This window comes from Eubalaena glacialis, chromosome 6 (genome assembly GCF_028564815.1).
Source record: "Eubalaena glacialis isolate mEubGla1 chromosome 6, mEubGla1.1.hap2.+ XY, whole genome shotgun sequence".
Classification (NCBI taxonomy): Eukaryota; Metazoa; Chordata; class Mammalia; order Artiodactyla; family Balaenidae; genus Eubalaena; species Eubalaena glacialis.
In genome coordinates, this window is record NC_083721.1 from 67,023,467 (window position 1) to 67,311,824 (window position 288,358).

Sequence of the window (288,358 nt, forward strand, 5' to 3'; positions counted from 1 at the left end):
ACCCAAGTATTTCTTTACTGTCAAAATATAATTTATCTCTATCATGACTTTTGCCATCATTGTGTACGTAAGTTTTAAAAAATTAAAATTTAAGAGGTTTTACTCATTTGAGTATTAATTCATTTAATAATAAATTAAAAGTAAGCATGAGTTTCATTCAATGCCATCGTGAGCTGCAAGGAAGATTCTTTCAAGGTGGTTGTGAGCTGATTTTTTTTCTCCTTTTCAATCAAAACAGAACTTTATTAAAGCAGTGTTAGGAAAGACCATCTTTAAAAGAATTATTGAACTGAACAGAGCATTCACCAAATGAATGTGGTACAGGTGATAGAAAACAGGTCAGGGGCTCTGCCCTCAGGGAGATTACAACCTACTAGCAAAATCAGACACAGGTATCACATTCTGCAATATAATTCATAAATGAGGGGAAACCAGTGTTCCAAGACTCTGAGAGGAGAGATACTGGGGCTTAACTGATACTGAGCAGGACTTGTGGGGCTCCTGGGCACAAAAGCCCTTCTGTGTCCCCCATTTCTTAATTACAGGAAATAGGCTTTATTCAGCCTCCTTGACCTCCCCTGAGTTGCAACAGGCAGGTTCAAACAGATGCTAATTAGGAAGGGAGGAGATGCAGAGACAAGGGAGGAGCAGTCAAGAGGAACAACAGTGCAGCCTTGGGGCAAGGTCCTGGTCCCCCCTCAGGGGATACACATAACAATATCTGTGAGCTGTTGTGCAGATACAAAAGCCCCACCAGGTGGGAGAAGTTAGCAGTCTGCTGCCCACAAGCCCACAAGCATGTAGACCCCAGACCAGTTGGAACCAGAAGGATGACGATGCTGCCTCCCACTTACCTCACCACCAACCAATCAGAAGAATGCCCACGAGCTGACAACGCCCTCTTTGAACCATTACTATAAAACTCCTCACTACCTCTCCAGGTGGGGACACACAGTTTTGAGGGCATTAGTCCACTGTGGCCCCCTTTGCCTGGCAAAGCAATAGGCTATTCTTTTCTACTTCACCCCAAACTCTGTCTCTGAGATTTAATTCGGTGTCAGGGTACAGAGGCTGGATTCGGCTTCACAACCACAAGTATGACTGATGGTGCCTTGGAGCAATTATAGGGTCTGGAACAGCTGGAGCTCAATTTTAGTAGCTCCCCCAGTTGCTGAAACCTGCCATTTCTAGGAAGGGAAGATTCTTGGCACTGCTCCCACTTATGAAAAATGGGACCACATTCAAAGAGAAGGTTCCTATTCCTTGTCTTCTTGGGTCTTTTCTATCTCCACCCAAGGACAAAAAGGGAGAGGGTTCCTCCAAGATTGCCTCACGTGGGTCAGAGCTGCACCTCCATGTGTCCTGCCCTGGCTGCCCCCTTTTCCAGGGGTCTCCTAGAGTACACCCCAGGGGAATCCTAAGAGATTTTGAGAAGGATACCTGTCTGGTTGATAAACATCTATTTTCCTCAGGCTCGACCTGAATTTATACCATTAGTGAAGAAGTTTTATTCGGGGATCTTACTGAGGACTATAGCCTGGGAGATGGCCTCTCAGACAGCTCCGAGAAACTACTCTGAAGAGGTAAGTGAGGAGCCAGGATATATAGGAGTTTGGGGGCTGGAAAAACAAAACAAAACAAACACGTGGTCGAACATCAAAAGATTACTGTAAATCACAAGGAACAGACATCTCAAGTTAATGATTTTAGTGCTTTTCTATGTATGGGAAGATGCAAGAGTCTAGACTCATTGAAATTATTCCTTAGATATGCATCTTAATGATCAAGAGCCAGTGTCCAAAGCACAGGATGTTTCCTATTTTTCTCCATCCTGAATTCCCCTCAGGGGGCACTGCTACAGTGGCTAATGGCTTGATCCTTGTAGACCTGGGATGGTGAGCAACATTCCCTGCCCACACATTTCTCCTTTAGTTGACTCTCTCTGTTCTTTTTAAAAATACAAATATTCCTCAGAGGGAGGTAAAACATTAAGTGGATTCACACTAAGGAAACTCCCTAGGTTTATCAGATATGCTTTTCTGTTACCAGCAGCTTAAGAGCTTCACATTTCTGGTTGCTGCAAAAGAGTAGAATACAGGTCAGGGACTCAAAATTTCTCCTACTTTTCAGCTGTGCTTGAGGCTGACTCATCTGGGGACATCAGTGTGCTGTTCTTAATAACAAGAGTGTACTTTCTAGGTGTTTCTTAGCTTAGAGCTGTGCCTAAAGTTAAAACTGCCCTTATAGACTCAAGAGGCCTGGCAGTCCTGCAGCCTTTTTCCTGTCTTCTGACCACACAAGAGACCCAAAAGAAAAGGGATCCAGAAGATCCCTGCAGAAACCTGAGAATAGTTTCTTTGCCTCAGTGGTTTTATTACCTGTTCTTAGTTCCCTGTTCCTACTGTAAATAATTTGCTATTTCTATAAGAGAGATAAGGCCAGGCCCTTGTGAGCCAGGAAGGACTGAGAAATGAAAGCTATGTATTTTACCCATGACCCAAGGACTTCTGTCAAGCTGCCTTACCTGAGCTAGGATCTGCCTTTTTCTCCTGGACACAGAAATAAATGCCTGTCTTTACAAAAGGGCCTACTTCTTTTTTTAAGACTTTGGTTTTTTTTAGAGCAGTTTTAGTTTCACAGCAAAACTGAAAGAAAAGTACAGAGTCCACATATACTCTCTGACCCTCACTTGCACAGGCTCCCACCAAAATGGTGTAACAGGGAAGAGCCAAACCTGACTACATGTTGGATCTGTTTCTTTTACTTTAACCTTTGCTTCCCATTGCTTTTGTTCACTAAAATGATACTGTCTATACACAATGGCCTGCCTCAGGGAACCCTACCCCTCTGCCTGAATGTTAAAACAAAGTGCCTTTGTTCAGGGAAGCATCCTGACCCTGTCCACCTGTGGATGGCTGCAAGAAAGAAGGAATTAACACATCCCCTCCCCAAGGCTGGCCATTCCAGGGGATATGTGCAAATCTTTTGGCCTTTTTACTTTACTTCCTCATTTCCTCCCCTTCCCTATGCTATAAAAGAAACTGGCATCCAGACCACAACAAGATGGTTATTTTGAGACATAAGTCTGCCATCTTCTCCGTCTGCTGGCTTTCCGAATAAAGTCGTACTCCTCGCCTCAACACCTTGTCTCCGATTTATTGGCCTGTTGTGCAGCCAGCAGAGGGAGCTTGGACTCGGTAACAATGGGACATTTGTTACAATCAATGAACCTACACTGACACATCATAATCACCCAGAGTCCAGAGTTTACATCAGCGTTCACTCTTGGTGTTGTACATTCTATGGGTTTGGATAAATGTATAATGACATGTATCTACCATTATAGTGTCCTACAAGATTATTTTCACTGCCCTAATTATCTCCTTTGCTCCCAGAAAGACCTACTTTGAATCTTGGAAGTAAAGTCTCCTGGGATGAGATCCTAACCATTTTCAGCCTTCCAACCCCATGTGGCTGTGGTCATGACCTTCTGGTCATAGCTTAACAGGGTACCAGAGGTGCCACGGGGCCCAGCATGCAGCCCCCAGGGCACACTAGAGAGGCTGCTTCCACTGGGACCAGGATCCAGTATTTCACTTATTCTAGGTTCTTCCTGTCCAAGGCCCAAGTCAACCTCCCAACCAGTGGGATGTATAATTCAGTGATTCCCAGTCTTAGCAGAATCCCCCGTGGACAGTCAGGATCTTGACTGAAAGAAAAGAGCTCCATGCCCAGGGGTCCCAGTCACCACTGCTGCTGCAGATCTCTTGCAGTGGGCTGTGTGAGCTGCCCTATTCTCTGCGCTTGGCTGGGAGGAGCAAAGCAAGCAAGCACTTGAGAAATGTTGACCCCTAGGAAGTCCCAGACTCAAATCCTCCTTATCCCCTGGGAGGGGCAAACTGAGTAGAAGAGAGGAAACCAATTTAACTAAAGACCAACCAAACAAACAAAAACCATACTTAGATATTCTTGCTTTTCTCATCAGGAGGGCTGGATTAAGACATGAGTTCAAAATAAAAACAATTTAAGTCAGGAAATAAGTGTAAGGAATCCGAAATTTTCACACGAAGATTGCCACAATAATTTTTTGGGAATCCCTAGTTCTCTTCCGCCCCCCCCCCCCCCCCCCCGCCATCTAATCAACAGTTCTTCTCCCCTTCCTCTCCCCCTCCCTCTTCAGGCCAGGACTCTCTTACTGTTGTCTGAAACATGTATCTAGCCCACTCCCTACATCTGCCATAAAGCATCCTTAAGAACAAAGCAAGTGGAAGAAACATATCCTGTGAAACTCACCACTTTGGGCTTTTGTCTCCTCTTTTCCCTTGAGAGCTAGAACAGCCATCAGCAGCTGCTGCTGGGAACCCAAAGGATTAGGCTGAGGAATGAGGGGCTGCTGGCTGCTGGCAGGGCCTGGTGGAGGAAAGAACCCTGAGAACCTTTCCCCGTGGTCCATGCTCCCTGCTCCTGGTCAGCCAGCCGTCCTGAGGTCAGAGCCACAGGTCACACTCTCGTGAGCTGTGCTCAGACCCCTCATCTCAGACTCTTTCCCTCTCCCTGCCTGCTTGTCTCTCTCTTACACAAACGTGCAGTTTCAAGTAAGTAACCCTATCCAGGAAGGTGGCTCAGACAAAGGAAAGAAGTGTTTGGAGATCTAAGTTCGAATTAACTTTGCCCTGGGGGCTAAAGTGCAGAGCCCCTCAGATGGATGAAATTTGCTCAGAACTAATTAGACAAAGCAGATACTAGCAACATTACTCCACTTCTCCTGTGTTTTACAGTGAAGACATCTGAGAGAAAAAGTCAGGGGCACATAATGAGAGTAAATACGGTAATCTGGTCACTTGCTAGTTCAAGTACTGGACTTGGGACTTAGTAGTGCCAGATGCGGGGCACTTACAGCCTCCCTCTGACCTGGACTGAAATGTGGGTGACAGACAAGATTGGCTCAGATCCTGGGAAATAATAACCTATGACTACAGCACAGGGAAGAGGAAGCACTGCCCTGATGAGAGGCAGCCTCTCGTCCAAGTGAAGTGTTCACTCCTGTGAAAAGCAAAAGATTAAGCTAATGCTCCAGTCTTCAACAAGGCAACTAATTCAGGGATACTGATGTTTTGATTGATCCTTTATTCCTGATTGTTCAAAGTGGACCTCAAAGGAGAAGTCAGAGCAAAGAAGTTACCACCTAACAGGTATGGTTTTTCTTCTTCTTTTGCTGGGGGCGGCCTGCCCCCAGTTCCATGTGAAAGAAATGTGGGAACACAAATGTATCTTAAGTTTGAGGTCTACATCACAGTGGGATGTGTATGTGTTGGCCTTGCTGCTCTCCACATTTCCGGGGTGGAAAAAATCATGAAGGAAATCACTTAATATTGAGTCTCATTCATAATGCTTCCTGATCCTGCACTTGCCTCCTAGACAAATAATCACAGTGGAAACCTCAACCGTAATGAACCGCCATGAGGCATACATACACTCAGCCCACTCTCTGTTGCAGTTGGAGTCTCCTGACCCAGAAGATACCATGGTCGGGGACTGTGGGAGCTAGACAGTGGGAGCATACCAGCCCTGGTTCCGCTCAGCCTGCTGAATTAGCGTTGGCAGACCCTGGGACCACGGCTGAGACAAAGCAGCATGACAGTCACAGGGCCTCAAGTCCTCAGTGAGGGGTCCCTCCTAGGCCTGCCACACACTGCACAGCCCTGGGGCTGCGCTGGCTTTGCCCCAGTGAGTTTTCTGTCTCCACTTGCCAGGAGAGGCACCTTGTCCCATAGAACCGAGCCTCTCCTACAGGTGTCAGCACCACCAAGCCCTCCTCCCCACCTCACAGCCCAGCCTGGCTGAGCCTATGGCCAGAGACTTTGCTTTAAGGCAACTCCACATCTGGGGATGGTCAGGAGTCACCTCTGAGGCCACTGAACCTTGACTCAGTGAGTCACGTGTGGCAGGCACTATCCCCACCATCCCACTGATGGCTGTGCGACTCTGCTGCTGGGAAGGCCGATGGTCACCACCGAGATGGCCAAGGTAAATGGATTATCTCCACTGGGATGGGTGTTTGGTCTCTAATGATATGTCCAGAGTCTAAAACATTCTAAGCAAGGCCCCAGAGGCTACAGCTTATTTAATTAGTTGGTTAATACAAAAGATTATTTTTCCATACAACAAAAGCACTTACTTAAAATACATTTTAGTTATATAATAAACTTAGTCTAAACAAGGGGTTGGCAAACTATGGCTCACAAGCCAAATGTGAGCCATTTGGGTTTTTTTTTAATCATCTTTATTGGAGTATAATTGCTTTACAATGGTGTGTTAGTTTCTGCTGTTTAACCCAGTGAATCAGCTATATGTATACATATATCCCCATATCCCCTCCCTCTTGCGTCTCCCTCCCACCCTCCCTATCCCACCCCTCTAGGTGGTCACAAAGCACCGAGCTGATCTCCCTGTGCTATCTGGCTGCTTCCCACTAGCGATCTATTTTATATTTGGTAGTGTATATATGTCCATGCCACTCTCTCACTTCGTCCCAGCTTACCCTTCCCTCTCCCCGTGTCAAGTCCATTCTCTACGTCTGCATCTTTATTCCTGTCCTGCCCCTACGTTCATCAGAACCTTTTTTTTTTTTTAGATTCCATATATATGTGATAGCATACGGTACTTGTTTTCCTCTTTCTGACTTATTTTACTCTGTATGACAGACTCTGGGTCCATCCACCTCACTGCAGATAACTCAATTTCATTTCTTTTTATGGCTGAGTAATATTCCATTGTATATATGTGCCACATCTTCTTTATCCATTCATCTGTTGATGGACACTTAGGTTGCTTCCATGTCCTGGCTATTGTAAATAGTGCTGCAATGACCTTTGTAGTACATAACTCTTTTTGAATTATGGTTTTCTTAGGGTATATGCCCAGTAGTGGGATTGCTGGGTCACATGGTAGTTCTATTTTTAGTTTTTTAAGGAACCTCCATACTGTTCTCCATAGTGGCTGTGTCAATTTACATTCCCACCAACAGTGCAAGAGGGTTCTCTTTTCTCCACACCCTCTCCAGCATTTATTGTTTGTAGATTTTTTGATGATGGCCATTCTGACCGGTGTGAGGTGATACCTCATTGTAGTTTTGATTTGCATTTCTCTAATGATTAGTGATGTTGAGCATCCTTTCATGTGTTTGTTGGCAATCTGTACATCTTCTTTGGAGAAATGTCTACTTAGGTCTTATGCCCATTTTTGGATTGGGTTGTTTGTTTTTTTGATATTGAACTGCATGAGCTGCTTGTATATTCTGGAGATTAATCCTTTGTCAGTTGCTTCGTTTCCAAATATTTTCTCCCATTTTGAGGGTTCTCTTTTCGTCTTGTTTATGGTTTCCTTTGCTGTGCAAAAGCTTTTGTTTCATTAGGTCCCAGTTGTTTATTTGTTTTTATTTCCATTTCTCTAGGAGGTGGGTCAAAAAGGATCTTGCTGTGATTTATGTCACAGAGTGTTCTATGTTTTCCTCTAAGAGTCTGATAGTGTCTGGCCTTACATTTAGGTCTTTAATCCATTTAGAGTTTATTTTTGTGTATGGTGTTACGGAGGGTTCTAATTTCATTCTTTTACATGTAGCTATCCAGTTTTCCCAGCACCACTTTTTGAAAAGGCTGTCTTTTCTCCATTGTATATTCTTGCCTCCTTTATCAAAGATAAGGTGACCATATGTGCAGAGGTTTATCTCTGGGCTTTCTATCCTGTTCCATTGATCTATATTTCTGTTTTTGTGCCACTACCATACTTTCTTGATTACTGTAGCTTTGTAGTATAGTCTGAAGTCAGGGAGCCTGATTCCTCCAGCTCCGTTTTTCTTTCTCAAGGTTGCTTTTGCTATTCAGGGTCTTTTGTGTTTCCATACAAATTGTGAAATTTTTTGTTCTATTTCTGTGAAAAATGCCATTGGTAGTTTGACAGGGATTGCACTGAATCTGTAGATTGCTTTGGGTAGTATAGTCATTTTCACAATGTTGATTCTTCCAATCCAAGAACATGGTATATCTCTCCATCTGTTTGTATCATCTTTAATTTCTTTCATCAGTGTCTTATAGTTTTCTGCATACAGGTCTTTTGTCTCCTTAGGTAGGTTTATTCCTAGGCATTTTATTCTTTTTGTTGCAATGGTATATGGTAGTGTTTCCTTAATTTCTCTTTCAGATTTTTCATCATTAGTGTATAGGAATGCAAGAGATTTCTGTGCATTAGTTTTGTATCCTGCTACTTTACCAAATTCTAGTAGTTTCCTGGTAGCATCTTTAGGATTCTCTATGTAAAGTAACATGTCATCTGCAAACAGTGACAGCTTTACTTCTTCTTTTCCAATTTGTATTGCTTTTATTTCTTTTTCTTCTCTGACAGCTGTGGCTAAAACTTCCAAAACGATGTTGAATAATAGTGGTGAGAGTGAACAACCTTATCTTGTTCCTGATCTCAGTGGAAATGCTTTCAGTTTTTCACCATTGACAACGATCTTGGCTGTGGGTCTGTCATATATGGCCTTTATTATGTTGAGGTAAGTTCCTTCTACGCCTACTTTCTGGAGAGTTTTATCATAAATGGGTGTTGAACTTTGTCGAAAGCTTTACTGCATCTATTGAGATGATCATATGGTTTTTATCCTTCAATTTGTTAAAGTGGTTTATCATGTGGATTGATTTGCGTATATTGAAGAATCACTGCATTCCTGGGATAAACCCCACTTGATCATGGTGTATGATCCTTTTAATGTGCTGTTGGATTCTGTTTGCTAGTATTTTGTTGAGGATTTTTGCATCTATGTTCATCAGTGATATTGGCCTGTAGTTTTCTTTCTTTGTGACATCTTTCTCTGGTTTTGGTATCAGGGTGATGGTGGCCTCGTAGAATGAGTTTGGGAGTGTTCCTCCCTCTGCTATATTTTGGAAGAGTTTGAGAAGGATAGGTGTTAGCTCTTCTCTAAATGTTCTATAGAATTCGCCTGTGAAGCCATCTGGTCCTGGGCTTTTGTTTGTTGGAAGATTTTTAATCACAGTTTCAATTTCAGTGCTTGTGACTGGTCTGTTCATATTTTCTACTTCTTCCAGGTTCAGTCTTGGAAGGTTGTGCTTTTCTAAGAATTTGTCCATTTCTTCCAGGTTGTCCATTTTATTGGCATAGAGTTGCTTGTAGTAATCTCTCATGATCCTTTGTATTTCTGCAGTATCAGTTGTTACTTCTCCTTTTTCATTTCTAATTCTGTTGATTTGAGTCTTTCCCCTTTTTTTCTTGATGACTCTGGCTAATGGTTTATCAGTTTTGTTTATCTTCTCAAAGAACCAGCTTTTAGTTTTATTGATCTTTGCTGTCATTTTCTTCATTTCTTTTTCATTTATTTCTCATCTGATCTTTATGATTTCTTTCCTTCTGCTAACTTTGGTTTTCTTTGTTCTTCTTTCTCTAATTGCTTTAGCTGTAAGGTTAGGTTGTTTGAGATTTTTCTTGTTTCTTGAGGTAGGACTGTATTGCTATAAACTTCCCTCTTAGAACTGTTTTTGCTGCATACCATGGGTTTTGGGTCGTCGTGTTTTCATTGTCATTTGTTTCTAGGTGTTTTTTCATTTCCTCTTTGATTTCTTCAGTGACCTCTTGGTTATTCAGTAGTGTATTTTTTAGCCTCCATGTGTTTGTATTTTTTACAGATTTTTTCCTGTAACTGATATCTAGTCTCATAGCGTTGTGGTCAGAAAAGATACTTGATACAATTTCAATTTTCTTAAATTTATCAAGGCTTGATTTGTGACCCAAGGTATGATCTATCCTGGAGAATGTTCCATGAGAACTGGAGAAGAAAGTGTATTCTGTTGTTTTTGGATTGAATCTCCTATAAATATCAATTAAGTCCATCTTGTTTAATGTGTCATTTAAAGCTTGTGTTTCCTTATTTATTTTCATTTTGGATGATCTGCCCATTGGTGAAAGTGGGGTGTTAAAGTCCCCTACTATGATTGTGTTACTGTCGATTTCCCCTTTTATGGCTGTTAGCATTTGCCTTACATACTGAGGTTCTCCTATGTTGGGTGCATAAATATTTACAATTGTTATATCTTCTTCTTAGATTGATCCCTTGATCATTATGTAGTGTCCTTCATTGTCTCTTGTAATAGTCTCTATTTTAAAGTCTGTTTTGTCTGATATGAGAATTGCTACTCCAGCTTTCTTTTGATTTCCATTTGCATGGAATATCTTTTTCCATCCCCTCACTTTCAGTCTGTATGTGTCCCTAGGTCTGAAGTAGGTCTCTGTAGACAGCATATATATGGGTCTTGCTTTTGTATCCATTCAGCCAGTTTATGTCTTTTGGTTGGCGCATTTAATCCATTTACATTTAAGGTAATTATTGATATGTATGTTCCTATTACCATTTTCTTAATTGTTTTGGGTTTGTTTTTGTAGGTCTTTTCCTTCTCTTGTGTTTTCTGCCTAGAGAAGTTCCTTTTGTATTTGTTGTAAAGCTGGTTTGGTGGTGCTGAATTCTCTTAACTTTTGCTTGTCTGTAAAGGTTTTAATGTCTCCATCGAATCTGAATGACATCCTTGCTGGGTAGAGTAATCTTGGTTGTAGGTTTTTCCCTTTCATCACTTGAAATATGTCCTGCCACACCCTTCTGGCTTGCAGAGTTTCTGCTGAAAGATCAGCTGCTAACCTTATGGGGATTCCCTTGTATGTTATTTGTTGCTTTTGCCTTGCTGTTTTTAATATTTTTTCTTTGTATTTAATTTTTGATAGTGTGATTAATATGTGTCTTGGCATGTTTCTCCTTGGATTTATCCTGTATGGGACTCTCTGCACTTCCTGGATTGACTGACTATCTCCTTTCCCATATTAGGGAAGTTTTCAACTACAATCTCTTCAAATATTTTCCCAGTCCCTTTCTTTTTGCCTTCTTATTCTGGGACCCCTAAAATTTTAATGTTGGTGCGTTTAATGTTGTCCCAGAGGTCTCTGAGACTGTCCTCAATTCTTTCCATTCTTTTTTTCTTTATTCTGCTCTGTGGTAGTTATTTCCACTATTTTATCTTCCAGGTCACTTATCCATTGTTCTGCCTCAGTTATTCTGCTATTGAGTCCTTCTAGAGATTTTTTAGTTTCATTTATTGTGTTGTTCATCATTGTTTGCTCTTTAGTTCTTCTAGTTCTCTTCTAGTTCTTCTTGTTAAATGTTTCTTGTATTTTCTCCATTCTATTTCCAAGATTTTGGATCATCTTTACTATCATTACCCTGAATTCTTTTTCAGGTAGACTGCCTATTTCCTCTTCATTTCTTTGGTCTGATGGGTTTTTACCTTGCTCCTTCATCTGCTGTGTATTTCTCTGTCTTCTCATTTTGCTTAACTTACTGTGTTTGGGGTCTCCTTTTCACAGGCTGCAGGTTCGTAGTTCCCATTGTTTTTGGTGTCTGTCCCCAGTGGGTAAGGTTGGTTCAGTGGGTTGTGTAGGCTTCCTGGTAGAGGTGACTGGTGCCCGTGTTCTGGAGGATGAGGCTGGATCTTGTCTTTCTGGTGTGCAGGACCGCGTCCGGTGGTGTGTTTTGCTGTGTCTGTGAACTGAGTATGATTTTAGGCAGCCTCTGTGCTAATGGGTGGGGTTGTGTTCCTGTCTTGCTAGTTGTTTGGCATGGGGTGTCCAGCACTGGAGCCTGCTGGTTGTTGAGTGGAGCTGGGTCTTAGTGTTGAGACGGAGATCTCTGGGAGAGCTCTCGCTGATTGATATCATGAGGGGCCAGGGGGTCTCTGGTGGACCAATGTCCTGAACTCGGCTCTCCCACCTCAGAGGCTCAGGCCTGACACCCAGTCGGAGCACCAAGACCCTGTCAGCCACATGCTGTTGTTGGCAGGAGCCAGTTCCTCACAAGCTGGCGAACTGAGGAGGTCAGTTCCTCATTGGTTGTTGGCCCGAAGTCTCAATCCTTTGCCATTTGAATCTTTCCGTAAGGTAGCTTACACATGGCAGGTGGCTTCCATACATATATATCTCTGCGGATTCTCTCCCTGGTAGACTGCTCTCACACCAGTGTTCCCTGCTGGTTATGGAGCCATTTGTTTTTATAAATAAAGTTTTATGGGAACACAGGCATGCTCATTCATTACGCAGTATTAGTTATAGCTGCTTTTGCCCTACAACAGCAGAATTGAATAGCTGCAAAACTGCTGGTGTAGCTCCCAAAGCTTAAAATATTAACTATCTGCCCTTTTATAGAAAAAGTGTGCCAACTGCTAGTCTCAAGCTATCAACTTTTCTCTCAATTATTATGGAATAATCATAATAGACAACCACAAAACTGACTAAATTACTGTTAGTAATAGCTTTTAAAAATTATAAATGTAATACATGATTACACACTCCTTGTAAAATGAAAAAGCCGTACCGATGAAACTAATTCTCCTTTAGCCATCCTGCCAGGGCCCATCCCCTGTTCCTCCAAAAGTAACTGCTCTAATCAGTTTGGTGTGCTATTTGGTGTGCCTGACGGTCTCCTCTGCATTCACACATACATATATGTCCTAATATACTATGTATTGTCTTATTATTCTCCTTGTTTTTCCACTCAACACTTTCCATATGCATATTCCATATGAAGACTTTCCATACCTATGTATAGCTTTATCTCATTAATTTTAACTGCTACATAGTATTCCACAGAGTACAATCCTTTCATTTAGCCATTTCCTTTTTAATAAATATTTTAGCTGTTTCCAATTTTTCACTCTTACCAACAGCGCTACAGTGACCCTCCCTCTCTCTGTCTTCTTGTGCCCACGTGAAGTGTTTCTCTAGAGGAGACAATGAGAAGTTGAATTGCTCCATCATAGGATATGTGCATTTTAATTTTTGATACTGTCAGATGGCCCGCCACTGTGCCTGCACCATTTTATACTCCCCCCAGCAGAGAACAATAGTTACTGCTCCTCCACACCCTGATGCTTGCTATTTATTAAACATTGGATTACTTTTCCAACTGGATGAGTGAAAATAGTAACCCATTTTAAAAATACTTAACTTTCTCTGGTTACTAATATATTAGTTTGCCAGACTGGCTGGCTTAAACAATAGAAAATTATTTTCTCACAAGAAAGGCAAAAAAGTCCAAGATCAAGGCGTCAGCAGGTTTGAGTTCTCCTGAGGCCTCTCTCCTTGGTTAGCTGATGGTGCCTCCTGTGTCCTCCCATGGCCTTTCCTATGGAGTGCATCCCTGGTGTCTCCGTTTGTGTCCACATTGCCTCTTCTTACAAGGACATCCATCATACTGGGTTAGGGCCCACCCTAACGACCACATTTAAACTTAATCACCTCTTTAAAGGCCCTCTCTCCAAAAACAATCACATTCTGAGGTCCTGGGGGACACAAGTCAACCCATAACAACCAGTGAGATTGCGCATTTTTAAAATATAATTCTTGATCATTCTATTTCCTCTTAATTGCCCATTCTTATCCTTAGTTCATTTTATATTGGGTTATCTTTTTCCACCCATTGTAGGAGTCTAGTATTTACTCTTGATGCTAATCCTTTGATATACATATAATAAATATTCTAAGTCTGTTACTTGTGTTTTTAGCTTTGCATTGTGTTTTTAGTCAACAGAAGTATTTACTAATATCGTTTCTGCTATTATTATTTTGGTGTAGTTGAATTTATTGACTTTCTGCTTTATGGACTTTGTTCTTTAGTTCTTATTTAAGAAAGCCTTCTCAACAGCCAAGATTTTGGCACACTTTTATCATTTAAAAAATAGGTCGTTAGTCTACCTGGAACTTATTTCTATTAATTATTCCAATTGCATTTATTGAAAAGTCTGTCCTTTCCCTATTCATCTGAAATGTCACCTCTATCATGTACTAAGTTCTCTATTTTACATGTCTATTCCTGGATACTTTGTTATTTTGTATTTATTTCCTATTCCTGAGCCAATTTCCATTATAGCTTTACTGTTTCTAATTGATTTTTTTTACTGATATAGAAAATCTATTTTGTGTTTTGATATTTCATCTGGTCACCTCACTGAATTATCTTAATCGTTGTAAAAGTTTATCTGTTGATTCCTTTGGAATTTCTTGGTAGACATCATATTATATGTAACAAGAGTTTTGCTCCTTCCTTTCTAATTTTTACACAGTCCTTTTTTTGGGGGGGGGTCTTATTGCCTTTTCTTGGCCTTCCAGCACAATGCTAAGTTATAGCCATGACAGAGGATAGTCACAGGGCTAATGTATACAGTTGTGTATGTTGTACACCGCACAATTCTAGGGGTACCATTCACACTTAGATGTCTTTGGCATTCTTGTCATGTTCCCAATTTTAATTCATTGTTATTTCATACTGTGAACTAATATTTCTCAGTGATGTCTCTGCAGGATTCTATGGGGCTGGGGTTGTGCCCTGGTCACAACCTGGGAACAACACCAGAGTGTGTGTGGGACTCTTCTTGCACACAGGGGCCTTCTAACTGGTGTGATCTGAAGGGGATTGGGAAGAATTCTCTGCCACCCGATACCTGTTCATCTACCTGCCGTACCTCCTGAACTTCTGTGAAACACTGAAATAACAAACTGAATACCCAACTGAACATTAAGATAAGGAGACACAGTTAAATCCCTCATGTAATATATGAAACGATTCTCCTGGATCTCCACAAATTCCAAACAGAGTCAAACTATAAAACCATAGGCAATAAGAGCACTTCACATGCATGTAAGAGACAGGCAGTTAAATCAGACATCAGTGCACCTTGTTAAATATTGGAAGAGGGCACTGGGTGTACTTTTGACTTGGGCTGATCCATGTCTAGGAATGAACCTTCTAACCTCTTTGATGACTGTGTCCCAGGAAGCACAAAGGCCAAATTTCACTTATGGCCACCTGAAGATAGCAGCTGACCTCTCATAATTAAATTCATACAAGGTGATTTTTGCTGAGTTTCCTCTGGGTGTCTGTCCCCTGCCAGGGTCAAGGAGGGGGAGACTTTTGTTCAGAGTATTTGATTCACTTCCAAAAAACTGTAAATACATGAGCTCATTTTATCCCCATGAGTTTTGTGACAAAAATTTAACGTACATAGTGTAGTGTATCTATTTGCACTATAGAAAGAATCATAATAAAGGGGAAAGAAAAGAAGCTCTATCACTTACTGCCTTTGTGACCTTGGACACACCTCAAAGCCCCAATTTCCTCATTTGTTAAAAAGATAATACAACCTGCCTTGCCTTGCTCCACTGGTATAAGCCCTGCTCTGCCCACCTCACAGCACCTCCACGTGAGATGATGATTTTGAAATCATTCTGTAAACAACAAAACTTGTGAAATGTGAGTTAATAAGTTTACCAAACTTCTCCCTTCACTGAACAAAGCCAACAGTTTTATAAGCTTCACTGTTAACTTCTTAGAAATTCTATTCTTATATAATTTCCCTTTACCTGCTTTTTTTCCTCTTTACCCTCTGGCCACACACACACACACATTAAAGTTGGAGAATCCCCATCCTAGATTACAAGCAGGTGCTGGGGTTACCTTAAGCAGTGGGGATTCTGAAGCAGATGTGGAGAGAAGGACGGGGGACAACAATCTTAAATGCCGCAGGCCCCGGCCTCACAGAGACTTAAATGTAGTTCAAGAACTAAGGTCATGCAGGATCAAATGCAGCTTAATTGACCTGGTTATCTTTTTATTCCTCATTGTAGTGCTCTTAACCATTGTTAGTACTTTCCTTTTTGCTGCTTCTCTGCCTCATAGCTTCGGCCTCCTCACAGCCCTTCCTGGCTTCATGACCCACCTTCTGTGTGTGCATATCAGAGCCCATGCAAGGCAGGACTGAGATCTGTGGGCACTCACACTGGTCTAATATTTTGTCTTTCTTTTCTTTTCTCCTTTCCTTCCTTCCTTCCTTCCTTCATTCTTTCTTGGCTGTGCTGGATCGTTGCTGTGCGCGGGCTTTCTCTAGTTGCGGCGAGTGGGGGTCAGTCTTTGCTGTGGTGTGTGGGCTTCTCATTGCAGTGGCCTCTCCTATTGTGGAGCATGGGCTCTAGGCACGCAGGCTTCAGTAGTTGTGGCACGTGGGCTCAGTAGCTGTGGCTCATGGGCTCCGGAGCGCAGGCTCAGCAGTTGTGGTGCACGGGCTTAGCTGCTCTGTGGCATGTGGGATCTTCCCGGACAAGGGCTCGAACCTGTGTCCCCTGCATTGGCAGGTGGATTCCTAACCACAGCGCCACCAGGGAAGTCCCTGGCTTCTCTTTTAATATTCTCTAAATATTTGATGAAAAACTATTTAGTGGCAGGTGATTTTTTTTTTAATTGTGTACAAAACACATAACATGATATTTACCATCTTAACCATTTAAGTATATGGTTCAGTAATGTTAAGTACATTTATATTGTGCAGTCACTCTCCAGACCTTTTTCATCTTGTAAAACTGAAACTCTATACTCGCTATTCCTCACAGGCCCTGGCAACCACCATTCTACTTATTTTTAACTTTACTGAAAAAGTAATTGCAATATAATTATATATAAAGTGTACAACGTGATGATTTGATATACACATACACTGTAGAATGATTACCAAGATCAAAATAATTAACACATCCATTCCCTCACAAAGGGAACAAAGTTAACTCGTGTGTGTGTATGTGTGTGGTAAGAATGCCTAAGATGTGCTCTCAACAACTTTCAAATAAATAACACAGTATTATTAGCTGTAGTCACCATGCTGTACATTGCCACCATTCTTTCTGTTTCTGTGGGTTTGCCTACTCTAGGTACTTCATATAAGTGAAGTCATACAGCATTTGTCCTTTTGACTGGCTTATTTCACTTAGCATAATGTCCTTAAGTTTCATCCATGTTGTAGCATGTGTCAGAATTACCTTCCTTTTCAAGACTGAAAATATTTCATTATGTATATACCATATTTTGTTTATCCCTTTATCTGCTGATGGATATTTTGGTTGCTTCCACCTGTTGACTGTTGTGAATAATGCTGTTGTCAACATGGGTGTGCAAATGTCTCTTCAAGACCCTGCTTTCAATCCATAAGTAGAATTGCTAAACCATTTGGCAATCCTATTTTTAATTTTTTTGAGGAAACTCCATACTGTCTTCCATAGCGGCCACACCATTTTATATTCCCACTAGCAATACATAAGGGGTTCTAATTTCTCCACATCCTTGCCGTCACCTGTTATTTTGTTTTTGTGATAGCAGCCATCCTCATGCGTGTGAGGTGAGGTCTCATGATTTTGATTTGCATTTCTCTAGTGATTAGTGATATTGAGCAACTTTTCATATGCTTGTGGGCAAGGGATGTTCTTTTCATACAAAATGTTTATCGTGTATTTCATAGTCAAAATAAGTGATTTATCCTGTGCAATTTTCTAACCAGATGACTTCTTAGAAGGCAAAAGTGTTTATAGAGAATAAAATAGTCCACTCATTCCCTGCAAACAGCCCTACACCACACATGATTCTGTTTCTGCCTCTGTCTGCCAATTTCAGGAAGTTGTCCAGGTGGTTGGCTGGAGTGGCCCTGTGTATAGGCATATGAGTGCCCCTGATTGCTCCACAGAGACTAGTCTGCACTGTCAAGGAGTGTTTTAAATCTCCACCTCAGGGTGATGACTACCTTGGTAGGAAAGAAAACAATTTATGGTTTACCTCGTTACTGATCTATTCCAACAATGTTTTAGTGTCCTTTGAATATGGCAATAGCCCAGCCAGTGGGCCCTTTAATTTGGCCCCGTCTGTATATCTGATATTCAGATTCACTAGGAGAGGATCTGAACGGGACAGTGGATCCCTTGTCCCTGGGAGAGAGCCATTACAGCATCCCTCACAGGCCCCAGGAAGCCTATGGACCCTTGGTTCAGGAGCCACTCTGAGGGCAGCTCTGGGTGGGAGAGGCCTACCGAGCATCCCCCCCCGCTGGGGCAGGGTCAGGCTGGGCGCGTTTATGAGTCTCCTTCCCAAGGACAGAGATGGAGGCTGTGAACACGAAACGGTAACGCCATTTATCCCCTCAGTAACTGTCTCACAAACGTCGGCATTTTATCTGACACATCCTGTCTTCTTTTGCCGTGAGGGGAGGGGAGAGTAGTACTTTTTTCTCTCAAAAGCTTTCCTTGATCTCGTGCATTTCAAAATCCCAGAGCTCACTTTAAGTCTCACCTTGCTGCCAAAACCCACCTCCGGCTTCGGAGCTGCCAGAAGGAAGACTGAGCCTCAATCATCGCCACTCGAGCGAGACGGAAGGGTTAACAGTGCGGCAAGGAGGCCGGCGGGGTCGGCCGCAGGCCAGGCAGTCCCACTCTGCCTGGTGCCTGATCCACGGAAGGGGCCTCTCTGAGGACTCTTGTTTTGCCACGTTTGTCAAGGCATTTGGGCCTGACGATAGCATCAAAATGTAACACAGAGGAGACTGGGCAGCAAAGGCTCTGTCTGTTGGTCTGAGGTGTAAGCTCCCCTGTGTGGCTTAGTTTTATAGGGTGTGTGTGTGTGTGTGTTTTAGACGTGTGTAGTTTTACAGGTGTTGTATAAATATATATACAAAGTACATATATATGTGTAGGTTGACAGGTACAACAGAACCAGAGCAGAGATGGATTTAAGCTAACGAAGCTTAGGTTTCTGGGCCTTTACTTACATGTGCTCCTCCCCACGTCATATGCTTTTGTAACCCTTTCAAAAGTAAGATATTTAACCACAGTTGTTTTAGATGATTTCTACTCACTGTCATGTTTTACCTGAAGTCAAGTGGAGATGGAATGGCCGTGGGCACGTCGGGGATCAGGCTAAGGGCAGTGAGCGCGGGATACACACAGTGTGGGCGCACGGCGGCAGTTACCAAAGCAGAGCTGAGTTACTGCGAGCTACCCAGCGTGGACGCAGTCCTGGGAATGCCCCACTCTGCCTGCTCGTCCACCGTCCTGACAGGAACGTGCAGGGCCTGACTGTGTCACCACATCACCGCATCCTGTGGTGTCCAGCACAGGCTAAAGGAGGGGGTGGAGGTTTGAAATGTGTGGAGCCACTACTTAGTCTATAGAAAATTCTTCCAAATATGAAGACTTACATGAAAAAAATCTTGATAGAGGTTTTCTTAAGTTGACAACAATCCTTGACGTAGTTGTAAAGATGAAACTTTTCTCTAATATCATAGTAAAAAGCAAATTTTGATCAGCAGTGCTAGAGGAAAGACCTATCTTTCTGTTCTTTATATTACAAAATGACACTACAAAATCATTCTTCTACAAGGAATACAATTCACTTGCTATTGCTGTTGTAATATCAGAAACTGGTGGCTTAAACAATACAAAATGGATTATCTTACAGTTCTGGAGGCCCAAAGTCCAAAATCAGTGCCACTGTGCTAAAATCAAGGTGTCACCCAGACTGGTTCCTACAGGCAGGCTCAGGGGAGAACCCATTGCCTTTTCCAGCTTCTAGATGCCACCCATGTTCTTGGTCTCTTCTTCCATCTTCAAAGCCAGCAACGTAGCATCTGACCTCTTTTCCATCATCACATCTCTCTCTCTGAATAAACCCAGGAAAGCCTTTTAAGAACTCTGGTAATTAGATGGAGCCCACCTGGGTAACTCCGGGTAACTAATTCCCTGGCTCAAGGTCTGTAACCTCAATCACAGCTGCAAAGACCCTTTTGCCATATAAGGAAACATATTCACATGTTCCGGGGATTAGGATGCGGATGTCTTTGGGGGCCATTATTCTGTCTCGCACAATGAGACAATCAAGATATCATAGAGGATTATGACAATCAAGATATCATAGAGGATTATAATTAATTAATTAAAATGTTAGGCTATTTTTCTGGATTTCATGATGTTTGCTACTTGTCCTTTTTAGTATTTGTTATTTATTGTGATTTCTCTTCTCATTCTTTCTCACAAATACATATTCTCTTTGGTACCTCATTATGTATCTGAAATTTTGTACTCTTTTTTGTAAAGAAGACTCCTCCAATTGTATAAGCCTCAGACCCCACACAAGCCGACACATGGGCACCTCTACTCACCCACTGACTCAACTGAGAACTTGATGAAATCTCTCCCACCGCCAGCTGGGGAGAGTCTGCTGCTGGCCGGGGTGGGTGACCCGTGGGCTCACAGGCCAGCAGGGGAGCCAGGGAGTGCTAAGTGGAGCTGACTGGTGTCTCACAGTGACCCTCCTTCTGTCTGGGCCCTGGAGAGTCACTTTCCCAGCAAATGCAGCACATGGACATGCCCTAAGGGCTGCCCGGAATGACATCTCTGCTAAATTTCAAAACCTAACAGGCAGCACCTTGGACCTCTCACTGGGCATCTTCTTTCTTGTACCTAAAGACAACCAATTCCCATGTCAATACCTGATTTCTGGCCCGTTGGCCTGGATGTAGCCACAACACCGTTCCGGTGGTCTCTAAATATTTGATTCCAAAGGTTACTAGTTGATGGCTTCCCATCCTCCTATTTCCACCCCCAGGCAAAGTCCTCCCAGCACCTTCCTTCTACTCCTTCCCTTTCACATGTTCCTTCTGTAGTAGAGGAGCGTGCATGTCACACATTTTTCTGATGTTTTCTAGTTTGGAGTCTAGATCAGCCACCTATCCCGCATCATTCATGCTGAGGGTGCTGCATCTCACAGCCTAATCCCCTGAGCAACAGGAAATGCCGGGTCCTGAAGCAGGGTCTCATTCAGCCTAGTTTAGGAACCTGAAATTGCTGAGTCCTCTCGCAGCACCAGGCCCCCTTTGTAAGCCTCCTGTAACCTGTCATCCTTCTCTGCTGCTCCCAGCTCACCCCTGGGTTCCATCTAGTTCCCATCCTCAAGGATGCCTCTGCAGTCCTTTCCTTGCTCCCTTTTCACCCATGAAAGTAGCACCCTGTGCTACTCTCCTTTCTCCCCTCCCTTCCCACTCTGTTCCTCTCCTCTGCTCTCCCCCCCCCGGGGATCCTTGTTCCTTCTACTGCAGAAACAATTCACGTTTTCTTTAGAATTTACCCCCTTGTCCTCTGGTCTCGGTATGCACCACTCTCCTTCCTTTCTTCCTCCCCAAGCCGGAATCTTCTCCCTGAACAGCATGCTCTCCACCCACAGTGGTTCCCTCTGGGCCGACTTCTGAGGGACACGTGCCTCTACAGTTCCTCCTCCACTTCTCTCCCTGCCAGATCAGCCTGTGGATGGACACAGATCAGCTGGTGACATCCCCAGAAAGGCACACTCTCCTCTTCCTTTTCATGCTGAAGGCCATGTCGGCCTCTTCCAGCAGGTTCCATTTATTTATGAGGATCCTGAGCACCAGAGAAGTTAGTGAGTAGAGAGAGTCAAAGGCCGGTGGCAGGGGCTAGGCCCTCTTGACAATGAGAGCAGGACAGTACCTGCCACATCTCCAGCCCCAGGGAGCAAAATCCGAAGTCCTCTGACCTCCAGGTGACAGGAGGACAGCTGGGTCCTGTTTGGTCACAATTAGTCATTCCCATGTGTACCGCCATGTATGTCATTCATGGAAGACCTCCCTTCTCCCTAATTTAATAGGAGACCTGGGGACTTCAGCAAATGAAGTTACTGCATATATTTAAATCAGCCTGGTCAGGCCACTGCTGCATGCACCCAGGACTGAGCCTTCAACAATGTCAATGATTTCTTAGGCAGCACACACTGTGGAACCATCCTGAATGTGCAGCCACCCCAAAGCTCTCCAAAGGTCCTTTGCCAAAGCTGTTTTTTCTAAAGGGCTTAGTAAAAGGCCCTGGCTGGTGAGAAACAAAAGAAAAAGCTCCAACATAAACAATGACGAAAATACAAAGGCTAAGAACCACTGAATCTGCAGAAAACAGGCAGCATCAGCCCCAGAAAAACTGCAGGTCCTTTTAGTGGTATGGCCATCTGCTCACATGAGCCTCTGCTTAGAAAGTGAAGGATGTGGAATACAGATGGAGCCTCCCTGGAACTGGTCAAGAGCCAGTGGACGGACACATGCTCCTCTGACTGTGAGAGGGAGGACCCGCAGCTCTCCAGAGGGTGCAGGACCAGATGCCTCTGGATGTGGCTGGAGTGACAGCAAAGTTCCTTGGTCCCTTCTGCTGTAACCAGCATTGAGATGGCAAGAATTGAGGACCTTAGGGAATCACTTTCTGCCCAAGAACAGAGAGCTACCTCAAAGGACTCACATGACATGGAGGGCTCTGTGTGAAATGAGCTGCCTAGGAACAAGTGTGCACAGAAACGAAGGAGGTTTAATAAATGGTTCACCCACTCAGAAACACATCTTGTGAAGGATGCGGCACAATGTTGAATTAAGAACACAGGTCTTGGGACTTCCCTGGTGGCGCAGTGGTTAAGAATCCACCTGCCAATGCAGGGGACACGGGTTCGAGCCCTGGTCTGGGAAGATCCCACATGCGGTGGAGCAACTAAGCCCGCGAGCCACAACTGCTGAGCCCTCGTGCCACAACTACTGAAGCCTGCACACCTAGAGCCCGTGCTCCACAACAAGAGAAGCCACCGCAATGAGAAGCCTGCGTACTGCAATGAAGAGTAGCCCCTGCTCGCCGCAACTAGAGAAAGCCTGCACAGCAACAAAGACCCAATGCAGCCAAAAAATAATTAATTTTTTTAAAAAAACACAGGTTTTGGAGTCAGACTGACATGGGTTCAAATTCTGGCTCCACCTCCTACTAGCTAAGCAATGTCAACTAATCACTCGCCCAAAGAGGGGGTGAGGATGTGTGCACTCAGGGCAGCAAGCCCCAGTCACATACAAACACTGTTTATTAATTTATTCATTCATTTATTGATGGCTCTTCCTTGCTGAGAATTTATCCCATCTTTGGTATTCAGCCTAAATACTGGATTTTACAATTAATTATTTTTGCAAAGGCCTCACTGAAGAAGTATTTTACTTTCATGGAATTGAAGAGGCGATCATTTCCACCCTCTGCTGGCTAGATTTCACACATTCCCAAGCAGCCAGGAACAGGTGCAAACCTCAGAGTAAATACAGCTGGATTGAATTGAAACGGCACAGCTAACTGGTCTTATTAAATTCACATGAAAGAGAGATGTGGCTGGCACATACCAGTCACCTAGTCACTGTCATTTTCCTGCCCACAGGGCATCATTCTGTAAGGAGGGCTGATGTAAGAGTGGAATAGGATCAAGACTGGGGGTGTCGGCTGGCACCCCATCGACCCCAGTCCAGATCGCGACATCTAACAAAGCTCCAGGCCGTCTGTTTCCATGATCTCTTGCCAAGTAACAAACCTCCCCCAAACTTACTAATTAAACCAACCACCATTTTATTTCCTGTCACGCTCCTGTGTGTTGACGGGGCTCTGCTGGGAGCTCCTCTGCTCCACACAGCATGGGGAGACACTCAGCTGGACTGGGACACCCAAGAGGGCTCGCTCACATGTCCAGAGCACGGTGGGGAAGCTGGAAGGCGGAGGCAGCTGGGCCTCCCTCATGCATGTCATCCCAGGGCCCTCCCTCTTCACGTGGCCTCTGTGCATGGCAGCAGGGTGGACAAACTTTCTCACATGGTGGTTTAGACCACAAGGAGGTTAAGATCTCTGAAAGGCATCTACCCCCTTGTCTCCCTCCTGGCACAGCTGTGTGGGGACGTGTGGGTGCAGGGCCCGCTCACTCCACTATTACGGGTCTCTGAACCTCTCTGTTCCCCTAGGTCCATCAGGAGAATCTGTTTTTCCAAGGGGGAAGCCTTTGTCCAGTGAGGTAGAAAGCTTCCCATAGTCTACCCGGTCCTCTGGCTGCCCCTGGCCCCCCAGTCTAGAATGGGGACTGGGGAAGGCAGGGAGCTTCTTTTGTCTCTTATACTCCTGGGGACAGGTTTCCTCCGGCTCCCTCTTCCAAGAAGGAGAAATCCAGGAAGAGGCCGCCTCCACAGAAACCTGGGGGTGCCTGGAGGTGAGGGGGAAGAGGGCAGGGTGCGGGAAAGAGCGAGGCTCGGCCTGGCGCTGAAGCATCCCAGAAAACGGCTCTGGCGCAGGCCCTGTTGGAAGCAGCGCCCACCTCCCGCATGAATGTTGCAGGACAAGTCTCCTCCCCCGCTCCCCTCCTCCAGCAGGCTCCGGGGCCCCTGGGGAAGCCCAGCACCCACCGACAGAAGCCTGAAGAGCCTCCGCCTGTACCCCTCCTGTGGCCCCGACCCAACTCAGAGGCAAAGGCAGGGCCCACAGAGGGTGTGACTAGTGTCCGTGTCGGGAGGGGACAGGGAGCCAGGGTGCCCCACGCGGCCTACCTCGTGCTCTTTGTCCTCTCGCAGCACAGCCATGAAACGCAACGCCCGGCTCTGGTGCCCTTTCCAGAAGGGCACCTACGAGATCACCCGGAAGGCCCGGCGGCAGTGCCAGGCCTGCCGCCTGCGCAAGCTCCTGGAGAGCGGCTGGAGGAAAGACAGCACAGGCGGCGCAGGCGGGCGTGGGCACGTGAGCCCGAGCAGGCTCGGGCCGCGGGATGTGTGCGAGCGCATGCGCAGACGGGCGGGCGTCGGCCTGAGGCCAGGTGCCTCTCCTGGAGAGCTGGAGGGGTGGAGCGCGTCTCCGTTCTCTGCTCTGGGAGGCCAGGTTCTCTCCGGCCAGAGTCGTGCCCGCCTCTCCCCTCTGTTGCGCTTGTGTGATTCATTTTGTTCCCTTCATAGTTGTTTAAGGCAAATTGGGGGCGGTGAATTGGGGACGGGAAGCTGGAGACGCGTGGTGTGCTATGACCCCCCCGCCTTCCACCAGCTGTCCAGACCCGGCGTCCTCCAGAGGAACTGTGTGCCGCCAGTGACTGGGGGTTCTCATTTCCCCTGTCCAGCTTTGGTATAATTGTGCTCCCAGGGACTCTGAGATTAAAGCGCATGCGGAAAAGGCTGGAAGCTTCCAGAGCGTATTTCTCTCCATCAATCACAGAGGGACCCGAGACCTTGGGCAGCCTTTCAGGGGCCAAGGTCCTTGGGCATTTGGGCAGAGAGCCTTTCCTGCAGACCAGCAGTCCCTGCCGTCCCCTCCCTGCTTTGCTCTGCACACACAAGTGGGCCCCAGAAAGCCATGGAAGACCCTAAGGCTACCGGCTACATAGGAAGTGGCTGGAGTCGATATTTCTCGCTAAGCAGTAGTCCCAGCTCTCTGGGGTCTTGGAGGCCCAGAGATCTTGGGGGACTCTGAGGAGTCTTGTTGGTATCTGATCCACCAGAAAAGAATAATCGGGTGCATTTATTGAACAACTATTATGTACCAGGAGCTGTATTAGGCATTTCCTGTGCAGTGTCTGATCCTAACAGCAGTGTGAGGTGAGCACTGTCACTCCAGATTACCAAGAAGGAAACTGAAGGCAAGAGAGGTTAGGGAGCCTGTCAAGGTCACCACTAGAAAGTGGCAAAACCGTCACTCAAGCCGGTGCCTTAAGATCCAGAAGCCTGAGCAATTCCCATCGCTCCACGAAGTTGTCTTGAACCCCACAGTCACAGGCAGCACACCCGTCCTTCCCCCAGTGTTTCTCCACAGGAGCCCAGAGTCCTCGAGAGTCTGGAAAAAGGCAGGTTTCTTGTCACAAGCATGTCCCCATCCCCTACTGCTGCCCGAGCCCCTGCAGGTGCCTGAGGCTGCTCCTGGCTATCCCTGCAGTGATCATGTCCGACACGGCCGTGGAGCAGAAGCGGGCCTTGATCAGGAGGAAGAAGAGAGAACAGATTGGGACTCAGCCCCCTGGAGCCCAGGGTCTGACTGAAGAGCAGCAGATGATGATCAGGGAGTTGATAACCGCTCAGATGAAAACCTCTGATAGCACCTTCACGCATTTCAAGAATTTCCGTGTACGAGGCTTTAGAGACAGCTCAGCTCCTGCGCTAGCGCCTCAGAACCCCAGTCTCATTCCCAGCGGTTCTCAAAGAGTGGCCCCTGGACTTGCGGCAGCAGCAGCATCTGGGAACTTGTAAGAAATGCAAAACCTCAGATCATCCCCTATCTCCTGAATCAGAAACTTTGAGGTCAGGGCCCAGCAGTCTGGGCCTTGACAAGACCCCTCAGGTGATTCTGACTCATGCTCAGGTCTGGAACTCTGCTCTCTCCTTCCGCAGCAGGTAGAAATTGAGTCTGAGCCATAAATGGAGTTATGGAAAGCTGAGTTGCCCCAGGGTTGCTGGCGTTCAGGGCTTTATGAGGACAGGGGCAGGACCTGCAGGGGGCAGGACATTTGTGAACTGGTTTTACTGAACCAAGAAACCCTAGTGATCTCAGCAGTGGTGGCCGTGTCTGATCCCGGTGCCCTCTTCCACCTGTGCTCACAGGTATCTCGGTGACCCGTCCAGCTCAGAGAGCTGGTAGCCAGTGGCCTCCAAAGTCTGTTTCTTTCCATATTTAGCTCCCAGATCCTTTTCTCTGAGTTTCCTGAGTGCAAGGTCAGGGATGCTTGGGACACACCCCTGACCAGGCAGGGATGTGAGGGACCATGAATTAATAGATCCACCTGATAGAAGACCAAAAAGAAGGAACAAGTGCTGTGTGTGGAGGTGGGGTGTACACTCCTGCCACTGTGTAGCCACTCAGGGTGCAGCTGTGGCTGTGTGTGCCTGTCTGGGGCCTGTGTCAGAACCTGTTTGGGAGAATATATGCTGTCTCTTCTCTCCCCCTTCCAGCTCATGTCCCAGCTGCCAGAGGTGCTTAGCAGTGCCCACAAGATTCAGAGTCTCTGCAGACTCAGTCAAGTGAAGAAGCTGCCAAGTGGAGCAAGATCAGGGAAGATCTATGTTCAGTGAAGGTCTCCCTGCAGCTGCGGGGGGAAGACAGCAGCATCTGGAACTACAAGCCCCCAGCCGACAATAGTGGGAAAGAGATCTCTTCCCTGTTGCCCCACATGGCTGACACGTCAACCTACATGTTCAAAGGCATCATCAACTTTGCCAAAGTCATTCTCCTATTTCAGGTAGGACACAGGGGCCGGGTGGATGGTGTGGAAAGGAGCAGGAAATGACCAACAGGTTCAAATGGTCTGGGGTAGATTCCTCTGAATTTGGGGGACGTTGGTGCCAAAAGACCCTCCTTTACCTCTGCCCCCAGGGCACCTGGTCCTGCTGGGGAATGGAACCCTCGCTGTCTGTATGGCTCATTAGCTTTGTGACTGCGGCCTGCCCTTTAACCTGTGTCTCAGCCTCCTCATCTGCTAGACAGGGGCTAATAATGCCTACCTTGCAGGGCCGTTGTGTGAAATAAGAAAATATCTGGAAGAGCATTCATCACATACATGGTGGACGTTCAGAAAGTAATCCCCCTCCCCATTTCACCGCAAAGGGGCAGGAATCACAAGTTGACAGTTCAAGAGCAAAGGAAGAGTTGGAAGGGAAAGGAGGGAAGTCCAGAGGGAGAAGAAGGAAAGGGCCAGGAACAGACGCTGGGTCACTGGCAGTCTGCTGCCTAGAGAAGGCTGAGAAGGAGGACAAGGGGCCGGGACTCCCCAGAGCTAGGTGTGAAGGCAGCAACCACTGGGCAACCGGGGTGAATGAGAGACCCTGGACCCTTCCGGTGTGGTGGTAACCACAGCCACACGATATGGAGCCTGTCAGGGCTGGAGGTGGCACTGGGCGTATCTTCCCTGGGGTCAGCCACTGGCCTTGCCAGGCCTGGGCAGGTGGAGCTGAATCACACAGGAGGAGCCCTGATTTCATCCGCAGGCAGTGGGCAGATTCTCTTCCAGGAGCCCACAGGTTGCCCTGTGGGTGACACATAGGACTTATTTACTGTGGTGACGGTGGCCACAGGCTGGAGTGGGGTTCAGTTTGCGGCAGAGTAGGTCAAGGGAGCAGGGAGAAAGGCCCCCTTCCACGCATAGACCTGGCAGATCCCCACCAACATCTCATGACCCAGACCCTACCACCAGGGTGGGAGGCCGCTCATTTCTCGTGACAACCAGTTTGGGGTACAACCACCCCAGGAGGCAGGAGTTGCTCTCACCTTCATTCCACAGATAGAAAACCAAGGTTAAGGCACGTGCGTGGGATCGCAGCTAATCAGAGAGGCCAGCTTTGGAAGCAGAGTACAGCCTTCAGAGCCGGCCCCCTGCCAGGTCCTGGGCTGGGAGCTGGGCGGGGCGGGGGGTGAGGGCAGCGGCGGGGACACACGGAAGGAAAAGATCAAGTTCACGGCATTTGTGGCTCAACGCTGTGGATCTAAAAGAAGGGACTGAACTCCCGAGGAGACCAAAGCCAGGCAAAGGTCCTCCTGAAGAGCTCCCTCCTGGGTTTTCAGTTGGCATGCCTCCATCAGTGGGGAGATGGGGGCCCCTCTCAGGTTGGGAGGGGTGTCAGTCTAACCGTGAATACTAGAGGCATCCACTGTGGCTGGGCCTGTGCTCAGTGCTGCGGGTGGAGCTCAGGGCATCCAGGCTGCCTGGAGAGAAACAGAAGAAACAGCAAATCCAAAACAGATGGCAGGAAGCAAATAGCCCCGCTGCATGGAACTCATGCTGGAGGACTGGCACTTGCAAAAGGACTGCAGTCTGGAAAGACCTCTAGGAGGCACAAGGACAGCTTGGCCCAAAGGACTAGCAGAGTCTACTTAAGTGAAGCTATAGGGGTACTCATGCCGAGTGGGGAAACCGAGGCAGAAAGCATGAGGCCAGGGACCAGGAGCCAAGGCATCGGCTGGGGGGTCAGTAGCTGTGCAGGGAGCTGGAGGAGATGGGGCTAGGCTGTAAGGGCCTGGACACCGAGCTACATAAGCAGTGGAGAGTCCCTGAAGGTAGCAGGAGACCAGAGGAAGATGGCAGGGAGGAGGAATCTGCTTGCTGGATTGGGACAGGGAGAGACTGGAGGCAGTTTGAAGGCAACTGCAATAATCCGCAGGGGTAGGAGCCCATCCTCCCTCTCCTCTTCACCACCCTCCCACCCTGATTCTGGATTATGGGAGGGGGTGCTGGCCTGCAGCAGTTTCCTAGGAAGCGGCACCTCCTCCTTATCCTTGCTGCCAGGGACCTGCTCATCGAGGACCAGAACTCCCTGCTGAAGGGGGCCACCTTTGAGCTGTGCCAGCTGAGATTCAACACGGTGTTCAACGCAGAGACCAGGACCTGGGAGTGTGGTCAGCTGTCCTACTGCTTGGAAACCCTGCCGGTGCCCGAGAGATGCCTGTCTGCCCTGGCAGAGGGTGGGAAACAGCCGTGGAGGGAGGAGAGGAGCCACGCCAGGTTACATGGGTCCTGGGATTGCAGGGCATAAGATTGGGCAACGGGAAAAAAGACCTTGGTGAGGGAAGTCTGGGTCTTGGGTCAGCTTCCTGAGAAGTTTACCCCTCCAGCCTGCACCCACCCACAGGTGGCTTCCAGCAGCTTCTACTGGAGCCCGTATTGAAATTCCACTACCTGCTGAAGAAGCTGCAGCGGCATAAGGAGGAGGTGTGCTGAGGCAGGCCATCTCCCTTGTCTCTCCAGGTGATAACCCCACCTGTCCTACCCGGCTTCCCCGTGCCCCGCCCCCACCTGTCCCACCCGGCTTCCCCTGCCCCTCCCCCACCTGTCCCACCCGGCTTCCCCGTGCCCCGCCCCCACCTGTCCCACCCGGCTTCCCCGTGCCCCGCCCCCACCTGTCCCACCCGGCTTCCCCGTGCCCCTCCCCCACCTCTCCAGGCTTGCTCACACCCCGCCAGCTTCAGCTGAGGGAGGCAGCAGCCCCTCCTTTGCCTTCCCCAGGGAAGGTCCCAACTGATGGCCTTGCCCTCCACTCACTACTCAGCCAGGATGGGGACTCTGGCTGTTTTCTCCTAGGGTCAGAGGGGTGATGCAAAGCCCTCTTAGCTCCCCCCTCCCTTCCTTGCCTGGGAATTCCTGGCTCTGGAAGGTGGTTGGCAATTTGTCCCCTCTGGGATGGACCAAGCTTGTCTCGGCCCCCATGGCCTTGCGGGGACCGTACCACCTTCTCCCCCCCCACCAGACCGCCCGGGTGTGGGGCAGTGCCGCTTGCTGGACCAGCTGCAGGAGCGGTTCGCCATTACCCTGAAGGCCTACATCGAGTGCAACCGGCCCCGGCCCGCCCATTGGTGAGCAGCAAGCAGGGAGGGTGTGAGGGGGTGTGAGCCCTGCCTCCAGGCCCCCGACTGTTCTGGGTCTCTCTGGGAGCGCAGACCACAGCTGCTCCTGGGGCAGCCTCTAATTACCAGGGCTTTGGGACCCTGCTTTGTGACCTCCACTGAGGCCTCCTGCCCAGTCGACCTAGAACAGCTACTGTTTATTGAGAAGATCCAGCCCTGGTGCCAAGCAGTTTTACATGCATATCACCTTTCATCTTTAAAACAGCCCCATACAGTGGGTGCCATCATATCCTGTAAAGGACTGGGGGCTCCGGGCGACTGACCCGGGTCCCACCCCAGGCAGGTGGGGTCTGGAGATGGATCCTTGCGGGCCAAGTCTACAGCCCACACCCTTGAGCACTAACTACCTAACCACCTCCCAGGACAAACAACAGATAACGGGGTAGGAGACTCCTTAGTTAGTTCTGGTCACAACCCGAAGGAGGAAGGCTGCTCAGGGCTTGACCAGATAGAGGCTGCCACCCCTTCACTGGGCCTCAGCAGTCCTGTGACCTGGTGCCATGGTCCCGGGCTGGACAGGGGAAGGCCAGCGCTGGGTGTGTGCTAGTGCAAACATAAAACCTCAAGTCCTTACTTGGCCTGCTGCAGCTGGCTTTTGAGCTTGGCCTCCTGGGATGCTGGGGGTGGCCGTGTCTTGCTTTGCTCAGTCTTCCCCTGTATGGAGCCAGGAGGCATCATGGGGAAACTAAGGCACGAGGTGTGTCTCAGACACCAGATCCCAGGCTAGATCCGGGGAGGGACTGCTGCCTGCGGCCCGTGCTTCCACAACTACTCCACCCCATCCTGACCCCTGTCCATTAGCCACGGCAGTGATGTCCCCCCGGAATGACCTATTCACGTGATGCCTGCAATGCCTGGTTTTCCCACGGACGTCCCTGTGTACAGGGACTCAAGCCCAGAGGAGGAAGTGCGAGTGGGAAGGGTGGGTCCACACCTCCAGGGCCCCAGGCTGTTCTGCCCCCTCATCTGCAGGCTGAAAGGGAAGCTTAAGGAATTCAGCCAAGCCTTGTCTCTTGGCTGACCTGTGAGATGAGATGAAAACCTGAGATGAAAACCCTCAAACGTGTTCAGTTTCAGAGGGGCCCCAGTGTTGGTGGGTGGGGGCAGGGCGGGCCACACCCCCCAACGCTTCCCCTGACTGGCCGGCAGGTTCCTGTTCCTGAAGATCTTGGCTATGCTCGCTGAGCTCCGCAGCATCAACGTCCAGCACACCCAGCGGCTGCTGTGCATCCAGGACATTCACCCCTTTGCCACCCCACTCACGCAGAAGTTGTTCAGCATCACAAATGGCTGAGCGGCCGCCCCACGGCAGTCAGAGCCAGAGCCCTGGGAGCCAGAGCCACCACTCCTGGGGCTACACAGACAGACACTGACAATGCCGGGCAGGTCCTGCCTCCCCAGGGAACTCACAAAGACAGCCGTGATGATGGCGGGCTAGCATTCCTCAGCCCCCAGCTCAGCCTGGGGAGAGCCAAGCTCTAGAGCCTTACATGAAGAGTGTGCTGGCCCCTCGGTCAGGCCTATCGAGAGGCAAGGGCACCCTCCCCTTAGAAAAGGCCCTGGGTCTGGGGATCTAGTATCATGGTGGGAGAGGGGATAGGGGATACGGTGCCTGGGGCTGGGGCATCTGAGGGTCTATGCCCACAACCAAGTTCATTAGCTTCTTGGGTATTTTCACTGCTACGTCTACTACCCCTGTCTCCCACTCGCCAGCCGTTCCCAACCCACAGCCTCCTGTCCTGAGTTGCTCCGTGGGTTTCAGGCCTGTGTCCACCAGCAGGTGCATTAGCGTCTGAGGGAGTCTTTTAGAGAGAGGCCAGAAGGCCTGCACCAAATGTCACAAACTTGTCATTACCTGTCTCTGCGTTTATTCTTCCCTCCTTCTGGGCACCTCATTCTGTGTCTCTGCATCCATTAAAACACATCATTAAGCACCAACAATGTGCAACGTGCTGTGGGGAATACATGCTGACTGACATGGATCCTGACCTCGAAGGGGTTATACATGTGTGTGACTTGGTGCAGGTCTGCTTCACAACCGACCTGGGGCTGGGTGGCTCCTGAGGCTGGAACGCCGAAGGGTCTGTGACGGGGCTGTACTGACGGCACTTAATAAATGTGTTCCTGTTTACACACCTGTTTTCAGAGCTCAAGAGTATGAAAGTGTCTGCTTTGTTTGTAACCACTTTGAGTAAAAATGCTGCATTTTATGTAATTTTAACTAACTTTAGTTAGTTAAATGTAATTTTAACTAACTTTACATAGGGCATCCCACACCTAAGAACCAGGCTTAGCAAATATGATCCTGTGGTTAATGTCAAATCAAGGCAAGAGGACTTCAATAATTAACTTTTGGTTAGAGATTTAAGCCTTTTTTGGCCTTCCTTTCTGGGGGGGGAAAAGAAACGTGGGGGTGGTGAAATAGAGATATTATATATTTGTATATATTTCTACATTTTTAATATTTATTTTACTATTGCCCTTTACATATCTGAAGACTGTTGGTGTGAGAACATAAAAATGCATTCTTTGAGCTTCCCTGGTGGCACAGTGGATAAGAATCCACCTGCCAATGCAGGGGACACGGGTTCGAGCCCTGGTCCGGGAAGATCCCACATGCCGCGGAGCGACTAAGCCTGTGTGCCACAATTACTGAGCCCGTGTGCCGCAACTACTGGAGCCCGTGTGCCGCAACTACTGAAGCCCGCACGCCTAGAGCCCGTGCTCCACAGCAAGAGAAGCCGCCGCAATGAGAAGCCCATGCACCGCAACAAAGAGTAGCCCCCACTTGCCGCAACTAGAGAAAGCCCGCGCGCAGCAACGAAGACCCAACGCAGCCAAAAATAAGTAAATAAAATATATTTATTAAAAAAAATGTATTATTTAACTTGGTTTGCTCATAATTATTCTGTATAAAAATTTAAAATAAATGATTTAAAATGTAGTAATTAATTTTAAATGGTTAATATTTTGATTCAAATGAAGCTACAAGTTAACTGAATTTTAAGAAACAGATACTGGCTTAGCTTTTACCATTTTACAGGAAGGCCAAACTTGGAGAACATAAATCATTGAGACTATAAATCAAAGCAAACAAACATATTCTCTGCCATCCCTCCAGCCTCTTCTGCATCAAGGGACAGAGAACGCACTCATTTTTAGAAAAGAAACTGAGGGGAAAGGAGCTCCTCTTTCCAAACACAATGAATGCAGATTTTGCCCCCAGTAATTGTGTCTAATTATACTCATTTGGAAATATAAATGTCATTTAACTGTATTCATATATACTTCTCTTCTTTCCCATTGAAATAATTTTGAGTGTGCTATTCACTCAAGAGCCTGAAATGGTTGTTAAACGTAGACTACGATAAGGTGAGAGCAAGGTGAGATTAAGGTGGGATGTAGAGTAAACTCCCATCCCCCAGTATTGATTTTAAAAACACCTGGGCAGTTTCACAAACATTGAATTGATATGTACATATGAATTACAAATATTATAAAAGCTAAGTGCAGTCCAAGCACAGTTAAGATACAATGTTAGATGCACCAAAGAGCTCACACTGGATACTTCCTTTCAGCAGCTTTGTGCATCTCCAGTTTACAGGGCTAGGAGCCAGATTCAACTTTTCCTACTCTCAAACATTTGAATTTCCCTATACTCCCTTCCCTGAGCCCTTGAGCAGTTGAACTAAATGTCAGTTTCTAGGCATCCCTGTGGCCCCCATTCTTTTTCTAGGTCTTGCTTCAGTCAGGTGAGGATGGAGTCAGTCTCCAAAGCTCAGGAGAAAAGCCCTTCTAAATAAGTTACTGCTTACCTTCTGGCTGCCCTGTTAGAGCCCTCCGCCACCAATCTCTACCTGGCCCGGACTTTAAGGATCCAGTTAAAGCCTTGACATCAACAACTCTTGTGGGAAGGCCCAGGGTGTCCTCTCCTTTCCGGAGAAAAGAGGATGTAAAGAGAAACATACATTTAATGGACCATCCCTTCCCAGCTTCTGACAACTTGTTGGCCTCATCATGCCATCTTCTACAACTGTTTTAGTTTTCCCCTTAACTGCAGCTCTCCTAGACCTGAAGGTGCTAGTGGGTGGGTGAAATATTTTTGCACCTGAGAGAGGGGTGACAGCCCCATCACTTTTGTTCACTTCCTTTCACAGACTTCTCCATGAAGGGGAGCTGCAACCTGAGTGCTCCCTTTCCTAACTACACTTCTAGAGCACCTTCTCAACTGACATCCAGCATCACTGCTCTCCTGAGACATGATCCCGAAGGACTGGTTCGTCACAACATTTTGGAAGACCTTAGAAATTAATGATGCAGTCTTTCAGGAGTTCTTCAGTTAAAAAGATATCTTGCTCAATCCCAATTCAAATATGGCAGGAAATAAGATAGTAGTATATCCCAAACAAATGCACTTCAATGCCATCAGGAGACCCATCCCACAAGTGACATCTTGCATATTTGCGCTGATCCCCACTCTTCCCCCCAAACCCCCGCAACTGGTAAACATGTTAAACTATTTTACAAATATTAGCTAAGCCCACCACCACAATAATAATAAAGAGGACCAGAATTTATCCAATATAAATTTGTTTTTATTGAAGCAGCAGTCACATGACTTTATATCTAGCCTTTAGATTAGGCCTGACAGAGTGAGCCAGCCCTAAAAAAAAATGTTTCTTTTTGCACTAAGAGACATAACATGTTTACATACATCATCCAGTATTGGAAATGAGCAGACTCAAACACATGTGTTGGTTACCTGGGAGGTACAGCCCCACTGTTTGTGGTGTTCATATAATTCACAGATACTCCCAAAGACCATTACTAATGGGATGAAAGTTAAAAGAAAATACAGCTACACCAAACCATGAACACAGTAATCAGACAGCAGCTTATACACATTTAAAAAATTTGTCCCTTTCAGGGATGTATTCTTTCTTTTCAAAGCAGTGTCTGCAAAGCTTCCTCTACATCAAAGCCAAAGGTTTCCAAGATGGAAGCTGCACCTCTTGGGGCTATACAATGGAATAAGATCATTTGAAAGAAGGAGAACTAGTGTTCACATCTTGATTTTATAACAAAGATTCATGTTTCTCTAATTGGAGGAACGAAGTGGTGATGTGACTACATATTGCAGTGGCAGAATAGGTAGGGTGAAGAAAAGAAGGTTGGGTACTGAAATAAAGACCACACACTTGTGAATTTTAATTTCATTTCCAGGCTAACCTACTTTTTATTTAATGCAAATTACAGTACCAGTTAACTATTTCCAAACCAAGTCACATAGAACGAAATGTATTTACAAGGGAATGGGGAAAGGGAAAAAAAACATTGAGCATACTTTTCACAAAAAAGTTTATATTTAAAATGAAAAAAAAAAAATCAGTCACAGAGGCATTCAAGTAGTAATAATGTTATACAGATTTTGCTTTTCCTTTATATCAAGACAGATTTGCACAAGTGTTTGCAATAGTTTGTATACAACCCACAGTCCTTTATATATATATATATATATAATAAATTTTGTTTTTTAGATTTGATTTTAAGATGGAAGTGGTCACGCTAATTGGTATGTGTACAGGCCCAAGTGATCCATCGGCAACACATTTATGAATGCAAATTTTACAGGCAAGCACATTTTCATACATCTATCTGTATCTGCCTGTAGACAGATATAGTAAGAAAAAAAACTTAAAAATTAACACAAGGAAGTCTACTTTGTCAAGCTAACCCCTTATGTACTGGTTGTCATTTTGCTTTTATTGCAGAGGTGCAAAACGGAGCAACAAACTTGAATAAAATGTCATAACCCTTGTGAAAATAATCCAAACCCCAGGGATTACTTTCAAAGCCTCTCAAACATAGACCTTAGTCTGGACTCTACTCTGCTTCTAGTTGTTTCTCTTATTTTCTGTGGCTCAGGTTTCTAACAGAAAAGACAGATTTTATTGTAAAGCATGCTTAGTTTATTTTTCTGTATAGGGGAGAAAGTGTTCGACTCTGTGATTAGATGATCACTAACATGAACAAGAAGAATCAGATACAATTTTGGTTTAAAACAAAGAAAAATCCCCAAACTTCTGGGAATCTGGCATTGGCCAAACTTCCTTTGGAAGATTCCAAAGTTAAATCCCTTAAAAAGGAAAGGGAAAAAGAAATGAAATGCCAGTGTCTTTATATCCACAGGGATAGGGAATACAGTAGTCCTCTCAGAAACCTTTGCATTGGTGCAGACAAGATGACTGGTTAGGCAGGCTTTGTTAAAACACAAATCAAAAATACGTGTCTAAAAATTAAGAGGACTTAAAAAAAAAAGGACACAGCATGCTGCTGGAAAGAAGGTGCAGTCTTCTGCCTTGCTGGAATGAACACGTGATATTTCAAAAATAGCAACCTTTGGTTTGGTAAAGTTTGTTTTTTTCTTCTACTCAAGACATATGGAGGACTTGGAGGCAAAACAATTTTGATTTTTTTTCTTTCGAAAAAGGCCTTCATGATGTGCACACAGTAAGAAACTGATTTTTTTCAAAGATAAATTAAAATGACATTTCATTGAACAGGGGTAGAGGTGGCAGGAGGGAGGAAAGTTCCCTTGCGAAAACAACAGTCCTCATCATGCGGGCGGCAATCGTGCAACAGACACTAGTAATTGCACCACAGCATTTTAGATCACTCATGTATCAAAAACTGATACATTAAGAAACTTTGATTTATAAATCGAATTCTCTATTTCTTTCTCTCATTTGGGAGGGAAGTAGACAAGGAGGAGAGAGAGAGAGAGAGGGTGGAAGTCTCCTGGAATCTGCTGTTTGTAAGACCCATGGTTAGGGTTTGGGGACAGAGACGAGCAAAATCTAATCTATTCAATATCCTCCAGTTCTAGGGCTCCCTGGCACTACACTAAGTCCCTGGATGGACCGAGTGAAATTAAACTGGTCACTGCAGCTGAGGAGGAAACAGATGTTCAGAACCAAATCAAAGGCAGGGCTTAAATGAAATGAGATTATGAACATGGTTTCCTCTTTCCACTCCTGAGCATGGTATCACTGAAATTAACTGCGGAAGGGGCAAAGATACTGTGTTATGAGTGAGCTATTATTTCAAAGGGAAAGGGGCGGGACAGGGAGACATGGATAGAGAAACCAATTAAAACTTCCAAAATGAAAACCAAAAAAACAAACACATGGAAGCGAAGGCACTCCAAACTATATAGATACACTATACATTGCTAGAGTTATTGTTACAATAATACAGGCCGGTACCTACTGTACAGAGTTAAAACTATATGGCTTTAAAAAGCTCGTCTACAATTTGTCTGATTATTAAACAGAATCACTGCCCTGAACAGTAACTTTTTGCTCATTAATAACAGTTCCTGGGTCCACATATTTACATACAAAACAATAAAACTTAAATTTAAAAACATTGAAAGAAAATATAATGTACAGGCTTGAATTTGGTGAGGAGCTTTTTTTATTATTATTATTATTATTATTATTATTTACAAAAAGATATTCAGAGACCTGGATCTCACTTGTATAAAAGAGTTCTGTGATCCCGCCATGATCCTTGAGAAAGAAAAATCATGCACCTCAGCCCTCACACACACACACACACAATAAAATAAGAGAAAAGCATTTGACTTTTCTCTCTTCTTCTCTTACCCCATTTGTGGGGGGAAAGTGTTTCCTAAAACAAGCACAGATTTTTATGGACCCTAGCAAGTATACCAAGTCCAGAGTAGTGTCTGTGTCCAAATGTTTGGCTGGGCAGTTTGGTCTGAAAGTAGGTCCATTCCTGTGTCACAGACCTGCCGTCCAGCTTCTTTATAAATCTTTTCTGAAAATGGTCTATCAAAGCCATTCCCTTTAAGAATTATGCTGCCAAATACTTTGATTCAGACTTCTTTCAAATCTTAATTTGCTCTCGGAAGCTCATTATGCAAAGTAAAATTCAATTTGATTTGGTTTGACTGAGTGTGTTTCCTTTCTCATGAACTCTGATATAACCAGAGGTTTGAGAAATGCTTCTGTGGCTTAAGAGCTTAGCTAGACAGTGAGTGAAAACTAAGATGGCTCACAGTTGTCTCTCTGGGTACTTGTTCATGTCAGCAGGCAGTACGACTCTCTTGGAGAGTCACACACACTTTGTTAAGAAACAGGACAGGGTGCTGGGACCTGCATGAGGGCTGCCAAGACACTCCACTTCCAAATCACCTGGAGGGCGAGACCCCTAACATGTCCTAAGGTGGCAACAAGGAGGGTGAAGGGAGGTTACACACAATCTGGGGCTCAGCTCTGCAGCCCTACAGTTATCAGCTAACCTTGGAAGGTGTATGGGGAAGGAAGGAAGGTAGGCGGGAAAGGCGGCCATCACTCAAGTGACCTTTAAATGTAAAGTACAACTGATTGTGCCTTAAAGATTCATTAGGTCAAGTAATGGCCCATAAGCACCAAGGTGACTAAGGTTCATTTTAGAGTATATAAGGCCCGCATAGATGTCAACCTTAAACATATAAACCAAACTAGTTGTGAAAATCTATTTCCTCACTGCCAACATAATCCTTCAATTCTCCTTGCTTTCCAAGGAATATTGCTTTTTCTTCAAAAACAGAGACTGATTCTTACACTGTTCACTGATTATACAAAGAAAAACAGAAACAAAAATTTTTAACTGGGTTTGGGGGGAAACATTCTTCTCATGCTTCAACCAGTCAATTTTGATACTGTGGACAAAAACAAAAAAACAAACAAACAGACAAAAAAAACCCCAAAACAAAAGGCAGTATTGAATCTATGTATATCACATATATACACACATTTATATAATCAGCTTTCCTATAAAGTCAGCAGGTACAAGTGACTGTTTATATCATTTTGATGCGTAGTTTTTAATACTCCTACCATCTAAAATCATAATGGTCTATCTCACATGCATCAATAAATAAAATTTAAAAAGCATGAGGTTAAAAAGGCTGAAATTAAATACAGATTCTAGATTTGGATTTAAAATCAAAACTATGTGCAGAATGTGGCACTTCCTGCAAGCTCATTTTGCAATTAAAAAATATGAAAAATAAACCAGTAGACTGTTATAGTTCACATTATTTAACTATGATGTCCTCTCAAGTGTATCTTTCCAAGGGAAGCAACTTTAGAAAAAATCGGGACAAATTCATCCACAGTGGTGAGACCTGCCCCTGGCCTGTCCCCTTCCTCCAGGTTCGTCAGCTTTTGGCCTCTGCAGTCAGAGTGGCCAGCTCAGCACCCTTTTTAGTCTCCTCCTAGGTCACTAGATTAAAACTGTACTAAGATTTATAGAGAGCCTTTGGTCAGGCAAACAAAGATCCACACACAGAGCACACATGCTCCTCCTCTGACAGCTTCCTACGTTAAGTTTCTTCACCACTAGCACTGATTAAGAGCAAAATAAAACCTTAACAAATCAATTAAGAATTTTCCCCTTATAGATTCAAACTTTATTGACCTCCCGGGTTACAAATGACACACATTTCCTTTTTTGTCTGCCACACCTGCCATCAACATGCCAAAGGCATGTCTTCAAGTACCCGAGGATATGGATTAATTTTACAAGTGACATTTAAGTCCCCATTGAGTTACACCTGCTAAGCTCCCAACCAATTTCAAGCTGTGCACTATACCCAAGTCTTACACTTGACTTTAAAAGAAAACAAAGTTCAAAAAAACTTCCGCACAGAACAAAGTTTTCTTCTTTCGTGGAAGGGGCATGAGGCAGGAGTCCTGTTTTTAAAGTATACAACAGCAGACTTTTGATTAAAAAAAGACTGTCGTGGGAGAGAGACTGTGTGTTCTAGTGCTCCGCTTTCCCCTCCCCACGACCCCTCCCAACCCCTGGGTCTCCCTCAAAGTGAGAATACAATGAAGTTGGTTTGTATTTATAGATATTTTACAAGGTTAAATAAGGACAACAATAATAATAAAAAAATTGAACACTAAAATGAACAGGTTTTTTTTCTCTTTTTAATTTTCTTTCCAAATGTGACCAGTGTTGCTGAGTGACACTCAAGTAACTGGTGGTTTTTCCTGTGCAGCTGGCTGCTTGGGACTGTTCAGGTGGAGTTGGAAGCTGATGCGGAAGCGGCGTTATTGGTCTGTCCACGGTCTCCAGCATTAGCATCTGCAAATCAAAAGCCCCAAGAGAGAGCATGAACAATGCTGTAACACCCCAGAGAGAAAAGTACGTGGCCTCAACTGCAGGCTGAGAGCTATATCTGGAACGTTGTTTTGAATATGGCCAGTACTATGAAATCTGAATTTCTTTCTGCTTACAGTTAAGTATGTGCCTTGGCCAGGTCTTGGTGCAGAGAAGATGGTATCTTTGAGTAAGTTACGGACTCAGGGAGCCAGAGACCATTTCTGTCAAAGCTCTTGCCACAGCTGGGATTAGCAGAGCATGAATACTCAGCTGGAGTCTAGCTCACTTGAAAATAAATGAACAGTGTACAGCTGTGAAAACTTGCTAAAAATTCTGAACGGTGTTACAATATGCCATCTGCCTAAGTGGGTGAATGAGTGGAGGCAATGAAAGTAATACGGGTCAGTGGTGATGGGAGAAGCACCAAGCATAAATCAAACTCAGCTGCTTGCTTTCTAGGTACAGTCCCTCTTCGTTATTCATACAAATGGAAGACACAACCAGCAAAAAAGAAATAGCCATTGTAGTACCAACTCCCTTATTCAATTCAATAAAGCATCTTATAGTCAAATGTCTTAGCACTTGAGCTTACTTTGCCTAATCCTTTAAAAATACATATAACTTTACAACTAACTTGAACCCCTGCCCCCAACCCCCACACTTTTTAAGGTCCATTATTATTTCACAGCCTCCATTAACATTTAAACAGACATTTAACTGTGTCCAGACTGGCTCTCCATCTCGGGTAGGCAAGATACTACTGTTTCAGTGGCTTGTCAAGTTGCATCCCTGTCATCACACACGTGACTGGGAATATACTGCTAGGCAAATTTTCTCTCAAAAACTTCACACTAAGCCCTGAGCAAGAAGGGAGGTGGCTTGACTGAGATGGGCAACTTCCAAGAGCCATCGCCCTAGAAGTCCACCGCCCTTGGCTATCAGGCCTAGGGACACCAAAAAACAGACTCAGAAGTTTTGTCTCTCTCTCGAGACTGTAGCTCTCCTGTATCCTATGTTGAGTAGAGTAAATGTTATGGTTGAACGCAACATTTGGTCCTTGGATCTTTCTACTTTGAATTATTTAATTGAGCAAGAAACAAAAGACTCCAAGGATACACAGCAACTGTAGCTTAAGGAACTCTTAAGGATTAGCTATTCAGTTTATCATTTTGATAGCCACTCTTTAAAAACTATACTTCCTTCCTAAATTCCCGATTGTTCCTCAAAACAATCTACCCTTATATACATTTAACTCAGCCTTTGGGGAAAAAACGTTTATATCTCTTAATAAGAATGGTTGTGTTTAATTCATTTTATTTCCTTCAAAACATATATAGCACTATTTTCATGAAAATAAGCACAGACATTATGACATCAGGATCCACGCGTTAGTTTCATATTGCCCATGGCATGGCGTCATGTTAACTTATCTGCATGGCACATGGACAGGTGGCAAGAGACGGTATATGATATATAGCATATAACCTACTCTCCAAAGGCAGGTAAACAGCCTTTCCCAGTAATCAGTCAGTAATTGCACTAATACTTCATTCATAACTCCTGGTTTTTCTTGGATATGCCCTACTTGGCAGGAGTTTTACTCTGAATGATCATCCAAATTCTGTGCATCAATAACCTAACATCAATTCCTATCCAGGCCACAGGTTCCTATAAGGCTTTCTCTGGAAAAATGTTCATTTTCATAATTTAGGCGCAGGCTACATTAAAAACAACACTCCTGAGAAAGCCTGGAAGGCACAGAGATATTTCAGAATTATAATGCTCCTCACAAACCCATGCTTATTGCAGCATTTCTCATGTTTTGGATGACACTCAGAACCTGCATGATTATCATCAAACAGCACTTCTCTCTCATTTTCAGCATGTGAAGATGACAGGTAAAACTGTCACATTCTGGTCTTTCTCAGGACTTAAGAGATCAGCACACATACCAGCAGTGTTAGCAGCTCTGGCCATAGCAGCCATTAGCTATTGGCCAACATTCACCAAGGCTCCTCTACATTGCCAGCCAGCCCATTACATTAATTTACTCTTTGGCAATATCTTATTTAGCTACTAACCTGCTATTGTCCTTTCAGCGGCTATTACCTATGAGCTTATGACATTCCCAAAACTAGTCTTCCCTTCCTTGGATAAATTCAAAGGCTGCTTGTATGATCATAATAAAAAGCATAAGCCTTTTAAGTGGGCATATAACCAGAAACAAAATCACGTTCTGAATAATAAAATTTTAAAAACATTCATATTCCTTAGGTTCGGAATTTAATGATCTCTTATTTTTCTTTGAATTATTTCCAAATCACCTGACGAGTAAAATTTTAACAGCTAATTATTTTGATTACCATTATCCTTGATATCACAAGATAATATAAAGTCACAGCACTGGACTCATTCATCAAAAACAAAGAAACAAAAACCCTTTGCCCAGTGCAATGAACTCTACTTAAAATCAAATTATACATGTCTTTCCTGAGAAAGGAGAGTTCTCTGCTTTTCAGAGGGAGACAAAGCACAGGTAGGAGAAAAGCAAAACAAACAAATGTGAATCTCCATAAACTCAATAGTAGCTCCAACAGACTGCCTGGTTTACTAAATGAGCAAAACTATGCTTTTAAAGTTCTTCTTGGTACATGCTTATTTTGATCTCACTGTCAAGTCTGTAAATTTATTTTACAGAGTTGAATCTGAATTAATATGGACCCTCTATAATAAAAATGTTCATTAATTTAAAATTCTGATAAACTGTCACTAGACTTAGATGTTTACTGCAATTTCTGTAACTTTTCTTCTCAAGCATTTAAAACAGTAACTTTTTTTTTGACATTCTTTTTTTTAATATTCTTTTCCGTTATGGTTTATCAGACAGGATACTGAATACACTTCCCTGTGCTATACATTAGGACCTTGTTGTTTATCCACTCTATACATAATAGTTTGCATCTGCTGATCCCAAACTCCCAGTCCATCCCCCGCAACACCCCTCCCCGCTGGTAACCACAAGTCTGTTCTCTATGTCTAAACAGTAACTCTTTAAAAGCAGCAAAGCTCATTTTGCTTCTCCTTCATTCCCTTCCCTTTACATATGTACTGGTAAAAGTGATGCAACCTGATATTATGATTTAAACTAAAATCTTTTGATTATAAAGGATCCAACTATGAAGAGTCAAAGATTGACTATATAGTCTCTTGTTTTCAGTCTTTAGATGCTCTTCTGAAGTTCACAGTGATATATCTTCCTTAAATTGAATCCAATTTCACAAGGTTGTACAACTTAATAACTGTGTGATTTTGGAACAAGTTATTTAACCTCTCTACCCTCAATTTCCCCATCTGTAAAATGGTGATAATACCACCCATCTATGTAATAAGGCCTAAGAAGTGCTTAGTAATTGTCCAATAAATGGAAAGGTAAAAGAGACATCTAGAAATACACAGATGTATAGTTTAGTGTGACTGCAACAGCCACCAACACCACCACAGTAAGTATCAGTGGTAGCAGCTGTTGACATCTGGGTGCTTACCAATGTGCTAGACATCATACTAAGTATGTTGCAAGCATGTCATTTAGCCTACAAAGCAAGAAACAGGTACAATTATTGCACCCATTTTGCAAATGGGAAAAAATGGATGCACAAAGCCATGAGATAATGTGTCCAAGGTCACAGAGCTAACAAGTGGAGAGCTGAGCACAGAGGGAACAGAGGAAGAATATGATTACCTTTATGCCTGTAGGAGACAAGCAGAAAAGATTTCCTAGCAAAGGGAGAAGAGAGGACTTTCATTCAGACCTAACCCCTACATAACCCAATGTGATTTCCAGAAGCCTATTTCTATTAACTAAAGAGTTACACTACATTAAAACAGGTGAATTTATAATATGAAGAATTAAGAGGATGGCTATTTTATTATCTAATTTTCAAACAGTCTGTATGGGGTATACAGAGATACAAGTGTTTTGGAAACAACTATAGAGCTGATATTTCACTGACTTCCAACATTCCTAAAAACCAATGCTCATTACCACCCTTCTGACACTGCTGCACGATAAACCAACCAACCAACAAACCAAACGAAGGATGGACTTGAGGGAGAAAGGAGAGAATAATCAGTTTTGGGGGAGGAAGGTATAAGACCATTCTTTTACATTGTGGTAGCCCCCTCGAAGATGACTTCAATGAGTCATGCACCTCTTGATGTCCATGCCCTCATGCAGTCCCCTCCCCCAGTAAATAGGGCTGACCTGTGTAACCAACAGGATATTGCAGAAATAATGGTGTGTGACTTCCAAAGTTAGGACATAAAAGACACTGTGGCTTCCACCTTCTCCTCCTTGGATTGCTTGGCCTAGGGGAAGCCAGCTGCCACAATGTGAGACACTCAAGTAGCACTACGGAGAGGTCCACATGGTGAGGGACTGGGCCTTCTGCATACAGCCAGCACAGATTCACTAACCACACGAATGAGCCATCCTGGAAGTACAGCTTCCAGCCCCAGGCAACCAGCCTTCAGATGTCTGAAGCCCTGGCTGACATTTTGGCTACAACCTCATGAGAAATCCTCACCCAGAATTATACAGTAAGGCTGCTTCTGAATTTCTGACCCATGAAAACTGTGTGAGATACTAAATGTTTATTCTTTTTTTTTTTTAATGTCTTGTCTTTTATTCTTTTTTAAAAATTTATTTATTTTTTTTTTTACTTTTGGCTGCTTTGGGTCTTCGTAGCTGCACGCGGGCTTTCTCTAGTTGTGGCAAGCGGGGGCTACTCTTCCTTGCGGTGCGCAGGCTTCTCATTGCAGTGGCTTCTCTTGTTGTGGAGCATGGGCTCTAGGCGCTTGGGCTTCAGTAGCTGTGGCTCGTGGGCTCTAGAGCACAGGCTCAGTAGTTGCTCCGCGGCATGTGGGATCTTCCCGGCCCAGGGCTTGAACCCGTGTCCCCTGCATTGGCAGGTGGATTCTTAACCACTGTGCCACCAGAGAAGCCCGAAATGTTTACTCTTAAGCTGCTAAATTTTGGGGTATCTTGACACACAGCAATAGATAACTAATGCATACATATAGGTCAAATAACTTAAATGCCAGTTAGGGTTTGTGTTCACAAGCCCATGAACCAAGTCCCTCTACAAAATTAGGTATGCTCCTAATAAACTGTACAAGCAAGAAAGATTGCATCAGATGTTCAATTGTTTTTTCCCTAATGCTGAGAAGAGTCTATGGTTCTATGACTTTTGTACTGGATACGGCAAAGGGAATTTGTGCATGTACTGTACTGAGACCAATTTTACTCTGTGTGACTTCAGATGTAAAAATGACAAGTTGGGCAATCCCATAGTGAAACTAAGGGTGAAGCTCTAAGGTATTAGGTTCCCAACAGAGTCCACCAGGCTGCAATTTTTGTCCTAGAGTAAATTTTTATGTACAAAATTCCATATCTGATACATATATTTTTCAGGAGATGATTCACAGTTTTATTCTCAGATTCTCAAAGATCTGTAAGAGTTGCTACATAATCGAGTCATGGATTTGATGGGCAGTTGTCTCAATTCCGAGGAAACTGCATCATCTAGTTGCTCAGGTGGTAAACCAAAAGTTCTTACCTCGATTCTTCACTCCCCAACCCCCGCCAATGCATCAGCAAGTCCTGTCCATTCTCCCTCCAAATGTGTCTGATCAATGTGTAAATGGGGAGGAGAAGGAGAGTGAATGGAAGGTCCCACATTTACAAACTGTCACCGAAAGGTTTAAATAGAAAAGCAGAAAACAAGGGAACAGGTCAGGAAGAAAGGACAGAGAATAAACAAGGAGCTGGGGTTCCTAAGGCTCTGCTCAGTATTCCAGAACTATGGGTCTATAAAAGTTAAAACCTTCTAACTGATACAAGTGTTCATTGTCTGGCTCAACAGCAATAATGGAAATGTTTTGTCTGCACTCTCTAATAGGATGACTGCTAGCTACATATGGTTATTTAAATTTAATTGAAATTAAATAAAAATAAAAATGTAGTTCCTTATTTACCCTAAACACGTTTTCAGATTCTCAAAAGCTAAAAAATCATTATTGGCATATTAGTAGAAGAGTGTATTTCAGATATATCAAATCCTTTTTGTGCTTTACATGTACTTTACAAGTATACTTGGGAACTTTAAGTATACTTTTATTTCCTTATTTCCTTTATTATGCTCTCCCAAGCCTATATTATGTATTTCTATTCGCCAGCTATCCTGTTTTTATAACAAGTTAGAAATGTCTCATGACAGGTCAACTCCTCTAAAAGATAAAGTTTTGGAGGCCTGGGCCACGTTGTTTGTACTGTGCAGCTAACTCAAGATGTTGCTATTCAAGCTGTTCCAAGTGCAAATGCCTCTATTATAAAACTATGTCTCAGACATTCATGTTATTAACTGACACATGAACAAACAACACATGAACCATTACTCACAGAGAATTAAAGGTATACCCCGAAGTTATATTTAAACCGAAATCATAATCCACACTAATGAGAAATCAAAGTAGTATCAGTATTAAGGAAAAGGATTCAATTTTCACCTTTCTCTTTATACTGTCTACTATGATTTTGACAATCTTGCGTGTGTCATAATGAGGGAGAGGGAGGGGAAACACTCCTCAGCAAAGCATCATCACCTCTCGTGTCATATTATTCCAAGGAAAAGGTGTGGCACAAGACTCCATGGTGGCTTCAGTCATTTAAAAAATAGAACTGAAATTCAGGCGCTAGTGAGCCAATCAATCCAGTAGCAAACCTGGAGGGCTTATCAACAACACTGTTTATACTTGAGCTGCCAGCAGTAGAGGTCTTAGCTGCTGTGAGTTCAGGGGCAGAGCACATTTTAATTAGGAGGCTTGGTTGTTCAGGGTAAAAAAACTGAAGGCCATGGGGACACAGGATATATTTTCATCTTTTAAGTTAAAAGACTTAGTTTAGGAATAAAGAATAAGAAAAGGCATATGAATATAAACAGGTAACTTCAGGTAAGGAACTGAGGAACACTTGAAGAATACCCGGAAGAATGTCTTATAGGACACTCACCAACTTAATCAAGAAGGTTTTATTACATTACTTTTGGAGGAAGGAGGAAGAATGCAGGTAAAATTTTTGACTTAATAGGAAAGAACATGTTTTAAATAAAAAGAAGCAATTTCCTAGAAGTGATACTTAGCACTGCTCTGGTGAAAATAATGACAAAGATGGTTTGACTTTAGGTACCTATATGCAAACTCACTAACTGAACTTGAAATTCTAACAGAGGGTAGATATAGTCTCATTGGTGTCAGTGAATTTGTCAAACTGGCACATATGGATGGAAGTCTGTATTTCAAACACAGAGCCAACAGGAGGAAATGGGTATATAGCACTGTACCTACACCCACCTTTTTCGTCTACTAAGTTGGTAATGCATAAAAATACACGTGTGCACATGCACTCTGCACCTCCCCCACCCCACTCTGGGCTGGCTAGTGTTGAAGTAATAGAGAAATGAAAAAATATGTGCATTACCAATGTAGACTGGGACAAACTTTCTGGAAGGCAATTTGACAATATGTATTAAAAACTTAAAACTTCCTTATATCTTTTGACTCAGGAATTCTTCTAAAAACTGGGACACAATCCAAATGTCCAAGAATAAGGAATTAGTTAAAGAAATTATGGTACAGGCTTAGAATACTGGTTGAATACTAAAGTCATGTACTCCCCTTCCCCCAAATAGCATAAGTCCATTAAAAAAATGGGACAGTTATCTCTGTCCACTGATAACTAGACTAAAATATATTAAATAGCGTTACCTTTGATTTTCTTTGGAAGTGAGAATATGGAGAGTCTTATTTTCTAAAATAATTATATATTGTATTTTTCATAGAGAAAAATCCTTGGGTTTTTTTAAAAGTTATATATTTTTATGAAATTCCACATACATTTAGGTTAAGACAAAGAGAAAATAGACAGGAAAGAGTTCGGAAGATGAACACCTGAGGGCAACACTGTGGGTTCTGCAGCTAGACAGGATATGGGTGCAGCTTTCCCAGAGCACACTATACAAGTGCCACAGAAGCAAAGGGTAACCATACTTGCGGGGGGGAGGGGGGATGAAGGGATGGTAACCATCATTTTAGGAAAGTAAGTATTTGATACACTGACTTAATTTAACATTTTATTTTTCAAAATCAGTGGAAACAAACAATGGGAGAAATTATTCTGGGTTTAATTCTGCCCAGCTAGAAAAAATTGTCTGGTGATGTAGAAGGTGACAGGGTGACAGAAATTCTGGGGTAAAAATAACTGTAATAGTAAGAAAAAGGGATCACTAGCCCTGGCTAAACTGAAACATGACTTTAGCAAAACGCATTTCAAAAAGTTTAGGGAACAAATAGGTATGATTTTGTAGTTACAGTTGTCAAAAGGGGTTAATAACTGACAAGAAATAGAAAATTATGAAAATCAAAATTGTGACCAACCAAACAATTGCACATACTCTCAATGCAAAGTAAAAGGAGAAGAACCAAAGAAACCAACTAAAAGGGTTTTCTTTGATGGGCTCATAATTTAAAAAGTAGGGCACACATCCCAGGAAGAATAGAAAATAAAAATGTGCACTTGTCAGAACAGGCCAGATTTGGTTTTAATGAGGTAACAGCAAAAGGTTTGCAAAGCAAGATCAAGAAACGTTAAGCCCCCTGACCAGGTAAAAAGACAGAGAAGACAGACCTTGTCCAACTCTTATCATGATTCCCTTTTCTGTTAGAAGGGTTTTCAACCTGGAAAGGATATAACAAAAATCCTAATAAACAAAATGCAGCCCAAGGAAGGTGAGGGAAATCTATACATTTTAAATGTCTTTAAACCCAGAATCTATAGTCCAACAAACACATTCTAAAATGGATTACAGAAATTCAGTTTACAAATATTTAAGCACTAGAAATTTCCCTAAGTCTTTAAAAAAAAAAGATTTCATTTCCATCTTTGACAGAGTTTCTTTTTTGATGGAAAAAATCTGAAAGTTTTCTTGACAACAGCAAAGCATTTTACTTAGTTTTCATAACATTATTATATAAATGAGTATTGTAAGGTTGGTCTGTAGTTAAGAGACCAGTTATTCAGAGACCATCAGAAGAATAATCCCTAGTAAGCGTTGCATAATCCCATTTAACTTATTTTATCAGTAACTTCGGTAAAGGCAAACAAAACAAAACAAAACAAAAAACTAGTAGACTCTGCGTTGTCCTGTTTAATATATTCTATTAGTTGCTTGGATAGAGGCAAAAAATTGATGTGTTTATGAAATGTGCAGATGACAAATAATTGTATAGAAAACCTAACATCCTGGTACTTTAGAACATATTCAGGATTAGGATTTAAAAATCCTCATTAGTATGGAGGGGATGCTAGCCATCATTAAAATTTGAAGGACTTTTGCGTGCAAGAATTGGGTTGGTGTTCTATAACCCCAGAGTAGGATCACTGAATGAAAGAGGTATAGGGGGACAAATTTCTAACAAAGTGATACAAAGATGGAATGTGTTACTGAATATTCCAGTTACTGAATATACACAAGCATGGGACACTAGTTCTCAGTAGATAATAAGGAAAGTGAAATGAAATCAGCGGTTTTCAAATTTGTTTTAATAGCAGAACCATTGCACTGGAAGAAACCTTACCCAGAAGACTAATATACAAAGCAGAGAGAAAACTGCTCTAGCTGAAATTGCCAACCACATCTCACACTTAACTCAGGTGGCACTGGATCAGATTATCTCTAAAGTGGTTCATATTTGATTAGCAAAACTATAATTCCTCAAGATCTATTACTCTAGATGGTCCAGATGAATGGTCTCCCAAATGGAATAATTGGGAGGATCTGTTGGGGGTGTGGAGAAAAATCAGGTATAAATATCAAAATAAGAAATTATACTTTATGGACTGAGAGTGGTATGTATACTTTTCAGGAGTTTCTCGTGTCAATCAGAGCCACAGTCAGATATAATGCCCCCAGGCACTGAGGTATTCTAAAAACAATTTAAAAGAATGAAAGTTTTTGAGGGAAAAAAAAAACCCACCACCAACAACATCCATACCCACTAATTTAACACAACTGTTTTAATTTCTGTATATTTGTATCTAGTTCCTATCCACATGCAAATACACATTTTGGCACAGTTACCAACATGGTACATAAGATTTTTAAATTTTCTCCACATAAATTAAGATGAATATTTCCACAAATGTAAATTTCATAATAATTGTCTTTCATGGTTACATACAAATGGAGATTTCATAATGTACTGAAACATTTTCCTACTGTTGACCATTCAGATCATATTTGCTCTCTTTTTTTCTTATTATATAATTATTCCTATTCATATCTCTGTACATGGTAGCTTTTTTTCTTCTATTAGATGTACCCTGAAGTTAAGATCCCTAAAGTGGGATTAGTGAATAAAAAAGTATGAACTCTGCTGTGATAGCTCTTGTACATAGTAATGCTTTCCAACAGGTCTTTATCCATTCATCTGCAGTCACTACCGGAACCTTGAATACAACACATGGAAAAAGTAGTTGAAACATCTGCAAAAACAGTTTCCTCAGTATTAATGTCATTAAACTGATAGAAGCTATCTTTACTATTTTCAAGAAAGGTGAGAAAAATAGCTATTACTGTGATATTCTATTGTACTGATCAAGGTTCTTTTGGAGAGGCTAGAGAATAACAACTATATATTCCCAGAGTAATCTCACCTTTAGGCCATGGAATAATAACCTTTAGGCCACAATCTGGATAAGAAAAGGTTTACTTTCTTTGCTTTTCCAGAAGTAGCAATATAGAGACTAAATTGAGATTTCTGCCTACAATGTATTTAAAATTTAATAAGACCTAACATCTGAATACCATTTAATAACTTTGGTTACCAAAAGAAATTGACTAAAATCTAAAGCTTATTTCATGATAATATAGTCAGTATGATCCCAGTTGACGGCATCTTCATCATTCTACTTTGTTCTTCTTCTGCTTTTATCCTACCTACTTTAGGATTTAGCTTCGCTCCCAGATCAACATAAATGTCACAGAACTCCATTCTTATTTAAGCCACCTCTGAACAACATAAAAGCTTCTGAGGCAGTCATCTAGGAGCCTCTGTATTCTGATGATCTTGCTCAAGATACAAACGTGTGTGACAGAAGCTGAACTTCAGTGGTGCGGAGCATCAGCAGAAATAGTATTTTAACAGATCAGAAGATAATTTCAGGGCTATGCTCCTCTTCCGAAGTTGTATCTTAGTGATCTAAATCCAATGTTAGATGACTAGGAGGCACATTCTCAGGCTAGTCAAAGTAGATATTCTGCTTCTTGTTGATATGGTTTTGTCCTTAACTAAAAGTGGCTCTATTTTCATGTATATTCTCCATTAAATTGACTTAAACTAAGTAAGCCAATTGTTTAGTTAGAGGTACATACTGCAATTAATTCACCCAAAGACATATTGGGTTCTATTATTGTGGTGCTGCACCTAGGGTGGGTGATTAGAAATTCTAATTTTGATAATTTTAAATTAGAAAAATTTCCAGGTTCAGATCTTCAAGGTCTGAGGCTTTGTAGCTTAACAGTTTACTTCTTCATACCTTGGAGCAGACCTGGAAATGCTTTGTAAGGAAAGCTTCAGCCATGTCAGCAGGCATTCATTCCCTCACTGCTTGGGTGGAGAGATGGGGTGTCTATTTATTCAGGTGAGGAGAGTCACAGGTTCTTTCATAAGAATGATCCTTTTTCATAAGAGGATGGATGTCAACCTGCCTTTCACATGGCTGGTTTTTAACATTTCTGGATCTGTCCTTACTTGGCAATAACAATAATAAAAATAGTGTAGCAGTTTCCTTTCACTGAAGGTCTACCATGTGACCAGGCAAAGTGTTAAGCACTCTGTACATTTTATATCTTACTTCTCACAACTATATGTAGTGGGTATTTACTATTCCTGTTTTATGGATAAAGAAACTGAAGCTAAGAGAGATAACAAAGAGCATGTATATTTTAAGGTCTTACTAAAGAATATAACTTATACTATCAAATTCTCATTTAAAATATGTGCACACGCACATACATATATATTTAATTAAATACAGGTGGCAGTTAAGGTCATACAGTCAATCCCTTCATCTAGATGAGCATTTCCTGAAGTATGTCTGGTGACATTTACTTTGGCTCTCATAACTTTGGCCCCAAAGAAAACTGCTTTCCTTTAACTACACTGTGGTGGTATGCCTTTGGCTTACACTGAAGGGCACTTAAAAAAGTATCCAAATGGAACTCACCATTACATTTATTGTTGAAACTTTATTGTTGAGAATTTCATTTACTCTTATCTCTTAGAGTACCAAATCTGCGGCCCTAAAGGAGAAATACTTCTCAAACAGCAGAGTCAGAAACACTTTGCTTCTCCTAAGCCACCAGTGTGCTTTTAATCTAATGAACAACGGAAACTTTTAACAGATATCATTTCTTTATTTACTTTAGCCACTAGGAGGCTCAGAGAAATATCTGAAATCCTTTCTGGTAACTATTAAGATACTCAAGGCATACATTCCTTTAATTTTAGCTCTGCCCTTAGCCTACTATTCCTCTATTAAATTCCTCATACCCTGATCTATTTCAACTTTAAAGTAAATTCTCAGGATCAAAGTCCAATGTCAGTTTCCATATTTATGTTGAAATTCGATTTCAACAGCTATAAAAATGTATATACCACAATAAAATATTTTTTGATGACTGCTGTAACCTGTATCAAAGCAACATCAAAATCAGGTTATATACTAGGATCCTACCAGGCAGACAATTTGCCCAAAACCTTAGTTGCAATCATTAACTAGTTTAGTATTTCACATTTAGAAAATCATTTAAAATTACCCAAAACTTACCAATCATAATTCTCATTGTTATTCACAGTCTAAAACAATTCCTAGAAACTAGCTCAACAAGTAAATGTACTAGTTCGGGGTTAGGGCCTATTTAATGTTTTGAACAATCTGTGCAATCTAACCTTGGCCAGTGAATTATTAAGTTTATTAATAGCTCATCTAAGCAATTCTGTCTTCCTTCTAAATAGAGGTCATAGTTAAAAACAAAACCAAAAACAAGCTCTATATTTTTACATTTAAAAAATTCAAAGCATATTTCAGTACATAATTGATTTGTACCATATTACTCTAAGAGAGCACTGCCACTCATTTTATAGATTGAGAAAACTAATAAGACATTAGTAAAACTAATAAAGTTCAGATGACTTTCTCAAGGTTAACACGTGCTGATGAAACTAGAACTAGAAAAGAGACCTTTCTTTCCAAACTTTTTCTGGAATGGAGACAGGCCACAGATAACAATGAAATGTTTTAAATCCTTATTAGCAACATTCTAAAAGAGTAAGATTGGACAGGAACAAACAACTCTTGTGTCAGACAACAGGAGAGAGATTTTGACCTCACTGTTGAATGCTAAGAACTAGTAACGCAAGATTTTATCTCTTGGAGCATAAACGCCCTTGGGCAAAAATGGGTCTAATCCAACTCAATTCAATGAAACAGATGATTAAATAAAAATGGAGTCAGCTCCTGACATCTGCTTTTTTGGTGGTGGTGGTGGTAGTGTGGTGTTGAGGGGAAGACACCAAATTCTTTGTGAGCCCAACTGTGCTACCTATTATATTTCTAACTTCATTTTAGCTGTCCTTCGGAGGACCTTCAATTCACTCAAGGGTTGGGTATTTTCAGAATATCTGTAATGACAGTAATTCTCACTAAACAGGTCCCAACATTAGCTAGCTACGGGACCAGGAGTGTACCTGAGCTCTAAGCTGGGAGACCGTGTGGGCATTCTTTTCTTTTTGGATAGACAAGATTTAGTCATATTCTGATCTAAGTCTTAGCTAAATGTATTGGCATTGCAGTTTTAGCCCTTTCAAATGATTAAATTACACCAATCTATATTCATACTTCTTGAAAATTTGCCTCTCTAGTATATTAATATAATTTACATTCAGGGTGATGGAATTAAAGTGAATTATCTTCAATAATATTACATTTGTACAGACTGCTTTCTGCTATAAGCATCTCACTTGACATATTAATCAAGAAATTATACAGAAAGCATGACTTTGAAAATAACAATTATGGTGACATCACTTAACATTATAATAAGATATTTATACCTCATATATAAAGTATTTATGGGGTCCTTTTGTGCTTTTTGGAAATTAAAGCAACATTTTATTCACATTTAATCATTTGGCTATGCTATGTTTTTGATAGTTGGAAGGCACTAAATGTTCACATTCATCAAATGAGATAAAATGAAGACAAAAACAAAATACGTTTTTATAGAAGAGACTTATGTGTTCTCACCTGAGGCTGCTGTGGTATTTGAAGGGGTTGAAGCAGCTGCTTGAATCCGAGCATGAGGAGGAATAAGGATGGTAGCTAGAGGTGGATTACTTGACAGTTCTAGAGAAAAGGTAAGACACATGTGTTAGAATCCACTCTTAAATTTTATGTGAAACTATTTTATTGGTAACACTAACAGAAGATACAGCATTAAAACATTGGTTTAACAGAAAAAAAAGACATGATAAACCTACATCTGAAACTAAATCATGAGCTAGCAATTAACATATAGAGAAAGTCCACAGAAATGGTGTGATACATAACAAAGGCACTATCTGCTAAAATTAGGGTATCTCTGAGAACTAAAGATAGGCCGGGGAAAGGTACTGGTCAAAAGTTTGAGGGTAAGCATATTAATAAGATATAGTTCCATCTTTTATTAACTTAAATATACTAGGTTTTCCCTTGGTACTCTGACAATATTTGACTGCAGGGATTGAGGGTGACAGTGTCACAGAAAAGAGAATATAATTGCAGTTTGTACCTCAGCATGCACAGACCAAGTTACTCGATGGCAGGTAAGATTTATCCAAACAGTAGTGGAAACGGGATTTAAGGAACATCTGTTTAAATTCTCACTGCTTTTATTAAAAATGTCTTTACTGAATTCTACTTTGCTTTTTAACTTAGTAAGATTATTATTTTTTAAAAGTTTGAAATAGGCTTTTATCTGCACGTGGAAAGTTTCTGTCAACTGTATACAAACTGGCTTTCTTTAAAGAATTAAGTTCTGTATATGAATCTTGAGAAAAAGATGATATTGGACTTAATAATGTAAACAACTACCGAGACATGGTGGTGAGCTTGTACATAAAAGTATCTGGTGTTAACTTCTGATAATATGACTTCTTCTAGTCTGCCTAGGATAACCCTGGTTTATTCTTGTAGTTCCGGCATTTAACTAGTGAGTGCTTATTTCTACTCTAATAAGTGTTGCTATTAATGATTCTTATTCCAACAATTTGAAGGAATAATTATACGACCATACTAGCTAAAGGAAGATGTTATCCTCTGAGCTACAAGCAATTCACAGTTACAGCACGGACTAAAAAAAGTTAGGAAATGGTATTTTCTTTAAATTAAAGTAAAATTCACATAATATAAAATTAATCATTTTAAAGTGTATAATTCGTGGAATTTAGTACATTCACAATGTTGTACAACCATCACCTCTACCTAGTTTCAAAATATTTTCATCACCCCAAAGGGAAACCTTTAAGCAACTACTCGCCATTCATCCCTCCCGCCAGCCCCTAGTAAGGGAAATATCGTTTTAATGCAGTATTTTACAAAGCCCCTGGCAATACTGATTTATTCAACTTGGTGCCTTAGTAGCTAAATTTTGTACTAAATCAGATACTAAATGATAACCAGATTCTGGTAAAAAGAAGCAACATGCTGATGTCAAGATATACGAAAAATGAATGGGAGGAAAAGCTCAAAACTGAGAGAAGACTATTCATTATCTTTTCCCCTTAAATGAGAAGACTTATTAGGTCAGCTCATCAAATAATAACCTTCCCTGAGTTGGAAAATCACTGTCTTAATGATCAGGTTTGAAGAGATGCTGTTTTCTCATAATCAGCTTTAGTAGCTGTTTCAGTTCTCACTGAGGTACAGAAAGAGCCAATGTAGTTTTACTTCAAATCAGTCCAATTTTAATGCACAATCTTACACTTAGGAAAACAAGAGAATCACTGATAATTGCCATGGCTGATGACTTTATGGTTCTAAGAATAAAAATTAATGTAAGATGTGGTAGTTACTCTTCAGTAATCCAAAAGAAAGTCAGACTTACCATCCCAATTAAGATTAAAATCTCCTAAAATAGAAAAGCTTCTTTAAAATCCACCCATCCATCTACCCACCCACACCCTCATCCAACTAACAATACTGAGCATGAAAGACTGTGTTAGGTCCCAGGATAGACAGATAAAAAGATAGTTGTCTTTGTCTGTTCAACAGAAATAGAAAATGGAAGAACAATTATACAAATAAGCTGGCAAGAAAGGCATTCAGTCGATTCAAGACTGGGACACTTTTGAATTAAAAGATCTCTATGACCATGCGCCCAACATCTAAAAGAAAATCCAAAAAAGGAAAAGATGACCAAAGATTTTAATATGACATTTTGACAGAGCGACAATTGAGATAACCTTTAAAATAAACTGAGTATCAGTGGTCTGTGGTCACATGCTGTCCATTTTCTCCCATTCACTCAATCTCTTTTACCAGATCACCTATCCTTGTGTATCTGCATGTCCAATTGAGGGCCATGGTGGTTTTGTCTTATTCTGGTTAAGGTGTATGTATGCGTACACACACACACACACACACACACACACACACACACAGTTGCAGGGTTTGAGAAAAACAATCCTCTTTTTCCCTAGGTGGTAGAGGGGTAACTAATGAAAGTGAAAGATAGGGAACAGTAAAGAAAAGACGACAATAACCAAAAAAAAGGAAGCTATGGGATCCTGGAGGCTTTGCCACATCTAAAAACACAGGGGAGAGGTAAGTAAAGTTCATGAAACAACTTAAAAGACTAAGTTCTTACCCTAGAGTGAACAGTGGATAGCCTTTGGGGGCGCGGAGAACTTTTGTGAAATTTTTGAGTCACACATCCAAAAACTTAAGAAATTCTAAACTGGACAGCCACATATAGCTCTACATCTCTCCAACTTCTATACACCATTGTCCTTTTCCTCTTCCTTAATAATATGTATTCCTTTGCTGGTTCCATTGCTTTCCATCCATTAGCTCTTCTCCACTTCAGAGAGCTTGCTAACTGTCACAGCTTTTGCTTGTGTGAATGAGGAAGCCTCCATGTATTACAGCACTGTTTTCTACACTACAAGTCTGTCCCTTTTGTGGGGAGAGACTATGGGCACTTCTGTGGGCTGTCACAAGTAGTCCAAAATGCTTGTAATTTTTTTTTTTTTTTGCATGCAACAATTACAACCTACTCCCAATCTCCCTGTCTATCCATGGCACTGAATAGTAAGGAAACGGAGGCAATGAGTATGGATACAAAATGCACTGAAAGAAAGCAAAAAAAAAAGGATGGCATTTTGGAGGACAGAAAGAGCAAAGCAATAGACATTTTTAGAATCAGGGAAAGTATATGTATTCTTTTTTCCTTTAAATTTTATTGATTGATTGATTGGCCGTGTTGGGTCTTCATTGCTGCGCGCGGGCTTTCTCTAGTTGCAGTGAGCGGGGCAACTCTTCATTGCGGTGCGTGGGCTTCTCATTGCGGTGGCTTCTCTTGTTGCAGAGCACGGGCTCTAGGCGCTTGGGCTTCAGTAGTTGTCGCATACGGGCTCTAGAGCTCAGGCTCAGTAGTTGTGGCACACGGGCTTGGCTGCTCCGTAGCATGTGGGATCTTCCTGGACCAGGGCTCGAACCCGTGTCCCCTGCATTGGCAGGTGGATTCTTAACCACTGTGCCACCAGGGAAGTCCCAGTATATGTATTCTTAAAGGCAGAGAATATGGAGTGTAGAAGAGACTGAAAATGAAAAGTTAATATTTATTCACTAAATATATGTGTGAGGCTTGAGAGCAGGGAGATTATTAAGGAAACAAGGAAGTCCATAATATAAAAGCGGGTCTAGCTATGGAAAAGAGGTGGAAAGAATAAGAGACCACATTACTCCAGAGACATGGTTCAAACAAAATGGCAACAGGTTCCAGAATGTTTTAGAAAACTTCATGCACGACAAGGATTTCTTCAACCAACTGAAGATGCCATAAAACTACTCATTAAAAAAAAATCACATAGTAGTTTATGAGGAAACATTATGTTTTGATGGTGTATCAATCATTATGTGGTCCACCATCAAAACATAATGCACAATTCGAACAAAAGTAAAATGAATTTAAAAATAGCTATCAATAAGCCAACCAAGAGAGGTATCAACCAACCAAAAGGTTAACCAAACTCATTTAAATAAATTTTGCTGCACTGTTGACACTAAAAACTATAGAAGAAAAATTCCCATGAAAAGACCACTGTAAGTTAAGCAATCTTTTTAAATGTTAAAAACAAGAACAGAACCTAAATCTAGTTGTTTTGGAGAAACCTGAAGTTTCCCTTAAAGTTTCTCTTCTTCCAAATATAAGATTTCCAAATTTATTGATAAGAAAGGGCGGGTTTTTTTTTTTTTTTTTAATTTGCGGGGGTGGGGGATAGGAGTAGGGGCGGGAAGAGGTATATATGTTTGTTCAAATTGTGTTGTGTGAAAGCTGAGGATAAATTTGAGAATAGCAATCAATGTACAAACCAGAAGGAAGAAATCAACCCTTTATTAACTAGACCTCTTACAGTGATAATAAAATACTAGTCATAAGGTAGAAGGAAATCTTCTTTCTTTGTTATCTTTGAAAGGGCTCAACATGCAGACCCCCAAAAGGAGTCACTACAGAGGCAAACTTTTTTTTTCTTCTATAAGTAGTCTGAGGTTTTCATGTGTGTATCAGGTCTCTTAAGAATAAATGAAAATTGCCAGTGGTTGTCTATATAGTTAAAACTGCTATTTTTTTTCCTATTCACAGAAAATGACTTAACAATGGCATGGTACTTTTTTTTTGAGGAGTAATTCAAATGTTAGGATGGTGAACCTTGATCTTACACACTGAATTCTAATGTTGCTTGTTTGGATATATTTTTTTTAGACGAACAAGTAACCCCATTACAACTGTTTCTCTCCTAACAATTTCAAAGTGCCCAGGAAATCTCTGACCAAGTTCCTAATGTTGACTACATACTCCATACTCATTCAGAAAAGTAAACAAATACTAAACTAATCAGAAGATCAGACAAATAGTAAACAAATTACAAGGCTTGCTCCTGCTGCTTGGTAATATTAGCAATGTTTCATGTGCAGACTACATGATACCTGTAGAAACCCATGACTACTTTGCCTTGGAACTGCCCAAGCGGGAGCATCACAATTTATACTAGTCACCCAAAAAGGTGTGTACTACATTTATAGCAATGCATTTGTGTACTACATTTATAGCAATGCATTTGTGTACTACATTTATAGTAATGCATTGTGTACTACATAATGCATTTTGTGTACTACATTTATAGTAATGCATTGTGTACTACATAATGCATTTTGTGTACTACATTTACAGTAATGATACATTTACAAGTTATCTAGCAAAATGTTAGTATTTTTAAAGTCCTGGTGATTAAAAAGAATAAGCTTTAGTAACCTGAAAATCTTAGAACTCCATTCTTGATGAAATGTAATAAGTGTAGCATTTATGTTGAGTTCTGCAGGAACCAGTTTGTGGTTTTTTTGTGTCCATTTATACCATGATTTTACATATCTTACCCTTTCATGCTCTATGTTTTTAGCTTTATTTCTCATTTTTTCTTTGTCTTTCTGGAGTCAACTCATTTTTACAATCAGAATTTTGGAGCTGTATGTGTCTTTGAATATCCTTTAATCCAACTACCTCATCTTTTTAAATTAGTAAACTCAGAGATAGTGTCTTGGCCAAGATCTGCACCTAGTTAGAGAGAGACTGGGAAGGAGACTTTAGGTCTGACTTACTCCATATGCAATACTGCATATCTTTATTGCCTTGGTTATAAATCACATACCACCAGTATTTTGGTCTTCCTGGAAGTGTATCTGTCCAAACTACACACAGAACTTTAAGTCCAGACATTAGTTTTTCATTGTTTGTTCCTATAACATTCCACATTCTCTCCAGTAGTACAGTCGAGGCAGCAGAGACACTGAAATCTCAGGGAAAGGGAAAATAATCCTCATAAATAATTGATAATTTAGATCCTAAAATTCCAAATACAGTCAACACTGTATGTCAGTAGTACTCTAGTTGCCTGAACTAAAACTAACCTGCCCCCTCTTACTGGCACTCATGAATTTCCTAAGCTCTCCCTTGCAGTGTACTTCCTTGGTTTAGCTTTCAATACCTAGAAGAGTACAGCTTACCTTGATATTTTCCTCTTCTAAATTATTCATAAAATATTAAAGAATAATTCTGACACCAATTCTTTTGATAAGTATAAACAGCTCCATCTCTCATTTATTTACTAGAATAATCCTTTTATTTATACCCAAATTTCCTCAAGTCCATTTATCAAGATCTTTTATAGCCATTTTTCACCCAGAAGAACACAATAGAAAAACAGGGATAGCCACGTGAAAGGTTTATAGTTTAGTTGAAAAAAAAAAAAAAGAGGGGCACTGCAAGTGAGAGCAGTTTATGAGTTTCTCTTTAGGATTTGATTCATATCCTACATATAAATCAAGAATTCCTATCTTATGTAAATTTATTCTTGCTATTGTAAATTATAATAAATCTAAAACCAAAAAGTCCCTACTCAAGGTTAGAATATTAGAAGATACTTCATTACCTCAAGGTGGTTGAAACACTATGTCCACTTTATTTTTTTTTTTAACTTTTTATTTTATATTGGAGTATAGCCCATTAACAATGTTGTGATATACTATGTCCACTTTAGATGTGGCTGAGGGTAAGACAGGCTAGAAGAAAATGCCCAGGATATAGAAAGCCAGGTAAGCAGGTGGGCTGACCATATTTATGCATATCACTATTTCATGACAAAAAAACTGGTTTAAAAATCATTGCTATAAAGATATGGAGCCTCCCAATTATCACAAATAATGAGTTACAACAGATTTTATAAATAAGTAGTCTACTGCTTTCAGATGAAGAAGTATAACCCTTTGGTAAGCTGGCCTTCTGTAACACTTGCTTTTGTTGCCCACCCCCAACTTGTCCTCAGCCCCCATTTTCATCACTCCCTTTTCTTTAACACAGTCCTAAACTCATTAAAAAAATCTCTTTCTCTGATCACTCCCCCATTCCCTTTGGTTTTCTCTTACTCTTCCTTTTACTGTTTTTTTTTTTCACTTGATTTCTGGAACCCCTTTGCTGTCTCATCACTGTTTTCCTCATGTCCGGATACTCTTGTCCCTGTATCCCAAGACATCCGTAGTCTGCCTGAGTTTGCATGCTGTTTTCTGAATGCTCCAAATATTCTGTTTTAACTCTCATTTAAGCAGTCCCCCCTTCTTCTGGCCTAACCAATAAGCCACTCTTCCTCCTTGTTCCCCCACAAAACTATCATTCCCTCAGATAACCCAGCTAAGTGGTAGAGCAGTAGACTCTTCAAACTAAGTCACACTAATGTAAATAGTTGATAATCTTTACTTACACCTGCCCAACCCCCATCCTATCCGATGCCCTCAGGGGGACAATGTTTACTAAAATAATTTTACTTGGTAAAATCTCATAAAATTAGGCTAGAAAATTGGAACTGGGGATGTGTGTGGTGGAATTAACTGGAGACACATCTTTAAACATACAAAACTACCTATTTCCAGTATATTCCAGCCTTGGAATAGGTAAGGAATTGGTAAACAAAGAGAAAATCGATCTCTGTTGGGATTTCCTGATTCTATTTGATTCCTAAGGTCTGATTAAGTTATGTCCAACCTTTGAGATCCAATTACTGAGGGAAAGGGAAAGAAGGGTATGGTATGCTAAAGGTCTGTCCTGGTTTCCAATGCCTAGATGCAGGTAATACTGTCAGTCAGGGGATCCTAGAACACAGAAGCCCCAATGCCAGAAAAAAAGAGAGGTGTAATAGTTATGGATCCAGAAGGTCAGAAGGATCTCAAAGTTTTCTGTCCCATATCTGTTCACCTCTCTTCTCCCTCTAGCTGATCACAGAAACACTTGTTTTGATTATATGAAAGTAGTATTAATTAACATTTATGGCTATTTACTCATGGCACAGTAACAAACATCAAACTGTAGTTAGCTATAAGCTTTACTATATTCTACTCAAGTGTTTAATCTTCATAGTTCTGTTCATATGGTAGGTTTACTTGACTAATTAAAACAACAGTACCAACAACTAGAGGGAACATTAGAAATGCCCAATAAGTACAGGTTGCATGAATTAATAAATACTGTGTGTATTTAAAGTGGCAGGTATCAATCACTCAAACAGTCATTGAGCACCTACTATATGTAGATCAGGGATTACCTTTAGTTTATCTGGGGAAAATAGTATAGACTTCACTGAAAATTTGCTGTAAGGATGGAGGAGGGTTTTATTCTACCTACATACAGCAGAACCTCACTAATGACACCCTCCATCCCCCCCTACCTCTGCCCCCACGTTTCCTATCTCTGCACTCTCTCTAGCTATACAACCAACTGGAAAGTCAGTTCTCCTTCTTCATTCTCTTGAATTAGCCAGTTTTATTCTGATCATCCATTAATTGCTATTAATTAGTATGTGCTTTAAAGTTGCATCTGCACAACAGTTACATCTTTGCCTTAGTAAATAAGATGACTATTTGCAAAGACTGCTCCAAAATCAGAATAGGGAGGATCAAACAGAAATAACACAAATTGTTGACATCAAGTAGCACCTCTTTCCTGGACAGCTGTGTCCTTATATGGAAACACTGTTCAAGTATAATAGTGATCTAGAAGGATAGGGAGAAAGTACTACTAAGTGATCATAGCCCAGTTTCAGAATGGCTGCTAAGACAGGGCAGCATTTAACAACTTTAATAAAGAAGGGCCATATTACAAAATGATGTCATGTTCAACTTAATACATTGAGTTGTATGAAAAACCAATTCAAGGATATATTCACAGGGCCCATTCGAAGAGGTACAAAGATTCATGCACATCCTTTTCACTGATATCCACAGAATCACATAAAGAGTCTGACAGCCACAGAGATTGCATGCCACGTCTACATATACCACATCCATGTATACACATATTCCTCAACTCCTCAAAGTCATATGCACATTCAGACATACACAGAGTCATATTTATGTTTGATATTCTGGGCAAATATAAAAAGTTGAAATATCAAAATAAAACATTCTTCATTCCTTTTAAAAAACTTATAACTATTAGATATGTGTGAACAAAGTCTGAATTAAATTATTTACTCTTTAAAGTGAGCCTTTTCTTTACTTTAGTTGATTCTATTATTTGACAGTATGAAAACTGCCCACTCACAAAAGTCCTTCCAATATTTTAGAGACCATATTCTAAAATCTAAGCCAATTTATTTTCATGTTAATCTGTCTTATGAACACAATTTATTAAAGAATAGGTAAATAGCATTTACCAGGTTCTAAATCATTATATTGCAGTAAGCCTTAGGATCAAATGAGATACCACTTCACACCCACTGAGACGGCTATTAAAGAAAAAAAGGAAGACAAGTATTTGTGAGGATGTGAAGAAATGGGGACCCTTGTAACATTGCTGGCAGGAATGTAAAATGTGCAAGCCATTGTGCAAAATGGTTTGGTGGTTCCTCAAGAAATTAAACATAGAATTACCATATGACTCAAAAAAACTGAAAACAAGTATTCAAACAAATTCATACTTGTACACAATGGCCATAGCAGCACTATTCACAATAGCCAGAAGGTAGAAACAAACCAAATGTCCATCAGTACATGAATGGATAAACAAAATGTGGTATATCCCTATGCTATGGACTGAAGGTTTGTGTCCCCTTAAACTTCATATGCTGAAGCCCTAATCCACAATGTGATGGTATCTGGAAGTGGAGCCTTTGGGAGGAAATTTGGTCATGAGGGTAGAACCCTCATGAATGGGATTAGTGGCCTTATAAGAAGCGACACAAGAGAGGTGATCTCTCTTCACCATATGAGCAAGAAAGGAGCCATCTGCAAACCAGGAAGTGGGCCTTTGCTGAACACTGAATTTGCCAGCATCTTGATCTTGATGTTCCCAGCCTCCAGAACCGTGAGAGATAAATGTTTGCTGCTTAAACCTAAGTGTCCATCGACAGATGAATGGATAAAGAAGATGTGGTACATATATACAATGGAATATTACTCAGCCATAAAAGAAACGAAATTGAGTTATTTGTAGTGAGGTGGATGGACCTAGAGTCTGTCATACAGAGTGAAGTAAGCCAGAAAAAGAAAAACAAACATCGTATGCTAACACATATATATGGAATCTAAAAAAAAAATTGGTTCTGAAGAACCTAGGGGCAGGACAGGAATAAAGATGCAGACGTAGAGAATGGACTTGAGAACACGGGGAGGGGGAAGGGTAAGCTGGGACGAAGTGAGAGAGTGGCATGGACTTATATATACTACCAAATGCAAAATAGATAGCTAGTGGCAAGCAGCCGCATAGCACAGGGAGATCAGCTCGGTGCTTTGTCACCACCTAGAGGGGTGAGATAGGGAGGGTGGGAGGAAGACGCAAGAGGGAGGAGATATGAGGATATATGTATATGTATAGCTGATTCACTTTTTTATACAGCAGAAACTAACACACCATTGTAAAGCAATTATACTCCAATAAAGACGTTTAAAAAATAAATAAATGTTTGCTGCTTAATCCACCTAGTCTATGGTATTTTGTTAATAGTTGCCTGAACTGATTAAGACATGATATAATAAAATATTATTCTGCCATAAAAAGGAATGAAATACTGATACATGCTACAACATGGATGAGCCCTGAAAACATGTTAAGTGAAAGAAGCCAGACACAAAAGGTCTCACATTATGTGATTCCATCATATGAAATGCCCGGAATAGGTAAATCTATAGAGACAGAAAGCAGACTGGTGGCTGCCAAGGGCTGAAGGAGGGATTAATGGAGACTGAGTGCTTAATGGGTACGGAGTTTTCTTCAGGAGCAATGAAAATGTTTTGGAATTTGACAGAGGTGATAGCTGCACAACACTGTGAATGTATTAAACACCACTGGATTGTTTACTTTAAAATGGTTCATCTTATGCTATGTGAATTTTATCTCAGTTTTTTAAAAAGCTTAGAAATTCATAAAATAACAAACCTAGTTGTTTTAAATTTTATTTTCTTTAGTAATAATAGAAAATTATTAGCCAGTGACTAAAGAGTCAAATGTAATTACTTCGAAAATGGTGCATGGGAACAGTGAAACTGAATCCTGGATTTTTAAATCTGATCAAAGAAAGGTTTAAGCAGCATCTCATTTTCAATCAACACATACAGGTGCACACACACATTGAAGAGTATGTATCAAAATATGTCTCAATTTAAGGAGAATTATTCTCCAAAATGTATCCATCATAACTATCATCTTGTATGCATTTGAGTTTCTACCAAGTTGTTCACTTGACAAGGGGCTGTCTTGATTTGTGTATTCTGAGAAACAAAGTACTTGCTGGAGAAGATACTTAGCATGAGAAAAAACTCAATCAAGGTTCCCTTCAAAATTTGGGAAACTTTAAAGTTACCTGACAAAAACGGTAAAAAAAAGAGGTAAAGAAATTTAGCACTGACTTAGTAGTTTCTGATGTCAAGACTCCACAGTTCCACTGGATGTCATTGTATACAAAAGCCTTTTAGATACCACTTTAAAAAGCAATCCACTAAATAATTATATTATGCAGACAATAAACATATACCTACAGTACAAAAAGGAAAAAAATGTATCGTGTTATGTAAATGGATACATGTAGAATTTCCAATGGTGGTCTCAGATTCAAAAAGTGCTTCATATTAAAAACTTTAGGTGATGTAACCTAAAAAACTATATAGATGGTTCAAAAAGTAGCTCTACTGATAACAAAGACACAGATGTAAAAGATGCATATAGAGTTTGAAAAAAATAGTTTTATGAAATTTGAGATGTAAAAAAAATTCCTAACCTAATATTAACTTTATATAATATATAATTTTAAATATATTCAAGTTAACAAAAAGAACCCTTTTGGGATCTTCTAAATGGGAAAACAGAGGATCACTTTATATTCAAGGATTACCAGCTTTAGCATTAGAAAAAAGATTGAAAAGAGCTACACCATAAAATGCTAAAAGTGATTATTTTGAACGCTAAAAGTAATTACTTCGGGATTGTGATTTTAATTTTCTCTACTTCCTCTGCATTTGCAACATTTTCTTCCATCTACATGTATTACTCGATTAAAACAAAAGCAGTAAGAATTAAAAATAAAATTTATTTTCTCAAGAGGTCTAAAACTTGTATGACATGGAATCAATGAATTTCTGTTCTGGAAGAGGCCAAGAGTCTCCCAGTCTAACCTTCTGCCAAATCGGAATCATCTTATCTACAATATTTGACATCACCCAGCTTTTCCCTGATATACAGATCAATATTCTGAAAACAGCTTGTTCCACTATTACCAGTTGAAAACTTCTTCATTGATTCATCAATATTATTATTTAGTCTCTATTTATGCCAGGGGCTGAGGTCTTTATTTGAGGTATTTTTCTCAGGAGTCCCTTAAGTCTTCACTTTTCCAGGCTCTATATCCAATTCTGCTCCTTTGTATACCCTACCTGGCATTCATTAACATTCTTCTTAGAGAGGCATAGCCAGGACTTAAAACAACATTCCAAATGATTTCTGATCAGCCCTAGTCAAAATTAATAGTCCCAGGATACCTGAACATTTTTCTTAGATGAACGTAGACTACATCAGCATTGCCAGCATTACATAATAGTGACAGCTTAAGATTATAGTCAACTGAATCATCCAGGTCTATTTTACTAGCAACTTAGATGTCCCAAATCTAAAGTTTAAGCAGCGCATGTTTCCACAATCAATTTTAGAAAAGTTTAAATATGGGGGAAAAATTGGGCTTTATAATAAAGGAAATGTATCTATTTCCTCATCACAGAAAGCTCTCCATCCCCCTTCTATATTTTTAGCTTGACTAATCAATCAAAACAAGCAATCTATTTATTCCTTGTTTTATCTATAGGGAATTGTACACATTTAATGTTCAGTTTAGGAAGAAAATCATATCATCAGAGGCAGTGTGGTTGATGAATGAATGAAAAATGAACACAGAAATGGTGAAGAAATGACTATCCCTGGGCTTTTTAGAAACCACCAATGCACAAACTTAGTTTTCCAATCAGTGTTTTCTCAGCAGCAATGATGCCAAGTCCCAGAAGGGATGAGAATTTCTCTTCTACATCCCTTATATACAAAGTTATATTAAGTTCCAAGAAGGGGTTTATAGGACTCTAGTTTTCCCCGTCTGTATAATGTCTAAAATTACAAAAATACAGCCACCAATTTATTCCCAGGTTAAAAAAACTTGATATAAATCCTTGGGAAGCAAGAAATTTTAATATTCTAAGTTTCAGATGCAAAGCTGAAGGTTAAATTATACATTAGTCTTACTAGTGATAAACCTCACTCAGTGAAATCTCTATATAACTTCTCCAAGTGCCAAGATTTATCATAATCTGCTAAAAATTAGAGAAGCTATGCCTATTTGAAACTTTTTACCTGCCATTATTTTGTTCAAAACCATACAAGTGGTAGCCTAATAAGTGGTTAGATAGGATGCTTTCTACCTGCATAAGTACTTAATATGCTTACTTTTATCCTACACAGATTTAATTAACAGTGTCACTTCACACACATCTGTAATTTTCCCAGAAATGGTAAAAGAATTAAGTGTTAGGAGTTACCTTGAGTGGTGAAGTTGAAGAGTGCAGGTGTGTCTCGCCCATTTGGTAGTTTGACATTTGGGTCCCGTAATTCATCAAAAAATGAATGTGCACAAGCTTCCAGTGGTGTCAATCGGGCAGTTGGGGTATACTCCAGCAGACGGCTACATAGTGCAATCGCCTCTGGTGGAGTTCGAGGTCGGAAGACCTACAGCATAAAAAAAGAGAAGGTACAATTAATGTTTCCTTGTAAGAATCTTAGCAAATTATCCTCTGAGTACTGAGTTAATTCCCACCATGTACAAAAACATGGTTGCATTTGTGAAAGGAACCTTCTAGAATGAAAGGAGTTAACTGCATATGATTTACCACAGTGATGTGAACTGCTAATTAAAGACTATATGAGAAAAGCTCAGAGAAAAAACTAGGGGAAATGGAAAAAAATCTATATATGCTAATCATAAAGCAGTACAATCAAACATGCACACACAATGTGACAGGCACAAAAGAAAGCCTGGGTTCTGGAGGCAAGCGCAACTAGAAGAATACAAAATTAATTTTAAAGTTTTGACTGCTGTGGCAATAGATGAAAGGTTGCCTCTTTTGTGTGATTTTTTTAGCAACGATTATGGATAATGGACAGCACTGTTCAAATTTTGGCAATTAATATCTTTTAAAAAAGAAAAGCTGTTTTACTCTTGGTCTATAAATATTAATGATTTGGTATTAACTCTTCAATAAGCAGAGACTATTATTATTTGAAGAAATTCTTGAATATCCAGAACTTCGCAAAATGTCCACAATTGTTTTCTCAGGTAGCTGTTGTCATGAACACGGCCAGTTTACCCTCATTTGAATAAATATTATAGGGTTTTAATCAGGAATAGAGAAATGTATTTTTCATTAAGAGCTATTAACTCACAGAAAAAGTAAATTGAAAGCTATACTGAAGCAAAATGCAAATAAATAAATTTGCTTAAAGGAATAGAAAGCTTTCTACTCATCTATGTCTTAAAACTCCTAATAAATACATGAAACTATGAAAAATATACTGTGTTCTAAATTATGGACAGTTAAAGAATAACAGCAGAAGGGGAAAAACAAATAAACGAACAGAAAGCCTTTGAAACTAAAGAAAAATGAAACATATATCCCTTGACAGGAAGAACACAGAATCAAATAGAAGGTGCAGTAGTGGCAGTGGTGGAGGTGGACAGACACATAAAGAGAAAGAGATGTGTAAAAATGGAGGGAAATAGACCTAAAAGTAAGGAAAGGACATGTAGATTGTGACAAGGCACAGAGGAGCGTGGGAGGCTTAAGTTTTCCTAATGAGAAAGGCTCATGTAACATTTGGCTATTCGCCTAGGCTGAAAGCAGGAGAACTGGTTACTACTACAGAACTCATTAGGTTATAAGAGACTATTTATAAGAGTACTCTACTCTGAAAATCTTTTTTAATTCCTTTTGTTTTTACACAAAGTTTATTATTAATAAAGATATTTTCCATGGAAATTGAGAAATTGGTTGGGTAGGATATTAGAAATTTATTTCCAAACATTAAAGGCCTTAGTTAATTTATTTGGCTTGTTAGAAAACCCTCTCTCTAAGGTCAAAAACTGCTTTATCTTTATTCTTTTGAGTAATCTGACTTGCCTCAGTCAAGGAGTTACTGTATTATTTGAAATGTTTAGATCTTACACTGTTCTTAGTCATTTTCCCCTTTCTTGCTCCCCAGCCAGAACCATAATCAAAGTGTGAAAGAAAATAATCAGTGGAAATATTTAGAAAATTTTTCATAAAAATATTAAGCACTACTGACATATTTTATCCCTGAGGGCAATTTGCATTTGACAGCATATGGATTTATTTTGCTAGCTAGTCTAATAAAAATGTCTCTGCACCAATATGGTAACACATAAGTAGAATTAAAAGTACCACCACCAAAAGCAGAAATAAATATCTTCTAACATTTAAATGCAGGGTAGCTAGACAGTGAGTGTAGTTTAAATGAAAAAAAAATTTGTGTTATTGCTATTAATAAATCAGTATTGTAAGCTTATTTCTGATTATTAAAAAAAAAAGTCATCCACATCTTTCTGGTTTCTTACTGGCTACAAGGGACCATCCATGTTGGTACTAAGACACATATTAGCTTATTCTTGCCAGGGAATCCTAACTCACAGTATCCAAGAGTTAAAAACAATAAAGAAAAGAATTCATTCCAAGAGCCTAAAATCAAGACTTAACCTGCCTTTTAAAAATGTATCCATTATTAATTTAAACCCCTTGAGAGATTCTTGATGAGAAAAGTCTTGGTTCAGTAATCTATGGATAAAAGTTAAGTGGAAAATTATGTGGGGTCAAAACCCAGTGCACCCAAAGTCCAGATTTCTGACCATAAGACTGGGTGTGATAGCATGCAACTTTCAAAAATTACACGCCAAACTAGAAATAGCTCTTCTGAATTATGTTTGTGTCTAAAGAAAAGGAAACCAGTAACTATTGAGATTTGGCTTTTTTTTTTTTTTTTTGGCCGCAATGCGCGGCATGCGGAACTTCCCCAACCAGGGATCGAACCCATCCCCACTTCAGTGGAAATACAGAGTCTTAACCACTGTACTGCCATGGAAGTCCTTGGCTTTTAGTTTCTGCTGCTTTTCATTCCTTACTCATTTAAATTGCCTAACACTCGGAATCTTTGGTTCTGTGGATCTTTGTCAATATTTATTCTTGTAAAAATAATAATTTTTAAACCCCTCAACTCCTAAACTTCGGATTAGATGTCAATAAATCACTCAGGAAACTGACAATCTAAATATACCATAAGCAAAACCTATACCATACAGTGAGTAAAAACAGAAATCACAGCTACCTACATTGTTTTTACTATTACATTTCAAGAATGAATAACTAGCCTTTCAAAAAAAGTTTTCCCCCTAGTTTTATAGGCCTGCCCTGAAATTTTGGGAAAAAAAAATTAAGTACATACCCGAACTCCTGAGGTGAAATGTCCTGTTCCTGACGAATCCTAAAGATGAGAATGCAGTGAAATAATCCAAACAGGGGAAGTCAATCCAAAAGAGAATAGTCCAGCAAGGAAAAATATATCCAATGTTATAAGAAATCCATGGTGTGGGGGGGGGGACATAGAAAATGTTTATACAGTTATAAACTTTAAACATCAGTCTCCACAGTAGCAAGTCCAAGTTTTAAAAATTATTTCACCACAGTGTATGCAAAAAAAATTTGATTGCGCAATGGTGAGGCACAGTAAAGAAACATTTTAATTTTAGTTAATTATGTTCCGATGCCAGTGCATTTATTAAAAAAATACAAAACCAAAAAAAGTTAAAATCAAAATGAAATCTAGAAGTAAAGTTCCCAAAGTAAAGTGTTTGGTCTTCTACGACCTGGATTCATTGTCCGTTGACATGGCTTGGGAGGGGGCATATCAGACTGCTTTTAAAGATACGAGTTCTCAATTTGCTAATTTTCTCTATTAATGAATTTCAGTACACAGTATAAACATTTTTTGCTAAATTATTAGTGATGAGAGAAAAGTAATAAATATATTTAATTTATATTACTATAGATTTCAAGCCAGATATTTTCAATTTGTGTGAGCTAAGAAGGATCAGGCCACCGCGGATTATTCTCCATTTTGGATTGACTTCCCTGCTAAGAGATATTTACTGACATTCTCATTATCTTAGAGGACTCTTCAGGAAATTGACATATCACCTCAGGAGTGCGGGTATAAACTTACTTTTTCTATTGTGGGCTTTGCCCCCTGATACCCTTGCACCCATTACTTAGGAAAAATCATGAACATTCTTTCTTTTTGGAAAAACTCACTGAAAAAAATTCTGTATCTTTGAGCACTACAAATTCAACACAGTTCCATCTGCAAATATGCCCAATTCACCCACCAAAAGCTAAACAAAAATATATACAATGAACAATACAAGGGACGGTCACAGTTATAGGTGACATGCATAGTAATGTACACCAACACCTAGGCACAACGGAGCCAATTATGCAAAAGGGAGGTAGTAGGGTCTATTATGTCTAGGTATTGAGAACAAAAAATGGCAGACCTCACCAGTAGCTGTGAATTCCCTTGGCTATTCTAAGAGAATTTAACATTCTTTTAGGATAGTTTCCAGTGGGGGAATTAAATATTTTGCAAAAATAAATAATCCGCGGATTATTTTTAGTCTGCAGACTAAAATTTAGTACACGGATTAAAATCCGGCCCATCAGGATAAAAATCTCTCATGAACTTAAAACACAACCAGGTGGACAAAAATAGAAAACCAGACTAAAAAAACTGAGAGCACAAAGTAAGACTCAACTGGGCCAACTAACAATTAGTGCGCAGACTAAATATGGCCAGCCAAGAATGTCAGCAAGGCCATGAACAGCCCAAAACACCCCCTATAAAAACTAAAACCAAAAATAAATAAATAAAACAAAACAGAACAAAGCAAAAAATAAATAAACAAAAGAAGGAAAGAAAACAAAAGAGAAAGGAAAAACTGAAAAGAACCAAAACACTGACATGAACTTTTAAGTGATTCAAATACTACCTCACCTGTGCAGCAACTCATTTTCTTAAATTGAAACAAACTCTCATCACAAATACTAGTCTATAGAAGAAACGAAGAGAAAAAATTCATTTTTTTCCAAAATAAATTCTCTGTGGTACTGAACAAATGCAAACGAGTCCTTAACAGAAGAATTATTCAAAATAAATTTGCATTTGGATAACTCAGAAAGGACAGAGGTAATTTTCTCCTTTACATGTCCTAGAATAGACTTTTGCCATCAAACATCAAATATCAACCTGGAGCTAATTGTTATGACCGAATCATAAGCCCCTTAAAATTACCATTTATAAACGGTCATATATACCACATCAAGGCCTATGGTTGATTCTCATAGCATCAGCTTTCAACAATTCCACTGTATTAAACAGCCAACCAGAGCAATGTAAGAATGCCTATGGGCAATGATAATTAATCTAAGTAGAATGCAGAACAAGTACTGTGCCTGTTTCGAACAGCTACTCCTCCCAAGTTTTCATTGTGATAAATGTACAATACAGACACTGTTCTCTGGTCATACACAAAATACACAAGCATCCAATGTTAAAAACTGATACACCATGAACACTCCTGAAGAGCAACCCTAATATATAAAATTATTTGCAATTTGTAAGCCTAAATACAGGACTAAAAGTGAGACAATGTCATGGATTTGCTGACTAGTTAATTATGTTAATTAATCAAGTTAAGAAAAGAACTTAAGTCTACTGAAGTGCTCATGTGCAGTACATAATTCATAAGAAACAAAAACATCCTTTCCTTAGCCACAGCAGAGCCAGCATTCAATACATTTCAGCTGCACTAATTAAAAGGCTTATGGAGCTTTCCTGAGCTCTAATACACATAAGGAATATCATACGTGTGGTGATATCAGCATTTAACTATGAAATGAAATTTCTCCCTCTAATCTCATTTACTGATAAAATAGTACTTTACTATAGAAGTGTGAATTACCAAATGTCCACTTATCCAATTTAATCTTTCATTGTTCATAAAATGGTTACTATAGTCAGGTTGACCTTCCTAAGAATATAATATTTTCTTTTCATCCACACCTCCTTATCTTAAGGGATAGTCCCCTAAACTACAGCAATTCCTAACTTTAGCGACACCTAAGCAAATCTAAATCCTCCTTCAACAGTACCCACCCTCATTCCCCCTAGCCCTTCTATCACCGTTAAAGGAGGCTTCCTTTTTCCCTCCACCACTCACGCTGGAAATCTTCCCTATAATACCTAGAGTATGTGAAACACCTTTGAATACCAATAGCACATAATCAAGTATATGGTTATATATTATTCAATACTTGCTTCAACTGAGTCAGTTATATCATCTCTAAGTTTTTCAAAGAGGAGGCCTATATATTTTAGTTCTTTTGCATCCTTTATGGTAGCCAGCACAGCACTGATTACATAGGAGATAAGTGTTTTAAAGAACAATTGATTAAGTCAGAAACAGATTTTTGCCTTCTTTTTCAATCCACCCTCAACCCTATCCTTTGCTCCCCACAAGTGATCTTGAAATTTATGTCTTAGCATTCTTTCTTTTTTATATTATTCTTCCCACATATGGACTAGCCACACTAGTAGCTGGATTTTAATGTGCAATAGTTTCCAAAGAAATAGGGGTAAAGCCAGCATAAACAGAAAAGTGAGGAGGTCTATTCACATAGGAAAATAGATGATGTAGGTAGAAAATTCAGTAGAGAACATAGTATATTTATGAGACAAGTGACAATGTACTAGTTGAGGTCAGCATGCAGATGGGGTTGAGTAATAATATAGAAATTGATTACCTAAGCAACAGAACAAAACAGACAAGTGGCAGACTTAGGAACCAACAGAAATCCCCAACACAGTTTTATGCTTTCTGGAATACATGTGTGCAAAACAAGGCAGATAGACCAGAAAGGTAGAGTGGACTTGCAAAAAAAAAAAGTTTGACAGCAATTTTTGTTTTGCGCTCTCTAGGACCCTCTGAAGACATTTTTGGTAACGTGTGAAACTGTAGTTAGAACAGGTAAGTTTACCAAGTGAAAAATCTTGTATTCAAAGGCTCAGGGAATAAAAACCAACATTATGAAGAAAGTCTTTTAAAAAAAATTATAGTGGGGCTTTTTGGTTTAGCTTTAAGCATAGAGAATAATACATATAATAAGCAGCTCATCTGGTCTGAGTCCTTGATGGTTGAGATGACCTCAATTTTCTGCTTACTCTATTAGCTAGCTGGAAACACTAGTATTCATTCATTTCACAGCATGTGGCCTGTGTTCTAAGAAATCAAGTATGTAAGGATTGATTTTTGTAGATAAGGCTTTCTGGGATATTTAACCAATGATCCAAGGTCCTCACATACCCTAAAGACAATTAACTATTAAGTAAACTTAATACTTAATATTAAGTTTTGGCATACATACTCATGGTATGCCAAAAACTCAGCAACAACCATTTTGAGGTAATAGATATTCATTTTATTACTACCATTACAAAAGAGAAATTAGAAACTGCTATAATACATATGGTATGAATTGATAGGTACTACAGGAGTTATGTGGTGGGAATAATCATGCAGAATTTGGATAATTAGAAAATGCTTCACGGGAGAAGTGAGATTTGAGGTCTTGACAGAAGGTCAAGACTTGGTAAGCAGAGAAAAAAAGAACGTTCTAAGTGTTCACTAGGAAGAGGTAGAAACGAATGTGGCTTCTCTGGGGAACCATTAGGAGAACAGTTTGATTAGACCAAAAAATTCAGCATGACTGCATGATCCCTTCAAAGTGAGGACAACACTGTCATATGTAGCTAACATATTAAACAGCAGCACTAGGTCAACTGAAAGAGACTAAGGCCCTTGGGATTCTAATCTACTTCCTACTAACCAGATATATCATTTATGAATTTCATTACTCTGAAAGAATATACAGACATCTGTATTATCTAACTGACCTCACAGGATTACTTATTACTGGGATAAAGGGGAATACTTGTTTTAACTTTAAACAAAACGTTACTCAAAATTGGGAAGAAATTTATATAACTATTACAATGTAACCTTATTAGAAACCCTTAATCTACCCTAACTAAACACTAAGCTTTTAAATTCATTGCTTAACTGTATGCATTTAAGGGTGAAGGAGCTGGAGCACTTGGGAAAGACTGGGTTTAACGGACTAGATGCCTCAGGAAAGGTTAAGAGCAGGACAAAGAACTAAATCTCTTGTTTTTCTGGAAAGAAAAAGCAGAAAAGATTAGGAGCAGAGTGACTGGATAATCTGTCACCCAAACTAGGACAGTGAAGAGTGTGAAGGAACGTGGCATTAATAATTTCACTGGACAAGCATAAATTGGGACACATGATCACTCTTGTCTTTATGTGTATAGTATGTCAAATTTGCCTAAAGGCAATGAGGAATCAGAAAAATTTTAAATAGGAGTGACAGTATCACATGTGCTTTTAAGAAAGCTGACTTTGACAGCAATGAGGGTGTGAAAGATATGAAGGAGGGAACTCAGGATGTAGGAGGTTGTTTTAACAATTCTATGATACGATGATGGGCTAAACTAAAGTCAGGGCAGTGGAGATAGAGAGGACAAATCACAGAACTACACTGGAGGTACAATCTTTACATTTACTCTGAACTAAAATGAAATAATCCTTTATATGCATATTTTGTTTTCAAAAGAATTTGGAGAAAAGACACAACAGCTAATTGCTATCTTACCAAAACAAAACAAAACAAAACAAAAAAGACAAAAATAAAAAAAAATTTGAGGCACAAAGAATGGGAGGGCTTCCCTGGTGGCACAGTGGTTGAGAGTCTGCCTGCCAGTGCAGGGGACACGGGTTCGAGCCCTGGTCTGGGAAGATCCCACATGCCACGGAGCAACTGGGCCCGTGAGCCACAACTACTGAGCCTGTGCGTCTGGAGCCTGTGCTCTGCAACAAGAGAGGCCGCGATAGTGAGAGGCCTGCGCACCGCGATGAAGAGTGGCCCCCGCTCGCTGCAACTGGGAGGGCCCTCACACAGAAACGAAGACCCAACACAGCCAAAAATAAATAAATAAATAAAAAAAAAAAAAAAAAAAAAAAGAATGGGAGAAGTGCTTAAACTAGATTACTTCATACCTAATAGAACTGTCACTTGACCAAATCTCCATGTACGAAATGCAGAATATTTCAGCTTCTTCTCTTCTTCCAACCAATCTCCATCTCTGTTTAATTCTCAATTTACTTTTATTATCACTTCCTCTTGCTTCCCATCTGGCTTTTGTTCTTTTAAGTGTACACCATACACCAGTGGGGAGGTATTTATCCTCCCCACCGTCACTCTCAATATTGGTCCCTGTTTCAAAACATTAGAACATATTTCCTTTCCAACTTAAGCCTCAAATGCTTATCCAATGAATTAGGTTGTTATGGCTATTAAGTAATAGTCAAGGGCATCTTATTGGATTTCCAAATTCTCAAGATTCCTGCTATATATCACACTAGGATTATTTCATTGTTTTGTTCTTCTGTTTGCTATCTTTCTTACACATCTTAATACCCTCACCTCAATGTTTCCATGGTAGACATTTTCTCCCTTGATCTTTTTGTCTGCCTACAGTTTTTGAGAACAAGAGCTCCCGGATCTGGGGATATAGCTGTACTACACTGCCGCATAGGAAAGGAGGGTTTACATGCTCACAGCTTCAGGAAATGGGGCTAAAGTGGGTTTTAACAGAAGACCTCAATAAAGGCAAAGCAGGTTTTGTTTCCAGACTCCCGTTTACCTGCCCTCCAAAGGCAAAAAGCTCTTCTCTTTAGAGAACATTTTGTATGTTTTAAAAAAATAACTCCATTGGCTGCCTAGCATAAGAGAGCATTTCTCAAGTTGGTGTTCACTATCACAAGGCAGGGGAGAGGGGACTGAGTTCCCTCTAGAAATTTAAAATTTTGTATTATTATTTTGATAACAATCTAGTTTTAAAAATCAATATATTCTGGATCACCTGGATGACATAGTAGTGCCATGGAATTTCTATGTCTGAATTTGGTTTTGTGTTTACATCCACAATAACAGCAACCTAATGGTATGCACTATTAAGAAATTAACATAAGTGTACTATTACATAATAAATGCATTTGTACCAAGTGAGAACCCAATTATGTTACATATATGAATGAAGAGTTCACAAGAGTTTGAAGAGACAAAATAGGTGGGGGAATTGAGTTATTATTCTACACATGGTACAGGAATGGAAGCCTAAATAAAACAAACAAGTAAAAGGGCTTTGTATATAGTTTATTCAAGTTTGAAAAGCATTAGTGTAAGATATAGAAATATCAGGAATCCACAAAGGCAAAAGAAGATGTAAAGCATGCAAATTCACCACAAATCTTCTATTGCCTGCATGGCAATTATAATAAATCATTCCTCACATTCCATCCCGGCTAATACTTGAAGAGATATAATCCAGGGGAAAAAAATGCAGAATATGACACACACTAATACTGCTGTCAGTCTTGATTTAAAAAAAAAAAATTGAGGACAAGGACTACTAAATAAGATCTCATGACCTCGTTTCAGCATTATATTGGTCAGAAACTCTACACATGTGATGAATACTTAGGTTAGATTCAACCAGAAAGAATTTTACTTTTCTTTCTTCATAAAAATAACATGCTTATTAAAGAAAATATGGAAATACAGAAATGCAGAACAAAGAAAATAAAATCACCTACACTCTTCTTACCCTAACTACTGTTAGCATTTTGAAATATTTCCCTGTATGAATTCAATACACAGAATTCTCTTTGCTTTTTGTTTCTCTTTAACATGGTTGAAATCACTTGTTATAAACACTTTAACTTGGAGTAACTTTGCTGGATTCAAACTGTAACTCAGCTTCTAAATCCAAACAGGCCACCTAGGATTCTCTGAGTTTAGAATGAATGAGAGACACTAAATATCTTCTGACCCAGATTCAAAATAAACTTGAAGTACAAAGACCAAAGAATAATTTACCTCAGAATATTTAGTGTTTATTGTAAACTTAAAAAGAGGATGGGGGAGGGCAACATCTTTGTCAGTGAAAGCTACAACCTATAGTTTTGGCACTAAAATATTACTGAGGTCTTTGATTCTAAACAATAAATAATTAGTAATAAGAGGATTTTCTGAAGTAAAGAGAGGTGAAGAGAAGTGAAGATAGTGATAACTCAAAGGAAAGTAACTTGAATCATAATACACCTTAGAGAAAGAGACCTACTTTTAATCTAAAAATGTAAATTATTTCACCTAGCCCTAAATTACTTCACCTCTTATTATAAAAGATCTATAACCAATTAAATGAACTTGTCAATGATCAAAACATGTTATATATATACATTTTTAAATATACAAAGTCTCTGCTTGAAATACATATTAAAAAGCTGAAAACTTCCAACCCACAAAATATATAATGAAATATATGTAAATTGGGAAGGGGGATGCATGCATGGCACGTAACTAGAAGTTTAAAAGACCAGGCATTACACACACACACACACACACACACACACACACGAGAAGAAGCTTAATCCTGGCTTTGTCACAGCCACCTATGGAATCTTGGATAAGTCATTTGACATGTTTAGCCAGAGTTTCAGAATCTATAAAATGAGAGATTCACTCTAGCTATAAACCCTATTGAGATTTTTTTCTTTTCCCTCTGCATACAATCTCACAAATCAAACTGACATGAAAACAACTTTGTAATAAAATCTCTCTAGAATCATTTCAATTAAGTATCAAAGCAAAAAATAAAGTCTTCTCATAAATTAGTACTTATGGCTCTTAGAATTGGCTCCGTCTAAATGTTGCGGTTAGGCTTTTCCAATGGCTAGTAACACGCTGTTGACATATTAATTGCTTTCAATGTATACTACTAGTATGATCAAATCTTCATTTTATTCCTGCTCCCAAAACACCAATAGGAAAGTAAACAAAAGAACACAAAATATCATCTATAATAAGGTCTATATATTAACAGTTTAAAAAATAACAATATATAAAATGTATATTTTCATATGCTATATGATACTGAACTAATAATAAACACTTCTATGTAAAGAAATTACTTCTGAATTTTAATTAGTCAAAATTTATATATAAGATCCTGCTCCTAATGAAATTCTTTGTTTGAATGCTATGTATATGTACTGTCCTCATCCTACAAATAAAAACCCAGGCTGGAAACTTTCTACAGGAAGTCAGTGGGGATGAAACTATATGGTCAATGAAACACTGAAGTACAGCTATCTAATTATCTTTACATGCAGAAGTGCTATTGTACTTTGTACTCTGGCAGCCATCTAGTCTCGAAATAGTTTAAGAACAAAGAGAAATCCAACTTCTAGTTAACTACTGGTTAATGTGCTTTTTAGAAAACTCTTTTGACTCACCTTAGTCCAAGGATGTGCCTTAATTTGAGGGAATTTGAATTCTGTGTAGTTTGGGTTCATTTCTCTAATTTGCTCCCTTGTTGGTGTCCCCAGGACCTAGATAAAGAAAGCAAGTTATTGCCATATTTTTCTATATACTTACAAATATAGTCTTTATGTCTTAATGTACTGGTTTTACTGGAAAAAGGAATTCCAAAGTTATAAAATACATAGCTCATTAAACAGAGCAGACTTTATAAAAAGACTTTAATTTCTAACTGACTACAGAACCCATGCTATACTACCGTATACAGACATTTATGATAATAGTAATGTTAAATCAGGCTTGTAAAAGAAAGATCACTCAAAAATATTCAAGTAAAAATCAGGCATCCTCGTTCTCTCTAGAAAAACAATCTATTGCAATGATGGCATCTGAAATGAGAGCATCTTTTATTCATTTAGTAAAGTAAGCCAAAGGTTTTATTATTAATAAACTATTGATATTTAGGAGGCTCTTAGTCAAACATGGTCATCAATAATTCCATTCAATCACTGAATATTAAGCAAGTGTTCCTGTGTACTAGGAACTACACTATGGTATATGAAGGATACAAAGAACAAGAGATTTCCTGCTATGATAAACTTACTTATTTGTGTGTGGAAAAAAGTATAACTATAATACAAGATGAAAATATATCGAGTACTTCATTGCCTCCAGAGCTGTATTAGGCACCAGACAAAGGAAAGTATATGGACCTGAGTGCACAAAGCAGATGATGGGAAGAAACACTAAATACTAAAATGAGTACTTTGAAGAAAGATGACATTTATTACCCATCTTTATAACTCTAGGGCCTGATATAAAACAAGTTTGTTAAAATAAAATGTTAAGTCATTTACAATTCAAGGATAGTTGTGCAGAAGGAGTAGAATGTAATGATAAGTACTTGATTTGTGGTGAATAATCAGGGCAAAGTAAGAATTTTAGGTTTTTGTTGTTGTTTCTACTTCTGTAGACTTCATTAAAACTTGCAGAACTTAATCAAAATTTTTAAAGTTTTATTCTTCAAAAGACACTCTTAAGAAAACAAAAGGTAAGCTAGACTGAGAGAAAACATTTGCAAAACATATTCAAAGGACTTCTATCTCGAATATACAAGGACTCTTATAATTCAAAAACAGAAAGACAACACTATAAAAATGGGCAAAAGATATGACCAGATACTTCACAGAAGACACAGAGATGGCAAATAAGTACATTAAAAGATGCTCAATATCACTGATCATCAGGGAAATGCTAATTAAAACTACATGATACTACCTACTAAGGCGGCTAAAATTAAAAGGACTGACTATGTATACAAAGTCTTGTTGAGAATGTAGAGCAAGTGAAACTCTCATCCAGTGCTGGTGGAATTGTAAAAAAGTTATACTCATCATTCCCTCTCCTAGGTAGTTACCCAAGAGAATTAAAAGCATATGTCCATACAAAGACTTGTACACTGATGTGCATAGCATCTTTCTTGCCACTGCCAGAAAGTGGAAATAACTCAAATGTCCACAACACGGTGAATGAACAGATAGTGGTATATTAATACATTGCAATACTACTCAGCAATAATAATAATAATAATAAAAACATGGATGAATAATTATACTGAGCAAAAGCAGACGAAGAAAGTACCTACTGTATAATTTAATTCATATGGAATTCTAGAACATTTTCTGCCTATAGTGACAGAAAGAAGATCCATGGTTATGAGGAGCTGGAGGCAAGTATTACAAAGAGGTACTAGGACATTTTTAGAGGTGATAAATATTTATAAAATTCCTTTCCTTCTTGTAGTAGAATTCCAGCTTTACAGAGCGAAGCAAGGTGTATTGAGAAGGGAAATCTCTGATCTTTGTAGCTGTAACTATCAGATATTTAAAAGTCAGGAGCTATCCATACTTAAAATATGAAAAATAAAAGTTTTTATTTTTAAATAATAAAGCAAGCACTTATGTTCTAAATTAGACCCTTGATGAAGGGTGTACATGTGTAACATGTAATGGGGAAGACAGTGAAAAAGAAGGGAGAGTGAACTTATCGATAATTCTACCTCCTAAATGCAACTCCACTAGATTTTTTTAAGTGCTAAAGAAAAACAGCAATGACTTGAAAAAAAATGAGTATTTAAAATGCATACCTTCAGGGACTTCCCCGGTGGTCCAGTGGTAAAGAATCCACCTCCCAATGCAGGGGATGCAGGTTCGATCCCTTGTCAGGGAACTAGGATCCCACATGCTGTGGGGCAACTAAGCCCGCATGCCACAAACTACTACAGAGCCCACACGCTCCGGAGCCCGAGTGCCACAACTAGAGAGAGAAAAGCTGCACGCCACAACTAGAGAGAAGCCCACGTGCCACAACAAAAGATCCCACATGCTGCAACGAAGATCCCGTGTGCCACAACTAAGACCCAATGCAGCCAAATAAATAAATAAATATTTTTTTAAAAAATGAAATGCATACCTTCAATGATGCTACAACCCACTAATTCCATTTTAAGGCATATACTCTAACCTAGAGAATCTCTTTACATATATATATATATATATATATATATATATATATATATATATATATATATAGTCTGTAATATATATATGTAGTCTGTAATAATATAATATTGCAGGCAAAAACAAAAATCCAAAAGTAGAATTAATAAATAAATTAAATTGTGGTATAGTCATACAATGATATACTAACTAGCAATGAAAATAAATGAACTAGAGCTACACATACCTCATGGATGAATCTCACGCAGTGGTGAGTTTTCACTCAATAATGAATACATATAGTATAACTGCCTTATATAAAGTCTAAAAACAGGCAACACTAAACTATATTTTAGTTTACATAGTAAAACCAAATCAAAAGCATGGGAATATTCATTAGAAAAATCAAGTATAGATTATTTAGCTTACTAGAAAGGATGTAGGAGGAGGGACTGTGAGTGGGATGGGCACAAGTAGTTCTTCTAACTCTAATTCTTAATATGAGTGGTACTTACATGGATATCCACTTTATTATTATGCTTTAAACTTAATACATTTTAATATATTTTTGCATTATGATATGTTTCACAATAAACAAAATGACACTTAAGAAATGCCCACTCTCAAATCAGTGAGTATTTTTTGCACAGTCTCCCTATATTTATTCAATACCTTGTTAACACAAGGCATGGTCCTAACTCCCTACAAGCTGGTAAGAATGCCAAAAGAAATGAGCGTTGTATGCTATCTATTAGTAAATACATTTTTTTACTGTATGAACACAGATCACATGAACTTATCAGCCATTTGGCTGACTGTTCCATATTTACACACTATATAATTAAAAGGCAGGATGCTCCTTGAAGTTTCAATTCTTATGTTTTTTATTATAGCCTATGAATATTCCCAGGGGAAGTAAATCTGTGAAATATATACTAAAACAGCTGAGAAACTTATGACATGTAAAAAAGGTTTGCTTAACATACAAATTTTAATAATTTACTTTATGTGAAAGCAAGAAGGTATACTATATGTGTGCATGTGTAGTCACTCCCATATTCTCCCTAAACTCACTGTCTCACAGCCACTTAGATCTAAACATTTATCCAAAATTTTATACATGAAAAATTTCAAACATGAGAAAAGTTGCACCTTTTCTTAAACAGTGAAAATGCCCTCGCCTATACCACCTCGATTCTATGATTAATATTTTACCATATTTGTTTCGTCACATTTCCACGCCTCAATCCATATATCGATCCACCTTATTTTTTGATGCATTTGAAAGTCAGTTGCAGATACTAGTACATGTCAGCATACATATAATTAACTAAGGTTCAATATTTCTGGCATTTTCATCTAAGCATTTTTTACATACCTAGAATTCTCCTTCGATATACACCAGGTGCATGGATGTGGAAAAAAATCTTTTATCACAATGGGAAATAATCTGCTTTGATGAATAGTTATGATATAAAAAAGATTCTTAATTATACTTCTTATTAGTGGTCAGTTTAACTGTGTTCTTTACCTTCAAAATGTGGATATTTGTGACTTTTAAGAAACAATTACTAACTAGTAAATGGAATCATTGATATATTCACTATCAATTATTTAAAAGCAATTAAGCAAATAAACTAGCATGTTACCACAAAGTGGCAATAGAGATCTCCTTACTCCTTTGTTATTGCCACATGACCTTGAATCACTAAGGCCATTAGATGGGGAAAGCGAAATTCCAATGTCACAGTCTGTTCTATGTTTAATTTCTCTTGCCAAATATTCAACTACTATAATAATTTTTCTATTCTTTTTCTTCTCACTTTTAAATTTTGAAAGCACATTCTCCCCAGGCTGGCTAACAGAGATGAAAAGTAGATGGGAGATCCACTAGTCCAGGGATTAGCAAACTTTTTTTAAAGGGCCAGAGAGTAAATACCTTAGGCTTTGTGGGCCATACAGCCTCTATCACTAGTCAGCTCTACTACTGTAGCACAAAGCAGCCATAAATAAATAGGCAGCAGACTTAATTTGGTCCCTGGGCCCAGCTGCTGACCTCTAATCTAGTCTAAACATTTTTAGAGATGAGAAAAACTGAGGCCCAGAAAGAACAACTTTTCAGAGGTCAGAACTAATCAGAAGCAGAGCTAGAACATAATTTAAATCTCGGGACTTCCCTGGTGGTCCAGTGGTTAAGACTCCACATTCCCAATGCAGGGTTCAATCCTTGGGCAGGGATCTAGATCCCGCATGCCACAACTAAAGATCCCGTGTGCCGCAACTAAGACCTGGCGCAGCCAAATAAATAAATAAATATTAAAACAAACAAATAAACAAAAAAACAACATAAGAAAGACAAATCTGGGCTTCCCTGGTGGCGCAGTGGTTAAGAGTCTGCCTGCCAATGCAGGGGACACGGGTTCGAGCCCTGGTCTGGGAGGATCCCACATGCCGCGGAGCAACTAGGCCTGTGAGCCACAATTACTGAGCCTGCGTGTCTGGAGCCTGTGCTCCGCAACAAGAGAGGCCGCGATAGTGAGGCCCGCGCACCGCGATGAAGAGTGGCCCCCGCTTGCCGCAATTAGAGAAAGCCCTCGCACAGAAACGAAGACCCAACACAGCCATAAATAAATAAATAAATAAATAAAATAAATTAAAAAAAAAAAAAGAAAGACAAATCTTAAAAAAAAAAAATTAAATCTCATCAGTGGCAAACCAATTTTAGGAGATGGTATGAAAGAATCTGTTTATTGACTTGGTTGGAGGACAGACAATTTCAGCTTTTAATGTTGGTAGTTGTGAAAAATTTTGATGCTACTAAGTATGAAGGAACAGAGCTGGAAGAGGAAACAGTATTTAAGATATTCAAGAAGAACCTGGAGGAGTTCTCCACCAAGTGGTGGATATTAAGTATATCATTTAGAAGTGAGCTTGAGGATGGAAAAACAGCTTTGGTAGTACCTGATGCACAGACGCTAGGTGGTTGTGAGAGTAAGAGGCAAAGCACATTGAAGAGGAAGAGTGCTAAAGATGGGGACTCAAAAGACACAAATATATGGAAAAAGGGAAATTTAAAAAGAAGGTTGAGACAGAAGCCTAAGAGACTGGAACAGGTCCTACAGACGATGATACCATGGAGGACAAGGAAAGTGAACATTTAAAGGACTGAGAGGTGGGTATCTGACACAACGAGCCCAGGTAAAACAAAGCCCAAAAGGTGTTCACTGATGCTGGCCATGAAGACTTCCTTTCTGACCTTGGTGAGGTCACTCGTGAGAAGAGCAAGCAGACTATAATCATCTGAAATGAGCAAGTAAAGACAGCATACATAAGTTCTCCTTTTAAAAGGTACATCAGTGAGGGAAACGGGAGAACAAAAAGAAGAAATGTTTACTGAGTAACCAGTATTAAGAGCTCTATGCTAGGTATATTAATTTTCTTTTCTCGTTTAAACTTTACAGATACTCTATTACCCCATTTCACACTTAAGAGAAACCTAACGTTCACTATGGTAAACAGACTTCTCAGAGTTACAGTCTGCCAATGGTAAATAATGGATTCAATGCATGTGTAGTTGACTCCCTAAAATGGTCTACCTAATATTAAGGGCAGGAACAAGAAAAGGTTTCTAAAAAATAATTTAAAGGGACTTTCCTGTGGTGCAGTGGTTAAGAATCCGCCTGCCAATGCAGGGGACATGGGTTGGATCCCTGGTCCGGGAAGATCCCACATGCCGCGGAGCAACTAAGCCCATGCGCCACAACTACTGAGCCTGCGCTCTAGAGCCCGTGAGCCACAACTACTGAAGTCCGCGTGCCTAGAGCCCGTGCTCCGCAACAAGAGAAGCCACCACGATGAAAAGCACTGCCATCGCAACAAAGAGCAGCCCCTGCTCGCCGCAACTAGAGAAAGCCCACGTGCAGCAACAAAGACCCAACACAGCCAAAATTAAATAAATAAAATAAATAAATTTATTTTAAAAGTAATAATAATTTTTAAAAAATCACTTTCTTAAACTCCATTGGTTATACCATAAAATAAAACTGAATTCTTCGGAGTCATGTGGAATATATTTAGATTTTATAAGATCACAAGGCTATAGTTAAAAGTTAAACAAAAAAGTTGGACTTTTCTTGACAACTTAAAAAAAAACATGATTTAAATAAAATCTACCTATATCATGGTAAAATCTAACTGTATCAATTTAATAAAAGGAGTATCTTGAACTGTTAATTTATGGATTATAGATCTTAGGCAACAGAAGAATAATATGAAGAAATACAGGCATCTATTTGTCTAAACAAGATCAAAAAGTGTAACAAATCTCAAACTTATTTTATAAATTTTTGTAAAAATGCTTTAATAATTGAGCAATTTTGATAAATCACTTTCAGGCTCCTTTAGCTGTAGATTTTCACTGTAAATCCCATGCTTACTCATGCTTAAGCATATCTACAATACCAAACATGTAAGTTTAGTACCTTGTATGTTAGTGATTGTTTCACACATGTAGAATTTAGATTGGAATGTTAAATGATGGGCAAGTCCCATGGATGTGCACATTATAAGTAATTCTATTGCTTAGAATTTTTAATCTCAAGGCCTAAGTTACAGAAACCATTGTTATGGAATTGCTTTGGGTATAAATATTGTGCATATCTAGCAGGGAGCCATAACTACTTTAAGGTGGTCTAATGTAAACTAAAAGCCTTATATAACATAGTACAATTCTGCATAACCTGGCATCAGTAGGTCAATAAATTTGGAATGTCATGCAAAGGCTTGCATTATTTAAAAAAAAAAAAAATTATCATGGACTTCTCCTTCTAGTCATTATTCAGTAACTGATACTAGAATTGCTCTCTAGAGTAAATAACTAGAAAACTAACTGACAAAATACTCTTTAAAGAAAAAGGTATATATGATCCAAAAAGAAGAGGGGGGAAAAATTGGTCAACAGGTACAGATCCAAAAATGACAGAGATGACAGAATTGACAAATAAGGACTATAAGACAGCTATTATATTGAGGAGACACATGGAGGATTAAAAAAAAAAAAAAAACCACACAGTAATTGTACAGTTGAAAAGTATGACACGTGAAATGAAAACTTCCCTGGAGGTCTAACACATCACAGAAGACAATCAGTGAACTTTAAAAAACAAAAGAAAAACAAAAAATAGAAACTACCAAAGCTGAAGCATGGAGGTAAAATGGCTAGAAAAACATATGTACGTGTGTTTGGAGTCTGAGTAGGGTAATGGGGGGAAAGATGTAGAAAAACTATTTGAAGAAATAGTGGCCAACATTTTTCCAAATTTGATGAAAATCTCAATGAAACCTATGCAGTATAAATACAGAAAATAACATAACAAGTCACAATCAACTAATAAAAGCCACTGATAAAGGGAAAATCTTTCCCAAAACAAAGGGACACATTTTAGACAGCCAACAATAAGAATGACAGCTGACTTAGCACAAACAATGCAAGCCAGAAGAAAATAGAGACCTTTCTAAAAAAAGAAACAAGAAACTGGAAACCAAGAAATTCTATATCCAGTGAAAATATCCTTCAAAAGACATTATTAGGCAAACAAAAGCTAAGAGAGTGTCACCAAGAGATTTTCACTAAAAGAAAATACTTTAGGATGAAAGAAAAGGATTCCAAATGGACATTCCTCTCTATACAAAGGAATAAAGACCACCAAAAATGGTAAATACAGGCTATATGTATGACATTTCCCTTTTGCTTTTAAATTGCTTTAGGAGAAAACTGTTTAAAGCAAAATAATAAAGTACTGTAGGAGTAAAAAATGTCTGACAACAAGAGCATGAAGGACAGGAAGGGAAAATGGAAATACATTGTTGTAAGGTTCTTACTTTATATGCAAAGTGGTAAATTATTATTTGTAGTCTGTGACAGAGTAGGATGCCTATTTTCAATCTTAGAACAAACTCTAAAAAAAATGCAACATGGTGATATAGCTTAAAAAGTCAATAGGGAAAATAAAACACACTCATTATAAGCCACAAGGTAGCAGTAAAAGAGAAAAAGAGAGAGAAAGGAACAATAAAAAGAAAACAAATATCAAGGTGGAATACTTAAACCCAAGCATATTAATAACTGCATTGAATGTAAATGGTCTAAACATTCCAATTAAAGGTAGAAATTATCAGACAATTTAAAAAAGAAGACCTAAGTATATATTGTCTGTAAGAAATGAACTTTAAATATAAAGACACATAGATTAAAAGTAAAAGGATGCAAAAAGATACACCATGCAAACACTAATCATAAGAAAGATGGAGTGCTTATTACATTAATATCAGAAAATTGTAGACTTCAGGACAAGGAAATTAAACAAAAACAAAGAGGGACATTTCCTAATGATAAAAGCAATTTTAAGACTAAACTTAAAATTATTATGAATACCGTATGTTGGTAAGAATGTAAACCGCTGGAGGTCTCATACACTGTTGGTGGGAGTGAAAAACAGTGAAACTGCTTTGGAAAACAGTTTGATGATTTCTTACAAAGTTTACATACACTTATCATATGACCAGCAATTTCAGTCCTAGTTCTTTATTGAAGAGAAATGTAAACACGTCTGCAAAAATATTTGTAAACAAACACAGAAACTTTACTCATAATAGCCAAAACAAAAAAACAAGTCAAATGCCCACCCACAAGTGAATGGATAAACAAATTGTGGTATGTGCATAGAATACAACTAAGCATAAAACAGAATAGGTAATACAAATAAAACGATGGATGAGTCTCAAAAACATGATGTTGAGCTAAAGAAGCCAGATATAAAAATATATATATACTGTATGATTCCATTCATATGAAATTCTGGAATAGGAAAAACTAATCATCAGTGACAGAAAGGAGACCTATGGTAACCTGAAACAGAAGATGGGAGACTGCAAATGTATACAAACAGGGTGATCAACTGTCCCAGTTTACCTGGGACTATCCTGACAAATCCCTCAGTCCTGGGCAAATTGGGACATTTGGTCACCCCATTTTTTGGGGTGATTGATGGAAATGTTCTAAACCTTGACCAGGATAGTGGTTATATGTTTGTCAAAACTCATTCAACTGTACACTTAAAGTTGCTACGTTTTATTGTATGTAAATTAACATCTCTATGAAATTAATTTAAAAAGTAAAAAACAGACCATTATGTAATTTGTGATGACGTTACTACCCTAAATACAACCATATGTTTATCCTTCTTCTGTTGCTATCTTAAGGTTAGCATTAAAAGTTATCAGAGTCTGTCAAACCCTAAAATCAGAATTATTATTTTATATACAGTATGTTTAGTCTTTAAGAAAGCAAAGGTATGAGTTAAGATGCAAAGGAATGTAAGAATGCAAAGGTTAGACATAATTGAGAGGCATTTAAAAATTTTTTTCAGCCTCCTTAAGTCACTCACTCAACAAAGTTCCTATGCTCAAGGAGCTCTAGGGCAGAGAGACTTGTACATTATAAATCAAGTTCAAATAGCCAAGATCAGTACAACAAAATAAGCACAGATAATGGGTAAGGTGAAAGTGCTAACAATGCACTGGAGTAAGGAAAAGATTCAGGAAAGGATCCTGAAAGGAGAGGCAAGAGCTAATTTTACTTAAGGAATCTAGGAAGCAAGCGAGTCAGATGCACATTCTATGCGCTCTAGGTACGAAGTGGAGAACAGCATGATTTGGATAACTGTAACAGTTGAGTGCTAACAGAAAATAAGGATTAGAAAATGGATGGATGGCAACATAAAGGCTAAAAGGTAAACAAGTGACAGATTATGAAGAGCAAGATTCTGAATGCATCACCATCTGCAATCAATACCACAAACATAAAACATTTAAATAAATCAACTGTCCCATTTCTACTTCTGAGTATATCTTTAAGTTTTATTTTAAGTTTCTATTAGGTTCAGAGTGTATTTCTACCTGATTTATTTCAGCTGATTTATATTTGGAAAATCTGAAATCATATACTAAAACTTTTTCATTTTATAGATTAAGAAAAAGCATGTTTGACGTGGACTTTATCACTTCAGACACAAAACAAGTCTTAGGATTCCCCCAAATATTAAGAGGTGGAAAAGTAATTTTTTTCCAAAACTTTTAGACTAAGGGTACACTTAAAAAATAATTATTATTCCTGGATTTCCTAAAAACTGAGTTCCCCACAACTTAAAGGAAACGAAACTGCATGTAATGTTTTATGCACTTTTCTGTAAGTATATCTCTCACACAATAAAAGGGGCGGACGTTCAAAATTATCACACCATTGGGAAGTGTGTACTCTGAGTTATCTGTTATTAGAATAAGATCTTTCCATTTATTGCAAAAAAGCATTTTTTAAGTCCATTATCCTAGAACATCATGTGGAGTAGGTGGTGGAAAGACTCAAAGTACCAGAGATTAGCCTGTCACAACCCTTTGGCGATGCTATTCATCCCTTATGATTAAATCAATTATTTCATTTGTACCTGGTCCCATCATGCTTATTTTAACATTTTTTTCATTCATTTAGTTGCAAATTTAGCTAACACCAATAAATATCAAGCCAGGAATTATGTCTTCAAAGAAATAAAACACAGCCAAGAATCATCTGACAAAAGCTCTGAAATACATTTCTTTCACAGCTTTGCGTTTTAATGGCTCAACACCAGAGGTCGCCAAACTTTAGCAATAGAGCTGTATGTGCAGCCTTTAAAGCAAACGTGAAATAAAAGAAATTCTATTAGAAATCTGTTACTCCTCTGCTTAAAATCCTACAGTGGCTTCCAGCTGCTTACAGACTAATGTGTTCTGGCCACTGCCCACAGCTCCAGCCTTCTCTCTCCTGGTAAACTCATATTCTATCCCCACCATTCAGAACCTTAGGCTCAAACCATAAAGCAACACACAATAGACCTGACTTCACTAAGCATCCTTGTCCAAATTAGCACGTATGTCCTCCATTCCCGTCCTTTCACTAAATGGTGAATATCTTTCCATGTTTCAAGAGTCAGCTCTTCTATGAAGTCTTTCCAGATAGGATTTACCTCCAAATAAGATGCTCCTGCCTTTGTACTCTGCTCAGACTTCTGGGATCACACCTGCCTTACTTTATTGCCCTCATTTGTTCCCTTCCTCCCCTCAATGAGTCTCTGAACTCCTTGAGGGCAAAGACCCTCTATGTTCTAGCCCAGATAGTTCACTAAATCAACATGTTGTTAACGTGGTATGTACCCTGAAAGACTAAAAGGATACATGACCAAGGCTATACATAATAAATTCAATCAAAGCTTTTTAAATAAGCAGATAAAAACTGTGTAACACAGAAGCAAAAGAGATTATATGTGACATGGCTGAATAATTAAACATCTTTATTTCCTTTCTGCATAAAAGAAATGTTTATTCAAATTGCATAACTGTCAAGTTGGCTGCCTATATCATAAATGTGACAAATTTCTCTAATTAGAAAACTAGAAAAGATGTTACTGAGCTATTCTATTTCAAAATATTAGTACTCTGTTGACACTGGAATCAGTTCTACATTTTCACTTCCACAGGATTGATATAAAATGCTATGTCCTCTGGTATATTCCTACAATTTACAGGCTTTCCTTTTTTAAATCCACTAGATGTAGGTAGCCAAAATACTTAACTCTCAACAGACACAGATTTTATCCAGTTTCTATCTACCTCTTTCTTACAATATGAGTGAGATTTTGGTATAAGAATTTTGTTTTTTTGGTGGTGTATGCAATGTTTCCTTCTCAGGGTTCTCCACTGATTTCCAAAAGGCAAGGAACCCCCCCCCCCCACCCCTTCCCCGGCAAAAAAGTGCAGCAATACAAATCTTAAAATCCCATTAGGAACATCAGTGAAGAAAAGAGCATCAAGCTGTCATGTTATTTGAACACAACTAAACAATTTGGCTAAAGCATTTTCTCAGCCTAGAGGGGATAAACTAGTACAGGAGGGTCCCTTTATGTGTCCATGCTGTACTCCATTTAATCCTGTGCCATCTGTCACTTAACTTGATCTGAGTCCTTTGCAAAACTATGGTCAGAGTTTATTGCCTTTCTTAAAATATGGTGGAAACAGCAACACGACCTGACCAAAAGTTCTGTAGGTAGATAGATGCCTTCACTCTTGTCTTCAAAACAAAAATCTTTCAGATATACTTTATATATTATGAAATTCACCCCTTTAAAGTATAGAACTGATTTTTTTTTAGTATATCCAGAGGTGTACAGCCATCAAGTGCTATCTAATTTTAGAACATGTTCATCACCCCAAAATGAAGCCCTGCACCCATGAGCAGTCACTCCCATTTCCACACTGCCCAATTCCTGACAACCACTAATCTACTTTCTGTCTCTACAGATCTGCTTATTCTGGACATTTCATATAAATGGAATCACATTAACATGTGGTCTTTTGTGTCTGACATTTTCTTTATACATTCATCAACTGATGGACATTTGAAACATTTCTACTTTTTGGCTATAAATAATGTTGCTATGAACATTTATGTGCAAGTTTTTGTGTGGATAAATGTTTTCAATTCATTCCTATGAATGGAACTGCCGGGTCATATGGTAACTATGTTTAATATTTTGAGGAAGTTCCAAACCATTTTTTGTTTACACCATTTTACAATCCCTCCAGCAATGTATGAAGATTTCAATTTCTCCACATCCTTACCAATACTAGTTATTGTCTGTCTTTATTTTAGCCATCCTGATGAATGTGACGTAGTATTCATTATGGTATTGATTTGCATTTCTCTAATGACTAACAATGTTGAGCATCTTTTTTGTGTATGTGTGCTTACTGGTCATTTGTATGTCTTCTTTCGAGAAATGTTATTCGGATCCTTTGCCCATTTTTCTATTAGGCTGTCTTTTTATCATTGAGTTGTAAGAGTTCCTTATTCTGGATACAAGTCCTTTATCATATATATGGATTTGCAAAAATTTTCTCCCATTCTGTGTGCTGTCTTTTAATTTTCTGGATGGTGTCCTTTGAGACACAAATTTTTAAATTTTGATGAAGTTCAGTGTATCTGTTTTTTCTACTGGCACTTGTGCTTTTTGTGCCGTATCTAAAAAGTCACTGCCTAATTGAAGGTCACAAAGATTTACACCCATGTTTCTTTCTAAGAGTTTTATAGTCTTGGCTCTTATGTTTAGGTCTAACCATTTTGAGTTAATTTTTGTATACGATGTAAGAGGTAGGTGTCCAACTTCATTCTTTTGCATATGGATATCCAGTTGCCCAAATATCATTTGTTAAAAAGACTATTGTTTCCCTGTTGAACTGCCCTTGCCAAAGGTCAACGGACCATAAATGTAAAGGTTTATTTCTAGACTCTCAATTCTACTCCATTGATCTACATGCCTACACTCATGTCAGTACTATACTTCCCCCAACCCTTTCTTGAGGTTTAACTGACAAATAAAATTGTAAGACATACAAAATGTACACAGTGGTGATTTTATATACATATAAAGGATTTCCACCATCTAGTTAATTAACATATTCATCACCTCACACTTTCTTCCCTTCCTTCCCTCCTTCCTTCTTTTGGTGAGAACATTTAAGAGTGTTATCAACTGTAGCCACCATGTTTTACATCAGATCCTCAGATCTTATTCATCTTATAAAGTCTGTCCTCTTTTACCAACCTCTCCTCATTTCCTCCACCTCCCTAAGCCCTGGTAACCACTTTTCTACTCTCTGTTTCTATGACTTGACTTTTTTCTCTTCTTTTTAGATTCTACACACACGGAATACCATGCAGTAGTTGTCTTTCTCTCTCTGGCTTATTTCATTTAGCACAATGCCCTAAGGTCCATCCATGTTGTCACAAATGGCAGGACTTCCTTCTTTCTTGTGTGAATAATATTCCATTGTATATGCACAGTAAGTTTCAAAAATGGGAAGTATGACTTTACTCTTTTTTTTAAAGATTGTTTTGACTCTCATTTTTTCTTCCTGAATAAAATTTTATATTTGGCAACAAGTACCCTCCTTCCCCCCGAAAAAGGTGATTACTGTTTTGATTATGCAAATTATTCAACATAAAGTAAAAAAGTCATTCTTGGTTAATACATATTCACAGGAGTCAAAGGCCTTTTTTTTTCTAGGTGAATCTCAGCCATAGTGGTATGCTCAAGGTAGGAGTACAAAACAGAAAAGGGGCTAGGGGTGGGATTAGAATCTCTTGGGTTTAAAAAAAAAACACCTCACTGTATTTCCCAAACTTTTAAAAATCACACTCCGCTTTGAGACACGTAAACATTTTATACACACGTCACCCAGCTCTTGCTTCCTTTGAGAATCACTAACACTATAGTTCTTCATAGCACCACAAGCCAAGATATTCTTCATGTTTTCCTTCTATTATATATGTATCAATAAAATAAAAATTATGTTTTATAAATATGAAATGTCGATCAGTATGCTTTTAACAAAATAAATGTCCCTCTACAAGATTCCAGTGTTTCTTTATATTGGACCCTGAAATTAAGCAAACACACCAAAGAACTCAAAATGCAACCATGTGGAAGAATCTGCAGTTGATACGTGAAGTGTATTATATCCCACAAAGAGTAATTCTGTGGATGGTCTTCTGAGTCGGGTTGTAAACTATAACTATCAGTACAACAGTTTTGAGGTCACAATGTCATGAAACTTAGGTCTGTGTGAAAAAAGTTTCTTTGCATAAATAAAACATGTCCTGGCAACTTAGTAAATCGTTTTATACTGCTTGTTTTAGGGAAATTAAAGATTTCAAATGGATGTCATTATTCTCAAGTCAAAAGCTAAACTAGACCACATTGCCAGGAAATGACTTCTCTGTGCCTGGGCACACTTACATATAAGCGCACAGAGATTTAACCAAGTATTAGTATTACTGTAGAGTCAGTAAAATTCATAGCAGTTACTTAAAACTTGATGTTTCTTCTGGTCTATGTACAACATATTAATGTAAAGATGTAGTTGAGGAGTTTTACATTAAAATGATTATTCTAATACTCATTTACTCATTCACTTATTTTTAAAACGTTGACATTATGTACATAATATTTATACTGCAGGCAGTTACTACAAATTGTAACCATAGTTCCTTGCACTAGTATAGGGATATTTAAGCTAGGGATTCTGGATGAGCTTCAGAAAGTCCAAAGTTCATCTGATATCATACGCAAAACTCTGGCATGACTGCATTTTTCTGGGGGAGAGTCCACTGTTATGAACAGATTTTCAAAGAGGTCCATGATCCAAAAGCTACTAAAAGTTGCTGCTCTAGTCAGTAATAGACATAGAAAAATTTAAACAATAATACAAGAATGAAAAAAGGAATAAAATTTTTTTTATATATTGCATACTATATTGATACATTACAAGTAAAAATCTGTACCACAATGTGTAATGGGGTGTACTTACTTGTTCTGGAGCGTGGAAAAAGGAGAGAGAACTAAGTTTAACATGCTGTCCCTGCAGTCTGTTAACAACACAAGAGCTCTATAATACGACAGCACAAGAAATATCACCAGGTAACATATGATTAAGCTCCAAATGCATGTTAGCAAAGATACGTCATGGATCCGTCAAAAAACTTAGGAAAAAAAGTATTTTATACTTATTAAATTCTGATTTAGTTAATATCTGAGACCTCTGTCTGAAAGACTGTTTAATGGTGAAAATGTTAAGCCAGGAGAGAGTGCACACACAGGTGCTAAACAACTCATAATACGGAGATAACTGAAAGCTAAACTATTTGCTAAACAAAGATGATGCAAATGACACTGAGCTGTACTTGAAAGCAAGGAATCCACTATTACAACCTTGATTGCTTTAGATGAAGCACAACTAAATCTAGTCCAAAGACATCACAAACTGATTTCGTATATTCATTACAATAAGATTTAGGGGCTGTTTCCTTTATTTTGTGGTCACACTTTAAAAATACTAAATTAATGGGTTCTAGACAACAAGTTGACATTAAGTATCATATTGTTTTCCCCAGAGCTACAAAATACCATGAATAGAGGACACCAATTTAGCTAAAGATGAATCAGACAGGATTTTCCTACCACCCAACCCCTCCCAGATAACAGTAGTGGTGGTACTCATCTTTGTCATTATCATCTTTCTAGGATTAAGGTAAGGATTAAATGTGGTAATATATGTAAAGTGCTTAGCCCAGTGCCTGGTGCAGAGGAAGTTCTCACTGAGTGGTAGCTTTTATAATTAGCAGTATTTTACCAATATCTGAAAATGTAGACTTCTGAGGGGCCAGATAATCACTGATCTATTTGTCTATAAATTATACTGCAAAGAGCCATCAGTCAAACTGGAAGACCAGGAAAACAATGACTTAGACAAACATTTGTAATAAAATGCAGCTCTCTTAACTCTATGTAACTGTTTTTATTTGTTTCCTAACAAAAGATTCTGGCACAAAACAACTGAAAACATCTATTTTTTTCATAGTTCCTGGGATTTCAAAAAGCTGATTGTTTAAAAAAAAAAAATCAACATCACAGAACAGTAAAAAGTGAAAATCCTCTTTTTTCCCTCTCTCTCCTTAATCCCACTCTCCACTGCTAAACCTTTTTCTACTGATAGGCATCACAAGAAATGAAGTCCACTTACTTAGCTATAATAACATAATCAAAAGATTATTTGGATCTGTTATTTACTTTCAAATTTCTGAAGTTTCTGCTAGAGATAAGATTTTACTAGTTCTTACCTGTGTAAAAGCCATCTACACAAATATCTAAATTGAGTAATTATTGCTAAGAGAAAATTAAACAATAGCTTAGTAAAGTTATTTTAAAATGGAAATTATGTAATTTTAATTGCCTTATAACAAATTATTTAAGTATGTTTTACACCCCAATGTTCATACCAGAACTATTTACAACAGCCAAGACATGGAAGCAACCTAAATATCCATCAGCAGATGAATGGATAAAAAAGATGTGGAAGATGTGGTGTACATATTTACACACGCACAAAACAGAATACTACTCAGCCATAAAAGGAATGAAATAGTGCCATTTGCAGCAACACGGATAGACCTAGAGATTACCGTACTAAGTGAAGTAAGTCAAAAAGAGAAAGACAAATACCATATGATATCACTTATATGTGAAATCTAAAATATGACACAAATGAACTTATTTACGAACAGAAACAGACTCACAGACACAGAAAACAAACTTATGGTTACCAAAGGGGTAAGGTTACCAATGGGGGAGGGATAAATTAGGAGTCTGGGATTAGCAGATACAAACTACTATATATAAAATAGATAAACAAGGTCCTACTGTATAGCACAGGGAACTATATTCAATATCCTGTAATAAACTATAATGGAAAAGAACATGAAAGAATATGCATATATACGTATACCTGAATCACTCTGCCGTACACCAGAAACTAACACAATGTTGTAAATCAACTATAAAAATAAAAAATTAAAAAAAACCGATCTACATGTTTAATGTCATGTTTTTCTAAAAGAGATATATCCACATTTAAAAGGCTAGTTACTACAGTTATGAAAGCTATAGAGAAATTCTATCATCTAGAGGTGGACTCTAACTACTTCTGCCTTTAAAGCTCTTCCATTAGAAAGAAATGGTCAAATTATTACAAAGCATAAGTAAATGTTTATGGAATAAATCAAAGTATATCTCTAGGAACATTAATACATTTAAAACTTGAAATTCTACAAAATGGTTGGTTTCTTTCAAATATTAAGTTCTGTGATATTTTAATCCAAAAATTCAACTCCGGACTGAAGCTTGCCTTTCCTTACTTGAAATATACATTTTAAAATTTGGAGGGGGAAAAGAAACTATTAGTAAAACCTACAGCATTCCCAGGTCCAGAATTTCCTAGACTGCTTCAACTTCAATCCATCTGGGGAATTTTGGGGACATCTGTCATTTATATAAGGAAGTTAATGATCAAATCTTTGAGAAGCTAAATATGGACTTTCTTTTCAAAAGCAATAGTTTATCACTTTATCTTTATATTATTCTTTTCAGAATCAATTATGTAATTCAGAATAGAATCTACAATAGAATCTATGCAGTCATTAAAAAAATCACTTAGTCAACATACACTTCTTCACATGAGAAATACATTTAATTATTTAGTAAAAAAAAGTCTACAAAACAGATGGTACTTTTGTTTTAACATACATATGCATAGAAAAGTGTATAAAAATATTCACAGAAGTTATTTTTCATGATGTACCAGAACAGAAAGTGATTACTTTTGTTCTTTTCTTTGCATTTGTGTCTGGGTATATTTTCTGCTTTGAGCATATAAAATTATAGCATATATAATTATAAAAAAGTAATCATCATTAAAAAATACTACCTTTTCCAAGTCTTCAAAAGACTCTTTAACCCCACTGCTATGACTTATGGCAGAGGTGCCAAAGGACAATGCTATATCACTGAACCTATGGTTTGTGAAATTCCTGACAGATGTTCTCCCGAAATGTTTTATTTTTATCCAGGTATCTGAAACCACATCAAATATTTCTTAAGGGTATTTTAACTAGTACGTTAAGGAAGAATTTAAGAAAAAAAATCTTATTATCTGAGAAGTCCCAAACAGAATCTCTCTGTTTACAAATGCTTTGAAAATCCAAGCACTTTTTGATACTCAGAGATTAACTGGCATAATGAGATTCTGATCTGATAATCCTATGTATGAAATCAACTTCAGAAAGCTAAGTGTTTTTCATGCTTAAAAATGATTTCTCATGACTTTCAATTCCATTCTGCCTTATACTTTTAACTTACTCTGAAGATGTATTTTAATTTTATTCTAAATATTTTTCAAAAGCCTTATTTGAGGGTAAGTAGGGAGGTTAAGGTTAAGCTAAGTTAGCTCAGTTTAAATAATACTCTGTGTTACTCATTCTGTAAATTATTGGCATGGACATCCAAGCCAATAAAATTTAATAAACAACATATACAACAACAATCACACTAACTTTTCTTATTAATTCCCAGGTAATTCCAAATTCATGAATGAACAATGATCTAGTAGATTAATTCAATTTAAATACTTACTGAAAACTATTTTGGTGTCCTTGGATATTAAAACACAACAATAAAAGAAAGTCCCTGCTCAGAAAGTTTATAAAATAATTAGGTAATTCTACCATTTAAAATTTATAAAGTTTGCTGTACGATTGTCACTTTTTGCATAAACTCAAAATCAGAGAGAAGAGTACCTATTGTACTGGGGGCAGGGGTGTGGGGGGCTGCGTCAGCTACCTCCAGATACTCCAGAGGAATACCCATGAGGCTTTCAAGAGAGAAAACGGAAAGAGCAGAAAGGAACAGTGACATAGATTCCCTAGTTACCGAAAGGACTAAGTGTGCATGACTAACATCTCAAAAAAGCTGAGACTTGTGTTGGGCAACTGTGAGACCACTTTTCACGGAAAACTCAAATCTATTCTTGAAGTCCTGATTAGCAGAAATGACAATATTTGCTTAAAATATAAAATGTCTTAATACATTTAACTTTGAAAGCTAACCTATACAACTCTTTTCTGACATACAACTTAGATCAGGAAAACTGGAACAGTTATATCAGAATTAGTTAAGAGTTCTTACTTCAATGAAACATCACAGATATTCAATATGTAAAGTACAGATATACAGACAGGATCAACAAGACTTAGAGCTAACTTAAACACACAAAATCCCTACAAAGTTTATTAACCTCCATGCAATAAGATTTAGAGCTATACTATACACACATACACACACACCCCAATACAATGTCTATTAATTAACCTCAATGTAATGTATAACTTTAGGTCACCAAATGGGTGGTAAACTAATACTGATATATCATTTATCCTGGGTACTACTGCTTAAAACTGTAAAAGGGACTGAGAAGCTTGATATCCCAAACTGCCCTGGGATGTTAACTCCATTATATCATCTTCAAAACATCTATAGAAAGTGATCTTGGAACTTCAGTAGGTGATGACTATGTATAAATGCAAGATGACAAGATAACATATAAATGAAAAGAGTGTTTTGTTTTAGAGATGGCCTACTACAACAAATTAATCATGGACAAACTTGCAACAAATAAGCCCTAAATAAAAATGAAGTCTTAAACCATCAGTAACAAATTGACAGTTTCTACTAAAATTAAATAAGCACAGACCAACATTAGTAGAAAACTGAATTACAAGGACTGACAAAAAGTGGTGAAATAAGCTCTGGACTTAAAGGTTTATAAGATATGAGATATAGGATTTATCACAGATATTCAGTTCAGCTTCCTAAGCAATTTCATTTGTGTCATGTACGAATTCATTAAAATTAATGACAAAGAATAAACCATCACACAGTTCTAAACTATAATCAGTAGAGAAATGACGCAGTTCTAATAAGCTAAACATATTTGACAAATAGAATGTCAATACGCCAGGAGAATTGTAGTATGGTAAACTCAAGTACATCAACTGAAAGCCTGGGGATAGAAGAAATGCTGAATGGTTGTACTGACTAAGGGTCAGCACACTATGGCCCAATCTCTGTTTATGTAGGAAGGGCCCAGGAACTAAGAACTGATTTTAAAGATAAACATTTGCAATCAATTCGATGATACGAAACACTGACTTTAAACCCCAATTAAGAGAAATGTTATAGCCCCCTCAAAAGAAATCCATTCCTCTAATTAGCAGACTTGAATTTCATCAATGAAAAATTTGTGGAAATTTGTTTGTTATATTGAGTTGGCCAAAAAGTTCGTTCGGTTTTAAGTACAAATAAAAGACACATTTTTCATTTTCACGAAGAACTTTACTGAACAACGTGTTCAGTAACTGAACAAACTTTTTGCCCAATCCAATATATCCCAGACATCCCTAACTTTCATTTTAGCCCACGAAGCCTAAAATGTTTTATCTAGCCCTTTACAGAAAGTTTGCCAACTCCTGTATTAGAATACTAATTTGAATAATAATGAAGAATACATAGGCTTTTAGGAAACAAGGAAATCAAACTATCTGAACTTAGATCTGAGTGTAGTGTGGGAATCAGGAAGGAAGTAGATCTGTTAACTAAGTTTAAAGTTTCAATTTGAAACTAAAAGATGGTTACTAAAAAAAGACAGCAAAATATCAGTGATCTCAAGTGCAAATCATAAGAAATTATATAGATAGTAAGGAAGATTCTTGATCGCACATGGGTGTTTTCAACCACACCTGCACACACTGATACCTAGCAAAATCATTTTATCAAAAGTAACATATTCTTATAAATGAATTACAAGGATTTTAAAATAACTTAATCACCGTCCTGTGTATAACTAGAAAAAGCTACTGAGAACCAACAAGGACCTACTGAATAGCACAGGGAACCCTGCTCAATACTCTGTAATAACCTAAATGGGAAAAGATTTAGAAAAATAGATAATGTATATGTATAACTGAATCACGTTGCTGTACATTTGAAACTAACACAACATTGTTAATCAACTATACTCCAATATAAAATACAAAAAATTTTTAAATGAATAAATAAATAAATAAAAAAGCTGCTGAGGCTCAGCACAATAAACACTAAATTCAAGCTGCCCAGATACAGAACAGGCTGCATTCCAAAGTAGCGATCTGATGTTGGAAGTATTCAAGAAAACACTGAAAAATCATCTGTCAGGAATGTAACTAAGAAGGTTCTTTCATTGGATGGAGAATTGGACTACATAACCTCTAAGATTTTCAATTTTCCACTTCTGTGAAACATTTGGAAAATCAAGAATAAAGACTAATAGACAGTAGGTGTTATTGCTTTGGACAAACTATAACCTTAGAATCAACCAATCTAGTGGTCTAAATACAGAGACACTAGATATTACTAAAGGGGGGGTGAGAACTTATTTAAGATCTCAAATATTAAAAACTTTAAAATGTCAGTGCTGCTGTTCTTAAGGGACAATATGAATTCCAAAATAATAATACTTTGGATCTGATGTTGTTAATAAAGGTGTTGACAGACCTAATAAATAAAATTATAAGTAAATTTGTAAGTAAAAATTTACTTAAATTATAAGTAAAAATTCTGCTTCTATCAAGTGGTCTAGTCATACATACTCATTTTTTCATTTTATAAATATTTAAATATTGACTAAATACAAGCATCTCCTATGTGCTCAGCAGAGTATTATGAGCAGAGAGCACATGGTGAGCAAAAATAGACATAGCTTGGGTTTTTATTCAGTTTTTATACATTTTAGTGATCTATTGCTTTTAAGTACTTTAAATAACAGATATATCCCTTTCTTGCATCAGATAGCCAAAATAGCTTTTCTAGTATCACATAACAAGAGAATAACTCAATTAGAAAGCAAAAGCTGGGTTCTTATACTTCTTCCATAGCTGAACTTGCTATGTGATCTTAGATCACGTTCTCCATTTCCTCAGTTTTTCATGAGTGTGTGAGAGATATGGATTCTTAGAGAACAGCAATAAGATTCCTTTCAGTTCAAAAATTCTGATCCAATCTTCTCACCTTGATTATTTCTACCAATTGATCCACACCACTGTCCCCTGGAAATATTGGTTGTCCTAGCAACAGCTCAGCCAACACACAGCCTGCAGACCATACATCTGAAGAGAAAAGAAAACAAAAGCTTATTAATACTCTGTAGCTTAAGTTGCATTAAAAACTGTATTCATTTTCTAATTTTACTTTGGTCAGAGAAATATCACAAGGAAAAGACTGTATAATCCAAAACAGAGGGAAAAAAGTCATCAAACTATCCTTAATGCATTTTAAAATTGTGTTAAACTTACTAAACAGGAAACAGGACAATAAGAATATTCTAATAAAGGGTAATATCTATTTAATTATCAAATACCAGATGTTCAAGTCTTCAACAACCAAGATAGGGATTATAGAATGAAAACATAGCACATGATTATTTACTTATTATACTTAAAAATAAGTCAAAGTGATACAGTCTCTTCACATTGGCAGGTACTTATACAGAGTAGCAGAAAGCAAGGGCTTAATCTCCTATATACAGGGTTGTAAGCCAATGGAAATTTCTGAGAAAAAAATTTTAATACTTTAAATGGTTAACTTTTGTCTTGTAATATGACTGACAAAAATGTGCTTAAACATATGAATATTTTAAAATGCAAAGATAGAAGAATACATTTTATTTTACAAATTACAAAATATAATTCACTTTTAAGTCAAAGCAGAAACCTCAATCTTGAGAGAAAACTTTAAAAAAATAATTTAATTAATAGATTTTAATAATTTATAAATAAATTTACTAAATAAAAAAATAAAGCATACATCCTGGCTTACCCACGATAGTCCTGGTCTAAATGACTGTCCTGGGATAATTATGAAGAGCATCCCCTTTCTCTCTTAAAAAGTATTACCAAATGAAAAGATAAATTATATGCGCACTCTATTTAGAGCCCATTACCTAAGACTTCCTGCAAGAAAAAGCTAATTTTCAGTTTCTGGATTCCTGGGTTTTGTATGAATCAGCAAACAAGTGTTTTAGGGAGATGAACATATATCATTGCTGGGCTTTCCATCTACCAGTAGGGAAGGAGAAGAATGGTGAATGGCATGGGGACAACAAATAATTTTATCAGTCTGATGTGGTAAGATGCACTAACAAGAGGAATTCGAAACTAACACAACATTGTAAGTCAACTATATTCCAATATAAAATAAAAATTAAATTAAAAAAAAAAAAGAGGAATTGGAAATCCCTGCTCCAATGACTACATTTTACTGGCTTGGAAAAATAATGACAGAAAATTCATTTAAGAAATTCAAGTTGATTTTGTCCAGCTACTCTTTCACTTTTAATACCATTGTTAAAAATATTTCCAAAATATATTTGTATCAGAACACTTTTAAATATATTTATTTTTGTTTATTCATAAATCTTCCAGAGTCTTAAGAAGCAAGTATCCTCAATCTAAAAGGGAAAGCCAAATCTAGGCTTGTTAGGGTTCAAAAGGCCCCAGCTGTATCAGTGGCCTATGGTGAGTCCTACGCCTAGAACGTCAGAATCTGGTTTTAGTCATGCAAAGGAGGCTACTGGAAAGCAGGTACTCATAATATCCAGAAAATTGATTCCTAGTAGAGGAAACAGATTACACTGGCCCTTTCTTTGTGAGAAGTATTCCCAAAGAACTGCTAGGCACATGGACATTTATAGAAGTAATATACTCTTAAGAGGGTTAAAGGTTTATGTAAACATGCCTTAATATGTCAGATAATATGGTCATGACTTTTTTAAAAGAAGCAAACCAGGACTTCCCTGGAGGTGCAGTGGTTAAGAATCTGCCTGTCAATGCAGGGGACATGGGTTCGATCCCTGGGCCAGGAAGATCCCACATGCCACGGAGCAACTAAGCCTGTGCGCCACAACTACTGAGACTGCGCTCTAGAGCCCGCGAGCCACAACTACTGAGCCCACGTGCCGCAACTGCTGAAGCCCGCGCACCAAGCCCATGCTCCACAAGAGAAGCCACCGCAATGAGAAGCACATGCACTGCAACGAAGAGTAGCCCCCGCTCGCTGCAACTAAAGAAAGCCCACGTGCAGCAATGAAGACCCAAAGCAGCCAAAAATAAAATAAATAAATTAAAAATAAATAAATAAAAGAGGCAAACCACATTTATTTTTTTGTTTGTTTGGTATTTGTATGCTTTTGGACTAAGGAATTCTCTTCAGAAGCAATATAACAATAAAATAAAGTTGACCTCCACCTGCATGCCACCCTAAGGTTGCTCCTTTCTTAGCTTCCTATTCATGTCCAACTGATCATACTCTGTATGGGCACTACTACTAGTGGGCTAAAATGAGGTAGACGAGGAGGTCAATGAAGAATGAAGCAAACTGTCTCTATTCAATTCCTTCTATCATTAAAGATCTTTTGTGACAAATTCTACAGAATCGGTGGGTTTATCCAAACTACTAATGAAAAAATCAGATTGTTCCTTTTGAGCTGACTTAAATAACCAACTGAGACAGCACAGCAGGAGTGTCAGTAATATGGTCATCCTACCACTTTAATCGTAAACTTAATGGATGCAAATTCTCCAACTGGCGATCAAGCTCAGAAGGGAATATTTCAGGGCAATTTTTTTTTAAGTGAAGAAAAGGTATACTTAGAATTTATTTAAAATTTTAAGTTAAAAATAACTGTAATCCTAAAGAAATCACACAATCACAAAGGAGTAGCTTATAATACAAGAAATGTAAAAGTAGAATAGTAAATATATCTTAAATTCTACACATTTTTGCATATCAATCTTTAAGAAGAAATATATTTCAAGGCATATTTATATTTAAGTACAGATTAGTAATACTAAATTACTAAAAACAAGATGCAATAAATAATTACAAGCCATTATATTCAGGTCCATTACTTACCTATACTAGAGGTATAATCAGTGGCTCCAAAGATCAACTCTGGTGCCCTATAGTACCGAGAACAGATATACGAAACATTGGGTTCTCCTCGGACCAGCTGCTTTGCACTAATAAAAAAATCAAAAGCAGAAATTCTTTAAATTAAATCTAAACCGTATCATTGCTATCGTAAACTGCCATCATTCGCAGCACAATGCTTATCTAAGATTCCCATAATTCCAATCATGCAATATATAAGAAAAAGAAAATATAAACCATAACTATCTCTGACAAAACAAACTTATAATTTAAACATATCACTCTGAAAGAAGAACAGTAACTTTTAAAGAATGCATTTGTTAACTGTCACCTGAGGAATAAGATTTTTAAAAAATCACAAAATGATAAATGTTGAATTTCTTCTGCTCTTGTTCCCTGAATTCCACCTTTAAAATACAAAGAAGAAAGGGCAGAAAAATGAGAGGTACTTCCCCTCACCAAAAAGCACAGTAACAGATTATAAGAATGAATACTGCTTACCCAATATGTTTTTTAAAAAGGTAAGAAATTGGCCACTCTCTTAAAATTTGACTTCTGACTCAGAGTGAGTATCTCAAAGCTTGCAGATCCAATCTACTTTATTTTTTTCCACCATTTGGTCAATTTATTAACTGTCTAAACATTCGTTATCCAATAAAAAAAGATAGGCCCTTTCCTGTAGGGCAGAGATAATTCACAGTCCATGAATTCTAATTCTGCTGTCTTAAGTTAAATCACACATTCTCTTAATCCAACTTTCCTTCCCAAATACTTTGCGGCATGTATTTTAAGTATTAAAATTAGTTTCTTTCGAAGTACCTCTCAAGAAAACTTGAAGACACACTGAAATAAATAAACTGCTATAGAAGCTAACCATTTTGACATAAAATAAAAGGAAAGATAAATACAGGAAATAAATACAAACAACAAAATCAAAATAGAAAAAAGTAAGTAACAAGAAAAGGTCAAAAAAATTTTTTAGGTAAAGGTACAGGAAAATCAGAGTAGAGATGGATGAAAGTAGTCACAAAGGTTTCAGTCTGAGCTTTCTTTTCTTCCATTTATTTCTGGTCAATGATAAGTCTGACCATAACCTGGTCTTCCTTCATCACAAGTTTTGAAGGTGGGAGGCAGTTTATTTTTTAACATTCTCACCAAGGTTTGACATACAGCAGCCATTTCATAAACTAATAAACACTAATCCCTATTTTTAGGCTGCATGAAAATTAAGACACTTTTTCAGCAAAACTGATAAAACCTTTCTACCTTATAAAGAATTTTCTAAATTAACAAGACGGATTCCAATTATTTAGTCAGAAAATTCACTGATAAAGAAGGTAATATTAGAAATGCCACTTGATGGAGCTACCTTCAAAGTGTATCCCAAACTCTACTTGCTCAAACTAGCCGTTAAAAACAAAAAAGGCAGCTTTGTTATCAGAGCTATTAAAAGTGAACTAGGCGGAGTCAAGATGGTGGTGTGGGAAGACACAGAGTTAGCTTCTCCCCACAACTAGTGTGCCTGCCAGCCGCTGGTGCGGAACGCTGACACCCAAGGAGATAGTAGGAACCCCAAAGTGAACCGGTAGGAAGTAGGGGGACTGAGGGGGGAGGAGAAGTGGAGGCCAGACAGGATCTGCACCCCTGAGGCCAGGGAGATCAGGAGAGGCAGGCGGGAGGGACTCTCTGGGAAGAGAAGGAGAGGAGCAGAGGGTGATCGCCTGGCCCACTTGGGCCGGGGAGCCTGCTGAGCTCTCAAGCCAGTACCCCGCCTCCAGAGCCCCAACCAGGCCATGTGGGTCCTGGGGGCATAAGGGGGAGGCCGGGGAGATGAGGAGTGGCAGGTGGGAGGAGCCATCCAGGAGGGACAGGAGAGAAGCAGAGGGCCATTGCCCTGCCCACTGGGGCCCCGGGCAGCCTGCTGAGCTCCCAGACCGATCCCCTGCCCTCCAAAGCCCCCTCCAGGTCTCGTGGGTCCTTGGGGGCATAGGAAGGAGGCCGAGGGGAGAACAGGAGAGGCAGGCGGGAGGGGCCCTCCGGGAGGAGAGGGAGAGGAACAGAGGGCAACTGCCCCACCCACTAGAGCCCAGGAAGATTGCTGGGCTCCCCTGTGAGGTCCCCCACCCTCTGAGACCAGGGCTGGGGGGGCAAACCTGGGTCCCTTCTGTTCCTTGAGACTAAGCCCCACCCCCCACAGCCCCCAGGGCCTTTTCCAGCCCTGTCAGTCCTGAGCATTGGCCCTGCCCACCACCCAAACCTCACCCTTGCTTAGGCCCCACCCTCCACAGCCAAGGCCTCCCCCCACCCCTTTATTTTCTTTTTTCTTTTCCCTCCTCCTCTTTTTTACTATTATGGTACTGATGTGCCTTCTGGTTGTTGATTCATCTATACTTTTATTTTTATATTCTTCCTAACATATCTATTTATTTTTTACTTTGTTATTGTTTTTTTTTGCTGCCCCAGGCAGCTTGCAGGACCTTGGTTCACGAACCTGGGGTTTTGCCGAAATTCCTGCAGTGGGAGCTCCGAGTCTGAACCACTGGACTAACAGAGAACCTCAGGCCTCAGGAAATGTTCAATGGAGTGAAATCTCACAGAGTTCCTCATCTCAGCACCAACACCCAGCTCTATCCAATAGCCTATAAACTCCAGTGTTGGAAGCCTCAGGTCAAACAACCAGTAAGTCAGAAACAGAATCCCACCCATTAGGGGAAAAAAAAAAAAAAAAGAGATGGCTAAAAAATATGTCACAGATGAAGGAGCAAGGTAAAAACCTACAAGACCAAATAAATGAAAAGGAAATAGGCAATCTACCTGAAAAAGAATTCAGAGTAACGACAGTAAAGATGATCCAGCATCTCGGAAACAGAATGGAGGCATGGATTGAGAAAATACAAGAAATGTGTAACAAAGATCTAGAAGAACTAAAGAACAAACAGAGATGAACAACACAATAACTGAAATGAAAAATAAACTAGAAGGAATCGATAACAGAATAACTGAGGCGGAAAGACGAATAAGTGAGCTGGAAGACAAAATGGTGGAAATAATTGCTGAGGTGCAGAATAAAGAAAAAAGAATGAAAAGATTGAAGACAATCTCAGAGACCTCTGGGACAACAATAAATGCACCAACATTCGAATTATAGGGGTTCCAGAAGAAGAAGAGAAAAAGAAAGGGTCTGAGAAAATATTTGAAGAGATTATAGTTGAAAACTTCCCTAACATGGGAAAGGAAATAGTCACCCAAGTTCAGGAAGCACAGAGAGTCCCATACAGGAGAAACCCTAGGAAAAACACACCAAGTCACATATTAATCAAACTAATAAAAATTAAATTCAAAGAAAAAATATTAAAAGCAGCAAGGGAAAAACAAAAAATAACATACAAAGGAATCCCCATAAGGTTATCAGCTGATTTTTCAGCAGAAACTCTGCAGCCCAGAAGGGAGTGGCAGGATATACTTAAAGTGATGAAAGAGAAGAACCTACAACCAAGAGTACTCTACCCAGCAGGGATCTCATTCAGATTCGATGGAGAAGTCAAAAGCTTTTCAGACAAGCAAAAGCTAAGAGAATTCAGCATCACCAAACCAGCTTTACAACAAATGCTAAAGAAACTTCTCTAAGCCAGAGACACAAGAAAAGAAAAAGACCCACAAAAACAAACCCCAAACAATTAAGAAAATGGTCATAGGAACATACATATCGATAATAACCTTGACTATAAATGGATTAAAGGCCCCAACCAAAAGACACAGACTGGCTGAATGGATACAAAAACAAGACCCACATATATGCTGTCTACAAGAGACCCACTTCACACCTAGGGACACATACAGACTGAAAGTGAAGGGATGGAAAAAGACATTCCATGCAAATGGAAATCAAAAGAAAGCTGGAATAGCTATACTCATATCAGATAAAATAGACTTTAAAATAAAGACTGTTACAAGAGATAAGGAGGGACACTACATAATGATCAAAGGATCAATCCAAGAAGAAGATATAACAATTATAAATGTTTACGCACCCAACATAGGAGCACCTCAATACATAAGGCAAATGCTAACAACCATGAAAGGAGAAATCGACAGTAACACAATAATATTAGGGGACTTTAACACCCCACTTACACCCGTGGACAGATCATCCAAACAGAAAATAAATAAGGAAACACAAGCTTTAAATGACACAATAGACCAGATAGATCTAATTGATATTTACAGAACATTCCAGCCAAAAGTGGCAGAATACACTTTCTTCTCAACTGCACATGGAACATTCTCCAGGACAGATCACATCTTGGGTCACAAATCAAGCCTCGGAAGATCTAAGAAAATTGAAATCCTATCAAGCATCTTTTCTGACCACAACGCTATGAGACTGGAAATCAATTACAGGAAAAAAGCTGTAAAAAACACAAATACATGGAGGCTAAACAGTGTGCTACTAAATAACCAAGAGATCACTGAAGAAATCAAAGAAGAAATAAAAAAATACATAGAAACAAATGACAATGAAAACATGATGACCCAAAACCTATGGGACGCAGCAAAAGCAGTTCTAAGAGGGAAGTTTACAGCAATTCAACCTCACCTCAAGAAACAAGAATAATCTCAAATAAACAATCTAACCCTACACTTAAAACAACTAGAGAAAGAATACCAAAGAAAACCCAAAGTCAGTAGAAGGAAAGAAATCATAAAGATCAGAGCAGAAATAAATGAAATAGAAATGAAGAAATCTATAGCAAAGATCAATAAAACTAAAAGCTGGTTCTTTGAGAAGATAAACAAAATTGATAAACCCTTAGCCAGACTCATCAAGAAAAAAAGGGAGAGGATGCAAATAAATAAAATTAGAAATGAAAAAGGAGAAATCACAACTGACACTGCAGAAATACAAAGGATTATAAGAGACTACTACAAACAACTATATGCCAATAAAATGGACAACCACGAAGAAATTGACAAGTTCTTGGAAAGGTACAATTTTCCAAGACTGAACCAGGAAGAAGTAGAAAATATAAACAGACCTATCACAAGTAATGAAATTGAAACCGTAATTAAAAATCTTCCAACAAACAAAAGTTCAGGACCAGATGGCTTCACAGGCGAATTCTAACAGGAGAATTCTATCAAACATTTAGAGAAGAACTAACACCTATCCTTCTCAAACTCTTTCAAAAATTGCAGAGGGAGAAACACTCCCAAATTCATTCTACGAAGCCACCATCACACTGTCACCAAAACCAGAAAAAGATATCACAAAAAAAGAAAACTATAGACCAATATCACTGATGAACACAGATGCAAAAATCCTGAACAAAATACTAGCAAACAGAATCCAACAGCACATTAAAAGGATCATACACCATGATCAAGTGGGATTTATCCCAGGGATGCAAGGATTCTTCAGTATACACAAATCAATCAATGTGATGCACCACATTAACAAATTAAGGAATAAAAACCATATGATCATCTCAATAGATGCAGAAAAAGCTTTTGACAAAATTCAACACACATTTATGATAAAAGCTCTCCAGAAAATGGGTATAGAGGGAACCTTCCTCAACATAATAAAGGCTATATATGACAAATCCACAGTAAGCATCATACTCAATGGTGAAAAACTGAAAGCATTTTCACTAAGATCAGGAACAAGACAAGGATGCCCACTCTTGCCACTCTTATTCAACATAGTTTTGGAAGTCCTAGCCACAGCAATCAGAGAAGAAAAAGAAATAAAAGCAATAGAAATTGGAAAAGAAGAAGTAAAACTGTCACTCTTTGCTGATGACATACACTATACATAGAAAATCCTAAAGACACCACCAGAAAACCAGTAGAACGAACCAGTGAATTTGGTAAAGTAGCAGGATACAAAATTAATGCACAGAAATCTCTGGCATTCCTATACATCAACAACTAAAAATCAGAAAGAGAAATTAAGGAAACGCTCCCATTTACCACTGCAACAAAAAGAATAAAATACCTAGGAATAAACCTGCTTAAGGAGGCGAAAGACTTGTACTCAGAAAACTATAAAACACTGATGAAAGAAATCAAAGATGACATAAACAGATGGAGAAATATACAATGTTCTTGGATTGGAAGAATCAATATTGTGAAAATGACTATACTACCCAAAGCAATCTATAGATTCAATGCAATCCCTATCAAACTACCAATGGCATTCTTCACAGAATTAGAAGAAAAAATTTTACAATTCATATGGAAACTCAAAAGACCCCGAACAGCCAAAGCAATCTTGACAAAGAAAAACGGAGTTGAAGGAATCAGATTCCCCGACTTCAAACTACACCACAAAGCTATAGTAATCAGGACAGTATAGTACTGGCACAAATGCAGAAATATAGATCAATGGTACAGGATAGAATGCCCAGAGATAAACCCACGCACATATGGGCACCTAATTTATGACAAAGAAGGCAAGAACATACAATGGAGAAAAGACAGCCTCTTCAATAAGTGGTGCTGGGAAAACTGGACAGCTACATGTAAAAGAATGAAATTAGAACACTCCCTAACACCATACACAAAAATAAACTCAAAATGGATTAAAGACCTAAATGTAAGACCAGACACTATAAAAGTCTTAGAGGAAAACATAGGAAAAACACTCTGACATAAACCACAGCAAGATCTTTTTTGACCCACCTCCTAGAGTAACGGAAATAAAAATAAAAATAAACAAATGGGACTTGCTCCTAGGAGCAATCAATATTATGAATTTATATCATTCCAAAAATAAGCTATGCATCTGTGTACATATGCCTATACTCTGTGTTTTTAGACTACAAAAGGGAACATACTATATAGAGTCTTGACCTTGCTTTTTTGAATTTAATACTTCTTAGAGATCATTCCTTTTCCATTCACAGAGAGCTACTCCTTTCTTTTTAACAGCTGCATGTATTACATTATATGTATTATGTACCATAATTTATCTGGTAATGTTCCTACTGCCAGACATTTATATACAATTCTATGATAAAAATCCTGGTATATACAATATTTTGTAAATGTGTGAATATTTGTAAGGGAACAGTTCCTAGGAGTTAAATTGCTGGATGAAAGACTAAAATTCTGACAGAAGTTACTGAAACTACCCTCACAAGAAACTGCACTAGTTTATAGTCCCTGAGTAAGGGTAACAAAAGGTAACGAAAAGAGTATACAGGGCGGGAGGGTGGGGCTGGAGAGGAGGGAAGGAAGGGAGAAGAAAAGAGAGCTAGCTTACCTTCCAAAGTCACAGAGTTTTAAGACAGCTGTATCAGGATCCAACAAGAGGTTCTGTGGTTTAATATCCCGATGGCAGATTCCAAAGGAATGGATATAGGCTAAACTTCGGAACAGCTGATACATATACAACTGGAATAAAGAGTAAAAATTAATTGAATACTTACTTTCTATCCCAAACAATTCAGAGTCCTTACGCAGGAAACAAAGTAACAGGTTTCCAGAAAAGAATAGTGAAAAGCTGGGGATTGTTGGCACTCAGTCTTTCTTAAACAAGTTTTATGTCATTTCTCTATGCATTAGCTAATTATAGTTTAGTTAACCAATGTTATATTTGTACCATCTTTTAATAACTTAAAAAAGGAAAATTTACAATGTGCTTTTATAATTTTTATTTTACTAACATCTCACCACAAACCTGTTTTTTTCCCCTAAACACAGATTTAAAAACTCAGAGGGGTATTCCAAATCATGTGACTAACAAGTACCAATGTTTAGACCAGAAGCCAAGTCTTCTGTTTTTTAAGTTCATCATCCTTTGTCAGGGCCAGAGGTTACGGATACAGAGGTCTGGGAAAACTCACACGTGAACTGAGAAAATCTGTTATCAATGATCTATCAAGACATCAGTAAATCTATTAATAGCAACACCACTCTTCCTGTTAATATCCTTCAGAATTAAGTAGACTTCAAAATGCCATTTAAAAACAGATCCTAGATGACTACTGACATCAATTTAAAAGAATATTTATTTCAATTTTATTACAAAACAACATACACTGAGAAACTGGGTCTGTGTGGGAGAAAGAATTAAGACTCTTGACTGGCGAAGAGACAGTCTTTGTGAAGAAAGTGAGTATATCTTAAACCTTCTATTTGTTCCAAGGTCAGTGTTCTGGTTCACTTATAAATTTTTCTGACTCCTCACCTTCTGACCTCTACCCCAAAGTTATATACCATGAAAAGAACTTTTGAAATGATTCAAATCAGAGATACCAGTATCTTGGTGAAAAACAACAAAAAGAGAGTTAAAAGTCAGATAAAGCACTGACATAAGGTATCATCTACATATGAAGTGGTCTTGACTCCTACAAAAATATACTGAATCACCAATTTACAGGAAATACTGAGGACAGAGGAACATATTAACACCACTATAGTAATCCCATCAGCAAAATCCATTTTATTACAATAAAGCTTAAAACTATAACTATTAAGTAAAAACTTCAATACTCAAAACATTCAGAATCAATGCCATTTTATTTTCTAGAGCTATTTATATAAAAGGTAAAATGCAAAAAATTATACTTAGAACGCTGAACTTTTAAACTTAACTCCTAGTTAATTTTCACAATGTCATAGTTAAACAAATAATAATCTGTTTCTAATAATCTACCACAACTTCAGTCATAATTATGTTGGATAAATTGCAAGCCACTCTAACATGAGTTGTATCAAATAAAAAAGATGACATTGACATCAGGTACCAAAAATTAAATAACACCTTAATAGAGTCTGTGCATATTTAAAATTACGAAAAGTTGAAACTTCAGCTACTGACACACTATATCTATAAATGGCAATAAAACATTGCATTTGGTAATATTTATAACCATATTTTTATAATTTTATAGGATATGCTTGCTCTTATTTCAGCCTGTGGCACAATAAGGGTTATAAGAAATTAAATTAAAAGGTGCTATAGGTAGCAAAATTAAAACCCATAATTGTCTGTGAAAAAGTTCATTTGTCAGAAAGATGACAAGTATCTTTAAAACCCGTGTCATGAAAGTTTAAAAAGGGAAGACTTCACGCTTCAATACTGTACAAAAATTTAATGAAACTCTAGCAATACCTACTTTGCAGCTTTCCCCCCTCAGAACGAGATGTAATAATATAGTTAAAATACACCCAGCACTCTCCCTTGTTCATAATAACTAAAATGGGAAATTGCTCCATTTTTACATACCTTAACATAGATCACAGGGAGCGTCTGTTTGGCTCGACTATAGTGTCTGGCAACTCTGTATACTGTTTCCGGAACATAGTCCAGCACCAGATTAAGATAGACCTCATCTTTCTGAAAGAGTTTATTAAAAACAAACAAACCAAAAAAACAAGATTAGGAACTAGTCTTTAAATATTCAAATTAGAGTAAATTCTCTATACATTCACTTATTCAGATTTTTAAAGAAAAGATTCATGTGTTCAATTTTAATTATACAAAATTAATTCAGAATATAACCATAATAGTGAAAACAAGTCTACCACATTTTTTTTACTAACAATTTCATGGCAAAAACACAGCCATTTCAAGACTGTTAAGATTCCTAGTCATATTTAAACTCTTACTTTGGTTATATGATTTTAGAGGATATTACCTGTCACAAAGCTTCATATTTTCTAGTTTGAGAATCATTGCCCTTATATCCTATCAGGAAAGGTGTCATGGTAGTAAAATAAGTATTGAACTGGGAGCTAAGAAATGTGCATTTCTAGCCCTAGCTCTGCTAACTGATGTATGCAAGTCATTTAATCTCTCTAGGCTTCCGCTTCTTCAACTGTAGCATGAAAAGTTGGACTTCAAAATTTCTCCTTAAAAAGATTCTATGGTTATTTGATTAGTTATATTAGTTAATTAGTCTATAATTAGTAAAATAACCACTTGTCTTCTACAATTAACTGGAAAAAAAAAAAAAAGAGTAACTTATAAGGCAGCGAGTTACCATACTCACAAGTTTACTGCAGGTCATATGTTTAAACATCCATTCACAGCAGCGTAAAGACACCAACCAATCCAAGATCAGTGGAAAGAAAGAAGGGAATTCCAACTAAGTACCAAGTAGGAAAGAAGAAGAGAGTGCTACCCTCACCCTGTTCATGTGAATAATATCAGATAAGCAAACTGAAGCAGAACACAAAGTTGAGAATCACTGTGTTCAAGTCTAGAACTGGCTACTGAGTAGGAAAATCTGCAGGTAAAACTTCACAATCTTCCCAGTTTGAAATCATCTTACCTGCCAAACTAAAGTGAAGAATTTCAATTTTCAGCATTTATTGAGCATTTTCTATATGTCAGTAGTCATTGCAGAGGAAGTAAGGAAGTAAGGGTGCAGGTAAAAGACATGTCATCTAAACTGAGTATGAAAGGGGCATTTCAGGCAGAGAGAAAACTGTATTCAAGATGTGAGGTCGGGCTTCCCTGATGGCGCAGTGGTTAAGAATCCGCTTGCCAATTCAGGGGACACGGGTTCGAGCCCTGGTCCAGGAAGATCCCACATGCTGCAGAGCAACTAAGACCATGCGCCACAACTACTGAGCCTGCGCTCTAGAGCCCGTGAGCCACAACTACTGAGCCCACGTGCCACAACTACTGAAGCCCGCGTGCCTAGAGCCCGTGCTCCACAACAAGGGAAGCCATGACAATGAGAAGCCCGTGCAACGCAACGAAGAGTAGCCCCCACTCACCGCAACTAGAGAAAGCCCGCGCGCAGCAACAAAGACACAACACAGCCCCCCAAAAAAAGATGTGAGGTCAAAGAACAGAGCAGATCTCAGGAAACAGTTTAGTGAGGCAGCATGCCATTGACCCTACTACCTTTTCACTTTCCCTCAGTCTTTCATGTTCTCCTCTCTTCCCTCCATATCCAGCTTAAATTCCATGGCCTAACATTACCCTCACTCTCTAACAAGGGAGTTAGTAAACAATAACAAAGGCCTGTTTTTAAACTCTTCTCCCATCCTCACCCTCAGCTGATACCTTGCTTGTACCACTACATGTACCCATTTACCAGCATCTACCTCCAGATGCTTTTCCTTCACTACTCTAACTAGAGATAAGCTGACCAAGCTCCTTTCTAAGGCAAACTCTGCTGCATGTAAACAAACTACTCTGCTTTTCCTATTCACACTCATTGCTTCAGTAATTTTTCTTTCTCTGTCGATTATTCTCTCTCTGTGAGAGCATTACAATCAGCACATAAACTTGTTATTTCTCCCATCGTTAAAAAAAATCTCTAATCGCACTAAGCACCACCATCCTATTTTCTGGCCCCTTTAACAGCAAAATTCTTCAAGAGATGTCTAAACTGACTTTCTCCAATACCTGGCTCTTCTCATTCTCTCTAAAACTTACTCCAATAGAATTTCACCACCACTATTCCACAAGAATTATTCATCAAGATCAATAATCTCCCTGTTGCTGTATTCAATGCTAATTTTCAGGCATCATCTTTCCCTCTCTTTTACTTGACTTAGCACTACCATCTGACATAGTCAATCACGTTCCATTCTTTGAAACACTTGCTTCACTTGGGTTTTAGAACACTATACTCTTCTGGTTTTCATCCTACCTTAAAGACAGCTCTTCTGGCTCTCTATTTCTGGTTCCTACTATTCTCCTTTATCTCTTAAGGAATAGAGGATCCTAAGGCTCAGTCCTCAGACCTCTGTTCTTTGTGTAAGCCCACTCATCCAGTCTAATGGCTCAATACTACTATACACTGATGACTCCCAAATTCATATATATCCTGGGACCTCTGCCTTTAAGTCCAGGCTAGTATATCCACTAGCCTGGACTTAAAGGCAGAGGGGGAAGTTGGGAACATGATAATGAAAGCAGTGTGAGCAGCTGGAAACCTCCTACAAGAATCCAAGGCCTAGACTAGGGCATAGGTAATAAGGATTTTTAAAAAAGGAGGTGGGAGACAGGTATATTGGCTAGTTAAACAAGAGAGTAATAGAGAACCTGAGAAACAAAGAAGTTTGGATTAATTTAACAGTCTCTAAACCTGGGCAACTAGGCAAGTAATGAGACAAGGAATGTAAAAAGAGCAAAAAGGTGTGAGGGAAAAAGCTGAACTTTTATTTAATGAATATCAGAACATTTTAGGTAGCTTTGTTCCATAGGTGGTTGGAAATACATAGGTGGTTGGTAAAGTCAAACTCAGAAAACAAGAGTAGAGCATAGCTAGAGATTTAGGCAATAGCTGAAACTGTAAGAACAAGAATCACTCACCTAAGAAGAGTGTATACAATAAGAGAGTGAGGAAAGGACTGAGTATAAGATCCTTGAAAATTAAGAACGAAACTTCCCTTAAGACATTAGGGGACAACTCAGCAATGAGAAATAAGAGGCATAAAAGAGCAAGGAAAGACTAGCATCGAAAGATCCAAAGTTGAGTTTCAATAATGATGAGATGTGGAACAGCAAAGTGTTTCAATGGGAGGAAGGATGGGATTGAAAAGGCTGTTGGATCTGGTATACCATGGTTCAGTGACGGTGTTGGAAAGGGCAGTTTCAGAGCATGGTGCCAATAGCAACCAACCTGTACTGAGTTCATGAGTGAGCAGATGGCAGGTAAGAAATAGGAGGCAGTTAATTTAGTTTGTTCTTACACAATCTCTAGTGGTGAAAGTAAGGAGAGAGCTGGGAGCTGGTAACTTGAGGGGAAACAAAAGTCAAAGAAAAATTTTAAATGTGCTTTTTGTTTGTAGTTTTTAGTGGCTAAGAGACCCAAATTTATTTGTATGCTGACTGGATAAAGATAGAAAAGTTTTAAGAAACAAAAGAAAAGGGACAACTGATGAAACAAGGTTCTAGAACATCACAAGAACAGGAAAACAAGAACACAGAGAAGTTATACCGTGTAGTAATTAAGAGGCAAGGTTAGCATGAGTCACACAAACTACACGGAAGTCCCAACACTGCTACTACAAGTTATATGACCACAGCAAGTTACTTAACCTCTTGAAGCCACAGTTTCCTGTAAAATAGTGCTAATGATGATACCTACTTTAAAAGATTGTCATGCGATTATTAGAAATAATCATACACAGCTCTTGAAGCATATTACCTGGCACATAATACTTAATTTTAACTTTTATCATCTTTAAAAAGAAACGATACCACATTTTTCCCCCTGTACATCTAAAATAAGTGATTAGGTGTTAGAAAGAATAAATAAAATGAATGTATGTCTGATGACCCTATTTCTTGTAAAATAAGAGATAGGTTATATGTAAAACTGAGGGTAGCAAAAGTAATGCTGAGGGCTAAGGGAAGAAAATTTCAAAGATCAAGATTTAGGTAAGAATTAGTTCCAAGTGAAGGTGAGGTCTGATAAAGAGAATAAACAAATAGAAAATGCTGAACTGGTGTTGAAGGGGTTGCTGTGTAAGCAGAACCCGAGGAATGGTAAGTCTTGGGTTTTGGAAGGGTCATTAATACAGATGCCAAAATTATTCTTTTTTAACTATTATTTGATTACAAGGTTTCTTGATTTTAATAAATCACTTGACAAAGTTAATCACAATATATTTATAAATGACCTGGAGATGTGTATGGTAATTTAATTCATTTGCTAAATAATCATATCAAAAGTGAAGAATAAAAAGACTAAAAAATGAATACTAAGTTCAAGGGAGATTTCTAGTTGTAGGGCTACAAACTCTGTTCTTCCCTTGTCCTAATCAAATTATTGTAAATGATTTTTTATTAGGGGATGCAAGAGCAAATGGCTAAACAACAAATGTAAATGTGTGAAGCCAAAATGTATAATGCAGTAAGAGGCAGTGGTTGGTAAATCAGATAGTACAAGACTTAACTAAAAGCATTCTAATTAAAAAAAAAAAAAAATTAACAATGTGCTTACAAAATAAAACACATCAGAGGATGAATCTGGCAGTCAATTTACAATTTTCTGACTTTAACACAACCACCTAATATTGCCACAAACCTAGGAAGAATGGCTTAAAATGGAAGACTAAATATGAATTTAAAGGACTCTAGTAGTCTAGAATGCTAAGCCAAACCCACAACATAAAACTTAACAAAGATAAATATAAAACCCTATGATTAAAATCAAAGTATCAATTTATTATGTAGAATGACAGATTAAGACTTAGTAATTCATCTGGAAAATAAATGATAGGTGTAACTGAACAGAGCTCAAAAGGAATCAACATTGAGATGCAGCTAATGAAAAAATTTGACGCAATATTAGGTTACAGTAGAAGTATTGTGTTCAGATCAACAAAGATAATTCCACTCTACTTTCTACAGTTCAGGCTTCACTTGATGTACTGATGATATCCATTTTTAGGCAGTATATTTTATTCATAATATTAACAAAACAAAACACATCCAAGGAAGGTTATTGAAACCATGTCTGCGATAGGTCAAATGTTCTCATTTATTATACTGTGAGAAATATGGAGGCTCAAATTATATTTGGAGCAGTACTTTACAGATTAATATAAGCTTATCTTTTTGCTCAAATAAATTTTATTTATTCACTTCATTAACTAATCAACAACTTGTCAATTTTCTTTAGCACCATAGAGGGGGTCTGTCCATTTTGTAAGTATAACTATCTCTCTGACATTTAAAAGTTGTCATTTTGACTATCTTCATTTTCTGAGACACTGGAGGTGTCTACACTCAAAGGCACTTTGAACAACCCTTCACTTCATGGCTCTGCACTTGTATTCAAATCAAATCCACTTAAAAAAATATATATATACAATTAGTCCTAAGACTGAAAACCGAAACTAACAACAAGTAATACTACCACCAATACCAATTTGAAATAAATGGGCTCAACATCATATTCTTTAAATGCTCTTGTTAAACCTACAGATGTTCTGCTGTAAATTAAACAGCCTCAGGAGTAATCCCTGAGGGGGAAGTGCCCATTCCTAGGAAATGTCATCACAGCAGAGAAACTACTATTTTCACGTTTCCAAAGTAGCTTTGTTTGGAGGTTTACGTAAAAGATAATTCACGAGACTGAGGATACTAATATTTCAAGAAGAAAGAAGGATCAGGTTTCTGCATTTCTATCACTTGTAATTTTCTGGAAAATCTCAGGCCTGCCGTTTTCTTAATGTAATCTCTCTCTTTTGAGTTATCAAACAGAATGCCTGAATATTCACAGATTAGCAGTGAATTGTAAAAGCCAAGTATAAAAATACAACATAAAGAGTATCATTTAGCTGGAGATACTGAAAACAGTCTACTAACATAACGAGAAAGTACTAATTTCAGAGAACAGTTACTAGGCTTCCAAATTACATGATGTACAACTTCGGGAATATTTCTCTCAATGGTTCAGTTATCATTTTTATTAATAAACTATTCTCTAACTGCTGATAATCCCTCCTCTATGAACTCCACTCTAAAACTGTTCACTGAGTTAAGAAATTTAAATGACAAAATTTTGATCACACCTAACAAAAACTCAGCACAAGCTGTGATAACTTCATCCATTGGAAGACAGACACTACTTACTATGATGCTCTTACCCCCAAATAATTTTTCAAGTCAGGGAAACAAAATTGCTTGAAGCTGCAGTTTTAAGTAGAACCATGCTAGCATTCTAAAAATTTGATGGGATGCAAAGCAGCATATAAGAGAACCCAGTAAAAAGACATCCAACAAAGTACCATGATAGCCCTGGATTCTCCTCAGAATTGGGTTTAGGGAACTTGCACTAGCAGAAAAACCTTCAAAGTAGATGCCTTTTCTCTGATGAATGTGCCAGGCTAGCTAAAGATGGAAATAATACGAACAGTAAAGTGGGTGTGGATTAGGAAAAAGAGAAACATTCTTTTGCTTGGGAGACTGAGGGAGGGAATGGGGAAAGAGATGAGAACCTAGCATACAACAATGATTATGGCAAGCTTCATCCTTATCTCACACCTTCAAAGAAAATAAATACCAAAATTACATAAAAATGTACCAGAAGAAAAGACGTTTGCAAATATTGTAGGGCAAAATATTTATAAGCTATTAAGGAAAATAATGCCAATCTGATTACATAAAAATGTAAAACATTTATACTACTTTCAAAAAAAACCAGAACAAACCAAATATATGACAATCTGGAAAAAAATTTTGCTTACACATGACAAAGAACTAACTTGTTTTTGTTTAAAATGCAAATGGGACTTCCCTGGTGGCGCAGTGGTTAATAATCCACCTGCTAGTGCAGGGGACATGGGTTCGAGCCCTGGACTGGGAAGATCCCACATGCCGCGGAGCAGCTAAGCCCGCGAGCCGCTACTACTGAGCCTGCGCTCTAGAGCCCGCGAGCCACAACTACTGAAGCCCACGTGCCTAGAGCCTGCTCTCTGCAACAAGAGAAGCCACCGCAATGAGAAGCCTGCGCACCACAACGAAGAGTAGCACCTGCTCAATGCAACTAGAGAAAGCCCGCGCGTGGCAACGAAGACCCAACATAGCCAAAATAAATAAATAAATAAATAAATTTACAAAATGCAAATGGCTCTTATAAGTCAATAACAAAAGACTAACATTCTAATAGAAAAAAATGGAAAGGGGCACAAATACATGGCCATACAAATGGCAAACAAAAATGTAGAAAGATGCTCAACCTCATTCATAATTAAAGAAATACAATAAAAATAACAATCAGCTACCATTTCTTATGTATCAAATTGGAAAAGAAAATTCAATCTGAGAAAACTAAGTATTGGAATGGTGTCACTGTCCAAAATGCACCATTATACACTTCTGGTGAATGTCCCAACTCTTGCAATCTTTTGGGAAGTCAATGGGCTAATATATTCATCCCAAAGTGAAGATGAACAGACACCCATTTCAACTCAGCAATGCCATTTCTAGGAATTAAGTCTATGAAAACAATTCCGTGTGTGTGTGCTTATGTATATGTGCATGCACATACACAAAGATGATTGAAGATTTGTGAAAAGAAATTTAAAATAATCTATATGCCAGAAAGTAGACATGCTCAAAAACACAAACCAAAACAAAACTGAGGCCCACATTAATGGGGGTATGTCAAAGGAGAACAGATGCTAACTGCAAAGAGCTCCCAATAACCAAAGCAGGAACAATTTGATTAATAAAATTAAGTAGTATTAGATTATAACCCAAAGTATAAAATAAATATGCGTGAGTCCACACTGATATAAGTAAATAACAGATTAATAAATGGGGGAGAAGAGACAATCTTTCACGCAAAAGAAATCCAAATAGTTTATGTAGCAACTTTGCCCTTAAGGAAAATAACTCCCGTTTTCTTAGGTGTGGGCTATGGATAGTGATTTCCTTCCAAAGGATACAGCATGGAAATGGGGGAAAAAGAGCAACTTTACAGTGGAGAAAACTGAAAAATACAAGGTCAGCCAGGTAATCAAGATTAATAGCATGTCTTATTGATAGCACATACCCTTGATATGATGTGATGAAAATAGCACCCTGTGGTCTTTTTCCAAATAACCTATAGCCCTAGTTTATTATGAGATAAACATCAGATGAATTCCAATAGTGAGGCAGTCCACAAAATCTCTACCTAGTATTCCTCAAAACTGTCAAGGTCATCAAAAACAAGGTAAGTCTGAGAAATTGCCAGGGCCAAGAGGAGCCTAAGAGACATAATAACTAAATGCACTATGGTAGCTTAAACAGGATCATGGAAGAGAAAAAAGACATTAGGTAAAAACTAAGGAAATCTGGGACTTCTCTGGTGGTCCAGTGGTTAACACTCCATGCTCCCAATGCAGGGCACTGGGTTTGGTCAGGGAACTAGATCCCGCATGCCTCAACTAAGAGCCAGTGTAGCCGAATAAGTATATAAATACTAAAAAAAACCCAAAACAACAAACTAAGGAAATCTGAATAAACTATGGATACATAATAATGTTATCAATACTGGTTCATTAATTATAATAAACGTACCATACTAACATTAGATGTTAACAACAGAGGAAACTGGGTGCAGTGTCTATGTACATAGACATAAAGGCCATATTATTATGCTGTTATATTAACCTATGATATATGTGCTCATATATGCACATAGGAAATTTACCTCTGTGGAAAGGGATTTGGGGAGTTAGCGATTAGGGTAAAGAAGATTTTACTGTTGTCTACTGCCCTTCTGTGTTACCTCAATTTTTTTATAATATGAATGTAATAATATCTTAGTTTTAGTAAAATATTAAAATAACATAAAAACAAGGTAATAATTGACATTAAAAAGAAACTCCTAGATTCACATTTTCAAGCAGATGATAGTTAGCATCTTATTTCTGTTAGTGACATTTATAATTTATGAGGAGGTCTTGATAATTCATCCACTGCAGGAGTTTTACATTACCTATATATTTATTCTCTAGGTCACACTCCAATAAAAACGTCAGCATTTCATCAGTAAAAGTTTCCTCCAGATTATCAATGTACCACTTTAGTAGAAATCATCATAAAATTTTAAGGAAGATACAAAACTGGCCTTATTTAGGCAACCTCTTTATTTAAGTGAATAAAATTCCTTGCTATCAATAATTTTCACACAGTAAGAAAGGTGAGAGAGAAAAAAGTGACGGGAGTTTATTTTGTAAACTTGGCCATGTATACACTTAGCTATAACTTTGTATACCATTTCTATATGTATGCCATTTCTGTAACAGGGTTTCATTTAATTTAAAACAACAACATAACAAGAAATCTTTTCATATAGGGAGGCTGACCTTGACCCAAACAATTATGAACCCACTTTTACTTCCTCAGCTTCACCTCCCACTACTGTCCCCACACTCCCTTAACTTTATATACCTGAAATTTTGAAATATCTGTATCTCCTTACACAGACTATGCTGTTTAACTCCAACAAACTTTTCAAACATCCTGGACTTCTAACTTGACACATACTTATTCTGCACTATTTATCAAAATAGCTCCTATTTGGCCTTCAAAACCCTGAATAAGCATCACCTCTCCTATGTAATTCCTTTGCTGACTCCTCTGGATAATTTATTACTTTCCTCCATCCTATTTCTGTTCATAGTACAAATAGTTGTCTTTCCATGTATCATTTTGCAGTATTATTTCTCTTCTTGTCCTTCTTCAAACTCATTTAGACAGATCTTATACTTTGTCTTTGTACTTAAAACACTACACAGTGTCAGTAAATTGAAATGAAGTAAACTTTACAATGTGAAGAGAATAGGAGGTAGGAAAGAACACAGACTTTATAGTTGAAGAATCTATGTTTGAAAATGGTTCCCATGGTTACTAACTAACTATACAACATTGGACAAATTCTTTAATCACACAAGACTCCAATATTCCCAATGATAAAACTAACGAAATAGTACTATTATCTATCTAGAGTACTGTTATGATGCTTAAATGACAAAAATGCATTAAAAAAAGCACTTTATAAAATTTTAAAAGAAAAATCTGTATTTTTATTCACGATTTAAGACATTATGTAATTCTACAGTTAACCAAAAGAATATCTCTACGAATTTGAATGTGATAAAAATTATATATAGGATATATTATATTTATTTAATGTTTTAAAATATTTATTTTGGTATATGTTTTATAAAGTATTAGTAAAAGGTACTAATTTTTTGTGTTTAACTAAAATATTTTTAGCTAATGAGGTAAACAGACATAGATGATTAGCATATGCTCAGTCATTACTTTTTAGTCTATCCCTCTACACTACAGTATGCACCCACTATAGTTGGAGGCCTCTTTTTATTCATCTTTTCTACGTAGAATAACAATTTCACTAAGTAGTCCACAAACAAAGTGTAGAAAATAGTAAGAGGGAGAGCAGGACTTCTGAAATAGCAGCACAAGGAGTTCAGATTTTCTCCTCAGCAAAGCAAAATGATAAAATGATTAGCAAACAGTCGTGTAAAGTATCTGGAAATTGTTCTAAGGGTGCACAGCAAGTGAAGAAACAAATCTTGGTAAGAACTGCAAGACTCTATGGCATTTTAGCACAGACCTGCTCCTTTACCCTGCCATCCTACCTCCATGTTTGGGAAGGTCTACCCAGCACTCTTAATCCAGACAGCACCCTCTCTGCTCAGCAACCAATCAGGAACTATGGTTTCACCCCAGGAGGGAAAAGCTGCACCCCAAGTTGCAGAAGACTTATCCCAGCCAAGAGAACTGTGTCTCCCTTCCCCCACTCAGTCCCCACTAGTAAGTCAGAGAAGGCCTACTCCAGGCAGAGTAGGCTAGGGCCCCGAGAGCCTCATCCTCAATTTGCTCACAGGGAAGATCTCCTACTCTGAGAGGGCCAACTTGTGAAGACCAGGGGCTGCCACTGCATTGCGCCTCCTCCAGTGCCCTACATAAAGTGGGGATGTTACTCTGGGAAAAGAGAGTTCTCACCCCAGTTCTAGGGCAGTAGAAAAGGGGTTCTGTCCAGAGGGAAAGGCAGGCTAAGTGCTCTGCTGAAAGAGACTATTTGCAATACAGTAGGAAGAACTCTAGCCTATAGGCGTTGCCTAAAAACAATGGAGATCTTTGTGGAGAGCAATTAAGAGGTGGCTGGTAGGTTCACGACACAAACAAGGCAAGGCAAGGCACCAGAAGTTTAATAGAAAGAACCAAGGACAGAGATAGCCAAGAAGAGCCTACTTGGGATTACAGTCATCTCTGGAGGTCGATAAGAATGTGTACAGGTGCTAGCTGAGCAGCATGCAGGACAAACTTGAAGCATTCCCCAAGTTGCACACAGATACATCAACGTACAGCAGAAGCATCACTGGCACAAGGGGCTTACAAGCAACCTCTGACCAAACATTTGACTAAACAATAAACTACTCTGACTCAAGAGCAACTCCCAGGAAGTAAAATCACATTCATCCTGGCAGTCAAAAAGACTGTGAATGCCCAAGGCTGTACCCTCTCAGGAGCAATCAGAGGGGAAAGTCCAAGCTATTAGTCCCTGGTTCAACATGTGGCAAAAAAATATGAACTCCCTGAACTATGATAGCAGCACCCAAGCCACTCAAACATCCAATGGTAAAGGATAAAAATATAACTGGCTAATGGGACTTTAAGCATCGCCTCTGACCAATAAGTGACATTTAAAAGAGGAAAGATCTCTAATCAATAAGCTTAACTTCTAGCTTAAAAAACTAGGGAAAAAAAAAAAAGGCAAAATAAACCCACAGGAAGAAAATAATGAAGACTAGAACAGAAATAAATAAACTGGAGAATACAAAAGCAATTTTAAAAACTTAATGAAATCAAAAGTTGGTTCACTGAAAAAAAGAAATCAACAAAATTGACAGGCCTTGAGCTAGACTGACCAAGAAACATAAGAGAAGACTCAAATTATTGAAACCAGGAATGAAAGAGGAGACATCACAACTGACTTTAAAGAAACAAAAAGCATTTTAAGACAAAAGTATAAACTTTATACCAATAAATAAGATAATTTAGACGAAATGAACAAATCACCAAAATGGACAAAAGAAGAAATAAAAAAATCTAAGTACACCTATTACAAGTAAAGTAACTGAATTAGTAATTTAAAATTTACCACAAAAAGTGACCTGTTGTAAATGGCTTCACTGGAGAAATCTACCAAACCTTCAAAGAGAATCAATACCAATTCTTCACAAAAATTTTCAAAAAAATAGAAGACAAAAACACTTCCTAACTCATTCTATGAGACCAGTATTACCCTGATACCAAAACAAAACAAAGCCATCACAAGAAGGGGAAAGAAAGAAAGATGACTAATTTATATTCCGTATGAATATAGATGCAAAAATCCTCTAAAAAATACTATCCAGCAACATATAAAAATTATACACCATGACCAAATGTTATTAATTCCAGAAATGCAAGGTAGGTTTAGCATTCAAAAAATTAATGTAAAATACTTTATTAATAGAATAAAGGACAAAAACTCCAAGAGATGGGCAAAAACCATTTGAAGAAATCCAACAACCTTTCATGATAAAAATGCTCAACAAACTAGGAATGGCAAGGAACCTCCTCAACCTGATAAATGACATCTACAAAAAACACAGCTAAAAATCACACTTAAAAATGAAGGACTGGGGGCTTCCCTGGTGGCGCAGCGGTTGAGAGTCTGCCTGCCAATGCAGGGGACACGGGTTCGAGCCCTGGTCTGGGAAGATCCCACATGCCGCGGAGCAACTGGGCCCGTGAGCCACAATTACTGAGCCTGCGCGTCTGGAGCCTGTGCTCCGCAACAAGAGAGGCCGCGATAGTGAGAGGCCCGTGCACCGCAATGAAGAGTGGCCCCCGCTTGCCACAACTGGAGAAAGCCCTCGCACAGAAACGAAGACCCAATACAGCCATAAATAAATAAATAAATAAACTTCAATATCTAAAAAAAAAAAAAAAAATGAAGGACTAAATACTTTTTCTCTCTAAAATTGGAAACAAGACAAGGATGTCTGCTTTCATCTCTTCTCAACATCATGCTGGAGGTTCTAGCCAGGGCAGTTGCAAGAAAAAGAAATAAAAGGCATTCAAGATATTATATTTTGATAAAAGGGTCAATTCATCAAGAAGATATAACTATTATATAATATATTTAAACAACAGAGTTCCAAATACATGATGCAAATATTGATAGAAGTGAAGGAAGAAATAAACAATTCTACAACAATAGCTGGGAGACTTTAATACACCACTTTCAATAATGGACATCTAGACAGAAGAGCAATAAAAAAAATAGAGGACTTGAACAGCACTGTAAACCAACTGGACCTAACAGATACATATAGAATACTCTACCCCAAAACAGAAGAATACACGTTCTTCTCAAGTGTACATGGGATGTTATCCAGAATATGTCATATGTTAGGTCACAAGACAAATCTCAATAAGTTTAAAAAGACTGAAATCATACAAAGTTATCTTCTCCAACCACAATGAAATAAAACTAGAAATCAATAACAGAGGAAACCAAAAGATTCACAAATGTGTGGAAATTAAACAACACATTGTTAACAACCAACAGGTCAAAGGAAATTAAACAACACACTCTAAAACAAGAAAAATTAGAAAATACTTAAGAGATAAATGAAAACAAAAACACAATATACCAAGACTTATGGGAGGCAGTGAAGGCAGTACTCAGGGAAATCTACAGCTGTAAATGCCTACATTAAGAAGAAGATCTTAAGTCAATAACCTAACTTTACACCCTGAAGAACTAGAAAAAGAAGAGGAAACTAAACCTAAACTACTAGAAGAAAGAAAATAATAAAGATTAGACCAGAAAAAAACAATAGATTCAAGAAAACCAAAAGTTGGTTCTTTGAAAAGATCAACAAAGTTGACAAACCTTTAGCTAGACTGACAGAGAGAAGACACAAATAACTAAATCAGAAATGAAAGTGAGGACATTACTACTGACCTTATAGAAATAAGGACTATAAAAGAATACGATAAACAACTGTGTGCCAACGAATTAGATAATGCAGATGAAACTGATAAATTCCTAGAAACACACCAATCACTAAAATGACTCAAGATGAAATACAAAAATCTCAACAAACCTGTATGACAAGTAGAGATTGAATCAGTAATCAAAAACTTCCCCGAAAGTCCAAAGCCAGCTGGTTTCAATGGCAAATTCTAACAAACATTTAAAGAAGAATTAACAACAATCCTCTCAAAAGCTCTTCCAAAAAAATAGAAGACTAAAAAAAAAAGAGTAAGTAAAGTGTTTAGGTTATAGTCATATAGTAAGCACCATATAAGTTTGGGCTATTATTACTATTTACTATTAGTATTACTATTTACTATTACTATCATACAGCAAAAGGCTATTTATTCTCTTCTAAAAAAGTTCTACAAAGTAGACACTGTAAAATCTCCCCTTGTTAATCACTACTAAGACATTTTTTTTTCTTTTCAAGAGACAGCTTTTATTTTAAGGATTTTTACATTGAAGACTTCAAAAAGTGGTAGGTTTTTAGAACTTATTGACCTGTATTTAAAAGGAACTGTTGACAGAGATTCGCCAGAAATAATCTGAAAAAGTGGGAAAATACAGTTAATACTACTGAAACCTACTAAAATAACTCCAGGACATATGGTTTATCGGACATAAGGATACCTCTAAATGCTGTCACTGATATGAAACTGACTGCTTCTTTTCTAAACACACAGTGGTATAATTAACAATATTCAATCACTTCTGTTCTTTCCTGAATATATAAAAATTAAAATACCAATTTAAAAACTAATATATTTTTCCCTTTCAATGTTTCTTACAGATACAATTTCAATATTTTCATTCAATAGTGGTGTGGTTTAAGAGACTTTTCATTCACAAGTCAAACAACAATCCACCCAAAGGGAACTGATAGTCTATAGGCTCATAGTGCAAATAAAGAGTTCAGGAATGCAGCAACTGACCTTTCTAAAGTACAAAACGGATAAAATTCTTAGAAGATACATGCAATAAGCTCTACTAAGCACATGGCCATAGAACTAGAACATTTGATAATTTTCCTGGCGATTTCAATGGGACTCCAGATGTTTCCAAACTCAACTTGAACTCTCATCTTAGGCTTTGTATTTTGCTTTTCCCGTTTCGCTAATGACATAAACATGATTCAAATCCCTGAAGTATTCATTATAGTCAAGGGCACATCCTACAACAAACTTGTCTGGAATTTCAAATCCAACAAAGTCTGGTCTATATCCAACACATCGAGGAGTCCTTTTCACCAGCAAGCTTGCAACCTTGATCATCTTTGGATTATGCTGCTTGACCAAGGAAAGCAAGGTGTGCATTGCTTTGCCAGTGTCAATTATATCTTCAACAATCAAGACATTCTTTCCAGTTAAAGTTGAGAGATCATCTCCACCAATTACTTTTATGTCACCTGTTGACTGGTCATTATGGTAGCTCTTCAGTCTGATAAAATCTACAGTCACAGGTATAGATCTATCATTACTTCTGTTCAGTGCTTTCATGTAATCCAGCAGGTCAGCAAAGAACTTATAGCCCCCTTGAGCACACAGAGGGCCAGGATGTGATGGCCTCCCATCTCCTTCCTCACATCTCGAGCCAGCCATTCGGTCCTGTCCATAATTAGTCCATGAGGAATAAACACCTTTTCCAAATCCTCAGCATAATGATTAGGTATACAGAATAAATCTAGGTCATAACCTGGTGCATCATCACTAATCACGACGCTGGGGCTCCGGGTAGCCATAACGGAGCCGGCCGGCGCGCGGGCTGAGGGCAGTGTGGGGAGGAGGAAGCGGGCGGCGGGGCCGAGCAGGAGGCAGAGGCGCGGCGGGAGGCGGCGCCGCGCGGGAAAGCAGAGTGGTCCGCCCGCGCGCTCTTCCGCTGCAGCTCTACTAAGACATTTTTAAGTGTTACATTTCTAACACACTGCTTCTAGAGAAATCTACATTCTATGCTAAATGTTATAGCAATACTACACAGACTCTGGACACACAGACTCTGGAGTTGGCTCCTAACTTTGCCACTCTGTAGTTGTAGGACTCTTAGGTAACTTACTTAACTGTGACTGCCTCAGTTTCTTCTTCTATAAAATGGGGATAACAACAGTATACCCTTTCTTCACTGGGTTGCAGTGAGGTTTAAGTGTCTGGACGCATAGCAAGTGCAACATATATTTGCTATTATTAAACAATAATTTGTAAAATAGTAAGTTAATGTGTTAATTATATGCCAGGTGCTATGATAAGCACTTAAGTAAACATTATTACATTTTTTCCTTACAAAATTCCTACTGTACAGATGACAAGGGTTGAAAAGGGCTTACAAAGGTAAATATCTTGCCCTGTCATACTGCTATCAAGTGGCACAAATAGGATGCAAACCCAAATATTTCTGGACACAAAGCCAGAGCTCTTCACTTTTCAGAATGGATTCACCCCAACCTTTCCTCTCCAGGGCTAGTGACAAACAGGCATAATCAAGCACAGCATTCTTCTCCCTGATCCCAGAAGCACTGGTACAATCTTCACTTTCTGAACACAGCCCTCCACACAGTTACTCTCAACAGAAAAGTTGGTATGAGGAATAAAATCAATTTGCGAACCTTCCTATTTAAACTGTCTCTCATACAAATATAGAGAGTTTTATTTAAGGAAGATAGCCTTTATTACTCAAGTAATCAATCTGTGATGAACCACAGGTAAAACATTTTTACATGTAAGGCTACTTAAGAGAAATATTTCTTACAGAAAACTATTAATTGATTTAAATAAAATTGAAGGCTCCTGTAAAAACAAAATATGATTTCCATACTCCTACAGAGACCCAGGGGTCTACAAAGGTGTGCCGCAACTCAAGGGAAGGTAAAGTCAGCTGGTCCCACATCCCAGTTTCAACCAGAACAACTTTGCTTTTTATCTATTCTACCTGTAGAACAGGGGTTCTTCATAAATTTCATTTAGGGGGGAAAAAGGTTCCTATTGCTAAATATTAATACTAAAAAACACTATTCTCTAAGATACTTGGAATTCACAAAACTATTATAAGCCCAGACTGTTCAAAACCTTTAAAAAATTCCATTTCTCTCTGATCAAGGAGAAGGAGTACTATTTACTATGAACTAAATCAGAGCTAATAAAATCTATTGGTTAACCTGGAGTATACTAATTGACTACATGATGCTCCAGTTACTACAGCAAATACTAATAATTCCAACCAGAAGACTAATGACTAGGACTAATTTGGTCACATTTCTAGTCCCTGTCCTGACTAATTCCTCCTTCTTCTAGCTACATTGGCTACTCTCTTCCACAATTATAGGCTGAAAGCTGATTATGTATAATTCCTAAAGAAAAACCGTCTTTAAAATGGCAGGGTGGAGCACAATAAAGAGAAGGTCACCAAAATAGGTATAACCATTCAGTCCAACTGTGGTCAGTGGAAATATCTGTCAAATATTACAGCCATCCTACTTGAACCCAGAGCTGGAAAATGCTTATGGACAAAAATTATGATGAGACTTTTGGGTAGCTTAGCTACAATTCTAAAATTAAAAATAACAATAGGGGAACAGTTAAGAGTATTATGTAGTACAAAAACCCAGTGGAATATTACATAACCAATAACTAAAAATATTATGAGGCAAAAAGGGAAAGCTTTTATGAGATTTTGAATACTTAACAAGGTTAAAAATAGTTATTCATACAACTATGTAGAACATGAACATATAGAATAAGATATGTAGTACTGAAGTCAAAAGCCAGGATAGTGAGTGAAAATTTTTCCTTTTTTAAAAATTTCCCAAAAAGGAGTAATAGAAGCTCAGAGAGAAGATATACCAAGAGAGAGAATGAGGAAGGCTCAGGACAGATGGAAATCCACACAAAAATGTAGAAAGGATCAAATATTCAAAGAGAGTAGGATGGGTAGAAACCCAACGAATGAGGGGTACAGAAACCCAGAGGAAGAGGTTGAAAAGAAGTAGCCAACAGAGAGAGAAACAGATGGACAGATAGACACCAGAGTTAAAGAGGAAAAAGAAATATGAGGGGGTGCCACAGACCAAGAGAGTGGGACAGAAACCCAGACACAGAAAGAGACAAAGAGCCCAGAGTGAAAGGGCCAGAAACCCAGAATGTGGACAAAGACTGAAGGAAAAGGAGATAAAAAGCTTAGAAGAAGAGAGTGATTGAAAATCATAAAGAAGAAAGAGAATCAGCGATGATGAAGATGATGAGAGGATTACAAAATATTCCCATTTATATTTAAACATATCCACAGAACCTGACAAGAATTTCATGCCTATAATGATGAAACACTAAAATCTTCTCTTTCTCATCCTCACAATGCCATCAACTCATTCTAATTGCCTCCTCACACCTCCTTTAAGCTCATGTTCTTACCAGAGATCTCCTGCTCAGAGCTTCCCCTAAGCGATCTGAAACCCCAAAAGAAACTCTTCACAGAGCTTCAAACCCCAGTCTCTTCAAAGAGGGTTCTTTTCACTGCCTTGCCCTAGACAAAACCTGGCTCCAACCCAAAGGCACTGGATTCCTTGCACCTCTCTCAAATGAAGACTGCTCTCAACCCTCAACATATTCTAGGACAAGAGAGCAATACTGATAAACTGCTCTTTGCTCAAACAACATCACCTCTCCCTCCTTCCTGACTCCTAAGAGCTCTACAACATGACTACACACCCTATCTACCCAACCTTGTCAATGTCATCTCTCCACTTAGAGTCCCACCACCACCACCTAGAAGTCTTACATGTATATGTCTACTGGGTATCTCTATTTCCATATCCCAGAGGCATTTCAAACTACTAGTTTATTATTTCCTCCCCCTAAACTCTTCTAATATATATACATAGGCATATATAATGCTCTTCACAAGACATTTAGATCCCTTTCTAAACAGCAGCTCTGAGTTCACTCTCAGTAACCTACTCTTGGAGAGTTAGAACTAACAAACCTGCGCTCTCATACCTAGAGCAGAATCCATCTTCTCATATGAGAAATATTAGTTTACTACCTGGTCTCTTGAGTGATGTTAGTCCTGCCAGAACAATTCAGAAGCAAGGAAGTGAAGATCATGAGTAGGGGAAGAAGAAATTATCATTTTGGTGGCTGGAAGATTATGGAAGTTCCTTAACCTATATACTTCTGCATATCTTTAGAAAGCCTTCCCTTTTTTGACAACGGAGGATCATTATTTTCAGCAACACATCACAACTTTTCTTCCTTTCTTTCTGTTCTCTTAATGGAGCTATCCAAAATTAAAAGGGGCCTTTTTTCACTTTGGAAAACTTACAACACTCAAGAGAAAGTTCTGAGATAAATGAAATATTAGAAAGTATATGTATTTCTTTTTTATAATAGAGAGAAGTGCATTGTCCTTCCGGTTATCTTCCCTTAATGACTTCTCAATTGCTCTTTATCTGTAAGACCATTTAAGATAAATAAGCAGGTCTGAATAGCAGCAGGGAGGAAATCATCCTCTGGGGTACACAGATAACAGTCAGTCCATTGTCACTCCTTCCGCAGGATTAAGTAAGGGTAAGGGCAGATTGTGATGGGGGCTTCCACCAAACCAAAACCAGACAGGTAAGCCTTTAGGTGCTACCACAAAAGGTAGCCTTGAAAAGGTTTGTTTGAAAGGTTTGTGCTTCCCTTTCTGCTCTTTATCTTCGTAAGAATTAAATGAGTTAGTATTTGTAAAGCACTAAAACAGTGCCTGGCATACAGGAAAAGCTATATACATACATACACACACATATATATATATATATATATTTTTTTCTTTTCCACTATGGTTTATTACAGGATATTGGATATAGTTCCCTGAGCTATACAATACAACCTTGTTGTTTATCCAGGGAAAGCTATATAAATTAAGGGGCTTTGCAGGGAGGCCTTTGCAAATGAATCCACATGCAATTCAGTGGTTCATGGAACAAATAGTTCTGACCTTTATTTTCCTCCCTGGGATATTATAATGTCTAGCATCTAATAACAAAACCCATAGGGATGCGAAATTCCATTATAAGAGTGCTGTGAACACAACAGATGCTCCATAATTTTATTTGGGAAGGGATAGGAAAAAGTAAAGACATGTCAAAACAGGTAAGATCAAAGACATAACAGGCAGTTTGCTACGTTAAAAAAAAAAAAAAAAGGAGCATGAACCAAATAATGGGCTTTAGGAACAAAAGAGCTCAAATATTTGAGGGTTTATGGTCCTTAATACAAGCAGAGGCCATCATTTAAACTTAAAAAAAAAAAAATTTAAAAAAACACCTAAGAAATGAGAGCCACTAAAGGGCCAATTTGCTAATTACGGTTGTTAAAACATTAGCTATCACACACACACACACACATACACACACACGCGCGCGCGCAACAACTATATATCTGTAGGCATGTATATCATAATTCTGGCTTAATACATAGGTATTTTCCCATATTACAGGCTCTGTCATGAAGAAGGAATTTCTAAGAAAATAATCTCAATAAAATTTAATGGAAAATGATTAAATGGTACACTGGGAAATATGTGAGTAAAAAGAACTGGGCTAGAAATCAAGAGGTATTATGGATCTAAGGGCTTTGGGACAGTATAAGCATGGTATGTGAGGTCCAAAAATATCAAATGAACTTATCCAAAGTAATGTTTATTTAGCCAAAAAGATGAAGTGTTTATTACTTGCCCTCCCCCTTACCCCAAACCAGTGAAGGAAGACTGAATCTGGGAAGAAGGAACAGTGAACAGACAGAAAGAAAAAGACCATGGTAAAACAGAAGAAACTGATTTTCTATGCTTCCAACTCCAATGAGTACAATGACATTAGCCGTTGCATCTTCTAAAGAGAAAGACCAAGGGAGTCGGGGTAGGGGGCAAGGGGGATTCAAAGCATGAAATCTTCTTTAATTATCCTTTGCTTTCACAGAATTAAATGTGATCATAAATAGTGATCACTTATTAAGAAGTTCTGTAATATTATATCTTTTCCAACTTTTTCCCTAGCCAAGGATAGGTTAAACTTGCTTCCCAATGTTTAAGTCTCATTCTGGTCCTACCAAAGTCCTCCTGCTTCCCCTTCCCCTCCAACACTTCCACTTAACAATATGACTTCATTTTCCTCCCTCCAATAAACAGGTGAACTATCATGGGGCTCCAGGAGCACATAAGGAACACAAAAGGTTTTAAAATATATACAAATTTGCTTTAGAACTGAAGACAAGTGTTTTAAAAAGAAGAAAATTCTTAAAAATTAATCCCCTCTATCATTTCATTAACATTTTCCTGATATAACTAATGATATTCAATAATCATATCTTGAGGTCAGAATCACTAGGGCCTGTGTTTTGGAATACTTCCATTCAATGAGCAAAGCTGTTTCAAGGGGAAGGGGGGATATGGACTATTTCTAGAAGAATAACAAGTCTATCACAATATTCAGTATCAACGTTCTACAAGACTTACCTTTTCACCACTTGAGTAGAAGAAATAACGCAATCGGACTATGTTACAGTGATCTAGCTTTCTCATGATTTGGAGCTCTCGGTTCTGAAAAGGAAACACGTGAAAATATTTTTTAAAGGATAACTGCTATTCATATTGACTAAGATGCTTCTGAAATAACATTAAGCACTACAAAGAGCAGGCTATAGATATGTTACTAAAAAGTATCATCTATAGACCAGTCTGTGAACTATTTATTACTGTTCTGCAATAAGATAAATATAGAAATTGAGAATAAGTGTTCAGACTCTTTTATTGCAACTTGAAAGAATAATTTTATATCTATGAATCTTATAATTAAAAGTGGGGCCTATATTTTGTATTTTCTTAAAATTCACTTTTCTCATAATTCATTTTTATTGTATTTTATAAAAAATCAGTCTTCAATGAATTGGAAATTTTTAAAACCAGTACCTCACTACAAATAGCTTGAGAAGCACCGGTCTACAGTATGTAAGAGATATCTGAAAGAAGCTATTATTACTATAATTTTTGCAACTATAATAAAAATCAAACTTCTCACCAAACAAATAAATTTGGGTGCAAAGAAAACTCTCACAAACCCTATTATTTTCCAAGATACAGTGAAAAATCTGAGAGTTAGCCCCATTAGAAGGGCTCAGTTGCCAGAGTTAAAATATGACATGCTGGAAATTGTACAGTCCTGGTAAATTTATAGATCCCACAAATAATATTCCCTTTGGGGAGTTTCAAAATTATGCTTCAAGAAAATAAAACATTAAATAGTATGACAACTTCCTAACACCATGAATTTTGCAGTAATAAATTTGAAGAGTACATATATATTAACAACAATTCCAACCATTATACTTAGCTGTCAGAAATCCAGTTAATAAAGTCCAAATTATACAACACAGAGAAAGAATACCAAAATGTCTGTTAAGCGGACAGAAAACATACAATTTCAATTAAAATGGTGATTTAGAAGAGCTAGAAACATAAAGTACATACCTGGGAATTTGGAAGGTAAATGATGTTATGGTTAGAAAACAAGGCCAAAATATAGAGGGGTGGGGGGTGTACTGCGGACACAGAGCCTAATAAGCAGAACTGTCCTAGAGCAGAGTGGGCTCCAATTCTTGGAAGATGGTAGCAGAAATAAGCAAATGTTCCTCCTCCTCTAGAAACTTCCGATAGACTCTATGATGGTTCTAGCATGTCCTCTAAAAGGAAATAGGAAACTCAAGATGACTCTCCTTCTGTCCCTTTAAACTGACTGTGAGAGCTGGGCTTATGTACACAGTGATATTTAAAATCCTTTTATAAAATATCAATCTTTCACTCCATTACTTGTTATAAAATGTTTATAGCTGAAGCAATAAACAGAAACTTAAGACAGTACAGTATACTTGCTTAAACAAAAATAATAACTTGTATCAGACTCTGAGTTTTGACTGTTACAGAGAAGGACACAGAAAATTTTACAAATTTCAAAACTTTCCATTTCTTCCAAATTGAAGCTATTTCTGAAGTATGGCTATACTTTGCCAATTCACATCTAGGTAGCTAGTTTTGTGGGAGAACTGCTAGTAAGCTAAGACTCACTCCTCTCAGATATTAAGATTGTTTTTAACATAGACAGCCATGTTAAAATAAGCTATTTTTCCGGACTTATTAACCAAGGTAACAGAGAACTATTAAATTCCCAGATAACAGAAGTTGTGTTAAGGTTATGCATATGATCTTTTATCAAAAAGAATGCATAAGTGAAGCAAGTACAAGGACCTAAATATTCATCTAGGGACTTCCCTGGTGGCACAGTGATTAAGAATCCGCCTGCCAATGCAGGGGACACGGGTTTGATCCCTGGTCCGGGAAGATCCCACATGCCTGGGAGCAACTAAGCCCTTGCGCCACAACTACTGAAGCCCGCGCACCTAGAGCCCGTGCTCCGCAATGAGAAGCCACCACAATGAGAAGCCCATGCACCGCACCGAAAAGTAGCCCCCGCTCACTGCAACTAGAGAAAGCTCGTGCGCAGCAACGAAGACCCAATGCAGCCAAAACTAAATTTATAAATAAATAAATAAATGAAAATTTTAAAATATGATACAAATGAACTTAAAAAAATATTCATCTACCCTTACTTCCTGTTCATATTCTATTATTTTTGAAAGGAGGCTTAAATTTTCTCATTTTAAAATTCCCCAGGACTTCCCTGGTGGCTCAGTGGTTAAGAATCCGCCTGTCAATGCAGGGGACACGGGTTTGAGCCCCGGTTCAGGAAGATCCCACATGCTGCAGAGCAACTAAGCCCCTCCACCACAACTACTGAGCCTGCGCTCTGGAGCCCGTGAGCCACAACTACTAACCCTACGTGCCGCAACTACTGAAGCCCGCACGCCTAGAGCCCGTGCCCCACAACAAGAGAAGCCACTGCAATGAGAAGCCCGCATACCACAATGAAGAGTAGCCCCCACTCGCCACAACTAGCGAAAGCCAGTGCACAGCAACGAAAGACCCAACACAGCCAAAAAAAAAAAAATTTCCCTAAAAGATCCAAAATATAAATTTCATAGAACAATATTTTAAATTATTAATCAAGCCAATATTAGACAAAGTTCATGTCTGAGATGCATGTAATACACAACTATCCCAAGCCTAACCATTTTTACTGAGTCATTCTTTATTAGTACACTAATGACATACTAATTCTACAGAAAAAAAATTGTTATTCTACAAATATAGTGCGCCTATTCTGTGCCAGGCATCATTTACAGTATTAAGGATATGGCAGTGAACAAGACTAACAAAGTTCTTATCCTCATGAAACTTTCAGTCTATGGAGGACAGGGAGGAATAAACAATATATTTTCATGTAAAGTAAGAGGACAGATCATGATAGAGAGAAAGGGCTATTATTTTAGATACAGAAGTCGGAGTAGACCTCACAAAGAAGGTAAGATCTGAACACAAATCTGAATGATATAAAAATGAGAACCATGTGAGGATATGGGGGAAGAGCACTACAGTTACAGGGAACTCCAAATATAAATGCCTAGAGGTGGGCTTGGCATATTCAAAAATAGCTAGAAGAATAATGTGATTGCAACATGCTGAGTAAAGGAAGAGGCGGGAGACAAGTACAGAGAGAGGCAGGCAGTATGTCATATAAACTCTCGTTAATAATGGTGAGAAACTGAATTTCACACTAAATGTAAAGGAAAGCCAATGAGGCCAAGAAAATGACATAATCAGACTTACTTTTTTAAATGATCATTCCAAAAACTAAAAATAAATTTGGGGGAGAAAGTGGATCAAGAGTTCTGTTTGAAATCCTTATTAGACATCCAAGTGAAAATACTGAGGCTCAAGGTAGAAGTTGGGGCTGGAAATATATGTCTGGGAGTCATCCGCATAAAGGGGACTCAAAGCAAGGGGACCTAATAATATCACCTAGGGAAGAAGTTTAGAAAAATACATATATATATTCATATATCTATATCTGTCTATCTATCTATCTATCTATCTATCTACGTATCTACCTACCTATCCATCCATCCGTCCATCTGTCTGTCCGTCCACAGGTATAAAAAGGAGTAAATCAAGTGAAGTAATCAGTAAAGTAGGATGAAAAGCAAGAGAGATTACCTTAGAAGCCAAGTAAAATAAGTTTTCAGAAAAAGGCCCTGACCATTTATATCAAAAGCTGCTGAAAGGCTGATTAAGATGAAAATAGAAGACAACTGGATATGGCAAATGCAGGATGTTAGTGACTCTTACAAGAGTGATTTCAGTGGTGACAAAAGTCTGACTAGAGTGAATTAAATTGGGGTTGGGAGACAAGAGAAAGAACTAAGAAGTCAAAAAGTTCAAAAAGAAATGAGATTTTCAGCTCTAGCAGAATGAAGAGATCAGCAAATTCACTCCCCCAAAACACCTGTAAAAAGAACTGCATTGTAGAAAACAATCATTTCAGGGCTCAGGAAATCAACCAAAAGCAACAACAAATCAAAAAGCATTTATTCAAGAAACACTGCTAGATATTGGAGTTATGACAGTGGGGGCTGGTGACCTTCTTGCTAGGGAATACTACCTTCGCCCACAATCACCTCCCAGCTCAGCCCACAGCTCTGCTACCCTGAGGATGCAACACCAGGTGGGGAAAATGACAGACTGGCAGAACACTAAGAAATATAACAGGGAGATCCTGAAAATGGAGAGGCTAAATAAGTTCTGCACATACCCCTGGGCTGATTTAGAGGCTGTGCACATATGCATGGGAGATCCAAGAAGGCCTTGGAGAAAGTAAAAGCTGAGGCTGCCTTAAAAACTGCCTGAATTTTTAATGTACAGAACCCGTGTACAGAAGCATCCAAAAAATGATGGAAACTTTATAAACTCAAAATGTTGGAACATAATCTCTAACCAATAACTGGCTGACCACTAAGCCATGCAGACAAAGAGTAACTCCTAAGAAATGAGGAGAAAAAATTATAATTAGAATAAAAATTTAACACAGAATTCAGGGGCTTCAAACTGGGGAGGAGAAAGATTCTATAGATTAGTTGCAGGTAAGTTACAAAAAAAAGAAAAAGAAAGAAAACCCCCAAAACAAGTTTCAGGGGGAATAAAAAAAAAAATTAACAGAATCCAGAGTTGCTACAATATATTATCCAAAATTTCCAACTGTCCAAGAAAATTGTGAGACCTGAAAACAACAGGAAAAGTTGACCTACACTCAGGTAAAAAAGAAAAGGAGCCAGCAGAAATTGACTCTGGGTAGACACAGCTGTTGGATTTAGCAGACAAGAATACAAAGCAGCTATCATGTTCAAAGAACGTTAAGCTTCTTGACACTGGCCTTGGCAATGATTTTTTAGATTTGACACCAAAAGCAAAAGCAACAAAAACAAAAATAAACAAGTGGGACTACCTCAAATTAAAAACCTCCGCACAGCAAACTATCAACAAAATGAAAAGACAACCTATGGAATGGGATAAAATATTTGCAAATCATATATTAGATAAGGGGTTAATATCCAAAATATATAGAACTCATACAACTCAACAGCAAAATAAAGAACAAAACAAAACAAACCTCAAATAATCTGATTTAAAAATGGGCAAAGGACCTGAATAGGCATTTTTCCAAAGAAGACATACAGATGGCCAACAAGTACATGAAAAGATGCTCAAGATCACTAATCATCAGGGAATGCAAATCAAAACCACACCTGTTAGAATGGATATTATCAAAAAGGCAAGAAATAACCAGTGTTTGTGAGGATGCAGAGAAACGGAACCTTGGAAATGTACACTGGTGCAGCCACTATGGAAAATAATAGTACACTGGTGGATGTACTACTGGTGGAAATGTACATTGATGCAGCCACTATGGAAAATAGTATGGAGGTTCCTCAAAATATTAAAAATAGAACTATCTGAGGAGCTTTTTATGGAAGTGTTACCATTTTTTTTTTTTAAATTATTTTTGGTTGCGTTGAGTCTTCGTTTCTGTGCGAGGGCTTTCTCTAGTTGCGGCAAGTGGGGGCCACTCTTCATCACGGTGCGCGGGCCTCTCGCTATCGCGGCCTCTCTTGTTGCGGAGCACAGGCTCCAGACGCGCAGGCTCAGTAATGGTGGCTCACGGGCCTAGTTGCTCGTGGGATCTTCCCAAACCAGGGCTTGAACCCATGTCCCCCGCATTGGCAGGCAGATTCTCAACCACTGCGCCACCAGGGAAGCCTGGAAATGTTACCATTTTGGCCTCTATTATTTCAGTATATCATTGTAATGAATAAAGAGTTAAAAGCAGAAAAAAAAAAAAAAAGAACTATCAAAGGATCCAGCAATTCTACTTCTGGGTATATATCCAAAGAAAATGAAATGACTATCTCAAAGAGATACCTGTACTGCCATGTTCACTGCAGTATTATTTACAACAGCCAAGACATGGAAACAATAAGTGTCCATCAACAGTTGAATGGATAAAGAAAATGTGTGTGCGCGTGTGCGTGTGTGTGTGTGAGAGAGGGCATTATGCTAAGTGAAATAAGTCAGACGGAGAAAGACAAACACTGTACGATAACACATGTGGAATCTAAAAAAGCCCAACTCATTCAAACAGACTAGAAAGGTGGCTACCAAAGGCTGGAGGTTGGGGGAAAGGGGGAGCTGGTCAAAGAATATAAACTTCAAATTATAACATAAACAAGTTCTGAGAATTTCATATACAGTATGATGACTATAATTAATAATACTGTATTGTATATCTGAAAGTTGCTGAGAGAGTAGACCTTAAATGTTCTCACTACAAAAAAGAAATAGTAATTACAAGCCGTGACATGTTAGCAGATGCTATGATGGTAATCATTTTGCTATATATAACTGCATGAAATCAAAATGTTGTACCTTAAACTTACACAATATTATACACCAATTGTATCTCAATAAAGCTGAAAAAAATTTTAATATATACTAAATTAATATGTTCAAAGAATTAAGGGAAATTATATTTTAAAAATTAAAGAAAAACATGATGACAACTACACAAGTAGAAAACTTCAATAAAGAAATATTAACATTTAAAACCTGGAAATACTAGAGATGAAAAGTGTAACAACAGAAGTAAAAGATTCACTATGGGTTCAAGATAAGATTTGAGGTGACATTTTTTTAAAAATCTGTGAACTTGAAAACAGAGAATTAGAAATTATTCAATTGAAAACCCAAAGAGAAAAAATAAGACAGCAGAAAAATGAACAGGGCCTCAGAGACCTGCTGTAGGATAATGTCACACCTACCAAACAACTAGAAATATGTATAAAGGCAATCAGAAAAAAGACCTACCAAAATATGGATAAAGGCAACATCAGAAAAGAGGAAAAAGGAGAAAAAATATATTTGAAGAAGTAATTGCTGAAAACTTCCCAAATTTGATGAAAAACACTAATCTACTGACCCCCAACAGGATAAACACAAAAAGATCCACACCGAGGCACAGCACTTTTGAACTGAAGCCACAACAGAAGAATAATGAAAGCAGTAACAGAAAAATGATTCATCATATATACGGGGAAAACAATATAATTAACAGCTGACTAATCATCAAACTAATGGAGGCTAGAAAGCGATTAAAAAAAAAATTCAAAATGCTGAAAGAAAAAAAACAAATAAACCCTGTCAACCAAGAATGCTATATACAGAAAAATTATTCTTCAAACAGGAAAGGAAAAATAAAAAGATCCTCCGATTTTTTTTTTTAAATGGTGAATATTCTATGGCAGAAGGCCTGTCTTTAAAAAATACTAAAGCAAGTCTCTCAGGCTGAAAGGAAATGACACCAGAAGGTAATTCCAATACACAAGGAGAAATAAGACCACTACAAATGGTAAACATAAATGGGAAAATAGAAAAAACTACACGTTTTCTTTTCTTAATTTCATCGACATAAACTGTAGAAAGCAATTATGATAACAGTGTGTTAGTAGGCTTATAACAGAAATAGATATAATACATATGACAATAATAGCAGGAAGGAGAGAGGAGAAAACGAAGGTATTTTGGAAAAAAGGTGCTATATTTTACTGGAATTAAGTCAGTAACTAAACTGAAGCAGACCGTGATAAACTGAAATGCACATTGTAATTCCTAAAGCAGCCACTAAGAAAATAATTTTTTTAATATTAAAAATCAACACTGGACCTAAAATGGTACACTAAAAAACTTGTTCAACACAAAGGGAGGCAATAAATGAGAATGGAGGAACAGAAACAACACGAGAGATATAGAAAACAAAGAGCAACATGCAGGGGTAAATCTAGTCATATGAAAAACTATGTAAAATGTGATTAAGCATACAGTCAAAGGCAAAGATTGTCAGACTGGAGAAGAAAGCAAGCTCCAACTATATTCTTTCTACAATAGGCACGCTTTAGATTCAGATTCAAAGACATAATAACTTGAGCATAAAATGATGGAAAAAGATATGCCATGAAAACAGCAACAAAAGACATCTGGAGTGGCAATGTTATTAGCAAAGTAAATTTTAAGAGAGATAGAAATATTCCCATTTCCTACCAGATAAAGTCTAAATCACTTCATAATCTCGTCCCTGTTTATCAACTCAATCTTACCCTCTGCTCAAGGCCAATGCGATCATAACTAGATCTCACTTCTCACTCTTAAGTATATTACTTCATTCCCAGTTCTAAGCCACTGATCACACTTAGCATCACTGGAATGTCTCTACCTTCCCTCCCTCCTACATATATTCTACCCATCTTTTAAGTTCCTATTTAACTCCCACCTCTTCAAGGCCATCTCCAGCTGCCCCCACTCACACTAATCTTTTCCAATATCTAAATTCCTGTAGCACCTAAGAATTATTTTGGCATTTATTATATACTCTATTGGCTTTGTTTTATTTTACAACTATAGTTCAATGCTGTTATATAAAACACTGCTTTTCAAAAAGTAGCTTATAAAAATCAGATATATCACTGGAGATACACACACACACACACACACACACACACACACCCCTTGCCCAACTAGCTTACTATAAGTGCCTTTAGAGCAAAATATGGATTTTGTCTCTTTCTATATCACCCACAGGGCTCTCAAAGCCTAGCCAAATTAATAGTTTCATTTGCTAGTTCATCTAATCTCCTTATCTTCTAGACAATGGAGTAGCCAGGGCTTGGTCTCTCACCTCTTTTCAGCTATCTCAATTATCTCTTCCAGTCTCAGGGCTTTAAAGGCTGATGACTCCCAATTTTATATTGCCAGACCAGATCTTTCCTATGTAATACTCCAGAATCTTCTAGCCAACTGCCTACTTGACAATTCTTCTAATATACATCTCAACTTGACATATCATGAGTAAAATTCCTGATCTTCCTTAAACCTGTTCAACTCATAGCCTCCCTGTCTCAATTATTGACAATTCCACTATTCCAGCCGTGCAGGCCAAAAATTTGAAATCTTGATTCCTCTTTCTCTCTGACCTCACCTTCAATCTGTCAAGAAATACTGTTGGCTCCACCTTCAAAATATTTCCAAGATCCCAGCAACTGCACTGTGAAGCAATTTAATAGAAATGGAAATTTATGTTTACACAAAAAACCTACAGTTGAATGTTCATAGCTGAATTCAGAATAGCTACCAGATGTCTTTCAATGGGTGAATGGATAAACAAATTGTGGTATATACAGACTATGGAATGCTAGTTAGTAATTAGAAAAGAGAACCAATTATTGATACATGCAACAACTTTGATGAATCTCCAGAGAATTATGCTGAGCAAATAAAGCCAATCTCAAAAGGTAACACACTGAATATGACTTCATTTATATAGCATTCTTCAAATAACAATATTACAGAAATGGGGAACAGATTACTGATTGTTGCAAGGGGTTAAACTGGAGGTTAGGCTTGGAAAGATGGTGGGGAGAAAAATGAATGTGGTTATAAAAGGGCAGTAAGAGGGTCCTTGTGATGGTGGAACTGTTCCATATCTTGACTGTAGTAGTAAATACACAAACCTACACATATAAAAAAATTGGGGAGAATTAAATACACACAAACACACACATACAAAGTAGTACAAGAAGATATGGAGAAATGTGAAAAAGACTGGTGGATCATACTAACATCAATATCCTGGTTGATACTGTACTATAGTTTTGCAAGATGTTATCATTGAGGAAAACTGGGGAAAGGGTACATGAGATCTCCCGGTGTTATTTCTTACTATTAATTGCATGGTTATCTACAATTATCTCAATATAAAAACTATTTATATGTGTGTCTGTGTGTATATATATATGCATGTGTGCGTGTATCTCCAGAATCGGATCATTTCTCACTACCTCCCTAGTGCAAGTCTTTTCGGAGGCTTTTGCCTAAATCACCAAGTTACTTCCTAAATGGCCTTTCAGCTTCCCCTGTTCACCTTCAATATGCTCAACAAAGCAGGCAGAGTGATCTTACATTTTAAAATGTAAGTCAGATGGTGGCATTTCTCTGCTTAAAATCTCCAGTGGTTCCCCCACTTTGAACAGAGCGAAAGCCAAAAACCCTTACTGTGGCTAACAAGGCTTCTACCAATTACCCCACCCACGACCACTCACACTGTCCTTACTCAATGACCTCACTACTTGATGCTCTCTCACTCCTCACCTACCATACTAACCATCCAGCTGTTCCTCATATACTTCAGACACCCCTGGCAGAGTTTTTGTATTTGCTATTCCCTCCATCTGGAACCATCTTCTCCTAAATATCTGAATATTTAGTCCCTTTCACCTACTTGACGTGTTTCCTCAAATGCCACATTGTCACACCTTAGCACTCACTCCTAGCATTCCTTCTCCTCCCTCTTCTTTGCTTTTTTTCCTCTCCAGAGCAACAAATTACTGAACACATTATATCTATTTCAGATATTTATTCATTATTGTCCATCTCTCCCCATTAAAATATATGCTCTAAAATGGCATAGATTTTTGTTTTGTCCATGTTATGCTATCCCCCAAACCTAGAACAAGACCCAGGCCGGAGGAAGTACTCAATAATCAACTGTTGAATTACTTAAATTGATGACATAAAATAATACCCCTATTGACAAAAACGATACATCACAATGATGCATTTCATTGTAAGAAATGTCACTGCCAGTCAGAAAAATGAAGGAGGAACTACAGAGACAAGTAAGTTCCCAAATCATGAACCTCAATCCTTCACAACACAAAGACTGCTCCCCAATTCAGAAGAATTAAGCTGTGATGTCTACCTTCTCTCAAATCACTCTCCAACTTATCATTCAAGATTAAGACCTAGTCAAGGGCCCTATACACAAAGGGCAACGATGCAGACCTGAAAATAACCACTTGAGCCAGGCTCTAGCCCATGAAAAAGCATGTACTTATTTTTTTATTGACATATACTCTTAAGTATGTCAACGAAAGACTATACTTATGTGTCAATGAAAGAATATTTTTTAGAGTATATGTCAATGAAAGAACTCAGGAAGATACAATTACCTTAACAAAGCCTTGCAAGATGCACTGATGTGAAAGAACCTACCAATTCAACTGAAAAGTCTCCATGCCTAATTCCCTATCCTCACTCACCCACTCCCCTGCAAAAAACCCCAAGTTTTTCTATTCAATATGGAAGTATCACCAACAGTCAGGTACTACATGGCAATGACCAGATAAAATTGTCCTCAATAAACCCTAAATTTCAGCTTAGTTTTTATCTAGCCCAAACCGTGTCTGTGAATGTAAACCATGTAACCACAACTTTGAGGGGAATCCACAGCAAGATATTCTATCATACAAATCGTGAACTCCCATGTCTGATACTGAAATACATGATCTGCTTAATACTTCTCATTTCGAATGTTTGTCTTGATTGTAAACTCCTTGAATGCACAGATTGTATCATATCCCTTCTTGTGACCTACATAACATCTAATTTAGTCCTTTGCACACAGTATATACAGACTGAGTTGGCTAGCCTTAGTTTACACTTGATCCTGTAACTCAAAAAGTCACTGAAGGTTTTTTAGTGGAAGGGTAAGGTAAGGGAGCTTATTCAGATAAATCTGGCTAGACTATCCCAAGCCAAAGATGGTAAAATCTAACTTGAAGAGAGAAGGTCCTGATACTTGGATACTGCTTCACAGCTTTAAAAAGGTATTTTATACAACTTCTCTCATATTATTCTGAGGAAAAAAAAACCTTATAAGCATTAAATATTTCCGCTTATATCTTATCAACAGAAAACAAATCCAGAGAAGTGAAATAACTTATCCAATTTATTTAATAAAGGGCTCTATTCAATATTTTTTGAGCATTAGGAAAATGAAAAACTAGTAATGGTGGCAAAGAGGCATAAACAAGTACAGATATTATAATCACCAAGATTTGTAACTGAAAACTAGAAAAAAAATTGAGAAGTAAATAAAGAGAAAGACATTCCCTAATCTATTCCCTAATAGATTAGAAGACTTTACATTAAGATGGCAGTGCTCCCAAAATTTAATGTAATCCTATCAAAATTCCAGCTGCATTTTTTTTAAGATAATGACAAGATGACCATAAAATTCATATAGAAATGCAAGGGACTCAAATGAGCCAAAATAATCTTACTAAAGAAGAAAAAAGTTGGAGGACTCACACTTCCAGATTTCATATTGTACTACAGAGCTAAAGTAATCAAGTCAGTGTGGTGGTGGCACAGACACATACATAGATCAATGGAATTAAACTGAGAGTCCAGAAATGCCTACATTTATTTGATAAAGAGTGCCAAGACAATTCAATAGGAAAAGAATAATGCTGCCAACAAATGGAGCCCGGACAACTGGATATCCACCTGCAAAAAAGAATTATAAAACTCTTAAAAGAAATCAAAAGAGTAAATCTTTGTGACCTTGGGTTAGGCAAAGATTCTTAGATGTAACACCAGAGCGCGCGCGCGCGCGCGCACACACACACACACAAAGAAAGAAAAAACAGATAAATTGGGTTTCATCAAAATGAAAAACATGTGTACTTCAAAGGAAACTATCAAGAAAGTGGAAAGACAACCTACAGACTGGAAAAAACATTTGTAAATTATATATCTGGTAAGGGGTTGGTATCCAGAATTAAGAACTCTATTCAACAATAAAGAGAATTTTTTTTAAAAACATCTTTATTGGAGTATAATTGCTTTAAAATCTATTTTTAAATGAGCAAGGAAGGACTTCTGGTCTCCAGTCTGGCATAGGAGCTTGGAAGTCATCCCTCCCATCTTCACAAGAAAAGAGCTGAATAAACTGAAAACCAACCCTCTTCTTAAGTCCATCAGAGAACTGAGGTCACAGGGCAAGCTGCTGCCCTAAAAACTGCAGACAAACAGGCAGACACACAGAATCACAGCTTACTGGAGGAGAAGCCCAGGAGCAGAAATTGCCTGTAGAACCAGTACCAGTACAGGAAAACTTAAACTGTAACTGACGGAGGTGCAAGTGTGGACAAATCTCAGAGTTAAAAACTCCAGAGGGTGGACCATACTTTTCTCAGTTTGACTTCCAGGAGCCTTACCAGGTTCTCACAGTGAAGATCTAAGAAAAATCTGTTGGAAGCAGGAAGAAGAAAAAAGTAGCCATTTAAAAATGGGCCTAGAGCATTCTCTTCTTCTTAAGACTTCCCATAAGAAAAACTATTCCATAAGAAAAACTATTCTATCAGACCTAACTGAACTGGGGGAAAGGAAATGCCCAACTCTAGCCTTGTGTAGACTTCCAAGTGGGGGAAGTGAAATAACCAATTCTAACCTCATCTAGCCTTCCATGTGAAGGAAGGGAAATATAAAACTCCAGACCTCTCTAGCCTTCTTGTCTCACCTATGGGGGGTAGGAAGAACAAAAAGTTGAGAAACATATATAAAGGTCAAGCCCAGAACACAGGCTCATTAATACACTGAGACAATTTTAGGAATATAGAATACTTTCCCTCCCTCCACACCTTATCACCACTTATATAGGCCTCCCCTATAATAGCAGAGAAATATAATGGAAAGAACTGCATGTCTCAGACTTTATTTAAGAAGAGTTTTCTCAGGAAACCCAAAGACAAGAGGAGAGACAAAATAAAAGGTCACCAGAGGAAATTTTAACTTCTGGCACCTACAGCTACAGTAAACAGTAAACACAGTCTAATTCCTGCCAGATAAACATAAAACCTCACACTAAAGGCCTATATATTTTCTTAAGTGACTTTTACTCAGTATATCGTGTCCAGTTTTCATCATAACATCACAAGGAATACTAAAAGACAAAAATCAGAGTGTGAATACACAGAGAGCAGGCATCAGAACTGAACATAGCAGAGATGTTAGAATTATCAGAGTAGGAATTTAAAACAACTATGATTATTATGCTAAGGACTCTAATCAAAAAAGTAGGTTAACACACAAGAACAGATGGGTAATGTATACAGAGAGAGATGGAAACTCTAAGAAAGATTCAAAAGAAATAAAAAACACTGTAACAGAAATTAACAATGCCTTTGATGCGTTCATCAATACACTGGACATGGCCAAGGAAGGAATCAGTGAGCTTGAAGAAATGTCCATAGAAACTTCCAAAACTGAAATGCAAAGAGAAAAAAGAATGAAAGAGACAAAACACAATATCCAAGAACAACGTGGGACAATTACAAAAGGTGTAACACATGCATAATGGGAATAACACAAGGAGAAAAGAAGAAGAAAAAAAAAACAGAAAAAAGCATTTGAAGCAATAATTGAGAATTTCTCAAAATTAGTATCATAGACTAAACCACAGGTACAGGAAGAGGACAAATACCAAAAAATCTACACCTAAGTATATCACATTTAAAATGCAAAAGATCAAAGACAAAGAGGAAATCTTGAAAGAAGCCAGAAGAGGGGAGAATGAAAAACTCACTTATTGACAAGCGAAGATAAAAAATTACTCGGACTTCTCCTCAAAAGTCATGCAAGCAAGGGAAGAGTAAAGTAAAATATTTAAAGTGTTGAAAGGAAAAAACCCCAACAATCTAGAATTCTGTATCCAGCAAAATTATTCTTCAAATGTAAAGGAGAAATAAAGATTTTTCTCAGAAAAATAAAAATTGACAGAATTTGTCAACAGTAGACCTGCTATCCAAGAAATGTTAAAATATAAAATTCATCAGAAAGAAGAAAAATGACACAGGTAAGATCGGGTCTGCATAAAGAAAGAGCATTAGAAAAAGAACAATAAAAGTAAAATTTATTTTTCTTATCCTTAATTGATCTAACATATAACCATTTGTTCAAAATAATAACAGCAACAATACCTTCAGTGATGATATCTTACAGATTAGTGATATTAATGACAGCAATGTCATATGGAATGGAAAGGAGGAACTGGGAATACTCTGCCCTGAGGTACTTTCACTATCAGTGAAGTAGTATAGTGTTAATTGAAAATGGACTTCAAAAAGTAGTAAAATGTACATTGTAGACTCAAGTACAACAACTAAAAAAAGTTAAAAAAAAAGTATAATAGATATGCTAAGAGAGGAGAAAAAACAGAATCCTATAAAATGCTCAGTCAAAAACAGAGAAAGCAAAAAAACAGCAAGACAAAAGAATAAACACAGAACAAGTTCAATGAATAGAAACAGTAACAAATATGGTAAAAATATGATTCAACTATATCAATATCTCTTTAAACATCGAAGGCCTAAATATACCACACGAAAGACAGAGACTATCAGTGGATTAAAAAAAAACAAAAACGAAAAAACATTAAAGTTGCACAATGTTATAAATCAATTATATCACAATTTAAAAACATAAAAATAATTTTAAAAATAAGTTTTAAAAAGACCCAACTCTATATAATCTAAAAGAAATCCATTTAAAATTCAAAGACACAGATACATTAAAAGTAGGGATGGAAAGACCAGGAAAACTACAGACCAATATTCCTGATAGATACTGATGCAAAAACCCTCAACAAAATACTAGCAAACCAAACTCAAAAGCTCATTGAAAGGATTATATACCTTATAAACATTACCAAGTTTTTTTTTTAACTTTTTATTTTATATTGAACTATAGTTGATTAACAATGTTGTGATAGTTTTAGGTGTACAGCAAAGTGATTCAATTATACATATACATGTATCTATTCTTTTTCAAATTCTTTTCCCATTTAGGTTGTTACATAATATTGAGCAGAGTTCCCTGTGCTATACAGTGGGTCCTCATTGGTTAACCATTTTATTTATTTATTTTTAAATTGGAGTATAATTGCGTTACAATGTTGTGTTAGTTTCTGCTGTACAATGAAGTGAATCAGCTATATGTATACATATATCCCCTCCCTCTTGGACCTTCCTCCCAGGACCCCCCATCTCACCCATCTAAGGCATCACAGAGCAACAAGCTGAGCTCCCTGTGCTATACCACAGCTTCCCACTAGCTATTTTACACATGGTAGTGTATTTATGTCAAACCCAATCTCCCAATTCATCCCACCCTCCCCTTCTCCTGCTGTGTCCACACGTCCGTTCTCTATGTCTGTGTCTCTACTCCTGCCCTGCAAATAGGTTCATCTGTACAATTTTTCTAGATTCTACATATATGCGTTAATATACGATATTTGTTTTTCTCATTCTGACTTACTTCACTCTGTATGACAGACTCTAAGTCCATCTGCCTCTCTACAAATGACCCAATTTCGTTTCTTTTTATGGCTGAGTAATATTCCGTTGTATATATGTACCACATCTTCTTTATCCATCATCTGTCGATGGACATTTAGGTTGCTTCCATAGCCTGGCTATTGTAAATAGTGCTGCAATGAACAATGGGGTACATGTGTCTTTCTGAATTATGGTTTTCTCAGGGTATATGCCCAGTAGTGAGATTACTGGGTCATGTGGTAGCTCTATTTTTAGTTTTTTAAGGAACCTCCATACTGTTCTCCATAGTGGCTCTATCAATTTACATTCCCACCAACAGCGCAAGAGGGTTCCCCTTTCTCCACACCCTCTCCATTTTAAATATAGCAGTGTGTACATGTCAATCCCAAACTGCTTAATTATCCCTACCCCTCACCCTTCCCCCTGGTAACCGTAAATTCGTTCTAAGTCTGTGAGTCTGTTTCTGTTTTGCAGATAAGTTCATTTGTATCATTTCTTTTTAGATTCCACATATAAGCGATATCATACAACGTACCTCTTTCTCTGTCTGACTTAACTTCACTCAGTATGACAATCTCTAGGTCCACCCATGTTGCTGCAAATGGCATTATTTCATTCTTTTTAATGGCTTAGTAATATTCTGCTGTATATATGCACCACATCTTCTTTATCCATTCCTCTGTCGATGGACACTTAGGTTGCTTCCATGTCTTGGCTATTGTAAACAGTGCTGCAATGAACACTGGGGTGCATGTATCCTTTTGGACCACGTTTTTCTGCAGATATATGCCCAGGAGTGTAATGTAAATTGGTACAGCCACTATGGAGAACAGTATGGAGGTTCCTTAGAAAACTAAAAATAGACCTACCATATGATCCTGTAATCCTACTCCTGGGTATATCTCTGGAGAAATACCATTACCAAGTTTTATACCTGGAATGCAAGGGTGGTTCTACATATGGAAATCAATGTAATACATCACACTAGCAACATGAAGGACAAAAATCAAATGATCATCTCAACTGATACAGAAAAAGCATTTAACAAAATTCAACATTCTTTCATGATAAGAATGCTCAACAAACTGGAAATAGAAGAAAACTGCCTCAACATAATAAGTTGTATGTGAAAAGCCTACAGTTAACATCATACTCAATGGCAAAAAACTTAAAGCTTCCCCTCTAAAATCAGGAACAAGACAAGGATGCCCTCTCTTGCCACTACTATTAACACAGTATTTGAAACCCTAGCCAGAACAATTACAAAAGAAAAATAATAAAAGACATCCAAATTGGAAAAAAAAGTACAATTACTTCTGTTTACAGATGAGATTATCTTACATGTAGAAAACCCTGAAGAATTAAAAACAAAAAAAACCACAAAGCCCTGTTACAAATAAGAAACGATTTCAGCAAAGTTTTAGGATACTAAAACAAAATGAATACAAAAATTGATTGTATTTCTATAAACTAACAATGACCAATCAAAAAAGAAAGCAATCTCATTTACTATATATAGCACCAAAAAGGACAAAATACTTAGGAAAAAACCTAACCAAGGAGGTAAAAGACTTGTACACTGAGAACTATGAAACACTGCCAAAAGAAATCAAAGATAGAAATAAGTGGAAAGACCTCACGCTCATGGACTGGAAGACTTAATAACATTAAAATGTCTGTACCACCCAAAAGTCATCTACAGATTCAATCCAATCCCTATCAAAATCCCAATGGCATCTTTTGCAGTAACAGAAAAACAAAATCGTAAAATCCTATACAGACTCTCAAATACCCCGAAGAGCCAAAACAATCTTGAAAAAAGGAGGACAAAGTTGGAGGTTTCACACTTCCTGATTTGAAAACAAGCTACAAAGCAACAGGAATCAAGACAGTATGGAACTAGCATAAACACAGATATATAGACTAATGGAACAGAATAGAGAAACTAGAAATAAACCCTTATATGTATTTTCAACAAGGGTGCCAAGACTACACAATCGGGAAAGGATAATCTCTTAAGCAAATGGTGCTGGGAAAACAGGATATTCACAGGCAAAAGAAAAAAAAGAAGAGGGACCCTTACCTTACACCATACACAAAAATTAACTCAAAATGGATCAAAATCCTAAACAGAAGACCTAAAACCACAAAAATCCTAGAAGAAAATATAGGGGAAACACTTCAGGACATGAGCATTGGCAACATATTTGACCTTTGGTGACTACTTTATTTCGCTTAGCACAATGTTTTTGAGGTTCATCCATGTGTGGCAAGTGACAGAATTTCTTTCTTTTGATGACATCAAAAAGCTCAAGTGACTACAGCAAAAAGAGACAAATGGGACTACATCAAACTTTAAAACTTCTGAGTGTTAAAGGAAATTAAAGCATAAGCTAACTTGTATGTGAAATCCTTTTTTTTTTTTAAAAAAAGGTCAAACTCATAGAAAAATAGAGTAGAATTATGGTTACAATGGGTTGGGGGTGTGGGAGAAATAGAAAGATGTTGGTTAAAGGGTACATGCCTTCAGTCATGAGATGACATAGTTCTGGGAATCTAATGTACAACATGGTACCTATGGTTAATAGTACTGTACTGTATACTTGAAATTTGCTAAGAGAGTAGATCTCAAGTGTTCTCACCATGCACATACAAAAAAGGTAATTATGTGAGGTGATGAATATGTTAATTGCTTCTTAGGGCAATCATTTCACAATTTATACATATAACAGATTATCACATTGAACACTTTAAATATATGCAATTTTGTCAATTATACTTAACAAAACTGGGGGGGAAAAGAGTTCAGCAAAAAAAAAAACCCCAAAACAGAAAAAATAGCTAAGTAAATCAGTTTAATGTTACATATTTTTTATAAAATAAAGAAAAGTAAAGGAATGGAGAATAATATACCCTACAAAGACTGATCAAAAGAAAGCTGAAGTAGTTACATTAATTTCAGACAAAGAGGACTACACAGCAAGAATAATTATCAGGGATAAAAAGGGACATTACAGACATTGCATAATGAAAAAGGGATCAATTCTCCAAAGAGACATTAATTCTTAAGGTGTATGCACCTAACAACAGAGTCAAAATATTTGAGGCAAAAACTAATGGAATCACAAGGAGGAACAGACAAATCCACTATTATATTTAGAGATTTCAACAACTTTTCATCAGTTATCAGTTATTGATAGATCCAGCAAGCAGAAAATCAATGAAGGACATAGTTGAACTGAACGACACTATTAATCAACTGGATCTAATTAACATATTTACAGAAAATTTTATCCAACAGTTGAATACGTATTCTTCTCAAGCTCATATAGAACATTAGTCAAGATAGACCTAATTCTGGGCCATAAAACATACCTTAGCAAATTAAAAAGAAGTGACATCATACAAGGTATGCTCTCAGACCACAGTGAAATTAAACTAGAAATCAGTAACAGAAAAACAGTCAGAAAAAAAAAAACTTGGAGCATAAACAACATACTTCTAAGTACCATATGGGTCAAAGAAGTCTCAAGAGAAAATAGAAAATATTTTGAGCTAAATCAAAATTTGTGGATGCAATGAAGGCAGTGCTTACATGGAAATTTATAGCAATGACCGCATATATTAAATAAGAAGAAAATCCAAAATCAATATCTAAGCTTGCAACTTAGAAAAGTAGAAAAAGAACAAATTAAATCCAAAGTAAGCAGAAGAAAAGAAATATAGAGATGAAACTGAAAACAGGAAATCAATAGAGAAAAATTAGCAAAATCAAAAGATAGTTCTTTGAAAAGATCAATAAAACTGATAAAATCTAGCCAGGTTAGCTAAGAAGAGAGAAGACATAAATTACTAATATCAAAAGCAAAAAGATGTCATCATCACAGATCTCATGGACATTAACAGATTAAAGGAATATCACGACAAACTCTGTACTCACAAATTTGATAACTTCGATAAAATGGGCCAATTTCTTAAAAACACAATCTACCAGAACACACACAAGGACAACTAGATAATCTGAAAAGGTCTGTATCTATTAAACAATCTGACATACAATTAATCACCTTCCAAAATAGAAAGCACCACACCCAGATGAGTTCACTGGTGAATTCCACCAATCACTTAAGGAAGAAATTATATCAATTCTCTACAGTCTCTTCCAGAAGACAAAAGCAAACGGAATATATCCCAACTCATTCTTTGAGACCAGTATTATTACCCTAATACCAAAAACAGAAGATATTACAAGAAACAAAAACTACAGACCAATATCTCACATGAACATAAATGCAAAAATCATCAACAAAATATTAGCAAACTGATTCCAACAATGTATAAAAAGAAGTATACACCAAGACCAAGTGGGATTTAGTCCAGGTATGACAAGCTGGTTCAACATTTAAAATTAATTAATATAATCCAGTCCATCAATTGGTTAAAGAAGAATTATCTGATCATATGTATAGATGTAGAAAATGTATTTGACAAAATTCAACATCCGTTCATGATTAAAAAAAAAAAGAAAAAAACAACTCTTAGCAAACTAGGAATAGAGGGGAACATCTTCAACTTGATGAAGAACATCTACAGGGACTTCCCTGGTAGTGCAGTGGTTAAGACTCTGTGCTCCCAATGCAGGGGGCCTGGGTTTGATCCCTGGTCAGGGAACTAGATCCCACATGCATGCCACAACTAAGAGTTCGCATGCCACAACTAAGGAGCCTGCCTGCCGCAACTAAGACCCGGCACAACCAAATAAATAAATTAATTAATAAAAAAAAAAAGAACATCTACAAAAAATTCTACAGCTAACTTTATACTTAATGCGGAGACACTATGTTTTCCTGCTAAGATCAGGAACAAGCCAAGAAAAACTTGAGACTCTCACCACTCCTATTCAACACTGCATATGCAATAAGACACCCACCCCCCAAGAAAATAAAGGGTATACAGACTGGAAAACAGGTAAAACTATCTTTGTTCACAGATGACATGATTGTCCATGTAAAAAATCCCAAGGCATCAAAAACGAAAAACACCCTGGAATTAATAAGGGACTATATAGCAAGATTGCTGGATACAAGATTAAGGTACAAAAGTCAAGCACTTTTTTATATACCAGCAATGAACAATTTACATTTGAAATTAAAAAACACAATACAATTTACATTAGCACACAAAAAAAGAAAAAAAAGGAATACTTAGGTACAAAGCAAACAAACTAGATAAAAGATTTATATGAGGAAAACTATAAAGCTCTGAGGAAAGAAATCGAAGATCTAAATAAATGGAAACATATTTCATGTACATGGAGAGGAGGACTGAATAGTCAAGATGTCAGTTCTTCCTAACATGATCTATAGATTTAATGCAATCCCAATCAAAATCCCAGCAAATTATTTTGTGGATATGGAACAGTCAACACAATACTGAAGAAGAGTCAAAAGATTGACACTAACTGACTTCAAGACTTATTATAAAGCTAGAGTAAAAATGGGTATGATATTAGAGAAAGAACAAACAAATAGATCACTGGAACAGAACAGAGTGTGCAGAAATAGCCACAGATATAATTAACTGAACTTTGACAAAGGAACAAAGGCATTTCAAAGGAGAAAGGATAGTCTTTTCAACAAATAGTGCTGTAACAACCGAACAGCAAAGAAACGAATCTCGACACCAATCTTACATCTTTCACAAAAATTAACTCAAAATGGATCACATACCTAAATGTAAAAGGCAAAACTATAAAACACTACAAGATAATATGGCAGACAATTTAGGTGTCCTTGCGTTTGGCAGTGACTTTTTAGATGCAACTCCAAAAGCACAATCCACGAAAGAAAAAAGTTGTAAATTGGACTTTTCACTAAAATTAAAAATTTCTGGTCTAACACACTAATGAAAAGACAAGTCACAGACTGGGAGAAAAGCACTGTAAAACACTTATCTGATAAAGAATTGTTAACTAAAATACACAAAGAACCCTTAAAACTCAATAGAAGAAAACACTCAACCATTAGTAACGGGCAAAAGACTTGAAAAGACACCTCACCAAAGAAGATATACGGATGGCATATAGGCATATGAAAAGATGCTCAACATCGTATTTCATTGGGAACTGCAAATTTAAACAACAGTGAGATACTACTGCACTCCTATTAGAATGGCTAAAACCCAAAACACTGATAACACCAAAGGCTGGTAAGGATGCAGAGCAACAGGAACTCTCATCAATGCTGGTGGGAATACAAAATTATTCTGCACAGTCACTTTGGAAGATAATTGGGCAGTTTCTTGAAAAACTGAACCATACTCTTACCGTACAATCTAGCAACTGTGCTACTTGGTATTTACCCAAATGACCTGAAAACGTGTATCTATACAAAAACCTGCACGTGAATGTTTAGAGCAACTTTATTCATAATTGCCAAAACCTGGAAGCAACCAAGATGTCCTTCAATAAGCAAATAAAAAAAACAAAATGTAGTATATGCATATAATTGTATTTTTTCAGAGAGAAAAAGAAATGAGCTATCATGCCAAGAAAAGCTATGCAGGCACATTAAATGCATACTGCTAAGTGAAAAAAGTCAATCTGAAAAGGCTATGTATGTACTGTTTGATTCCAAGTATACGACATTCTAGAAGAGGCAAAACTACAGAAACAGTTTTTAAAAAAATCAATGGTTGTCAGGGTTGAGGTGAGGAACGGAGGGATGAATAGGTGGAGCTCAGGGAATTTTTAGGGCAGTGAAACTATTCTGCATGATACTGTGATGATGGAAACATGTCATTATACATTTGCCAAAGTCCACAGACTATACAACACAGATACTGAACCATAATGCAAACTATGGACTTTAATTACTACTAATACATCAATATTGCTACAATTGTAACAAATCTACATTAACGCTAAAGGTTGAAAACGGGGGAACTGAGGAAAAGAGTGTATACAGGAACACTGTACTTCCCATTCATTTTTCTGTAAAACTAAAACTGCTCAAAAAATAGTTATCTGTTAAAAAGAGAAAATTTCAAATTAAAAAAAAATTCTAGTGCGTAAAGAAATTCAACAGACAGGGACTTCCCTGGTGTCACAGTGATTAAGAATCTGCCTGCCAATGCAGGGGACACAGGTTCAAGCCCTGGTCCGGGAAGATCCCACATGCCAGGAAGCAACTAAGCCCGTGCACCACAACTACTGAGCCTGCTCTCTAGAGCCCAAGAGCCACAACTACTGAAGCTCGCGCACCTAGAGCCCATGATCCGTAACAAGAGAAGCCACCACAATGAGAAGCCCGCGCACCGCAATGAAGAGTAGCCTCCGATCGCCGCAACTAGAGAAAGCCCACACGCAGCAACGAAGACCCAATGCAGCCAAAAATAATAATTAATTAGTTAATTAATTAAAAAAAAAGAAATTCAACAGGCATTTCTCCAAAGAACACATACTAATGGCCAATAAAAGAAAAGATGAAGAGATGCCCAACCTCATTAGCCACCAGGAAATTCAAAACAAGATAAGATGTATCAGTTTACTCTAAGACAGATATCTCAAAAACCAGATAATAACAAGTATTGGCAATGATGTGGAGAAACTGCAATGTTTATCCAGTGCTTGTGGATTGTAGAATGGTACAGTGGCTTTGGAAAACAAGTTCGCACTTCCTCATAATGTTAAGCACAGAGTCACCGTATGACCCACCATACTTCCAAGTATATACCCAAGAGAACTGTTAAAAAAAAAAAAAGTCCCCACAAAAACTTGTATGCAAATGTTCAGAGGAGCATCATTCATTATAGCCAAAAACTGAAGACATCTCAGATGTTCATCAACTGATGAATGGATAAACAAAATGCAGCATATCCATAAAATGGAATATTATTCATCCACAAAAAGTACTTAAGTACTGAGACAGTACAACATGGATGAACCTTGAATACATTATTCCAAGTGAAAGAAGACAGAAACAGAAAGGTCATATGTTATGATTCCATTTATATGAAATGTCCAGAATGGTCAAATCCATAGAGATAGAAAGTAGATTAGTGATTGCCAGGGCCTAGGGGAAGAGGAGGATGGGGAGGGACTATTAATAAGAATTGAATAGGGAACTATTAAAAGAGTTCCTTTTTGAGGTGATGAAAATATTCTAGAATTAGTAGTGACAGTTGCACAACTCTGTGACTATATTGAAACCAATGTATATACTTTAAAAGGGTGAAAGAGTGTTTACTTTAAAAGGGTGAAATTTATGGTATAGGAATTATATCTCAATAAAACTGTTAATAAAAAAAGAATCAAGCAGCTGACCATCCACAAAAATTGCAAAGCCTTTAATGAAACTAGTCAAAAGAGCAGATCTAACTCCGGATGCTAAACACTTCTTTGGAACTTACCACAGACATATAGGAATTTGAAAAGGCATAAACACTAAAGAATAATAAAATTAAAAGAAAAAAAGTGAGAAAACTCTGAAGTGTACTATGCCTCATATTAAAGTTTTTTTTTTCTTTTTACCTTTTGACCCCCTTCACCTATTTCTCCCACCTCCTGCCTCTGGCAACCACCAATCCGTTCTCTATATCTACAAGCTTGTTTTTTGTTGTTGCTGCTGTTCATTTTTTAAGATTTCATACATAAGAGAGAGCATATGGCATTTGTGTTTTTCTGTCTGACTTATTTCACTTAGCATAATGCCCTCAAGGTCTATCCATGTTGTCGCAATGTCAGGATTTCCTTCTCTTTATGGCTGAATAATGTTCCATCATACACACAACACACACACACACACACACACACACACACACACACACACCACAATTTCTTTATCCATTCATCCACTGATGGACACTTAGGTTGTTTCCATATCCTGACTATTGTAAATAATGCTGCAATGAACATGGGGTACATATATCTTTTCAAGTTAGTATTTTCATTTTCTTCAGATAAATATCCAAAAGTAGAATTGCTGGATCCTATGGTAGTTCTATTTTTAATATTTTGAGGAACCTCCATACTGTTTTCCATAGTGCCTGTACCAATCTACATTCCCACAAACAGCACACAAACATTCCCTTTCCCTGCATCCTTGCCAACACTTGTTATTTCTTGTCTTTTTCATAATAGCCATTCTAACAGGTGTGAGGTGATATCTCATTGTGGTTTTGATTTGCCTTTCCCTGATGATTAGTGATGTTGAGCATCTCTTCATGTACTTGTCAGTCATCGGTATGTCTTCTTCAGAAAAATGTCTATTCAGGTCCTGTGCCCATTTTTAAATTGGATTGTTGGGGTTTTTTTTTATATTAGCCTGTTATCAGACATATGATTTGAGAATATTTTATCCCATTCAGTGGGCTGCCTTTTCATTTTTTGATGGTTTCCTTTGCTGTGCAGAAGCTTTTTAGTTGGATGTAGTCCCACTTGTTTATTTTTGCTTTTGTTGCCTCTGGTTTTGGTGTCAGATTCAAAAAATCATCACCAAGACCTACATCAAGGAGTTTACCATTTATGTTTTCTTCTAGGAGTTTTATGGTTTCAGGTCTTACATTCAGGTCTTTAATCCATTTTGAGTTAATTTTTGTGTATGGTATAAGACAGTTGTCAAGTTTCATTCTTTTGCATGTGGCTCTTCAGTTTTCCCAACACCATTTATTGAAAAGGCTGTCCTTTCCCCGCTGTATATTCTTGTCTCCTTCACTGTAAATTAATTGACCATGTGTGGGTTTATTCCTGGATTCTCTATTTTGTCCCACTGATCTATGTGTCTGTTTTTATGCTAATACCATATTGCTTTAATTGCTGTAGCTGTGTAATATAGTTTGAAATCATGAAGCATTATATCTCCAGCTTTGTTCTTCTTTCTCAAGAATGCTTTGACTATTTGAGGTTTTTGTGGTTCTATACAAATTTTAGGATTATTTGTTCTATTTCTTAGAAAAATGACATTGGAATTTTGATAGGGATTGCAGTGAATCCGTAGATTGTTTTGGGTAGTATGGACATTTTAACAATATTGATTCAATCCATGAGCACATAATATCTTTCCATTTATTTGTGTCTTCAACAATTTCTTTCATTAATGTCTTAGAGTTTTCAATATACAGGTCTTTCATTTCCTTGGTCAAATAATATTCCTAGGTATTTTATTCTTTTCAGTGCAACTGTTAATGAGATTGTTTTCTTTATTTCTCTTTCTGATAGCTTGTTATTAGTATACAGAAATGCAAAAGATTTGTGTGCACTGATCTGTATCCTGCAACTTTACTGAATTGGTTTATTCTAACAGTTTTTTTTTTTTTAATGGAGTCTTTAGGATTTTCTATACGTAATATTATGTCATCTGCAAACAGTGACAGTTTTATTTCTTCCTTTCCAATTTGGATGCCTTTTACTTCTTTTTCTTGCCTAATTGCTCTAGCCGCCTTCTATTAAGTTTTATTTCTCTTTCTCTCAAGCCATTCAAGCCACTGAAAGGCAGAAAGAAGACATTCAGGACCACAATATCATGCCTCCATTTTTTTCTCTCTGGAATAATGGAGGCAATAAAACTATATATAATTTTAAAGCAAAATCAATACAATCCTTACCAATAAACCTTCGTACAGTCTCTGAAAATTCAATTCAATTTGAAAAAACATTTTACCAGTCATCCTACATAGGCACTTGGGAAAGTAGCATAAAATAGTCTATATCCTTAGGAAGTTTGGTATGTCAACTATGAAAATGTGCCTCTCAGATATCCCACTGCAGGAAACATTATTGACCAATGGTCCCAGCTGCTGAGCTCTCAAAGCTATTCTCTTGTTTGGGGCCAAGCCAAGCTTCTCATGAGCTGTTCCCTGCCAATGACTCAGCATGGCAGACATATTTAATGAAACTCTTTTCCCAGGAGACACTGGACTCCTCTGATGGTTCAACCTTGCACTGAAAAAAATCCAAAGTAAATAGCAGTTTGTAGTAATTCAGAAGCCTAAAATTAAAACCAATAGAACTTAATTATAAGGAGTTTTAAAATTTAGTAAATGTTCTCATAATACATTGTTTCATTTGATTCACACAACGTTGGAGTAAAAAGGGAGCACAATACTTATTGAGTTCTTTTATGCACCAAACACTGGACTGGGGCATTGCTGTAGTAACAGCATTCCCATTGTACACATGATGAAATTGAAGCTCATAAAGTTAATGGATATGCTTAAGCTTACAAAACTAACAGTGGACCAAGGTCTTATTTCTCCTTTGTTGTCTCCAGAAAATAATACAGAAAATAATCATATTCCTAAGGACTGAGCCCAGACATTCTCTCTCCTCACTCTCCAAAATGGTATATATTAAAAGTAGGGCTCAAACTCTCTATTCACAACAGAACAACAGTGACACTTCACTTCACCCCCACATCCTAACTACAGAACAAATGAAACTAAGCAGGACACCTGAAACCTATGACTTAGTTCAAAGGAGAACTGAAATTAATAGTTAATGAAGCTAAGATTACTAATTAATTAAAATGTAGCTTACTGATTTTCAAATTGGAAAAGCCAGCCTCAACAACCATCTGTAGCCTTTGGGATTGATTAATCTTCTCCCTGCTCTAATATCAAAGGTCTCCTACATTAGGTACCTAGCTGGACTCTACCCCTAACACCACAATAGCATTTTCTATCACAAGCACTTTCAAAATGGCCAATTGAAGTAGCTTAATTTTAGTTATTTGCCACAGTATGATGGGTCCAGAAGGAAAAAAGTATTCAAATTGTAAGTAAAAACACTACTGAAATGAAACTTGTTACACCAGAAATTCTTTTAAAAAAAAAAGGTTCAGTATCTTAGATATAGTTTTCATGACTACAGTGCAGGGAAAATTACTCTTGTTTTCTTTCTATCTCTGACCATTCTTTCTCTTCTTGTTTTTTCACCACAACAAACTGCCTCTCACTGACACCAGCAGGTTAAGCATGTTGGTTTATGTAATTGTGCAAGAAGATCCTATTCCACCTTTTCCTGAAAATATGTAATTATTTAATGCAAAATACATGATTATTTAATCCTAGGTAGCAGCTACGTAAAAATTACAAATGTGAAACTGCAGAATTTTAAGTTGTCAGAAAAATGCCTATTTTATGATAATCAAGAGAAATGAATTGGTCAATACACCAAATTTTATATTTTTGGAAACAGCTAACATTTAGTTAGCAAGGCGAACAAAGAATACTTAAGTTTCACAAAGAAAAGGTGATACAGTGGAAAGAACTGAGGCTGGTGTCACACAGCCTGCCACGTTATAGCACTTAGCAGAAAAAAATAAAAAGAAAAACAAAATTATATAATAGCAACAAAAGCAATAAAATACTTAGGAATAAGCTTAATAAGAAATGTCAAAGCCTATATAAGTAAAACTCCTAAAAGATACAAAAGTAAACTTGAACAAATGGAAAGGCATCTCTTATTCCTGGATAAGGTAATTCCGCATCATGGACAGGTGATTTAACTCCCTAAGTTAGTTTATAAAGTTGATGAAATTCCAATTAAAAATATCAACGAGCTTTTTCATGGAGTTAGTCAAACTGTTACCAAAGTTCATCGGGAAAAATAAACATCCAAAAATGCTAGAAAAACATGAAAAAGAAAAGCTACACAGGCGGATTAGCCCTACCAGACATTGAAATATACTATAGAGCTCTATAATTAAAACAATGTGGTACTGACTTAGGTATATGCAAATGACCTAGTAGAACAGAATGGAAAGTCCAGAAATAGACCAAATTACGCATGGAAATTCAGCATATAATAACAATAGCATCTCAAATCACTGGAACAAACATAGACTTTTTAATAAATGAGACAAATGATTAATGATTTAGAAAGGATAAAATTAAATCAATAACTCATACCATACATAGGAATAAACTCCACACACAGGAACAAACTTCAAATGGATCAGGGATCTAACTGTAAAAACTGAAAACTTACAACTGCTAGAAAATATGGATGAATTTCTCTTTAACCTGAGGAAAAGGCTTTCTGTAAGACTTTATAAGGAAGAGGCTTTCTAATCACAACTAAAATTCAGATATGATAAAAGTGGACATTAAACACATGGAAAGATGTTAAACTACATTCATAAGATTGTAAATTAAAACTACAATGAGATACCATTTCTCACCTATCAGATTGGCAAAAACTGAAAAAGTAAATCAATGCATGTTGTCAAAGCTTGTGGGTAAATAGGCATTCATATATTACTAGAGAGAATGCAAATCTGTACAAGCTCTTATGCAGGAGAATTTAGCAATATCATACAAAACTACATACATGTTTATGTTTTCATTCAGAAGCCCTAGTTCTCTTAATTTATTGTGAAGATACACATCTAATAAAAAATACCTATGCACAAAGTTTTTCATAACATCCCCCTTGGAGATTACAAAATATTGAAAAGTAATTCAATATCCATACATAGAAGAATGGTTGGAATCAACTCTGCAATACTATGAAGCTCTAAAAAGGATGAGAAAAATCTCTGAACTGATAAGCAATGACTTTCAGGAACTATAGTTAACAGAAAAGGAAAGTACAAAAGAGTATCTCTAATACTACACTTTGTGTAAGAAAGAAACCAAGAGAACTACAGTCACCCTCTGCATTCATGGATTCCACAACCAGGAATTCAGCCAAGCTGGGATCAAAAATATTCAGGGGGGAGAAGCTCTGGAAAGTTCCAAACATCAAAACTTCAATTTGCCACATCAGCAACTATTTACATAGTATTTAAATTGTATTTATAACTATTCACATAGCATCAACAAGGTATTATAAGTAATCTAGAGATGATTTAAAGTATATGGGAGGATGAGCTTAGGTTATATGGAAATACCACACCATCTTATATACGGGACTAGAGAATCTGCAGATTTTGGTATTCACTGGGGGTCCTGCAACCAGTCCACTGTGGATACCAAGGGATGATTGTACACTTACAGCTCATTTGTGCAAAAGAAACCCAGAAAAAATAAATCAGAACATAATGAGATTGGCTATCTAGAGGGAGTGAGTGGAAACAAGACAGAGGGAATGACATTTGTGTATCTCTGACTTTTAGAACCACATTAGTGTTTCACAGACTGAAAATATAAATTTTTTAAAAAAAGTCAAAAAGAATGGGGATAAAGTTCTACAAAGGGATACATACAAAAACAGATGAACCAAACTGTATTTCAGTTGAATAACTTACCTATGATAAAGGGAAAAATTAAAATTTTTTTTAAAAGCAAGAAAAAGAAAAACTAACCGAAGTATCTTCTGAACAGAATACACTGGTTTGATACAGCAATGATAAAATGTAATAAAGCACTCTGGAGTCAGACTGCTTGGATTCAAATACCTGCCCATCTATCCACTTGCTAACTGTATGACCCTGGAGAAGTTAATTTATAATCTCTTTGTGTGTAGGTTTCCTTATCTGAATAATAACAGTACCAATATCACAGTACTAATGGTAAAGCTCCTATAAAACTACTCATGTAAAAGCCTTAGATCACCTGGCATAGTCTAAGGATTTGATAAGTATTTGCTATCAGCAACTATTAATTCAAAAACACATTAAGTGAATGGATATCCTGGAGACACACATAATACAAATGGAGTCCTTGTCATGAAAAAATTTGGAATTTCCTAGTTTATGAACAATAAGTGTTCAAGGAATCTAGACTAGCAAGATCCATAGGGCTGGCTGGAATCATCTGGGAAATTTCATAAAGGAAGAATCTGACATGGATCTCTATATATGCACAGGGTTTAGACAGCAGGAGAATGCGAGTGACAGAAGGGAAACTGAATAAAAGCAGAGAGGACATAAAAACCAATATATCTCAAAGATAGTGATACATAAGGTTTGTAAAAGCTGAATATCTGGAGATAAGGCAAGACTATGGAAGCTCCCAAATGTACAATTAAAACTGGGCAGGCTTTATTTTCTAGGCTATGAGGAACCCAAAGAAGATTTGTGTGTAGGAGAAACAACATGACCAAACTGAACTGTGGGATTATTCTAATGTTGGTATGCAGAAGGACTGGAAGTGAGAAGATCAGAGGCAAGAGTCTTACTAGTGGTTAAGCCAAATAATGACAAAGGTCTGGCTAGAATAGCAGTGATGAGAAAAGGAAAGAAGGTATAGCTCAACAAGGCAGTGAGGGGAAAAAAAAAAAAAAAAAAAAAATCAACCAAATTTGGTAATCACTGGATATGAGGTATGAGAGAATGAAAGAGCCTGAATGACAGGTAAATGAGAAAACCATTAGAAGGAAAGAGCCACAAGGAACGGGAACCAATAGAAAGGATTTCCTTTAAGATTGAAAGTTTAAGTCAGAGTTAGATAAGAAACCTTGCCAATTTGAAATAACGGTACCTTCAGATATCAAGATCCAGTGGGCACTGGGCAACATGGGACTAGTGCTTGGGAGAGAGAGAACTGAAGACAAAAACTTTAGAATTTTTTTAAAAAAATCTCTTTAGAAAGTTCAAGACATTCTGGAGCATACAGACACTAGGCTGTGTGCTATTTCAGAGCAGTGATCACCTCTTATTTTTTTTTTAATCCCTTAATGTTTAGCACAGTTCCTAGTACACAGGAGACTCTCAGTAAAATGTTGCAGAGGTGGGAAGAGTAGGGAAGGGAACAGAGTTGCATGGCTTGTTAATGGCAGAGCCTTGATTAGAGCGCAGGTCTCACTGATTCTCCACTATACCATAACGTACAGATGACTCTGACCATCTATGTACAGGACACCCTAAAGAGAAGGTGTAAGAAATAAAAATAAACTGAACTGTGGGGAGTACTGCTTTCTAGGCGCAGATGAAAGGGAGACATAAGAAGATAGCAAAGAAAGGTCAGTTACGGGGGAAAAAAATGATAGTGTTGTATCACAGACTCAAAGGAAATTTTTCAAGAGAGGAAGCATAATCAACTGTATCAAATGATCATATGCTACAGGTAATGTTTCTCTGGTCTCCTACACCAATGACAACCAAGGCAGAGAAAGGTCACATTTTAAAATAGAAATTAAGAAATTTTAATCTACATTTCACAGCGTTTTAAATACATATATCACTCACAGCAGTTCAAAAAAAATATTGCAATCTTCAGTAAATTTTATCTCTACATAATACACAATGTGAAATAAAGTCACTACAGTAGTTGAGCTGAATAAAAATTTGTTCAATAAATGAAATTTAAAGCAAAGAGAAACAATTGAAAAGATAATTATTTACATGCATTGACAGCAACAAAATACATGAAATACTGAAGGTCTTACCTTAAATCTCTTGTCCTGCAATACTTTCTTGATGGCAACCAGTTCTCCTGAATCACAAAGTTTGGCTTGATATACCACACCAAATGACCCATTCCCAATCACTTTAGTGTCTGTATAACTGACTTCTTGTGGCCTGTCTGGACCCTGTCCAGGAGTTGCCACCACTGTGGTCACCTTGCTGCCATCCTTGTCTCCTAAAAGAAATAAGGGATAGAAAAATGAGAACTGTAAAGAATTCAACAGAGAAAATTGCCAAAGTATACCAAGTAAACTATATTCTTTACCACAAATTATTTTTAAATGCTCATCTTAGTTTATCACATAGTATTACTTCAACTATTTGTTTCAATTATAAGTAATTATTTTAACCACCATTTATTCAGTCATTCCATAGACCAGACACCATGCTTAGTTTATATATATGACTTCATTTAATGAAAACAACCCCATGAAGTAGACAGAACTGTTCCTATATTAAACATAATGAGAAGAATGTTACATTTGTCCAGTCAAAAGGCGAATGATGGACCCACCAAAGAATCCTTATCTGTCCAACTCTAAAGGCCCTAATTCTTTCCTCAGGGCTTTCTTATTTTACTTGAAAATAAGATAAGTGCAATTGAAAAAGTCTAAATATGCTGACTCTATTCAGACCACTCTCCCTTTAGGAAGGTAAGGCTTTGAGTTTTTGCTTCTCCGTGTCTTATTTCTTCTTAAGAAAATAATGATGCCTTTCCAAGAAAGGTCTGATGGGTAAAAGACATAGGGGAATGTTAAATTTGGGGGTAAGAGATGCAAAACTTAAAAGAAAAATCAAACCCATTCTGAACTGAGCCTCATTCATAACTAGTTCTCCAGCTCTGGGGTCTCTGCCCACTCATGACCATCTCCTTACCTCTTCTGCCTTCCCTCCCCGCCAGTAACAATCCAAAAACTCTCTTCAATTCAAGCTCAAGAGCCACCTCCTTCTTGACTAAGCACAGTTCATATCTCGGAATTCTTTAACTATTCTAAACCATTCTATACTACCTAGCACTTAATTTTAAGAAGCCTTAAATTGTTCTTTTAGTGATTTCAGAATACACAAAGATTCTAGGGACTACAATCGTTGTGAAGTAGCAATTATGACTTTGTGTTTCTTCTCTCTTTCCTGACAAATCTAAAACCAATTCTCAGTACAATGTAAGTCCTTAGGCTCACTGACTAAACTTCACTTCTTTTTCTTCTCTTACTCTTCCATTATAGCAATTTTATTTTTAAGGTGCTCACTGAATTCATACTAACCTCATACAAGAAAAATAATGTAATATTTAACCCTAGATACCAAACCAAACAACAACAAAAACCCCTGCTATCTTAGTAAAAATTAAAAGGTTTACTCTGTTCTCTTTCGAGCAGTTAGAGAAACTGCTGAGAACTCTTACAGACTATACTCTCCCACTAGTAGGAAATCCTGGATATACAAGGAACAATGGCTCTTTCTGCCTAAGCATCTTGGAATTTTTATTCAGAAATCACCAAGCTCTTCAGACTGCTCCATCAGAGATCTGAAATAGCACAGCTGTAAAGAATGGCAAGGTAACACCGGGGGTGACTTGGTATGAGCATTAGTAATGCATGGGACAGTCAGCAGCTAGTGTGCCAAGGAAAAGCATGTCACCATTTGGCACTGCAATTTGCTGACTCAGCAATAAAATAACAGCTGTATAAAATTTCACTGTACAAAAGAACTTTCCGATTGTTTCATCTACTCTAATACTTAAATGGAGGGCTATGTTTACTATGCAAATAAGGAAAGTAAGAGAGATTAACTTGTCCAATATCATAAAGCTTTAAGTAACAGAACTCTTCGCTCAAGTCAGGCTGCCTCTGCCATATTTTACAACCTTCCTACTACAGCTGAAAGACCAACTTCATATACCATTACCCATACCCCCCACCCCCGCCAAGAAGCAGATGTTTCTGAAAATATAATGTAAAAAAGGTCAGCTCCAGAATAATAGTAAGAGAATACATGAATAATCTTTTGCAGTTTTCAGTCCTCAATTATTCATTTATTAATAGCTAAAGAGCTTTTTCCAAAGATACTTTGGCAACATTAGAGTTTGAAAGTTATCCCAAAGCAAAAGCATATGGAAAACAATTGATTCTGTGATGTTCAAACAATTTAACTTTTGCCACTAGAAACTGCGTAACTTTGGATCTTAACAACAGAGCAGCATTTTAAACACTGCTACCAAGAAACCAAAATCCTCATGAAAAGCTAGAATTCATAACAGACATGCCTCATTAAAAATAAAAAAGTCACCACTTTGCCCAATATTGAATTTCCCAGAATGCATGGTATCATGAGTTTCACACCAACTACAATAAAATTGGTCCCTAAAAAATGCCACTGTCTCTCAGGAGCAACAACAGCAAAGCAGTGGGAACAGCTCAGTTTCAGGCACTCTCTTCTGGCCAGAGAACTCCTGGGATCCGCTATTACGATTAAAATTCACTCAGGTGGTATGAATTTCCTGTTCTGATTAGAACATAGAATTAAATCCCCTATTCTTTAGCACAGTGGATAAATCTTAAATATATAAACCACAAAAGCCTCCTCATAAGGCAATGGAAAGGTGGTATGCAACAGAACCACCACTTTCAATTGAAGGCTGTTAAATACAGAATACAATTTTACAAAAGCCCCTTAGATGTATCCCAAAATGGTATGTGCAGCCTTGTTCTCAGTCTCTCAAACACAGCAACACCTTGTGGTTACATTTTTTTGTGTTCTGAAGTCACTCCTCAGAACAATCGATCCATCCAAAACCCAAAAGGCCACTTCGGGCATATGTAAATATTTAGGAGGTATCTGAGACTGACATTCTAATTTTAGTATTTCTTAATGATTCAGAGCTGAGAAAAAGCAACTGTGACCCTTTTTAACTAGGAGGCTTTTAGAGATGTTAATAAGTCATACTACTAAATAAACTGAACAAAGTCAGCAACGACTATCTATATTAAATCTTCCTTTACCTCCAGAAGAATGTCTCCTGTGCAGAAATAACAGAAAATTAAAAGTCTACAAAGCCCAGAGAAACCAGCACACCTGGTATGATACAAGGAAGATACAAGGTATTTTTATGAAGCTTTTTAACCTAACAATAGGATTAGTAAGGAAACTAGCTCTGACTATTGTTTCTCATGAAGAGATATAACAGATAGCTATTTTTATGGATGTTCAACAACAATATAACAAACAGTCTATTGAAAAATATTATTATATAAATTACTTAAAAGAACCAAAAAACCTTATTTTCAGGCATGATTAAGATAGTCTGAAGGGGAAACACTGACCACTGTCAAATTTTCAGGTTTTTAAATTAAAGTTCAAACAACTCTTTATCCTAAGTATATGGCTAAGGAACCTCTATTAAAGCAAGATGTCCTCCCCCAAATAAACACAACAGCTTAGAAACATGAAAACAACATAAAAATTAATAAGCAAAAGAAATAAGAAACAAGGAACTGAGGTCCACAGAAAATCAGAGTTAGACAAATTCTAAAATAAACTTATTATTGTCAAGAAACAGGGCCTCTACTCTATGATGTGGAAGCTCTAGCGAGAGTGCAACTGCTCTCATACCTTGGAACAAAACTATGAAGAAAGAAAGGGAATGCAAACTAAGCAGCTGAATCAGTCAAATCAACCCTAATGTCAACAGCACGATAAAAAATTTTAGGACAATTTCTATGTAAACTTGTGATAAATATCTTTCTAGCAGGGCCTTTCCCCTTAGACATGATTCATCTCCACATGATTCTATCTAAAGAACTGGAAACAAAAAACAAAAAATTACTAAATTTCCTTTGGGGATAGGAAGAGTAAACAAAGAGAGGCAGGGAAAACAAAATGGACAGATGTTATACATGAGCTGGCTTTTGGAGATGTTTTCCTGTATATCGCTTCTAGAAATGAAAGGAAAACATAGGGTGATAGAGGATAAAGATGAGACAGAAAAGCCTCCCAAGTCCTTGATAGCGCAATAATGCCACATTTTCAATCACAGGCAGATACCATGCCAATGGGATTAACAGGCATCAATTCTGAAGAACCATAAAATTAATCTTAAGAAAAAAATAAATCAGTCAAGTTTTTGTCCTTAGAGAGAGGCATAATGGTGTTAATATGGGCTCTGAAGTCAGACCAAGGTTTGAATCACATATTCTACCACCTAGTATCTATAAAATGTAAATAGCTGCTACTTCATAGGGTTGTTGTAATGATTAAATAACACAGGTTAAGCAGTTTTGTTTTGTTTTTTAAGTACATGCCATATAGTGAGTGCTCAATAAATTATACTTTCTCTGAAGAATTATTGGTAGTGGGAATTGGAAAAAAAATTCTTCTGCTATGCTCTTTTACCACCAGGTACATGCCCTACTACAGTGCTTATCACAATGTTCTATAATTATTAAGAGTCCGAGCCCCCCACTTGACTATGAGCTCTTAGGAAAGCCAGACATGACCTAAATCATTTAGATTTATTTCCCTAGTACTTATTAGCAGAGGGTTCAGCACAATGCAGGTTGCTCAGCAAATGGCTGCTCTTGAATTTATATAAAAATCACTCAAGCAGAATTATTAGGATTTGGGAACTGACTACTTCCTGCTAAACAGTTAGCAGTGTTTTTACTTCTTACACTTGCCATTGATCAGATACAAATCCCTAGGGATAAGGTATATAGAAGCCTTACAAATAGCAAAACAGAATGGAGGGTTTACTGAAAACACGGCAACAACAAGCAGCCAAAACAAATAACACAATTTGCCACATGTGTATCTATTTACAGGTAGGAGAATTACTCTGTTCATAACCCTTTTCCAAATAATTTTGGTTTCTTTGGAGCATCAATATGCAGCAATGGGTAAGAACTGGGCAGGGGACATCTCTGAGATCTGAAGCTCAATTTACATCAATACATACATAAGTATATTCCTTGAGCACTATTCTACAGTTTGCAAGCACCACTCACAGTGGACTTAAGAGTCACCTGGGAGAGTTTACTAAAAATGAAGATTCTAGAATTTCACCACTAGAAAGACTCAGTAAATCTGCAGTAGGGCTCAGGAGACTATTTTTAATAAGCCCCCCCCCCACCCCAATGATTCTTAATGCAGTTCTAGCTACCATTCTTTTTTTTTTTTTTTTTTTGACTGAGTTGGGTCTTTGTTGCTGAGTGCGGCTTTCTCTAGTTGCGGCGAGTGGGGGCTACTCTTCGTCATGGTGCGCGGGCTTCTCATTGTGGTGGCTTCTCTTGTTGCAGAGCACGGGCTCCAGGCGTGCGGATTTCAGTAGTTGTGGCTCGCAGGCTCTAGAGTGCAGGCTCAGTAGTTGTGGCGCACGGGCTTAGTTGCTCCGCGGCATGTGGGATCTTCCCGGACTAGGGCTCAAATATGTGTCCCCTGCATTGGCAGGCGGATTCTTAACCACTGCACCACCAGGGAAGCCCCTAGCTACCATACTGTGAGAAAGAACCATAATACCATTTAATTCGTACAACTTTGTGATGTACTCGGATAATCATTTAACAAATGGGAGAAACTAGGATGTTTGAAAGGTTCATTGGTAATTTGCCCAAAGTAACCCCTTCAATAAAGTGTACCCACAGGATTCAGACCTATCCATTTACTCTAAAACCTGTACCCTACTACACTACTTTGCTTAAGACTATGCCATGAAAATAACACACAGGGGTCAAGGTCCTAAAATCAACTTTCTATTTTCAGCAAAACTGAAAATTTTAAATATTTTACAGAAGATTCTGATGGAAAACTCTTACTTCAAGTTATCTATACTCCTTTTGAACTAATTTTAATTTACTCAATTTTTAAATCTTCTCTTAAAACCCAAATTTTACTTTAAACCAAAATCAGAATGAACCATGCTAATTTTCAACAGCCTGAATTTAAATATTATTTTACTCATGAACCATGAACTGGAATCAAGCACATTTTTTCCTTTTTTCTAACTCAAGTGAACTGGAATAAAATCAAACCAAACCCAAAATTAATAAATATTTTACTTGGTCTTAAGCCTTCACTTGAAACTATATCAAGATGTATCAATATTTTAGAAACAGGTTTATTTCCCATGGAAGTCTAAAAGGCTTGCAGCATGTGTCTAAAGAGCTTTGGCTTTTAGGAATTAACATTAGAATCTTTAAGTCTTAAACATGCTTATCTGCTTGATTTACAAAAACTGCCCAATTTGGGGCAGGGAGAAAGTAGACAAATACATTAAAATCTTTCTTAATGAGGAAGTTTACCATATTACCAAAGAAACAGTATACCATACATGGGTGGGAAGAGTAAATGGTAAACACTTACACTAAAGAAACAAATAATTACTTTAAAAAACACAGTGACTCACTGATCAGTGATCACACTTCTGGCAACTTCAATATTGAACAGCCGTGAATCCAGAAGAAAGCCAAAAAATAGCTCTCACAAAGTTGATATATTTTATTGTAGTCTTTAGTGAGCGTAATATTAAAATCAGCACTCTATAATTTCTTTTTAATGGATTACGTCTGTTCTTGGCCTGACACACATCCCCTCAATGCTCAATACTACCTTCTGACAACCCAAAACCCTGACTCAGTCTTGCTTTCTCCTGAACTACGCACCAAAGTTATCTCCACCCCTAAATCCAAACTGCTTTTCCAATAGCACAGCATACAAATTTACAAGCGTTTTTATATGCATTTTAAAGACGTTATTAACCTAAAATTTTATGCTATATTTCAAACAGCAGTAAAGGAAAGAGGGGAAGGACAGGATCTGTTTTCTCCCAGAAGACTTGGTTACTCTAGGTTGGTCCCATGTGCTTTATCAATTACAATTTAACAACTAATATCCAATCCATGAGGGCAACAATTAAGTTTATCACACGTTTCTTGCTGTAACCCATTCTATGCCTATGCACGCAGCCAGCTGTAAAATATTTGCTCATTTATAAGTGAACAGCTTCCTACAGGATTCCACTAAACTTTGAAATCTGCTAAAATTCTTAAAGTCACTAAAACAAGTACCTCTAATTCCTCCTCTAAAATGATACAAGACTCTGTAATCTCTCAAAAGGACTGGGTCACTCAGTAGACTGAGAAGAAAATGCAAAGACAAATTCAGTGGTTTGACAATTTTCCCTGGGACCAACCCTGATCACCACACATCATCTTCACCAATAACATATTTGTGGAGCACTTGATGGTTTATGAACATGTTTAGACCCATAACCTCACTTTATCCAGGCAACAGTCCTATGAGGGAGGTAGAACCAATAATGAACTGTAGAACTGAAGCTCAAAAGATAAGCAAAGTTGCCCAGGTCGTCCAATTCCCAAGTTTAATACACTTTCCAATGCCTATAAAAATGGAAGCAAACCAAGCCATTTATTTCTATTCCAAAATAAATCCATAAAAATAACTCAGCCAATAGTACCACACATTTTAAGCATCCTCACACATTTTTTCAATTTTTATTTATTTAGTTATTTATTTCTTGCTTCGTTTGGGTCTTCATTGCTGCATGCGGGCTTTCTCTAGTTGCAGCGAGCGGGGGCTACTCTTCGTTGCGGTGCAGGGGCTTCTCATTGCGGTGGCTTCTCTTATCGCAGAGCACGGGCTCTAGGCGCGCAGGCTTCAATAGTTGCAACATGCGTGCTCTAGAGCGCAGGCTCAGTAGTTGTGGCACACAGGCTTAGTTAGTTGCTCCGCGACATGTGGGATCTTCCGGGACCAGGGCTCGAAGCCGTGTCCCCTGCATTGGCAGGCGGATTCTTAACCACTGCGCCACCAGGGAAGCCCCCTCACACATTTTAATATAAACTGCAAAAATACTTTTAAAAAAATTTTATTTATTTATTTATTTATTTTTGGCTGTGTTGGGTCTTCGTTTCTGTGCGAGGGCTTTCTCCAGTTGCGGCAAGCGGGGGCCACTCTTCATCGCGGTGCGCGGGCCTCTCACTATCGTGGCCTCTCTTGTTGCGGAGCACAGGCTCCAGACGCGCAGGCTCAGTAGTTGTGGCTCACGGGCCTAGTTGCTCCGCGGCATGTGGGATCTTCCCAGACCAGGGCTCGAACCCGTGTCCCCTGCATCAGCAGGCAGATTCTCAACCACTGCGCCACCAGGGAAGCCCTGCAAAAATACTTCTAATAAAAAATTGCTTCGTTTTGCCTGAGACATAAGGCTACCTGATACATAAGGCTATCTAAAATGAGTAAAATGAGAGTCAGAATTCCTCTGAGGAAAATCACATCAGTGACGTGATAGCAAACATTTAAGTACTTGAACAGATTCATCACAATACAAAATAATAATCCACTGGTTAACGACAGCTGCTACTTTTGCAGGAACAGAAGAAACATTTCCTGCTTTTTTTTTTTGGTGGGGGCACGTCTGCGGGGGCGGGGGGTTTGTGTGGTTTATTCTAAATAAGAAACCTACTGGGGACAGAAAAAGCAGGGAAGCATGATTTTTCTAATCAAGAAACAAAAAAGAAATATGAAGACTAAATCTCTCTACATTACACAGTTTTAGGAATCTCCTGTTGATCTGGCTGAATTACAGTATTTCCCTTTTTTTTTTTTTTAAGTTTTAAAAATATTGATTAAAAAAATATTAATTCATTTAAAAATAACAGAAATAACAAAAATAAACCCATTACATGTTAACATAATTAACATACAATATTTCACTTTTCATAAATGTAAAGATAACAGCATATTTGCTTAATAATGATAATAATTGAATTTATTTTTAAAAATACCCCCAAATCTATATAATATTTGGGTGGTGGATGCTGTCCCACATCATGAAAAACCAACTCTGAAATATGTGCAAATATAAATACCAAATTAGCACACTGTTCCTCATTCCCAGTTCTAAACAGCTTCCAAAGATACCCAGCACCAGTTACTGACCAACACAGGGATGTCTAACTCAACACACTTTCTTATTATCACCTTCTCTCTCCCAGAACAGGAATCATTCACATTGTTATACTCTCCCCCCACTCCCTTAAACTTGCATTATTCTTATGTCAATTAAATCCACCTCAGACAACAGACATCCTAGGTTACTTCACCTTCTGTTTTTTGTTTGTTTGTTTGTTTTCAAGTTGTAGTTACCAAAAGAAACTTTCTCCCCCTTTCCTTTCCCTATCACTTCATTCCACTCAAGAACTAAAAAAGCAACCTTAACCACAGCTGGTAAGCAAAAGGATAGCACTTCTGCTCTTACACCAGTATCAAGAGAAAGTAAAGCCATGAGTTAAAAAGCCAATCTCATCAATCTATTAAGCTCCTGAAAGTACCCAGAAAGATGTCAGTTTCCCATAGTCTCTATCTACTCCTCATCCTCCCTCAGATTAAATCCCTTTATCAATCTAGTAGTACCAGCATTTGGAAGAATTTTTCAAAACTGATTTTTAGGGGGGTTTTAGTTTTACTAAAATAATATTATAATATGATATTATTATAATATGATATTATCAGTAATAATATAATATAGAGAATATTATTATTCTCTATTATTTTTCACTATAGTATGTAGATATCTGAGCTAATTATGGCTTAGTTAGGCTTTTGTAGGATAGCCTGGGAACCTAATTATTTTTATTTTACATATTTACAAAACTTTCAATGAAAAATTATGTTCTGAGTTCCAAAACAACTGATGAACTTTTAAAACACAATCTGTTTACAGGCTAAGACTATTCTGTATAATCTGGGAGGAAAATAAACATAAAATGTTACAGTTTAACTTGTTAAACTGTTAAAGTGGAAATGAGATAGGGTACCTCCTAAGAACTTTACAAGAATCTCTTTAACTATGAAAAATAAAATAACCAGGTAATAAGAGTTCTGTCAATTCCATTTCTATAAGGAACACCATACACTTTCAAATAGTGGTTAATTAATTTTTAGTTTACATTTATAACTACATGAGTAATGACACTACGTTTATAGTTAATAAGAAATATGCCTAAGAGAAAAATATATTAAATAGCATTGTCCCAACTGATTCTAATCCTTTGGAATCAAATCCATATTGGTTTTCATATTTACCCCTTTCTTCCTTCCTCCAAAAGCTTACAACATCCCCCAGTACTCTCCCCACAAAAATGGACTTTAGAGAACAGAGCAATGCCATTCAAATAGGACAAGTCCCAGGCCCATCTTTCCATGGAGGAAGAGTAATGACAGATCAACTGGGTCAATTCACAAAGCAGAGTCCACTCTGCATTTCTCCTCACAAAGCTCTGCTACAAGAGAAGCTAACTGGGCTCTGTTAAATAAAGAGCATTGGAATGACACAGTCTTACACTCACAGTGGGACTATAATAAGAGTTGGCTCCAATTGCCACTGCCTAAGAAGTATGGCTGATCCTCTTACTAGTGGGTCACAGAAGAGCATGCTGGGACACCCCCATGCCAGGGTAGAGTAATTCTCACACTGCTGACTCATAACTTATAATGTAAGAAGCCTAAGAGGACTTAAAGCTCTCGTCCTTGGGAAACACCTACCTTGCTAACCTTGCCTTTTCAGATGGTCTCTGTCATCTCCTACTGTTACCTACGTGACCCAATGATAAACCAGGACAGGACCAGCATAAGCCTATAACAGTGACTGCTGGCTAAGTTCCTTTTTTATACCATACCCCCACAATCTACAGAAGCACTGGAACACATACTCTAAAGTCAGTGGGAAAGTGAGTACCATTTAAAATGAGAACAAGAGAGACAGAAATGCAATCCTATACTTCAAGTACTTGTATTTTAATAAATCATCTGTGTGTGGCTTTATAAAATATTAATTCTCATATGTGTTTGTGTTACATACAACCTTTCTAGTTTGTAAGTATTCTCTCATATTAATGGCACACAGTAGGCTAACTGTAGAAAGTTTCAAAAATCTTGAGAACAGAAAAAGAAGACGCAGTTGAATTTCTGGTTCAAATACATTGTTATTGATTAATTCTTCACATGCTTAATAAGCATTATCGGGGCTTCCCTGGTGGCACAGTGGTTAAGAATCCGCTTGCCAATGCAGGGGACATGGGTTTGAGCCCTGGTCCAGGAAGATCCCACATGCCACGGAGCAACTAAGCCCGTGCGCCACAACTACTGAGCCTGCACTCTAGAGCCCGCATGCCACATCTACTGAAGCCCGCACACCTAGAGCCCGTGCTCCGCAACAAGAGAGGCCACCGCAAGGAGAAGCCCATGCACCAAAACGAAGAGTAGCCCCCGCTCGCCGCAACTAGAGAGAAGCCTGTGTGCAGCAACGAAGACCCAACGCAGCCAAAAATAAATATAAATAAATTTATTTTTTAAAAAATGAGCATTCTCTGTGTACTAAATCGGTATTGTGCTAAGAACTGGGGTCCCAAAAAATGAATAAGATAAACAAAAACCCTTCCTTCATGGAGTTTTCTGTTCAAAGATAATTTATTTATTTATTAATGAAATCTGGATTCAATATTTATTCAAAATCTGGGTTCAGTATTTCCTATAACATAATACAGCCAGGTACCTTACTAATTATTTTCACATAATACCTAACTTAATCTTAATAATCCTGTGAAGTTCATGAAATTACTTCCACTTCACAGATGAGGAAACTGAGACTCCAGGAAGTTAAGAGACTCATTGGAAATCACAAACTATGAAGAGGGGCCACATTAAAACAGCTATTCTAACTCCAAGTGACGACTCTGTTACTAATATATCAATCTGCTTCTAAGAAAAGGCCAAACAGGAAAAGGTACCACTGGCTGCCCAGATTATGAAATTAACTTTAACAAGAAACGAAGTTCCAAAAATCTTTTTAAAAACATTCTGGTGCAAATATATACAAATAACAGGACCAAGACTGCAATGAAGACATTTCTGAGTTGATTCCCTCCAAGACTCCATCCAATACAGCCCTCCATTCTGTGTACATTCATGCTTCACAGATGAAATACACTGTAATAAAAGTTAATTATAAAGTAAGTATCTGTAGAACCATCATACTTTCTCACCAGTTTCCATTATAAAAAAATGAAACTACGAACCCACAGAAGAGCTTAACGGTAGAGATAGAGTTTAAGGCTTCAGAGATTTGATTTGGTAAACAGTCTCGCGCAACTTATGATCTTGTAGATCAACAAGGTCAACAGGAAGCCATGTGAACTATTACTCTTAAAATGTTACTTTAAATCTCATCAAGGAGAAATATATTATTTCCCCCTATTTTTGAGACCCCCATACACACAACCCATAGTCACATACCTTTGTCTCAGGCCCCTGCATTATCCAAAAAGGAGCAAATAAACATTAAGGGAGAAAAGAACAAATGTACCAAACAATCCAGGTACTATAACAAATAGAGAAGAAATAGTGGACTTCAGAGACCAATAACAGCAGTTGAACCTTGACAAATTCATTAATATATCCATCAAAGCCAAGTAAAGCAACACGCTCCTGCAATAAACTGTGTCCCAAGTAGACAACAGAACCCATAATTTACAAATGTCCTTGGAAACCTGAAATGTTTGATTCCAAATTTGAAAAAGAGAGAATACTTTAGTTGGGCTATTCCACTTCTTGGGTAGGATAAATATTCCACATAATCTAGTCAACAACATAAATGGACTCCAGAAATTAACCTGGCACTGACATCTTAAGCTTTCCTTTAGTGACAGATTTTCTTGAGTCATATTTCTGGGAGAGTGTAATAGACAATGCTTATGTCCAACACATGTACGTAAAGCCTAATTTACCACTAATTTTCTAATTTTTCAGCTTACGTTTTCAACTATGAGTAGTGTTGTTACATTGAGAGTTAATACACACACTTAATACCCTCCCTCTCTTCTCTAAAAACTTCCCCCCTCCCATTGGGTTGAGCACCTGAATGTATTCATCCAAGTACTTATTTCTTCCTAGACTAGACAGTGGAAAATCAACAATAAACAACAAACTCCTTGCTTTCATGGACCTAGAGCCTAGTGAGAAAAGCAAAGATTATTTATACAAATAATTTTCCAGTTATATAACAACTGAGGTACGAGTGTGTAAAAGAGAACTACAGGATGCAAGGAAGCCCATAATGGAGGATCTAGAACCTAATTAGGGTTGGGTCACCTAGAGAGAGTGATATATTTTGGTTGAAATTTGAAGAAGTGTGAAGGGGGGAGGGACAACAGGATGGGAAAAGATAATAAAGGCATGTTAAAAGAAAGACATTGAAGGAGTTCAGGAAAATAGGGGAATAAAAGAAGGGTAGTCAGTCACAAAGACAATATATTGCATGATCCTGTTTATATGAGATGTCCAGAAAAAGCAAATCTACAGAGACAGAAGGTAAATTAGTGGTTGCCTAGGGTTGGGGAGGGGCGTGGGGGAGAAGATAGGGAGTGATTGCTAATGGGTTAGAGATTTCTTTGGGAGATGAGGGAAATGTTCTAATATTAGATTGTGGTGATGATTGCACCACCCTGTAAACACACTAAAGATAAATGAATTGTACAATTTAAATGAGTGAACTTTACAGTATGAAAATACATACTCTCTAAAAGTGGGGGCACCCAAAGCCCAAGGCAGCGTGGTTAGAGCAAAGTGAGCAAAAAAGAATGGAGGCAGGGGATTGGAGAAGAGGCCAGGAGCTGTATTACTATGCAGGTCTGTAAACCATTTCAGTATCACTAGATTGAATTAAATGACTTCTTGTCTGATACCTCAGTATATATTCACCGCAACTCAGAAATGGTTATTTGAAGAATAGATCCACTATCTCCCCAACTTTGGCTTTACAGCAAAAACAGGTAGTTTAACTACTTTAGCTATCAGATACTTTAAATGAAACTGATGTCACTGAGAAAAGAATGGTTTCTAATTAAGCACATTATTTATAAAATTAGACATTTTGGCAGGCTACCTCTAGAAAAACAATGACCATCAGTGAAAATAATACACTACAGCATGGTTCCTAACACTGCTCATACTTCTAAAAGCAATTCTGAAGGAAAATGGTGAAAAGACAACGTACTGAGAACTCTCTCTGATACTCCTCAATATGGTAAAAAGTAGAACATGAAAATGCCATAGGCAGCTACGGAGTTGGGAGTGGCAACGTAGGGGAGGGAGGGTCCAGGAAAAGTCCGCAGCTAATGTTTTTTACCCCCGAAAGCCCCTTACACACCACCTGTGAACCTCAGCATAAGGCTGAAAGGCCAATGTCTTCAAGGTTATTATACTAAATTGAGGGAAAAAACAGAAGTCCACAAAAGTGGAATGTACCCATGGCTTAGTGGTGGAAAAAATGCTCAGAAAGGATTACACTGGCTAATAGACTTCTTTACCTACTATACCCCTCAGGCTACAGAAGAGTGGATGAAAAACAATGGCCACATTAGTAGAAGACAAAGATACCCAAACTAAGGTGAAAAAGAAAGAATTCACTGATAGACATTGTATCAAAACAAAAGATCTGGAAAGAGCTGCCCAATTTAACCATAAGAAAGTTGAAAAAAACTGACACAAACACACTACAGGAAAAACATGCAAAAGCCAAATCAAACACTTATCTGGAAGAACAGGAAAAAAATTCCTTCCAATAGTGAGAACTTAAAAAGAACGTAATTAAAACAAGAGTCCAAAGATAAGGTCATAAAACAACAGAAAGATTAAAAAGAAAAATTATTTTCGTCCTTGTATTAGTTCCCTGTGGCTGCAGTAACAAATTACCAAAAACTGGGTTGCTTAAGAGAACAGAAATTATTCTCTCACAGTCCTGGAGACCAGAAGTCTGAAATCAAGCTGTCAGCATGGCTGCGCTCTCTCCGTAGGCTGTAGGAGAGAACCCATTCCTTGCATCTTCTAGCTTCTGGTAGCTGTCCACGTTACTTGCATTGTAGCCTTGTGGACACATGATTCCAAATCTCTGCCTCCATGGTCACATAGCCTCCTCCTCTGTGTGTCTGCTCTCTTCTGTGTATCTCATAAGGACATCTGTCAGTTGGACTTAGATCCTACCAGGATAATCTAGGATGATCTCATTTCAAGATCCTTAATTTAACCTGCAATCTGCAAAAACCCTTTTTCCAAATAAGGTAACATTCACAGGTTGCTAAAGTTTGACATGGATATCTCTTAGGGGCTCATTTTTCAGCCTACCACAGTTCTCAATTTGTTCCTTAGCTTAGCAAAACAACCACAGATCTAATAAACTAGAAACAGCAAAGAACAGAAGAGACTTGGTGAAAAATTAATGCAAGGGGGAAAGGAAATCATAGTAATGCAGAGGGAATCAATGAAGAGATTAAAGTAATTCTTGAGAAGATAAAAAATGTGGAGAACAAAAATGATAATTATTGCTCCAAGAATGGATTCCAACACATGAGTAGAAAAAGTATTCACAGATACAAATTTCCTTGAAATTGAGCAAACTACATCTGCAAGACAAAAAGTTATGGTGTATACCAGAAAGAACTGACTCAGAATGGTTGAAGTATCCTGGTTAAACTAAAGGATAAAAAAAGATTCTATCAGGCATCCAAACAGAAAAAAAATTAGTCACCTACAAGAGGAGGGGGGCAGGGGATGTTTGAGGAAAAGCCAACAGACTAGCTATGAAAAAACAAGCCAGCTTTTTTGTACCACTGTTTGGTTTATGACTTTGGCAAAGTCAAGGAAGCTCCTTTCTAAACCTCACTTTCCCTATCTGTAAACTGAAAGGAGTGAATAAATATGAGCTTTTAGATCCTTTTCAGGTCTTAAAGTATATGATTTCATGGCAGCCAGATGAAGAGGATAAATTTCAAACACTAGGTTTTAGAACCTAATTCTCACCTTCCAATTTTTATTCAGTTACAGGCTGGGAAATAAAGAAGTTACTATTTCAGTCACTCCTCCTACCCCCAAATATAGCTATCATTTATACCCAGCAAATTAGCAAATATTAAAAAATAAAAAGTAAACACTTGAGGTTAACAAGGATACAATAAAACTAGGCATCCTCAAACACAATTAGCTCTTACTGAGTTCTAGAGGTTTTATCAATTTACACTTTCACTCCCAGTGTTGGAGAATTAGTATCTTAAAACTATTAAAAAATCTTAAAATTGTTCCCAAATATCAAGCAAGAATGTTAGAAAAAAAGTTCACTTAATGAAGAAGGAGTATTCGTTAGGGGCAATGAGAAAGTATCTGCTGGAGTAAGGGCAGTGAAAGATAAGGTGTGAGAGAGAACTGAAGGTTTATATATAATATAATCTCCAGTAGTAGTCTCAACATTTGAGCCAAAGAGACCCTGTAGAATTTGTTATTGCAAGGGGGTCTCCAAATCCATAAACAAACCAACCATTGTTGGAATTGCACAATAAATAATGTCATACCCACAAATATATACACATATGTATATAGATTCTTAAATATGAAATCCTGTATTAAGTATATTTTTCCTTAAAAGCATCAACAATGACAAACAACAACAAAACCCTACCCTTTGCCTCAGTATTTTCCTTTCTAGGAATATGGTGGGGAAAAAAGTAATCAGAAGGACTTCCCTGGTGGCGCAGTGGTTAAAAATCCACCTGCCAATGCAGGGGACACGGGTTCAATCCCTGATCCGGGAAGATCCCACATGCCGTGCAACTAGGCCTGTGCGCCACAACTACTGAGCCCGTGCGCCTAGAGCCCGTGCTCCGCAACGAGAAGCCACCGCAGTGAGAAGCCCGCGTACCACATGGAAGTGTAGCCCCCGCTCGCTGCAACTAGAGAAAGCCTGTGCACAGCAACGAAAACCCAATGCAGCCAAAAATAAATAAATAAATAAATAAATAACATAAACATTTTTAAAAAAAGTAATCATAAACTGAGAGAGAATGATTGCTTTATGTACATTCATATTCATTGAAGCAATACGTATATCAATAAATTGGAACCAATCTAGATACTCCAAAATAAGAGAATAACTAGGTAAATATGATAATGCTCCAGTGAACAGAATATTAAACAACCATTAAAATTAACTTTCAAAGAATACTTAAGTTTACAAGGAAATATTCATGATTACACGAAAAAGCAGATTACAAACTGCTATATACTGTGTGATCCCAATGTTGAAAAAAATATTACAAACACATCAAAAAGTAAACAGGAGCTTTACTCTGGATAGTGAGAATACAGACAAATTTTCTCTTTTGTACCTCTTTGTAATTTCCAAATTCTCTATAATTGAGCATGTAAATTTTTTAAAGATGAATTTGCTTAAAGTTCTAAAAAGATACTCTTTTCACAGAAGTATTACTGTTATAATCTAACGTTTCATCACTGGGTTCTAAAATACCCAAGTAAGCTTAAGGAACTGTCTAAAGTAAAAAAAGAGCAAATGCCTACTTTCTGAATGTCTTATCCTTAGTTTTATAATAGAGTATAATCAGTATTATGAAGAGATGGATTGAGTGCCTCATAGCCAATGTTTATTTTTCAGTTAAGCATTGATTCTTATACTCAATACAGAAAAGAGTGACAAGAAAATAAGCTGGATAAATCATGACTCATTATGATGTACATTTAAAAGATATCCTAAAGGGCTATCCGTATTCAGATTCAACTTTTATGATCCACTCTGTGACTGTTCATTTAAATCATAAAACAATCCATGAGGTATTATTACTATTTAATAAATAAAAGAATTGAACAGGCCAGCCCAGAGCCTCACCATACCACAACTAGAACCTACTAAAGCCAATTTACATCACCAAAAACCTGTTCCTCTCCCAACAAACTATTTGAAATTGTCCAAATTATACCACTAAGGCCATAGATCCCTCCAGCCTACAAGAAACTTTAAGGACTAAATCTATCATACCGCATATCCTTGTTTACCTAAGTCGTCACCAGAAATACAAGCCCCTCTTATTTGCTATTAACTCTCATCCCCCATCTACTCTATATGTCCTTCTCATCTGAGTCAACTCCTCGACTTCCCCTTCTACAATGTCCTCTGAATTCTTACTCTGATCAGCAAACTCCCATCTGCTGGCCTTAAGGAAAACATAATTTCCCCCAAGGATACTACTTTCAGAAATCCCACAGAGGCTGATTCAATTCCTCGACACATCTCAAATAATGTCCTTCCTGCTCCTTATTTTCATTTCAGAACCTCTGGTCATCCAAAACAACCCCCACCACCCCGCAAAAAGAAAAAAAACCTTGCTTATAATTGAGGGACTCCTGTCTATTCTGTTTCCTCCTCTACAAACCTCTAAATGCTGGAGGTCTTCTGGTCTGGGTCCTAGACCTCCTTTCTCTTCTGCCACTATACTTTCCCCAAATTTATCTTACACATTCCCAGAACTTTAATTACATGGTATTCAAATTATTAACATTTGAGAGCTGTTGGTTCTCAAATTTATTTCTGTAGCCCAGACCTCTCTTTCAACCTTTAGAGACCCTTATATTCAACCTCCCATTTCAGTGTTACACTTGTCTAAATCATGTCCCTGATTAAAATACTTGCAAGGGTTCAACATGTTATACAAGACTCTACAAAATCTGGTTGGATTCTCACCTCATGCCATTCTTCCCCTTGCTCACCATCATCAGGTCACACTAGGCTTCTTTCAATTTATTAGATACACAACGCTCTTTGCCTCCACAGGACTCTTTTACATATTTCCCTGTGCCTGGAATGGTATTTTCCTAGGCCACTAGCAGACTCCTTTTATCTTTTAGGTCTCAGCTTAAATATCACTTTCTCAGAGAAGCCTACTCTATGACCATCCTAACAAAGTAATTTTCCTCTGTTATTATCCTCTCACTGTAACCAGCTCTTTTCCTTCAAAGTATTTATCACAATCTGTAAATATAAGTAAATACACAAATAATGTCCTGACCACATTAAATATTCAAACTATATCTTTCAAATGAATCGAAAATCAGTGAATGAATGGACTTACCACAACCATATAGCTAACACACAAGAAAGCAAGATCTGCCCAACCTAAATCCAGTGTTCAACATACAACAACAATGTCACTACAACTCCTCATCTCAAACTTAACGTAACTAACTTTAATATTTAACTAGATTTAATAATACTTACTGTAGAAAAAAGTATGGTAAAGTTTTGAGATCTTAGAATGTAAAAATTACAAGGATCAGAGTGCTCAGAAATGTAATGGGAAGTCTGAATTTTTGAAAAAGTAATAAAATAATTTTATTTCAACACTTCTCAAAATATTTCTGAAACACTTTCTTATCTGAATAAGCAAAAGACAATAAATTTAGCAGGCAGAGCTCCAAATTTTCACTCATAGAACAATTGTTTGGAATGAAACATTAAAATTTACAGAAAAAGCAATAATTCATGTTCTTAATCCAGTCCATAAAAACCTATTTAACACTGGTTAAATAGGCCTTAGTACTAATAGTACAAACCTGAGTTCTGGGTCCAGGAAGCAGGACCGTGTAGTGAAAGAAGACTGAGGATAAAAGAAGAAGGTAAGAGTTCATTTGAGTCCCTGGGTAGCCTGCTTGTTTTTTGACTCTGCCATGTCCTAAGCCTCTTTTTCCCATGCCCTGATGCATGCATTCAACAAGGGACAGAGGATGAAGTGGGAATAAAGAGAAAAGCAGTATTTATTAAATACTTGGCAACAAGTACAGTGTTGGGCATATCCTATTTCACTTACTCCCACCAACCCCACAATGCAGTTATCATCATCCATTGTTTCACAGGGAATAATTAACTTTAAGCCTATACTCTTTCCACTAACTACTTCTTAACCAATTCTAATTAAATAATTGTATAATTAACTGTTTAATGTACTGTCCACAAGACAGGTCTGCATTTTACACCAGTTTTCATAAAAGAGCTCAAAATTTCTTGGATGAATAAATGACTGAATCAATAAATGAATGAGTGAGCAAAATAAACTGAAGCTCCACCTCCTCTGTGACCTGTCCTAACCATTCTAAACTACGATTATTCCTCCTCTGGAGTCACACTGACTGTCTCTATCTGTGCTGTCTAACACAACAGTCACCAACTACATGAGGCTATCGAACACTTGAAAGTGGTTAGTCTGAATTGAGACGTGCTGTTATTACATAACACATTTTGAAGACTATAAAAAACAGAATGTAAAATATCTCAATAACTTTTATATGTATTACATGTTAAAATGCAGTAAGTTTTGAAATTGGTAAGTGTAAGTCCTCCAACTTTGTTCTTTTTCTTTTCAAGATATTTTTGGCTATTCAGAGGCTGCTATGGATTGAACTGAGTCCCCCCACAAAAGACATAAGCAAGTTCTAACCCTCAGTACCTCAGAATGTGACCTTATTTAGAAATAGGGTTTTTACAGAAGTAATCACGTTAAAATGAGGTTATTCTGGTGGCCCCTAATCCAATGACTGGTGTCCTTATAAAAAAGGGTATTCTGGAAACACAGACAAACACATAAAGGGCAGACAATGTGAAGACACACACGGAGAAGACATCCAGGTGAATGGAGTGATGCATCTACAAGCCAAGGAATGCAGAGGACTGTCAGCAAACACCAGAAACCTGAAGAGGCAAGGGAGGATTCTTCCTTAGAGCTATCAGAGAGCATGGCCCAGCCAACATCTTGATTTTGGACTTCTAGCTTCTGGAACGGTGAGACAATAAATTTCCATTGTTTTAAGCCACCTTGCTTTTGGTACTTTGTTATGGAAGCCCTAGAAAACTAATACAAGATCCCTTGTATTTCTGCATGAATTTCAGGATCAGCTCATCAATTTCTGCAAAAAAGCAGTTTTGATAGAGATTGCACTGAATCTGTAAATCAATTAGGAGTACTGCTATCTAAACAATATTAAGTCTTCCAATCCGTGAACCTGGAATGTCTTTCCATTTATTTAGGTCTTCTTTAATTTCTTTCAACAATGTTTTGTAATTTCTAGTGTAAGTTTTGTATTTCCTTTGTTATATTTATTAAACAATTTATTATATTTGTTAAATTTATAAGTATTCTATTTCTTTTGATGTTATTGTAAATGGAATTGTTTTCTTAATTTCATTTTCAGTTTGCTCATTTCTACTGCATAGAAATAAAACTTTTTTAAAAAAATTTTATTTATTTTTTTTATACAGCAGGTTCTTATTAGTTATCCATTTTATACATATTAGTGTATATATGTCAATCCCAATCTCCTGAAATACAACTGACTTTTATACAGTGATTCTCTGTCATGCTAATAAACCCACTGATTAGCTGTAATAGTGGATTAATAGTGGATTTCTTGGACTTTCTATACACATCTGATCTATACACGAACAGAGACAGTTTTACTTCCTCCTCACCAATTTGGATGCCTTTGATTTCTTTTTCTTGCCAAACTGCCCTAGCTAGGACTTCCAATACAATGTTGAATAGAAGTAGCAGGAGTGGACATTCTTATCTTGCTCCTGATCTTAGCTTATCCATAGCAATTAAGAAACACATACTTCTCTATCCAGAAGTTCTGTAACATTGAAGAATTGAAGACACATTACCTTAAAAAACTCATACTCCTTTTGGAAAGATTAACTCAAAATCTAAAACAAATTATTCTAAATACATAAGCAAGCAGATAGCGTGTAATTCATCACATACAAAGAAGTGAAATATGTTTTCATAGACACTACAGCTCTTCTTTCACCATCACCTTCTACATATAACTGTTAGTCTTGAGCTATTCGATATTTATTGAGTTTAGAAAACAATGAGCTTGTAGAATGAAGTAAGCACTCAGTTTTTTATACTTTACGTACTTTAAACGATGATTATACTAGGTCAGTCATTAAACTCCCTTATGTAAATCTGCTTCTGCCAGAAAGTCATCAATAACAACAGAAACAGTCCAAGTATAATGTTTATTCTTGTTTAGATTAACACCATTATTATTTCTCTAGAACACGCTGTAGGGAATAAAGTAACAGAGATTAGAAAATTAAAAGTATATAAAGCATTTGGGGGTTCCTTATTTTTTTTTTTTAACAGATCTTTATTGGAGTATAATTGCTTCATAATACTGTGTTAGTTTCTGTTGCACAACAAAGAGAATCAGCCATATGATAGGCAACATACTGTACCGCTTTATATTACATATTTTTCACTTAGCATAAGAATAGTTTTTACACACGAGGAGACTGAGGCACAGTTAAGTAACTTGTCCAAGGTCACAGCTAGTAAATGGCAAATTCAGAATCTGAATAAAAGAACTGACTTGTCCTAGAGCGCAAGCTCTTACTCAATATGCTACTACCTCCTAAACTACTCTTAAACTCTATAGATCAGGGCTCCCCTGGTGGCGCAGTGGTTAAGAATCCGCCTGCCAATACAGGGGACACAGGTTCGAGCCCTGGTCCGGGAAGATCCCACATGCCATGGAGCAACTAAGCCCGAGCGCCACAACTACAGAGCCTGCGCTCTAGAGCCTGCGAGTCACAACTACTGAGCCCACGTGCCCCAACTACTGAAGCCCATGCACCTAGAGCCTGTGCTCCGCAACAAGAGAAGCCACCGCAATGAGAAGCCTGCGTACCGCAACGAACAGTAGCCCCCACTCGCCACAGCTAGACAAAGCCCGTGCACAGCAATGAAGACCCAACACAGCCCCAAAAAAATAAATAAATAAAAAATTTAAACTCTATAAATCAAAACAATGATGACAATTTCAAGTTCCTTATTTTATTTTAACAATCATAATTCACACTTGAGCACACCTCCACTGAAAGAGGACATCAAAAAAGCATGACAGGTTTTCAGAAAAACTGTGGTAGATCAACTAGACATCTACTTGTAAAAAAAAAAAAAATTTGAATATAAACTGAGCTTACACCTTTTACAAATATTAACTTAAAATGGATCACAGATCTAAAGTCAAATGCAAAACTATAAAACTTCTAAAAGATAACACAGGAGAAAATCTAGCTGGCCAGGGGTTTGGTGATGACTTTTTAGATACAACACCAAAATCAAATTCCATGAAAGAAAAATTGATTAGTTGGACTTCTGCTTAGCAAAAGACACTGTTAAGAGAATGAAAAGCCACAAACTGGGAGAAAATATTTGCAAAACACATATCTAATAAAGGACTTGTATCCAAAATATATGAAGAGTTCTTAAAACTCAACAATAAGAAAACAAACAACCTAATTAAAAACAGGCAAAAGACTTGAACAGACGTCTCACCAAAGAAGATATACAGATGGCAAATAAAGTATGAAAAGATGCTCAACACTGTATGTCATTAGGGAATTGCAAGATTAAAATAAGATACTACTGCAAACCTATTAGGAAGGCTAAAATCCAAAACACTGACAACACCAAAGGCTGGTGAGGATGTAGAGCAACAGGAACTTCCAGTAATTGCAATGCTAACTGCAATAACTAATTGGGAATGCAAAAGAGTACAGCTATTTTGAAAGATAATTTGGCAGTTTCCTACAGAACATATTTCTATCATACAATCCAGCAACCGCACTCAAAGATAATTACCCAAATGAGCTGAAAACACGTCCGCTCAAAAATCTGCACACAAACGTTTATAGCAGCCTTATTCATATTTGCCAAAATGTGGAAGCTACCAAGATGTCCTTCAATAGGTGAACGGATAAACAAACCTTGGTATATTCACACAATGGAACAGTATTCAGCAATAAAGAGAAATGAACAATGAATGCCACAAAAAGACATGGAGGAACCTTAAGTGCATATTGCTAAGTCACAGAAGGAAGTCTACAAAGACTACAGTACTATATGATTCCAACTACATGACATTCTGGAAAAGACAAAACTACAGTAAAAAGATTCCTGGTTGCCAGAAATAGGAAGGGAGTAGGTCTTAACAGGAGGAGCTCAAACTAAGGCAGCAAAACTATTCTGTATTTGTCAGAATATGCATTTGTCAAAAACCATAAAACTATCCAACAAAAAGAGTGGGCTCTAATGGCAACTATGAATAATAAACTACAGACTTTAGTTAATAATAATGTATCAATATTGGTTCATCAATTTTAACAATGCAAGATGTTAATAACAGGGGAAGCTGTTGAGTGTGTGGAGAGGGAGTATATGAGAATTCTCTGTACTTCCTGTTCAATTTTTCTGTAAACCAGAAACTGCTCTAAGAAATAAAATCTATTAATTAAAAAAAAAAAAAAAGGCATTACACCACAATGGTTCTAAGCCACTAGAGTGTGTACTGCTTGGAAAATTTACTCATTACCAAAAATTTGAGGGGACAGAGTGGTTTGAGTTTTTATTTTGCTTTGTTACCTTATTACACATGCCTGGTTCCCATCCCAAATCTAATAAAAAAATAAAAGCCTTTGGGAGTAGGACCCTAACATGTTTAAGTTTATAAAATTCCCCAAGTGATTCTACTGTCAATATGATGCAAAAGAGCCAGGAACTTTTGAGTTAAACAGACTGGTTGACTGCTGATTTGTACTGAACTAGCACGTAACATAACTTCTTTGCACCCCAATTTCCTCAAATGTAAAATGAGAGGATTAAACTTGACAAACAAGAACATGAACCAGAACACTAGGGTCACTTCTGACTCAAAATTTCCTTCTCCTCTACATGAATATAAGTTTGAACTAGAATGATTTCTAAACCACATACTCCTTTACTTATTTTAAACAAGACAGACAATTTTTATTGTTTTAACTGAAGTGATACAAAAGACCTATAAACTACACCTAAACTGTCTTACCTGATCAAATAAACCAATGCTTTTTCTATCACAGTTCTCTTCCCACAAGAACAAGAGCATTTAGTCTTTTGCAACTGTTTGGGGTATTCAAAAAGATCATTTAGGGTGTAAGTTAAGACTTTGAGATAACTAAGAAATCAGATACTCTCAAGAAAGCAATCTAATAGATAGACTGCTATTATCTCTCACTGGTAGCAAATTTCCCATATTTCCTAACATTCACAAGAGCAAAGACCAGCACACACTAAACTCAATGCCAGTACGGTTCAATCTCCTTGTTTAAAACTTGGTCTAAGTATCATGCTGAATGTCAAAAGTCTCACCCTAGAAAACTAAAATTTACCATCTACCCTCAGAACCTAGTACATTAAGCAGCACCTGTGTACCATATAATATGTATATAGGGAACAATTAAGTATTTTTAGTTAGCAAATAATTGTTAACCATTTACTATATACCAGACACTATGCTGAGCAATGGAAAAGAACAGTGAGCAAAACCAAGTCTCTGTCCTCATGAAGTTTACACTTTAAGTAGAAAAGACAAACTAATATATGCCAAGCTGTAATAATTGCAATTTTTGAAAATAAAGCAAGATAAGGGATGGGGCATTTACTGACTGGGAGGGGCCACAAGAGAGCCTTCTGGAATGATGATGAAAATGTTGAACACTTCGCTTGATCTCTGTGGTAGTGTATTCACTGAGTTGTACACTTAGGCTTTGAGTAATCTGCTATATATAAGTTGTATATCCAAGTGTTTTTTTAAGTTGGCTAAAAGCAACACCTAGAAGCTCCAATGATGATTTCCTCTTGATTACCACAGTTATTAATATATTTCCAGGTTTAGGGACTATATATACTCACAGCTAAATAAAATTATACCTTCTACAGCTACATACATGAATTTGTTTCATTATATATATATTTAACTTTCAACTGTAATACACTTGCCTCTATTGCCCCACAGTTCTTTGCTTAAAGCCAACCATTTAGTAAGCACTTACTGTATACATACAAGTTAAGCCAAAAGAAAAGCAAACTCTTGCCTCAACTTGCAGTAAAAGATAAAAGGAATTCTATCACTAATCACGAAAAATATAAAATGGGATATACATGTCTTTTTTAAGAAAACTATCTTTAACCATTTAGTACTTCCTCCTTTCCCCACTGGCCCCAAATTCCAGAGTTTTGTTTTAAAGAGGAAGGCAATGAACACAAGAACTGTGCACTCAGATCATTCCATGATCCATGAAGGAACAGTCCATCGTACTGACCAAGAGCACCTAGTCTGGGGCCAGACAGCTGGGGTTAAATTCTGGCTCCACCATTTATTAGCTGTATTACCTTAGCCAAGTTTATTTATGTCACTTCCCTGTGCCTCAGGCCCCTCATCTGTAAAATAAGGATAACAGAATCTACCTCATAGGTTATAAATGAGTTAATTTATGTACTACTGTGCTTAGAACAGTCGCTGGCACATAAAAAGCACTAGACAGGTGTCGACAATGACAATGACAATGACGACTCCTCCTCCTCCTCCTTCTACTTCTACTGGTAGGAAATCTTATGAGGACCAGCACCTAGGTCCCACAAACAGGTATATTAATCTAGTAAAGAAAAAGTATAGATAGCTAACAGCTAATGGCAATAGTAACACATTCCATTTCTGTTCCCATTTACACCCAGACTAACTCAGTACTTTTAGAATGACTTTGTCCTGTATTAATGCATCAACTTAGCACATTCCATCTATCTTGTTCCTTATATCTGCACTATGCAGGTCATATGATGCCTAATTAATGGCACAAAATATTAAATTAAAATCAATTAAATTGCCCAGTACAGAAGAGAATAAAAAGTACCTATATATGACAAGGGGGGAAAGTTAGTAATTAAAACAAATCAAGTCCCCTTTTAATGGGCTTAGCCAGATAGCCTCTCTTTGATAAATGTTCATTCTCCCCAAAAGGAATCTTTTGCTTCCTTTATCCAGATGACAATTCAAACCAAGAATTTAACCAATAACTGTACCTACTATGGATATAGCATTTCCCTAGATACAATGAGAGGAAGTAAAAGTTGTTTAAGACATAATTCCTGCCATGACAGACTAGTTAGGAAAAGTTTAACACAAAAGCAGTCAATTCACTCAGTCAACAAACACTTCTTGAAGGAGTAATTCAATACCTTGCTCCAGGCCTGGCCCAGGGTTGGTTTTTAAGTCTACTAGGGGAATACCATTAAATGGATAAGATTGCATGATGGGTATATTAAGTAAAACAAAAGTTGTGGAAGGTATGAAGGAAGCAAGGAAGAGGGAATAATCTAGAATATCAGAAGATTTCTTAGGAAAATAACATCTGTGCTAGATTTTGAGAGACATATAAATTTACCAGAAAGAGAAAAGAGAACATTTCAGGCACATACCAGAGAGACTAAGATGCCTTCTGAATGAGAAAATAAGCCAAGAGAGGTAAGCAAGGGCATTATGCATGATAAGAGTCTTAAACTTTATTCAATAGGGAATGAATAGTAAATAAGATTCATGCAATGGGATGTATGGTCAGACTTCTGAATATTCACCTGGAGTGGTAGACACGGTAAAGACAGAAAATCCAAGGGTAGGCAAAAGGGTCAGACCCTTTTCTGTAAAGGGTCTGACAGTAAATATTTTAGGCTTTGCAGGCCATGTGGTCTCTGTTACAACTATACAACTCTGCCGCTGTAGCATAAAACCAGCCATAGACGATGAACACCTAAAACTAATGAGCAAAGCTGTATTCCCATAAAACTTGATCTACAAAAACTGCTGACGGCTGGCAATAACTGGTCTTTGGGCTACAGTTTGTGAACCCCTTTCTAGGCAAAAAGTGATAAGGTCCTAAACTAAAGTGAGGTCTATAGAAATGAAAAGGAAGAGATTCCAGAGATATTTAAGGGGTGGATTGGACTTGAAGAATGACTAGAGGTAGAGAATTAGGTACTCATATAAAGAGGAAACAACTCTGACTCCTGGGAACAAACCCAGGGATCTCCATGGATAATGGTGCCATTTACCAAGAGAGAGAATAGAAGGAAGAGTAATACTAAGGTTTCATTTCATTTAAGGAAGGAGAGGGTAAGGAGAGAAAAGGATTTCAATTTTAACATGTTCAGTTTAAAGTAGTTGTGAAACATCCAGGTGGTAATTCCAGCAGGTCTGGAATTCTGATGATATCTGGGTTAGAGATCTCAATTTGGCCACAGAAGTAGTTAAGATCACCCAGGGAGAAGGAAGGTGGAAAGAGTAAGAACAAAGGGCTGAAGTCAATATACAAACATTAGGGGGAGGGCCCTCTCCCTCCCTTCCTGCAAAGGAAGCACCCTGCAGGAAAGACTCAGAGGAAACAACCTGAGAAAAGGAAAAGCAGTTCCAGTGGAGTGCAGTGCTAATGTTCACTGCAGCTAAATTAAACTACAGGATACAATCTCTGTGAGGAGGAAGAAATAAGTGGGCCAAATACTGAAGAGGTCTAATAGGATTCTGGATACTCTGGGCAGAAAGAGCAAAACCGGATGCATAGAGGATAAAAACAAATGACAGCCCAGAATAAGTAAATCCATAGGGACAGAAAGCATATTATTGGTGGTTGCCAGGGGTTTATAGGAAGACTTGAGTAGGTGATTGCTAATGGACACAGATTTTTCTTTCAAGGTGATAAAAATGTTTTGGAACTTGATAAAGGTGGTGGCTACATACTGTGAATGTAAACGCATGTACACTTTAAAGTGTTTGATTTTTTTGCTGTGTCAATGTTATCTCAATTAAAAAAAAAAATGACAGGGAGAAAGTCACTGGGCAAGCCAGAGAACAGAACTCTGGGAAATAAAACTGAATAGACTATGAGAAAGCAGATTACTAAAAAAGCCTTCAAAGAAAGGCAGGAAAATTAATCAGATTAAAATAGGCAACAGAGGACAATTTTAAACATCTCTTCCAGTTTTCTTAACTAAATAGGACATAACTCAACTGTTTAGTTAGGGAACCCAATTTGCATTATGTAGGAAAACTGTAACTGTGAAGGAAATAAGATAAAAGCTGTTTGTAGGTATAGCACAGCTACTCAGTGGAGTAGGTACGTGCTTTACCACTAATAAAGGTTTAAAAGTATATGACTGGGTAACTGGAAAAAATCACTATACTAAATGTGGGAGTTTTTTTTTTTTAATTGGAGTATCGTCCATTAAATGTGGGAGACTGTAAAAGTTCCCCCAATTTTTCAGGTCTCCCTATATTTACACGCTTCACAGTGTGACTTTGTAGTCTTTCCCCACCTCTTGAATTTGAATTGGACTGATGACATGCTATGGCCAATAGAAGGCAGGAAAAATGACAGTTTGCCAGTTTTAAGCCTAAGCCTCAAGAACTCCTGCATGCTTCCATATCTCTCTCTTGAAAATATGTTCTGCCACAGTGGAACAAGCCTAAGTCAGCCTGCAGGATATCTAAAGACATGTGGCCCAGTCACCCTGGTACCCCAGCTGACATGCACATGCACATGTGCAGTGAACATTAGCACTGCACATGCCAACCAGCAAATCATGAGTGAGACCACGCTAGACAAGTTAGTCTTAGACAATCTATTGACTAAATCCATGAGAAATATGAGCAAACCCATGTAAGATACGTAAGCCTGGCCCAGATCAGCAGAACTACCCAGCTGATCCAAAGACTCATGGGCAATAACAAATGGTTGTTTTAAACCATGTTTTCAGTGATTTGTTATATGTCAATAGCTAACACACACTAATGATACCAGTGATGACAGGTAAAGGCCATTAATCTGGTGCAAAAGCTAGCTTTATGTCATCAAATACTCACTTGTTCAGTGTGGTTTAGGTTCTATAGATATACAACCTATATCTTAAAGAGAAAAAGAAAACCTATTAAATTTGTACAATTACTTTGTGATTAGGAATCTGAAAACCAATCTACTAAGCCACCACCACCCTTTTTTCTAAAATTTTAGCAACTTAAAACCATTAATAACAAATGCAATTTTTGATAACATGACATTTCTTTGGAAAAACAACTATCACATAATGGCCACTGACTGTACTTAGAGGGGAGGTATTTATATGGTTAACTAAAATTGGAGTTTTTAGGGTATTTTCCTTTTGCTTAAGGGAATTCTCCAGGAGTTTCTATATTTTCCAGAAGAACTGTATCACGAGAGCAACTTTTTAATACAAGACAATTAAATCTTACTTTGACAAGTCAAAAATACTAAACCTTATTAATCCAATACCTCCCACAAATGGTACAATAGTTTTCTCAACTGGCAAGCACCTAACATATTTCAACAGAGGACAGAGATCTCATCCCCCCTTCAATGAAAAGCTAGCACTGCTTTAATAGTCAGGTCACTGACCTAACACTGCCAATGCCAACAAGCTCTACCTACTGCTAAGAGGGTGATTTTGTAGCAAGGCACGAACCAAGGCACTCGTGTTTCATTTGGTATGATTGCAGATATGGAGAGACTTGCATACAGGAAGTACTTTTTTTAAAAGAAGCAATGAAACCTTTAATGTTTTCTTAAATCATTCTGAATTTAACATGGTCTTTTTACTAAGCCAGTTATCAATAAAAGTAAAACCTGTTTTTATGGCATTTAAAACAAGTGAAAATTCCCATGTGGGTTTAGCAGCTTTATAAATTTTCAACTCCATTAACACATCCAGAGAAATTCTCAGAAGGAAACAATTTAGTTTACTATTTTTAAACATATTAAATGCTCCTCTCCTTTATAAACGGGGTCTGTGGGTGTTACAGAAGTTCAATGGCGAGACTTACATATGTACTTGTACATTCACAAAAGCTACAAAACAGGATTTTCCATCCATTAGTGTTTTACTATACCAAAATAAGGTATAGATTCTCAACAGAACTCTAAATTGTTTGAAAGAATAGTACAACTTATTTGATAGAAGAAAAGAATGACTAAATTGACGGTTATCAAATACTAGATAATTTCGTTCTCTGTCTTTTTTAAGAGCTCAAGTCTCTCAAAAAAAAGGTGAATATAGGCTTTCTCAGACCAAGGTACAAACTCTAACTTCCTGCCCTCCAAGTACTGCCCTGGGTTAAATTACAGGTTACCCAGTGGTTTTGATACTAAGCGTGCAATATTAATGAGCCTCACCAGGTTACATTAATTTCCTGTCCTTAAATAGGAGTCTACAGCAACGCCTAGTCTCCTACACACACACACACACACACACACACACACACACACTCTCTCTCTCTCTCTCTCTCTCTCTCACTCTCTCTCTCTCAACTAAAATACCCCATAACATAATTCTAGGTCATTTTTACCCCCCTCTCATTTTAAAATAATTTTTGTATTCGATTCAAAAATAAAGGGATTACAGAACCAATTTAAAGGTATACAGCATTTCAAATGCCTCTAAGAAAAACCTGCCCTCAACAGGTGTAACAACCAACCAACCTATCTCAGGAAATAAATCTCCTTCTTTATATATGCTGCAAATTCTCACTGCCCTCCCAGACACATAAAACCTACACTATGCTCTATTTTAATCTAGTCCCTTTTCAAATATAGTAACACCTCTCTAATCAAGAAAACATCCAGGAACATCAAGCCTAGAAAATCAAAACCCTGGAGACAGTAACAGCTAACAACTGTTAATCTACCTGCTCTGTACCAAGCTGTGTTTTTAATGGGTTACATCATTTATCCTCCATAATGGTCCTGTGAGGTAAGTACTATTATCATTTTAAAAATAAAGAAAGTCAAGTTTTGAAAGATTTTCCAAGTTCAGAGTTAGTAAGTGTTGGAGTTGGCATTCTAAAGCAATCTAACTATGAGCTCTACATCCTTTAAGTGAAACAGCAGTAGAAAACCATAGATAGATACATAGATAGATTGATCACAGATTAAGCTTTATGGAAGCAGCCATCCCCCAGATCTTCCTTACAATTTACTAATTAATATCAGTAATCTCATTCAGAGCACAATTCTAACAACTGATTAATAGATTTCCCAGTTCAGTTACTTAGGCAGTACATTTGCAGGAACAGATGGTATTACTGCTAGCATCAACCACATTAATGAGTTGTGGGGACACATACACGTGCAAGGAAAAGATGAAACTGACCATCAAAAAGCTACATGATTATATTAAATAGCCCATTTTAGAATGGGGCTCTTCAGTAGAACAACAGTAGAGTAACTCATGTTTGTGACAACTGAAATATCATAAAAAGGTATCAAAAACCATAGTCAGTATTATCTAAAATATACATTCTAGAAAAATTTTTAAGAAAAGAGCAAACAAAAAGTTTGAAATCATTTCTCTAGAAAGTCCAAGATGACTGTATTTCCCCAACTCTTAGTTCAATCTCTTATTCTCCCCTCTCTTCTTCCTTAGAACATAAACACTCTCAAATCCCTATGTTTTTGTCCACTTCTAATTCACACCCCCCTAGCTTCATAGGCAAGCTTCTCAAAGAGTAGCCAATACTATCTTCCACTTCTTCACCTTTAACCTCTTTACTATAACTTCCGTACCCAGCCCCCCAGGTAAGCTGTTTTTGCTTTAGTCAACAATGCCTCCTTATTCTTAAATCTAATGAACCATTTTCAGGCTTATTTGTCTTTTTAAGCTGGATTTAACATTTCAAATCCCTTTCTCCGCTACCCTCATCCTTCTTTAAATTCTGGTCAGTTGCATTCTACACCACCACTCTTCCATTTTCCCCTCTTCTGACTACTTTTTGCTGGATTTATTTTCCTCTGCCTGTCTCTCAAATGAAGGGTCCCTATCCTTCTTCTCTTCTCCTGCTAAGAATTCTCAAAGGATGATCTTAATCTTCATTCAACCACTTATGCTACACTGCTAACTCTCTAGCCCACACTCTCTCCTAACAGCTTTCCAATGCCTCCTACACATCTCCACCTGAATATTTCCAGGCCCATCAAACTCAACATGGCCACAACTGAACTCATCTTGGAAAGCAAAAGAACAGAGCCTTGGAAAGTGTAGGTGTACAAGGAGTTTTATTTTGTTAGGAGCAGAATATATTCCCTATTTTGGTAAACTTCATTATCCACCCTGTCTTTCAAGCCAAATAGCTAGGAGTCATTCTTGACTCCTACCTTCTCTTGACCCAGACAGCCAAACAAATCATCAAATACTAAAGGAAGATTATACAACCTTAATTTTTTCAAGACCACTCCCTACTCTTCACTCCCTCATCATTTTTCAACAATAGCTTGCTTAGGCTCTCCCATAATATTCATAATTGCTTACAGCTATAATAATACTTATCATATAACATGTTTATTATTTCTTCATTAACCTGCAAAATTAGTGACAAGGGAAACGAAGTCTTGTTCTTTTTATCCAAAGTACCTAGGAACACACAAAAAGTAATAAACATAAGTCTGGTGAGCAAGGGATCCCAAGAAGCTAAGCAGCACATCAAAAGATGTACAATTTATTAAGAGTGGAGCAGGAATTTACGTATAGTTCAACTTGCTAGCATTTTTCAATACTGAAGTAACCTCCATCACAGGACAGCAATAATAGCATGTCTGCAGCGCTCTGCATATTCATAGTGACAAAATATTCTTTTCTCATTTATGCTTCTATGCACATTTTAGATTTCCTACAGTGATTATACATCACTTTCATAATTGGTGAGCAAACTATTTTTCAGAGCAATATGCCACAATCATCAACAGAAATAAAAAATCTTTAAGTTTTAGGACAATATATGTGAAACTGAAAGTTGGGGTTGAGGGAATGCATCAGGAACTTAAGAGAATATACCAAAATAGAGATACAACATTAAGCAAAGATCGCTAAGACTAGGGCTTTCAATCAACAGTTAAGCTCAGGCAGTAACAACTGAGCAAGGTGGAAAGGTTTATAGCTTCATTCTAGGCAGTCAGTCAATGATTTACAAGAAAATGGGACTTTCAAAAGATGTTGGCTAATGAGTGGTGGGAGGGTAGTAATCAAATTCATTCCAGATTTAAATTCGGTCATAAAAATACAAGAAGAAAATATAATTGAATATTTATGTCAGCAGTTCTCAAAGTGTAGTCTAGATCTCTGGATCCTTTCAGGAGACCCATGAGGCCAAAACTATTTTCATAACAATAATATTTCACATAACATAACAATGCCTTTTTCACTCTCATTCTCTTTGCAAAAAATGTAAAATTTCTCAATATTTTTATTTGGGAAAATATAATTATTTTTATTAAAAATGTTGTTAGGGACTTCGCTGGTGGTGCAGTGGTTAAGAATCCTCCTGCCAATGCAGGGGACACGGGTTCGAGCCCTGGTCCGGGAAGATCCCACATGCTATGAAGCAACTAAGTCCATGTGCCACAACTACTGAAGCCCACGCGCCTAGAGCCTGTGCTCTGCAACAAGAGAAGCCACCGCAATGGGAAGCCCATGCATCGCAACAAAGAGTAGCCCCTGCTCGCCGCAACTAGAGAAAGCCCGTGCGCAGCAACGAAGACCCAACACAGCCAAAAATAAGTAAATTTATTTAAAAAAAAACTTTATGATTGTAGGCTGCCCTCTCCAAACCTCAGTTCTTTCCTTTGCAAATTTTAAATAAATAATTTGCCCCCAAACCATGAAAGTCTCAAATCACAAAAGTATTAGATGGCAGAGCCCAGATTTGACTCCAGGTCTCAGAAACTCTGGAATCCAAACTATCAATATATTACGTTAAATATCACCTGTATACCAAAAGGTTAACAGTGGATCAACAGGACTATGGCTCTCCCCATCCCAGCTACCTTTCTTCTTTTCTTCTTTTCTCTTCTCCTTAATCTTGTATTTCTTGCCATAATGAATATATTTTATTTTTTATTAAGAAAAAAAGAGAATTTTTATTTTGAAATACTCTGGCTCAAAATTTGCAGAACAGCTTACAAATTCAGTACATCTTGTTATTTAACATTACCTACGTGCCCCCAACCCCGCCAAAAAAAGAAAACCAGATTCCTCTGGGGAAGTGTTATAAAAAGTTCATGGACTTCAGCATCAATAGGCCTGGTTTGAAATCCAGGACTTATAAGCTATGAACCGTAAGCAAATGACTTAAGCTCTCTGAAACTCACTTTTCTTATTTGTAAAATACTGACAATAACCCCTATCTCTCAGGGTTGTTATAAGGACTACGTTAAAAGAATAAAGCAGGTAAAACGTATAAGACAATAAATGTTAATACCTTCAAAAAGACATATACATTCATACAAACTCTAGCTCAATAGCAAATTGATATTAAAATTATGCTGTGATCATACATCTCAATACTAGTTAGTGGCTCATTTTCTATTTCAATTTAAATTAAATCAAAACGAAAAATACCCAAGAAAATAAATTCTCCTGCTTTTGGGAAATCCCACATCTAGGAGAAGCACCTGTGAAACAAACATTTTTACTATCTCCTCTTTACTGAATCTGTCCCACTGACTTTTGTATGCTCAGTAGTCTAACAGAGTGCCTAGCATATAGTTGGCCTTAAGTGCTGGATGAATAAATGTGGAGACCTTGGAAAATCTTACACTCTATAATAATGAGACTCATTATCACTCAAGTCTGAAAGCCTTCACACAAAGCTGTGGTGCGAATTAACATTCAACAACAGTTTTGATTTCAAAAAAGCAATCATGCAGCAGTTTCATCAAACTCATTTCCTCACAACTTGTTATTTCCAAAGAAATATAACTAAAAACACAAAATCCCTGGGATGAATCTCAAAGTCAGAGAGAGAGCAAGAAAGCTCTTAAACCTTAGTCCAGCTCCCTCACAAGGACCAAAAAGGCCAGACTCTCACAGCAAGCTAAAAGGTTTTTCCCCTACTTATTAGTCTTTTTGGTATTCACTTAGCAAAAGTTAATAAACAATATCATAAAAGTTAAATTAATAAAGAATAATCCCTGTTCTGGAATTATTTAGAAATAAATTCAGAAATTTCAACTTGTCAATAAATTTAATTCTATTACTAGACTGACAATGAAACACCACAATACAAAACAACTATGGAATCCTGAACTGTAAACACTTAGAATTTCACCTCCATCAACTAAATAAAACATCCAATCATTCCACAAATACTGAGTACCCTCTATTCACTGTTCAAAAAATATTTACTGAAATCCTATTATCCAGGCATTGCTTTGCACTCTGGAAATACACAAGGCACTAAAGAAACAAAAATCTGCCCACTCCCTGTAACTTTCATTTTAAACAGGGGAGGAGGGAAGAGCAGACACAAACAAAATAAATTAAATATAACAAGGTGATAAATGTTTTAAAAAAAAAGTGCAGGGCTTCCCTGGTGGCACAGTGGTTGAGAATCTGCCTGCCAATGCAGGGGACATGGGTTCGAGCCCTGGTCTGGGAAGATCCCACATGCCGCGGAGCAACTGGGCCCATGAGCCACAATTACTGAGCCTGCGCGTGTGGAGCCTGTGCTCCGCAACAAGAGAGGCCACGATAGTGAGAGGCCCGTGCACCGCAATGAAGAGTGGCCCCTGCTTGCCACAACTAGAAGAAAGCCCTCACACAGAAACGAAGACCCAACACAGTCATAAATAAATTAATTAATTAATTTAAAAAAAAAAGTGCAGAGGAGGGGAATGGAAAGTGCAGAATTGGGGAGCAGCTACAATTTTTAAAATAAGGGGCAAAGAAGGCCTGACTGAGAAAAACATTTTAACAAGGTCTTAAAGATGAAGCTAAGTAAAACTAGCACAAGTTCTAGTCCTACATAGATCAGATTCATAAGCAGCAACCTGGTGAACTAATTTTCTTAATTCCTGAAAAGGGTAGGAACAAAACTGAAACTATAAGACTCAGAAGATTTGAAAGAAACCAATTTTTAAGGAGGAGAAAAAATAATTATAAGAATTACTGGACTTCCCTGGTGGCGCAGTGGTTAAGAATCTGCCTGCCAATGCAGGGGACACGGGTTCGAGCCCTGGTCCGGGAAGATCCCACATGCCGCGGAGCAACTAAGCCCATGCGCCACAACTACTGAGCCTGAGCTCTAGAGCCCACGAGCCACAACTACTGAGCCCGCGTGCCACAACTACTGAAGCCCGCGTGCCTAGAGCCCGTGCTCCGCAACAAGAGAAGCCACTGCCATAAGAAGCCCGCGCATCGCAACAAAGAGCAGCCCCCGCTCGCCGCCCGCCGCAACTAGAGAAAGCCCGCGTGGAACAACAAAGACCCAACGCAGCCAAAATTAAATAAATAAATAAATAAATAAATAAATAATAAAATGAAAGATATAATGAAATAAAATTTTAAAAAAAGAATTACTAAATTCCTACTGGAAAAGAGAAAATACCTGATTATAATACCATGAAAATACAGCAAGCAAAAATATAGCAAGTCCCTTTCTATTTCCTTCTTTCCTTCTTTCTCCCCTTCCCCCGTCTTTCTTTCTTTCTTTTATTTATGATAAAGCTTCACTGCCAGCAACCACAAAACTAACATCTAAAAGACTTCGTCATTTTGCCATTGTCAGGCTTCAAACTTTATATGCTTCACTTAACTTCCTCCTCTTTCCATTTCTAATCCCTAGAAAACACCATCAAATTAACAGAAGTCAAAGACTACACTTCATTTTAATCCCTATTTTATGTGTTCACCAAAAGTTAGTTACTAATGGATTTCTACTTTAAAGGTACTTAGAGAATTTACTGTTCAGGAATCCTGCAGCAAACCCTTTTGCAAAATCAAAGAACATTTTACAAAATAACAGGTTTCTTGTTAGACAATATATGTTCACTGTAGAAAAACTTAGAAAAATTAAGATAGCAAAAAGAATAAAGGTAACATATTTGAACAACAGGATTGTAACTGTATAATAACTGTACAATAAAGGGTTATAAGCGTAAGTATAAACATTTGGAGAATATTCTCAGTTTTCTCTATTTTGTTGCAGTTAATGCAATCACACTGCACATACTCCTTTGCAATGTGCTGTTTTCACTCATTCTTATCATGAACTTATTTCTATGTTAAATATTCTTGTACATCATCATTTTTAATCCTACTGTATAAATACTATAGGATTGTAGAAAGGATTAAATAAATGTATGGCATGGATGAAGCACTATTTAAGTAGTATTATTGTTATTAATCCCAGGATTAAATTTTTGATAAACATTCATGTAAAATTAAATTTATGAGCATAGCCTTAATTTTTTTCCTTAAAGTCCCAGAATTAGAACTTCTGAAACTCTCCAAACTGCCCTCCAAAAAGAATACATAAATTTACTTTCCTTCTGCAACACAACTCCCAAAACTCTTGTCACCAACTAAATATGATCTTTCTAATCTTTGCCAATTTCACTGGGGAGGAAGGGGTACAATTTTGCCTCATTCTATTTTTGTATTTCACCAATTATACTAAATTGAACACTTTTTTCACATGTTAACTATTTTTAGTTCTCATTATGTGAATTGCTTATCAAAATTTTTTAAAGTGAATGACTCTAATATTCATCATCAGAATACTCATATATTAGATTTGTTTAAAGCACGTTAATGCACACTGCCATTCTACATAAACATTTGCTTATGTTATACACTTTAAGAAAGGGAGTTATACAAGTTCGTTCCAATATAATCCTCAACTTAGTATCTTCCTCTAATATTTTAAAAACAGAACACTAGTACCAAAGTCTGGGGGGGTGAGGAGGGTTCAAATTAAAGTCTTTAAAACCACCTAATTATGTAATATATAGTATCTCCATTAATACATTCACTTAAAAGAATGAAGCAGATACTTAAGTATCGACAAGGACACTTTCCATGATATATTAACAAATGAAAAAAGGATACAGAACATGATCCATTTATAATTAATGGTGAAAATAAAACAAATAGAGAGTAAGAAGAATAGGGAACCAGTCGCTGTCCTAGGTGCTAGGGACCCAGTAATAAACAGGATAGGCAGGTTTTTTCCTGTTTTTATGGAGCTCACTGGTGGTTAACAGGTATACTGACTTTATTTAGATTTCCTTTTAGTGAGTGTTAAGCCACAATAGAATACAATAAAATTTTCTCAATTTCTTTCCAAATGTAAGTTTGAGTCTAAGAAGAAAGTAAAGAGGGATATAGCTACACACACTACTTTCTGGATTTTAGAGCAAAAATTACAATACAGAAAACTTAGTAAGTTATATACACATACACACAAAAAAATTATTGACTAGTGTTAATGAAAGAGAAGAAAAAAAGTCTCAAAATCATTTTTTAAGTCTTAGTTATACTCACGAATCTTTTTCATTATCCAAATTTAAAGCTCAATTGATAATATTACATTGAAGAAATCAAGTTACAGAATATTCATGATATGATCCCCATTTTGTTTAAAAACTATTTGTAGTATATTAAATGCTATACACTTGTAGAAAAATATCTTGAACTAACTTACTAGTAGTAATTTCTGGAGATAGGAATAAAGGGAAACTGAGCATATGGGAATCAGAGACAACTTTACAAATTTTATTGTATACACTTCTATACTGTTTGAGTATTTGTGGTAAAATAATATCTTTATTCCATAAATAAAAAATAAAATACTTTGAAGTTTCAGTGCCAGAAGAAGAACCAGGAACTTGGTCCCATCAAAATTTCTCTATGTACATTAATGTAATCAGTATGGAACTGCTTGAATTAAAAAATCAGAGTGTTAGGCAGGTTTAAAAAGCAGTAAGGAAGAGCTCCCTATACTATGAGTGATTTCCAGGATTTCTGTTAAGTAGAAAGAAATACAAGGTGCTAAATAAAGTGTAAGTTTTATCTAAGAAAGAAAGAGAAATATGACTAAGTATATATACATTTTTTGTAAACAATGAAAAACTAATAAAAATGGTCACTTATGGGGGAAGGAGAGGATAGAGGCTAGATTTTTCTGACTACATATTGTAGTTTTGGTTCTGGAACCATGAAAATGTATTACATAATTATAAAAGTAATCAAAAGTAAATCAAAATGAAAACAGATTATTCCCAAAAACTGACAGCAAAATGAATAAACCAAACTATGTATCAAATGGGTGGCTTAGAGAGCAATTATTTCAAATGATTTTAAAACAGTAGTTTGACTATAAATCCCTAGTAGAATTTGTAAGAATTCTTTTTTTTTTTAAGTTGGTCCAATTTTATTGAAATCTGTTACAGAAGACAATTCAAATAGGAACCACTGTCTGTGGTTTTAAGGCCTACAGAAATCTGAGTTACGTTTTACTGCAAAATATAAAATACATTAATTCAAACTACAGCGTCAAAAGATTTTAATAATGAATTGTATGTCCTCATTAAGTTAGATATTTGCAAATGTTTTCCTAAATACTTACAACTAATTTAGAGATATCTTTTAAAGTTCAAACAGCCAATTTAAATTTGAGAAAACATACTTACTGTAACATGAAAGATGTTCACATTGAGATACTTCAGCCCCAGCTTCACAAACTACTGGAAATTAGGAGATACTCTGTTGCTAGATGAAAAAATATCACTTACGTCAGGGAAAATTATACTAGACTACCAGTTTAAAACGAGCAATAGTTCACATTATATTAGAGAAATTCTCTTGCCTTACAAATGCAAAATAAATCTTCCAGACTCCCTTGTCTGTAGAGACCACCAGCTCACTACCCAGGCTCTGAAACTCAGCACAGTTAGGGAAAAAACAAGACAGACTTCAGTATGAGAAGGAGCCAAAACATTTCCCGAGGGAAACATTTCTGATTTTGTTTTTGTTAAGCATTCTCTTGATCTTTAAGCTCATTTAAAAACAAAAACAAAAAACAAACCCCACTCAATTCCCAAGATCAGTTTGAAAATGAAAAAAAAGACCTGATGGCTCTCACAGCAACCTTCATCATGTCAAGGCAATGGTTTAACTCACATCTCCTGATATTTCCTCCCCATTTCCTACTGACAGCGTCCCCCCTTGCCCTTACAGAAGTTGAGGTTCCCTGTAATACAGACCCTTGGTTTTCTTAGCGTTACCTAAAACACATATTTTGAAAAATGTGTTTAGTAAAAATACCCTTCAAGTCCTGACCTAATTTCCTGATATATAAAGCACATAAGAGGTGGTGTCCCCTGCAACTGTCTAAGGCTTACCAACTATTTAGGAGGTTCCCTTGACTCTTAAATTTGCCTTTAGAGGTTAAAATTCAACACAGAAAAAAATTCAGTTATCAAACATCTATTCCTAATTTAGAGTAAAGCTATATTACATAGCAAAACTCCACTTACTAAACTTTATCTCATGCAAACTTAAAATTTTAAAAATAGTAATTCCAGGCCCCAAGGTAGACCATGAACCTACTTAGATGCAAATATGGTAAACACTTAAAAATTTTTTTTCTAATCTTCCTAAGTGTGTTTTGGCTGATAGATCAACATTATACGTCTGTTGCTAAGGAACACAATTTTTGACCTGGTAACTGAAATCATTCTGGTAATCTGACACACGACCAAGATGCTAAGACTACAGAATTAAAGGCATTCTTCTGGATTCTGTCCTTTAATAATTTTTAAGTGGAAAACCATGAAGAGGCTTCCAGCTCAGTAGAGACATTGATTAAAGCTTGGTAAAAATGGGCAGGTTCGCAGACCTTGGGTAACACAAGTCAAATTCAACAGGCCAAAGGAGTGAGTTTTTCATGATGGGGCTCTCACCACTCACTGGTTTTGGGCCAGTTTTCCATAGCCTCCTCTCCCAGCATCATAGTCCTGACGATACCCATCTCGTACCTGGCCCCCAGAACACCCACGGCCATGCTGCCTGCCCTCCTTAAAGCCTGCGTCCCAGTCTGTGCGAATGATCTGGTCATCTGGACAAGTTCCATTTATGTACCGCATGGCATTTTCTGCATCTGGTCTTGAATAGTATTCCACAAAGCAGAACCCTGTTTTCTTCATTTTTATCCAGGCCCATGATGATTTTCTTTATGTCACCACTTTTGCTTAAGAGTTCATAGATTTGTTCTTCAGTTGTATAAGAGGAAAGATTTCCAACATACAATGTACAGCTTTTCTTCAGTAATTTTTCCTGTTCTTCATTGTCACCCATTCAGGAAACACTGTAGAAATTCTACAAGACAGTATCTTACTACTACCTAAATGAAGCTATAGGCTTTAGACTGCAGAGATAAACAACAGCAAAAGTTGAATCCGTTCACTGTTTGAATCTTGCAGGATGCTTGTAATTCATGATGGTTATGATGTGGAACTTTCTAAAGGAATGAGACCCAGAAGTGCTGGTCCCGGTACTGGCTCAGCTCGACGTAGGAGTCGCTGGGCAGCGCCTTCAGGAAGCCACCTGACATAGTGCAGAGAAGTGGCCGAGGACTCCGCCACTGTGAGAATAACGAAGCCACCCCGGCGGTGGTGGGACTGGCAATTGTTTTCAGCAACCATTTTCTAAAATAAGCTCAAAATAATAATACTAATACACATATGTATATATAAGTAACATGGCAAGTAATTCATTACTCTCCAAGACTTTCAGCGTAAAAGAAAAGAGCTATAAATATAAATCTTAAAAAAGTTAAAGGGAAAATCTTATAATCCTAAACCCTTAAACTGGAAACAAAATCCGACTTAGAAATATTAGTATGAACTCATGGTGTATTTTCTTTTCTTTTTTTTTTACTTTTTAAAATTTTTATTGATTTATTTTTTAAATTTTTATTGGAGTATAGCTGCTTTACAGTGTTGTGTTAGTGTATTTTTGCATTTAAATAATCATACAACAGACTAAGCAAAGTTGCAGAATATAAGATCAACACAAAAATCATTCAAATTTTTATACACTAAGCAAATGAACACTCTGAAAAGATTAAGAAACAGTTCAGTTTACAATAGCATTAAAAATTTCAATTTAATAGCATAAAATACCACTTATGAATAAATTTAACCAAGGAGGTATAAGCCTTGAAAACTACAAAAGTTACTGAAAGAAATTAAAGAATACTTAAATAAATGGAAAGACATGCCATGTTCATAGATCAGAACACTTAATATTAAAACGTCAATACTACCCAAAGCAATCTACAGAAGATTCTAAAATTCAAATGAAATTGAAAAGGATTCTGAATAGCCAAAATAATCTTTTTAAAAAACTAAGTTAGACTACCTAAACTTCCCAGTATCAAAACTTACTACAAAGCTAGAGTAATCAAGATAGTGTAGTACTGACATAAAGACAGAAATACAGATCAATGGAACAGAACTGAGACCCCACAAATAAACCCATGCATCTATATAGTCAACTGATAATCAACAAGGATGCCAAGACACTTCAATGGGAAAAGAACAGGCTCTTCAACACATCGAACTTGGACAACTGGACCCTTACTTCACACCATATATAAAAATTAACTCAAAAATGGTTCAGAGACCTAAATATAAGAAATAAAATATAAAATCCTTAGAAGAAAACATATGGGTAAAACTTCATGATTTTGGATTTGGGAACACTTTTTCAGATATGACACCAAAAGCACGAGAAGGAAAAAAGCAGGTACATTCAACTTCATCAAAATTTAAAACTTCTGTGCGTCTAAGTACACTGTCAAGAGAGTGAAAAGATTACCCACACAATGGCAGAATGTATTTTCAAATCATGTATCTGGTAAGGGTCTAGTATCCAGAATATATAAAGAAGCCTTACAACCCAACAACAAAAAGAAAAAATGGGAAAAGGAGTTGAATAGACATTTCTCCAAAGAAGATATACATATGGCCAACAAGCCCATCAAAAGATGCTCAACATCATTAGTCATTAGGGAAATGCAAATCAAAATCACAATGAGACACCACTTCATACCAACTAGGATGGCCATTATCAAAACATGGAAAATAACAAGTGTTGGAGAAGATGTGGAAAAATTAGAACCCTCATACACTGCTGGTGGAAATATAAAATGAGGCACCCACTGTGGAAAACTGGCAGTTCCTCAGTAAACACCCAAGAAAACTGAAAAGTGTTCAAAAAAAATTCATACACATTCACCACAGCACTCTTCACAATAGCCAAAATCTGGAAACAACCCAAACATCCATCAACTGAATAAACAAAATGTGGTATATCCATACAATGGAATGTTATTCAGCCATAAGAAAGAATGGAATACTGATACATGCTACAACATGGATGAACCTTGAAAACACCTATGCTGAGTGAAAGAGGCCAGACACAAAGACCACATGTTGTATGATTCTACTTATGAACCATCCAGAACAAGCAAATCCATAGTCAGAAAGCAGATTAGTGCCAGGGTCTGGGGAGAGGTAGGAATGCAGAGTGACCACTTAATGAATATAGGATTTCCTTTTGGAGTATGAAAAAGTTCAGGAACTAGATAGTGGCGATCGATAAACAATACTGTGAATGTACTTAATGTCACTGAATTGTACACTTTAAAACAGAAATGGTCAATTTTACATTGTTTATTTTACCACAAAAAAAAAAAAAAAAATCACACACATACACACCACACCCCCTAGCTCTGTCCAATAAAAGGGCCTACAAACAACACAACCATAGCAACAAAGACTCAGGATGATGGTCTTTAAATATAATCTTACACTAAAAGGAATCAAAACCCCTTAGAGAAATAACTGGTTCTAGATCCGAGACAGGTGATGTACAAGATGAGCCTGGAACATCTTTTTATGCTGGAAAACCGGGCTACCGAAGATTATTGAGGTTTTCTCGAGGAACACAGGAGCCAAGATGAAGGGGCTCCCACTAGCTAAAGATGAGACAATTTGAGAATTAAAAAGAATAACTACAATGGATTATAACAAACATATCCAAAATCTGGGGTTCATATTGATTCTTAAAGAAAACAAAACAAACAAAATCCTCACTGGCCACCTCTATCAAATACTAGGAAAAGAATCAGGCATTTATTCTACTGTTCCTCAGAATAATCATACAATTGATTGAAGTAAAGAAGTTCTTTTTTATAGAAGAGCTCCAGCAAATAAAACAAAAGGAATAAAAAAATATCACCACCATCAGATAGAGTGATCTAGATCAGGGTTGGCAAACTTTTTCAGTGTCAATAAACAGCTAAGTGGAAAGGGAAAGAGAGAAGAGAAGCAGAATAGGAAAAAGAATGAAACTGTGACTCATTCTTCTCTTCCTTCACCCTAGTTAGTGACAAGGTAGTGAGGTGCTGCTACTAGCTGTTCCTTTAAAAATGTCCTGACAAGGACAAAGAGTATTTTATTTTATAAGAAAAGGTTTCCCATGAAAATCACTCTGCCTCAAGCTGTGAATACTGGTGTTCTTAGAGCCCCCAAAGATCTTGGCTATTTCAAAGCAGGAAATAAAAATTTAGGGAAAAAAAAAATTTTTTCAGGGCGGTGGTGGGGAGGCTCTCTCCCCCACTTCCTCAGAACTGAAGAGAAATAAAAACTGAAGGAAGAAAAATACCATACTCTGCTTAACTCAATCCACAGTTAATAGTCTTAGTGGTTTTGAAAGGCTCTAAACAGTTTTCCAAATTTTCAGAGGGCACCTCAGACTATTTAACTCTACTGAGCAAGACTATAGACATCCAAGTTGGGAGAAAAAAATCTTCACATTCCATAGTAATCTGGTTTGCCCACCATAGTTAAACATTTAATAACTAATGGTCAAATACAAACCAAACTGTCACTGCATACAGACTAGCCTGAAAACAGTTTTCAGGAGAAAAATATGCAGTATAAAAAGACTGACTAGGGGGCTTCCCTGGTGGCGCAGTGGTTGAGAGTCTGCCTGCCAATGCAGGGGACACGGGTTCGAGCCCTGGCCTGGGAAGATCCCACATGCCGCGGAGCAACTAGGCCCGTGAGCCACAACTACTGAGCCTGCGCGCCTGGAGCCTGTGCTCCGCAACGAGAGAGGCCGCGATAGTGAGAGGCCCGCGCACCGCGATGAGGAGTGGCCCCCGCTTGCCGCAACTGGAAAAAGTCCTCGCACAGAAACGAAGACCCAACACAGCCATAAATAAATAAATAAATAAATAAATAAAATTAAAAAAAAAAAAAAAAAAAAAAGACTGACTAGGGACTTCCCTGGTGGCGCAGTGGTTAAGAATCTGCCTGCCAATGCAAGAGACACGGGTTCGAGCCCTGGTCCAGGAAGATCCCACATGCCGCGGAGCAACTAAGCCCGTGTGCCACAGCTACTGAGCCTGTGCTCTACAGCCCAAGAGCCACAACTACTGAGCCCATGTGCCACAACTACTGAAGCCCGGGCGCCTAGAGCCTGTGCTGCACAACAAGAGAAGCCATGACAATGAGAAGCCCACGCACCACAACAAAGAGTAGCCCCCGCTCACCGCAACTAGAGAAAAGCCCGCATGCAACGAAGACCCAATGCAGCCAAAAATAAATAAAAATTTTAAAAAAAGACTGACTACACAGTCATTAGATCTACTCAAAATACACATCTCACACTAAAAACAAACAAAAACTTTATGGGCACTAGGTCAACATCTGCTGATTATAAATAGTACTCACTGAAAAAGTGCCAGATGCCTAACAGCAACTGTAACTTTCTTAATGCCCTATAAAATATACTCAAGATAGGACTTTCATTATAGGCATACCTCGGAGATATTGCAGGTTCGGTTCCAGACCATCGCAATAAAGTGAGTATCACAATAAAGTGAGCCACACAAGTTTTTTGGTTTCCCAGCACACATAAAACTTATGTTTACACTACACTGTAGTCTATTAAGTATGCAATAGCATTATATCTACAAAAAAACAATGTATACACCTTAACTAAAAAATACTTTATTGCTAAAAATGCTAACCATCATCTGACAACACAGGGTTGCCACAAACCTTCAGTTTGTAAAAAATGTGGTATCTGCAAAGTGCAATAAAGCGAAGCACAGTAAGACGAGGTATGACTGTAATTTAATAAGGCAAATGGTGATGATTTTTCCTCAAGTAAGTTTAAAAAGATTTGGAGGCTTTCCTTATGACCACCCTACACATGCCCATTAAGAAACAAAACAAAACAAAAAAACAGGATACAGAGAGGTAACAATCTACACCTAAGCCTTAATTACTTTTATTACTACTAATAATAATGGCAGCTAAGGTTACTCTGTGCCAGACACCTTACATGCATAATTACCTCCTTTAAGCATCACAATCACCCAGAAAAGTAGGTATTATTATCACCACATCCTGATGAGGAAAATGAAGCTATAAAAAGTTTGTAACTTGTCTAAGCCCACTATACCTGATGAAAGAAGGGGTTCTGGCCTTATAATGTCAAAAATAGACATAAAGCTATACATAACTAAACATACTAACAAATCTCACTCTAAAAGCACTTTAATTTACACAGTATTCTCTGAAACCTTCCCCTCTGGAGCATGTAATTCATCCATGCAAAGCAAAGGACACAGGCCATGTGTCAGGTAAGTAAATTTATCCTTTCCTTCTTCCCTAAGTAGGGCAGCTTAGTCTCTTTCCTAGTATTATTGCTAAATTGCTGTTTCTAAAGTGTAAAACCCAAATGGGCAGTTCATTACAATTATATAGTAGCACAGTAAAGTCAAAAGAGCAAAGATTTAGGAATCAGAGAGATTAGGGATCCATTCCCAGTTTTGCCCTGTTGCTAGTTTTGTGTTCTTTATCCTCCAGAAGGGCCTCAGGTTCCTTGTGTGTAAAATGGAGATATCACCTAGGTCCTGTACAGTAATGCTCTTTATTTTTATTTTTATTTTTTTTTAAATTCTCTTATTTTATTTATTTATTTATTTATTTATTTATTTATTTATTTAAGTTTTGGGTGTGTTGGGTCCTTGTTTCTGCGCGAGGGCCCTCTCTAGCTGCGGCAAGCGGGGACCACTCCTCATCGCGGTGCGCGGGCCTCTCACCGTCGCGGCCCCTCTTGTTGCAGAGCACAGGCTCCAGACGCGCAGGCTCAGTAGTTGTGGCTCACGGGCCCAGTTGCTCCGCGGCATGTGGGACCCGCCCAGACCAGGGCTCGAACCCGTGTCCCCTGCATTGGCAGGCAGATTCTCAACCACTGCGCCACCAGGGAAGCCCAGTAATGCTCTTTAAATGTTGGTTCCCCTCCCTTCTCTTCTAAAATAAAAGCAAGACCCAAATACCTAAGGCAAAGACTCCAAAGTGTGATCCAACGAACACCAACCCTTAGAGGGACCCTATAAGCAGCATTTCCTAAACTTCTTTATCCACAGAATATTTATTACAGCATAACATTGCTTAAAGGAACTAGTGTAGGAAATGCTGACCAAAGGATTTTACATAGGTTAAAAAACAAAATGAAACTTTGCTTCAAATGATAGCTCTTTCGGCTCTCAGTGTTCATTTTTATCCACTATCTAGTTCCTGCCTGCATTCTGGATAGCTGAGCTGGCAAGTAAGTGCCTTGTGGATATATGAATACTCCATTTATAAACTATTATACATTAAAACCCAGATGTCCTCTTATAAGTGTGGTCTGAAAAATCTAACAGGGCTTGTTACTGCATTGTTAACAGAAAACAGTATTTTTCCACTAGTCTTCCAGTTACAGAGTAGAGGAGACAGGGAATAAAAAGTTCACATATCAGTTTTCATTTACCAGAACTGTAGGACATAAACTAAATTACTACAAACATAATGTGTATCTGGCCTCACCTGTAGAGAAAAAGGCAGTACAGAGAATGGGAGCCAATTATACTGCATCTGAATTTTGTATCATCACAGGATTTTATTGTAATCTGACACTTAAAACACTTATCAACTAAGAAAATTTCCTCAGAAGCACAGAAAATTTACTCCAAGTCATGAAAACTATAAGTCAACCTTTTAAATTAATATTTAACTACCCTCAAAAGCTACAAAAATACTACTTAGAGAGAAAAACATGATTATGAACTGATATATTAAAATTTGGTCTCTATGCTCAAGACTCACTGCTTTAAATTTCTGATTTATTTTTCAACATTCAACATTTATTAAGCATCAACTAGATAAAGAGGATCTTCATGTGCAACAATAATGCAAAGCAACAACAAAAATTATTGAGGGACTTCCCTGGTGGTCCAGTGGCTAAGACTCCACCCTCCCAATGCAGGGGGCCTGGGTTCAATCCCTGGTCAGGGAACTAGATCCCACATGCCGCAACTAAGACTTCACACGCCACAACTAAGACCCAATGCAGCCAAATAAATAAGTTAATTAATTAATTTTTAAAAAATTATTGAGACAAGTGACCTCAGGAAACAATAAGGATGGAAGCAGGTGGGTGAAGTCTAATGCTTGCCTTGAGTCAAGCTATGATGTGTCAAACTCAAAATCGGTGTCTTCAAGTTACCAGAGGTAGCAAGGCTCCATTTTTGCACATCATTCACATTCTCTTAGGACAGTAAAGTAGTTAAGAAAAGAGTTCTAGATTAAATTACCTTGGTTGGAATCCAAGCTCTGCCATCTGCTGGTTCTGAAACCTTGGCAAAAGTTACCTAACCTAAGCCTCAATTTCCTCAATGATAATGGGATCTGGCTCATAACTGACTTTGCAATATGGATTTCAACTATATTTGTTACCCATCTCTTATAGCCACTATTTCATAGACAGGCTGCATTAATTTTAAAGCAAGGTATTTGCTCTTAAAATTTTTACTTCAAAAGGATAAAACAATTTAACTTTACTTGTATATGGCTGACAATTTACTTTCTTCTTGGTAAGCAACATTAATAAAAAGTAAAAGTTCCAAAGCCCTACCCTAAGAAACCTTAGTTCAACCAATTTCCCAGAATCTTCCTATTTTCTTTCCAAATTATAAAGGTCACATAGTGCAGCAGTTAAAAGAACAAATTCAAAGTATGGCTACAAAATTTGCTGGCTGTGTAATGCCCTCTAAGCATCAGTTTCCTCATTTGTAAATTGTATTTGCCTTACCAGATTGTGGTAAAGATTAAATAAGATAGAAATAAATTGCTTAGTATAGTGCAATGACATAGTAAGTACTGAAAAACCTTTTGTCTTTTATTTAAAGTCTGGCGGCCTGAGTTCAACATGCTGGGCCTATTCCCTACTAGTTGTGAGATCCTGAATATATCAATTAAAATATTTTTAACTCCATTATCCATTAAATGGGGAGAATACTACCTCAAAGCATTATGAAAGTTATATGAAATATCAGTCCTTGGCACACAGTAAACACTCAAACAGTAGCTACATCTGAATTATTCTAGCTCTAAGATATGGGCTACCATCATAGCATCTAGGGAAACTCAATACTCATCATAACCACAATCTTTTTTCTAATTAACTTTTTCCCCAACCCTCACTCCTCTGGTCAACAGCAGCATTTCTTACCTCTTCCCTAAACTTTAGAAAGTACATAGGCTTTCCCAGGTATATATAAGAAAAAAAAATATGTTGTTGTTGTTAATTGGGACATAAAGTAAAGCTACATTTTTAAACAATATCTTACTCTTAAATTAATAATGATAGTTGACAAGCTGTACAATTTATATTGATGCCATATACAAGACAGTGGAGTCAGAGAATCTTCTGCCTCTGGGGATCTTTCTTTTCTAAGGACCCCAGGAACTGGCCCACCTACTCCTACTTTAGAAGTCATGACACACAGTTCCTTTGTTTCTTACTAAGTACTCATTCTCCACTATAGCAGAAATAAAATACTAGAACATTTCCACTATCCTTTGAAAGTGCACAGCCATTCTTTAACTTTCCGTAAATTGACAGGAGGTAAATATATACTGTAAAGTCTCAAAACTCTCTCAATAAAGGTTATCCCTGATGTTCAACGAATTTAAATAGAATTATGCTTTGTTCTTTAGTAACTCCTCTTAGGTTTCAATGGCACAGCAAGCATTTGCTACTTACAGAGAAAATAAAATAAATCTCTTCTAAGAATCATGCCCTAGGTCAGTCAAACATCTCACAATGTATACAATTAGTCAAAGAAGCAGATACAATGTTGCTCAGTAAAAACCAAATTATTATCCTGACATCATGATTTCTCAAAACCCAATACAGAAAGCCAAATTTTACAGCTATTTAAGAAGTTGGATTATTTAGTGAAGAGAACCCTAATTGCTTATTAATATTTTACTTTCTCTGGGAAAGCTCTTGAATTGATATACTAATATACACTAGTATATCAGACAAACAAACACTATCCGAGAGACACAAAAAGAAGCCCTGTAAAAATTAAAGTTTTCATAAATCCCCACAATACAATTATGTCTAAGTACATCCATGGTGAAAGGGCCTGTTCATATTTAAATAGTCTGTTTACTTTGTCTCTTGCAGAATAAGCTACTTGGTAAAAATAAGGAAACTGATTTATCACTTTTCATTATTCTAAATCTCTCTTCTACCCTCACCCTCTCCAAATAAACTCCTGGAAGGCTTGGGGGTATTGTACTAGCTGGACAGGCTCAATGTTTCAAAGGTATTGTGCTTACCAACCAGTGCAACCTAGCACCTGAGTTCTTTCATTCAGCCATCCATCCAGAGTTCACACCCCTCTGTGCTAAGCACACAGTATAACACAAGTGTCTGTATCTCTGTGTCTCTTTCCTTTCCCTACTATTGTTCCTTTGTGTTTAAATAAAAACCCAGGTTTAACTTTATAACTTAATTTCTTGTATCAAAACTTAAATGTTGGGCTTTCCTGGTGGCGCAGTGGTTGAGAATCTGCCTGCCAATGCAGGGGACACGGGTTCGAGCCCTGGTCTGGGAAGATCCCACATGCCGCGGAGCAACTAGGCCCGTGAGCCACAACTACTGAACCTGTGCGTCTGGAGCCTGTGCCCCGCAACAAGAGAGGCCGCGACAGTGAAAGGCCCGCGCACTGCGATGAAGAGTGGCCCCCATTCGCCGCAACTAGAGAAAGCCCTCGCACAGAAACGAAGACCCAACACAGCCAAAAATAAATAAATTAATTAATTAATTAAAAAAAAAAAAAAAAACAACTTAAATGTTTCTAGAAACATCAGTGACAGTTTGATGACCTGGAAACTCTAATACTATCATGTATAGTATACATGTAACTACCATGATAAATTGCTTTCAACTCAAATATGTATTAAGTAACCCACTATAGAAAGCACTGTGCTCCACACTACAGGAAATACAAAGGTGAGTAAAATACCATTTTTGCCATACTTGAATTTATAATCACCTAGAAAGAGACAAAACAAGTTAATTAGAATACAAGGCAGCACATAAGAGGAGTGATTGTGCTACAGGAGTTACATGCAAGTGCATTTCATGCCTTGGAGTAAAGGGCGAGGAAGACTAAGTAGTAGAGGTGGCGTATGAGACTCTGAAAGCTCGGTGGGTCTTTGAAACAGCAAGGGGAGAGAATTTATGACAGAATATTTAGACTAATAAGATCTCACTGGGACCAGGACAATCATGGCAATAACAACATCTAACAAATATACCAATAAGAATTTTAATATACTTTTTTTTTTTAAATATACTTTTTAAGTGTGCTAAAATATGGGGAAAAAATCATTACCTCCTATACCAAGGACGTGTCTGAAGAACATAAATCTCTCAACCTCCTTTAATGTGGTGTAAATTTCAAAATAAACTGAAGACATGACTAAAAACAAAACAAAGCAATGAGACAAATCAATGAAGTGTTTTTAAACTACATACACCTTATCTGTTCCTTTAGAAAAAAAAAAAAATATATATATATATATATGATTAGGCAGATTGACAACAATATTACACAATAACGTAATTCCTGGAAAATTCTAAACCTGTACTGCTCAACATGTGGCTATTAAGCACTTAAAATGTGGCTACTACAAATTAGTATATGCTATTAAGAGTAAAATATCCACTAGGTTGTGAAGATTCAGTACTCAAAAAAGGTGGCAAAATTTATCAGTAAATTTTATATTCATTACGTGTTGACATATTTTGGATACACTGCTTTAAATAAAATATATTCTTAAGATTAAGTTCACCTGTCTTTTTACTCTTTTTAATGTGACTCCTAGAAAATTTTAAATTACATATGTGACTCACATTTGTGGCTTCCATTATATTTCTATTGAATAGGTCTGGTTTAAACAACTACTTAACATTTATATTGTTCAGATTTCTGTACTTGCTTCATGTTGTTGCTTCATGTTGGCATGGTAATCACTTGATCACAATGATACTAAGTAACCTTCCAAACATCTTGCCTCAGTGTCTAGATACTGAAAAGGTGAGACACCTGCCAAAAAAGTGTGTCAGCTTCTTAACTACCCTTTTGGAGCAAATGTGGAAAAAACAACCAACTAAAAACTTTTCCAGATACATTTACCAAACAGTTAATACTCCAGGCACTGCTAGCTGATGTCATGAGACTATGTTAGATAAGAACTACTCAGGGATGCAAAGAGATGGGATCCAGGAAATAGGACAGTGGACCCTAAAGAGAAGTTAGAGGATGACAGCTGTACAGCAGAGGCCTGGAGAACAACCAGGCCAGGTCCCAGTAGGACAGCACTCCAGGAAAAGAATGGAGGGTAGGGCAGAATCTAGAGAATGCTTAATAAAATTTGAGGGGAAAAAAAAGAAGACTGTGATCATTGCAAGCTGTGCAAGAGAAAGAAAATGGCAACAAAAAAGTGTAAAAAAAAGTTGAAAGCAAAGGAAATGTGATTGTCACTTCTGAAACAGTTTGGTAATTCTTTAAAATATTAAACAGTTACCATATGACCTAGCAATTCCACTCCTAAGTATACACCCAAAAGATCTGAAAATATATGTCCACACAAAAACTTGTTCACAAATGTTCATATCAGCATAATTCATAATAGCCAAAAAAGTAGAAACTATCCAAATGTCCACTGACTGATGAACAGGTAAACAAATGGTGGCATTTCCATACAATGGAATATTATTCAGCAATAAAAAGTAATGAAGTACTGATAAATGCTACAACATGGATGAACCTATAAGACATTATATGAAGTAAAAGAAGCCAGTCACAAAAGGCCACATATTTTATGATTCCATTTATATGAAATGTCAAGCATAGGCTAATCCATAGAGACAGAGAGTAGATTAGTAGTTGCCTGGAGCTGGAATGAAGGGAACTATGAGGAATGACTACTAATGGATACAGGGTTTCTTTTGGGGGTGATTAAAAATGTTCTAAAATTAGATTGTGGTGATGGTTGCATCACTCTGTGAGTACTGGAAACCACTGAACTGTACACCTTAAATTAATGAATTTTATGGTATGTGAATTATATCTCAATAATGCAGTTTTTAAAAGGAAATGTAATCATTGTACACTATTCACCTTAATGTCTAGATACTGAGTACTGATCTGAATAATAATTTAAATAAATAATTATTTAACTAAAAATGGTGGTATAATTACATTAGTAAGATAGTAAAAGGGAGATGGTGATGACAATAAATAATATCTAAAAATAATTTTAAGACATATACAAATAGTACACTAATTAAAATTATGATAAAACTACTAGAGGAAATAGCTGTCATAGTTAAGGTTGTCTCTGAGAAACAGAAATGAGGGAGAGGAGTTATGCTTCTATATTGAGACTTTCTGCACTATTTGATTTCTTTAAATCATATGATGGAGTGTATTACTTAATAAAAAAAATTTTTTTTTAATTTTTTAAGACTAAGGAATGCTTGGTTTAGGAGCAGAATGAAACCATGCGCTCTTAAAGAGGTAAAAGGCACAGGCTTCATTGACATTGACGCACTCTGCGCCTCTGATCTCTCAAGAGAACAGGTTTTCTCATCTAAGATGTTCAAAAAATGGAAAGTTAAAGGAAAATATCAATTATCTTTTATCTTTTTCTTTACCATGAAATAAACAGCTATTTCCAGCAAGAACACACATAATATCTACTTGACCTTATAGATCATTTCTCAAATACACGAAGAGTGGCAAATATTTTAAATGTGCCACTAAGCGTTCATTGGTTATGCCTATTATCATTTTACCTCTTATTACCAAGAGAAGCACTCTCTCATCTTTGTATTTACTCCCCATCCAACTCGTATTCAAAAAATAAGGGTTTAGTAATCTACTAGGATGAAAAACAACAGCAATTTTCTAGAATAACTGATTTAAATTTTGTCTTAATTCTAACACTCTTATGCTAAAGCCAGTGTTAATTTAGGTCTGTATACACAAAATGTAATTTCATAGCAGAAATAACCTGTAAAGATTCAGAATATCTATGGAAGGATACTTAAGAAATTGGAATGCTGTCTCCAGGAAAGAGGACTGGTCGTTACAGAGCAGGAGGAGGAGGAAGACATCACTGAATACTTTTAAATTTTGAATCATCTGAATAAATTCCATTTTTAAAAGCAAAATATGTAAATAAGACAAACATGGAATTGTCTATCATACAGCATCCAATTTATATTATTATTGTGATTGTTACTATACATTACATAAATATGATATACATATATACATATAATTTATTATTATTATTGAAACCCTACCAACTCAAAGCTTCCCTCTTCCCTTCAGAGTTTAAATAATGTGTAAAGTGCGAAAGCTCTGAAATTCCAGTAAGACAGCAAATGCACCTACAATACCGTCAGTCTGATGCCAGGCATTACTCCAGCACTCCAATTCTCCAGGTGCTGCCTTTACGAATTCAAAAGTCTAGGATTAGCAACTCGACTCAACTCAATAACTTCCACACAGATCATGAAGAAAGTGGTTAATCAATTAAAAAGAATTAACTGATTTTACGGAATAAGGGGAAGTAGAGGGAGTCACATTTTTAAAAGATAGGTTAGCCTTCCTTAGAAAGAAATCTGAAACATCTTCTCACTTATATTAGTCAATTAAGCCCCTAAAAATTTCTTAGACCTCCAAAAGAGAAAAAAGTACTTTGTCATGATCGTCCTTTTTCTTCAGGTCAACAATTAAGATACCCACCTTTTCGATTCTCATTATAGAGGCCATAAGTGTATTTGGTAAAGTGACTCTCTAACAGCTAATCATAATTCATAAGAAAGCTTAAATGATTCCATGCAGTGCCTTCTAAGCATTCCACAAAGGTATGGGCATGTCAAAATCCAAACAGCAACTCCATATATACCACAGAAGAAAAAATAAGACAACAAATCTTAAATCGGATAAAATGCTGTTGCTGAGTAATATACATACATGGGCAATGGAAGAAAGAGTTGGAAATGATACTCTGGGCTAGCATACTGAAGACTTTAGTACCTTCATCCGTATCACTGAAAGCCAACTGGAATTGGTCAACTAGACAGAGATGACCCGGTTTTCTTCCTCATCACTTCAGGTAACCAAGAAATTAGAGACTGTTTAATGCAGTGAGAAGTTGAGAACTCCAGCTACCCAGAAGAGACCTTCCTGCCTCCCGTCCTTTTGAGAGAGTGAAGTTAGTATAATTTAACCTTCTCTAGACCAAAATTTTGAACAATTATCAGAGTGATTTCCCCTGGGGTTGTGTGAGGCTACACTAAGTAATCCCAATATGCTTGTTTTCCTGAACTGTCTATACTTTTTAGAAGGTGTAATGCTTAATATCAGTGTAATTCACTCCCTTCTAATTTGCAGTTTAAAAAAAAAAAAAAAGACAAGTGAATGACTTAGAACTATGTGTTAAAGAATAAGAAAAGAACTCTAAATAAAAGCCAAAAAATAACCTATGAGGAAAGAGCATGCACCATTTGTGTGAGGATTTTAGCTGCTCAGGAGCCTTTTTGGTTCACTTCCTGATTGTCAAATACCAACGAATTCCAAAAAGGTGATGTTCCAAATAACCCAACTGCACATTGATGCATAGCTGTTATTCTTTAACAACAAGTACAACAACAACCTGAAGGCTCACAGTTCCAGACATAACAAGTGTCCGATAGATACTTGACTAATTGGTTGTGTACATATAATAAAATTTCACGAAGTTTGCTGTCAAATATTAAAAAAAAGAGTAGAACACTTAAAATATTTCACAACCTATAGGAAGAGATGGAGAGAAATAATCCTTAATAATGGCTAATTTGGAGAATCACATTCTAATATTACCTGGAAATATAAATACACCAGATTTACTTACGATCAATCAGTACTTTTCAATAAAAACCAGTGCTCCAACTGAACATTAAACAAAAAAATACCATACACTACTTATTTTTCTTTTTGTGCTGACATAAGCCCTAACATTTTCATTTTCAATGTTTGTCTTAACAAGTTTTCTCTGAAATCTTAAAAAGAATTGAGAATTTTTTCCAATATAACTATAAGTAATTAAATACTATATTTGCTAACAAGCATGCCTGAAACTAATTTCAAAAGCAGACTAATCATGAAAGTCTTACACAGTCACTGCTAAGTTATCAATGAAAGACTATCCTAAAAGAAAAGGCACTTTAGCTTATCTATGGAATCCAAGTGTTAAGGCAACAGCAATCCATTCTCTATAAAATATACAATAAAGAGCAAGAGCTCTAGAATAAGAATGCCTGTATTTGAATTCTAGCAGAGCAATCTTCTAATCAGGTAATCTTGGACAAGTTGCTTCCCTTCTCTAAATGTCATTTACCTATCTATAAGGTGGAGATAATAGTATTAGCTACTTTGTAGAGTTGTAATGATTAAAATGAGCTGTTGCATGTAAAGAATTTGGCAGATTGCTTATTAGCATTTAATAAACATTCAACAGACATATCACAAGTCAATCACGTTATGATTCACAGCCCCTTTCTATTAAAGCAACCTACTTATTTTTGGCTTCCTAAGCCAAGGAATTCAACATGATACAATTAATGGTAATGAAAAAATGTAGTATTAATGTTACTGCTTTGCACCAATGTTACCAATATTTTTGCCTGCCTACCTACCATCTCTATGGCGTTAGGGCATGCTTATTCAATTCTAGGACTGTAAGTTCATTTAAATTACACCACCATCTAAAATACAAGTTTCTATGGGAGTTTGCTAGTGGCCTAGTGGTTAGGATTCCGGGCTTTCACTGCCGTGGCCCGGGTTCAATCCCTGGTCCAGGAACTCAGATCCCACAAGCCGCGTAGTGCAGCCAAAAAAATGTTTAAAATTTTAAAAATAAATAAAATACAAGTTTCTAGGAAAATAGTGCCTCGTTTGTCAGGAATGTTTACTTTTCATCATTAAATTGATTTGAAAGGACAATCAAGAAATTAACAACTCCAAACTATATTAATAAAGGAACACGTGGGCTTCCTGGGTGGCGCAGTGGTTAAGAATCTGTCTGCCAATGCAAGGGACATGGGTTCGAGCCCTGGTCCAGGAAGATCCCACATGCCACGGAGCAACTAAGCCTGTGCGCCACAACTACTGAGCCCGCGAGCCTAGAGCCTGTGCTCCGCAACAAGAGAAGCCACCGCAGTGAGAAGCCCGTGCACCGCAACCAAGAGTAGCCCCCGCTCGCCACAACTAGAGAAAGCCTGCACGCAGCAATGAAGACCCAACGCAGCTAAAAATAAATAAATTAAATAAATAAATTTATTAAAAAATAAAAAAATAAAAAATAAAGGAACACATTAAAGGTTCATATTCATGCCATTGTTGGCCATGGTATCCTGGAGACAAAAGGAAAACCTCGTTTGGCAAAATTAGTTTCGAAATAACCAAAACATCATTGCCTCAATATGATCACACTAAAATGCTTCTAAGAAACTATTCAATACAAAAATATAAGATTCAACCATTTACAGAATTCCAACTTGCACACGCTTTGAAAGTACACCTTTCTCCCCAAAACATAAGCAAAAGTGAGAAAGGAGATCATAAACTAAGAATCCAAATCTACAAAGTTGTGTCTCTGTATCTTGTTTCAGACCAAGTATACTACAGACATGAGCATAAACTGAAATAATTTACTTAATGTCCATCACATGCTGAATATTAACTCATTTTTTAAAAAAACTAGAATAAAAACTCAATAATAAATAGAATAGAATAAATATCCCTTTATTTTATCAATTTAATGGTAAGAAACTTGGGAAAACAAATTGTTCTCCTTTAACTCTGTCAGTTTTTCCTTGCTGTTTTATTCACACAGGTCTTCATATAAATATACATTTCTACATCGCACTCAACCAAGGTCAAAGACAATTTATATAACCAAGGATGATTTGTACAACCCAAGATAGAAGCAAAGATTGCAACCTCTACTTTAAAACCAGTGAACCATGAAAATGCTTCTATCCTTGCAATCATGCAAGGTTCCCTCTCCATACTATCCCCTCCAACCCCTCCCCCCAAAAAATAGGCTAGAAAATGATGCTAAACATTCCAATAAATTCATTTACTCATGCTGATTATGTTCTTAGTAGAACAATATCTGGGAAATCAGGTTGGTTCTGTTAGTACCAGCATATAATCCCATCACACCCACGTGCTCTGCCCCTCCATTCTCCTATTGCGGGGTGGAGCATCACAAGAGACACCACAATCCCACAGCCTGCCCAATCCCACCCCTGTCCCACAATCCCATGAGAGTTATTAAATGTATGGAACTGTGGCACATGCATGTTTCACAGCCTTCTCTACACATAATGCACACACAAAAACAGAGCTCCCTTGGTCTCAGGATCTGCTGCTGACACTTAAGAAACTCTGGCTTCCCCAGCCTTGCTGTTTCTCCGAAACAGTATCTCACACCAGCAACCTAAGTCCAAAACAAGGGGCAGACCGCACAGGGTACAAGTATATACTGATTTTCAGCTGAACTATGCAAGTGAAATGAGAAGATGTCGCCTCATTTTCTAAATGCAATTCCCAAACAGTCATAAATTGATTTGTGAACCTCTGGGTTCCCTTGAAGTTTTTTCTTAGTACCTGTGCCTTAAAGTCATTTCACAATTAGCATTCTAGAGGTGCATGTAACAAGAGAGCATGAAGGTCTAGTTTTTTTAACAACTCTGGAAAGGTCTGGTTGGGAAACAATGAAAATAAAAGTCTGGTTTTCAGTTTCACACATGAGCTCTCTTCCACAATGAATAATCTAGAAATTGGTTAAATTCTAATAACCTGATTTTTATATGTCACAAAGAGATTAAATTCCCTCGGGAATACAGAAACTCTAAGTTGCCACCTGCTCTTTGGTTTTAGTTGCCATACAACTAAATACTGCACAGTAATATGCAACTACTATTAATTATTCACTTCACTAAAAAAAAATTGATCTAAAAAAGTTTTGTATGAGGAAATAACTTCTCCTTGACTTAGCTAGACAACTAGCTAAATTTTCACTAATAGTTTATCAAAAAGATTTATTACTAATATTTTAACCAAAAATCACCATAGACAGTCCCTTACTTTCTCTATTTTGAGTAAAATATCATGTGATTCTACAGAAGAACTTCATAACTATTTACATTTATTTAATAACACGAATATGGATGAGGACAAAAAAATTGGGTTCACCATAGTGAGTAAAAAAAAAAAAAAAAATTCAGGGACTTCCCTGGTGGCACAGTGGTTAAGAATCCGCTTGCCAATGCAGGGGACACGGCTTTGAGCCCTGGTCTGGGAGGATCCCCCATGCTGCGGAGCAACTAAGCCCATGAGCCACAACTACTGAGCCTGTGCTCTAGAGCCCACGAGCCACAACTACTGAGCCCACACACCAGAACTACTGAAGCCCGAGCACCTAGAGCCCGAGCTCTGCAACAAGAGAAGCCTCCGCAATGAGAAGCCCGTGCACCGCAACTAGAGAAAGCCCACGCGCAGCAACGAAGACCCAATGCAGCCAAAAAGAAAATTCAAATATACTGTTTTAAACTTAGCTCAACAAAAAAAGGCAAAAAATACTTGTTATAAAATCAACTTTTAATTTCTGCTGGAGTCTGCATATTACCATTATTTTAAACGCAAGGTTTACTTAAGAATAACCATTATTTTTGAAAAACTAGTTTTAAGCATGTACCGAAGATTAAATTAAAGGCTGTATAAAATACCTAAAAATTTTATGTCACAGTTTAGCCCAAAAAATATTTTCATTGTTTTCAAATAAATTACCATCTGGTAATAACTAGGTTTCAAGTGTGAGGTTTTTGAATCTACATAAAAAATTATTTTCTTTTTTAGGACTTTAAATGGAATGCATATAAATAAAAACCTTCAGTTTACTACTCCTGAAAATAAATCTGACAGTTTTGGGTTCAGAAAAATTAGAAACAGTTCAAGACTGTAAAGTTAAATATCATTGCCAGTAACCAACTGCTGCCTCTGAATTTCAAGAAAACCTATTGTATATTAAATTTTTAAAAAGTGAACCCAACTACCCTCTTATCTCAGCACTTTCTCAACTTTCCCATTACAATCAACAATATAACTTGGTGGTCAAATCTTCCAGACCAGTAACATCAGAATTTATTTTTAACTCCTGACTCCTTCCCAAATATTCCCCTTCAATCCAATCCAAAGCCCTGCCAGTTCTTCATTCATGCTGTCTCGCAAATGTGTTTTCATCTCATTTTCACACTTTATATTCTCTCATTCTTCATGACATACCCTACTACTTCCTAAAATGGCTCTGATGTCTTGTTTCTAACCCATCAACTCAGCTGCCCAAATCATCTTCAAATATTTCGTTCAGCAACCTACAGTAAATACCAATCTCTCTTGAATCTCAACCAAACTTACAGGCCCCCTTTGCCCTCCATCAGTTAACTCGTTTCTCAAATTCCATCTCTTCTTATTTTCCTATTTAGGCCCCTTTCATTCAGATTTACTAACCTGCTTTATAAATACAAAAATACAAAAATCACTACCTCTGTGCGTCTGTCCATTCCTTCCATCTAGAATCCTCTATGCTTCTCTGTCAATTCAAGTTATTGCCTCCTTTAACATCTGTCTTAAAACACACCTCTACAGAAGTCTTCTCTCTCTGGCCCGCTACCTCATCCCTTCATTTCTTGTCCCTCTGAACGAAGCATTCTGTTTGCATTTATAATCTTGCAGCCATCATGATATTGTTTTCACATTTTGACCTATAACCTGTCTCAACAACTGACAAGCTTTTCAGGCCAAGGACTATAATTTCTTACATATCTCTCATTTGAAAAGGGGTCCCTTAGAACACTAGCACTCCAACAAACGGTTAATTGCTCCCCTTTCTTCCAAAATGTCCTTAAAGTCAGGGTTGTCAAAAACACATAATTAGCACTGATCTACAACTTTTAAAACGTTAGGTTGACCTATATGGTAACAGAAAAGTCAACATTTTAACCTGCACACTTTGCAAGAGTTACTCCATCCTCAGGCAACATCCACACAGGATTCAAAGAGAATCCTGGAAACTAAATGAAAAGTCCCCAAATTTAATATTATAAGCTATCCTATTTTGCTCTCTGAAATAGATCTAATACATTAATTACCTAAAATTGATTTCGAGTGGTTTTTAAACCAAGATGAAAAACATCCTAACACTCCAGTACCACAAGAGGCTCTTAAGTAGCTATTATAAGATTTGCTTCATCATAGCAGAAAATTACCCCAGAACTTTAAAATATTCCTCTCAAATGACCTCATGAAGTGCTTAGAAAGCTTGACCATTCCCTGAAAGATGCATCATCAGCTTCCCTCTTCACATACCCTGCATTCTGAACTAGCTAGTCACCAAAAAAAAAAAAACTTGACTCTCAAAAATAATCTCCCATTCAGTTATTACCTTAGACTACCCTGTTTCAGGCAAGTTCCAAAAGCCAAAATGAATTGAAATCCTGAGTTCAAATAAGAGTGATCATTTTATGTTGCTTAAGGACATAATCAATTTCATATAACAGCATATACTTTTTAAAAATCTCAGTTCAATTCTCTCCTTCTAGGCAGCAAAACAGTTTTTCTTTACCCTCATCATGCCCCTTTCTGAAGGAATAAGGAAACAATATAGATATTTTTGTCAAATTCTGTAAGTATGTTTAAATAAACTGTCATTAAATACCACATAAACATATCCACATATAGAGAACATTAGAACATTGGACACTTAGTATAGACTTGGACACTCAACATATACTTTTCTGCACAAATCAGGGAAGACGGTACAGTCTAGCAACAACCTTGAACACAGCCCAAGTATCCCTATTATATGCAGGACCACAGCCTTCTGCAATGATGGAAAGGTCTAAATCCATATTCTCCTAACTCCATAGTCTTATCTAAATTCAACAGGAAACCAATGCAAGAGTATTTTAGTCTTAAGAAGGAACCCCTGAACTCTAGATCATTTAGCAAGTACTGAGTGCAATGGCACCCTAAAACTGAACTTTAATGATGAGTCAGTGACAATTACCATTCAACTTAGCATTTGGCAACATGACAATACAAGCCCCAATCAAAACTTGGACGTACTTCCAAATTACCTTTTGATTAAACGTTAATTCTATAGTGGTAGATTGGTAATGTCAAAATGGGAAGGTTAAGAGATAACATATTATACCACTTATCCAATTTAGAACAATGCATGTTGAGATACTACCGCTACTGCATATCAATCAGCCCCACCGGTCCCTTCTAAAGGGAAGAATCAAAGCTTGCCTCCAAACCGGAATGTGGTTACGGAGCAAGTTCATCTCTGGATTATGAACACATACTTTGTATAGTCACATAGGCAAGAAAGAAATGTTAGGAGACAGTGACATTTAGCTCCTCTATTAAGTATACGAAACTATGATAACCCCTGAGACCTGAGCTAACTAAACTATCCCTCATTCCGAAAGACACACTCTGCAAAAGCACATAATGGTTTATGAGTCTTGTCCTTCGCTTTATTCAAAAGGATGAGCAAGTAACCACTTCCATCGCTATTCTAAGATGGAAAAACTCAACCGCTTGATAAAGCTATCAACTGCAAGAAAACTATATGAAAAGAACTAAGTTTCAGATCGAATCATCCAAATAAAAATCATATTCCCTCAATTCAAGGTTAATAAGACCGGGGGAGGGGATATGGGAGGAGAAAAGAGGGAGCTGCCTCATCCTTGACTGAAGACAGTTTTTGCCCTTTTCCATTACCTCCGACTGTTATATCAGAAAGTCTCATATTTTAAGATCCTGATATTTTAAAGTCTCTTATTTAAAGGGTGAGGTGGAAAAGGGGTGTCAAATAAAATCAATACTCACTGCTAACTTTCATGCTGCCAAAAGCTGAAGGCTGCTGCACTGGCTTGCAGCTCTCCGCAAAGGAGGTGGTTCTGGGCCGCCCTGACATGATCACTCTCTTTCCGAATCACCTTCTTTTCCTTCCTTCCTCCTTTTCTTCCTTTTGTTTTAAGTTGGGGTGTTAGGTTAATGATAAATGCAGCATTAAGTTCTCCCACAAGAAAAAGACTTCGTCCTCTTGGCTTTTCACTCCTTTTGTACAGCTATAAAAAAAAGCGAGCGATGTATTTCTCCTTGAAGACAGATCAGTACGGATATTTAACATATAGATTGATCGGGAGCTGGGAAAAAAATACAATTCTTTCCCCTCCCTTTCCTTGGAGGGGAGAAATGGTTGGGAGGTCCTAAAAAATATATATCACGTGAAACGGGGGCAGATACTTGATTGAAAATAAGTACTCTGAATATTATATTTTCCTCGGGGATTTTTTTTCCGAGTCAATGAAGGGAAGCGGCGGAAGGATCACGAGTCTCACGCTTGAAAAGAAAGGGGGATGGGAAGGAAGGAGGGAGGGAGAGGGAGGGGGTGCCTCGGAGATGCGTCGGGAAACGCTGCGGCTCCGACAGCGGCGGGATCCGGCAGCCTGACGGCACGGGCCCGGCGAACTGGAAGGCGGCGGAGTCGCGAGTCAGTCAGAGGCGGGCGGTGGCGGCGGCTCCTCTCCTCATTGCGCCAGGAGCAGCTGCAGGCGGCGGCTGGATCCAGCGGCCATGGCGGCGGCGGTGGCGGAGGCAGCTCCCTTCAGACCCCAGGCAGCGGCTCCTCGACTGCTCCCCATACGCCGGGGACATGGGAACCCAGCAACCGCTTCCGTCCCTCGGGGCCCCCTCCCCCGTCCAAGGCACCAGCGCGGCCGCCCTCCCGCCCCTCGCTTCTGCACGGTCCCGCTCAGGAAGTGTCCGCGCTTTGCCCCCAGCCCGGGCCCTGTCAGTGGCTGCGGGGCCGGCTCCTCCTCGCTTCCTTCCTTCCTTTGTCACTCGGCCCGGCGGCGGCGGCGGCGGCGGCGGCGGCGGCGGCGGCAGCGGCAGCACAAGCCTGCATTCGCCCGGGTCGAGGGCAGCTCTGTGTGAGGAGCGCCGTCTGCGCAGCCGCCTAGCTTTTCCCCACTCCCCCTCCCCCCTCCTACTCGTCCTCCGCCTCCTTCCTCCCCCACCCAGCCTTACACCGCCCAGCGCCCCCGCGTCCGCGTAACAGGCGTCTGGGAATCGCCGGCCGAGCCGAGTGTCCTCCCCCTTCGGCAGGGGAGCCGAAGCCCGAGCGGAACCAATCACGGATGTCGTTTGTCTGCGGATCCTCCCGGAAAAAGCCGATCGACCTGAGGAGCCAATTAGAAAGTGTCGCTGGAAATTCACGCCCAAGGACGGAAAATGCCGAAGATAGCCGACCGAGAAGAAGGTGGGTTCGCCTTGTCTTGTGGCTGGCTGGAGGAGAAATTCGACAATGGCAACAGTGACCAATCAGAGTCGCCGGCCCTCAGGAAAAAGCTTGAAGAGTTAAGGACGGTGAAGCCCGGAGTCGCTGGTGAAACCGCACGGCTGGGCGCCGTGGACGCTTTGTAATTGGCCGAAACTCCGCTGGGAGTGCACCTCCCTCGGTGATTGGTGAAGAAATGGGGCTTCCGAGGACAGTCTGGCCAGTCAGGACGTCTCCTCCCTCGACGAGGTGGGGAGAAGTTGAGAGCGAAGGGAGGGCATCTATAAAGTGCCTTCTCATTGGCCTGAAGCTCTGGAGCCGGAGTCGGGGCAAAAGGGAAAAGGAGGAAGGTCGAAACCGGTAGCGGCAGCCAATCGGCCCTCGCTGCCGTCCAATCGCAAGACCTAGCTGCAGTGTGATTGGCCCTCGGCCTCCGGTGGCGGTCCCAGGAGCGGGGAGAAGCGCGACTGGGGTCGTGGCGGATGGTTAGACGGGCTCGCCTGCGGCTACTTGCAGCTTGTGTGGAAACCGCAGATAGGGAGCGGGAGCCCTTCGCGAGCCGGTGTGAAACTGCTGCGGTCGGCGACGCTGGGCTCGGAGCGCTCGAGCGAACGGAGGGTTGAGGGGTCTCCCCACCCACTGGAGGCTCTCGGCGGGGCGGGGCTAATTCTGCGCGCCCGAGGCTCCCCTCCGCCCAGGAGAGCGCGTCCTGAGCGCCGGCGTCTTCCCCGGAAGGGCCAGACGGATCCAGGGCGCCTCCCCGGCTGGGTGCGAGTTCTCGGGCGCTAAACTGAGAACAAAGCTTCCAGAGAGGCAGCGCCCCTCGGCGGCCGCGCCCCGCCCAGTCGCGGAGGCCATTGATAAGAGTGAGGGCGACTGCGCCTCGTGCGCCAGGCCAAGCCTGGCCTTCCAGAAACGCCCCTGAGAAATGAGCTCATGCTGGCTGCGCGCGCTCCTCGGGCGCGACTGCCCAGCGCAGAACGGGCCCCAAAAGCAGGTGAGGGGAAGTGCCGTCAGGTCGGATATCCCGAAGACTGAGGAAACGGGGAGTCAGAATAGCCCTTTGTAGTTTTTGGTTCTTTGGAACTAGGATGATCTATGAAAGTACTATATAAGTTGGTTTCGCACGTAGGCCAGTGGTCAGATTCCCGTGGTTTGCCTAAGGACAGTGAGGTATGGCTACAGAAAAAGTAGAAAGGACAGTTGCCATCAATCCCGTGGTGTCTGTAATTTCCACTTGCAGAGTCATCCCTTTCTCTTAAGATACTATCTCTGGGAGCACATGTAAAAATACACATACTTGGTCAGGTTAACTAGCTGTTGCTTTGGAAAACTGATGAGGAACTTGGGACAGAACAAAGTAAGCTTTGATGGGAGAACGGAAAGGTCTAGATAGTGTTTGCAAACTCCGATGTCTACAGGGGCCAGAAAAGCAAAGCAAATGAGTGAAACTGGCCTGGTGTAAAACAATAGGGAATGATAAGCAACGTGGCAAATTGGAGTGTCCGTGCTGTAACTGAAAGGAGCAGCTGTTCGGCTCTAGCAGATTGTTGCCCTGAAGAATGTGGATCCAGTGTTCTGAGGTATTCTGTTTTTTTCCCCCAAGAGAAACCGTAAAGCAGGATTTTTGTATGAAATCCCTCGATTTTTACACCAATATTTCCAAACCCTACAGGCCGAATTAAAAACATCCCGGGGTAGATGTGGCCAACATGCAATCAATTTGTAATCTCAAACCTGGACATAGGTTTTTTAATATAGCCCAGGAGTGGTAGCAGCTCTTGTTCTTTGCAATGAAGAGAGGTTTTTTATATACCCCAGGAGTGGTAGCAGCTCTTGTTCTTTGCAGTGAAGAGAGAACATGAGGCCTCTGGATGTCATGGAGAAGGGTAAAGAATGTTAAAAGCAAACTCAGTGCATGGCAATTTTGTCAAATGATTGTTGCCTCTCCCTGCAAACTATTATGAAAGACCTTTGCCACTAGTCCCTAAAACACTGAGGCAAAGCTCGAAATCCTGCCTTCCTCTTTACTCCCCATCCCTACTCCCAGTTATACCAGCAGGAAAGTGAATAACAAATGTTTAGGTTATACAAATTGGAAACGTGGCTATTCTTTTGTATATAATAAAGTACAAAAATAGTCTACCTTAAGGTTATGATTAGTAGCTTTACTGTTGCTGCCTTCAAATATTTTGAACTGATGCTGTTTAAAATAAAATAATCTGACCAAGAGGGGGGAAATTTTATAGGAAAAAAAAAAAGTAGTTCAATCTAGAATAAGGACATAAGGAGGGAGAAGTTTAGGAGAAAATATAGAACCACTGAAATTAACATTCCATGATTGTTTCTCTGACCTTTCAAATTCTTCCTCTACCTTCCCACCTGCTGTCAACCATTTATCAGTTTTTAATAATTTTAATAGTTAATGCTTCCTGAGTGTTTATAATGTGCCAGACACTGTTCTTAAGTGCTTCACACATGCTATCTCAAATTATAATCGTATGATGTAAGTACTGTTATCACCTCCACTTAAAAGATGAGGAAACTGAAGGTCAGAAAGGTGTACTGACTTACCTAAAGTCCACAGAGCTAAAGTAAGCAGAACCAGGATTCAGATCTCTTGTACTTCTCTCTCAAACATAGTCCCCACCTCTCCTGGTCTTGCTTTATCTTAAAATCTAAGCCTTATGTCTTCAACTGTGTGTGCCTGGTTGTGAATACATCCCCTAGTTTGGTTTCTAATGGTTTGGTTTCCTTTAGGGCTCATCAGGTGGTGCCTTGCAAAGATCAGTGATTCTGAGCCACAGTAACCAACCAGAGGACTAGAAAAAGATGAATATAGGAAAGCTGGGTGATACAGAACAGGTAAGTAGTGTAGTAGAGGGGGAAAAAAAAAGAGGTTGGTGAGCCTGTCCACAAGGTAACAGTTATAAATTAAAGTGCACAATGAACTGGCTTCTATAGTAATTACATGTATTTGTATAGCACTTTGCACTTAGGAAGTACTATTACGTTAATGAAGTTTATGAAGTACTGTTATGGAACTATTATTGTTTTTACAAATGAGGAAACTACACACTAGGGTAAGTGACTTGCTCAGAATCACTTAGCTGCATTTTAAATTGAAACTAGAAGAAAATATATGCAGGTTTAATAATGAAGATAGCAAATAGAATATGAGATGCTGTTTATTTAGATGAACCCAGGGTCAGTCAGTACAAACAGAAGTTCACAAGCAGACTCTTCCTAGGACCTCATTTAGTTAGCCAACGTATATTAAACACCTAAATGTTGTTGGGTGCTGGCCTTCAAAATTTAATAAGATATGGTCTCTGCTCCAGATACTTGCAGTCAGATACTATAAGATGGAAAAGAGTTGTTTAGTAATGAACCCTAGGAGAACCCTCCAATAACAAGGTCAATGTGAAGATGAAGAGGAAGGAACAAATTTTGCATTTACTGAGTGCCTGTTCAGTCCTTCCCTAAACCTCAAGAGATTGCCATTATTAACTCTTTTGTTAATAGATTGGGGAGGGGGGATGAGCAATAAGTACATTGATCAAGGCCACACAATTAGAAAATGGCAGAGCTGGGATGGAATCTACAGCCGAGTATATTTGATTCAGCTTCTTTATACTAGATTACTCTGCTCTCCATCAAAAAACAACATTGTTTATCCCATTTATGTAAAACTGCATATGTGTGTGTGCTTGCACACCCACACATAGGAGTCTAGAAATATTCATTTTGATGGCATTTTGGATGATACTTATTGTATTCATGATTTCCAGTATTGTCTTCATTTTCCACCTTTACATAAGAAACAAAATACTTAAAAAGAGAAAACAAAGGTAAGACTGCAGAAGAACCAAAGAAAAAAAGTAGCAGTGTGAAATTGCTCAATTTGATTTATAGGACACTGTGCCAAGTCTTAGGAATACAGGAGTGTGAAGATGAATAAAAGTCATTCAGAGGTGACTGTCTTGCTCCAGTCTTAGGGGGAGCTCTTGTAGAGCGGAGACATGTAAACAGACAACACCACAATGTCATCTGGGCAGCTATGGAAGAAAAGCGGCCCAGAGATCATTTTCCAAGTTGTATTTAAACTACCGGTCTCCAAAGTTGCGTGTATATACCCATAGGTTGTATAGGATGATCCTTTGGAATGCTAGAACTACTAAATCTTATTTTTATCTTAAAATGTAAGAAATTACCTTTCCAATGGTTAATTTACTGGTAGACAGTGGTGCCCTCCTCAGTCCCTATGTCAAAGGAAGGGGTCACATGGTCCACCATACAGTTTTCCTAAAGGAAGGGGATGAATCCACAGCCTAGAAGGGATTGTGAATATACGGTACCCTCCTGCTTTTTAAAATTTTCAGCAACATATGACACTTTACTTGTGCTTAATTAATGGATTTGCAGTCATATTATTTGATTTTTAACTAACTTGACCCTCATAGATTGAAAATGATTCCTGCAAATAAAGTGTAGATAAAAGAACAAACAAAATGACAAAGCTCACATTCTACTCTTAGTAGGAACTCTTCATCAGTCACATCAATAGATTAAAAATAATAATGAGCTAATCAAATTGGACAAGAAGTAGGCCTGAAATTTTTGGAATTCTCAAGAATTTTTGAAATATGAACCATCCACTATTTTTTAGTCAAAGTTTACCCTAAGGTTAAGTATGACAGATATAGCAAATGCCAGTGTGAAGTCTTCACAATTAGCAAAACATTTAAAGACTATGCATCTGGGACAGTTAATAATTTGGGGGGGGGGTGGGGGATTAGCGGTGAGAATAAAAAAGTATTGGGGGGACTTCCCTGGTGGCGCAGTGGTTAAGAATCCGCCTGCCAATGCAAGGGACACGGGTTCGAACCGTGGACCAGGAAGATTCCTACAAGCCGCAGAGCAACTAAGCCCATGCGCCACAACTACTGAAGCCCACGCGCCCGTGCTCCACAACGAGAGGCCACCGCAATGAGAAGCCCACGCACTGCAACAAAGAGTAGCCCCCGCTCACCACAACTAGAGAAAGCCTGCGCACAGCAACGAAGACCCAATGCAGCCAAAAATAAATTAATTAATTTTAAAAAAAGTATTGGACTTTAAATAATACTGTTTTAAAATATTGCTTATTATGCCTGTTATCCTTTTTTATTCCCGTATATGTCTTATATATACATATCATATTAGCTCAAGAGTATATGTTTTATAAATATGCAGAATATTTGGGGGTTAGCTCAAGAATATATGTTTTATAAGTATGCAGAAATTTTGGGGGTTGATATTAAAATTTTTTACTAGTACAGTATAAGAACAAAAAAGTTTGTAGACCACTGTTTTTTTTTGTTGGGTTTTTTTTGTTTTTTTTAATAGATCTTTATTGGAGTATAATTGCTTCACAATACCATGTTAGTTTCTGTTGTACAACAAAGTGAATCAGCCATATGCATACACATGTCCCCATGTCCCCTCCCTCGTGAGCCTCCCTCCCGTCCTCCCTATCCCACCCCTCTAGGTCATCACAAAGCACTGAGCCGATCTCCCTGTGCTATGCTGCTGCTTCCCACCAGCCAACTATTTCACATTCGATAGTGTATGTATGTCGATGCTACTCTCACTTTGCCCCAGCTTCACCCTCCCACCCCATGTCCTCAAGTCCATTCTCTATGTCTACCTCTTTATTCCTGCCCTGCAACTAGGTTCATCAGTACCTTTTTTTTTTTTTAGATTCCATATATATGCATTAGCATACGGTATTTCTTTTTCTCTTTCTGACTTACTTCACTCTGTATGACAGACTCTAGGTCCATCCACCTCACTACAAATAACTCAATTTTGTTTCTTTTTATGGCTAAGTAATATTCCATTTTTTATATGTGCCACATCTTCTTTATCCATTCATCTTGTAGACCACTGTTTTAAACAAAGATTAGTTTTTTAGATGATGGAAGGGAAGAACATTCTGGGCAAAAAGAAGTTATGCAATGGCGGAAATATATGTTACAAGGTATTCAGAGAACTGGAGGTAGTTTGAAATTATGTAGCATGTAAGATCTGGGCCTAGAGAAAAGAAAGGGAAACAGAATCAGATAATAAAGGTGTAGTTAAGTAAATTATGTTCTACTAAGTCCATATTATGTAAACAAAAAAGAATAAATACAAAGACTAATAGCAACTCAATACTAATTAAAAAATATAGAACTTGATTGTATATTACCATATTTCCAATTCTGCAAAATATGAACATTTGGATCAAGTTTGAAAAGGAAGACAGAAATTAGAATAATTTTGTTAATACATTGGGATATTATAGATGAAAATATTCACTTTAACTTTTCATGTCATATTTTTACAATAAATTAATGTTTGTTGGGTTTTAAAAGAAAATTGGCTCCCTTCTTTTCTTCACTGTGATTCACATATTCCTCAGAATGGCTCTCATTACATGGAATTCTTAACAAAAACTCCAAATTTCTCAGCAAAGCTTTCCAATGCTAACATTTCTACTGATAATCCTTTGTAATATAAATTATATACTGTACTAATAAAACTAGCCAACATTTGTTACATGCAAGACATCTGCTAGGCACCTGATATAAAGAAGTACATGAGCCACCTGAGTGGCTCTGTGCCCTCGGTGAACTTATCCTCTGGGGAAACAACCTCATGAAAAGCTAAATAAGTAATTATTTACGATCATATTTGAATCCATAAACAAGTTGTAAGGCAGAACATAATTTGCTAATATGGTTGTTACTCATGCTCAAATGAATTGGTCATGCTGTCCTATTTAAAATAGGTAAATGGAGGACACTTCAATCTAAAGTGAATCTTAAAGGATAGGTAGTAGGATTTGGAGATGAAGAAAGGAAAGAGGAAATAAACTATTTTCTACCACTTCATTTCCAACCCATCAGACAAACCCCCTTCTTAGTAAACTTAGGTGGATCCAGCTGTCAGAGCAATTAAGGACAGTGTGAGTCTGTTCATCTGACTGTAGGAAAGCCAGTTTGGCTAGAACAGAAAGCCGATAAAGGAGACTAATGGAAGATAACGCTTAAAAGGTAGTTTGGGGCCAGATTTGAAAAAGCTTTGAATGTTACACCAAGAAATCTGGGCTTTGTCTTGTAGACAGTGGAGAATTATGGGAGGTAGCAGATGTAAGACATTGTCACTGCAGGAGAGCCCCTGAGGTAACATACACTGTGTGGTTTTTCCCATTGCTGAAAATGTGCCCAGGGTAACAAGACAGCATATTTGATCATGCTTCTTATAACCAATGAGGTGTGCCCAAATGGGAAAATAATGGATGACTACCCAAAAAGAAGAGGGACAGTGTTTGAAACATTGCCACTATGAAGTAGACTCTGGTTATATTAAAAGTTTCATATCAAGCCTTTGATCATATAAATACTCTAACATCTAAAGGAGTATACTATCTAAAATAAAAAGAAAGCAAACACTCGGTGAATCCTTTTAGTTTTTTATGCTTGTCATATTTTTGCTCCAGAGGGTATAATCATGCAGTTAATACATTATAACTGATTAGATTATTTTGAGCTGTTTCAATTTTATTTCTTTTACTCCATTTCTATTCACAATTTTAAGAAAGGGCTTCTTTAGACAAGAGTGTTAATATTTCCACATTGAACTAAATAAGTGAATTCACATGAATTGAAAACAATAAGTACGTATTGATTGAATACTTTGACTCAAGTATACTTCTTTACAACATTCTAGGTGATTCAGCCTTGTTTTATGTGCATTAAATGTATTAAAAGTCTGCAAAACTCTCAGTTGGAACAAATACTTTAAGAACTCATTAGCCAGCAGTAAATCAGAAATGGTCATATTTTCTTGTTCACATGGAACTAGGATTCAAATCTGAGAATACAACAAAACTCTTTAGGTCTTTAATCTATGTCTGGTTGATGCTGAATGTGAAAGTTACAAGAAAATTGTCATTCTGTTCCTTGGCTATTAAATAGCTTAACTTGGAGTTGGGGGAAACATTTGAAGAGAAATTAAGTCCCATGGATTATCCAAGAAGGAATTCCAGAATGCAGAGAGGGCCTGTCTTCTTCAGTCAGGCCACAGTTTCATTTGGATTGTGGCCATCAAGAGGCATCATTGCTCTGACTTCATTCCTGTGCCCTGTGGGATGGAATTCTGAAGGGGGATGGGAGAGAATGCACAAAGCCCCAAGGAATGTGTGTTCCTGTATGACATCCAGATCAGAGGGTAGTAGGAAGTACCATATATCAGACCAGAAAGGATTCTTGGCGGAAGGGTTTATAGCTCAGTTTTGTAAACCCATTAATATTTTGCTGTGTCTATTATTCATTATTTTTATAATTTATACTGTATATGTATTGATAGTGCCCATTACTTGAAGATAAAAGTAATAATTTAGGAAAAAGAATCCTAAATGATTCTTACTACTTTTTAGGAGCATTCAAGAGTATCAGAAAAGTACTAACACAGATGTTTTTTTTCTTTTTGCGGAATCAACGTGTCTGAGAGCTGAGCACGTCCTCTCGTCAGTACTCTTCTATTTTCTCGAATTATTTCTTTACAATTTGAATACAGTTTTACATTTAGTCTTCCTATCAAAAGTGATCCAGTTGGGACTTCCCTGGTGGTCGAGTGGGTAAGATTCCACACTCCCAATGCGGGGGGCCCAGGTTCAATCCCTGGTCGGGGAACTAGATCCTGCATGCATGCTGCAACTAAGTCTGCATAACGGAACTAAGAAGTCTGCATGCCGCAGTGAAGATCCCACATGCAGCAACAAAGATCCTGCAAGCCACAACTAAGACCGGTGCAGCCAAATAAATAAATTAAAAAAAAAAAAAAAAGTGATCCAGTTACTCCAATTTTTATCATTAAATGCTTTGGCTGTGGTTCTATAAAATTTTTATAAATGTGCTGGGTTTGTGTTTGAAAAACACAATATTGAATATCCTGATTCCATTAGGAAGTGTTTATTATGTGTCTGCTGCATGCCCAGAACTGTGCCAGATATGGTGGGAAACACATTTGCTCACAGCAAATTGAGAAAACTAAAAACTATACATGTTTAAACTATAAACTATATATGTTTTAATATTGTCAAGGTCAAAAGGGTATGGGCTCCTTCAGAATTCAAAACAAATCTCTTACAGAGCAAAGTCAGCTGGAGCGCTATGTAAGTAAACTATTCCATAGAGGTTAAGCTTTTAATCTAGCATGAGAGGAGTTAAAATGAAGTACTTCTAAGCACCAGAGAAACCATCAAGTGAAAAATTCATCAACAGGAGTTGCCAAAAGACACACATAGTTTACCTTTTATCTTTCTTCCTGCTTAAATGGAATTACATGGAGATGTAAAGCATTTCTCTTGATCTCAGTTGATGCTGTGCACATAATAGGAACTCAGTAAATGCTGGCAAAATGAGCAATATGATTACAATTGAAAAAGTGAAACCTAATTATAACTGTTAAAATTAGAACTTTATAAAATATTTGCATATGGAGAAGGACTCTGAGGAAATGTCTAAGAATAAAAACATTTGCTTTATTGATTTGTTGGTTTTCTGAAAGTTTTTTCTTACATTAAATTTTTTTCCATTATTGTTGCTGCAATATAACTTGGGTATCAAATTTTAAAAAGTAGGTGCATTCAAATACTTAACAGAGAATCACAGCTTGGGACAAACCTCTGTCCACCACTGGGGTTCAAACATATCTTGGCATATCTGGCAAATTAGTGGGTTTAGACTGCCAAGAGGGTGATTTACATAACGGTTTTGGCAGAAAGACTGCCAAGAAGTGTGGGTGCCATCAAGGAGGGTGCTGGCCAGGCTACTTTTTGATCAATTTGCACTGCTACAATGCACTAGTCAGTATTCCACTTGGTCAATGCCCATACCAGGCCAGCTGAACCAATTTTGAATGTTAACTCTTGGATTGAGAGGACAATGCTTACCTATCTTAAAGATTCATACTCTCATGCAGTCTCATGGACTTCTCTTGGAAAGCACCATAACCAGAAATAGGAGTGCACTAAAATCTTTATTACGTCACAAAATATAATCCAAAGATGAGTGATTGGGCCTTGTTTCTACTTCTGAGGAAATATGATACAATTTTGCAGTATTGGAGACTCCAGCAAACACAGAAGCATTTTGATTCCTTGAGAACCACACTGGAGATCATGAAAATGTCCAGTAGAAGGTTGTGGTGACCTGGCTTAATGGGACTGACTAAGCGATGAGTGCCAGAAGTGTTCAAAGACAACAGAAATCTCAGCAGCAGGCGTCCATGTGGCCACAGGCAAGACTTGTTCTTGAGTCCATGTAGAACACTCTCCACGGGCTCTTAGAAATTATGGGCAGGGGACTTTGCAAGGAGCTGGAGGTCCTGCAACAGCAGGGAAGCCAGGAGCCAGTGAAATATGGATTATAAAACCATTACTAATAAGTTCATAAAGAATATGAAATGTGAGAAGTGAATCTGCTGAATCTCCCTCAGTGCTCCCCATCCCCCACATGCTACTTATCAGTGTGAGCATTTCATGGAACTAAGCCTGCTGATAGTTTTTAAAATACAGGGCTTGGGACTTGCCTGGTGGTGCAGTGGATAAGACTCCATGCTCCCAATGCAGGGGGCCCAGGTTCAATCCCTGGTCGGGGAACTGGATCCCACATGCATGCTGCAACTAAGAGTTTGCATGCCACAACTAAGGAGCCAGTGTGCCGCAAGTAAGAGCTGGCGAGCCACAACTAAGGAGCACGGCTGCCACAACAAAGACCCCGTGCAACCAAGTAAATAAATAAATAAATGTTTTAAAAATAAATAAATAAAATACAGGGCTTATTTTTCTTACAACATGACCCATAATACAAGTTAAATACAATTCTTCATCTGGTTCAATGAAAGAAACAGTGATATGTTCCAATATTGGGAGAAAAACTAATAAATAAAAAGACAGACTTTATTATTTATGGTCCTTTAAAGAGTAATTTTAGATGTATACATCCAAAAATGCTGTTTTTAGAACCTAAATCTTGCCAAAGAGGCAACTCCAGGGGTTTACCTTTCATATAGTGCTTAATAGGCTCATAATGAACATTATAGAATTGGACATGTACCAGACAAAACCCATAAGGTAGATGAAACAGGTAATAGTACTCCCATTTTACAGATTAAAAATGGAGGCAAAGAGAACTATAATTAGGTTTCTGGCTCAACTTTACCACATTGATCAGTAAATATTTACTGAGCAGTCACAGTTATATGGCATTCCACTATGTTCTTGGAATAATATATTTTTTTAAAGGCATGAAGGTATGCTCTGAGCAGGCAAGAGAAGTCTCTCATAAAATGAAAGTAGCTTACAATGTGACATCGTTTTAAAAATTTTTTTCATGGGCCTTCTTTTTCTCATTGGTCTATTTACTCCCTTTATATGGTGTAGTAATTGGTGTTTAATAATTGCATAAAAATAAACAGACCCCTTGAAAACAAATACTGTTGGAGTACAGAACACTATTCATGGCATCTACCATATGAATCAGAGATTTTTTTAAAAGAAAGATGTACATATAGAGTCCCACCAGATTTGAAATACGGTTGCAACTGGAGTTTAACTAGTGAACACACTGAATACTTATTATGTGCAAAGTGGTGTTCTTAATGAGAGTGAATCAAAAAAGAATATGAGACATGATCACTGCCCTTAATAATTTTTTTATAAATTTGTTTATTTTTATTTTATTTTTTTGGCTGCGTTGGGTCTTCATTGCTGTGCGCGGGCTTTCTCTGGTTGCAGCGAGTGGGGGCTACTCTTCGTTGCAGTGCGCGGGCTTCTCATTGCGGTGGCTTCTCTTGTTGCAGAGTGTGGGCTCTGGGTGCATGGGCTTCAGTAGTTGTGGTGCATGGGCTGAGTAGTTGTGGCTTGCGGGCTCTAGAGCGCAGGCTCAGTAGTTGTGGCGCACGGGCTTAGTTGCTCCACGGCATGTGGGATCTTCCTGGACAAGGGTTTGAACCTGTGTCCCCTGCATTGGCAGGCAGATTCTTAACCACTGCGCCACCAGGAAAGCCCCTACCCTTAATAATTTCTAATCTGTATAGGAAGGGATAAGACAGATATATTGAAAATAAACAAACAACAGTCCTACTGTATAGCAGAGGGAACTATATTCAATATCCTGTAAAAAACCATAATGGAAAAGAATATGAAAAAGAATATATTAAAAAACTGAATCATTTTGCTGTATACCAGAAACTAACACACAAAAAAAGCCTCAATAAATATTTGTTGAATGAATAAATAGATGGCTGACTATAATAATTCATTATTGGTCCACGGTAGCATATGATAAATACCAAGAAAGTGAGAGAATGTCTATATATAGATAGAAGTTCAGGTGATAGTTGGAATAGAGAATGGAATACTCTACTGGTCAGACCCATCTTGCATACTCACTCCTGCACATAGAGTAATGTCCCCACAAGAAAAAGAGGAATTCTGTTACAAAAAAATTTTAAGGTGAAAGGCTGGGACAGCACACTGACAAAACTACAGTTACCCCTGGCCACTATAGGCCCATTTAGTTTAAATTATGCAATAGGATATTTGCCATACCCAGAAAGCAGCAGGAGGTGCAAGGCCAGTGCCTAGAAGGAAATCTGGAGCTATATCAAGAGAACAAGGGATTATCTACTAACTCTGTAGGATGAATGAGGCATCTAAGAAACAGTGGAATTTAGAGAACAGAGTTGAGATGTTGACTCCCTCATTTTTAAGGATTGCAAAGGTATGGAAATAGTACAAAGAATGGTTCAAGAGGGTAAGCAGTGGACCATTATATCAATTTTTTTAAAAGACTGCAAAATGATATTATATTTATCATTAGGAAGTCATTAGAGTCCTCTATAACTATGTAGAGTCAGAATTATGAAGGTGAGGTCAGGTTGCAGATCAATTTTGAATAGCCAAAAGAATAATTCAGCTGAAGAAATCAGGGATTACAGGTAAGTAAGAGTATACTAAGAAGATATGTGGATACTAATGTTTATCTTGGAAGCAAAACAGAAATTGTTCTGATACCAGTAGTGTCTTGGAGGAGCAACTTGAGGTCAGTATGATGATCACTCTAGAAGCCAAGAGTTGGCACAGAGACAGGTATTTTTCTAAGTTAAGATTTGCATTACTTGGTCATACAATGGAAAATTGAGCTTAGTTTGGAATCTCCTTCATGGAAAAAGTACAATTTGAGATAATCCACGTTGACGTTTTATACATTTACAGGGAACTTGGTACTATATAGGATTTTGGAAAAGATACACTAAAATTTATCTCCAAAGTGAATGAGTCCAAAGTTGCAAATTTCAGAGACTGGCTAAAGCTTCATCGAGCAATTTGATAGATTTTTTTTTTCTTTTGGAAAGTGGCTCAGGACCCAGTGAATCTGGGGACAAACTTGAGTACTTTTGCCAGGTGCCCATTTAAAAGACTGATCCCTGGGACTTCCCTGGTGGTGCAGTGGTTAAGAATCCGCCTGCCAATGCAGGGGACACATGTTTGATCCCTGGTCCGGAAGATCCCACATGCCACGGAGCAACTACTGAGCCTACGCTCTAGAGCCCACAAGCCACAACTACTGAGCCTGTGCGCCACAACTACTGAAGCCCGCACACCTAGAGCCTGTGCTCCGCAACAAGAGAAGCCACCACAATGAGAAGCCCACGCACCACAACGAAGAGTAGCCTCCGCTCACCTCAACTAGAGAAAGCCTGCACGCAGTGAAGACCCAACGCAGCCAAAAATTAATTAATTTATTTATTAAAAAAAATAAAGACTGATCCCTCTCCTTGAACTTTAATGTTGACGCCATAACCTATTGGCATTCAAATGACAATTTATGAAAGAGGCCTCATCATGCTCCCTAAGAAGCAACTTGTTCCCTGCCAAAATTAGGATTACTTTACTTTAGGAAGCGGGTGCCTACTATGCTGACAGCCAAATGTGATTTGCCAAAAATATCAAACTGCCATAGTGGATGGCAAAGGAGCTTCATATAACCCAGAAGGGAGAGGGTATTAGGGATGGCCTTCCAGGCAGTTGATGAGGGACCTGCTGAAGTCTGTGCTGAAAGCAAAATAGTTATAATTGGGCATGGTACTAACTTAATGAGCTGGCAAATCGGAAACCACATTGGTAAAGGTAAATCACTGGGTAGGGGTTTTAAGCCCTAAGTGTTAAGGCCTAGGGCAGGCATAGCGAAAATGAGGACCTGTGGCACCATTTATTCCATTTCTATGCACGTAGAGACATGGATGACAGATAACTCAGTCTCAGGGTCCTTCTCAGTCTCAGGGTCCTTCTCAATCAACACAGCATTTTAAGTAGGCACTGCCTATTAGTGGGATCTGTCAGGTCATTCGAAACCTATTTCCTTGCCTGTGAACTGCTCCCATATGACAGATGACTGGTCTACCCTTAGGTGAGAGGATAATGGTCCTGAAGAAAAGGACTTGGCTGTGGGAGGGGCTTTCATCTCACAAGAGGTTGGGGAACACAACTAAGTGAATGTCCACTCATGAGGATGTCCAGGAGCTCAGGGATCCACTTGCGTTCAGCTCACCCCCAGAGGTGGACTGCCATGCTTCATTACTCACGGCCCACTGCCCAAGAGTACCTGATCTGAGTAGACATCAGCTAAGCAAACCTTTCCATAAAGAGATGCTAATGCAGCCAGGCTGCCTAAAAGAGTCTGTGGTTGGTTGCTTCTTGGCCTTGGCTTAGGACTGTTTCTGCTGTTGGAAAACACTTGGTTTTTGAGGGGATATAATGAGACAACACCTGTGAAAATTGTTCGAAATCTTTAAAGGCCTGTACTCATGTAGGGGATATGGGTGAGGATGATTATTGGGAGACAACAAAGAGTTAAGCCCAGAATTTTTCCTTAGGCTTACAATTTCTTATTTAATTAGTTCTTTTCCATAATACTGGAGTGGAATATTTTCCCCTCTGGGAGGCAAAAATAATGAGATGAATGCTTGACTTTGTTATTATTGTGTATGTATAACATCCTTAAATCCACTCCAACACATCCTACACACTTGTCAAATTAACTCTCACACCACTGTCATCACTTCACCCAGCTGCTCAAGAACCTAAATTGATTACCCTGTCTGTTGTAGAAAATTTAAGCTCTTCTGTCTTGCATTCAAAGTTGTCCTTCAAACATCACTAATTATTAGAGAAATGCAAATCAAAACTACAATGAGATATCACCTCACACCAGTCAGAATGGCCATCAACACAAAATCTACAAACAATAAATGCTGGAGAGGGTGTGGAGCAAAGGGAACCCTCCTACAATGTTGGTGGGAATATAAATCGGCAGAGCCACTATGGAGAACAGTATGGAGGTTGATTAAAAAACTAAAAATAGAACTACCATATGACCCAGCAATCCCACTCCTAGGCATATACCTGGAGACAACCATAATTCGAAAAGATACATGCACCCCAGTGTTCATTGCAGCAATATTTACAGTAGCCAGGACATGGAAGCAACCTAAATGTCCATCAACAGAGGAATGGATAAAGAAGATGTGGTGCATATATACAATGGAATATTACTCAGCCATAAAAAAAGAACAAAATAATGCCATTTGCAGCAACATGGTTGGACCTAGAGATTGTCATACTGAGTGAAGTAAGTCAGACACAGAAAGACAAATATTATATGATATCACTTATATGTGGAATCTAAAAAAAATATGATACAAATGAACTTATTTACAAAACAGAAACAGACTCACAGACTTTGAAAACAAACGTACGGCTACTAAAGGGGAAAGGTGGGGGAAGGGATAAATCAGGAGTTTGGGATTAACATATACACACTACTATATATAAAATAGACAATCAACAAGGACCAACTGTATAGTACAGGGAACTCTACTCAACACTCTGTAATGGCCTATATGGGAAAAGAATCTAAAAAAAGAGTGGATATATGTATATGTACAACTGATTCACTTTGCTGTACACCTGAAACTAACACAACACTGTAAATCAACTATACGCCAAAAATTTTTTTAAAAATTAAAAAAAAAAACCAAAGTCCTCCTTCAACTATACACCCCTTCCACTCACCCACCAGCCTCCACCACCTTTCCAGTCTCACCTCTTCCTGCTTCACATTGTAGAAGCAGGTACTGTTGGAACTGGCAATCATCAAAAAGATGGTGCTCCCAATGTTCATAGCAGTACTATTTACAAGTGTCAAGACATGAAAGCAACCCGTGTTCATCAACAGATGAATGGATAAAGAAAATGTGGTATATGTATACAATGGAATACTATTCAGCCATAAAAAAGAATGAAATTTTTCCATTTGCAGCAACATGGATGGACTTAGAGGGCATTATGCTAAGTGAAATAAGTCAGACAGAGAAAGACAGACACTGTATGATATCACTTATATGTGGACTCTAAAAAATATAACATAACAAAAAAGAAGCAGATTCACAGATATAGAGAACAAACTAGTGCTTACCAGTGGGGAGAGGGAAGGGGAGGGGCAATAGGGGTAGGGGAGTAAGAAGTACAAACTATTATGTATAAAATAAGCTACAAGGATATATTGTACAACACAGGGAATATAGCCAATATTTTATAACTATAAATGGAGTATACCCTTTAAAAATTGTGAATCACTGTATTGTACATGTAACATATAATATTGCACATCAACAATACTTCAATAATTTAAAAAAAGATGGTGCTCATCCAATCTTCATATTTTATAGTTGGCGAAACTAAAGCCCAGAGAGGTGAGGTGATATTCCCAAGGCCACACACAACCCTTCCACTGTGGCCAAGACAACATGCTTTCCATTCCCCACACAACTTGTTCCTCTGGTCCTAAGCACTGGGACAGGATGGGTAGAACCTGTACCCAGAGAACAGCGTGGCATGGGATAACTGATGCATGAAGCAATATTGAGAATTAAAAACCCAATGTGCCTTCAACATACTGTGTTTGCAGCAAATGTCCTTTATGTAGAATTTGCCACCCTCTTAATAGGGAATTCACTAAAGGTGGAAATTAATCTGCAAAACTTTTATTCTACTGGCTTTGGAAGGAATATTTGTGACAATTGTCCTCTATCTAAATAGAATGAATTGTTCAGGTCTAGAAATGATTAAAGGTATGTCAGGGTTTCCCTGGGGAATGGCCCATTGAGTTATTATTTGCCCAGTTTTTTCTCTGAATTGAAGCTAATAAGGTCATTTCAAGGGTAACTGTATTGAGGAACCTCAGTACAATCACCCTGTTACAACTTGCCCAGCTAGAAGCTAGGAAACCACACCTTCTTTAGAAGGTTTATGTGGTTGAAAATGGGAGGTGGTTAGTGATTTAAACCTTACTGATTATCATGAATGGCAGGAAGAGGAAAAAAGTGAAGGAAAAGCCTTGATTATAAAAATATTGTTCAAGAAAATCAAAGGAAGTTTTGTAAATGTTCAAATACATAATGTAATTCAAAATGAGACTGATCAACTTTCTACATCTACTTTGATGAGTAGATAAGAATACTTACAATTCATGTATTAAGTATTTGAATATAAATTTCTCCTTATAAAGTATTTGAGGGTGTTTTTTATAAGTTTTCTTTACTACTTAAATCATCACCATGGAACTTAAAAAAATAAAATATTTCTCATCATCATTTTTACATATATATAGACTATAGTACTTATTCAGATTATTAAAAATTCCAAATAAATGGAGCCTGAATTAAGGAAGTTTTAATATGCCTACAAGTAAGGGCATTAGTCTGAGTGTCTTGGTCAAGATATAGTACTTTTCACATTTTACCACTAACAAAAAAAATCTCTATTCCACTAGGACCTGTCCACAACAAAGCCCAAAGAAGCAGACTGTCTTCTACAACTCTGTCTTTCTATTTTCTACAAAATAGAAAATGGTTGTTTGTTTTAGTATAAAAATTCACCCCTCACCCCTGCTTACACACACACACAAATCCTCAAGTAATTGACTCCTCAGGAAGATGCTTCATTTCGTCCATGTCTTCCCTCTATCCTGGCATGTGGCAGAGGAGCCCTCCATGACCCAGGGTGAGAAGCAGGGTGTGATTGATCTATATTTAGGAAGACTTGACAAGTCATGTCATCTAATTTGAGTGGGGAAAAGTGGTCACACTTTGCATAAGCAAAATCTCAGTAAATGTTTATTAACTGGAATATTGTTGACTATTGAGAACTTTCTGTAGCTGAAAAACTCTATTTAGATATAATGTATTAATAATATAAAGATCAATATTAGCCAATCAGTCTTTTGGTATATAATTCTTTTAAGCTCATGACTCAAGAAAAACAGCAAGATGTGCTTTACCACTTCTCCTCTCAGGTGGGCTCCAGTCTCTTGTCTCTGTTTATTCTCACATCTGCAGTTGAACACCATTCCCCTGCTTGAGATCAAAGTAACTTCACCTCTTTTCAATGTTTTCTTAACATCACACCACTTCTCAAAGAGCAAGGAGGTGAGGGCTATGCTTCCTGATTTTTGCTTCTTGCTCCAAGCATAGATTGAAAATTCTTTTATTTTATTATTATTATTTTTTTGGCCATGCCAGGCAGCATGTGGGATCTTAATTTCCAGACCAGGGATGGAACCCGTGCCCCCTGCAGTGGAAGGGTGGAGTCTTAACCACTTGACCACCAGGGAAGTCCAAAAATCCTTTTATTTTAAATTGAAGTATAGTTGATTTACAATGTTGCATTAGTTTCAGGTGTACAGAAAAGTGATTCCATTTATATACATATTCTTTTTCAGATTCTTTTCATTATAGGTTGTTACAAGATACTGAATGTAGTTCCCTGTGCCATAGAGTAGGTCCTTGTTGTTTATCTATTTTATATATAATATCTGTTAATCCCAAGTTCCTAATTTATCCCTCCCTCCCCTTTCCTGTTTGGTAAAAGTAGGTTTGTTTTCTATGTCTGTGAGTCTATTTCTGTTTTGTAAATAAGTTCATAAAAATTCTTTTTTGCTTGGCTTTGGCATTATGGGTACATCTTGATCCATTCCAGGGTTTGTCTTCCTGACACACCAGATGCAGAATGGTGTAGTGCTGTCTTTCTTCTCCTGGGTTAAATGCACATCAGACAGGCCTCAGATCCTCTTTGCCATGCCCACAGCCTTTCACAGAGGGAGCCCTAGATAACCTTCACCTGCAGGCCCCAGCCTGCCTGAGCCGTGAGTCAGTTCTCCCTAAGGCCGGAAGAATATCAGCAGCCTCTGCCCTAACAGTCTGAAATTAGGCTTGCTGCCCACAGAGTGCTAGCAGTGAAGAATTGGGGTCTGTGAGGCTTTAGAGTAACATCATCTCTAATCTGTGTTGACCTCATTCATGTAGCTGGGAGGCAGCAGGGTGCAGTGGAAAGAGCAGTGGCTAAGGAGCCAGGCAGACCTGGAATGTTAAAGTTAGTCTGCCCCTTCTGACCCTTAGCTGTGTGACCTTGGACAAGTCACTGAACCTCTCTGAACCGTCTGCTTCTTTTCCATAAAGAGGAGGTTGTCTCTAATGCCCATCCCATATAGGGGCTCTTGCTGGTAACTATATTTAGTTTTTCTATTACGCTATTTAACAATTCAATACAAGTAGAGGCTTCCTTCTTAACTTTATATCTCAAATTATCTTTGCCTGATAGGATGATGGAAATTTTCCCTAATATAAAATTAATATTTAAATCCTTTAAACCATAAAACTATTGGAAGGCAGGATGCCTAATCTTAATAATAATAATTGCTAATATTTAGTGAGGGCTTATTATGTGGTAGGTACTGACCTAGGCACTTGACATGGACTGTGGTACTTAATCCTTGCAACAATCTTAGAAGCAGGTACTATTATTCTTGCCATTTTATAGATGAAGAAACTGAGGCACGAAGATGTTAGGCAACATGCTCATCATAGCTAGTAGGTAGAGAAGGATACAGCAGAGATTGGGAGGGAAAGTTATTAGTTAAACCAATAGGTTATTCATTTTCTACTTAAAGCAATCTAATTCACTCCAAGTAATAATGAGTACATATATTGCCTACTGTCACATTTGTTTGTTGAATATCTTCTGGGTGCAAAGCAATGACTAGGAGGTTTGCACTATGGAACATTATAAAAGGAGAAATATATGGTTCCTGCCCTCAAGAAAATCAGAAGCTAATAGGGAAGCAGACCGAGAAATAGTGAACTCCAATACAGGTAAAATACAGTAAGTACTTTACTAGTGCTGCAAGCCAAGAGCCACTGGGCCCAGAGCAGAGAACAACATATTTCAGTGGTATCCAAAATGCTTGATTACAAAGTTTATCTTTGAGTTGAGACTTGATGGACAAGGAGAATTTTGAGAGGCAGAGAAGTGAGAGAAAGACATTCCAGGCAAAGAAACCACATGGGCAAATACTCACACGGAGTCACTGTTGACTCACTAACCTCAGTGCAGGGCTTGTTCCTGGAATAGCAAGGAGTTTGGGGTTTCTATGCCTTAGGGTATCTATGAGGAAGTCCTAATTTGGTAGATGATAGTAGAAACATAAAATCTTGGAGTTGAAGGGTCCCCTAAGGTCATCTAATCCAATAACTCATCCAATGCCTAAATCTCTTCTAAAATCCTCCTGCCAAGTGATCGTAAAATCTAGGCTCATACCATCCTAGCAAAAGATACGTTATTATCTCCTAAGGCAGCTGATTCTATCACTATCTGAAACTGTATTACTCAGTTATTTATTTGTTTACTCACTTATTTTCTGTCAGACCAGAACTCAAATTCCAACAGGGTAGGGACTGTCTTGCCTATCAGTGCCTAGCACAGATTAGGCATACAATAAATATTTGTTGAAATGAATGCATTCAATTTCAGGACAACTCTGACATTCATAAAGTTCTTAGGTGATTTCCACAAGATGGTCTTTTACGTATATGAAAACAACTATAATAACTCCCTTGTATTTTCTCCAAGCTAAATACCTCCAGTTGGTCAGCAATTCTTCATGAGGTATTACTTTAGGGCCCTTCACTATCCTGGTTACTCTCTCAAATAAACTCCACTTTATCCCTTTATTTTAATGTGTTGTTCAAAGAACAAAAGACAGTAGTCTAACTTTGTGACACCCTCCAACTAAAGAGGTCCGCTCACCTCTCGTTCTAGGTCTTACAGCGTGACCTAAGTTGGCCTAACTTTGTTGAGGTCCACTTCACACTGCTGTCTCATGTTTCTAACCGCCAGCTAAGTTCACTCCTTCCCACTTCCTCTACCCCTACTATGTTTTGTTGCTTTCTCACATCAATCCTGTTTTAACTTGTACAGGTAGATTTTGAAAATCAAGCCCAAGTCCTTACATTTAGCAGGCTATTACAATAATCCAGGAGAAAAGACACAAGGCACTGAACCAGTGCAGTGTGGCCAGAAAGGAAGAGTCAAAAAGAGAAACATACTTGAGGCATTATCAACAGTACTTGCAATCCACCGATCTAGTGACTGTTAGCACACTTTCTCAATGGGTGCCTCTCCCTCCAGACCACTTATGAATTAGGAATTAATTCCCAGTTTCTCCCTCCCTCACTGTCTCTGAAGCAAGCATACTACTCTTTATAAGGCCTTAATATATTTTTTCCTAGTTACTATATAGAAGCATGTTGGAAAAAGTCAAAGGCAGCAAGGTTTTTAGCCTAGGTGACTAAGGCTAGATAATCCCATTAACAGAGTTAGGAAAATTCAGGGGGCAGACTTTAAGGTGATAGTGAAGCTTTTGGTTTGGAACATGTTGAATTTGAACATGGATATCTAGAAACAGATAGACATTTTTTTTAGTACTTTGGCTTTGGAGCACAGAGCTGAAGTGTAGGTTTACTAGTCATCAACAGAGATGCTAGAAGCTTTCCCCAGAGAATAAGAATGTTGATCATCTAGACCAGGGGCCCCCAACCCCCGGGACGCATACACCAGGGGCCGTTATCGGTCTGCGGCCTGTTAGGAACCAGGCCACACAGCAGAAGGTGAGCGGCGGGTGAGCGAGCAAAGCTTCATCTGCCGCTCCCCATTGCTCGCATTACCGCCTGAACCATCGCTCGCATTACCACCTGAACCCCCACCAATCCGTGGAAAAATTGTCTTCCACGAAACTGGTCCCTGGTGCCAAAAAGGTTGGGGACCGCTGATCTAGAACAAAACAAAACAAAAAAGACTTGGTTAAGAACAAAACATGTAACAATGGCCATATATAACAAAACCTTTAACAATGGCCTTCTCCATGTATTTGGAGAAGGACTCTCCCAGAGATAGAGGATTGCTCAGAAGGTATGAGGAAAAGTTGATGAGTTTAATGTTGGGTCAGCCAAAGCCAGACATTATTGCAGGAAGAAGACGAATAGGGCACATCAAATGCAGCAGAAAGCTCCTGGAGAACAAAAATTCTTAAGATGTTACTGAGTTTATCAATGAGGAGGTAGTTTGATAACATTGGAGAAAATAATTCTAGTGAAGTTGGACCCAGGTTGCAAGTATTTAAGAAATAAGTTAAGTAGTAAACTGTAGCAATGAAGTCAAAGCAGTAAACATAGACTGCTATTTTGAGAAGCTGTTATACAGGTAACCTAAAAAGAAACAAATCTATATGAGATTCATCTGATCCACATATTCTAAAATGCAATATGAGCTTAGTTACCATTTTACTGTAATTTCTAAGTGATTCTAGAATTAGGTACTTCATAGGCCTATGACTGCACCAGGTATCCAACAGTTCTCACTATATAAAAGAGACAAATGGAAATAAATTTTTCTGGAAAGATTTCATTGAACCTAAATAGGGCTATGTGTATTTTCTTGGTTTTTTCCTTGTTCCCTTTTAGATATCAAATGACTAGATGCCCACTAATTTTCTTCGAGATCAGTTCTCACCTAATTCTGCCTGGGGGGAATGCCAGGTTAAGCTCTTTAGACTTTACTGCAGTATATATTCTGTTGGAATCACCACTAGGTCTGGTGAATTTCTGGGTCTCTTCTATATTGTCTTCCCTTGGGGTGTGAGTCTCTGGAAAGTCCCATTCACCTCTAGCCCTGGCCTCCAGTGCACATAGACTCATAGGATGTCAACTCTGGAAGTGACTTTATGGTTCTTCTAGCTCATCTCCCTCAATTTCATAGGTGAATGAACTGAGGTCCACAGTGGGAAAATGACTTGTTCAAGGAAGCATTGTTACAGAGTGATTGCAGCATGGTCTTTAGAGTTAGAACTGGAAATGAATCCTGGATTCATTATTACCTAATTGCATGGCATTAAACTAGTCTCAATCTCCTGAGCCTCAGTTTTCCCATTTAAAAATGGGGCTTGCGGCTTCCCTGGCGGTGCAGTGGCTAAGAATCTGCCTGCCAATGCAGGGGACACAGTTTCGATCCCTGGTCCAAGAAGATACCACATGCTGTGGAGCAACTAAGCCCATGTGCCACAACTACTGAGCCTGCGCTCCACAGCCCACAAGCCACAACTACTGAGCCCGTGTGCTGCAACTACTGAAGCCCGCGTGCCTAGAGCCCGTGCTCTGCAACAAGAGAAGCCACCACAATGAGAAGCCTGCGCACCACAACAAAGAGTAGCCCCCGCTCGCAGCAACTAGAGAAAGCCCACGCACAGCAACGAAGACCCAATGCAGCCATAAATAAATACATAAGTAAATAAATAAATTTATTTATTTTAAAAAATGGGGCTAATGATCATCACACCTACCTCACATATTTGCTGTGTGTACTGAATGAATAACATGTGAAGCATCTTATCAGTGCCTGGCACATGGTAGAAACTCAAAAAATGTGGATTCCCTCCCCTTTTGCATCAGATTCCATAGGTAACGTGACAGAAACAAAACTCAAAGTAAACCCGTCTTCTGACTTCCAGGCCAGAATCCTCTTCATACACAGGGGTCTTCAAACTGAAGTACCCCTGGAGGTATGTGGAGACCTTCCAAGGGGTTTTAAAGGAACTGACTTCCAGATCCTCAAGTTCCATGTGAACTTTTTCCTAAAATTGATCTGAGTATGCACCTGCATTTCAGAGGTCCTTTTCCTCATTGTCACATGATTTTTCTACTTTGTAAAAGAAAGACATTTCAAATCTTACAGTTGTACATCACCCTGAAGTGTTAAACATCCAAAGCAACAAACAAAAGGACACTGTGACAATTTCTTTAATCAAGATACTATAAACTGCGTTTCAATCAATCTCATTAAGAGAGGGACTTCCAGCAAAGTTTTACTTTTTTTTCAATTCATTATCTCCTAACTTTTTTTGAAAAATTCCAAGCCTTCAGAAAAATTGGAAGACAGGTACACGAGCACCTAGATTCACCAGTGGTTAACATTTTGCCATATTTATGTTATCACTTTCTTTTTTTTTACTATTAATTAATTAACTGTTTTTGTGGCTGTGTTGGGTCTTTGTTGCTGTGCGCGGGCTTTCTCTAGTTGCGGCGAGTGGGAGCTACTCTTAGTTGCAGTACACGAGCTTCTCATTGCGGTGGCTTCTCTTGCTGTGGAGCATGGGCTCTAGGCACGCGGGCTTCAGTAGTTGTGGCGCGTGGGCTCTAGAGCACAGGCTCAGTAGTTGTGGCACACGGGCTTAGTTGCTCCGTGGCATGTGGGATCTTCCCAGACCAGGGCTTGAACCCATGTCCCCTACACTGGCAGGCGGATTCTTAACCACTGTGCCAGCAGGGAAGTCCCTGCGTTATCACTTTCTATTTCTGTGTGCCTCTCTTCATTGTCATCGACTTCTTTAAAAAATTTTTTTATTTTTATACAATTTTAAAGGTTACTTTCCATTAAAGTTTTACTTTTTAGGTTTAATAAGATTATTAAAATTTATAGGCTGTTCTGCTCAATTGTGCACTCCTAATAATTGTTTCAGTGTTCATTGCAAAAGAAACTTTTCAACACTTAGAGCTTTAGGATCACAGGACATGTTTTAATCTTCCAATTTATACATGTATGTAGTTTTATTGAAGAATGATAGGGTGATCAATAAAAGACTTCCAAACACAGAAATATGTTACACAAAGTTAAAATCTGTGGAGGAAATGGAATGGAAATACAAGTTCAAGGAGGCCATGTAAAATTTGCAACTGTGAAAGAAGAGCTTGTTATAAACTTTCAAAATGGATGAGGTGGGTATCAAGATACCCTGGCATTTAGATATCATTGGTAAAACTTAAAAGCGATGAAATACATTTATAATATGCTGGAAACTATATCCTTTTGAGCACTTTCAACTTATTATGAAACATTTAAATGTCAACTTAAAAATATATTAGAAAGAACATAACTTTCCAAAAAATGTTTAGAGGTTACTACCTATACTACCACTTCCTGAGGGAGATTGTTCTCTTTCTGGTTTTCAAAAAGTAGACACACACACACACACACACACACACACACACACACCCCCATATCCTCAGGGCTTTAGATCCTCTTCCTCTGACCTCACATCCTCTCCTTTGCCCTTTAGGATATATCTTTGGCTCTAAGCCCTGTAAGCTTGTACTTTACCTTTTTCAACCCGCTGTCCCCACCCCCCGCACAGTTTCTTCTGAACTTTTCATTTTCTTTCAATATTCCTGAAGTGTTCCAGTCATTAGGATCAGTTGACATCTTCATCTTTTGCTCTAACATTAATTCTCAAACTTTAGCATGCATCAGAATTACCTGGAGGGCTTGTTAAAACACGGACTACTGGGTCCCACCTCAAGAACTTCTTATATAGTATGTCAGGAATAGGGCCTAAAAATTTGCATTTCTAATAAATTCCCACATGTTGTTGATGCTGCTGGGCTGAGGACCTCAGTTTGAGAACCACTACTCTAAGCTAATATCTGGTCTCCTCACCAGAAGTCATGTGGCCTAAATGCAGGTATCATCATGTCTAAAGCTAAGAGTGGCATCAAAAGAGGCAGAAGCATATGAACTTTCTCAAACAGATTCTTCATAAAATCTAAAAACTATTCAGCATTAGATTGATTTAGAGCAGAAGTCAGACAAAAAGGACCACAAATAGGGAAATAGTGGCAAAGTTTCACAGCATTCACCTCCCCCTGCCCCAAAATAGAGGAAATCGCATTCATGGTGGATTTTCTACATGACAAGTATTCTGCTAGGCAGGTTCTCACATGCTAATTTATTTAATCCTCACACAATTCTTATGATCTAAGTTTTATTATTTATTATTATTATTTGTTAATTATAATATATTATTATATATTATGTGTATTTATTATTTATTCTCTTTACCCATAAGAAAATTGAAGATAAGGAAGGTTAAATCAGAGGTGGAGTCAAGATGGCAGTGTGGGAAGACATGGAGTTAGTGTCTCCCCACAACTAGAGTGCCTGCTGGGCGCTGGTGGGGGACTCTAACGCCCAAGGAGACAGGAGGAACCCCAAAGTGAACCAGTAGGATGTAAGGGGACTGAGGGGGGAGGTGAAGTGGAGGCCAGACAGGATCAGTGCCCCTGAGTCGGGGGAGATCAGGAGAGGCATGCGGGAAGGCCTCTCCAGGAATAGGGGGAAGGGAGCAGAGGGCGATTGCCTCGCCCACTCAGGCCCGGGGAGGCTACTGAGCTCCCAGGTTGATCCCCTGCCCTCCAAAGCCCCCTCCAGGTCTCGTGGGTCCTTGGGGGCATAGGAAGGAGGCCAGGGAGATCAGAAGAGGTGGCGGGAGGGGCCCTCCCAGACCAGAGGAGCAGGAGAGGAGAGGAGGGTGTTTGCCCCGCCCACTTGAGCCCAGGAAGACTGCTGGGCACCCAGGTGAGGTCCCCTGCCCTCTGAGGCCAGGGGTGGGGGGCACACCTGGGCCCCTTCTGTTCCTTGAGCCTAAGCCCCACCCCCCACAGCCCCCAGGGCCTTTTCCAGCCCTGTGGGTCCTGAGCATTGGCCCTGCCCACCGCCCAAACCTCGCCCTTGCTTAGGCCCCACCCTCCACAGCCAAGGCCCCCCCCTTTTTTTCCCTCCTCTTTTTTACTATTGTGGTACTGTTGTACCTTCCAGTTGTTGATTCATCTATATTTTTATTTTTATATTCTTCCTAATATATCTGTTAGTTTCCTAGTCTAATTTTATTTTTTACTTTGTTATTTTTTTATTTTTTTTGCCACCCCAGGCAGCTTGTGGGATCTTGGTTCATGAGCCCAGGGTTGGGCCAAAGCTCCTGTGGTGGGAGCTCCAAGTCTGAACCACTGGACTAACAGAGAACCTTAGACCCCAGGGAATATTCATGAGAGTGAGGTCTCACAGAGCTCCTCATCTCAGCACCAAGACCCAGCTCTACCCAATAGCCTACAAACCCCAGTGTTGGAAGCCTCAGGCCAAACAACCAGTAAGACAGGAGCACAATCCCACTCATTAAAAAAAAAAAAAAAAAAAATGAGATGGAAAAAATTTATATCACACATGAAGGAGCAAGGTAAAAACTTACAAGACCAAATAAATGAAGAGGAAATAGGCAATCTACCTGAAAATAATTCAGAGTAATGATAGTAAAGATGATCCAGAATCTCGGAAATAGAATGGAGGCACAGATTGAGAAAATACAAGAAATGTTGAACAAAGATCTAGAAGAACTAAAGAACAAACAAACAGAGTTGAACAACACAATAACTGAAATGAAAAATACACTAGAAGGAATCAATAACAGAATAACTGAGGCAGAAGAACGAATAAGTGAGCTGGAAGACAAAATGGTGGAAATAGCTGCCGAGGAGCAGAATAAAGAAAAAAGAATGAAAAGAATTGAACACAATCTCAGAGACCTCTGGGACAACACTAAATGCACAAACATTCGAATTATAGGGGTCCCAGAAGAAGAAGAGAAAAAGAAAGGGTCAGAAAATATTTGAAGACATTATACTTGAACACTCTCCTAACATGGGAAAGGAAATAGTCACCCAAGTCCAGGAAGCACAGAGAGTCCCATACAGGATAAACCCTAGGAAAAACACACCAAGACACATATTAATCAAACTAACAAAAATTAAATTCAAAGAAAAAATATTAAAAGCAGCAAGGGAAAAACAAAAAATAACATACAAAGAAATCCCCATAAGGTTAACAGTTGATTTTTCAGCAGAAACTCTGCAGGCCAGAAGGGACTGGCAGGATATATTTAAAGTGAGGAAAAAGAAAAACCTACAACCACGATTACTCTACCCAGCAAGGATCTCACTGAGATTCGGTGGAGAAGTCAAAAGCTTTTCAGACAAGCAAAAGCTAAGAGAATTCAGCACCACCAAACCACCTCTACAACAAACGCTAAAGAAACTTCTCTAAGCAGGAAACACAAGAGAAGAAAAAGACTTACAAAAGAAAACCCAAAACAATTAAGAAAATGGGAGTAGGAACATACATATCAATAATAACCTTGAATGTAAATGCCCCAACCAAAAGACACAGACTGGCTGAATGGATACAAAAACAAGACCCATATATATGCTGTCTACAAGAGACCCACTTCACACCTAGGGACACATACAGACTGAAAGTGAAGGGATGGAAAAAGACATTCCATGCAAATGGAAATCAAAGAAAGCTGGAGTAGCAAAACTCGTTTCAGATAAAATAGACTTTAAAATAAAGACTGTTACAAGAGATAAGGAGGGACACTACATAATGATCAAAGGATCAATCCAAGAAGAAGATATAACAATTATGAATGTTTATGCACCCAACATAGGAGCACCTCAATACATAAGGCAAATGCTAACAACCATGAAAGGAGAAATCAACAGTAACACAATAATAGTAGGGGACTTTAACACCCCACTTACACCCATGAACAGATCATCCAAACAGAAAATAAATAAGGAAACACAAGCTTTAAATGACACAATAGACCAGATAGATCTAATTGATACATATAGAACATTCCACCCAAAAGTGGCAGAATACACTTTCTTCTCAACTGCACATGGAACATTCTCCAGGATAGATCACATCTTGGGTCACAAATCAAGCCTCAGAAAATTTAAGAAAATTGAAATCGTATCAAGCATCTTTTCTGACCACAACACTATGAGAATGGAAATCAACTGCAGGAAAAAAACTGTAAAAAACACAAATACGTGGAGCTTAAACAGTGCGCTACTAAATAACCAAGAGATCAGTGATGAAGTCAAAGAAGAAATAAAAAAATACATAGAAACAAATGACAATGAAAACACGATGACCCAAAACCTATAGGACACGGCAAAAGCAGTTCTAAGAGGGAAGTGTATAGCAATACAATCTCACCTCAAGGAACAAGAAAAATTTCAAATAAACAATCTAACCCTACACTTAAAACAACCAGAGAAAGAAGAACAAAGAAAACCCAAAGTCAGTAGAAGGAAAGAAATCATAAAGATCACAGCAGAAATAAACGAAATAGAAACGAAGAAAACAATAGCAAAGATCAATAAAACTAAAAGCTGGTTCTTTGAGAAGATAAACAAAATTGATAAACCCTTAGCCAGACTCATCAAGAAAAAAAGGGAAAGGACGCAAATCAATAAAATTAGAAATGAAAAAGGAGAAATCACAACTGACACTGCAGAAATATAGAGGATTATAAGAGACTACTACAAACAACTATATGCCAATAAAATGGACAACCATGAAGAAATGGACGAATTCTTGGAAAGGTACAATTTTCCAAGACTGAACCAGGGAGAATTAGAAAATATAAACAGACCTATCACAAGTAATGAAATTGAAACTGTTATTAAAAATCTTCCAACAAACAAAAGTTCAGGACCAGATGGCTTCACAGACGAATTCTATCAAACATTTAGAGAAGAACTAACACCTATCCTTCTCAAACTCTTCCAAAAAATTGCAGAGGGAGGAACACTCCCAAATTCATTCTATGAAGCCACCATCACCCTGATACCAAAACCAGAAAAATATATCACACAAAAAGAAAATTATAGACCAATATCACTGATGAACATAGATGCAAAAATCCTGAACAAAATACTAGCATACAGAATCCAACAGCACATTAAAAGGATCATACACCATGATCAAGTGGGATTTACCCCAGGGATGCAAGGATTCTTCAATATACACAAATCAATCAATGTGATACACCACATTAACAAATTAAGGAATAAAAACTATATGATCATCTCAATAGATGCAGAAAAAGCTTTTGACAAAATTCAACACCAATTTATGATAAAAACTCTCCAGAAAATGGGCATAGAGGGAACCTACCTCAACATAATAAAGGTCATATATGACAAACCCACAGCAAGCATCATACTCAATGATGAAAAACTGAAAGCATTTCCACTAAGATCAGGAACAAGACAAGGATGTCCACTCTCTCCACTCTTGTTCAACATAGTTTTGGAAGTCCCAGCCACAGCAATCAGAGAAGAAAAAGAAATAAAAGCAATAGAAATTGGAAAAGAAGTAAAACTGTCACTCTTTGCTGATGAAATATACTATACATAGAAAATCCTAAAGATGCCACCAGAAAACCAGTAGAACTAATCAGTGAATTTGGTAAGGTTGCAGGATACAAAATTAATGCACAGAAATCTCTGGCATTCCTATACATCAACAACGAAAAATCAGAAAGAGAAATTAAGGATACACGCCCATTTACCACTGCAACAAAAAGGATAAAATACCTAGGAATAAACCTGCCTAAGGAGGTGAAAGGCTTGTACTCAGAAAACTATAAAACACTGATGAAAGAAATCAAAGATGACATAAACAGATGGAGAAATATACCATGTTCTTGGATTGGAAGAATCAATATTGTGAAAATGACTGTACTACCCAAAGCAATCTACAGATTCAGTGCAATCCCTATCAAACTACCAATGGCATTCTTCACAGAATTAGAAGAAAAAATTTTACAATTCGTATGGAAACACAAAAGACCCCGAATAGTCAAACAATCTTGAGAAAGAAAAACGGAGTTGGAGGAATCAGGCTCCCTGACTTCAAACTATACCACACAGCTACAGTAATCAAGAGAGTATGGTACTGGCACAAAAACAGAAATATAGATCAATGGTACAAGATAGAATGCCCAGAGATAAACCCACGCACATATGGGTACCTAATTTATGACAAGGGAGGCAAAAACATACAATGGAGAGAAGACAGCCTCTTAATAAGTGTTGTTGGGAAAACTGGACAGCTACATGTAAAAGAATGAAATTAGAACACTCCCTAACACCACACACAAAAATAAACTCCAAATGGACTAAAGACTTAAATGTAAGACCAGACACTATAAAACTCTTAGAGGAAAACATAGGAAAAACACTCTTTGACATAAACCACAGCAAGATCTTTTTTGACCCACCTCCTAGAGTAATGGAAATTAAAACAAAAATAAACAAATGGGACTTAATTAAACTTAAAAGCTTTTGCACATCAAAGGAAACCATAAACAAGACAAAAAGACAACTCTCAGAACGGGAGAAAATATTTGCAAATGAAACAACAGACAAAGGATTAATCTACAAAATATACAAACAGCTCATGAAGCTCAATATCTAAAAAACAAACAATTTAGTTAAAAAATGGGCAGAAGACCTAAACAGACATTTCACCAAGGAAGACATACAGATGGCCAAGAGGCACATGAAAAGATGCTCAACATCACTAATTATTAGAGAAATGCAAATCAAAACTACAATGAGGTATCACCTCATGCCGGTCAGAATGGCCATTATCAAAAAATCTAGAAACAATAAATGCTGGAAAGGGTTTGGTGAAAAGGGGACCCTCCTGCACTGTTAGTGGGAATGTAAACTGATACAACCACTATGGAAAACAGTATGGAGGTTCCTTAAAAAACTAAAACTAGAACTACCATGTGACCCAGCAATCTCACTACTGGGCATATATCCTGAGAAAACCATAATTCAAAAAGAGACATGGGGGTTCCCTGGTGGTGCAGTGGTTAAGAATCTGCCTGCCAATGCAGAGGACATGGGTTCAAGCCCTGGTCCGGGAAGATCACATATGCCACGGAGCAACTAAGCCCGTGCGCCACAGCTACTGAGCCTGTGCTCTAGAGCCCTCAAGCCACTACTACTGAGCCCACGTGCCACAACTACTGAAGCCCGCATGCCTAGAGCCTGTGCTCTGCAACAAGAGAAGCCACTGCAATGAGAAGCCTGCGCACCACAATGAAGAGTGGTCCTCACTTGCTGCAACTAGAGAAAGCCGGTGCACAGCAACAAAGACCCAATGCAGCCAGAAATAAATAAATAAATTTATTTAAAAAAAAAAAAAGAGAGAGACATACGACAATGTTCATTGCAGCACTATTTACAATAGCCAGGACATGGAACCAACCTAAATGTCCAACAACAGATGAATGGATAAAGAAGATGTGGCACATATATACAATGGAATATTACTCAGCCATAAAAAGAAACGAAATTGAGTTATTTATAGTGAGGTGGATGGACCTAGAGTCTGTCATATAGAGTGAAGTAAATCAGAAAGAGAAAAACAAATACTGTATGCTAACGCATATATATGGAATGTAAAAAAAAAAAACAAAAAAAACTGGTACTGATGAACCTAGTTGCAGGGCAGGAATAAAGAGATAGACATAGAAAATGGACTTGAAGACATGGGGTGGGAGGGCGAAGCTGGGGCAAAGTGAGAGTAGCATCGAAATACATACACTATCGAATGTAAAATAGTTGGCTGGTGGGAAGCAGCAGCATAGCACAGGGAGATTGGCTCGGTGCTTTGCGATACCTAGAGGGGTGGGATAGGGAGGAGGGGAGGGAGGCTCAAGAGGGAGGGAATATGGGGACACGTGTATGCATATGGCTGATTCGCTTTGTTGTGCAACAGAAACTAACACGGTATTGTGAAGCAATTATACTCCAATAAAGATCTATTAAATAAATAAATAAATAAACAAATAAAATGGAAAAAAAAAAAGAAAGGTTAAATCTATTGAAAATTGTTCTTTAAAGTATACTAATTCCAGGTGACCAAACAGAAGGATGAAAAAAGTCATCAATTTGTCAACTTCCTACTACAAGCAAGTAAATACTTCAAGAAAATCCCAGGAAATCATTTAAAGAATCAATAAAATGAACCGGCAGTTTTCACTAATGGATAAACAGTTGATGCCATTCATCAACAGAAAAGAGAAGAGAATCTGGAATCTCATTCCACCCACTACTCTTTATTGATTTTTTAAAAAGGCACTTGATTCCATCAACCATAACTCAGTTCTTTCAGCATTATTGGAAAAAAGAACTGCCAATAGTAATGTATGACTTAGAAACTCAACATGTAAACCACAAAAGAACCCTAAATTACAGAATATTCTAGTATCCCAGAGAATGAGCTGATGAACAGTAATAATTAAGAAATGTTTCCCATTGTATGGAGAAATTACATAGGGGTGTGTGTGTGTGTGTGTGTGTAGTGTGTTTTCACATCATTATTATTCTCAGTGTCTGGAATCCAATAAAAATTACCAGGCATGAAAAAAAGCAGGCTATTTTAACCTATTGTGAAAAGATGTATCAATCAATCAAAACCAACCCAGGATTGACATATATTTTAGAATTATTGGATAAAGATATTAAAATGGTATTCAGTAGGTTCAAAACTTAAATTGAGACATGAAAGTTATTTAAAAAAGATTAAGTCAGGGCTTCCCTGGTGGCACAGTGGTTAAGAATCCGCCTGCCAACGCAGGGGACATGGGTTCAAGCCCTGGTCCAGGAAGATCCCACATGCCGCGGAGCAATTAAGCCCGTGTGCCACAACTACTGAGCCTGCGCTCTAGAGCCCACGAGCCACAACTACTGAGCCCATGTGCTGCAACTACTGAAGCCAGTGCGCCTAGAGCCTGTGCTCCGCAGCAAGAGAAGCCACTGCAATGAGAAGCCCGCACACCTCAATGAAGAGTTACCCCTGCTCGCCGCAACCAGAGAAAGCCTGCGCGCAGCAACAAAGACCCAATGCAGCCAAAATAAATAAATAAATAAATTTTAAAAAATAAATAAAAAATAAAAAAGATTAAGTCAAACTTTTAAATATCAGAAGTACAATGTCTGAGATGAAAACTACCATGGATGTGATTAACAACTGATTAGACATTGCAAAAGAAAAGATAAGTAAACTTGAAGACAGCAATTGATGCTACCCAAAATAAAAAGCGAAAAGTGAATTGAAAAATAAATATGATGGAGCATCAGTGAGCTGTAAGACAACTTAAGCAGTAATTGGACTTCCTGAAGGACAGAAGGAGGGTGGACAGAAAAGTCTTTGAAAAAACTATGGCCAATATTTTGATGAAAACCATAAACCACTGCTCCAAAAACTGTGGCAAACCCTAAGCACAAGACACATGAAGAAAATGACATGAAGACACATAATAAGTTGTTCAAAACTAGTGGTAAGGATAAAAGCTTAAAAGAAGTCAGACATGATGGATACAGAAGAGTTCATTATACTGCTATTTTTGTTTATATTTTATTGTTTTCTATAATAAAATTTAAAAAAAAAAAAAGAAGTCAGACATGTTCTAAAGAGAGAAACAAAGATAAGAATGACAGGAAATTTCTGTTGGAAACAATATAAGTGAAAGGACAGTATAACAATATCTTTAAGATACTGAAAGGGAATAAATAACTGTCAACCTAGAATTCTATATCAGGGAAAACATCTTTCAAAAAACAAAGGTGGAATAAAGAATTTTTCAAACATATAAAAGCTGAAAGTTGAAAGAATTCATCATCAGCACACATTCATTATAAGAAATAAGGAAATTTTTATTTCTACCTTTCCAATCCAAATGCTTTTATTTCTTTTTCTTGTCTTGTTGCACTGGCTAGAAGTGCTAATACAATGTTGAATACAGAATGGACATCCTTGTCTCATTCCTGATCCTAAAGGGAAAAAGCATCTTTGTAAATGGTCCTTTAATCAAACTCTCTTTAGTTATCGATTTTGAACATACCATCTATTTCCTATCAAGATCATATCAATTTTTTTTTTCTCTAGGTAGAAGGTAAGTAAGAATCACAGGGTAGAAATTACGGAAGACAGAAAGTGACTTGATGTTAAAAAAACAAAGCAAAACAAAAAACAAAACCCACTTTCTAATAGTGAGAACCATTAAGAAATGGAAATGGTTGCCTTGGGAGAGAAAGTATCTGTCTAGAAGTTCCAGAGGACCCCATGCTATGAATAGTGTGGCAGAGATTTTAATCCTTCACTGAAGAAGAAACTAGTTGACCTTTTCAGTTTTCTTATGGCTGTGATGATTCTGTGATAATCTGAGGCTGTGAGATGTTTCTTCAAAAAAGGGAAATTATAAGCAAACTATGTATTTAAATGCTTATGGATAGTGTTACATACAGGCAATCCAATATATCACTATTTTTCCAAGCTTTTTTATAGTTTATTAAACCCAAAATTTTCTGTAGTTTTGTTTCTCAACTTATTAACTAGATTCTGTCTTTTTTTTTTTAAAAGTAGTTTTAGGTTCACAGCAAAATTGAGAGGAAGGTACAGAGATTTCCCATGTACTCCCTACCCCCCACAGGCATTGCCTCCACATTATCAACATCCTCTACAAGAGTTGTACATTTGTTACAATTGATGAACCTACACTGACAAATCATAATAACCAAGGTCCATAGTTTACATTAGGGTTTACTCTTGACGTTTGCTGTACCTTCTATGAGCTTGGATATACCATATTTCACAGATATATGTTATGTTCAAATTATGTTTTAAATATCCTCTTGAAATCTTTTGCAGGGAATCTTTAGAAGTCAGTTCATTGTAAACCCCCAACACTTCATGGCTCAATAAAGAAGTTCCATTGTTCCATTGCACAGAAGTATTTGTACCTGGTAGGATTCACGAAGCTTGCTAGAAGAAATTCTGGTTGTCAAAAGAAATTCCTGATTGGATGAGACCATAAGAAAAGATGGTGCTGAGTGTTCTGATGGTACTGGACTCTGGGGTGTGTTTGTTTGTTTGCTTTGATGGGTGTCTCTCTGACCTCATTAGGTCAGTGGAAAGAGAACAAAGGCCTCTTCTCTTGCTGATTACACCACCAGGAAGCCCCAGGTAGGTGAAATGAGAATGCTTCAAAATATAGGAATAGATATATTCCCAGAGAGAAAATAGGACAAACAACTAATTAAGAGCTGAACATGGGAAGAAAGACCAACAGAACAGCCCTAGAAACCAAAGCAGTGACGTGAAAGAGGCCTGCAAAAGATCTGTAGTTGAGTGCCAAACTTAGATCCGGGTTGACATCCCAGAAAATTTGGCAACAATTAACAATGCATGAAATTTAGGTAGATTGGGACTCCATTTGAACCTAATTAGTCCTATTTTATTATTTAAGAATTAATAAATGCAACAGTGTATAAAGCAAAGTCAATCTACTCTTTTACCTGATCACTGTAACCTCAATCAACCAAGTCTGGTACCCAGAGGCAACTTCTGTTACCAGTTCGTGGTGTCTCCTTCCACAGATAATCTATGAACATACAAACTGGGGAAGTGGGGGAGGCATAACCCTAACACAATGGACACACTGTTCTGTATCTCACATTTATCTTTTAACAATATATCTTTGAAACATTTTCTATATGTACATAGAGTTCTGCTTCATTTTTTTAAATAGCAGCATAGTTTTCCATTGTGTGAAAGTACAATTATTTATTGACCAGTCTGAAAATGATGAATATTTAGATTGCTTCTAGGCTTTTGCTAGCATTTTCTGCTTCTTTTTAAAAAGTATGCACCTTAATGGTGCCTTTTAATGAATATGCGCAGTAAACACATCAGCTAGGAAATAACACTTCATACTTAACAAATTAGCTAAAATAAAAGATTTTATCAAAACTACAATGAGATATCTCACACCGGTCAGAATGGCTATCATCAAAAAATCTAGAAACAAATGCTGGAGAGGGTGTGGAGAAAAGAGAACACTCTTGCACTGTTGGTGGGAATGTAAATTGATACAGCCACTATGCAGAACAGTATGGAGGTTCCTTAAAAAACTAAAAATAGAATTACCATACGACCCAGCAATCCCACTATTGGGCATATACCCTGAGAAAAACATAATTCAAAAAGAGTCATGTACCAAAATGTTCATTGCAGCTCTATTTACAATAGCCAGGACATGGAAGCAACCTAAGTGTCCATCAACAGATGAATGGATAAAGAAGATGTGGCACGTATATACAATGGAATATTACTCAGCCATAAAAAGAAACGAAATTGAGTTATTTGTAGTGAGGTGGATGGACCTAGAGTCTGTCATACAGAGTGAAGTAAGTCAGAAAGAGAAAAACAAATACCGTATGCTAACACATATATATGGAATCTAAGGAAAAAAAAAAAAGGTCATGAAGAACCTAGGGGTAAGATGGGAATAAAGACACAGACCTACTAGAGAATGGACTTGAGGATATGCGGAGGGGGAAGGGTAAGCTGGGACAAAGTGAGAGAGTGGCATGGACATATATACACTACCAAACGTAAAATAGATAGCTAGTGGGAAGCAGCCGCATAGCACAGGGAGATCAGCTTGGTGGTTTGTGACCACCTAGAGGGGTGGGATAGGGAGGGTGGGAGGGAGGGAGATGCAAGAGGGAAGAGATATGGCAACATATGTATATGTATAGATGATTCACTTTGTTATAAAGCAGAAACTAACACACCATTGTAAAGCAATTATACTCCAATAAAGATGTTAAAAAAATAAATAAATAAAAAGATTTATTTTAGGGGTTATGGAAAACAGGCACATATATATATATCTCAAGTATCATTGCAATTATTCTCAAACATAGCTGTTTATCAGAATTTCCTTAGAGTTTTTTCTCAAAATACAGATGAGGCTTGGGTCACTTTCATGGCGATTCTGATTTAGAAAGACTGAATTAAGTTTTCTACACCTAGGAGCAGGGTTGAAAGAACCTCTCTACAATCCTAACCCCAAGCTTGGATGTGTAAATACATATTGGCAGGTACCAACACTCTAGAATTGGTTCTTAGGGGAAATGACCTTTATAGACCTTGCTTCATGAATTCAGCCTTATTAAGGGATGATACACATCACTGTCCCTGTTATTACACATTTTAAAAAATTTTACGGAAATAAAGCACAAAGATTTTATTGTGCTAACAGAGCTAACTATTTATATAAATCTCGTGGTCCTTATTTGTCATAGCAAAAGTATAATATATAGTTTTAATGTCTGTGTACATATTAGTTTGGTTCTTTTTCCACTTAGGTTTATTTCATATGCACATTCAGATACACAAATATAGATCACCACGTTATCATTTTAACAGTTATATGCTTACATTATTTTACTTTATATTTTGCAAAACCAGTCATCAAATCAGGACATTTGCGTTGTGCCCAGTTTTTTCCTGTTGTTAATGGTAACAGATATAAACAGCATTATTCAAACAACTTTTTTGTTTTAAATTATTTCCTCAAGCATTACTAAAAGAAGTTTTACATCAAAAGACAAACAGTTTTAATACTTTTACCTGTATAGGCTGCTCTACAGAAAGATTCTAAGTCACTGTGTTCTGAGGAATGGACAGTGTGCCTGTTTCCCTGTTGCCTCTCCAGCAAGGGGTTTTATTGCTTTTATTTTAATCTGATAAATATTGTTTAATCTCATTCCTGATAAATTTCTTAAACATATTTATTAAAAGGCATTATAATGGTTTAAGTTGACTCTGGCAACAGACTGCCAGGGTTCAAATTCTTGCTCTGATATAGGACTTTCATTAAGTTACGTACTTTCTTTCTGCCTCGGTACCCTATGTTTAAAATGGCAACAATAATGGTACTTACCTCAAAAGTATATTGTGAGGATAAAATGAGTTAAGCCCTTAGAACTCTTCTTGGCATTTGGTAAACACCATGTAACAGAGACCATTATGAGTGCCCATGAGTGCCAGGATCAGTGCTAGACTCCAGAGATAAAACTGTAAGTACAACAAACACAGAAACAGTTTCTGCACTCACAAAGCTCACAGACTAGTTGAAGATACAGGCAATTCCAATCTGTATGGCAGGCATATGGCAAGGGAACATGTTGGGAAGAATGTCTGACTCGAATATTTGATTTTTGTATTAGAGAAGCTACATAAATGTTCTAAATGTTGGTTTGAGGTTCTATTTATTCTCACGAGTTCATCATAGCCATTGTCTACTTGCCCATGGAGTCTAAGTATTTATTACATATGTGTATATCAATATTTTTCGATATATGAAAGCAATGCTTATTCTGTTACAGCCACACTGGCGTTTGTTGTTCCTTTAACAACCCATTCTCCTTCCTCAGAGCGATTGATTCGCTGTTCCCTCTGCCTGGAAAGCTCTTCTCCCAGTATTCACATGGCCTGTTCCCTCTCCTCTTTCAGTCTCTCTCCTATTTAAAATTGCAAGCTTCGGGCTTCCCTGGTGGCGCAGTGGTTGAGAATCTGCCTGCCAATGCAGGGAACACGGGTTCGAGCCCTGGTCCGGGAAGATCCCACATGCCGCGGAGCAACTAAGCCCGTGAGCCACAATTACTGAGCCTGCGCATCTGGAGCCTGTGCTCCGCAACAAGAGAGGCCGCGATAGTGAGAGGCCCGCGCACCGCGATGAAGAGTGGCCCCCGCTCGCCGCAACTAGAGAAAGCCCTCGGCAAAAACCAAGACCCAACACAGCTAAAAATAAAATAAATAAATAAATAAAAATTAAAATTGCAAACTTCATCGCCCAAGACTCTCTACTCTCCTTCCCTGATTTATTTTTCTCCATCGTACATTTCACTTCTATACTAGGAAACATTTATTTTGCTTCAGTCTCCACCATTAGAACTTAAGACCCATAGAATCAGGAGTTTTGTCAGTTTCATTCTTCGCTAGATCTCCAATAGTTAAAATAGTGTTCAGCACTTAGTAGCTGCTCAATAAATATTTGCTGAATAAATAAATTGTCACTCATGCAAAATTGATATAACGTACATATTCTGGAACTTACTTTCTCATTGAAGGATACATCTTAGATATATTTTCATATTGGTACGTATAGATCTCCCTCATTCTTTTAAACTACTATATAATTCTCCAAAGTGGTATGAACCTTAGTTTATTTAGTTTTTCGTTAATAGACATTTGAATCATTTCCAATTTGTTGCTGTCAGCAACAATAACATGTAACAGCATATCTATCTTCGTGTAATTGTGGTTTTCTTATAGGACTTAAAATTTATTTTGAGTATTGAGATTTTTCCATTATATTTATTGCAAATATTTGTTTATTGCTTATACTTTCACTTTCTGAATGTGTTAAAACTTCAAACTGAAAATGAAAATACATCTCTCTCTCCATCGCCCACTGCCCCTTTACTTACATATCTCAGAGACAGTTAGTGCATATAAAGCTTATGTAATAGAAGCAAAAGTTTCATAAAACATACCCTTTACTACATTCCATATACCTTGATACCTTCTGTTCTATTCTATTCTACGCATTTCATTTCATTAAAAAATGCTTGTAGAGACCCTCTAAATTGATATCAAATCACTAGTTCATTGAAACCCACAGTATGAAAAGCTCTGCCTCTTCTCCACCACCCTGGGATGAACTAATCTATAGAAGCAGGCACCCATTTGAGTTTCCCTGTCTGGCAAGCTGGTAGCCTGTTAAAACTGGAGACCTACCATGTACCTCAGCCCAATTAAGTAAGGTCTAGCTCTTATCCATCTTTTTCCAAGAGTTGAGACCCAGCTACTATACCTGCCAAGAATGAACAGATGGTGTCAAACTAAACCACTGCTACAGATGGCAACCACCTGACTTGGAATGTCACTGTTTGCTGCCATACCTTACCTACCAGATTGGTATTAGCCCCACTCACACCCCATCTGCCTAGATAAACAGGGATATCATTTTAAGACTGTTTGCTCACTTCCATGTTGATACTTCAGGGAGGTCACTCTGTCAGATGGGAATTCTTTCCAGGCAATGCCAGCACTTAAAGTCAGGAAGGGACAGGATCATAACTTTCCAAGTTCAATTTATTCAAATCCCTGCCCAGCCTGAGTCTGGGAGTGCAGGGGTGGGTATGGGAATGTGCTGCTGGGATCCAGGTAAAGAGTTGGGACTCTAGCCAAAGGGACCAGAATCCAGGGCAGAACTCTGGGCAAACAGGAGGAGGTCAAGTACAGAAGACTAAGCATGGCACGTTGGGGTAGGCAGTAGCATAGTGACACTTGGGTTGCTAAGGCCCGCTTGAAATTCACAACAAATGACAAGATTGTGTCTAGGCCCCACCAGCTGATGGAGCTAGGCTCCTGCCTTGATCAAGATCAGCTCAGGAACAGGGTGACCCTCAGCATGTATATTAGGGCCATCCAGGCCTTGAACTGAGAGTGACAGGGCAGGCAGGGACTCATAGGAAATAATAAGAAAGATTCCTTGACTTCTACATTAAAGCTAGGAAAATAACTCCTCTCTTGGGCATTTGACTCAGGACCTGTGAGGTGATCATACTGGGTAAACAATTTAAATGCAAATTGATATGATCAGGATTGGAAGAGCAGATCAGATCAGCAGATTTTTCTCAATTAGGAAAAGAAGGAAAGAAACATGTTCTATTCTTGGAACGAATTTTCTGACGGGTGAGTTTACTCATTCACTCACTCACCCACCCATTCATTCATTTATAATGTAGGACACACTTTGCTTTCATTCACTTTTGCACTGTCAGATGTGCACACTTTCATATTTTCTCAGTCTCTCTGGACGTTACAGGCAGATGGGCAGGTATAAGGTACTTGCCCAACTTAAATATGCAGATTTCTCAGGCAGCATTATTTGACTTTAGTGTCAGTGGGCCCCTGACGACAATTGAAAAGTGCTCAAAAGTCAGTTCTCATGAGAAGTAAAATTGTTTGTGTTTTTCTCTGTTGGGTAGGTAACTCCTTTTACGGCAGCAAAATACAGATAGCGATAAATGACAAGCTCCTGAAAGTAGATTGTAGGAGATGAAAATATTCAACACCTAAACCCAGATGTCAGCAGAGACGACTATGTCCTTCAAGATTTAAGAAAGGGCCGGTCCCTTACTCCACTTCCTGCCTGCATTCTGAGGAGGCCGCACTGCACTCTGCCTTCCTCAGGTAGCAGGGGCAGGAAGCTCATATTGTCATGCTCACGGCTTCAGTTCTCAGTTTCCAATGTACTGTTTTCATCTCCCCTTTGGCAGCTCTTTCTTCCCTGTGTTGTTCTGTCCGACCCAATATGGAGCTCACGTCTCTTGCTCCCTCTCTCCCTCTCTCTCTCTCCTTGTCTTCCCCACCTCCCAAATCTCACATGAGACATTTGAGTATGCAGTAGAGTCCACTGCAGACTTATCCTACATCCCTTCTTCCTCTCTTTTGGCTCCCCAACTAAAACTCATGGACCTTCAGTCTGTGGGTGGGGGAGATGTTGGTGTTTGCTTGGTCTCATTAAAGCTCCCTGAAAGCTAAAAGAGAGGGGCCCTTTCTGCAATTAACAGCACCCAATAACTGGTAGATGTTTTGACCTCTCAATCTTTCTTTCTTTCTATTCTTATATCAATTAGAACAATTCATGCCACCCCATAAAAGGGGAAAAAATGGTCAGTTGGGTTTAAAAATCATTATGCTAATAATATGGACAAACCCTATTTAGTTGTCAATGGATTGGATGTGGTCATAGTTATAATACTGTTTAAAAATACATAAAATTTTAGTATAGACAACTGCAAAGAGGAAAACAAAAATTGGTGCATAAATTTCCCAGATTGCCTCTGTTGATATAATACCCCGATTTTGATGATTTTTCTGCTACTTTCCTGTTCCAAGCTTGCTGGAATTATAGGGTACTCATTGGTACAAGGAGAAATGATACTTTGACCAAGAACCCTGACCAGGATCTGTCAATGGGACCCAAAACACCAAATCACAAGTCAGGAGCTGGCTGAGGTAAGGCAACAGAATAATTGAAGGTAGAAAGTCTATGAGGAAAGAGTGAAATTAAAGGTGGTCCAGGGCCAGAATTCAAGACAACCATAGAAGATGCCAGCCCCAAGAAAGAACATGCATGGGAATCAAGATCCACTTGAAACTCAGATCTGAGCAGGAAGAGTTGCAAAGAGACTAGGGAGGAGAACCAGAGTGGGTGTTACAGATCCAGATGATGTGGCAGGAAGCGGTTGTCACAGCAGAGCTCTAATAGAGGCCCTCAGGTTTCCCCTATGGGTGGGCCTCTGCTGGTCCACAAAGCCTGGGCCTTGGTAGGCAGCTTGCTGGTGCTACATTCAGTCAGGAGGCAGTCACAGTGGTTAGTGGAGTCCAGGATCTCCTGGCTCTATGAAATGATATTGGTAGATTTATAATAGGATCAGGCCAGCCTGGATCATTAAGGGTGGCTAGGAGGTCAGTCTGTATTCTTCAGTCTGTGAGGCCTAGGTGAGGTTGAAGGTCAGGAAGCCAAGAATAGCAGCTGTTACAGGCAATTTGAGTTGAAGTTTCTGTTACTTGCATCTAAAAGCACCTTAACTAATCGTGTGTGTGTGCACACATGTGCATATGTGTATTTTAATGTATATAGATGTATGAAACAAATTCTGAATGGCTTTAGAAATAAAATGTTAAAGGATGTTATCATAAAGGAGATTATGAGTGATTTTATTTTTTGCCTTTTCTCTCTCTTTTCTTTTTCTTTTTAATCTTTTTAAACAATGAACTTATATATATCAGCCAAGGTTCCTACAAACAATAGAGGCTGACCGAGTCTGATGTAAGTGGAAAAGGAACTTATTTAAAGGATATTGAGAACTCACAGAACCACCTGGCAGTCTGTAAAACCAAGTTTAGGAGGAAGGCAATAACCAGGGACCCCAAACCGCACCTGGAACCATTCTGGTAAGGACACTGCTGTTGCTGCCACTAACTCCTGGCCACCAAAGCTCACAGTGCTGCCCAGCTTTAAGTGCTGGATACCACTGCTGCTGACTAGAAGCTCTTCCGCCTTCACCTGTCACCAAAATGGACACATGCCTCTTTGTGACAATAACCCCTGCTTCAAAGTCCAGGAGTTCACATTTGTTTGACTCATCTTAGGGCACTCTCCCATGCTCAAGGACCAAGAAGCTGGAAAGTGAGAATCTGCACTTCCACTTTCTATAATGGAAGGCAAGATTTGCTCCCATCAAGACTCATAGGTAGGGAAAATATAGAAAGGCAAAAAGTAATAAAGCAAAACAAAGCAAAAAACCCAACCCATACCAAACCAAATCAAACCAAACCAAAATAAAAGTCTAACATCAATGTAAGCACTTTAAGAAATACCACTATTTTTGTAAATAGGAAAAATAGATGCACAACATATTTTACACATTTGAGGAAAAAAATTTATGAAGTCATCTGAATTTATGTACCTTTCATATATGAAACACATTTATCTCACATTTTCTGGTTTGCTAACCAAAAGTTCAATTCAGAATACCTGCCATTTTTACAATCTCTCTGATGAATTTATTGTTACTAGAAGCTATTTATTCTAATGTACCAATAGGTAAATTATATATAGTCTGATGTTTTAAGCAGCTGAGCTTCCTATAAGCATGGTTAAGGGAATCACAAAGAGTGCTTCTCTACTCAGTATTTTTTTTTAAAACATCTTTATTGGAGTATAATTGCTTTACAATGGTGTGTTAGTTTCTGCCTTATAACAAAGTGAATCAGCTATGCATATACATATATCCCCATATCTCCTCCCTCTTGCGTCTCCCTCCCACCCTCCCTATCCCACCCCTCTAGGTGGTCACAAAGCACCGAGCTGATCTCCCTGTGCTATGTGGATGCTTCCCACTAGCTATCTGTTTTACATTTGGTAGTGTATATATGTCCATGCCACTCTCTCACTTTGTCCAGGCTTACCCTACCCCCTCCGCATGTCCTCAAGTCCATTCTCTATGTCTGTGCCTTTGTTCCTGTCCTGCCCCTAGGCTCTTCAGAATTTTTTTTTTTTTTAGATTCCATATATATGTGTTAGCATATGGTATTTGTTTTTCTCTTTCTGACTTACTTCACTCTGTATGACAGAATCTAGGTCCATCACTCAGTATTTTTTTTTTTTGCCATCAAAAATAGAAATTTTTAAATTGTCAAGAAAATATGTACTTGGTGCATTCACTAGAATTAGCAATAACTATATTTAAACAAGCAGTTTAGAACAAGATTCAAATAAATCAAGTTGGATTTATTCCAGGGATGCAAGGGTGGTTCAACATTTGCAAATCAAGCAATGTGCAACACCACATTAACAAAAGGAAGGATAAAATTAACACGATCAATTCAATAGATGCAGAAAAAGCATTTGACAAAATTCAACATCCATTCATGATAAAAACTCTCATCAAAGTGTGTATAGAGGGAACATATCTCAACGTAATAAGGCCATTTATAACAAACCCACAGCCAACATCACACTCAATGGTGAAAAGCTGAAAGCCTTTCCTCTAAATTCAGGAACAAGACAAGGATGCCCACTCTTACCACTTCTATTTAACATAGTATTAGAAGTCCTAGCCACAGCAATCAGACAAGAAAAAGAAATAAAAAGTGTACAAATTGGAAGCAAAGAACTAATTGTCACTACTTGCAGATGACCTGATACTTTATATAGAAAACCCTAAAGTCTCCACCCCAAAACTATTAGAGCTAATAAACAAATTCAGTAAAGTTTCAGAATACAAGATTAATATAGAGAAATCTGTCACATTTCTATACACTAATAATGAACTATCAGAAAGAGAAAGTTAAGGGGAATTCCCTGGTGGTCCAGTGGTTAGGACTTGGCGCTTTCACTGCCGGGGCCTGGGTTTAATCTCTGGTTGGGGAACTAAGATCCTGCAAGCCACGTGGTGCAACCAAAAAAAGAAAAAGTTAAAAAAAAACTAAAAATGGAATTACCATATGATCCAGCAATTCCAATTCTGAGTAGATATCTAGAAAAAAATGAAAACACTATTTCAAAAAGATACATGCACCCTAATCTTCATAGCAGCACTATTTATAGTAGCCAAGATATGGAAGCAACCTAAATGCCCATTAACAGACTGAATGGATAAAGAAGATGTGTGTATACACACACACACACACACACACAGGAATGTTAGCCATAAAAAAGAATGAAATTCTGCCATTTGCAGCAACATGGATGGACCTAGAGAATATTATGCTTAGTGAAATAAGACAAAGAAAGACAAATATCATACAATGTCACTTATATGTGGAATCTAGAAAATAAAATAAACAAGCATAAATAACAAAACAGAAACAGCCTCACAGATATAGAAAACAAACCAGTGGTTACCAAAGGGGAGAGAGAAGGGGGAGGGGCAAATTAGGGGTATGGGATCAAGAGATACAGACTACTCTGTGTAAAATAGATAAGTAACCAGGATATATTGTATAGCACAGGGAACTATAGCAATTATCTTACAATAAGTTTTAATGGAGTATAATCTGTAAAAATAGTGAATCACTATGCTGTACACTTAAAACTAATATAATATTGTAAATCAGCTACACTTTAATAAATAGCATTTTAAAATTTATCAAGAACATTACAGGGGACTTCGCTGGTGGTCCTATGGTTAAGACTTTGCCTTCCAATGCAGGGGGTACAGGTTCGATCCCTGGTCGGGGAGCTAAGATCCCACACACCTCACTGCCAAAAAACCAAAACGTAAAACAGAAGCAATATTGTAGCAAATAAAATAAAGATTTAAAAAATGGTCCACATCAAAAAAAAATCTTAAAAAAAATATGTATTCAATATTCACTAAAATTAGCAATAACTATATTTAAACAAGCAATTTAAATCAAGATTCAAAGAAATCCAAAGACCTAGGTACAATAAGTATATTTGTCTTTATCTCCTTCAGATTTTCTCTCCTATATTTTCTGAATACAAACACCAGAACAATTTTCTTTAAAATGCCAATTTCATCATGTCATTCATGTGCACAAAATCTTTCAATATGTCTCTGAGCCTTTAGGAAAAATCCAGACTCCTGAGTTGGCATTAAGACTTCTATTCAATGTGGCAGTCCCAATCTATCTTTCCAGCTGCATCTCCCACTCCCATAGTTAAAGCCAAACGAGACAATGAACAAGCCTTGTGCTTTCCTGCCTCCGGGCTCTGTTCACAGGGTCTTCTCCACACAATAAGCTTTCACCAGCTCTTCCTACCCATATCAATTTTACTTATCTCTAAAAACCGGGCTCATACCTCATGTTCTGTGCAGAGACTTCTCTGACTCTCAGCTTAGTTGAATCAATACTTTGAATTCCTATAGCAAAAACCATCCAACTTTCCAGTTTTTTAAAAAAATTAATTAATTAATTTATGGCTGCATTGGGTCTTCGTTGTTGCACGCAGGCTTTCTCTAGTTGCAGCGAGTGGGGGCTACTCTTTGTTGCGGTGCGCAGGCTTCTCATTGCAGTGGCTTCTCCTGTTGCGGCGCACAGGCTCTAGGTGTACGGGCTTCACTAGTTGTGGCTCATGGGCTGTAGAGCACAGGCTCAGTAGTTGTGGCGCACGGGCTTAGTTGCTCCGCAGCATGTGGGATCTTCCCGGGCCAGGGCTCAAACCTGTGTCCCATGCACTGGCAGGCAGATTCTTAACCACTGTGCCACCAGGGAAGTCCCAGCTTTCCAGTTCTTAATGGTGATGTCAGGTTGAGATGTATTGTCATTTGTTACCACTAAGCATCAAAGCAGGAGATTGTAAATTTTAAAATAATTAATTAACTGAAGCAATTTTAAGATTATCTCCCACATTAACACCACCTTCCATCACTTGAGTCATGATAGGCTTTCTACATGGGGAGCTTCCTCTGCAGCACAGGTGCTTACACATAACCATGGGTCTGCCCAGGAGTGTGTCTCACTGTATGATTCCAAGTGCGGCATCCCATCATTCACTCAGCCTGCCTTTTCACCTAGTACTGAGGGATCATGTTGGAGGCCCAGAGGCTTGTAAGACATTGAGAGCCCCATGCAGAGATAAAGGGATGGGGGGGGCCTTTGAGATGACTCTAAATCTATAATGGGCATAGTTACCTATGGGGTGGAGATATTGGGGAAGGAGTTACAGTTTGGATGTAGAGACATGCAGGAGGTAACACCAAAACTTTCAGAACAGAGAGGGGTAGAAGGATGGATGGGAAAGATCACTCTGTAACAGAAAAAACCTTGTTTGGGAAAACACAAGAGACCACCTCCACCCCCATCCTAGCTTAGGGACTCCCAGAAATACGCGGGTGGACTTTGAGAGTGGTCAGATTTCTCAAAATTGAAGGTGACAGCAAAGCCTGAGAAATGCCACTTTTACCATTACTGTGACTCTATTTTATTTCAGACAGGTGTGGCCTGGGACAACATGGGTTATATTCAGATATGTTTGTCATTTTAAGGCACACAGGAATGATAGATAAAAATACCTGTATTTAGGTGAAGGGGTTATGGGTAATTTTTGTGGTTTTACAACAAAGTTTAAATAAAGAATAAAAAGTTTAATAACAACTATATATAGTTATTATTAAGCTGTTACCACAAAATAAATATTAAAAATTAAAATGTTATTAAACTGTTACCATAAAATTTTACATATAAAATATACATATTCATATATATGTATGTATGTAAAATGTATACACATTGTTCACATTGGTCTGGGAACAGTTTCTGACAGGACACTTCATGGGTCAGTGACGGCTTCCACACGAGGGACTGTTGGCAGATTCTGTCAGGAAAGCCAATGGGGTTGGAGACAGAAGAAGAAAGGGTTCTATTAGGATCTGAGTGGGAGAAAAGGGGCAAGGAGTCACTTCCTGCATACCAAGAGAAAGATAAAAAGGAGAAAGGAAACAATACAAGCTCTCTCACTCAAGGTCAGCTCAGGGTAAAATTGGGTTGAAAACAGAATAGGCCTTCAGTTCCAATCCCATTCTATTTTTATCTCCTTGGATCTCATTTTCTTCCACTTCTACTTTGTATCTTTATTAAAACTTATGAAAGTATGCTTCCTTTCTTTGCCTCACTTAGTTCTGTTTCTTGGAACTTGCTTAGCACAACAGCTCATTCTCTGCCTGTCTCCTGAGGCCAGTTCTGGCTTTATTGTCAAGTCTGCACAATGCCCTGCAGGCCCTCAGGAGAGTCCTCACATTAAGCTGGCCATGAACACACTGGCTGCCTAACCCCCAGGCTGCCACCTGCTGTCTTGCCCTATAGATGTTCCTTTAGCAGGGATGCACCCTGGCAATCTGTATACTTTCATGAATGGCATGGCCTCCTTTCCCAGGTGGACTCAATTCCTATCATCCCTGAGAACATGTTCTGCTCTGACCCCTTACTCATCTGACCTCCGGAAGGCCTGGGAACAGTGTGTTGCCCCAATTACAGAAAGCAGAGTGTGGTTGAGGTCAGCCCCAGGCCATCCTTGCTGGGACTACTGCCCTGTGGAGGATTCCTGGGGTTGACCACGGTTTAGTTAGGGGCCTCTTCAGACTTCGTGAATATCACTCAAGTAAGCCCAGGCTGTAACTCTCCACAGGTCCCATGACTCCCTCACTCCCACCCCAAGTGGCCTGCTAATTCTCAGACTTGTCTGATGCAGTTACTAAGAAAACCTCACCTGGTCTGCAGTGGTTCTTCAATGCCTGTGAGAAAACCCTCATTTTGTCTTTACCTGGTCTATACGCTATGCCAGGTGATCACAGGTATCATGGCCTGGTTAATGTTGAAGAATATTCTGAAAGCCTGACAGAGACCATGGTCTGGGGTACCGGTTGCCACCAGTTGGGGCTTTATAGTTAACTCCTAATAAACTAAAGAAGTGTCCTGGCTGTTTAATGTCCGAACATTGCCAAATAATGGGCTTTCTGTTAAACACCTACAGCGTGCAGAATTTGACTGATCCCACTGTGACCCTGACTTTTTGCGATGAGACAGAGCACCCCAGAGTTTACAGAGACACCACGCCCACTATGAAATACTGTGGCCTCAAGGTATGCTGTAGATCAGTCTTTTTACACTTTATTGTGCATGTAAATCACCTGGGGATTTTTGTAGCAATGTAGATTCTGATCCAGCAGAACCGGGTGGGGCCTGAGATTCTGCCTTTCTAGCAAGTTTCCAGGTGATATTAATACTGCTGCTCTGCGGACCATACTTTGAGTAACAAGACTCTGAAGGAAGCAGAGCAGGTGGAAAATATTCTAGGACATAATTCCAAATTGTGTCCTTCTATGGACAATTTTCTTGCAGCTAGAAAGGAAGTCAGCTTTGAGACAGACGGAAATGGCCTTCATCCACTTGGCCACTTCTCCCAGACAGATGACATTTCCTTGTGAGCAAGCAGAGATAAGGGAACTGATTAGCATCCAAAAGGAACCCAGCCATATGTCAGCATTTCCACACCACAGCGCATATACCTCCTCAAATCCTCACCTAAACGCACCCCATTCCTCACCCACCCACCTAGTGATTCAGCTCTTTAGGCCCCAGGACAGGGCAGGAGAGATGATGTGAAATTGCCCAGTGACTGGATAATGCTTAGTTCTGACAGCTGGGATTTTCAGAGACGGTAACAGGGCTCTCTTCTCTTAAGTCTCCACCTGCTGTCCAGGTGGTGGTTGGCAGCTCGCTAGGCTGGGCACTATGAAAATCAGAAATGAATAAAACCTTGTCCCTGCTCTCTAGACACTTGCCATCGAGTAAGGAAGACACGTGGGCAAATAACGATGGAATGATGAGTGAACGCTTTATAAGTCTTATGACAAATAACTGTTTTGAACATATCTGGTGAGAGGGTGGGGCTAAGGTTTGGGAAAGGATGTGGAAAAGGCTTCACAGAAGAGGGGCATGGGAGCTAGGACTTTTCCAGGTGGAGAAGGAGGCACGGGAGGGTAGCCTAACCGGAGTATCCTGACAGGGCTCCTTGAGAGGAAGGCTGGGAAGAGAGGGCAGCTCCAAAGAGGAGTCCCTGGGACCAAGGTTTTCCAAAGCACACAACATAAGGAAGGCTCTTGCTTACTTATCTCCTACTGAGGTATAAGGGTTTTCTCTTTTCATTTTTAATGTTTCTCTGATTTTAGAAGTATTTCTAGTAAAGTTAAAGGTAGATAAGAAAGAGTTGATTGCTGTGATGAAAGGGTGTTTATGAGCTTCTCAAAGATCTTTGTCCCAGAAAGACATACAAGTCAGACTACAGTGCTCCAGGGACAGGCCTGTTGTCCAGGGCTAGCTGCAACAGTGGAGAGGGGTGTAATTGCCATCTAGTGGCCCAAACCCACAAGTGTGAGCTCCATTCGAGGCATCTGTAGTCTCTTCAGGTGTGGAATCATTATGGCCTCTACAAGTCATTTAGCATAACTTCCTCTATCCTCTTCCAGGGCCTAGCCCCTTAGTTTGGTTACTGGAGAATATTGATTCAACTATGAAAATATCAAATGGGCAGTATACACAAGAAATTAATTCATACTAAAGTGTCAAGAATTACTGAAAAAATGTCAAGTGGCAGATGCTACGCCCATGCCTAATTTGATGGAGAGGAATTGATGGCCAAACCGTGGAGGGTAGGAAAAGCAGGGGGTGGGGGGTGGGGGGTGGGGGAATGGGTCCTCCCTGAGAGAAGAAACAAATACAGGAAGAGGCTGCTGGAGCAGCAGCTGCCTTTGATTTTACTTGTTTACCTTCTCCTGGGAAGGGGCAAACAGAAGCTACTCGGTATTATTTTTAGAGCTATTTTCAAACAGTGTGGCTAGAAAGGGCTGCTGTGCTGTTTGGCTATGAAGAATGTTTAGCATGCCTAATTTTCTTCCAGAAGGAAGAAAATTTGTCCCCAGGTGCACCAGCAATGTTAAACACTCTGAAGAAAGAATCCGTATCAGTGCCCCCGAATGATGTGGGGTGTCTCCTCTGGCACCGCGAGGGGCCCTGGCATGGTCTTCTTCTGGTGCCAGCAGGGGGTGGTCTGATTTACTCTTGCCCCCAGACTCCACTTCTCCAGGGTCCCTTACTATTTGCCAAATCCTTACATTACTCAGAGAGAGCCCAAGGGCTCCTTTTAGCCTCCGAAGAAGGTCATTTCGGATGAGGAGGCTATAGCGAGGTAGAGCCGTTACAGAGCAGGTGAGAGAGAGGCCAGGGAGGCTACGACAAGAAAGCAGAAGGGGCAGGGACCAGGGATTTGCCAGCCAGACATCCTGGCTTCTTAGGACCTGCGCGACCATTTAGGCAAGTTAGCTCATCTCTCCGGCCGGCCTTCGTTTCCTCTTCTACAAAATGGAGGTTAAAAACAACTAGTGTTATTGTGAAGATTTAAAGGAGAAGAAGACAGTAAAGCACAGAGTCTGGCACCTAGTAGGTGCTCCATCATTTCCTTTCAATGCCTACCTTCAAATCTCCCTTCTAATCCCCGCATTTCCTCCGCCGCTTCTCTTTACTTCTTGTTGGAAGGGTACCTCAGTCTCCAGTGTTGAGCCAAGATCCCCGCCTTCTAGGAGTTCTCATTTGGTGCGAAACGAAAGGATGCGCTACAGCTGAGACTTTGGCGCGCCGCCAGGGGGCGGGGCCTTCTCCTTTCAGAATGTCCGGCTCCGCTTTGGAAATCACTTCCGCCCTCCCAGGCTCCGGGGCTGTCAGGGGCCCCTTACCAAAAGGGGTGGGTGGCTCAGTCTGAGAGAGAGATGCTCTTTCCTGGGGCACTGATTCTTTGGTGCCTTTTCCAAAAGGGCTCTTTTCACCTTCTGAGCGTTAAAACCTCGGAGGTCTAGGTTAAGCATCTAGGCTTGAGGG

The 288,358-nt window shown here is 38.2% G+C and overlaps 2 protein-coding genes, 1 long non-coding RNA gene and 2 pseudogenes across 5 annotated transcripts; 2 read left to right on the top strand and 3 right to left on the bottom strand.

Annotated features, from left to right (window-relative positions):
- The first annotated feature begins 24,081 nt into the window (after positions 1-24,081).
- Positions 24,082-31,411, top strand: NR1I2 (nuclear receptor subfamily 1 group I member 2). Its single transcript, XM_061192734.1, is given in 11 exon segments — positions 24,082-24,218; positions 24,324-24,457; positions 25,666-25,853; positions 26,688-26,718; positions 26,721-26,950; positions 26,952-26,962; positions 29,003-29,140; positions 29,329-29,423; positions 29,426-29,461; positions 29,961-30,066; positions 31,267-31,411. Coding segments are annotated over 11 exon segments (1,251 nt in total).
- An 8,672-nt stretch (positions 31,412-40,083) lies between these two features.
- GSK3B (glycogen synthase kinase 3 beta) lies at positions 40,084-235,019 on the bottom strand. Of its 3 annotated transcripts, none has more exons than XM_061194202.1 (12): positions 233,898-235,019; positions 169,880-170,073; positions 137,339-137,422; positions 115,561-115,671; positions 113,593-113,723; positions 106,308-106,414; positions 103,407-103,504; positions 80,302-80,397; positions 71,259-71,297; positions 68,288-68,474; positions 54,719-54,817; positions 40,084-40,278 (listed from the first exon to the last, which is right to left on the bottom strand). In XM_061194202.1, the coding sequence occupies exons 1-12, from the start codon at positions 233,983-233,985 to the stop codon at positions 40,211-40,213; spliced, it is 1,302 nt and encodes a 433-aa protein (XP_061050185.1). In that variant the 5' UTR covers positions 233,986-235,019; the 3' UTR covers positions 40,084-40,210. The 3 variants fall into 3 exon arrangements, with proteins under 3 accessions (XP_061050185.1, XP_061050186.1, XP_061050187.1); XM_061194204.1 differs by lacking the exon at positions 40,084-40,278 and adding an exon at positions 50,692-50,857; XM_061194203.1 differs by lacking the exon at positions 71,259-71,297 and having other exon boundaries at positions 233,898-235,018.
- LOC133093350 (hypoxanthine-guanine phosphoribosyltransferase-like) lies at positions 130,945-131,600 on the bottom strand (annotated as a pseudogene).
- On the bottom strand, positions 211,367-212,066 carry LOC133093351 (nuclear cap-binding protein subunit 2-like; annotated as a pseudogene).
- A 781-nt stretch (positions 235,020-235,800) lies between the features above and the next one.
- LOC133093353 (uncharacterized) lies at positions 235,801-240,519 on the top strand. The gene is made up of 3 exons (XR_009701263.1): positions 235,801-236,347; positions 238,111-238,215; positions 240,223-240,519. It is a non-coding gene; the product is annotated as an uncharacterized LOC133093353 (long non-coding RNA).
- Positions 240,520-288,358: the final 47,839 nt, after the last annotated feature.

Bases quoted from the DNA above. Each gene is read 5' to 3' on its own strand.
- GSK3B (XM_061194202.1), bottom strand. From the start codon at position 233,985: ATGTCAGGGCGGCCCAGAACCACCTCCTTTGCGGAGAGCTGCAAGCCA. The intron at 170,074-233,897 runs GTGAGTATTGAT...TATTTCTTTTAG, and splicing joins TGGCAGCATGAAAGTTAGCA to GAGACAAGGATGGCAGCAAG. The intron at 40,279-54,718 runs GTGAGAACACAT...TTTGATTTGCAG, and splicing joins AAATACCACAGCAGCCTCAG to ATGCTAATGCTGGAGACCGT.